This window comes from Musa acuminata, chromosome BXJ1-11 (assembly GCF_036884655.1).
Source record: "Musa acuminata AAA Group cultivar baxijiao chromosome BXJ1-11, Cavendish_Baxijiao_AAA, whole genome shotgun sequence".
Classification (NCBI taxonomy): Eukaryota; Viridiplantae; Streptophyta; class Magnoliopsida; order Zingiberales; family Musaceae; genus Musa; species Musa acuminata.
The window spans coordinates 6902809-7179953 of NC_088337.1; the positions used below are offsets into that span (position 1 = coordinate 6902809).

General features: G+C 39.2%; 33 protein-coding genes across 65 annotated transcripts in view; 16 read left to right on the forward strand and 17 right to left on the reverse strand.

Moving 5' to 3' along the window:
• The window catches only part of LOC108951696 (zinc finger CCCH domain-containing protein 11-like), a 16448-nt gene extending 4694 nt beyond the window's left edge, over nt 1-11754 (forward strand). For 3 of the 7 annotated variants that reach the window (XM_065089592.1, XM_065089593.1, XM_065089594.1), the window contains exons 3-5: nt 10188-10266; nt 10334-10419; nt 11617-11754. In XM_065089592.1, coding sequence (XP_064945664.1) covers nt 10188-10266; nt 10334-10419; nt 11617-11639 — 188 coding nt within the window. In that variant the 3' untranslated portion in view covers nt 11640-11754. Of the gene's footprint in view, nt 1-3798; nt 3982-10183; nt 10267-10333; nt 10420-11616 lie in introns of those variants that run through there. The other 4 variants (XR_010481117.1, XR_001976224.2, XR_010481118.1 and 1 more) reach the window with 4 other exon arrangements.
• An 8441-nt stretch (nt 11755-20195) lies between these two features.
• LOC135597096 (zinc finger protein CONSTANS-LIKE 13-like) lies at nt 20196-24251 on the forward strand. Its single transcript, XM_065089595.1, has 4 exons — nt 20196-21099; nt 23123-23347; nt 23656-23936; nt 24043-24251. The coding sequence occupies exons 1-4, from the start codon at nt 20299-20301 to the stop codon at nt 24155-24157; spliced, it is 1422 nt and encodes a 473-aa protein (XP_064945667.1). The 5' UTR covers nt 20196-20298; the 3' UTR covers nt 24158-24251.
• Nucleotides 24252-28005: 3754 nt separating this feature from the next.
• On the forward strand, nt 28006-43222 carry LOC135597097 (uncharacterized). 2 transcript variants are annotated; one of them, XM_065089606.1, is made up of 8 exons: nt 28006-28159; nt 30162-30279; nt 31057-31304; nt 37267-37386; nt 37500-37641; nt 41082-41221; nt 41345-41380; nt 42252-43222. In XM_065089606.1, the coding sequence occupies exons 2-8, from the start codon at nt 30204-30206 to the stop codon at nt 43053-43055; spliced, it is 1566 nt and encodes a 521-aa protein (XP_064945678.1). In that variant the 5' UTR covers nt 28006-28159; nt 30162-30203; the 3' UTR covers nt 43056-43222. The 2 variants fall into 2 exon arrangements, with proteins under 2 accessions (XP_064945678.1, XP_064945679.1); XM_065089607.1 differs by having other exon boundaries at nt 28039-28191.
• Nucleotides 43223-43624: 402 nt separating this feature from the next.
• LOC135582468 (DEK domain-containing chromatin-associated protein 1-like) lies at nt 43625-49003 on the reverse strand. Of its 3 annotated transcripts, none has more exons than XM_065089603.1 (12): nt 48485-48931; nt 48363-48396; nt 47032-47111; nt 46895-46954; nt 46011-46121; nt 45850-45924; nt 45678-45755; nt 44913-45123; nt 44476-44787; nt 44274-44371; nt 44168-44198; nt 43625-44026 (listed from the first exon to the last, which is right to left on the reverse strand). In XM_065089603.1, exons 1-12 carry the CDS (start codon nt 48866-48868, stop codon nt 43854-43856), a joined length of 1647 nt encoding a protein of 548 aa, XP_064945675.1. In that variant the 5' UTR covers nt 48869-48931; the 3' UTR covers nt 43625-43853. The 3 variants fall into 3 exon arrangements, with proteins under 3 accessions (XP_064945675.1, XP_064945676.1, XP_064945677.1); XM_065089604.1 differs by having other exon boundaries at nt 44476-44792; nt 44913-45106; nt 48485-48924; XM_065089605.1 differs by lacking the exons at nt 43625-44026; nt 44168-44198 and having other exon boundaries at nt 44274-44392; nt 48485-49003.
• A 2769-nt stretch (nt 49004-51772) lies between these two features.
• LOC135597098 (heavy metal-associated isoprenylated plant protein 7-like) lies at nt 51773-56078 on the reverse strand. 2 transcript variants are annotated; one of them, XM_065089609.1, is made up of 8 exons: nt 55934-56078; nt 54688-55067; nt 54194-54300; nt 53522-54056; nt 53162-53435; nt 52875-53077; nt 52704-52791; nt 51773-52506 (listed from the first exon to the last, which is right to left on the reverse strand). In XM_065089609.1, exons 4-8 carry the CDS (start codon nt 53528-53530, stop codon nt 51914-51916), a joined length of 1167 nt encoding a protein of 388 aa, XP_064945681.1. In that variant the 5' UTR covers nt 53531-54056; nt 54194-54300; nt 54688-55067; nt 55934-56078; the 3' UTR covers nt 51773-51913. The 2 variants fall into 2 exon arrangements, with proteins under 2 accessions (XP_064945681.1, XP_064945680.1); XM_065089608.1 differs by lacking the exon at nt 55934-56078 and having other exon boundaries at nt 54688-55724.
• Nucleotides 56079-56699: 621 nt separating this feature from the next.
• LOC103970715 (uncharacterized) lies at nt 56700-65853 on the reverse strand. 6 transcript variants are annotated; one of them, XM_065089600.1, is made up of 4 exons: nt 65708-65853; nt 62480-65220; nt 56885-57104; nt 56700-56798 (listed from the first exon to the last, which is right to left on the reverse strand). In XM_065089600.1, exon 2 carries the CDS (start codon nt 65075-65077, stop codon nt 62798-62800), a length of 2280 nt encoding a protein of 759 aa, XP_064945672.1. In that variant the 5' UTR covers nt 65078-65220; nt 65708-65853; the 3' UTR covers nt 56700-56798; nt 56885-57104; nt 62480-62797. The 6 variants fall into 6 exon arrangements, with proteins under 6 accessions (XP_064945672.1, XP_064945674.1, XP_064945669.1 ...); XM_065089602.1 differs by having other exon boundaries at nt 56700-57104; nt 62480-65130; XM_065089597.1 differs by having other exon boundaries at nt 56700-57104.
• Nucleotides 65854-75590: 9737 nt separating this feature from the next.
• LOC103970717 (uncharacterized) lies at nt 75591-78436 on the reverse strand. Of its 2 annotated transcripts, none has more exons than XM_065089610.1 (5): nt 78156-78436; nt 77232-77402; nt 76802-76891; nt 76010-76168; nt 75591-75911 (listed from the first exon to the last, which is right to left on the reverse strand). In XM_065089610.1, the coding sequence occupies exons 1-5, from the start codon at nt 78333-78335 to the stop codon at nt 75852-75854; spliced, it is 660 nt and encodes a 219-aa protein (XP_064945682.1). In that variant the 5' UTR covers nt 78336-78436; the 3' UTR covers nt 75591-75851. The 2 variants fall into 2 exon arrangements, with proteins under 2 accessions (XP_064945682.1, XP_009382893.2); XM_009384618.3 differs by having other exon boundaries at nt 76010-76129; nt 78156-78434.
• Nucleotides 78437-80272: 1836 nt separating this feature from the next.
• Nucleotides 80273-84201, reverse strand: LOC135597099 (RPM1-interacting protein 4-like). The gene is made up of 4 exons (XM_065089611.1): nt 83843-84201; nt 81747-82133; nt 81470-81655; nt 80273-80537 (listed from the first exon to the last, which is right to left on the reverse strand). Exons 1-4 carry the CDS (start codon nt 83846-83848, stop codon nt 80508-80510), a joined length of 609 nt encoding a protein of 202 aa, XP_064945683.1. The 5' UTR covers nt 83849-84201; the 3' UTR covers nt 80273-80507.
• Nucleotides 84202-85118: 917 nt separating this feature from the next.
• On the reverse strand, nt 85119-99509 carry LOC135597100 (kinetochore protein NUF2 homolog). Of its 3 annotated transcripts, XM_065089612.1 has the most exons (11): nt 99296-99509; nt 98998-99216; nt 98827-98917; nt 98544-98723; nt 97194-97283; nt 96135-96242; nt 94968-95021; nt 86436-86550; nt 86142-86299; nt 85522-85617; nt 85119-85420 (listed from the first exon to the last, which is right to left on the reverse strand). In XM_065089612.1, the coding sequence occupies exons 1-11, from the start codon at nt 99454-99456 to the stop codon at nt 85331-85333; spliced, it is 1362 nt and encodes a 453-aa protein (XP_064945684.1). In that variant the 5' UTR covers nt 99457-99509; the 3' UTR covers nt 85119-85330. The 3 variants fall into 3 exon arrangements, with proteins under 3 accessions (XP_064945684.1, XP_064945685.1, XP_064945686.1); XM_065089613.1 differs by lacking the exons at nt 85119-85420; nt 85522-85617 and adding an exon at nt 85624-86069; XM_065089614.1 differs by lacking the exons at nt 85119-85420; nt 85522-85617; nt 86142-86299; nt 86436-86550 and adding an exon at nt 94132-94562.
• A 4226-nt stretch (nt 99510-103735) lies between these two features.
• LOC135597101 (kinetochore protein NUF2 homolog) lies at nt 103736-107098 on the reverse strand. Of its 3 annotated transcripts, none has more exons than XM_065089615.1 (6): nt 106725-107098; nt 105470-105671; nt 105137-105397; nt 104541-104730; nt 104242-104460; nt 103736-104161 (listed from the first exon to the last, which is right to left on the reverse strand). In XM_065089615.1, exons 3-6 carry the CDS (start codon nt 105237-105239, stop codon nt 104029-104031), a joined length of 645 nt encoding a protein of 214 aa, XP_064945687.1. In that variant the 5' UTR covers nt 105240-105397; nt 105470-105671; nt 106725-107098; the 3' UTR covers nt 103736-104028. The 3 variants fall into 3 exon arrangements, with proteins under 3 accessions (XP_064945687.1, XP_064945688.1, XP_064945689.1); XM_065089616.1 differs by having other exon boundaries at nt 105282-105397; nt 106725-107096; XM_065089617.1 differs by having other exon boundaries at nt 105287-105397; nt 106725-107094.
• On the reverse strand, nt 105481-107034 carry LOC135596416 (uncharacterized). Its single transcript, XM_065088467.1, has 2 exons — nt 106725-107034; nt 105481-105671 (listed from the first exon to the last, which is right to left on the reverse strand). The coding sequence occupies exons 1-2, from the start codon at nt 107032-107034 to the stop codon at nt 105481-105483; spliced, it is 501 nt and encodes a 166-aa protein (XP_064944539.1).
• Nucleotides 107099-107261: 163 nt separating the features above from the next.
• LOC103970720 (uncharacterized) lies at nt 107262-125101 on the forward strand. Its single transcript, XM_009384620.3, has 11 exons — nt 107262-107723; nt 109206-109301; nt 115088-115164; nt 115433-115512; nt 122289-122349; nt 123309-123376; nt 123487-123568; nt 123683-123763; nt 123848-123925; nt 124419-124538; nt 124641-125101. The coding sequence occupies exons 2-11, from the start codon at nt 109208-109210 to the stop codon at nt 124815-124817; spliced, it is 918 nt and encodes a 305-aa protein (XP_009382895.2). The 5' UTR covers nt 107262-107723; nt 109206-109207; the 3' UTR covers nt 124818-125101.
• A 1675-nt stretch (nt 125102-126776) lies between these two features.
• Nucleotides 126777-128517, reverse strand: LOC135597104 (uncharacterized). Of its 2 annotated transcripts, none has more exons than XM_065089623.1 (3): nt 128318-128517; nt 128122-128183; nt 126777-128036 (listed from the first exon to the last, which is right to left on the reverse strand). In XM_065089623.1, exon 3 carries the CDS (start codon nt 127953-127955, stop codon nt 127074-127076), a length of 882 nt encoding a protein of 293 aa, XP_064945695.1. In that variant the 5' UTR covers nt 127956-128036; nt 128122-128183; nt 128318-128517; the 3' UTR covers nt 126777-127073. The 2 variants fall into 2 exon arrangements, with proteins under 2 accessions (XP_064945695.1, XP_064945694.1); XM_065089622.1 differs by having other exon boundaries at nt 128122-128186.
• Nucleotides 128518-129490: 973 nt separating this feature from the next.
• Nucleotides 129491-136338, forward strand: LOC135597103 (zinc finger CCCH domain-containing protein ZFN-like). 2 transcript variants are annotated; one of them, XM_065089619.1, is made up of 8 exons: nt 129491-129629; nt 129872-130208; nt 130328-130485; nt 131759-131821; nt 133390-133509; nt 133624-133914; nt 134801-135127; nt 135826-136338. In XM_065089619.1, the coding sequence occupies exons 2-8, from the start codon at nt 130091-130093 to the stop codon at nt 136147-136149; spliced, it is 1401 nt and encodes a 466-aa protein (XP_064945691.1). In that variant the 5' UTR covers nt 129491-129629; nt 129872-130090; the 3' UTR covers nt 136150-136338. The 2 variants fall into 2 exon arrangements, with proteins under 2 accessions (XP_064945691.1, XP_064945690.1); XM_065089618.1 differs by lacking the exon at nt 129491-129629 and having other exon boundaries at nt 130084-130223.
• A 457-nt stretch (nt 136339-136795) lies between these two features.
• Nucleotides 136796-140671, reverse strand: LOC135597105 (chloroplast envelope quinone oxidoreductase homolog). The gene is made up of 4 exons (XM_065089624.1): nt 140514-140671; nt 138831-138972; nt 138041-138132; nt 136796-137618 (listed from the first exon to the last, which is right to left on the reverse strand). Exons 1-4 carry the CDS (start codon nt 140655-140657, stop codon nt 136932-136934), a joined length of 1065 nt encoding a protein of 354 aa, XP_064945696.1. The 5' UTR covers nt 140658-140671; the 3' UTR covers nt 136796-136931.
• Nucleotides 140672-142641: 1970 nt separating this feature from the next.
• LOC135597106 (uncharacterized) lies at nt 142642-144659 on the forward strand. Its single transcript, XM_065089625.1, has one exon. The coding sequence runs from the start codon at nt 142978-142980 to the stop codon at nt 143887-143889; it is 912 nt and encodes a 303-aa protein (XP_064945697.1). The 5' UTR covers nt 142642-142977; the 3' UTR covers nt 143890-144659.
• A 2029-nt stretch (nt 144660-146688) lies between these two features.
• Nucleotides 146689-148399, forward strand: LOC135596580 (rho GDP-dissociation inhibitor 1-like). Its single transcript, XM_065088629.1, has 5 exons — nt 146689-147208; nt 147296-147362; nt 147480-147698; nt 147798-147922; nt 147996-148399. The coding sequence occupies exons 1-5, from the start codon at nt 146984-146986 to the stop codon at nt 148074-148076; spliced, it is 717 nt and encodes a 238-aa protein (XP_064944701.1). The 5' UTR covers nt 146689-146983; the 3' UTR covers nt 148077-148399.
• Nucleotides 148400-149261: 862 nt separating this feature from the next.
• On the reverse strand, nt 149262-161953 carry LOC135582485 (uncharacterized). 3 transcript variants are annotated; one of them, XM_065089627.1, is made up of 7 exons: nt 161882-161953; nt 161645-161708; nt 161411-161510; nt 151810-153139; nt 151008-151274; nt 150671-150826; nt 149262-149613 (listed from the first exon to the last, which is right to left on the reverse strand). In XM_065089627.1, exons 3-7 carry the CDS (start codon nt 161419-161421, stop codon nt 149494-149496), a joined length of 1884 nt encoding a protein of 627 aa, XP_064945699.1. In that variant the 5' UTR covers nt 161422-161510; nt 161645-161708; nt 161882-161953; the 3' UTR covers nt 149262-149493. The 3 variants fall into 3 exon arrangements, with proteins under 3 accessions (XP_064945699.1, XP_064945700.1, XP_064945698.1); XM_065089628.1 differs by having other exon boundaries at nt 161637-161708; nt 161882-161926; XM_065089626.1 differs by lacking the exon at nt 161882-161953 and having other exon boundaries at nt 161645-161785.
• A 535-nt stretch (nt 161954-162488) lies between these two features.
• On the reverse strand, nt 162489-168541 carry LOC103970727 (kelch repeat-containing protein At3g27220-like). Its single transcript, XM_009384632.3, has 7 exons — nt 168265-168541; nt 166944-167129; nt 166398-166627; nt 166106-166276; nt 164644-164749; nt 163078-163284; nt 162489-162830 (listed from the first exon to the last, which is right to left on the reverse strand). Exons 1-7 carry the CDS (start codon nt 168472-168474, stop codon nt 162663-162665), a joined length of 1278 nt encoding a protein of 425 aa, XP_009382907.2. The 5' UTR covers nt 168475-168541; the 3' UTR covers nt 162489-162662.
• A 918-nt stretch (nt 168542-169459) lies between these two features.
• LOC135597108 (glyceraldehyde-3-phosphate dehydrogenase 2, cytosolic-like) lies at nt 169460-173708 on the reverse strand. The gene is made up of 12 exons (XM_065089629.1): nt 173613-173708; nt 173493-173519; nt 173314-173414; nt 172754-172869; nt 172564-172663; nt 171801-171947; nt 171653-171713; nt 171464-171561; nt 170489-170631; nt 170092-170175; nt 169848-169937; nt 169460-169752 (listed from the first exon to the last, which is right to left on the reverse strand). Exons 1-12 carry the CDS (start codon nt 173614-173616, stop codon nt 169707-169709), a joined length of 1017 nt encoding a protein of 338 aa, XP_064945701.1. The 5' UTR covers nt 173617-173708; the 3' UTR covers nt 169460-169706.
• A 2354-nt stretch (nt 173709-176062) lies between these two features.
• Nucleotides 176063-178097, forward strand: LOC135597110 (E3 ubiquitin-protein ligase AIRP2-like). Of its 2 annotated transcripts, none has more exons than XM_065089635.1 (6): nt 176063-176202; nt 176535-176655; nt 176837-176999; nt 177121-177187; nt 177301-177532; nt 177617-178097. In XM_065089635.1, the coding sequence occupies exons 1-6, from the start codon at nt 176088-176090 to the stop codon at nt 177825-177827; spliced, it is 909 nt and encodes a 302-aa protein (XP_064945707.1). In that variant the 5' UTR covers nt 176063-176087; the 3' UTR covers nt 177828-178097. The 2 variants fall into 2 exon arrangements, with proteins under 2 accessions (XP_064945707.1, XP_064945708.1); XM_065089636.1 differs by having other exon boundaries at nt 176065-176220.
• Nucleotides 178098-180616: 2519 nt separating this feature from the next.
• On the forward strand, nt 180617-185838 carry LOC135597111 (succinate dehydrogenase [ubiquinone] iron-sulfur subunit 1, mitochondrial-like). Its single transcript, XM_065089637.1, has 2 exons — nt 180617-181381; nt 185436-185838. The coding sequence occupies exons 1-2, from the start codon at nt 180699-180701 to the stop codon at nt 185602-185604; spliced, it is 852 nt and encodes a 283-aa protein (XP_064945709.1). The 5' UTR covers nt 180617-180698; the 3' UTR covers nt 185605-185838.
• Nucleotides 185839-186421: 583 nt separating this feature from the next.
• LOC103970957 (zinc finger protein CONSTANS-LIKE 7-like) lies at nt 186422-190429 on the forward strand. Of its 3 annotated transcripts, none has more exons than XM_065089632.1 (4): nt 186422-187402; nt 187496-187693; nt 188809-188869; nt 190320-190429. In XM_065089632.1, the coding sequence occupies exons 1-3, from the start codon at nt 186602-186604 to the stop codon at nt 188851-188853; spliced, it is 1044 nt and encodes a 347-aa protein (XP_064945704.1). In that variant the 5' UTR covers nt 186422-186601; the 3' UTR covers nt 188854-188869; nt 190320-190429. The 3 variants fall into 3 exon arrangements, with proteins under 3 accessions (XP_064945704.1, XP_064945706.1, XP_064945703.1); XM_065089634.1 differs by having other exon boundaries at nt 190327-190386; XM_065089631.1 differs by lacking the exon at nt 190320-190429 and having other exon boundaries at nt 186424-187402; nt 188809-189054.
• Nucleotides 190430-190443: 14 nt separating this feature from the next.
• Nucleotides 190444-200818, forward strand: LOC135597109 (uncharacterized). The gene is made up of 13 exons (XM_065089630.1): nt 190444-190594; nt 190673-191384; nt 193587-193671; nt 193797-193886; nt 194983-195056; nt 196079-196163; nt 196246-196335; nt 197252-197382; nt 198340-198421; nt 198531-198578; nt 199559-199631; nt 199714-199817; nt 200271-200818. Exons 1-13 carry the CDS (start codon nt 190444-190446, stop codon nt 200388-200390), a joined length of 1845 nt encoding a protein of 614 aa, XP_064945702.1. The 3' UTR covers nt 200391-200818.
• Nucleotides 200819-202282: 1464 nt separating this feature from the next.
• LOC103970732 (lysine-specific demethylase REF6) lies at nt 202283-217231 on the forward strand. 2 transcript variants are annotated; one of them, XM_009384640.3, is made up of 8 exons: nt 202283-203408; nt 204398-204476; nt 204577-204644; nt 206898-207048; nt 208657-209039; nt 209124-209369; nt 211656-212489; nt 215754-217231. In XM_009384640.3, the coding sequence occupies exons 1-8, from the start codon at nt 202490-202492 to the stop codon at nt 216995-216997; spliced, it is 3924 nt and encodes a 1307-aa protein (XP_009382915.2). In that variant the 5' UTR covers nt 202283-202489; the 3' UTR covers nt 216998-217231. The 2 variants fall into 2 exon arrangements, with proteins under 2 accessions (XP_009382915.2, XP_009382914.2); XM_009384639.3 differs by having other exon boundaries at nt 208657-209369.
• A 580-nt stretch (nt 217232-217811) lies between these two features.
• Nucleotides 217812-223053, reverse strand: LOC135597112 (thiol protease SEN102-like). Of its 2 annotated transcripts, none has more exons than XM_065089638.1 (2): nt 222529-223025; nt 217812-218362 (listed from the first exon to the last, which is right to left on the reverse strand). In XM_065089638.1, the coding sequence occupies exon 2, from the start codon at nt 218344-218346 to the stop codon at nt 217909-217911; it is 438 nt and encodes a 145-aa protein (XP_064945710.1). In that variant the 5' UTR covers nt 218347-218362; nt 222529-223025; the 3' UTR covers nt 217812-217908. The 2 variants fall into 2 exon arrangements, 1 of the variants encoding a protein (XP_064945710.1); XR_010481119.1 differs by lacking the exon at nt 217812-218362 and adding an exon at nt 218383-220148 and having other exon boundaries at nt 222529-223053.
• Nucleotides 223054-224556: 1503 nt separating this feature from the next.
• LOC103970959 (proline transporter 2-like) lies at nt 224557-228421 on the forward strand. Its single transcript, XM_009384869.3, has 8 exons — nt 224557-224787; nt 225205-225429; nt 226482-226576; nt 227056-227242; nt 227319-227443; nt 227518-227733; nt 227816-228046; nt 228133-228421. Exons 1-8 carry the CDS (start codon nt 224652-224654, stop codon nt 228280-228282), a joined length of 1365 nt encoding a protein of 454 aa, XP_009383144.2. The 5' UTR covers nt 224557-224651; the 3' UTR covers nt 228283-228421.
• Nucleotides 228422-228582: 161 nt separating this feature from the next.
• Nucleotides 228583-231920, forward strand: LOC103970733 (manganese-dependent ADP-ribose/CDP-alcohol diphosphatase). The gene is made up of 2 exons (XM_009384641.3): nt 228583-228818; nt 230695-231920. The coding sequence occupies exon 2, from the start codon at nt 230741-230743 to the stop codon at nt 231680-231682; it is 942 nt and encodes a 313-aa protein (XP_009382916.2). The 5' UTR covers nt 228583-228818; nt 230695-230740; the 3' UTR covers nt 231683-231920.
• A 2208-nt stretch (nt 231921-234128) lies between these two features.
• On the forward strand, nt 234129-245564 carry LOC103970734 (uncharacterized). Its single transcript, XM_009384642.3, has 15 exons — nt 234129-234379; nt 236092-236262; nt 236356-236467; nt 236562-236702; nt 240088-240192; nt 241061-241144; nt 243817-243932; nt 244041-244142; nt 244219-244332; nt 244457-244513; nt 244588-244654; nt 244737-244790; nt 245019-245093; nt 245190-245225; nt 245305-245564. Exons 2-15 carry the CDS (start codon nt 236234-236236, stop codon nt 245416-245418), a joined length of 1206 nt encoding a protein of 401 aa, XP_009382917.2. The 5' UTR covers nt 234129-234379; nt 236092-236233; the 3' UTR covers nt 245419-245564.
• Nucleotides 245565-248656: 3092 nt separating this feature from the next.
• Nucleotides 248657-253338, reverse strand: LOC135597113 (probable adenylate kinase 7, mitochondrial). The gene is made up of 4 exons (XM_065089640.1): nt 252846-253338; nt 252145-252285; nt 250789-251037; nt 248657-249009 (listed from the first exon to the last, which is right to left on the reverse strand). The coding sequence occupies exons 1-4, from the start codon at nt 253191-253193 to the stop codon at nt 248860-248862; spliced, it is 888 nt and encodes a 295-aa protein (XP_064945712.1). The 5' UTR covers nt 253194-253338; the 3' UTR covers nt 248657-248859.
• Nucleotides 253339-254289: 951 nt separating this feature from the next.
• Nucleotides 254290-267193, reverse strand: LOC135597114 (uncharacterized). Of its 4 annotated transcripts, none has more exons than XM_065089643.1 (8): nt 266782-267193; nt 265099-265310; nt 264446-264727; nt 257594-257716; nt 255502-255652; nt 255195-255379; nt 254684-254720; nt 254290-254596 (listed from the first exon to the last, which is right to left on the reverse strand). In XM_065089643.1, the coding sequence occupies exons 1-8, from the start codon at nt 267122-267124 to the stop codon at nt 254469-254471; spliced, it is 1461 nt and encodes a 486-aa protein (XP_064945715.1). In that variant the 5' UTR covers nt 267125-267193; the 3' UTR covers nt 254290-254468. The 4 variants fall into 4 exon arrangements, with proteins under 4 accessions (XP_064945715.1, XP_064945714.1, XP_064945713.1 ...); XM_065089642.1 differs by having other exon boundaries at nt 255195-255430; XM_065089641.1 differs by having other exon boundaries at nt 255195-255436; nt 266782-267192.
• Nucleotides 267194-267548: 355 nt separating this feature from the next.
• LOC135597115 (biotin synthase, mitochondrial-like) lies at nt 267549-272386 on the forward strand. The gene is made up of 6 exons (XM_065089645.1): nt 267549-267888; nt 268919-269098; nt 270485-270591; nt 270917-271122; nt 271463-271602; nt 271922-272386. The coding sequence occupies exons 1-6, from the start codon at nt 267685-267687 to the stop codon at nt 272225-272227; spliced, it is 1143 nt and encodes a 380-aa protein (XP_064945717.1). The 5' UTR covers nt 267549-267684; the 3' UTR covers nt 272228-272386.
• Nucleotides 272387-273349: 963 nt separating this feature from the next.
• LOC135597116 (uncharacterized) lies at nt 273350-274559 on the reverse strand. Its single transcript, XM_065089646.1, has 2 exons — nt 274043-274559; nt 273350-273734 (listed from the first exon to the last, which is right to left on the reverse strand). The coding sequence occupies exons 1-2, from the start codon at nt 274533-274535 to the stop codon at nt 273655-273657; spliced, it is 573 nt and encodes a 190-aa protein (XP_064945718.1). The 5' UTR covers nt 274536-274559; the 3' UTR covers nt 273350-273654.
• Between the last annotated feature and the right edge of the window lie 2586 nt (nt 274560-277145).

Sequence of the window (277145 nt, forward strand, 5' to 3'; positions counted from 1 at the left end):
ACTTACCAAGAAGCTATTCTACATGAGCACAAGAATTAGTGAGTTAAAGCCTTACAAAAAGAGATGAGATCTTTACTTGAGAACCACACCTATGACTTGGTAAAGTTGCATAAAGGGAAGAAAGGTCTCAAGAATAAATGAGTTTACAAATTGAAGACTGAAAATAATAACTCACAACAAAGATACAAGGCACGACTAGTTGTGAAAGGATTCCGTCAGAAGAAATGTATTGACTTTGAAGAATATTTTCTCTTGTAGTGAAAATGTCCTGTATCCGAGTTATTTTTAGTTTGGTTGTTCGCTTGAATTTAGAAGTTGAGCAACTTGATGTGAAAACTGTATTTCTTCTTGGTGACTTAGAAGAAAAAATTTACATGTAGCAACCAGAAGGTTTCAAAGTCAAGGGAAAAGAAAATCTAGTGTGCAAGCTTAGGAAAAGCTTATATGGACTCAAACAAGTACCGAGACAATAATATAAGAAGTTTGATTCCTTTATGATGAGTTAAGGGTATAATAGAACCACATCTGGTCATTGTGTGTTTACAAAAAAGTTTTCAAATGATGATTTCATTATTCTCCTGATATATGTTGATGATATGCTGATTGTTGGCCATGATGCTGGTAAAATTAAGAAGCTTAAAAAACAGCTAAGTCTTTTGTCATGAAAGACTTAGGATCAATAAAATAAATATTTGGTATAAAAATTCTTCGTGATAGAAAGAATGAGAAAATGTGGCTATCTCAAGACACCTAAATTGAAAAGGTTCTTGAAAATTCAAAATGAGTAAAGCCAAAGTAGTTTGTTCCCCACTTGTAGGTCATTTTAAGCTTAGTTGGAAACAATGTCCTATAAGTGAAAGAAAGGGAAGAAATGTCCAGAGTGTCTTACTCATCTGCGATAGACAGTTTGATGTATGCTATGGTTTGTACTAGGTCAAATGTAGCTCATGTAGTTTGAGTTATCGGTTGATTTATCTCTAATCCTAAGATAGTATCTAAGTGGTACTTCCAGGTTATGTTTATGTTTTGATAGTGGTAAGAAGGGTACACAAATGTAGACATGACAGGTGATACTGATTATAGGAAGTCCACTTCGGGGTTCTTGATGACGTTTTTAGGAGGAGTAGTCTCTTGGCAGTCTAAGTGCAGAATTGTGTTGCTCTATCAACCACAGAAGCATAATACATAAGAATTACTGAAGCCTGCAAAGAAGCTTTATGTATGAAAAAGTTTCTACAGGAATTGAGCTTGAAACAGGAAGAATATACTATTTAAGATGAAAGAATTCAACATACCATTTTAGATCCAAGTATATTGACTAAGATATCACTGGATTCTGGATTCGTGATGTGCTTAAGACGAAAGAATTGTACTTGGAAAAGGTGCATACCAATGAGAATTGATCAAACATATTGATAAAATCTTTGCCTAAGGAGAAGCTTGAAGCATGTAGGTGAAGAGCGGGTTTAGTACAACCCACCATATGAGCTGAAGGGAGAGAATTATTATGTCCAGCCCATAGGGGGGCTTAGACAGATTGATTTGGGCATTGAGCCCAAATCTGATTTATTGAAGAAAAAAAAAGAAATAGGGAAGTGGAGACGTGTGCCGGTGGAAGAGACGTGCGAACGATGGAAATTGTGGTGACGTAGAAAAATAACAGAGAGAGAAGAGGAGAGGGAAAGTTCTGAGGCTTTTGCTAGATGATGTAAGTGGCTAAACTTCGACGGTTTTAATCCAAATTTTATGTGAAGAATCCTTGCAACAAGCTTTACAATCTTAATGGTACCAATCTGTAGTTTATCCTCTTTGAAATGTTTTTCTGCTATACCCACTTGGTGAGACTTAAAATTTTCCTTTTATGAAATTCATCAATGGTGATGATGATATGTTATTGTTGAGTCAAGATATATATTCTTGATGTTATTATGATATTCTAGTTATTCTAAAGAAAACTTATTATAAATCTATTATTATTATTGATGATAGTGGAAGTTTGAAGTGGACTATGGTCCCGTGATTTTTTTCGTATTTGATTTTTTACATAGAAATTTTATGTAATCACATCAAATATTTAAGTTAGGAATTGATTTTCTTTCCTTACTTGTTATTATAATTTAAGGAAATCTTAATCTACTTTCTTGTTTGTTGATATGAATTAAGGAAATAACTAGTAAGTATTCCAAATATGATGATATTATATTTGTTAGTATATTAAATAGAAATAATTTATATTAAATAAATACGAAAATTAAAATTTATTTCCCTTAATAGAGGCTCACCTCCTCCTATTTAAAGGGGAGGGATCTCTCTCCTTCGTTCCTCACCTAGTCGAGCCTGGCAGCGGGAGGAACGAGGAGTTACACCATGTTGACAAGAGAATGAGGAGTTACACCCTATTGACAAGAGGTAGGTTTCCCTGCCTTTCTTAAATTTAAAAGTTTTAGCTTTTATTTTGATTCTTTAAATGTTGAAAGTTTTATAGTTTGAAAAATGTGTATCAATTCTTTAAATATCAAATTTTTTATATTAAAATAATCAATTAAAGTTTTCATAATATTCTTTGACCCATGATTAAGGTTTTTATTATAGAATTAAATATGTTAAAAAAATATATGTTTTATATGATATATTTTCTGTATTACAGTTTATCTTTAATCTTATTTGGATTAAAATCTTGTTAGACTAGAATATGTTATCTAAAATCCCTTTTTTTGATATTCTTTGATCTGAAATTTAAAATATATTATTCTGAATGATTTAAAATATGACTAGAATATGTTGAAATTTTATGTGTTGAAAACATGATTTTTATTTGAATTTAGAAAAATATTTCCTTGTGTTAAAACTTATCTCGTATCCCTCTTTTAATGTCTTATGATTTCTAGTCAAATTGAGAATGTTATTTCTTTGTATTAAAGCTTTTCTCCTCATCTATCTTTTAATGCATTATTATGTTTTCATTTATGTTGTTAATGGGTATATGCTATGACTAGTCCATGGGCTAGGGCTGGGCCAGTTTTATGTAATGCATGCTCAATCATGTATAATGCACATGACCAGTAGATGGACTGGCTCAATCTAGCCCAATATTATTGTTGAACTTGAGCCCAAATATTGATTGAATTAAACTAGACTTGATTAGTCTAGATCAATTCAGGGTGATTCCGAATTGATTGACTTATTCAAGTTAGTTTAACCTAAATTGAACTTAATCTAATCTAAATTATACTAGTCTAGGGTGGTTCCAGACCAGTTAAATAAGGATTAGAGATCAGTTCAGTTAGGCTCTAGTAAATCGAGTTCAATTGAATCGATTAAACTAGAGTTCAAGTCAATTGAGGGTTAATTTATATTATTTGATATTGATGATTTTTGAAAGAGATGTTTTAAATATGTTATTTCATCCCGAAATGGATATAACTAGTGTGAGATTATATTCCTGCCGAGAGCAGGTAGGGCGATTCCCTTCTAGGATTAGCGGGCCGTCAGACGTGGCGGTTGGACGGTTCCTCCACCCGCTGTTGGGAGGAACGTGTCCCCACTTTGGCGGGTGTGGGACACCACTCCATCCGCTGTTGGGAGTGTGATATGAGTTTGCCTCCATCCGCTGTTGGGAGAACACAAACTCATCCCGTAGGATAAAGCCTCTCCATCCGCTGTTGGGGGAGTGCTCCTTCGGGTACTTGATATACGCCAATGGGATGATTGATTGAATTTTGATCATGTATTCATCTTGATTTGACTTTTGGGGTTCCTACTCAGCGTTGCTGAATTTTCTTTGTTTTTGATTTTCAGAGCAGCCTCTCTCTAGTACTAAATCATATTCCAGTGGAGAGTGGACCTTCCTCTACCGCTAGGTAGAGCCACTTGGATGACTCTTGAAGTTAACATCACTATGTTTACTTTCTATTTGTAATTTGATGAATAAATGAATTGTAATAAATGGTTATAGATGATGAATAAAGTGATGTTTATTTATTTGGCCTGTGTGGAAATATATATATATATATATATATATATATATATATATAAATCCAGGATGTGACAATTTTTATGGTATCAGAGCATGGTCTAGGGCCTGTAGGTGTATTAGGTCCCTTGATTGACTTTAACCAATGATTGTCTTTAACCTATTATAAGAGTAATAGAGCCAATTCCAAATATTAGTGGTTTTATCACTCGGGGTGCTCATGGTCGGAATGCTACTAGTGTACGCACTCGGAGAGGTGTTCATACAAATAATAAGTTGGAAACTCTTTGACAGTTGATCAGATATATAGAAACTGTGTTATTACTATTAAAGGTCATGATTTGCTAGTAGATCTTATTATACTAGAATTTCAAGATTTCGATGCTATCTTGGGTATGGACCGACTTTCAACATACCATGCAAGTGTCGATTGTTTCCGGAAGACTATTACTTTTTCACCCTTAGATCAACCATCTTTCAAGTTCATTGGGATTCAAGAAAAGTTCCCTTCTATTATTTCAGCCTTGAGTGCTACCCAACTATTACTGAAGGGATGTCAGGGATACTTGGTCTTTATTTCTGGAGAAAAATCTAAGAAGCCAGTATTAAAGGACATCCCCATTGTACGGGATTTTCCAGATGTTTTTCCTGAAGATCTACTTGCTCTGCCACCAAATAGACAGACTGAATTTACAATTGATCTTCTACCTGGTACTGCACCTATTTCTAAACCTCCGTATAGAATGGCACCAATTGAGTTGGAGGAGTTAAAGAAACAGATCCAAGAACTTTTGGACAAGGGTTTTATTCGACCGAGTGTATCACCTTAGGGTGCCCCTATCCTATTTGTGAAAAAGAAAGATGGATCTATGCGACTATGCATCGATTATAGACAACTCAATCAAGTGACCATAAAGAATAAATATCTCCTTCCCCGAATAGATGACTTATTTGATCAACTTCAAGGTACTCAGGTATACTCGAAAATTGATTTAAGATTTGGGTATCATCAACTGAAGATAAGGGAAGGAGACGTACCAAAAAAAAAAAAAAAAAACTGCTTTTAGAACAAGATATGGTCATTACGAATTCTTAGTAATGCCTTTTGGACTCACAAATGCACCGACTGCCTTCATGGATCTTATGAATAGGGTGTTCCACCCTTATCTTGATAAATTTGTAATTGTGTTCATTGATGATATCTTGATCTACTCTAAAAGCATAGCAGAGCATGAACACCATCTTAAGATAGTTTTGGAAGTCCTAAGGCAAGAGAGACTATATGCCAAACTAAGTAAGAGCAACTTCTGGCTCAATGAAATTATGTTTCTCGGTCATGTAATTTCAAGTGCTGGTATATCTGTTGACCCTCATAAGATTGAAGCCGTGATAAAATGGAAGCAACCTTCTAATGTTTTAGAGATTAAAAGTTTTTTAGGTTTGGTTGGATACTATAGAAGATTCGTAGAAGACTTTTCAAAAATAATAGCACCATTGACCAGATTGACACAAAAGAATATAAAGTTCATGTGGGATGATAAATGTCAACAAAGTTTTCAAGAATTGAAGAAAAAATTAACTAGTGCTCCTATCTTGGTGATTCCTTCAGGGGGAGAAGGTTTTGTAGTGTATAGTGATGCCTCACTACAAAGGCTTGGTTGCGTTCTAATGAAAAACGAGAGGGTAGTTGCTTATGCATCGAGGCAATTAAAGCCTCATGAGAAGAACTATCCTACTCATGACTTAGAGTTAGCAGCTATCATTTCTGCACTGAAAATTTGGAGGCATTATCTCTATGGACAGACTTTTGAAATCTTCACGGATCATAAGAGTCTTAAATATATTTTCACACAGAAAGATTTAAATATGAGACAAAGAAGGTGGTTGGACTTTCTAAAGGATTATGATTTTAATATCAACTACCATCCTGGGAAAGCTAATGTAGTTGCTGATGCCTTAAGCAGAAATACCTATAGTCTTGTAGCCTATATGAATATTCAAAGGAATTCTATGATGACGGAGTTGGCAGACTTAAAACTTAAACTTTTATCGGAGACAAATAAAGGTTTTCTTGCGTGTCTAATAGCACAATCATATTTGGTGGAAAAGGTTAAAGAAAGTCAGAAGGAAGATACATATCTTCAAATGATAGTTAAGGACATAGCTCAAGGATCTAGACCTGAATTCCTCCAAGCCGTAGATGGTTCTATTACATTCCATAATCGACTTTGTGTTCCCGAAAGTCATCCAGTAAAGATGCAATTATTGGATGAGGCACATAGATCAAAATTTAACATCCATCCCGGGACTACTAAGATGTATCGAGATTTACGCCAAAACTATTGGTGGCGTGGTATGAAGAGAGATATAGCAGAATTTGTTTCTAAATGTTTGATATGCCAACAAGTGAAGATAGAACATCGAGTACCTACAGGAAAATTACAAAGGATTTTGATTCCTGAATGGAAGTGGGAGCAAGTCACTATGGATTTCGTGACAGGATTACCCAAGACTGTGAAAGGATATGATGATAGACAGACTTACTAAATCTGCTCACTTACTCCCTATTAACAAGAAGTATTCATTAGATAAACTAGCAAGCTTATATATTAAAAAAATTATTCGATATCATGGGGTGCCAGTTAGCATTATCTCAGATAGAGATCCAAGATTCACCTCTAAATTTTGGGGAAATCTACAAAAATCTTTGGGCACGCAGTTAAAGTTTAGTACAGCTTTTCACCCCCAAACTGATGGACAATCTGAAAGGACAAAACAAACTCTTGAAGACCTCTTAAGAGCATGTGCTTTGGACTTTGGTGGGAGTTGAGATATGCACTTGCATCTAATTGAGTTTTCTTATAATAATAGTTATCACTCTAGCATACAGATGGCTCCATTTGAAGCTCTTTATGGAAGAAAGTGCAGATCACCTGTATATTGGGATGAGGTAGGAGAACAGAAGCTTTTGGGGCCTCAATTAATTCAAAAAGATGCTGATAATATTCGAATTATACGTCAAAGATTATTAACCGCTTAAAGTCATCAGACAAGTTATGCAGATCGAAGGCGAAGAGATCTAGAGTTCGAAATTGGTGAGCATGTCTTCTTAAAGGTGTCGCCAACCAAGGTAGTTATGAGGTGTGGTCAAAAGGGGAAGTTAGCCCCAAGATTTATTGGTCATTTGAGATCTTACAAAAGGTTGGGCCTGTAGCATATAGATTGGTATTGCCCCCGGCTTTGGCTAGCATCCATGATGTATTCCACGTGTCAATGCTTCGAAGATATATCAGGGATCCATCACATGTCATATCTTACCAACCTCTACGATTACGAGATGATGCCACTTTTAGAAAACAACCAACCCAGATCTTGGAAAGAAAAGAACATGTTCTAACGAACAAAATTATACCTTTGGTAAAGATTTGTTGGCAACACCATTCAGACCAAGAGGCAACATGGGAAAGAGAAGAAGATATGCGAGAGCAGTATCCTCATCTATTCTATTAAGGTAAGCTAAATTTGGGGACCAAATTTCCTATAGGAGGGGAGAAATGTAATCACATCAAATATTTAAGTTAGGAATTGATTTTCTTTCCTTACTTGTTATTATAATTTAAGGAAATCTTAATCTACTTCCTTGTTTGTTGATATGAATTAAGGAAATAACTAGTAAGTATTTCAAATATGATGATATTGTATTTGTTAGTATATTAAATGAAAATAATTTATATTAAATAAATACGAAAATTAAAATTTATTTCCCTTAATAGAGGCTCACCTCCTCCTATTTAAAGGGGAGGGATCTCTCTCCTTCGTTCCTCACCTAGTCGAGCCTGGCAGCGGGAGGAACGAGGAGTTACACCATGTTGACAAGAGAATGAGGAGTTACACCCTATTGACAAGAGGTAGGTTTCCCTGCCTTTCTTAAATTTAAAAGTTTTAGCTTTTATTTTGATTCTTTAAATGTTGAAAGTTTTATAGTTTGAAAAATGTGTATCAATTCTTTAAATATCAAATTTTTTATATTAAAATAATCAATTAAAGTTTTCATAATATTCTTTGACCCATGATTAAGGTTTTTATTATAGAATTAAATATGTTAAAAAAATATATGTTTTATATGATATATTTTCTGTATTACAGTTTATCTTTAATCTTATTTGGATTAAAATCTTGTTAGACTAGAATATGTTATCTAAAATCCCTTTTTTTGATATTCTTTGATCTGAAATTTAAAATATATTATTCTGAATGATTTAAAATATGACTAGAATATGTTAAAATTTTATGCGTTGAAAACATGATTTTTATTTAAATTTAGAAAACTATTTCCTTGTGTTAAAACTTATCTCCTAGTCCCTCTTTTAATGTCTTATGATTTCTAGTCAAATTGAGAATGTTATTTCTTTGTATTAAAGCTTTTCTCATCATCTATCTTTTAATGCATTATTATGTTTTCATTTATGTTGTTAATGGGTATATGCTATGACTAGTCCATGGGCCAGGGCTGGGCCAGTTTTATGTAATGCGTGCTCAATCATGTATAATGCACATGACCAGTAGATGGACTGACTCAATCTAGCCCAATATTATTGTTGAACTTGAGCCCAAATATTGATTGAATTAAACTAGACTTGATTAATCTAGATCAATTCAGGGTGATTCCGAATTGATTGACTTATTCAAGTTAGTTTAACCTAAATTGAACTTAATCTAGTCTAAATTATACTAGTCTAGGGTGGTTCCAGACCAGTTAAATAAGGATTAGAGATCAGTTCAGTTAGGCTCTAGTAAATCGAGTTCAATTGAATCGATTAAACTAGAGTTCAAGTCAATTGAGGGTTAATTTATATTATTTGATATTGATGATTTTTGAAAGAGATGTTTTAAATATGTTATTTCATCCCGAAATGGATATAATCAGTGTGAGATTATATTCCTGCCGAGAGCAGGTAGGGCGATTCCCTTCTGGGATTAGCGGGCCGTCAGACGTGGCGGCTGGACGGTTCCTCCATCCGCTGTTGGGAGGAACGTGTCCCCACTTTGGCGGGTGTGGGACACCACTCCATCCGCTGTTGGGAGTGTGATATGAGTTTGCCTCCATCCGCTGTTGGGAGAACACAAACTCATCCCGTAGGATAAAGCCTCTCCATCCGCTGTTGGGGGAGTGCTCCTTCGGGTACTTGATATACGCCAATGAGATGATTGATTGAATTTTGATCATGTATTCATCTTGATTTGACTTTTGGGGTTCCTACTCAGCGTTGCTGAATTTTCTTTGTTTTTGATTTTCAGAGCAGCCTCTCTCTAGTACTAAATCATATTCCAGTGGAGAGTGGACCTTCCTCTACCGCTAGGTAGAGCCACTTGGATGACTCTTGAAGTTAACATACTATGTTTACTTTCTATTTGTAATTTGATGAATAAATGAATTGTAATAAATGGTTATAGATGATGAATAAAGTGATGTTTATTTATTTGACCTGTGTGGAAATATATATATATATATATATATATATATATATATATATATATATATATATATATATATATATATATATATAAATCTAGGATGTGACATTTTATATCTCATTTTGTGATTGATTTATTATTCTATTATTTATACTGTTCTAGTTAATATTTATTTTCGATAAAAAATTGATATTTGATGAGAAATCTCATTTTAATTAAAAAAATATTCCGTTATAATAATTTTTCCCAACTAATATTGACCGGAGCATATCACCTATCAAAGGACTATGCAGCCCACTATGTCCCTTTTTCGAGTTAACTTTAGTAGAACCTAAATGATGGTAAGGGCTGCCATTATTGACATGCACTGGCTCCTCGGTTTGACGTGAAATCCAAATGAAGGCTATGTCGGAGGAAGAGAGAAAAGATATCCATCGAGGAACCGACTTGAAATCCAAATGAAGGCTATGTCGGAGGAAGAGAGAAAAGATATCCATCGAGGAGGAGATTGGATATCAGTAATTTGTGTCATTGTATTTCTTCTTCTGCAAGTGCAGCATCTTTTTTCCTCTCTTTACCATTACTTTTTCATGACGACGCCATGCTTTTTTTTTTTTTTTTTTTTATCTCTTTCGAGTTCTTTTGCATATTCGCCTTTAACTACTAAATATCATCTTTCACAGCATGCATAATTTACCATTCATTAGTTCTTTCTCCTGAACTATTCATGCATAGTAAGGGAAACGCAAAAAAGAGGAAGAAAGAGAAGCTGGTTTTGCTGCAATGAGCGCTGAGCAAGCTAACAATGATTGGATAAGGTAAATTTCCAATATGCTTAATGGAGGAGGCTATTGTAATAACCAATACAAATCTTCTTCGTTTCAGTTGTGGTAATTCGTTAATTCCATCAGATTCAAGTGACGTTGAGGCACATGAGAAGTACGCAAGGGAAGAACCATTTACTGAAGAAGGTACGTAGCCTTTTCATTGGCAATTTAATTCTGTCTTGCCTATTGTTTATCCTTCTTTTAGTACTTTTACATTGTCCCATCACACTGCTGCTGCTACTGCAGCCGCTGAGTGTCTATTTGAGGCATAAACCAGAAGTGGTTTCACACAACCAAAATCCCTTGTTGACATTAGCAATTTTAGGCCACCCTTGCCATGAAATAAAAATTATTTATACACCCTTATAATTAATCTTCACCAATCGGCAGTTATATAGTTAGTAGTCGTAATTATCACTAAGACCTTTCAAAATCATTTTGATAGTTTAACCAACTAGAAATGATTAGTTTTAATTCTTTTGATGAATATGGCTTCCTAATTGAAAGAAAATATATATGTTGTATTAAAATTTATAATGACAAATATGGTGTTCCCAGACCTTGCAAATAGTCCTACTGAATTGGAAGGCGAAGAACTGAAGCTAAAATCTGAAACGGTAAGGGAACCCAAAGCCAGCAACTAGTCACAGAGTCTTCACTCCGTTGCTACGACACCTTCGATAAAGAAGACAAGCAACGGAGACACAACACACATCCACTGTGGATGATGGAAGTAATACAGGCATAGGCAACTCATCAGCTTCGGCCTCCTCGAGAGCCGTCGCGAACAGGGGTGGTCGACGCCGGGCTGCCACCGCAGCCGGCTTCGGCCTGGCAGCTGTGATCTCCGGGAGCACTGAAGCCGACGGCTGAGGTGAACTCCTCGAAGATCCTGACCTTGATCTGCTGCCCTCTCTTGGGGTAGGGGTTTCCGGCTGGCTTCTCGGGGTGCTTAGGACCTGTCGACTTCTCCATCTCGAGGAGACTTAATGGGCGATAGAGAAGAGAAGAAGAGGCCAAGAGATGAAGCGAGTGCCGGAGGATCGGTTATCATTGGAGGGTGAGCAGCACCGTGCACGGGAAGAAGGGGGTGGGTACGTTTTATATAGGGGGGCTGCAAATGGATCGGATCTGCAAACGATACCCGAATCCACCTTTAATCAAATCATGGCCTTTAGGAACTCTAATTAACACTCCGACAATAATGCGTATACATCCTCCTATTTAATATTTTTGTGTTCATCATTTTAAATCCAATTGTAGCGGAATTAGTAATAATCATGGGAGGCCACCAGTAAGATGCGATGACTCGAGTGTCAAGCTTGTGATTGCCACTTGCAGGGTCTCACCGCCCACGCGTTTAAGTGCGGCCCCACTCCATCCAAACTTCACATCATAAGACTGTGTTCTTCCTCACCGACGTGACAATGGTCTCCCATTATTCTCCGTTCTCTATCCAAGAATGGATTTAATCTTGTGTACACATGTGAGAATTTATTTATTTATATAAAATTAAATACTTACTAGTTGATTATTTGTATTCACAATCTGATCATTCAGGTTAAATAATTTAGAAGCACCTAATTAAACACGATATATAGGGAGATTATCCCTTGTAATTAGTTATATTTAGTATTATGATTTTTATATTTTAAAAATTACATTGGGATTCTTATACTTACTAAAATATTAAGATCTCTATATAAGGTTCAAAATATAATTTTACGTGGTTAAAAATCAAGAAAAAATAGTTTTGTTAGAGTAATTAAGTTAAATATTTTACTTTTGTAAGTATAAAGATCGGAATGCTAAAGATAATTAATTACATGGGGAAATATGTAATTAGCCCAACGTATACTTTGCCATTTATTTAAAGATCCTATGTTAAATTTAATAACCAACATCGTGATTATTATAAGTAACATAATAATGATCACAACATGGAATCTTATCTTCATCTCTAGTTTAGCTCGTAAAATTTTATTCCTTCAAAGTCAATTCAGGGTTGATTATAGATCAGATCCACTGGAAGTTAATCCTTGATATGATACAATCTCAAAATTGAATACCATTAAATTACTGATCAATGGGTCCACCATTTTAGTGGCTGATGGGTCTAAACTTGTTCAATGTAAAGACCGGCCCACCCATTCAGAGAAGGAAGTATTAGTCAAAGCGTCAACTTAAGGTACGGTGATTCCAAATATTCCGGTGTGATCTAATTCTCTTTCTAGGGAAGCAAAAAAAAAACGAAAGACAAAACAAGAATCTCTTGTTAGAAGATATTGTTGGATTCATGTCGGACGATTGCGTTGCTTAGTCATCTCTGTCAGGCTTTATGCATGTGGAGACCAGAAAGGATAGTTGTTTAGTCGTCTCTGTCAGGCTTTATGTTTGCACCCAACTTGTTACTATTTATCCCTTAGCTTAAAATCTACTTAAAAAACCTTAAGTTAATCGACTTAACCTTAAAATCCTTCGTGTACATACTTCAATCTCATCTTGATCATCTCTGTCATCTCTCTCTCTCTCTCTCTCTCTCTCTCTCTCTCCGTCTTCTGTCCTTATCATCCTTCAGCTTTAGAACGGATAAACGAAGCCCGTGATAAAATGAGAAGAAAGAAAGCAAACACGTGCTTCCACGAAAGACCGCTTGTGTCATAAATGTGACGGCAGCTGCTGACTTCACCATGCTTACGTGTCATCTTTGTCGCACGTTGTTTAACTAAAATATCTATAGGTGTGCAAACCATTTAAAACTTCATTTCGTTGTTTTCATAATGGTCTGTCGGTTGTTGCTTTAATTACCCCCCAAAAGAAATCTTATTACTTGAATTACGCCCCTATTAACATCCATTAAAATAAAAATAAACTCAATTCGCTTAACTTAAAGTATACAAGATTGATTGATTGATTAATTGATTGCACACAACATTTGAGAGGGATAAATATGATGATGATTAACCAACTTAGGATACTACACGCACATCAAACTGAGGGCTTACAGCCAGCCATATCAGCCATTGACAAATCAAGTTAAAGCTCGAGCAAACATATCATCTGTCACCAATCGATTACTATAAATATTTAAAATGGAAATGTTGATAGAAAATATATAAGTGTTGGCGTCATTAATGATTCACCATAAGAAACCAACATTTCAAAATGAAAGATCAACAAAATGCAATAGGAAATAGCCCAATAACAACACCATAATCATAGACTTTTTTCGTATGGCACATTTCAAAACCTTGACCTTCGAGTAAAACCTTTTGATCTCAACCTCTCGCCACCAATGACCTGTAGAAGACACCAAAATCCAATTGATCACGATGCAGATTGGGGTTTCATTGTCAATGCTCTCTTCCCAAAAACAATTTCTTGATTATTATGACGGTGAAAATACTATTTAAAGTATTTTTTTTTTTTTTTTTACAAAAACATGGTTAATACCGGAGGATCTTATTTTAATATTTTTATGGACACAAGAGGATATACTAAAATTTATAAGGTTTAAAAATATCATTTCCAAATTGTAAACAAGTATGTGAAAAATATTAAATTGGTTGGGGAATATGCTTAGATTGGGCCCCATTTTAGGCCCAAGTTAAGCCCATTTTCATATAAGCTTGTAGATTCATATCCTTTGCTTGATGAACAAAAAGGACAACACAAATTTAACTTGGATATATATATATATAACTTGGATATGTATGTATAATAGCTAAATGCATGTGTGTATAATATGTTGGACAAAAGAAAGTTTTGGTGGCAAATGTAAATATATCAGTGATTGTAGCTCACAATATAAAATCGAAAAGGAAAAAATAATTTTTTTTTATGATAAAACAAATTGTTGGGCCACAAGAAATTATCAAGTCTATTGGTCACTCAAAAATAACACGTAAAATTTAGGAAATTTGACTAAGTGCAATGAACGTCCTCATTTGTCAAACGAGTGGGTCGGCGAGGAATTACATTCAATTCGATTAAAATCGACTATGATCATCGCTATGAAGCTCTCTAGAGCATCACAACTAGGCAAAAGTTAGACAAAAGTTAAGAGGAGATAGAAAGTTACATTCTAATGGATGAAGATAGTTGATGGATGATGGATGATCATAATATAAAAGTCTCCAAATGTAAGCTTAGGAGGGGACCAAAAGTCTTAGTCATGGGCCCAAGGTTCCATTTTTTAATCCCTAACGCCAAGATATCTTCATTGATCGTTGGTGCTAAACCTTTTATTTATGATCACCCTTCCAAGTGGGAGCTCCCAAGTGATGCAAAGGCTCAAACCCCCTTTTTTTTATTCCCTTTGTATTGCCTCCAACAAGCACCTAATCAGTCAACAATGTCAAGAATATCTTTAGTAGGTGTCACACAATCTTCTCTCTTCTTTGTTTTCTACTTTTATTGAGATGTGTCAAATAGGTCATGAGGTAGTAAGCTATAAATTTTTAGGCCTTTAATCATTTTCCTTTGTCAAATAATTTTCTACTCTATTTTTTTTTTTTAATATTATATATCCATTAAATATTTATATTATATATATCTAATCAGAAAATTAAAGTGTATATGTTTAAAACATCCTTATTGATGTCAATTTGAATTCTAATGCTATTATTATGTTATAACAAGCTTAACTTAGAAGGAGTAATATATAATGGTGATTGGACTAATTGGTCAACAACTCATCGAATCCCAAAGCCATTAATCTAAGTTTACGTGCACACAACTACTACTTGTTTACTTATGTTGCCATCATAGAGGACATGAGGAGGGGGCTTTTTATTGTGCTTGGGTTGAAGGCAAAGGGTGTGAGGTCACTCGTGACGCATGTTGGAAAAGGCACCATTAAGATACGATTAAAATGTTGTTTGGTGATCGAATCATGTTGGAGGAACGGAGTATTAAAATGGGATTGATTCGTGGGGTGTTGCAACCCTCTCATGCCAATGAGACCCTCCATATGGCTTTGCTTGTTGACACACTCTACTCCATCAGTACTTTGTTTTAGGGTTTGGTGTTGCTATTGATCACATGATGCTTGAGAGATTTTGAGCTCAAGACAACCAATTTTATGGGGTCTCTCATGATTAATATGTGAGGGTGTTATTTCTATTATGATAATATAATGTCATTGTCTCTTTATATATTTTAAATAATATAAAAATTAAAAAAATTTCTTTTTTACTTTAGACCTAAATCGATTGATCGATAATAACGGGAAGCCGTAAAGTCATGATTTTTTTAGAGACAACTAAGTGAATTTTTTCATCGTTAAACTTGATAAAAAAAAAATATTATTATCTTATGTATTTAAATTTTTTTATATTATTTAATATTTTTTTCTTAGATTGATTCATCCTTAAGAGTATGTGGATATCATCTTGATCGATTTCATTTTCTTTTATTACCTAATATTCATGATTTTTTTTTCTTTTTATATTTCTAATAGCTCTACACATTCTATCTTAGTGGCACAACTAATATGGAATTGATTGATTCAATCCCATTTCAAGACAATTGCTCTTACTCTGATTTGATAATTCTATGGGACCATAATGAAATGAAGACATGGATAAGTCTTATGATCACATCAGATAGGTGGCAGCCACCATGACAAGTACCTCACTCAATTATTACCCAAGTTTAGAGACTTTGTAGGCATGGAAGAATCAATCAATCCTCAGCTTTCTTAAGGCACAAACAAAATGGAGGAAAAGGAGAAACATATTCACTAAAATGAATACAAAATAATATAAAATTTACATTAAGGTTGACATGTAATTCATTAAGACCTCAAAATTAATCATGAATGCTCCTAATCCAAATTTAGGAGGAAAAAAAAATCAAAAGAACATGCATAAGAAGTGTTGATGCACAAAACTACAATCTATGGTATCTTAATCAGTGAAGTGGTCAAAATGATTAAATCCTAATCTAAGTGTTGGTAGATGAACTTTTGTTTTAGTACATCTCAAAAACTCCAATTTGAAGCCCCAATTGGAGTCTTAACTCAACCAATGTCTTCTATATGATGATTATATTCTTAGGATGGATTCTTTGGCACTTGCTTTGACCAATTGGAGAGAGAAACAGAATGGAGCAAAACTCAACCAAGTATTCTTCATGATGATCATATTCTTAGGATTCTTATGCACTTGCTTTGACCAATTGGAGAGAGAAATAGGAATAGATTCACTGAAGAGTGATTTTAATCACTCAATTAAAAAAAAGGCAAACCTACTTGCATGCTGAGCCCACTTCATCCACCATCAAAGGACATGTGCAGGGGACCATATCCCCATAACACATCAATGCATCACAATCAAAATTGTCAAAGAAAAGAAAAGTATCATTTTGACATGTTGACAAGTCAAAATCTGCTGCTTTGACTCCTTGGCAGGAGTTTTTTTTTTTTTTTTCCTTTGGTCTTCCCCCTATGCTGAGGATCATCTTGTGCTTTTCAAGATGTCAATGATCTCATGACTCTGAAAATGGAGTTGGTGCCACTCAAAAACAATTTTCAACAACTTTTTATGGTTTGATACTTCATCAAGATGTTAATTAATACGTTGATACTATATTTTGATCATTTATAGAATTAGAAATCTCATACGATACGATAATTTGAGATATTAATTATTAATAATAAAATCGTAGGATCGAAGCTCATCATATATCTTTGTTGAAAAATATATATGATTTGTGAAAAATATATACATTGAATCATTAGTTCTCAATTAGTAGATGAGACCGTATAGCTAATCAAAAAAAAAATATTTTTTTTATAAAGAATACAAAAGATCAAAAATGAAAAGAGAAAGTTTGTGGCTTTATTTTGAAGTCCAAAGGTCCTTTAATTTTTTTTTTTATTAGCAATCAAAACCATGAAAATGACTGCAGCTACTAAATGTTCTAAATAGGAGTGAAAAGAAATTTTTTATTTTTTTGGAATATTTTGAAATTTGTTGGAAATAGTTTTTTTTTTTTTTGGTAAGTTGTTGGAAATAGTTGAAGCTACATATTGATTTGATTCATAAAAAGTCAACCCATTGGTCTTTGGTTTTATTTTATTTATATTTAAATCAAACTCAGGACTCTCCAGTGAGATTAATCACCACAATCTTATTCTCAAAATTATGCTCCCAATATTTACATTTATGATATTAAAAATCATTATATTAGCGTAATAATTCCTTATGTCACATTTTGGCACGTGGCGAATGGGTAAGCGTTCGGGTCCGACTTGGGGGGGCCATCATATCGGATGCGGTCTCCACCTCGAGAAGATGACCAATGATAGCTCAGAACGGCTGGGGCCCGCAGTGGGACCGACCACCGTCTCTTACTCTTATCTAAAGTTGACTCATCGGGTGTGTTCGGGGATGCGCTTTTTGACGTGGGACCCGCTCGCGTCGACCAATGGGAAGGCTTGACCTTATCCCATTCTTACCCTCTCTTTTCCTCTAAAATTAGTGATTATTTTATTTATTTATTTCTCCTCTATATAACATATATCCCTCTAAAACTAGTGATTTTTGTATTTATTCTCTAACCATAAATTTGATCTTCAACCATTGACTATCAATATCTGTCAAAAATATAAAATTCAAAATGATATTAATATATGTATATTAATTTCTTATAGACTAATATTTGTATATTTATCCATGCAAATATTTTGATACTTTAAGACTCCATAATAACTACATGTAAATACATTTGGTGCTACAATCTCATCTCTTATTCCAATTTGAAACAAACAATGACAATAAATAGCACTTTTTTGTCATGTAAATAATGTATTCTGATTAGATAAGTAACTTAATTAAAAGCCTTCCAAATTGAAATTTAATTGGGGAATGTTGTGATGATAAGATCAATTTGGGTCTATCCACCACTGGAACAAAACAAAATTATCATTTATTGGGATGCCAATTTGGACCACATCATTACAAAACATCATACCTCATGATCAAGAGCTATTCCTAGATTCATGGAGATGTAATGCCAAAAACCATTAATTTTGAGACTGAAATCTGATCAAAAACTTATATCTATACATACATACATACAAATGTATCACCATTTGCTATTAAACAATACTAGTAATACTTCAGGAGACTTAGACAACACATCATAATTATCTACCAAGTCCAAAAAAACATTCAACCATTTAAGAAAAATGTATATTTCTTTTGTGTTCCAATAACATAATGAAGAAAAAGAAATGTATATTTCTTTTGGTCAAACATGACTGTTCTATGTAGGTTTACATTTAAATCTATTGAGTCATAAAGGAGACTTGGTGGGTCTCCCAAATATGAAGCATCTCAACTTTCATAGATTATTTTTTTGGAATGAAAAAAATTACAATCAAAACCTATAAAAAATATTTATATTGTATGACTTGTTTGTTGTTACTCTAATGCAAATATAGGATCAATTATGAGAAGTCTTGGCAAGCAATATTATTTGCCACACTCATATTCAAAGTGCTGCAAAAGTAGATTTTTTGCACTGTACAAATTAAAGTTCTAATTAAGATTGAAGAGTAGGTTACTATAGTCTGAAGTTTAGGAACTCATGGTGTAGTTTACCACCCTGAAAGTAACTGTAGTTTACCCATTGGGCCAATGGCTGATGGATCACAGAATTAAATATGTTATCCTCTGCTAGCCATCCTAAGAGCATTCAATGCAAAAAAGTGTCCTTTTTCTTCCCTTCCTCAACCATCATCACATGCTGCTGCTCAATCTGCCTTTCCTGCTTATTTCTTCAGTCCAAACTCTGCAGCAGCTATAGAAAATTATGCATCTCCATTTTCAAATGATTTGCTGCTTTGTGTTTTCATGGCAGTAACTCCCTAAGGTTAAATCTAACCTGAGCACAACAGTCAACACCTTACATGGAGGAGGAAGAGCTGAGACATAGTTTCATCCCCTGGAGAGCACCAGTCCATGCAGTGGTTCTTCTTGCAAGAAACAGTTGTCATCCAGCAGGAGCTGTATGTAGGTAACCATGAGAGGATGGCAACAGCAGCTCCCACAAGCGAAGGGAGATACCTCAGATCTGTAAAGAGTGTGCAGACTGGAGGAGCGAGAGAGACAGGGCAGCATCCTTTGGAGAATGCATGCACCTTCTTCTTTGATTGGGAAATGGTTACTGTTAGTACCCTTGAGCTGACAAGCTCTACCAAAATCGGTGAGACAGATTAATCGGCCATGACGGATACAGGAGGATGTGCCGAAAGGTCTCCACATCAGGATGAACTTGGTCATCATTTAGAACACCCACCCTTGGTCAAGCGGCCCCATGGTTATGCTTCCTCCCCTTGCATCTCACAAGTCACCAACCTTGCGTCTCTCTCTCTCTCTCTCTCTCTTTGTGTGTGTGCGCTCCACCGTCGGCTGGCCGACGACAGAAGAGTCCAAAGCTTCGAGCCACAGGCGACATCTCTCGGCCGTCAAGACGTACAGTACCGAGAACAGAGGACAAAGAAAGCACGCACTTTTGGAGCGGCGCACCCTCCTCCTTTATCTTCTTTTTAACCGCACGCAGGAGTGAGACCGACGTTGGTACGGACCGACCACTGGCACAGCGAGAACTTGGCCCCACCAAGATTGTGCCAATAGCCGTACGGGTAGGAATCAAGTCGTTGTCGCTACGGTACATGACGTTTGGGCCTCGTATTTCGATTTTCCGTGACGTGTCGGCATGAAGTGACGGGGTGGATGACGTTGTGGTGTGGTGTTTGATGTTTGGGGTGGGACAGCTTTGGCGCCCGGCTCTTCCTCCGCTTCCCGCGTGCGCCACATGTGGGGTTTCTGCGATGGCTCTTCGGGGCGCGGATGGGGGGGGGGGGTGGGGGCTGTCCTCCATAAATGGTGGGCTTCAGCCTTTCCTTCTCGTTTTCCCGAGCTGAAGGTTTCCGGTAGGGTTCTTCTACTTATTCGTCGTCGTCGTCTGGTGGAGAACGATTCGTGCGGTGAACGCTTGGTCCTTGATACGGGGATGGCGGCCGAGAACGGCGGCGTGGGGGGCCGGCGGGGGGTGGGATGCGAGTACTGCGGGGACGCGGCGGCGACGCTCTTCTGCCGCGCGGACGCCGCCCGGCTCTGCGTCGCGTGCGACCGCCACGTACACGCGGCGAACGCGCTGTCCCAGAAGCACGTGCGGTCCCCGATCTGCGACAACTGCGGGTCGCAGCCAGCCGCGGCCCGCTGCCCCGCCGACGGCCTCGCCCTCTGCGCCGACTGTGACTGGGACTCCCACGGTGGCGGCGGAGATGGAGGTGGTGGAGGCCACCAGCACCACCACACGAGGGTCCCCATCGACGGCTTCTCGGGCTGCCCCACCGCCCTCGAGCTCGCCGCCTCCTGGGGCCTCGATCTCTCCGTGAAGGAGGCGAGCCATCCCCCTCCTCTATACCCGATACCGGACCAGTTGTTCTCCAATTGGTCGACCATGGATTCGACCCTGGCCGTAGATCCATTGTTCCGAGACCTCTACGTGCCCTGCGCACCTAAAATCCCCAGCATGGTCAGGCGGCAGAAGAACCCTCAGAACAAGCATCCGCTGTTCCAGCAGCTAATGGAGCTCGCCAAAACGGAGCTGACGGCGTCGACTGCATGCGATCTCAGCCCGAGCACGCCGTGCCAGACCGGCAGAGGCCACGAGGAGCTCCGGGAATCGCAGCCGATGCCATACACCTCCTTGCTCATGTTGGCACCGACCGAGCTGAAGGGGACCGATCGTCTTGTTGAGGAGGAGGATCTGCTGTGGGACTGCGGCCCTCCGGAACAACCTGCTCAGGTTTCGTACTCTACATCTTTACATCTCTTCTAATCAAAGACTCTTTTGGATTTTCTTGTGATAGTTGGACTTCGTTAGAATCAAAGAAAACGTCTTTTGGAAGATTAGTTTGTGATTTCTGAGTATGAACTCAAAGATTAGTACGGTGGAAAGGAAGAAGGCTGATTGCAGAATGGAGTAGCTGAACATTCTGATCTTAGATATGGTTGTAGCTGAACAGTTCTTGATTTCACAGGTTAGCCCCCTAGAATTTGTCCTGAACCTCTTAACTGGAACTACTGAAACTGGATAAAAATGTCACTTCCCTATTTTAGATCTGATCTGAACCGGAGATCTAGTCGTTGGATATCCAAAGAACTTGACCCAGTGGAACTTTAGGCGCCAGATTTAGATATTTTTAGCAACCATATCTTTTGTCCCTTGTTCTTTCTGTGCTCAAGTTACCTGTACTTGTACCCTCTATATTCTGACCACTTTAAGATGCCTGCAATATTCTATTTTGCTTGGGAAAAAAATCAGATTCCTTCCTGCTTCATAGTTTGTTTGTTTGGTTAGGTATTTTGTTGTAATTCATCCTCTATTGGATAATCTTGAATTCTCACTGAAAGAACCAGATTACTGTTTGGTTCCAATGGAGATCTGGTGGGTCTCTGAGATCTTACAACTAAATAAAGCTTCAGCTCTATGGTTGATTCCTCATTATGTCATAGCAGAAAAACACCCTTTTCGTAGTTGCAGTTGCGACTCACAAAGAAAGGGCCAAAGATAGAAGTAAATGCCCTTCCTTTCTACTCTAAATAAGCATCATTGTAGAGCAAGCCATCAAGTAGGATACACCATGGAAGACTGTGCAATAACTTTATGAATAAAATAAATATTGACAAAACAGTGAAGAAACTAGTCTACTCGAGATGGTCAATTTGGTTTATGGTACCTTATCATGTGTTGAGATTTAAACCTATGTTATATGGGCTCAGGAATGTGTCTGGTTGAAAGTGCATTCTAATCATGATTCTTCTAATTTCGAAATCCATGGTCATACAGATGTATCGTAACTGTGCACATGATACTTTTGTATTGGTGATGTTACATTGTGGCAAACTGAATGATCGAGGAAACAGATTTAGGGATTAATTGTTAGTCAATGCACCGTGAAGTCACAATTATTTATCACTGCACTCTGGAGTCTTCATGCATATCATTTTCGGAGATCTAATTTTCTGAAAGATGGCTCAGTTCGTTTTTCAGAGGTGCCACCATCAAGTACGAATGGATTATAATTTGACTTGAGGCCTGCTGTCTTTGTCAAAACCTAGAGCCCAACTTATAACTCATATCTAGTAAATTTCAGCCTAATGATAGCTCCATGTTGTGACATGAGATCTTTTATCATGCCTAATATCAAATCTAGTTTGATACCAATTATTGTGATCAATCCAATAGATTCAGTCTAATATCAATCGTCACGAGTGATCCGATAGAAAAACCAACGCATTAAATTTATGCCCGTGAATTATGTGATCCAAATTGATTAGATAATTTTAAGTTAATAATAGTAGATCCATTTAGTTCTATATATACATCCTCTACTTTCGATGTGAGACTAAATCAAGTCACATTTTGATTCATTCGCCATCTTTTTCTGTTCGTTGTATACAGTATTCCTTTCGAGATTTATGGCCAATTTTGACTAGTAGTTCATGCAATTCATGCTAAATCCTTTCAGGTGTATTTGAGCTTTATAATTTGCACCTAAAACTCGGTGTCTCTAAAAGCCGAACTGGTAGAAATTTTTATATTTGATCTTGGGTGTGTTCTCACTCTATGATAAACTGGTGGAAATTTCCATATTTGGTCATAGGTATGTGATTATTTTGCTACTCAGATTTGTCATCCAACAGGTTAGTTATATGTTGGCCTATCATGTTTCTTTCTTTCTGCTCCCTTACTGTCAGTACTGACAATGTATACTGTTTGCAACTTCATGGCTGCTCCTCCATAAACTTTATTTGCTGATGTCCAGATATGGGATTTTAATCTTGGAAGATTTAGAGACCAGAAGGAATCTTATGCACTTGAATTTGCATATGGTGCAAACAATGAGGGATTTATGATCAAGAGTTACAATGACCTTCTCAAGGAAAATCCTTTTGCAACTACGAAAGTATTGGAAGACATAGGTGATGCAAATTGTCCTTCAAACGATGATTTCTTGTCGCCTAATGTCCACCATATGCAGTCTCAAACTGTGAGTCATCTTGATTTTTATTTCTTAAGACAATAACTTTTACAACGCATCCAATATAATAGTACCCAATCAGATAATTCTCAGTTTAGTAATATGATTATCAAATTAGCAATCTTTACAATCAATTAAGCGTTCATGGATTTCTGTCAAGTATATCTCTATCTTTTCAAGATGAAATTTGTCCATTTTCTTTTTTCCTCTTATATACGAGGAGCAAATTTAATTTTCTGTTAAATGTAGAGTATGATATAGTTCCTTAATTTCTCTTATGCATGTAGTTCTTACCCTCTCTGACCTGTTTACTCCAGCTGAGCACTATAAACACTACTGCCAAGTGGAAGCACAGTTCAAACTACCCGGCAGTCAAGGGACCAACAGCCACTGGAAATAACATGTCGACCATGATAAGGCCTTTGGTTGCTTCATCACATGAGCATGGATCCGCCGGTGGTGCCAAACAAATTTCATTTGGAGAACCCCTAATTGGAAATGAGGTGGTCAAAGAAATAAAGAAGCTTGACAATGAGCTGCTAGTCAAAAACAGGGGCGACGCAATGTTGCGGTATAAGGAGAAAAGAAAAACTCGCAGGCATGGATAAATAATGTGCTGATTTTTTCTGCTGCATGTTACTTGTATCAGACTGCTGCTGCAGATGAGTTCCTTTCTGACCATCCATGCTTTTGATTATACGCAGCTACGATAAACGCATTCGGTACGAGTCCAGGAAAGCAAGGGCTGACACCAGGAAGCGAGTCAAGGGTCGCTTTGTCAAATCCACAGAGGCCCTAGATGTTGGCAATGGTGGTTGAATGATGGTAAGAAGTTAGCTGTAAATACCAGTTGTCATTTCAACATCTTCCGGGAGGAATTTAAGAAATGAGCGGTGTTTCCATTTGCTGATCAGATCATATTTCTTTTGATGATGCTTTTATCCCCACGAATTGCTTATCCGTGAACTGACCAGGTTTTCCCGAATTGCTTTTTCAATCTGATGAGTATTTGATCTTAGTTTGCCGGCACTGATTTCTAGACCAGATAAGTTTGCTTTTTCATGGGATGCACGATGAACAAATCTTACTTTGTTACGCTTTCTCTTGGTCTTTGATGCAATAATATTGCAAGAATAATGAGATTAATTTGTAAGAACCTAATAATCCAGACCCGATTTTTTTGGAGGTAGTCTGATGGATTCTGGTTGAGAAACTGATCAAGTTAGATCCATTAATGGATGTCCGAACATCTCTGCTTAAGATTGATCGGATAGGAAAGAAGGTATTTGATTCTTATGTAGGTGGTCTGATAAGAATTCCATGGTGTTCCTTTAATAGTTGTGATAGATTAGCTTGGATTGCACGCGCCTATGTCTGAACCCAGATCAACCCACATAGTTATCGTTATCTTAAGTTCCAAACTCGATTCGTCCTTGAAAATTTAGATCTCCCATGATTTGCTTGGTCTGCAAGGAAGAAGATGGACAAAAGAGGAGAGGATATCGTCTTATAGTTTTTTTTAAAATAATAATATATGATGATTATACATAAACTTGAACTTAAGATTTATTACTTGTGTAACAATTCATTGATTAATTTGGATGTCTCAGTAAAGATTCATTTTTCTCGGTTCATTAGGCAATCATGTTTAAATACATTAACGTATCGTTATGAATAGGGCAATAAAAAATCCTATAAATCTTTCTTTTTCACTTTTTTTTTACCTGTAGGTTATTTCCACTTTGGTTTTTTCTTTTCCAGCAGAGTGCCTCACTTTTTTGTAATTGCTAAGGTGATGATTCACTCCTTTTCATTTGGTTTCTCATATTGTCTCTTAAATCAACAGTTATTAGACCGACATTAACTAATTAAATCGGAGTAGACCATTATTTTTAGATCCCCCCCCAAAAAAAATAGTGGTGGTCTATGAGGGATAAGTCGGAAAAGAAAAGGATTTTTCCAAGAAAAACACCCTTAAGAATAATAGTGCAAGACTTTTTAAGTTGATTTCTCTAAAAATGAGACTTAGTTCCCATTCCCAAGTAGATTTTTCTAGTACCTTTTTAAATAATGTTTGAGTGACTTCAAAAAAAAGTCACTGCCCTTTTTTATCAGTACCTTTTATCAGCATGCTTCTCTGAAGCCAAAAAAGAAAGAGATCTTATGTCTCCTTTTAACTTTCTGCTATTCCAAGTAATTGCTATTGATCAAATTCAGGTGTCTAGTAAGAGAAGCAAAAGAAAACATTTGCAGCAGTTACCACTACATTTTGTCATGTCACAAGCTGAGGTCCATACTGCACTATCTATGTTCAGCAAAACAACATTCCATAGACAAGACTTGAAGCCCAGTAATTTTAAGACAGTCCTGCAGCCAAAATGCAGTAAAAACCTTGTGAGTTGCAGTAGCTGAGAGACCTCAAAAGGCCTCCTCAGAGTCTCTATTCTCATCTGGATGGTGGTACAAACTTAACCACATCCTTGGACATTTTGGCAAAGCCATGCAGAAGACTTTGCACCCAACCTTTCTTCTCACCACTTCTTCCACTCTCCTACTTTTCCAGTGGTCACCATAGCAGTAAGACAATGGTGCAGATGTCACCTCATCTACATATTATATATATATATATATATATATATATATATATATATATATATATATATATATATATATATATATATATTCTTTTTTATGTATCTCACTCCCTTAACATCCATCCAATAAATTAAAGAAACTATCTCTAACAACACCTATCATTACTAAATTTTAAATATCTAAAAAAACCTTTAATAACTTTCATCAAATATTTCACTTCTCATGTTCTCCAAAATTTTTGGATGAATAATTCCTATCAACTTAAGTTTCAATATCATTATACTAATAACCAACTAATGGAGGTTTACTATAATGGTGTATGAATATGTATGCTAATCTTTAAAAGAGGTTAAATATGAAAATTACTTTATATATATATATATATTCCAGAGGAGGAGAGAAACTGTAACAATGTTCAGATAATTATCTTTTCACAAATTATGAGTCATATGAGCATCATGGACTACCTGTCATTGCAGTTACTACTCTTAAGAAACATCAACATGTGTGTGTGAGAACTTTCTTCCAGTCATGTGAGCTTGTCATTCTGCTTTTGCTACAGACAAAAGTCATTTTTCAGTAAATAAGTGTGAAAAATCATCATGTGCAAAGCCAAAGGATTGCAACTCTTTTTTTTTTAGTAGAGTGAAAGTAAAGCCTGCATGATTCAGTGCATTCCTAGAAGTTGGATGACTTTAAAGACCTTTGGTAAGGTGATTGATGTCATGGTAAATATGTTAGCTTGACTGGTACATTTCTCTACCTACAAAGTGATTCACTTTGTCCCATCTCACCATCTCATTCCTTTCAGTGTGGTTTCTAGATGAACACTTCTCCACAATGCTTTCAGAACCAACATAAAAGTTGCTATAAGGAATGAGAGAGAAATCTTCCTCCTCTCCCCTAATGCAAGACAATTCTTGGATGAAATTCTCCATGAAATTTCTTTCTTTTGTAAGAGTAAAATATATTGCTTAATCAAACAATTATAAAAGTATCCTTTTTCATCAAGAAAAAGGTAAAATATATTATGGTTTCGGCCCTATTCATTATAATCACCTCTTTATATGTATGGCTGACTATATTGATGACTTTAAATTCATTTAACATATGTAATAAGCTCAATCAGAAAGAAGACAAAATGAAAACCAATTAGTAGCAGGTGAACAAGTCTCATGTATCACAAAAAGATGAATACAAGAACAACTTTGACAAGTCAGAAAAGAAGCATACATTGTTACATGAAACAATAAACCTCTTCTCATGGCTACTCTTAGCAAAGTGTAATATATATCACATGCCACATTAAGGCACATGAAAGTGTTCAATGTGATTGTAATGCACTCACAATTAGCTCCATATCCATAAAATACCATATATATACGTTTCTTTTTCTTCTACATGATGACACAACTATTTTTAGTTGTCTCCTAGCACGTATGAATTCAACAAGGAGATAGCTGACTCCTGCAACTCTCCTATATAATTGACCTCCATGACATGCACAAAACAAGGAGAGAGAGAGAGAGAGAGAGAGAGAGAGAGAGAGAGGACTTATCTTGCTAGAGACGGCAGGTGGTCTTGTGTTGTTTCTTGTTTCTTTTCATTCTCGTTGCAGAAGGTATATTATCTCGAGATAATTATATATTATTTCCTATCTCCTTTACTTTATTTGGACTCAACTAGTATCATGATTTTTTATTTAAAATTTTTATAATTCTAAAAAAAAAATAATATTATCAGGATGTCCTATAACCTCGTCCATCTCTCGTGAATCCTTTCCTTGTAGTCGTATAGCCCAACTCCTGTTATGATGTTCCATTATTGATTCTCGTCATGTTATATTTGACGTCTATGTCGCCCATACTATTCTCTGTATACTTATCATCTATGATTGATTTGATATCAAGACATGGATGACCAAGTCATTTTTCTCCTCTTAATTTATAAGAAAGATATATGAAATCTTAAATTAATATATACAGAGGATAGATATGTTAAATCTGTTTTTTGTTATATTAACATTTATAAGGGGGTATAGGAAATTTTAATTTAAAAAAAGAATTAATGTGTAAAAACTCCAGTTAAAGATCCGAACCGACTCTCTCGTCTCGAGCCAGGAAAAGAAGGTAGGGCAAAACCCTAACCCTTCCGGCATCCCACCCAAGAATGCAGCAATCCCGGACCCTGGATCTGCTCTTCCACCGCCCGCACTAGATTTTGCATGTAAGATTACCAGTCGATTAGCTGGTCCGAAGGTTTCGCCCTCTCCTTTCCCCTCTTGCTGATGCTGTTGCTTGTTCTTTTATCTTCGTTGTTTGCCGTGGTTCTTTGTTGCCCTTCCAATTCGTTCATAGTGGGGTTACTAGCTTCGTTGGTCGCGATTGGTGTTTCTGTCGAGAATCACCAAATTTGACGTCTTGGGGACGTTTGACTGAAGTTTACTCCCAAAATTATGTTGGCTGGCGATTGTTCTAGGGCTTGACATAATAAAGAAATTGTCGCGGGTACAAGCCAGTCAGTTTCATGGTGTCTACTAATTCAAGATAAAAAAAGAATTTTGCGGATGATGAATGCTGACCCGATTCTTAGATTGTTTTGCAATCGGTTTCAAATAATCGTATCAATTAGTTTCATGGTGCGTGTCGCATAAAGTACGTACTGTGTTGGTTACTGCACGTAGCAACCGGTGAGCACATTGATCGGTGTTTCTCAGACAACCCTTGACGTTTTTATCTTGAAAGCGAATTTTTTTTTCTTAATGATCTTTTCATCATGTTCCCTTAGAGTCAAAATTTTTTTCCTCCCAAGCATCAATCAAATATTCACTCTGGTTTACTGTTACTGCTTTATAATCTGAACGTCTATGTTAGTTCCTAGTGGTGCTCTTGACTTAGTGAAAGGACTATTTAGTGGTCTTGGATGTCACCGTGACAATACACAAACATAATCTTTGTAGTATGACATTCTTGTTTTATCCAGTTACTATTTCACATTAGTTTGGATATGTTTCAGTACCATAGCAGGTTGTGCTCCATTTAGGTGATATTGTTCCATCAGCTCCTTGGCTTATTTTCGTCTCTCACATAAACATTGTTTCTTATAGGAAAGTTTGTTGTTTCAATTCTTAATGCTAATGTTTAGAGGGGTTTAACATTACATGGATTGAAGTACAACCAAAAATGTAGATCTTCAATCTACCAACTATCCTTTCAAGTTTTATTAAGATTTCTCTTTTGACGGAAAATGTCTTGGCTGGGAATTTGGCTCCAACTTTTTTGACTGGGTCATATCAGGTTAGCAACTCCAGGGGCCCTTATGCTGATGATCTGATGATTATCGTGTTCAATAAATTTCAATTCTTAGTTTTATGGTCTAATTAGAAATGTAATTAAGATTGTTGCTTTACTTGGTGGAGTTGATAAATCTTGATAATTTGAGGAATATGCTTGATGGAGGTTTTATGTCTGTTTCTCTGTTATCATAAGATTTGGATTTTGTGGTTATTTTAAATTGCTATGCCACCTGAAATTAGAATTGTCAAACTGTAGTTCTTAACAACCTAACTGCAACATAGACTAACAAATGAGAAAAATTATATAGATAATAATAGCCATTATTTTGATGGCATAGTATTTGGCCCTTTCTCAAAATGTGATGCTTTAGCACTGCTAAGATTATTATCATGTCAATAGCTAGTTGTAAGATTTCATAAAATGATTGGGGTTTTCTTCCCCCTATGGATTTAAGTTTTTGACCATTCCATCTGTTTCTTACCATAATAGCATGATGGTTCATGATGTGTTGAGGGCATCCCAACAGAATACTAGCTTGGTATAGCATCTCTGACACCTGGAGTGGATCCTGTGACATTTCCAATATTATGTTGTAATTTCAACACAGCATGCCCCTTGCTGTGAAATTTAAAAACATCTTCAGCTAGCCTTTTCAGTTAAAACAATGAATATTCTCCTACTTTTATATCTATTGTGATCAAGTTACTGAGACAATCGAGTTCACTGATGTTCTCTTGCCACACCTGCATTCTTCACAATTGGTTGATTTGAATTTATTTTCTCTCATGAAGTTGTTACGTGAAGAATATTCATGCCTGGTTGGAATATACATTCTTCATTTCGGACATGTTCATTATTTTTTTAGTTTATGTCTATTGTTTCTTCTTCTTTGCATCATCACTTTATACTTGTCTTGATAATTCATTTTGCAGGTTTTCTGGTATTTTGAATTTCCGAACTTCAGATCAGGAATAATGAACGGATCATTTAATGGGCAGATTTTGGTGGATAAGCTTGCTAAGCTCAACAATACGCAGCAGAGCATAGAGAGTATCCTTCAGTTGAATTAGTAGAAATTAATTTGGAAAATAAATAAATTAATAGCTTAGTTCTTGATGGCAGCACATAATGAACTTGGTGTTCGTATTTATTATGACTGGAAGTATTTCATGCTTTTGTACAGTGTGATGATTACCTTGCTATTTTGCTGTTACTTGTGTGCCTTGTTAATTACAAAAAATCAACATACTCAGGGACCTTAACTATATAGCAAATCAGATGATTTGTTTTTTTGTTTTTGTAGTTATTGTAGAAAATTATAAGTCGCATGATTTTTTCATGTGCTTGTCCTCTATCAAGAACGAGTTAAGTAATACTTGGACTGCATAAAATGTGGTGTAAGTGTGCTCTTGGACTTATAAAAATGCTAGTTAATTTAAATTCAAGCAATTTTAGAATAAATGATAAGTTGCATCTCTTGGAACTATATAAAACGAATTACAAATATTTTGCTTATACAACATACTATAAGTGAATTAATTATATATTTTGTCTTTTTATATGATATTCAGTATTCTCCCTCTATTTATTTCTTGTTGCATATATATACCAGATTTACATAAGAGGCCAGTATTTCTTCCTCTCTCAAACTACTGTACAAACTTTTCTGAAATTATGTGAACCTGGTCACCTTTTTAGAGGTTAATGATTAACACTATAGAGGTTAAATTATTTCCAACTGTCAAAGCAATTAAGTTATTTTCAGTTCTCTCCCTTCTTTTTACCCAAGTGGAGCCATGTGATGTAACATACTTAACTTCTAACAAGCTTTATCACATTGGTGCATCTTCCACATGAACAAAGCAACACAAGTTGTGGAAACATGGGAGAGACAATTTTATTGCTCTCCGAGGGAACAAAGAGTATCATTTCTCTACCTTGCTAATGATATTTTGCAGAACAGCCGGAGAAAAGGTTTAGAGTTCATTAATGAATTCTGGAAAGTTCTTCCTGATGCTTTAAATGATGTATGTGGTAATGGAGATGAATTTGGAAGGAAAACTGTACTAAGACTGGTAATTGAAACTAGTCAATTCTCATGATCTAGATATTCTGTGTTTTCATATTATCATTTAAAAGCATGATTCCATGACCTTCTGCTGAAACATTTTTGGTGTTTCTTCTTATGTAAGGATGAAAATGAGTGCCCAGATGTCTTTCATGCCTATGCTTAAGTTTCTATCAAGGACTAAACATGCATGGGCTTCTATAATTTTACTTGTTATGAAGAAGCATTACCAACTACTGGCAGTAACTTATTGTGAACATTTATGTGCATGTCAATTTTATTGCTTGTTTCTGCATATTTGTGTAGTGGGTGTCGATTTGAATGCCAATTGGACCAATAAGTGCCATCTGATATTTACAGATTGGGGAATATCAGTTGACACCAATCTGTATTGAGATTGCTTCACAAAAAAGAGCGGCCAAGTGCACGAGGCTCCAGCTAATTTGGTGTTTGGCAACGGTGAAAGTTATCTGTCAGACCCTTGCTAGCAGAGAAGTTTTCACATGACTGGAACCTTGGTCACCTAGATAGCAAAGAAGTAATCTTGTTGTGACACCCAGGGTCATCCTTAATCAAGCTTATTGCTTGGTGTGTAGAAAATTCTACAGAATATTTCTCACATATGAGGCAGTAGTTTTGTCCAACTTGATTCATTTTTATCAGACTCATTTAGAGAGGATATTTGGTCGAGTCTTATGTGATGGAAATTGAGACACGTTTTCGGTTTTATACTAGGTGTGGAAAGAAGAGGTCAATCCGAAGCCCTTTGAAATGGTGATGAACTTGGATTCAGATTAAATTAACATGTTTTAATCTTAGTGTAGTTTTTTTTTGGGATACTTTAGTACTAAAGAAGGGATCTTGATACAAAGTTATAAGTTGCCACATTGACACGGACTTAGTTGGTTTTGCCTAAGTCGTGCGGCACCCTTGCGTGTCCGTCCGCAAAGGTCAGCCTCCCCGAAGCCTCCCATTGTCCCTTAGGACCACCAAAAGAGAGAACGGGTTAGAGAGAACGCCTCAATCGGGATCCACAAGCAAACATGTCCGAAAAACACTTCATAGACAATGCAAATTACAAACAGACTTTACAAGCTCTGAACAGTGGCACAACAAAGGGTAAAATGGTCCATTACAGACCGAAAATCTCTCGCACGTGTCCACATGACACAACCTTTATTTACAAGCCTAAAGAAGCCACCAACCCAACTAAAATGGGACTATTAAGCCTTCGGCCGCCCCTCTACATGTTGTACAAGGCATGAACATGCCAAAAGACACGGACATGTATAAGCATTACATCGAACACCTTGTTTAGAAGTTTGTCCGTGACATTCTCCCCCACTTATTCCTTCGACGTCCTCGTCGAAGCCTTTGTGAACACTGCAACTCTTCGCCTTTGCTGAGTCTTCAATCTTCTGCTCCAGCTGCAATGCGCCTCCTGGCTCCCAGCTGCTCTCCGCTGCTGTTTCTGAGTAGTCGAACCTTTGATCCGCCATGCTGCTTCAACTCGCCAATGACTCTGACTCTGGTGTGGGGTTGGCTGAGTTGTGTTGATCCTCATTGATTCCTGCGGATCTCCCAGATGAAGGAAAAGACCATCCTTACTGCGCCAGTCTCTCAGAAATTCCACATGCTGCTCGAACTGGGTGGATGCTTGTTGGAGCTTTAACGAGCATCGTCTCGTAAACTTCTGAAGTTTTGGGTCCTTCCTCCACAAAATCTGCTCATTGACTCTTCTTTCAGTTAGTTGTCACATCCAAGTAGGTTCGCATCACTTCCGCTTTCGATTGGCATTTCGTTGGGAAATGAAGCGGACAATCTACTCTCAGTAGCACTGATCACCGTTGGTGAGGATTTGACAACTATTGTCTTCCGTTATCTTCGAAGGGTCTTTGAACTTGTGCAGAGCTCCTCTGCTGGATAGATAAGAGAATTGGGGTACTCGGTTTCGCCCATTCTCTTAAGAGTTGAGAAGGCAAAAGTTACTTGACTTCGCCCGCCTCCTCGAGGTTGTACTTCATGCATCGAGCTGGTTACTGGCCTTCGCCTGCTCTTTGCTCACACTTCTGAAGCACTTGAAGTGTTTGCACTCCTTGCGTTGAGTTAGTTACTGTGATTCACCTTCTCAATGCCATTGAACTTCTGGAATGCAGGAAGTTTTCACCCCAACTTGGAGTAATTCTCTGATAGATGAGGTCGCCCCTGGGATTGTACCGTCTTCTCCATCAACCCTGCCGCCTACTCCACTGAGTAACAAAGGTACAGCACCGCGTACTGCTTGCTTCGTTCCTTGGTCGTGCACTCTTGCATGACCCGAAGTCCTTCACTTACGGCTATCTTGATGAGAAACTTGTTGACACCGGTCTTACGAAGTTTCTTGGCCTCTGCCCTTCAGCCTTGTCTCGGTACTTGGAGATTGCCTCTGCATGCTCCACCTCCTCGGCCCCTTTCACGACCAAGCGCTCTCCCTCCATGAGAGCAAGGGATCAATGACTTTCACGGAGGTCCCGCCTCTGCGGTACCATGGCGCTGCCATGCCCATGGCACTACTATCCGTCGCCTCGCCTCTGAATCCCTTTTCTTCACAATCAGTAGATATGTCTCTGTGGCACTCCTCTGAGTCCACCTCCATTCTAACTGATGCTTGATTTTGGGTAGCTAAGTCCCTCTGGACTCGTCGTCGCTTCCTCGCCCCTTTCGACCCCCTGCTTCAACACCTCTGTGTTTTCCAAGCAGTCCGTTTTGTCGATGGAAAGACAGACTGCAACTCCCATGCATGGCCTCTGCCATCACGTTGTAGAGTTTGCACCGATTCTGTTCTCCTTAGCTTCCTTGGTAGCAACGTTCGCTTACTCGACCTTGTCCTCTGACTTGTCGGGCTCCCTTAAGCGAATATGAACTCTGGAGCAGTCCAACTCTCCAGCTGCTTCGATCATACCTCTGCATGATCAAGTCCCTCCCATGGGACTCATTGGTACTTGCATTCGAACTTTTCCCTTGGTGGAACCCAGCCCCCATATGCTGATGACCAAGGTTTTCATCCGATGCAAAATTCGGTGCACGCCCGGAAGACCCGCCTCTGCGGTACCATGGCCTTCACTCCTTGAATCCATAGCCCTTCCTGCCGTCGTGTTGTTCACCAAAGCGGAGCTCCTAGTAGCTCCCGATCATACCTCCATATGATCTCATCCCTCACGGGACTGTGTCGTGTGTATCGCATTGCTACGAACTGTTCCACCACGATCCGCTGCACCATGTCGCCTCCTGGTGACATCTCTGTTGCATTCTGATCCTTGTGGAATAAACTCGAATTGTGAACCCTCTATGTGTGGCCTCTGCCAATACATCGCAGGGTCTCCTCCACCTTCGATTTTGTTCGCTCCTTTGGCAATCGACCTTCATCCACCCACTCTTGGGTCACACCTAGATGAAGCACCGCTCTAGGACAATCCGTCGCCTAGTAGCTCCCGAAGTCCCCCGACTTCACTGTAGTTTGTGCACCATTGTCTGGATCCTGGGCCTCTGCCCCTACCAGCACAATCTCCACTGCGCACCGCTTCCTTCATGGCAACTTGAATGGCAACACTGTGGCATATTCTTCAAGAGTACCCGTCTCTGCGTCCTCTTGCCCCGTGCTAAGGCCTTCTGAACCCAACTTTACCTCCGCAAATTGAGTCGCCTTAGTTCCTCCATCAAATGCTCCTCCGAGATAAGGTGCATGTGCCCAGAAGCTCCCTTCGTCTTTGGCACCATGCAAGATGAGTCCGCTCCGTCAGAATGAAGGACCCATGGAACAACATGATCCTACCCTTGCCTCTGCAAGAGTTCATGTCTTTGACCTCTGTCTAAGGAAAGCACTGTGCTTCTGCTCCATGTTCCAACTTCTCTGCTGGCTCCCTTCATGCGGCTTGGGTACTTCGTCAAGTTACACCCAAGTTGCTCCGCTCCTCGTTTTCGCATTGAGTCGATGGTGGCCCTCGTGCCCACCATTCCACGGGTCAGCCCTCCCTTGAGTCCGATCTCCATATCGACTCTAAGTGTACCTTCATTTAAGTTGCTTCAGGTCGCTCCCCCACTTGATCTCGCAATGCATCCACCAATGCATTCTCTCAAGCGAGATCATGCGACAACTCCTCGCTGCTTGCTCGGTCCATTGAGCTTCGTGGAGTTGTTGTTTGTGAGGTACTCCTCCTCAACATGTGAAGTCCATCTCACATGATTCTCCCTCTGGAGAGCCGAGACTTATCCCTCCTGGATAACTGTCCCGTTGGAGCAACATCTCTCTTCGTTTCGGAGACCACCATCCCCTTGGACTACTCCGATCTGTTGAACAAACTGTGCATTGTTCTGCCTCTTGCAAACGCACTTGCTAGATTGCGCCTCCACGTCAATACAACCACCGCTGCACCCCTCAAGGCCTAGCAACATGCTGAACTCGTTGCACACTTCAGCCTCCTCCGGACGTATCCTTCGCATGCCGAAGAGAAAGTTTCAATGCTCCATGGCGCCGAGTCTCGACCGCCTTGGGATGGCCACGAACAATCCATCGTCCGCATACAAGCCCATGCATGAGTACCGAATTCTTCGAGTTAGCAATTCCCCTCACCTCTGTGAGCTTTGCACAACTCTTTCGGTCGCTGAGCAACTCATTCCACTTTGCATGGTCTCGTCCTTTGCCAAGCGCCTCGCTTGCCTTGAGCACCATCAAGTAAAGTTGTCAACGTTGAGCCGTAGCTCAAACTCAGCCATCCCAACCTTTGTGCGCTCCACATTCTTCCAAGCTTGCCTGTTCTCGTGGTGCCTCTTGCGCGAAGGGTTGGCCATTCCTCTGAATGCCAAACTCAGATGCTCGCTCCTCTGAGCGACTCCTTTTCCCCTACATCTCCATGCCCGTTTTCCCCCAAACGTTCACGCGTGTGCTGACTGCCCTCAACGCAGCCCCGCTAGGTCCCCCACGTTTGCATACTAAGTGTTTTTATGAGTGCTTGTCCCGCTCTGATACCATATGACACGGACTTAGCTGGTTTTGCCTAAGTCGTGCGGCACCCTTGCGTGTCCGTCCGCAAAGGTCAGCCTCCCCGAAGCCTCCCATTGTCCCTTAGGACCACCAAAAGAGAGAACGGGTTAGAGAGAACGCCTCAATCGGGATCCACAAGCAAACATGTCCGAAAAACACTTCATAGACAATGCAAATTACAAACATACTTTATAAGCTCTGAACAGTGGCACAACAAAGGGTAAAATGGTCCATTACAGACCGAAAATCTCTCGCACGTGTCCACATGACACAACCTTTATTTACAAGCCTAAAGAGGCCACCAACCCAACTAAAATGAGACTATTAAGCCTTCGGCCGCCCCTCTACATGTTGTACAAGGCATGAACATGCCAAAAGACACGGACATGTATAAGCATTACATCGAACACCTTGTTTAGAAGTTTGTCCGTGACAACATGGCACTATCTCTTAGATTTCTACCCTTGTTTTTGGTTAAGAAGAAGAAAAAAGAAGCGATATTTCTATTATTATATTGTCCTTTTTTTTCCCGTTCCCCTATTCTAACACACGGTAAACTAAAATACTTCCCTTTGTTTTTGGTTGACTACATTGATTTTTTTTCCCACCATGGATCTTTATCTAGGGCAATAGCACTAGTCAAACTATGATAAGTTGAATATCATTTTATTGTTTCTAATTAGGTTTCTTAAGTGTTCTCATTTTTCCTCTTGACCACCAATCCCATTAGTCACCTTGGATGACTGGGACATGTATTGATCTTCTTTTGACACGTTTGGACCATCTTTAGGAATTATCTTATTCTATCTTCTACCATGCACACTTATTTGCTCATGAATGTAAACACATCTTATTTTCTTTTTTAATGACCGCAGACACACATCTCAGCCTTATCCGATCTCATCAGCTGACTTGATGTATTTCTTTTTAAAATTGATTATCTTTTCAGGTTGACATATGGGATGAACGTAAAGTTTTCGGTTCTCGTGGACAAATTCTTAAGGAAGAAATATCGGGAAGGAGGCTTGACAATGGAAATAAAAATGTGAAGGCCATTATTTACAAGTCGGTAAGAAGCCTTAATCACATCTTTGACTATGTGAGCATGCTCTGATGTAAGTTTGTGCATGAAAACATGCAAGATGTTGACCACTAATGTTTGTCTGCATGTATGATGTGCAGAAGCAATCTAGTGAATTTCTGGAGAAGATCATTTCAAGCTATGATCATGTTTGTGATGAAGAAGCTTTATTTAGAAAATGTCAAAGTGCTATTAGCATTGTTGATAAATTAGAAAAGGAACTTGGGAGTGATATTGAATATGGTACATATTACATCCTTTCTAATCTACTCGGAAATGTTCAAGTTACTTTCATTCGCTTTGTTTATATAGTTATGCTTGGATCACATAATAAGTTAACTTTGGATGTGACAAAGGAGTAAAGCCATATGTACCATACTGGTTTCATTTATCATCTCGTTACCAAATACTGTACTTTGCCATGTTGAAACAAGCAAATTGTGGTGGTTTTATCAGTTTATAGTTAATATCGTAGATTATATATGATTTTTTTAATGAAATGTAGCAGCTAAAAGTATTTGGTTTTGAGTGATTTTCAGATTTATGTTCTCGCTGACAATCACACCGTACACCTGAATATCCCCGTTTATACGTTTCCTGAATAATGTATCGAATATTGGCATTATAGTTTTATAAGCAAATTTGAAAGAAAAATATATTTTAAGAGGCATTGAATTGCAAAAGGAAATAACAGTATATTAACCAATGTAACAAGCTACTAGATTGTATTCATATACACATATACATCAATATGTCATAATGTACAGAATAAGTTTAGACTTACAGGAGTTGTGTGATCACCAAACATATATCATCAATCAATGGACTCATGCTACATGATTATATGTGCATATGTGAACATTTCAGTTCAGTAGGACACCATAGAGTATATTTTGACTTTAGGCTCTTGTAACATATGCAAGAAAGACACGGCCAATAACCTGAGCAATAGGGATGCAACTCTAGTAGGTTGTATTGGAAAAAGTTAGCCCCTATCCTGAACTGAGGTCCTTGTACCTCGGCTTGTATACTGTTAACAGTCGTTGACTCTGTGCCTAGTGAATGTCATATTGGCCAGCTCATTTGATTCACACGATATGGGAAATGAAAACATAACTTTCATTTTGTTTATTATCTCACTGATAAACTGGTGAATAAATTAGAAAAGTTAATCTGTTTATTATCTCAAGATTGACAACAATTTTGACTCTTTGCTTAAACCTCAGGGCTTAACTTTCCTTGAAGAGAGCTATCTTCTGCATGCTTATGCAGGTACTAGAGATGGGGTTTCATACAAGAGTGAGGAGGTAGAGAGAGGGAGAAGTATATAGAAGGGAGGGGGGAGAGAGAGATATTTCCTTTGATTTCCTTTTGTTCTTTTAACCTCACTACTGCATGAAAAAGAAAATAAAGGCTTTAAATTTAAATATGAAGACTGTTATCACTACTGTATTATTCAAACATCATTTTTTTTATTTGTGATGACCTGTGCTTTGACTTCACATTCCTACTGTGCCTGCCTGTATGACTAACGATGCCCAAATAGGCAATCTAACTTTGGTAAATATGACATGGTAAAGGCCAATATACATTTTTTTACTGTAGCATGCCAATACCTTGGCATCCACCTGAATCATGCCAATATTTGGCTGGAATACAGTACATTAATGAAATAGGGAATAGGATTATCTAGATTCCTGATTATATAAAATATGCAATTGTTGAGTCATGTCTAGGATTGCTTCATGGCTCTGGGGTGGAACAGTCAAATTTTGTTTTAGACTGGCTATCCTATCAATGTCATTGCTTTTAACAAAGGTATTAAGTGCGATCTCTTTCTTTAGATGCTTGTTCAGGTTTTTCCAGCTTCTAGAGAACATGCTTCAGGCTAGCAATGGTCAATTTATGTAATTTTACATCTGAATGGATCTATATGTTCTCCATTAAGATGCAAGACCTGCCAAGATCAGCGACAAGGTTGGCCCTATGTTCTCGTACTGGAATTGACCAGATTGACTAGGTTAGACTAGTGAATTCAGATCAACCTGAATATTCTTTTAAATGTAATATATAAAAATATTAAAACGAATAAAAGAAAAAGCAGGAACGAAAGACATCAAATGTTCTAATTTTGTTATACTTTAAAATTTGAAAGATCCTTTCTTTGAGTGAGCTTCCCTTTGTCTCTATGTCTGATTTCTCCCTTCCAATGCCCAGCAAGCGGGCATGCAGTGTATAGTGGCACTTGATCTGGCAATTGAGAATGGGCAGTCAGATGAGCAGTGTCTGACAAGCAGTTGATGACTGTCGGGTGAAGAACATGTTGGTTTCTTTTGTTCCCCTCCTCGTCATTATATTCCTCTTTCTTCTTCTTCGCTCCTGCCATATTCTCCTCTTCCTCATCTCTTTTTTGTCATTTATTAAATTTTTTCGTAACAAAGGATTGCATTTCTTTTCCTGTATTACTGGCCTAAAATCTTTGATTCTGGTTAATTCTTGACAGTTTCACCAGTAATATTGTGGGATGTCAAGGAATTGTGAGAAACAAAGTTGACAATGGTCAATCGGGAAAATTATGCTTAGATTGATTTTCCTTAGCTAATTATTTGTGCCTTGTACCATATTGAGTTGCTGATTTGGTTCAGTTCACTAAAACAAGAATTCTAGTTTCCCTTACCGAAGCCAGATCAATTTCTTTCTGCCTCTGCTACATATTTCTTCACAAAAGAGGACACAAGCATGGACATTTTAAGCTGCTTACCTATCTGTGTTTAACCGTAATGCTTGTCTGGTCAATCTGAAGAGACTACGAGGATGGTTTATTCTTTTGCAAATAATCATCTGTCATTTGACATATTAAGTTCCTATTAGGTCTGCTTCACTATATTTGAACTTTTTTCTTTCACCAATGACAGATCAATTTCCTTCAAGTGTTGTGATTCTTTGCTTCACATTTTCTGCATTTTACAAGAAAAATGAGCGATCATCACGGAGGAGCATGGACACTTTAAAATGATTTTGTGTTGGACTTTGATATATATATATATATATATATATATATATATATATATATATATTCAATATTGCTTCAGACTTTTAAGATATTTCAGGACATCATAACATATACAGGATACTGAATGTATGATATGTATGTTAAATACATATCATCTATGTAAGGCTGTTGGGCATGTCATGTACTAGGGATACATATGTATTAGACTTTTTCCCTGAACATGAACGTGAGAAGGCTCCTTAATGTTTCTTTCGTGTGCTTTTAGGGTGAATAGTTATATGACAAGCATCACACAGCTCATAAGTTACATACCTGGTGATTATATATTTTCTAAAGTGGACATGTTATATCTACATATAGACATACAGAAATACTCATTTATATTGATATGTATTTTGCATACCTTATTGTGTTCCTTTTTATGATTTGCCGTATCAGCATATCATGTTGTGTCTGTATCGTGTTCATGTCCATGCTTCATCTGTAGATTGGTAGTAGTATTGTGTAGTCATTGGATACATTTAGTTTTGTTGTGATTGTACCATTTTTACTGCTGTTAAATACTGTCAAGCTATGTTTCAGGGTATGTGTTGTGTAGACATATGATTGTATTCATATTTGTATTTCTTGTTTGCCACATGGAGTTTTTGTGACTCTGGTTGATGAATAGGGAGTATAAATGGATCTGAAGTCATGGGAGAGTTGCAGATGCAGCATCACATGCTATTAGAGTGCATAGAACAACTAAAGGCAGCTGAATTGTCCAGAGCAACTTTGATATCGTATTTGAAAGAAGCCCTCCATGAGCAGGTGAGTCACTGGCAGATGTCATTATGTTTGACCTATGCTAGCTTTTAATTTACTGATTTTTTTTTCTAGTCACAGGTATACTCCTAATCACTTTTTATTTTCTGTTTGGGATTGGTTTTTCAGGAAATAAAGATCGAACAAGTTCGTCACCAACTTCAGGTACTCTTCTTGGACTTTCTTAGTTCTGTTTACATAAAAGTAATATATGATGCACTTTTAGTGTATTGTTTATCCAAATCTATCAAAAGCATCATTTAATAAATAAAGCTTAGCACACGTTAATTCAGATAATGGATCAGTTTCTTCTTAACACATGATGGCTAGCACAGTGACAGATAAATTAAGTGATAGCCTTACCTAAATATATGTAAAAGTGAAAAAATGGTGCTTCTTGTTCTTGTTAGTAAGGCCACTAATACATATGTGATGCTGTATCTGAGTGTTCTTCAAGTTTTGATAAGTCGAACTATATATAGTGGAAACACTATCCACGATTGTGGTGTTTTTCATGATGATGTTTATAATGTCAATTCCTAGATATCTCGGGGTCCAGACTTCTATAGCTGAGTCACCATCGTTTAAGGTCTGCCACTGGAGTTATATAAAGAATTAAAAAAAGTCAAGAGTTCCTCTCAGGATTATGAAATCAAATATATCAACAGGCAGATTTTGCACAGGTTCTGTACCACGCACGGTGCCTTTTTGGGACAGTCACAAGATGGAGGCAGTATGAATCTGTTGTAAGATTATTGTACTTTGTGGTTGAAGAATATATGGGTGAGTCTAAATTGCTCCAAAATATTCAAGGCTCCAGATGCTCAACACACTCTTTTGTAGATTAATGTACCGTCACATGTATTTATGGTTTTGAGTAATGCATTATCATATGAGAGTAGTTGTTTTGTAGATTTGCATAATAAAAAATAACAAAGAATGCGTGGATTTATCAAATATTCATTTGTGCTGATTTATCAAAGAACATGAGACTCTTGATGTTCCAACTGATCACCGTTGTTCAATCATTTTCCAGGAGGCTGAATCACGATATGAGAGAGCAACGGTTGCCTCCGCACAGCTTAATGGTGAACAACCCCCAGCCGAGCAGAGAACCAAGGAATCATCATTGGCATTCTCTGAGACCTCTCCTGGTTTTGCCCCTGAAGCTACTGCTGGCTCCTCGGACGAAGCACAAATAACTTCCACCAGATGCACCCAGGAGGAACCTCTCACCGAAAATAATTCTTCTCATTCTGAGAGTGAACACCGGAGAACGGCAGCTGCTGAAGTGGCAGCAAAACTCACCGCGTCTGCCTCCTCCGCCCAAATGCTGTGCCATGTCCTCTCCTCTCTGGCCTCGGAGGGTGTCATTGGCCAGGCAAACAAAGAAGATTTTTCTTCCGACAATAAGAGGCTTAAAACAGAAAACAGTGTGCCTTCTCATGTGCTGCTGCTGCAGCCTCCGCTTCAGCCACCGTTGCCATCTCTTCCACATCCTCAATTACAGCATCAGCTGCCGCTGCTACCACCAGGGACTCATCCAAGCCCCATTGTAGAGCCGCTGCCGTCTACATCAACTTCACTGCCATCAGCACAGCCGCCACCACCCCCACTTATCACCACTCAGTTCATGCCGTCAGCTGCTGGACCTATGACAGGCATCCCATATGTCTATGGTTCAGCTCTGCCACCTCTCCCAAATTATCCGCCAATGTTTGGCATTCATCTCGGTCCAAGTGCTCCAAATCCATTCCACAATGTTCAAGCATCGGAGGGGCCCAATACCTTTGGCCAACCACCATTACCGGCACCGCCACCGCCATTGACCCGGCAATGACAGGTTACAAAGAACTGTATGCAAACCTGGAATGCTTTGGTGCTGTATAATTTGTTCATGATATATATACTACATGCACCATAATGGTTGAAGATTTGCTCTACTAAACTTTTATGTAAGAAACTGATTAGTGATCAATTTCTTGAAGCAGGACGCCAGTTTGTAGAGATACTGTTGATTGCTGTAGTCATATTGAATGTCTAGTCACATTGTGCATCCCACGGAAATAAAAGGTAAATGATACGGCAAATGGTTGTCAGCTACACAATATAACTGAGAGTTGCTTTCAAAGCATAATCCCTATTATTTCTCTACACTCAGTGATAATTGAAGGCTTTTGTCAAAGGCATTCCTCTGCATCAGTCAAGACAAAATGCTTCCCTTCCCTTCAAGTAGGAGAAAGCATTAGAACAGCACTAGGTCAGAATCAACACACAAGCAACACCAACATGACATTCGACATGTCCGAGGATGAACCAACACACAATCTAGGAAACGTGTTGTTGAACCAATTGGTGATAAGAGAAAACAACACAAATAGAACATTGTAGTCAGGAGTCAGGACTATGTAAAGCTAAAGGAAAATCTTCCATAAAATTAAGAAGGCTATTGTACAATGAGCTAATGGAACAACACGAATTAGCTACCACAGCAGTCGAATACACATTTCTATGAAATGGTTAGGGTTACCCAAGCCACCAGTATCACATTTTCCGAAGATAAAATAGGTTTTAGCATGGTGCTGGTATGCCACGCATTCACGAGGAAGGTGCTAATTTGTCAACCCATCCGACCGAGCTACTTATCACCATCTCCATCATCAGAACCTTCCTTTGTGTCGTCCTCCTTGGCATCTTCGGCACGATCTTCATCCTCACCGTCTTCATCGTCAGACATACTGTTTATGACATCCTCAATTATGCGCTTCACTTCCGCTTTTCTGTCCATCAGATTCATCTTGAAGTGAGCCCCTGTATGCGATTAAATTGAAGTGTCAAAGATCATACACAGCATCTACTTCATTCTAGCTTGTGCGATCTAAAAGATTTAACATAACAAGCAGCAAACAGCAGAAAGTAGCTACACGTGTTCATGAGTTGATTTTATCATACCTAACTGTCTCAGAATATCGGCCAAAGTTGCCTGCCATGAACAGAATTTGGTGATATCAAGAGACAAAGAAAGTAAATGTAGAGCATCGAGTCTGAAGCTACGTACAGTATTGAAGTCCACTTCTTTCAGTATATCACTCACAACAGCATGCAACTCCTCTGTGCTAGGTTCACTGTTGGTGGCCTTACTAGTCTTGACTTTTCCTATGCATCACAAGAGAAAGGCTTTGATGATAGAAGTGGCCTTCATGATCAGGAGGCATTAAAGATTATTTTAAAACATAAATGCAAATAAAACATGAAGCTACCTCGTTTTTTCTCCGTAACCTTTGACTCTGACTTAGCAGATCTTTTCTTCCTGGTGTTTTCCTTGGTAGCTGGAGGTTTCTCAATTGCCCGTCCCTTCCTTCCACCCTCCTGTTTGCTTTTGGTGGTTGAACGTGGCTCGGAATCACTATCATCCACGGGATCACTTTTTCTTGGTGATGATAAGGCACTTTTAGTAACCTTAGCAGAATTCTTTCTCATTGCAGATTTCTCTTCTGTTGAGGCCCTTGAGCCTTGCTTGTTCATCTCCTTGGAAGAACCCTTTTTGTTTCCATGGGTTGAATTTGGTTCATCTTCGCTAGAGACATTTAAAGCAGCTTTTGAATAAATTTTATTGGAAGTTATGTTTTTAACAGGAGAAACTTTGTTTTTCATCTTAGATGACTTAGAAGTCTTCTTTATTTGCTTAGTAGCACACCTTTTATTAGTGGCTTCAGGCTCCTCTTGCTCATCTTCCTCATTTTCTTCATGATCCAGATCACGATCACTCTCTTCCTGTGCATGCCCATCACCTTCGCCATCACTAGATGCTTCCTTTGTGTCAACTGAAGCACCCTCTTCATTATCCTCGTTCTCGTCTTGAGCTGATTGCTTGTGGCTCTTTCTTTGTTTCTGCACATTAAGAGGTGCTACATGGAGCTAATTGTAATAGTTTTCCAGAAGAACGAGTCAAGTACAAGAAAAGTACATAGCCAACATTACCAAAATCAATGCTTCACAGTTGAAACTTAAAATGTCTAAAAAAAATTTGACCAAAAACATTTTACATTAACCATCTAGGTTAACGATGGCTCATCATTTTTTTTCTCTACCTTGTACAATATCAGAGACCAGACAAAGATGCAAAATGAACTGCAATATCTCCAAACAAGAGCTCCTTGTTTGTCGCAAATATCATCTCAATGATGAGCAAGCTTTATAATTTATCAAACTAACAACTAGAAAATGCTGACCACTTCTTTACATTAAAAATAAAAGAAAGTAAAGTAATGCTACAAAGCATTTGAAGGATACCACTTGGCATCATTTCACAACTATTCTATTTTCTTAAAAAATGAGGATACTAGTAGTCTTTCATCTGTCAAATATACAATAATCTTATGCAAACCACATTCAAGAACTATCCCTAGAACATGATCAAATTTTTGGACAGAAAATAAACTCATGAGACAAATAAATAAACCTTAATTCGTCTATCTGAAGATGCTTCTCCAGGTGTTGAATGACTTCTTCCCTTTGCCCTCCCTCGTTTCTTTTCTTCCTAAAAATGAAGTGAGACTAAGTTTTGCATATACTAATAGCTAAATGCAAAGAATAACAACAATTCAGAAACAGCACAAGCACAAAAATTCCACCTTTTCAGCAAGTACTACATCTCTAGTTACACAAGGAGATTCCAAAAATTCCATCAAATTTGCTATAATTTCTTCCTGAAAATAAGCAACTTAAGATAAACTCTCTAGATAAGAACAATATATCTACCTATTGATTTAGGGGAAATTTTCAATTGATTTACCTTTTTGGAAGAGGCTTTTACAGCATGAATATCAAGTAAGTCACAGAAATCAAGCAACCTTTCCTTCTTACACTTATCAAGCTTTTCTTTAAACCTTGCCCTCTGCTTTGCCTGAACAAAACAAATGCTTTAGCACCACCCAAAAGCAAAACAAAAAAGTAACTTTTAACATGTTCCTAAAAAATGTTTCATTAGTGGCAGCCTTCTTAATGTTACTCAAAACAAATTAAAAGGCAATTGATCAAAGATAGATTTTCCCCTTAAAAAAGCAATGACATCATGGATATATGGTCACAGTTCATCTATAAATTTCAAACACGTAGCAAAGGTTGTAACAAAACAGTTGTCCAAAATCTCGAGATTTACAAAATAGATTCCCCTACAGAGGTGACAAATATATCCAGTATGTTTCAAAAATTACTTGCTTAACAGAAGTGAGGAATCTAGATACTGAAAACATAAAGAAGTTTATCAGGTTTGTTATCCTGGAGTCGTTTTTCAAGTAGTATGAAAGAAAGAGCCGTCAGCCAAGCCTAAATTAGCAATGGAAATGAATCACTTTTGTGATGTACTCCATGTTCCATAAATCTACACCTTTCTTTGTCTACACATTTAGTTTCTTCACCATAAAGAAAGTAACAAGAAAACTATCCTTTGTTTTGTGAGAAACCCTGTCAAAATCCTCTCAGAAATTATGTTGGAATCAGTGCAATCTACAAGCTCAATTTCAAGACTGGCATCAGCTATGGGCATTACGATTTGGTATTCCTTGTTAATGGTTCACTTTCAATTTGGTGCATCAGAAACCCAAAACAATATCCAATGTAGACAAACTAAACGTTATTAATTTAACTCATGAATCTATGCACATATCGACATGGTACCTCATTCTCGCTCCAAACAAATCCAGAGAACTGGAGAATATTTCTCTTAAGATAATGTACCTGAATGAGAAAGACATCACTATAAAGAAAATAGGAATGGCACATGTAAAAGAACTTCAATAATAACAAAACCTTACATTTGCTTTCCTTCCAAAAAGAATGCCATGAAGCGCTTGAAGGTTGTCATCAGATTTTCGTTTTGACAACTTAAAAAAAACTACAGCATTTAGCAAAGTCAGCAGAATTTTAAGAAAAAAATTGATGCTTAAAAGTAACAAAAACAACCAAATTGTATTAAGAGCTATATCGCCGGTAGCATGTAACAGTCATACACTTCATGTCTTATTAAACCTACGATTCCTTCTTCTTTCTCAGATTTTTGTTGCACCTCTAGTTTAAAAGACGCATACTAATTTCTCAAGGGATGACATAACTGTCTACCACCTTATTTTCTTAGTGCTACCTCCCAATTACAACTATGATTATTATTACAATAACACAACTGAATGATTTTAATAAGGTTTTCTCAAAAAGGATAGCTTTTCTACTACATTGTGTCACACCTCATCTTAACCGCAAAACGTTTATGCCTATTAACTATGGAGCATCATTACTTTCTTGGTTGTCTTCCAAAATCTGATCTTGACCTCCTAGGGTCTCTTTTGTTCCAGCCAACTTGTTCTTAGCCAGTAAGATTGCTTTTTTCTCACTGTCTTAATTTTTCATGGAAAGAGGGAAAGCTGTCACAACTCAAAAACAATATAAAAATTAGGAGCATCCTTCTGAAAACAAAATTGTTCGTTCCAAAGTTTGCCATCCAATCAGCAATCCATTTTTACTCCTCCAAAATGTGAGGATAATAATATAGCTGAAGGTTAGAGATATGGAACAGACAATCAGCAACTGGAGATCTCAGCCCCCAAGGTACAAACAATGGCACATGATTGGTTGGGCCAGAACCTGCAAACCAACTTCAATAAAGAGAACTCACCCTTTTGTTCATAATCAATCGAGAATTATCCAAAGCTTACACATTTTGGTACTTCATGATACCTAGTCTGGCATTTAAAGAATGTTAAATCTAAAAGTTCTTATATAAAATCTACCATTTAACCAATTGAGTAAGAAACAATTGCATATCACACAAAATATATCTCTCCAATTTAACCATCCTACTTTAGTCTATAAGTTATACCCTTCCTAGTCCCTCCATAGATTTTGAATCTAATCCAAAAGCCTAAACCTTTTTCATCATTCTCTCCTTAATTTGTCGCTTAGTGTTAAAGTTGCACACAACTTGTCCTAACCCATTTTCACTACAATTTTCAATGGAGACTTGAGTCAAGATTAGATGAAGCATGAAAATTGTCAATCATTGGCTGCTATGGGAAGTAATGGAATCCAATTAATTACGAGAAACGTAATGATAACAGGAACAGCATAAAGCTCGACTGGGGTCGGCCAATACCGTTTGGAATGTCTTTCAGCTTCTCTCCAGAACCCTGAAATCCACAGAGAAAGCCCAAATCTTTTAGAGAAGAAAGAAAGAGCTTTCAAGATCCATCCAACCTGAGTTAATGAACGCCTAACCTGCTTGAAAGACAAAGTCTTCGGCACGGGAGACCTCGGAAGGGACATCTCCGAGAACCTCTCGACGGTCTTCCGCTCCCTGGACGGCCTCTCCACCGGGGTGGCTCCTTCCCGCACGACCACCGACCGCCGCTTCCTCTCCTTCGGCATCCCCTCCCCCTCCTCTCCGCTCTTGTCCAACGCCGCTTTCCTCTTCCTCCCTCGCTTCCGCTTCTCACCTTCTACTTTCTCCTTCGCCACATCACCGCCCTCCTCCTTGCTCTCCTCTCCTCCGGCCTCAGGCGGCGCCGCGGACGAGCCATCCCCCTGTTCCTTGTCCTCCTGCTCTGCTGTGGGAGATCCGTCGCCGGCGTTCTTGGCCTCCTCCCCTGCTTCAGTGTCCATGGCGAATAAACCCTAGGCGAGAGAGGGAGAGGGAGAGAGTTCACGGTTGGCGGCAGAGGAGAATCGAGGGTTTATGGAGGGCGGAAAGATGCACGGATGCATTGCACGAATTTTTGCTGAATCCTGAAACCAACCAATAACAACTCATCTTTTTACGGGACCCGTACATTTCGGTGGCTCATCGACCACACGAAGAGTGGACCCTGCCTCGTGACCATCGCCGGATGCAAGACGACCACCACGACGGTGAGTCGGATCTGGACACGCTTTACGAGGGGCAAACAAAAAATAATTGAGGGGATTTCAAATTTCGCCTCGATTTGAGGGCGGGCAGCTCCGAATCAATTCGATCGCCCCCAAATGTCCCAATTCTTCTTGAGTTGTTCTTTGATTTCTCTCTTTGACGATCCATTAGTATCGCTTTCATTGCTCCAAAAGTCGGCACGCGGTTGAAAGACTATAATTCATCTTTTAATTCCTTAATTGTGACTTGGAAGCAATCTAATAATACTGATACAAGAAATTACAATTTTGATTTGGTAATCAATCATCTTTAATTACGTCCTAATTAATTTCCACTATTATTTTTTCCTCAATTATTCGATATTATCGAACGGAAAATGCGACTGTTATCATCCCATCATTTGCTAACTCTCTCATCAACCAGCCTTCTTATTGGAGGAGCAACGCTATGGGCCCATTGGGACCCATCAAGGTGACACTGAAGAGGCGTGTTCAACAGAAGCTTGAATCGATCCGTGGACCTCAAAGCAACCACTGTGTGGTCTCTCTCTCTCTCTCTCTCTCTCTCTCTCTCTCTCTCGGTGCAGCTCGTCACAGCGAGCCGGCTCTCCCCTCCCTCGAAGAACATTGCAGTGGAAGACCTCAGCTTTCACTTTCACTACGTTGCAGTCGTGATCTCTGAGAACAGCACGTACTTCCGAGAGCAGGGAACGTCTGTTGCAGCCTGTACAAGCTCGATCGAGGTGTAATCCATGGAGGGCGGCAGCAGACATCTGCTTCCAGGGACTGCATGCATGCATGCAGGATTATGCTAGGCATTGCTACTGCATGTTCTTACGGTGGTATCTTCTCGTTTTTGGACCAAGTTAATGCTACAGTTTGGTGGATATATATATATATATATATATATATATATATATATATATATATATATATATATATATATGATATTGAGGTATGCATTCATCGAATGTTATAAGATAGCTAATGCGAGAATTCATGCGGGTTTCAAACAGCTGAGGGTATCATGGTCGACCCTGAATTCATGGCCCTCATGATCGGTCACGTTGAAGACTGAAATGAAGTCCTTAGCATTCGTGATGAACCCACTTCCATCAGAAGTTACGGAGGCTTTCTTTATGGTAAGATTCAGATCTGTCCCATGTTCATCGACACTATCCACCCGAGAGAGAGAGAGAGTGGTGGAGCTTTCAGATATCTGTAAGAGATGCGTAAGATGTTCAGTCGCTTGTGATGCAGGAAAAACGCTCAGCTTTTTCTTATCCAAGAAACAAGAAGGTTATGTGAGATACATAGCTGAACAGGTGAGTGATCGAAGACTTTGGACATGAGAATGATTCTTGATGAGAGTATGCTGCAATGGCAAGATCCACAAATCAGCTGGAGCAACTGCGGAAAACATCATGGATAGAATCAAATCGGAGTTCTTTTACACAACTGCTTCTTCTTGTTGAGTCATCTTATACCCCACAGAACCACCTTCATTCATCTGATGAGCAGTAAAGAATACAGCAGTCCGAGGGCTGATCTATCGGTCCAGGGGGTGGCAAACTATTGTCTCACTTGACGTATCAGACATGATGAGATGATGAAACGTGCAGCACAAGTACGTATAGGCTTCCGAAAACTCAAGTTTGATGCTTAAATACTTGAGATAACATATGTATCACCAAAGAACTCTCTCTCTCTCTCTCTCTCTGTAGATGAAGTTGCCTATATTTCAACCACATCATATATAGGCAACACGATTCAGAAAACTTGAAGCTGATCAATTTGTAGCAGAAGGTCTCAAGGTGTCTTTAGCGGGAACACAACACTGGATTCAACTCCAACATGCAGAGAAGATTGAGGGTGCAGGAAAAGTATGTACAGGCTTCAGAGCACTTAAGGTATACTTTCTTTACATGTATATCACCAAAGCAATTAATTGTTCATGCAAGTCTCTCAGTGTCTCAGTGATGTGTTAGCAGCAGAAAGACAACGCTGGGTTCAACTCCAACATGGTGGGGGGGGTGGGGTGGGGATGGGAGGCACTTCGTCCCTGTGGACAGTGGCAGTCTCTGTCAAGTACGAGAGGTCGCCGGCTGTGGAGTCACGGCCTCGCACAAGCACATCAAAATGGCACGTACAAGGAATGATGTGATGCTCTTTGGAGTTTAGCAATCAATACCGTCCTTCACATGCCATCACCCCTGACTCTGATCAACCATCATGATAAGGCTCCAGGAGAGAGATGAATTATATATGTACGTAGTTCGCCTTTGTTCCTCATGGTTTAGATGCGCGCCACCGGCTCGTGAAATATAGTGACTCGAGGAGCAGATGAGAGTAGCATAAATGACGTCCAAGCTTGGTGGTACATATTTGCTATTAATCATGTCTTGCACCTATTTACGCTTCATATACAACTTAGTCAAAGAATCTTCAAGTTCTCAAACAATCGATACATACACCCTTACCATTATCTTTTTATAGAATCATTTGGATATTATTTTTTATTATTTTGATTATTCACATATTAGCATATGATCCTCACCTCAATTGCAACGAATTAAACGCATTTATATATATATATATATATATATATATATATATATATATATATATATATATATATATATATATAACCAAAGTAGGGTGTTTCTAGAGAAATAAAGAGAACAATATTAGAGATGACAACATCTTATTAGGAATATTTATATAATATATATATTTTTCATAGGGGAATGGAGAAGAAAAATACACATGGAATGTTATGCTTCCCCATCCACAAACCTTTGATCACATGACAGCGCATGCATTAGGATTCTCGTCGCTAAAGATCTGCGGCGGGTAAGCGTACTCCACGGGGTAGCGCGGGTAGTAGTAATAGAACTCGTTCCTCTTCGGCTTACCCGCTCCGCCGCCGTCGATCGCCGTCGCCGCCACGGCCACGACGGCAGCCGGAACCTCCGTCGCCCCTTGCCCTACTCCTCCGCCGCCGCCGTTGGCCTCCTTCTTCTCCTCCTGCTCCTCCTTCTTCTTGTCCCCGTTCTTCTGCTCCGCTGCGACGGTGCCGTCCTTCTTCGAGTCCTCCCCTCCGCCCTCCTCCTTCTTCTTCTCTTCCTCCTTGTTCTCCCCACCCTTCTTCTCCTTCTCGTTCTTCTCTCCACCACTGGACTTCTTCTCGTCCTTTCCCGCCGCCTCAGCTGGTGGCGGCTCCTCGGCCTTGGCCTTCTCTGGCTCCTCCGGCTTCTTCTCCACCGGCTCCTGCTTCACCACCGCCGCGTGCTTCCCCGTCCGCTTGTGCACGTACGCCACCAGGCTCGCCGGGTCGAACGCGCCTTTCACCGTGACCTCCAAGCTCTTCAGGTCCGGTTCCGCCGTCTGCACCCCTGTTTCCGCAAACCCAAATGAGAAGGTGCGAGCTCGTGGAACAAGAACTAGAAATTTAGATCAATGTCATGCGATTCAGAATCCATCAACAGATCGAATCATCTACAATTGTTAGAAAGACGCGAGCTTTGATCCTTGCAAGAACAAGTCTTGCATGGTTCCGAGTTCAAATGGGGAAATGATGTAAAGGAGTAACCTTTCATTCTTAGGATCGTTTTCTTGATCTCTTGGGCGCAGGCCTCGCAATGCATGTAGACTCTGAGCACGACAATGATCACCTGCGGCTGCGGCGCACAAGTTGAGATGAGAACAGGAGGAGGAGGAAGAAGAAGAAGAAGAAGAGTGGTGAGTGATGTGATTGCTTCACCTCTTTCTTCTCCTCTGCCTTGGGCTTCTCCTCTTTCTTCTCCTCCTTTTCCGGTTTCGCAGGTGGAATGGGACTCAGCAGCTCCACTTTCCGCCCGCTCTTCTTCTGCACCCTCTCCACCACCTTCATGGGATCCTCCGCCGCCCTCCTCCCCTTCACCACCACCCGGTGCGTCCGGCTGTCCGCCACCACCTCCTCCACGCCTTCCAATCCAGACGAAGCACCAAAAAAAGATCCATTTTTAGGAGCAATTTAACTTAAAAGATCATGCTTTGACATCTTGGTACCTTGGAAGCCTCTGAGGCATCGGCGCACCTTCCTGGCACACCCCTCGCAATGCATGTAGACCTTCATCACCACTTCCTCCGGCGGCGGCGGTGGCGGAGGCGGTGGATTCTCGGCCGCCTTCTCGCTCTCCTTCTTCTCTCCCTCTTTCTTCTCCCCCTCGCCTCCGTCGCCGACACCTCCATCCTTCTTCTCCTTCTCCTCCTCTGCCGCAGCAGCCGGTGGCGGCGGCGGCGGCGGCTCTTTCTTCCCTTCCTTCTCCGGCTTCTTCTCCTCCTGGACAAGATAGGAGCTTTCCGCAAGAATCAGCGAGACCAACCGAAAACCAACAAAAATCAATCGAAAACCTCGACTTCCGATACCTCTCCCATGTCGCTCGACGCTCGCGAACGAAGCAAAGCCGGCAAGCAGCGCTCCCGCTCTCTCCTTCGTCTCCCTCAGTCGCAGTAAGTAGCAGAGGCCATGGAGGAGACGCGGTTGTAGGGACAAGGCCTGGCGGACGTGGCAGAGAATGCACGTGCGAAGCGTGCGGACTGGCACGTCTCACGCAGCCAAGAGCTTCGTCGTCTTCAGCTTTGCTTCCAAATTCCTCCCCCCTCCTCCCTGTCCTCTTCTGCCGCGCTGCTCCTCGGGAACGGAGCTTTATCTTTTCCGCTTCAACGGAGCCATTTCCTCCGATCTGAAGTCACCGAGGCTTTCTGATGATCCAAATCCTACAACAGTTCTCCTTTCTCGGTTGATGATCCAGAGACGAACGCATATGTTTGCCGATTAATCTGCTTGCTCATCGAGGACATGGGTGGGTGGACGGCGGTGCATGGAGCTTCGTCCCCTCCCTCGTACTTGCATGGAGGAATCCAATGCTCGGGGCCACCGTGAGGCATCGATCTAACTCCGCTGATCCACATGGCAAATCGGATTCAAAAGTGCCCATCAAAGCAAAATCTTTTGCTCTATATGCACATGCAATCTTCATATCTCGATGCAACATTCAATTCCAAGAAGTTAACTTCGAGGATGAGTACGTCGCGTACCATTTGCTGGTGAGGCAACGCATACGATTTGATGGGTGCGGCTGCATGATCAACCTAATACGGGCATTATTCGCCGTTGTATTAAGACCGGGCATGTGGAGGTCAACCTATCAGAAAACAACAAGCCGAATGAATACATTACATCATCATAAAATCGTAATAAAAGATATCTAGAAAATATTTTTCTAGTTATAAAGGATTAAGGATCATTTATATGTGACTGATGAGAGGATGTTAGGAGCAGAACATTTGGCACTGTTGCTCCATGATCCTCATTATGGGAGCTCCATCGGTTGGAGAACAGTGATTAGCTATACACTAAGGAAATCACATGCCATGCACATAAACAGAGACTGCTGCTATGCTAGTGCCAGATTAAAGTAATAATAAAAGAAAGAAGAAAAAGATATTTGACTGCTTATTGTATAAAGATATGGATTAATGTAATATGTTTTGAATTCATTTGACACATACTCTTGAAAAAATCAACGTACCTTTAACCTTTTGTGATCTCACAAGACCTGCAAAGGGAGAAAATAAAATAGGTGAAGAGCGAATATATGGTTGAGCTATCGAAGCACGAACGTGGGATGGTACAAGCATAACACAACAATAGTGACCCATTAGGATGGTACAAGTGCAGCGAGGTCGCTGTATGTATCATCACTATGTGAATCCTGGCTGGGGCAAAAGGTCCTCGAGGCACAGCAGATGGCACCGGCAAACAATGATGGAATGCAATGGCTAATATATTACTTATCTGCGTGATGGGGGCCGGTCGCATGGGTTTGTCCGTAGAAACATCATCGGCTCCATTAACAATCAATCAGAGGAAGCAGGTGCCTGATGATGACTGGGTCACACCAAAATCTCCCTACAAAAATATTTCAAGTCAATTTTCACCGGATCCACTGATCAAGTTCTCATTCAATCTGAGATGTCAAAGTCAATTTACTAGATGTTTAATATTCATAACTTATGCATTAAATTTTTTAGAGATGCCAACCAACAAAATCATAAGATTAAATCGACTTTCACTGTTTAACATTGGTAAAACGAAGTTGTATCTTTTTGGGCTACTGATCTCCTCAGAGTACATATATACAACACTGCCCGAATACTTCCACGATACGTGGGGAGAGAGGGTGTTGCAGATGATAATAAAACAGAGTAGCCAACTATGTCATTCAATACTGTGACTCAAAAAGTTGGAGCATTTGCTCACGATAGAGAGAGAGATAGACGACGTCACATTATACACAAAGCTACAAAAAGTGCCCTACTACGTATAATTTAAAGGAATACACGTCGGAAACTAAGAAAATGTTATGGATATAACCTTGTCCTAGTAGGCGCTTACTTCAACCAAATAAAATAGATAACAGACACATTCTTTAGTTTAAAGGGACTCTACACATCTATCCTTTCATAGTTTGGAAGTATCATATTTGCCCCTGTAAATTTACCCTTCCAAATATTTAGATGATTCCCAGTAGCATCTGTCCACTAAACTCAAATACTTTTTATTACTTCCATCTTTTTTTTTAACATCTCATTGTGCTATTAATCAATTATCAGATAATAACTACAAATCTCTCTCTCTCTCTCTCTCTCTTCTCTCTCTCTCTCTCTCTCTCAAACACACATATATCAATCATATGGTCAGCTAGATGAACTAATTCTGAACTCGTCCAATGTTAAACATACACACGACCTAAACACACATAAGATATCACGTACCATTCTTCTATAGTCATAAACATGTGAACCCCATTTTGACTTCCAGATCAGAAATAACTCGTGAAATGAATGAAGATAATTTAATTTTTTTTGGAGCCTCCAGAAGCTAAAATTGAACGTCTAATCACAATAAAAAAAAATGTAAGTATAACAAAATCTGAAGCAGTTGTTGAATGGGGAGTAAAAGGCTAGTGTATTGACAGCATTAAAGTAGAGATTAAGTTGGATACCTGCGGCAGATGGTCGATGTTGCCACTGACACACATTGATGCATAAGGTAACAGATCCTGGAAGAGAGAGTGGCAACTCTAGCTAGAAACAGATTTCAAACATGGATGCATCTTAAGTAGAAAACACATTAGGAAAAACATTCTTGCTACCTTATTGCTCTGCAGAGACAAGAAAGTATATAGAAAATCTTTTAGCTTGTTGACATAACATTCTCAGGAATCTAGCATTTCTGAGGAAAAGAAGGCAGGACTTCCATGCATGTCATTGATGGATGCAATAAACCATTGAGAATATAACAGCCAACTCACCAATTTTAGTGCTTGGACAGACAATTAAGTTGGCCTATAAACTAAGACCTATAAACTAGCTCACTTGGCATCTAAAATGGTCAAATTAAGTTTAGGGTTTAACATGGCCATAACCACTGGCATCAAGCCTTAAACCCAAGTATTTAAGTCAGATTAATAAAACCTCATATTCTGAGTGCAAGGCAATATGAGTGGATTAAAATGCAACTGAAAGAAACACTAGGATATGTAAAAAGAGAAAGGAAAATTCCTGTTGAATGATCGGTGGAATTTAACAAGGAGTCTTCAATCATCAACCATTTCACAGCCATGGTATAAAGCATGGTCTGGCAAATGAGGAACAAAACCCACCATTAGTTGTATATCATCAGCAACCGATAACAAACTCCCATGATCTTCTTAAACCTGTTACCTTGATGTTTCCAATGTGAATGGAAACAAGCAAAGCACTAAAGAGGGAAACATGGTAAAATCTATACCCATCAGCCATAGAACCCAGGGAATGAATCTCCAGAAGCAACCGGGTCAAATTCCACCATGCCCAGACCTCTGGGCTTGCTTTATCAGCTATGCACAGACGGTGGTGGGCATTCATCAAAACTTGTCTTTAGTCTGGAAATTCAGCTCAAAAGCTGTAAAAATAAAAGAGAATAGTAACTGAGCACACAGGAAATAGATGAAAATATGTCTTAAATATGGCTTTAAATACTAGTATGGCAATCAGTCTCGACACAAGTATAGTACCAGTATTTTGGATTGTACAATCTGTACCATTTTTAGCTGAATTCTCCACCAGGTCAAGTCACTAAACAAATTCTCTAAATCATAATTCAGATAAAGATAAGAATCACAGATAACAATTCAAGGTTCATATTTTATAAAAATCATAAGGCACCAATCTGTGTCTTGGTCAACTAGCATTTGAGTTTTCCCAAGATAAGTCATCAACACAAAAGAATATTTTGTTAATTTTTTACCCTTATCTCTGAGTTTTCCTAAAGGCAGCAAAACATAATATCAGTCATGTCAACATAACAGCAACATACAAATTCTATAAACAACAAGAATAATTCACATCCCATTGTCTAGTCAAAATCATAAATCAGATTCACATGAAAAATCTTGAGTGTCCTTTTATGGTCATCCAAGCATCAGATGTAATGACACTCTTGCCCTATGGCACAAGCATTAGGATGGAACAATGAAAATATTATATTTTCCCTCTTTAAAAGAATTTTATTAGCCTTGTAGAATCAAAATAGAGAGCCAGCTCTTAGTCTCATACATCTGCGTTTGTTTTTTATTTCTTCAATTCACCTTAAGAAAATTTCAAAATTATAAAATGATCTATTATTGAGCCATGAAACAATGATGATACAAAAAATTTAGCCAATTATGTTGTGTGGCATGAAAAAGAGCATAAGACTGGCATGTTCAAATATAAATATGATTTTGATTTTTTATGTTGATAGTAACAAAATCTGCATCGTTTGAATTGAATTGTTTCTAGGGACAATGTTAATTATCAATATCAATATCTAATTTTTCTTGCACAATATTGAAGTGCTAATTGAAGTGAAGCATATGCAAAGCATTTATATTCTTATGGAAAGAAAAAATCATGTTAATTTCTATGTTTCAACTTCCAATCATTCTGCTTTTTTCGATACATGAGAAAACTTAAAAAAGAGTTAGTAACAATGACCATAAGAAATAGGTCCTAATATAGTAAAAACAAATGACAAACTTAAGCAACTAAAACTTAACAATAAGGAGTATTCAGTTCATCAAAGCAAAAGGATGATTTTGTGCAAACACTGTCAGATAATCCTCAATGTATTGAGATAATAAAATACACAAAAATCAGTAACACTTCATAGTATCACAATGCTTGAATCTGCTGAAGTTTGGTTCCACTGACTGACTAGTCCATGATTATTTCTATTTGCTTTCTCTAATAAATTATTCATTACCAGATTAAGCATTTGCAATAACCTACAGGGCAACAGCTTGACTAAAAATGTCAAGCATGAAAATAAAGATAGCCTCTTTATGAAGCTCCATATAAGCAGAAAACAGTAACAACAACCAGAAGCCACACTGTTACAACTTCCATATAAGCAGCCAAAATAATATCTATGCAAAGTTGGCAAGTTGCCTTGAATCGACATTAAGAAAAAACAGATTAATGCTAATAGAAACTCTATATAGAAGCAAATCCCAGACCTGCTTGGGAAGGAAATCTGTTGAGAATATCTAGTGTTCTTGACTAAATTATGAAAATCAGGGTCCATAAAGAATAAAAGTTAAAAAACAATTCAGATAATTCAAAAGAAGTTTTAAAAAAAAATCAGTAATTGTCTTCAATATCTTGTGACACAATAACATCAATCCTATATTGATCTGTGCTTATAATGATCTAAACTACTTTGATCCCAAAGCCAACCACAGCAATTTTGGGTCATGACCACCAAAGGTTTTTTCATATCTTTTCACACTTCAAAATTTTCATCTCATAGAACTACCTTGAGTTTCTTCAAGACTAAATGGCAGCTTGAACCCAAAGCTCTCATGCTTTCTGAAGTATGTAACCTGTATGTTTTGAAGACAAAATTCCACCAAAAATAGACTATCAACTTACTCCTCTACTGATCTCATCCAAAGATCACACTGCCAGAGAATCATCTTTTTTCCCAGCTTAATTATTACCAAAAGATTCATCATAGTAATGTGAGGTTACTGGATCCTTATGTTTGGGCATACAATCATCAAGCATGATGCCTGCAAAAGCATTTAGTTGCTTTTCATGGTGCATATACTTTTGGTTCAGAATTATCACAATTATAATGCTCAAGAATGACATTGAGCAACAGAATGCAGATTGAGATGATTAGCCTTCTAGGCAGTATTGAATGATACAAATGCAGATACAACACAATTGATTTGTCAAGGAAAGAAAATATAGGTTAGAGGATGCATGGAGAAGGATAGCTAAATACAAAAGAAAATACAATATCCATCTTATACTATGGAAGAAAGAAAAATTAGCGGTGGCAATAAGAAACCTTTGAATCATAAGAGTACCTACATGTTATATTGTCAGGTATTGGAATAGTACAACTTAAGTCAAAGGGATGTCCTGCTCTGACATACATACATATCTAACATGGCTTATTGTTGTCAACATGACAGTCTATGTAACCATTCCTGAATGTAGAAGTCATTTTGCCAGCAATATATGTCAATTTCCAAACTTAGTGACATAATGATTTATTCGTGACCTTTAGCATTATATCTTATCACATGCTCTATGTTTAATGAGCTTTATCTGTGCTTCCAGGACCATGATTTTGCATTCACAATCCATTGAAGTAGGCACTGATAGACTTGACTTCTTGTATTATTTGTTCAAATGCTTGCTTGATGAGTGATAATTTGAGGAATCAATATAACACGCATGGTTGTTGAAAAATGTTCTAATCAAACACATCCAAAGATAGATTGAAGTTTTACCAATCTTGAAATCCATTTGAACCCGTCTTTGTTAGGGAGATCTTTCCTTATCGGGAGTGAAAATACCAAATTGGCAAGGGCATCAATATTGTAACCGGAGTACAATAAATTCAAAAAACTGAAGCTCATAAATTATGTGCCAACACCTAGAGTATCTTGCTGAGTTTGCTTTTTCTTAACCACATGGGAGTAACCAGTAACCACTGCCACATGTGCTAACAATCTCCCTTTAATGTGAGACTATCAAACCACATAATCACACTTCCTTTCACAAGCCAATCCGTAAGTGAACTATGAAATCCTTGACTCAATGTACCTTATAGTCTAGCCATCATCATTTAAAGGTTGACACACATAGCATCCATCAGTCGACATAACCAAGAACAATGAGATCCAATGATGTAAATACCAAACTGACAAGACGATTAACATGGTAATTGGAATACGATTGAAAAGCTTAAGTTGGTAGTTATGAAACCACACCTAGTATATCTTACCTTATTTTTTATTCTCTTTTCCATGTGAATCTAACCACCCATAGCTCCATTACTGTCACATAACCATGTTCTGGGTCTTAAAGCTCAACTGTAAACTTGATACAGCACAAGTGACAATCAAAAGGAGAATCAACAAAACATGCCATTTTAATCGTCAGGAGAGAGGGATGTGTCTGTGCATGTCTTAAGAGAGAGACTACTTGAGCAATGTTTCAAGTGGTCCATACCAAAAAAGGAACATAATCGCTAATAAAAATAATAAATAACTAGTGAAATCAAGATATAACTATTCCATAATAGTAAACACAATATTCTTGCCCATACAAATAAAAGTAGCATTTTGTTTATTGTGATCACCCATTCAAGTCTATTTCGTCTTTACCTCATGGGAGCCATCCTAATGGGTTTAGAAGAACAGCTGACCACTGTAGACAATAGGTTTGCAGTCCCTATTTCCTACTGAACTGAAGTGATTCTGCATCTAATAACTCTTCTTGGCAGTATAATTGTAAAATATTGGGGAATGACACTATTGCCAGAAGATGCAGAAATCTCTTGAATCACTTACTATTAGAGTGGCAAGATTAATACAGGACTGGGGCAAAGTCTACAAGGGCTACCACTCCGTCATGCCTGATTTAAACATTAAATGCAACTGTCAATTATTAAGTTGATGGCAGATAACATTACTGACCTGAAATGACTGAGCATATTGCTTTTCAATCTTGCCGGTAGATGAGTGTCAATAGTCCAAAATTATCTAAATTTGCAGAACGTTATGATCAATTGAAAAATTTACAATTAACGTTTATTGTCCAGGCCATTCTTCATAAGTATTTTTGTTAGGTCAAATTTATCCAACAACTGGCCTTGAAGCTAAATTTAGTGATAGCAGATTCTGTTAGTGCTGGATGGGTTAATAAGTATTTTTGTTCAGTCAAATTTATCCAACAACTGGCCTTGAAGCTAAATTTAGTGATAGCAGATTCTGTTTGTGCTGGATGGGTTAATAACAGAACCATGAAGGTAGATATACCATGTTGGAGGACGATGGTGTTGTAGCAGTAATCTGTGATATTGTAGCAATGCCATGCAGTTATGTAGCTATTGTCTGTTATTATAGCAATTTGGTAGCAGTGACTTATATTTTTAATGGTCAGTTGTCTTTGGTATGTTTTATTTGATTACTTAGAACTTCGAACATGTCTAGGTAAAAGGGTCAGGGGCAGGTTTATATCCAACAGTAAAAAATAGAAGAGAAGGAAGGGCAGAGAAAAAAAATAATATTAAAAAATAGGGGAGGAGACATTCAAACAGATCCACTGTTGATTATCAATTGTCTCACATGCAGAGGAACAGCATGCCTCAACTCCATAAATATTCATTCACTCATGAGCTAGAAGATGAGCACTTACATATATAGTAAAACAGGATTCATTCAATCTGGATCCAATTCTTTAAAAGCCTTCAAACTTTAAGTTTGGCAAATGTGATCAACATAGTGCTGCTTGCTTGCAAGCATCTCAAGCCAACAGCTATAACTCCCACATAGATAACAATCTGGGCATCTATGAGAAGATAAAAATAGCTATGCCTCTCCAGAAAACGTTCATGAATGAGTATATCAAAATTAATAACATTCCAGAAGACATGAGAAGACAACAAATAGCTATGCCTCTCCAGAAAACAAACAAGAAAGTGTATATCAAAATTGATAATTATGGTCCACCAATTCAGCATGAAAATGCCATCAAGGTAATACTTAACAACATTGAGGAAAACAACATTTAATAAAGTAGCATCAGGATGTGGGTTCAGTCTCCTATGAGAAAAAAAGTATGCCAGATAAAAGAAATAAAAGAAAAAATAAATGCAATTTTCTTCACCTAAGAATACAAGAAGGACATCACAAAGAAATAGAAAATTAGTGGAATATATACAGATTCTGCATGAATCATCCAAGTACAATAAATAGGAGACTGTGGCGGTCATCTTACCAATCGCAAAGTATCAATCTCTGAAGGAAACACCTGCAAAAGCTGTAGTAAGCAAAGTCTTTAATCTCTGCAATCTGTATTCAACGGATTTTTTTAAGTCTCAGCTATCTTCCTATTGCAGACAAAATCATTGCCAGACACCTATTACAAGTAACTGCAAAAACAACTCTTCATCCAGCAACTTTGTCCCAGTCGCCAACTGTAAAATCTTTGAAATTATATACCCTTTGATACTATACAGCAACAGAAACTAAATGTCAAAATGGACTTGGATTGACATGATTCTGAAAGTTCTAACAAATACCAAGGCAACAGCTACTAGTTGACTGCCTGTTCAACAGCCTCCAATGCCACTTCCTTTTTGCTTTCACAGATTTTTTGAAGAAGCTCCAAAGGAGTTGCTGCAGGGTCCAGCTCAAAGAAACCCTTCGGAGCATTCTCAACCTCTTCACCAGTCAGTAAATAAGAAGGCACTTGATGTGAAAACCGAAACATTTCTTCTTTTGGGATTCTCTTTGATTCCTTTGGATCCATGTGACGACGAAATACTGTTCTAAATCCAGATACTTTTGCTAAAGCGATTACAGATACACCCTCTTCTTCACTATAGTCTTCAAGGACTTCTACCATGTCATACTTATAGATGATATCATCAGGAGTATGTTCATTCCATTTTGGAGACCAATTTCTGTAGAGAGCCCAAGTTTCACCTTTTCTTGGAATAATTTTGATGACACCACGGGGACCCTTTTCCCACTTGACTTTATGTGAAAAGATATTAACTGTATCATTCACCTCATATCGTCCAATCCTGAAATCACCACAGGTTTTTGCAAAACCAGATGCAACCCAATTCAGAGGCCCAAACTCACTATTGGACCTTGAAGTGAGAAAACTCATGCGCACCTTGAAAGGTTTCAAAGAAATAACTTGCTGAACCAGCGCATAATAACGAGGCATACCATCCTCGTCATCATAAGTGGCCCATATTTGATCACTTCCAAAAGATCGCTCAGAACGGTCATGATCAAAATCATGAAAATCTGGATCAGGAACATCAATCGACACAGGTTCATTGTTCTCATTATCTGAATCAGCAGATTGGACATCTGATGAATTCTTCTCAATGGTAAACTGTTTGGTGTTGGTCACAGACTCAACTGATCTGTCTTGATTAGTGGCATCCCCATGAACCACATCATTTACCTCTTCTTTGTCAGTTTCACCCAGTTTTTGTTTCTTTTTAGCATTTTCTTTTGCATCAATTTTCACAGTGGCAGCAGATTTCCACTCTGCTATCTTCTTATCGATTGCTAACTTACTCATTTCAATCAACATAGTTCGAATATCCATATGAGAAAATTCTCTACCTAAGTTGTCATGTCTCACACCCATTCTGAACTTAAAGTCTCCAAGAACTCCACTCATCCTATTTGTTTCAGATGCACCAAGCTGTTCTGTTGAGTTATCACCAATGCCTCGTCCTCTTTTTGTGGGTAAACTAACATTTGGTCCTGCATTAAGGATCCCACATGCATTAGCATTCCTCTTTGGGGCACTATTCTTCCTGTGAATAGTATCATCCCTTCTAGCTGCTGCTTTTGTCTCTTCATGCTCTCTTCTCACTTTGTCATAAGTCTGATGGTCGAGATTTGCAGCCTGTGCAGTGGCAGCTGATGAGGCAATCACACTTGCAACTCCTGCAGTTCTAGAAAAAGGGCCCCACTGGAAGTTTTTGCATGAACCCAGATTTGCTCCATTCTGGAATCTTGAAGTTCCCATGCCTGGAAAAGTTGAATTACTTCTCCCCAGACCATGAGCATTTTTGCTAGTTGTGTTATGGTCAGAGTTTAAGTGACGCTGCTGAGAAGCAGAACAAGGGACCGAGGAATTACAACCATTGGCAGGACTCTGTGTTTCTTTAGCTAGATAGGGCTCATAGCAGTTTGGACAAAGAAGAGTATGATTAAGATACCACCTTAGATACTCATACTGCATCTTGCACCTATTACAACATGTCCAAAATGTTTCTGGCACCGGAGGCTCAGATGAAGGATGCACAGTTGCTGGAGTCACATAAGTGCTTTTCTTCACAGTCTGTGCCTTTGATGCAGCAGTGTTGACAAAGTTATAAAACCCATTTGCATTACTAGGAACATTGTTATTTTTGTTTGGTTGAGAAGTCTTCTGTGAAAACCCTTTAGCACTTCTCTTTCGGTCGTACAGCATTCTCCTAGACTTGTCAGATAAGACACTCCATGCCTCTGAAATGAGCTTAAAAGCACCTTCAGCACCAACAGATCTGTTCTTGTCAGGATGAAGCTGGAGAGCCAACTTCCTATACTGTTTCTTCACTGTATCTTCATTTGCCGAAACACTGAGACTGAGAATTGCATACCAATCCTTCTCACCGACAGCTATTTCTTCTGAGGCAAGATAAACGTCTAGAGTTGCTATCATCTGGCAAATGCCCTCCAGTGCCGGAAAGAGATTTTGAGCCTTCAAGGCAAACTTCTTGGCACCATTTAAATCCCTTTCCAGGAACTTCTTTTCAGCAATCTCTTTTGCCCTGAGGGCCTCATCCTTGTTGCATTCCATTCTCCGACCTTCTTTCCGACAATCAGAATGCTCCCCTTTCCTCTTACATCTCACTGCACGGGGCCAAAGTAAACATAATCTACAGCACAGTTAGAAACTCGCATAATTCCTTCGATACAGCAGACCAACGAATCGCCTCAACCCTAATAATAAAATAAAAGGAAAGTAGAGAGTCAAACATTGAGCGAAAAGAAGTTTCAGCCTGACTACATTCATCGGATCCTCTCCCCCGGAAGAAGAACACAAAAGGAAGCGATTTCCAGGGGAAACGAAACCAAAGTTCGACATTCTAACTAAAAACGACATATACGAACTCCAACATGCTGGCATTGCAAAGAAGGCGTTAAGACTAATTTACGAGCTAAACCGGAACGATCTCCTGGTTCCAAAACACCAAACTTGAGAACAAAGCACGGGAGGAAGAGAACGAACGTATTCAGCAAGAAGCAACGAGAAAGCCCGGAGAACAATCGCACCCAAAGAAGGCCAGAAAACGCCGCAGAAGTCTCGGAGCGCGCGAACCTATAGAAACCCTAAACGGCACGCGGTTTTGCGGGCAGCGGCCGTAACAGGCGGCGAAGTACGATCGGCGAAACCGCGGTGGGGGAGCGGAGGAGAGGGAGAGATTACCGATCGGGATGAAATCGACAGCGGATGGCGGGGATTTGAAGCGCTCACGTCTCCAATTCGGTTTTCCCCCCAAATCCGAAACGGAGACGGCCACAAAATATGAGATGAAAACCCCACCCAAGCCCACACAAGTCGCCCAAATACCAAAATACCCAACAAGAGGGGGAAGAAGGTCACTTTTGGGTGTCATTTATAGCAATTCCCAACCCTAACCCAACAACTCACTAAAAAATATATATTACATCTCAAAAGAAAGAAGGGAAAACAAAAAAGATTGTCATTCTAGGTGTGGGTCCCACCTTTTTGCCTTCAATTTTTTGAGAGGAAAATAATAATAATAATAATAATAATAATAATTATTATTATTATTATTATTATTATTATTATTATTATTTGGTGATGTATTTTGCCTTCAATTTTTTTTGTTTTTAAGTGTAACAAAACGAGATTATCTATATTTTAACATATATATATATATATATATATATATTTATATATATTTAAGTTAAGAGGATAATATCTTTCAATATGGATTGTGCAACCATATATCGTGGGACACTAAATTCAAATTATGTCCAAAAAATATCTTGTATATTTAAAAAAAAATGAATGATTTTCTTTTTTAGTTGGGAGTAAAGGTCTAATCCTCAAGATTGTTTCATTTTAAAAGCATTTTGGGAGTGAAACTATAAACTAAAGATGATAAAGTAAAAGGTATGAATTTTTTTTTATTAACTTCTAACCTTTTAATATAAAAGATGTCACTCTTACTATATAGATTGTTATAGTGAATGTGAGATTTCTATTTTGCTATTGCATGTACATATAGATTCAGGGTGAACTAACTAGTATGCAAATCACCTTGGAATCTTAAAAAATAAAAGAAAAAAACATACGTGAATCTTCTTCATATCTCATCGAGATCTTATTCTTATTAGAATCGTGAATGACACTAAGAGAAGGATGAATTAGTACTATCATAAAAATTAAATCAATTCGAAACTTTCAAATAGATAAAAACATATCGAAAAAATATTAAAAATGTGCTCGACTTAGAATAAAAGTGATAAGCAATTAATGTAGAAAACAATAGTAATGAAAAGCAACAAGAAAGTGCACACCCATTTTATAGTGATTCAATCGTTGTAACCCACATCCATTCTCAATTCCTCCTCCGTTGAGGCTACTAACATTCACTATCGATTTTCTTTCAATGGACGAGGATCAATCACCCTCTTACAATACTTTCTTTGTTTTACAGGTTTAGAAGACAATCTTTTACAACCCTCACACATCTCTTAGATTGATCACAAGACTAAAGAAGGAGGAGAATGACACTTAGCACTTTTTCAACATTTTTACAATCAAAATCTGAGGACTTTTGTTCACACTTTACGTGCTCTTTCATGCATAAAAGGGTGCGATATTTATAAGCCTCAATGGCTTAAAAAATGAAATAAAAACATCTTATTCCGGGTTTCTGGGGTACTGGCGGTACCACCACTTGCAAACTGACACTGGGTGGTGCCACCGCCTGATAGAGCCTTAGACAAGCTCTAGTGGTATCACTGCCTAATAGGGCGATACCACCACATGACAGCATTAACTGTCAGTGGTACCACCATCTGGTCTGAGCGGTACCATCGCTCAAACCACCTGAGAGGCTGAGCCTCAAGCGGTTCCACCGTCTGACATGGCTCCAAGCGACTGAATGAGCCATCCAATCAGCCAAATTCAGTCTTATTTAGGGCTCAATTGGCCCTTAATTGAGTTAGTAAGATTTCTCTCAAAACTAACTCAAATTAAAGTCATAACTATGATAGTTAAGGCTAAAACAATTTATGATACAAGGAATCTAAGTTGTCCAACACGTCAATTGTTCGATCGAACTCTTAGTGAACTTTCGGAGAACTCTCATCAATCTTCCGACGAGCTTTTGGTAAACTCATGGTGAACTTTCGACGAACTCCTGATGAACTTCCAGCGAGCTTTCACTACATCATCAAATCCTTTGGTATATCACAATTGATTCATCTGATTCGATGCCCAATCATTGACTCCGACCCATCATTGGATTCTTCATTAATCATTTTGACTATCTCATGATCGTAGTTAGTCTGGTATCACTTATCTCAATACATGGATTAGATTATTAATTCATAAATTGATTTAATCATCAAAATTTGAGATTCAACAATCTTCCTCATTTTGATGATGATAACTAATTGATGACCGAGTTAACTTTAATTCTCCCTAACCATATGTCATATTGAGATAAGACATACTTGAATTTAAAATGAATCACAACATTTGAATTCAAGTGAAACAATTTCGATCATAGTGATCAAATATAATATATCATACCAAAATTTTATACATTATACATCATTATACTTTCAAGTCATCAAAGTATAAGATGCACAATTTTATCACATCATGCATAATTGTTAGGATCGGGTCAGTCCTAAGAGGGGGGGGGGGGGTGAATTAGTGCAGTGGATAAAAACATCGGTTTAGGAAAATCTTTTGTACGATAAAACCCGAACTCGGAAATATCTTAACTTAAAACACATTCGTAAATGAACTGAAGGCAGTAAGCACTTAAAAATGTTTGCAGTAAGGTAATAGCAAGAATAAAATGCAAACCATATTTTTAGAGTGGTTCGGTCAATGTGACCTACATCCACTTCTGGCTTCCTCCTCCGACGAGGTCACCGACATCCACTAGAGGCCTTCCTTCAATAGGCGAAGGCCAATCACCTTTTACACCTCTCTTCTCCTTTTCACGGGTTTAGGAGACAACCCTTACAAGCACTCACACTCCTCTTATAGAATTCTAAACTTAGAGTGGAGGAGGAAATTTCTAAAGAGATTGCAGTAGCGTTTTCTCACTTTTGAAGACTCTGTGCTTGTGTTCTTTAACCAGGGATGAGAGGGGTATTTATAGGCTTCAAGTTGATTCAAACTTGGAGCCTAAAACTTTCCCATCTCGGGTTCCCCGGGCACGAGCAGTACCACCGCCCAGTGTCAATTTGACACTGACACTGCTTGGGCGGTACCACCACCCAAGTCTAGCGGTACCACCGCCTAGCACCCTGCCAGGGGCGGTACAACCACCCAGACTGGTGGTACCACCGCCTGACATAACCTCGAAGACTGTGTCATAACGGTGAGACTTCTTGGGGCATTGTTTGTGCCTCTTATTGGACCCAACACAGTTCTTACATGGGCCTAGTTGGCCCCTAATTAGGTTGGCCCAAATCCAAGCCCAATTACGTGCTAACTATGAAATCCTAAGACATTTGCTAAGCTAAACAAGTCCATATGTCTATTCTTCCGGCGAGCTTCCGACGAACTTCCGACGATCTTTCGGTAGTGTTCCGGCGGACTCCTAGCAAGCTCCTGGACTTCACAACGATCTTCTTGGTAAGTTCTGATGAGCTTCTCTCGCAAGCTCCGAGACTTCTCGGCTAGTTCCAACAGAACTTTCGACGAACGTCCGAACTTTCAACGAACTCTCGAACTCCCAACGTTATCTCGATCTTGACTCCGGGACTTCATTTTGCTATATGCCTTGCTATCGTAGTTAATCCTGCACATGTAAAATATACTTCGATCTAGACAATTAATACTAAGCATTAATCAAATTGTTCGGCATGTCATTGGTCCCTCGATGTTTCGTCCGATTCTTTGGCGCATCACCCTCTCTTGCGGCCTATTGCCCAATCGGTCAGTTGACTCCACAATTCCAATATCCTTGGTGCAATATCCGCTCTTCTTGGCCCGATGCCCGAAGCCTTCTGTCGATACGTCGACCGTTCCTCCGGCTCGACGTCCAATCTTCTGACATGTTCCTTCGGCCTAACATGATTTTTCCTACTTTAATTATCCCATCTTGATCGAAGCATCCTACGTCACTCAAAACGTAGATTAAAACATAAATATTTATCGATTGGTTTCATCATCAAAATCCAAGATTCAATAATAATAACATAATTAACATTATTTTGGGTGTGATTTCAAAACATTCATCGTTTCTCCCCCTTTGTCATCAACAAAACAAAAAGGAGAATCATTCAACAATTTATGCAAGTATTTTAAACTATACGAGTAATTTCTTCACCCGTTCATGCAAGCAAGCAAAAACTTTATAAGATAACTACTTTTGCTTTTTGAAATGGGCAAGTTAGCATTTTTGTTTTAGATGTGCAAGCATTTTTTGGTTTGTGCAAACATTATTTTATTAGAGATTATGTTAATAATCATGATATATCTTTAGAATGTATTGATACAAAACATCAATTAGTTGATATTTTTATAAAACCTTTAAACGAGAAACAATTTAATTTTATTAGAAGAGAATTATGTATGTTAAATCGAGATCGTTTCCTTCGTTCCAAATGCATGAATTCCTCTATACATTTTTTGGATTTCTTGATTTTTCGTAACTTGAGTTTTCTTTTTAAATCGAGATCGTTTCCTTCGTTCCTTCTTCTTTCAATTCACTAAAGAAGAGATTTAATTCATGAATTTTTGGTAAACTTGATCTTTTATGAATCCTTCTTCCTTCTATTTACAAGAGATTTGATTCATGAATTTTTAGTATACACATTTTGATCTTTAATGATGAATCATTTTCTCTTTGCGATAGTAGAAGCTTGATTAAATGAAACTTATTTTTCATGGATTTGATTTATTTCAAATCCTTTCATGGATTTGGTTCTTATAATTTGATTTTTCTTGTGATGAATGAATTCATCTTTTTATTCTTCTTCCTCTTCTTATTTTTATGACAAAAGGAAGAATGAAACTTTAGTTCTAGAGTATTGAATGAGATTTTTTGTTAAACATATTGCACTAGTATTATCATATTATATATATATATATATTTTAATAAATTTTATAATTTTTTAATATATTTTTATCAATATAACTTGAGCACAACATGCACCGACTACTATATACTCAGCTTCGGCCGTAGATAATGCAATCGAGTTTTGTTTCTTGGAAGACCAAGAGACAAGTACATGACCTAAGAGTTGACATGTTCGTGATGTGTTTTTTATATTTACTCTACATCCAGCAAAATCTGCATCGGTATAAGCAATTAATTCAAAGTTTTTAAATTTTAGATACCATAATCCTAAATTAGGAGTTCCTTTTACATATTTAAAAATCCTCTTAACAGCTTTTAGGTGAGATTGCTTGGGATTCGATTGAAATCTAGCGTATAATCCAACACTAAAAATAATGTCCGGTCTAGTTACGGTGAGTTATAGTTAACTACCTATCATACCCCTATAAGTTTTTTGATTAAAATTTTCTCTATCATGGTCCATATCTAACTTTATGGAAGTGCTTATTGGTATGTTAATAGCCTTACAACTATCCTATTGAATCATTTTAATAGATCTAAAGCATATTTAGTTTGACTCACAAAAATTTCATCACTTAGTTGCTAAATTTACAATCTAAAAAAAAATTAATTCGCCCATTAAGCTCATTTCGAATTCTTGGCTCATACTTTCGGCAAAATATTCACATAAAGATTCATTCGTAGAATCAAAAACAATATCATCAACATAAATTTGAACTGTAAGAAAATTATTTTTAAAATATTTAATAAATAATGTGGTATCAACCTTGCCTTTCAAAAAATCATTCTTAATTAGAAAAGAACTAAGTCTCTCGTATCAAGCCCTTGGGGCTTATTTCAAACCATATAGAGCCTTAGATAACTTAAAAACATGATTAAAAAAAATGGTATTTTCATATTCGAGTGATTGTTCAACATAAACTTCTTTGGAAATGAAGTCATTAAAAAAAATACTTTTAACATACATTTGAAATAACTTAAAATTATTACAACTAACATAGGCAGGGAGAATCATTATGGCTTCAAGCCTAGCCACAAGAGCGAATGTTTCTTCATGATTGATAAATTTTTCCTAATTGAAACATTTGGCCACTAATCTAACCTTGTTTTTAACCACAATACCAAGTTTATCTTACTATTTTTAAAGATTATTTAATACTAATTACTAAATGGTCACTAAGTCTAGAAATAAGCTTCCACGCCTCATTTCTCTCAAATTGATTTAACTTCTCTTGCAATGCAATAACCCATGAATCATCTTTTAGGCTTCGTCAATGTATTTTGGTTCAATTTGAGTTAAAAAAACTGCATTCATACAAAATTTTTAAAAGAAGAATAAGTTTGAACACTTTTTGATGTCTTCAATAATTAGCTCCTTAGAATGAGCATCTACATACTTCTAATATTTAGATAATAATTCTTTAGAAGAATATGCATCCAAGTTGCTTGGGGAAGAGAGTTTTCATTCAAATTTAAAATATCAAATTATTTTTATTAAATTCGAAAAGCTTATTAAAAATAATATAAATAGATTCCTCTATAATCAAAGTTCTTTTATTAAAGACACGAAAAGCTTTAGACATAGAGGAGTAACCAAGAAAAATGCCTTCGGTAGATTTTGCATCAAATTTTTCTAAGGCATCTTTTTCATTTAAAATAAAATAATTACAACAAAAAATTTTAAAATATAAAATATTAGGTTTTTTATTATTCCACAATTCGTAGGGAGTTTTGGAAAGTAATGGTCTAACAAAAACCCTATTCATGATATAGCATGTCGTGTTAATATTTTCGGCCCAAAAATATTTGGGTAGGCTATGCTCATTAAGCAAGATTCTTGTCATTTCTTGTAAACTCCTATTTTTTTTCTCAACAACTCCATTTTGTTGAGAGTTTCTTGGAGTAGAAAAGTTGTGGTTATGCTTATTTAGATCACAAAAAATTTTAAAATGATGATTTTGAAATTCACCACCATGATCACTTCGAATAGAAGCAATCATAAAACCTTTTTTATTTTAAATTAATTTATAAAATTTCGAAAAATATTTAAAGCAATCACTTTTATGTGCCAAGAAGTATGTTCAAGTGTATATACTAAAATCATCAACTATTACAAGGTATATTTACTACCTCATAGGCTTGTTGTATCAATTGGTCCAAATAAATTCATATCGATCAATTGTAGTGATCTAAAGGTGCTTATTTGATTCTTTGATTTGAAATGACTTTTTATTTATTTTCCTAGTTGGCATACATCACACACTTTATCTTTGACAAATTTAATTTTAGGCATACCTTTTACTAGTTTTTTAGTTATAATTTGTGAAATTAGTTTCATACTTGTATGACCTAATCTTCTGTACCAAAGTCATGCAGCATCATTTAATGCCGAAAATCAAGTTTCATCACAAAACTCATCAAGATCAATAGTATAGACATTGTTGGTCATTAAGGCAATCAAAGATCTATTTATATGTGGTATTTCTATAATGCAAGCATTAGATTACATTATATTCAAATTTGATGTTATAATCTTTATCATACAATTGACTAATGCTTAGCAAGTTATGTTTTAAACCATTTACTAATAAAACATTTTCAACCAAAAGGTTTGATTTATTACATATATTTCCTTTGCTAATAATTTTTCCTTTATTATTATCCGAAGGTGACAAATCCTTTGTCTTAGCTAGTGAGCTTAGAGAAGTATATTGGATCTCCGGTATGTGCTATAAGCATCTACTATCAAGGTATCATCTCTTGCTCGTATCTTGTGATTGTAGACATATTTATAAGAAAAAAAATTTTCTTTTAGGTACCAATTTAACCTTGGGTCCCTCATAAATAAATCTATCTATCATTGAATGATTTATGGTTCATTTAGCAATCCAAACTAATTTATGTGGACTAAACCTTTTAAATGAACATTTGTAGGCAAAATGATCATATTTTTCACAAAAATTATATTTTTCTCTAGGTAAGACGTGTGTAATGTAGGTCCTTTAATGAAGATAATTGGCTTTTGTTAAGTGTTACTCACTAAATCAATTCCTTCCTTTCTATGAACATGACCCTTATTAGCAAGGATCATGTTTAGAGATTTATTATATATTTTAAAATTTTCTAATATTTCTTATAGTAAGATATTTTCTTTCTTAAGTGAATCTATCTCATCAAGAAGCTAACATACTATCATTATGCTTATTTTTTAATTTACTAAATTCACTAACAAGAGAAACATGTTCTTTTTTAACTTGTATTTTTGACCAACTAGTTTACATTCATCATATAGATCATTAAAAGCAATAAGTAAATCATCATAAGCTAAATAAGATTCGATTGAGTCACTTACCTCGTCATTGAGCACCATTAGAGCGTAATTTGTAACTTTGTTTTTGTTGATTGACTCTTCATCTTTGGATGCATTTGAATTATCCCAAGTTGCTTTGAGCGCCTTTTTTTTCTTTGATAGCTTTTTTTTCACTTGGGGACATTCATTTTCGAAGTGCCTCGATTTTTTATATTTGAAGCAAATTATTTAGTCCTTTTCGAGTTCATTTTTGTTCTTAGTGTATTGTTTTGTTTTGTTCTTTTTTAAGAATTTTTTTAAACCTTCTTGTAAGAAGTGCCAAGTCGTCATCATCATCATCGTCACTTAAGTTTTCACCCAAGTGGTATGGTTCTAAGTGTCATGTCCTTCCTCTTCTTTGGAAAGTTGTTCTCAAATTCATCATGTGCTATGCATGTTATTTTAGGATCTCAACTTTTTGGAAGAGATCTTAATATCTTGTTAAAAAGTTTAAAATTAGAAAAACTTTTACCAAATACTTTTAGACCATTAACGACATCCATAAAACGAGTGTACATGTTTCCAATGGTCTCACTTAGTTTTATACAAAACAACTCATAGCTATAAATAAAATATTAATTTTTTACTCTTTAACCCTACTTGTATCTTCGTGTGTGACTTGAAGATTAATTTTTTACTCTTTAACCCTACTTATATTGTGCTCTTTACTCTTTATACAAAACGACCACTTGATAAAGCCTCGGAGACCGGGCTCTAGCGGTACCACTATCGAAACCACTTGGGAGGCTGAGCCTCAAGCGGTGACACTGCTTGCCGTGGCTCCAAGTGATTGAATGGGCCATCCAACCGACCCAATTTAGCCTTGTTTAGGCCCAGTTAGCCCCTATTTGAATTAGTAAGATTTCTCCCAAAACTAACTCAAATTAAAGTCCTAATTATGATTGTTAAGGCTAAAACAATTTATGATACAATGAATCTAAGTTATCCGATACGTCAATTGTTCAACCGAACTCTTGATGAACTTTCGATGAACTACTGACGATCTTCCGATGAACTCCCGACGAGTTTTCATTGCATCATTCGATCCTTTGTTGTATTACCCGATTCATCCGGTCCGATGCCTGATCATTGACTTCGGCTTAACAATAAATTTTTCTATAAACGATAGTCACTTATCTCTACACAATTAAACTTTTTGCTCCCCTTCTCCTCCTCTTTCTCCACCTCGTTCTCTTCTTACCTCTCTTCTTACCTTGTCTTCTTTCCCCGGTCTTCTTTCTATCAATTGATTGTTCATCATAGGTTGTGAGATCAATAGATTGGGTGAGTTTAACCTTGCATGTCAAGAGTGGTTAGAACTAGCAAGAGGTCACCATGAATCAAATTACATGTGTATATGCATACACATGCGTCTTGATTGAACAAACATTATATATATATATATATATATAGAAATATAATTTCCTTCCGTAATACTTTATACTGCATGCAAGACATCTTACATGGCTTCAAACCTGAGACTTGTCAATTACACAACACTGCACTAACCACTGAGATATGTACATTTCTCATAAACTTAATAAGCCACATTTCTTTGGAAGAACCCAACGAAGATAGAGGGCACAACCTCGGTTCAGCAAATTGTATGGATGGTTTCGGACATAATCCATGTTTTTCAATGAATTCCCTACTTCTCAAAAGAATAAGATGTTTTGCTTCTAGAATAAATTGAAAATGATCTAAACACATTCTGAAAATGAAACCTAATTGACAGTATTTGCCCCCATGCTACACACATATACATACAGTTGGATGAGTTTAGTTGGGAAACAAAAGGGTTGCTAAGTAGCTTCAAAATTCCAGAGTCACAGGATTGAGAAGAATAAGAACGCAAAATATTATGTCAGTGTTGAGCAAAGAAAGAAAACTATAATACATAGGCGAGGCATCCCAAGATTTTATGTTAAGGCTGTTTCGGCTGCTCCCTGTTCTTGCCCAGGTCCATTAGAGGTAGCATCCTGGAGAAGCAAATCATTAAACATGTGAATGCATAAAAAAAAATGAGACTGTTCGTGCATGAGTTATCTATTGATTGCAAGGTAAAATTTTAGCTTACCCCACTGGACATTTGATCTCTTATGAAGTACATAGACTTCAACATCGTCTCGAGGGTATCTCTTGCCAATTGGAATTTAACCTGTGTTTCACCTGATGAAGACTGTGTATCACCTTGGAGCTGCAAGATATCCACTCCGAAAGTATTAGCATAATTTATCTGGTTTTTTCTATAGTGAGAACCACAATTTCTTGGCATTTAACAGCCAATAAGATTGAAATCAGTGGTATGTACAGGAGCACAAGCTTTCATTTCCAGTGGATCTAGTAAAGCATTATTACAGACATGGTAGAAATGAACAAATGGGTGTAGTACAACATATTATAAACAATTGAATAACTATGCTATATTACTCATTTCTATTGCAAAACCTCAGGAGCAAAAAATTGATCTAGATGGGCATCTCAATCGCTGTTTATTTCATCTGATTGTGCAGAGGTGGCTATTATATAAATTATTCTCAGCCAAGAACTTCTCATTTTCTCTAGTTTTGTGCAGACATAAACTAAACCTATATCTAGTTCCGAATACTGAAGGCTAGGTAAACAATAGAAAATATGAGCTTCAGGCTGAGAACAAGAGGAGTAACACTAGCATAGCCTTTTCTCATTGGCTTCAGAAGATAATTATTCGGATTGACATCATTGATTAAATAACAGTGAAAACATCTACAGTGTGCCCTGTTTTCTGCCTTCAGTTTTAATCAATTGATTGAAAATAAAACAAATTGGACAACGTTATCAGGGATACTGTATGTCATAGAATAAGAAAAAAAAACTTAATTGGTTGTACCTTCAGATTCATAACAGCAACATGCTCCACAGAATCTTGATTTTGATTTACCACATTACATGTCATTGCCTTCAGGCGAGGCAAAGAAACCTGAAGAACAGAAAAGAAAATTTATTAAGACATAAGTTGGCCTACAATTTTTCTATATGATTTGCAAATAGAAAGTGGTGTTCAAAGGAAAAGCAGCACTTATTTTGTCAATATGGAGTTCATTACAGTTGCTTGTTGACATAGCAAAAAAATTGATGCTTCTCAACTAAAGAGCAAATGGAAGGATTGTCTATCACTACAAATCTCTTGACTATATCTGAAGCAAGAATATAATGCTCTACATGCTACAGAAAAAAAGGTAAAAAATAACTGCATAACCATCCCTTATATGCTGCAAAGGGAAACATAGATCCTATGTAGATTGAAGAAAAAGATTGACCTGATCTTTGAGTACATCTTCGTGCCATTCTCGTTGAAACTTCTGCAGGAGCAGGGTGAGTAATCTTTGTAATTCAGGTAGGACTTCTGGTGGAAACAACTTCTGTATCTCATCCTTTGATATGTTTTCATAGACACACCTTCGAATTAACATACGAAGACATACCAAAAGCTGCAAAGGGAAAGTAAATCCACTAATATACCACACTAATGTGTTGATGATAGAATAAGGATTTCATTTGTCTTTTAGTCTAAAAGGAAATACATGTAAGACATGAAGTTCTCACACAAGAAAACATTCTCACTGAGCTGTTGCGTGTTGCTAGCATTTTTAAGACTTACAGAGCAGCGGTAGATTGACATATGATTTTCTGCAATTTTACACATGAAGTTCATCCCTACCAACTAACATCTCTTGCGATAAACATCAGTTTCATGAGGAAATGCCATAATATCGGACAATAATCTTCAATGAGAGGATGTTTAGTGAACAAAGGTAAGCATGCATGTTATGCACTTAGACAATTTATGTGTGTCGACCGATAGTCTCCAAAACAGACAGCAAAATACCACTTCCCACAGGACTGAATCTTTCAAGTTATAAGCTGACGGAAACCGTTTAATTAGGGAAATCCTTGTTCATGTATGTACTTAATTATGTAACAAGCAATTGATGAGAACCAACTGCTACAGTTGAGTTGATGAACATGATAACGCAGCCCCTGGTGACCCAATCTCGAACGATTGGAAATCCGAAATTACGGAGACTTCTTTGCCTCAGGCTAATATAATTAGCTCAGACCATATCATGTTAGAGATCAAATGTGATTAGGGTTTACGCTGCGAAGAGTTCCAAAACAATGTAGCCAAAATTGCGGGGGGTTTAAACCCTAAAGAAGACAAAAAAGGTTTTTGCGAAGCTTACAGGGTCCAGGTCGGAGTCGGAGGGCAGATGGAGCATGTCGCGGATGATGGCGCGGTCGGCGGCGTCGAGACCGGTCTTCCGAGTCCGCCACAGCGCCTGCAGTATGTACTCCACCGACTCCTTAGAGCTCGACTGGACCAGCAGCGGCAGGTGCCCCCACAGCCTGTGCCCCTCCGCCATTCCCGCAGCTCGATCTGGTCGCCCACGTCCGCGATGTCAATTCGCCGACGATAGCCCGCTCCACGCGACGGCAGCGTCGGCAGTTCAAAAGCCCAAACATAATCCGAACAACATGACCCTTTTTACATATCCATCCTCCTACATTTTTTAAAATAACGGTTTTACCCCTATATATATATATATATATAACCTCAATATATACGAGTTCAATATGGTAGATTAAAAATATTTTGTATATTATTTAATATAATAAATAAAAAAAATTAATTTTAAAAGAAATTAAATTCAACATATTATAAAAAAAAATATTTACATGATTAACATTAAGACAGATCATATTTCTCATCTTTCATCGTAAACAAACTATCACAGTATGACGTCATCATGTTTTATGGCCAGTAAATTTTTATTATTTTTTACTAAAAAAATATTTTAAATAAAATAAATATTTCCTTTCATTGAAATCCGACAAATGATTTGATTCAGTAGTTGGGTAGTTCCCAAATGAGTCACTTATCTCTGTGCAAAGTCGAACATTCTCAACTGTGAAGAAAACCTCATCCAATCATATCTTATTCTTCTCCAACATTTGGCACACCAAAGCAACTGCACCTCTCTCTTGTTTCTCTCAAGGAGCTACTGCTGTTGATGCAGATCTGTAGCTGTCCTACTGCTACAACAGAGAGAGAAGAAAGAACACAGTTCTGTTCCTGAAGATGCTGGTTGATACATTGGTGAAGGCTCTTCCAAGCTCTTCCCCTTCACAAGGCAGTGGTAACTGTGTCCTGCTCGCTGAACAGAGCAGGCTGCTAAGTATGTTCATCATTTGATTGTTAGGTTTCTTGGATGATTTGATTTCTCTTCAGTTCAATTCCCATGACCAAGATAAAGACTTACCAGTTCTTGAATCACTGTGATGCTAAAGATTGTGCCATGGCTTTCTATGGTGTTGAGTGATTCAAGATGGGGTGTAGTGTCTGCTATTCCTCTATGACATGTTCAGCCATTCTGTGAGAATGTTCTTGTTTCAGGCACACAGTGAATGTTCAGTGCAGGAACAACTTAGTGGTGATTATTCCAAGGGACAATGATGAGTTTATTTCAGTCACTGAATGCAGATTCACAAACAACAGACTTAATTATTTATAATGAAGGTGCAATATAGGAAGGCTTGAAGAGAGTGAAAAAGGAAAGGAATTCAACAGATCCATGTCCTAACTGATGCTCAGGTTTCGGTACACCTTACATATAATAAGAAAAATCCACCCAGGTATCATTCGACATGTAATTAGCGATACTATCATCTTTTATGGAATATAAGGTGTCTCATGCATTCAGAGAGGGGAATTATCATGCTAACCGATGAAGGAGGAACTTGTTTAATTTCTTATTGGCTCGGATCTAAGGGGCAATGGTTGTAATTGGGTGACATAGCATTATATAAAGGATTAGTTTCTACTCGAATATAATTTGGAGATGTGGACACTAATCTCAATATGCTTAGCCCTAATCTTGCTTCCTAATGAATAATAAACAACTAAATGCATATCTTACACCTATCTTATGCATATTAGATCATGAGGTTTCTTATAGTTGCTGTACTGAGAACAATCCTAAAGACTAAACCTTATATCTGCAGCCAACACCAGGGAAAGATAAAGCAAGAGGTTCATGATGCACTGTGCAAGAGTTCAAAACTTGATACAAGCCACAGGCAATCTGAGGCATCCTACGAAACCTAGAATGATGTGAGTTAATGAATGCACACCTGCCAAGAACTCGAGCAATTGTGCATGGAAGATGTTGGAGCCTAGGAAGCTGAAAAGGCCTCAAAGTTTCAGACTTATTTACACTCAAAATCTTAAAAAAAAAATGGAACATGCTTATATACAGAACTACGATACCCAAGCACGTAAAGAAAAATTTTTTGAGAGGCATTTGACAATACAAGACATTTAAATCACACCAGAAGAAGATAAAATATGCTCGTTTACAGTATTGCAACAAGAAATATAAGATTCAACAAATTGAAAAGAACATGTTCATCGATGCAATACAGTACTTACACACGCTAGCACAGAGGAACATGCAGTTCCAAACAGATGCAAATATCATGACTCTTCTTTGAGGATATTTACAGGATCGAAGCTCTGAATCTTCTTGTAATACTAGTTATTTTTTGCACCAGCCAAAGCAACAGCTCTGTGAAAGACAGAAGAAAGCAAAGTAAAACTAGATCAGATTGTTTTATTTCAAATATGAAGTCCATAGTTGCAATTAGAGTAAATAAAATGTAATAGGTCACAGATAAAGTTGTATTATGGAAACTTTGCTAAAATTGGTATCACTCTATTTCAAATAGTTGGGATATTACAATGTTATTGCCGCTGTTGCTGTTACTGCTCTATTTCAAATAGTAGTTTGTTTCAAATGGAGAGAAATGTATAAGCTGTTGGCTGTGTACGTTGTCCCTAAAAGCAATTTATATAAAAAGACTTTTTTGAAATTAGAAAATGTCTGACATTTATGTACCCCATGTGCAGTAATTAAAAAGTATTTTTGCTTGGCATATTCATGAAGAAAACAGATGCTTCCATTTCCGTAGTTGCTAGTAAATTTCTTTTGCCATGAACGACATTGACAAATTTATTGTTTACAAGGTAATTCATGATAAAAACCTAATTCTACTGTCTTGGAATAATCACTTTACGAGATCTTAAAAAGCAGCAGTTTGATAGTCACAGAGATGATATTGGTGTTTTTAGTATGTTGATAAAGGGCAATTGAAGTAAAACTGTATCAACCAAAAAACCAGTATGCGTTAAGCAAAAGCAATGTTTCCATTTCTTAAAAGTTATACATGGACATGAAATTCACAAAAAGAAAACAATAAAAAAAGAAAAAAGGAAGTGTCAAGCACCTTTAGTTTTATTGCATGCGAGTCAAATTACAACAGCAAGTATTACGAATAAGAAACTGGTAATCTTTAAGAGCCTCATTTAAGACTAAATAAAACAAAAAAGTTAAGAAATGAAGTTTACTTATGAGCTTCACCAGGGTTACACTTAGTGAGCCTTCCAATTTAGGTTTTAGCTCTAATTATTCTATCATACGAACAAGCATAGGCAGCTTACCAAGGACCCACCACTGCCATCTTGGTCATTGACATAGATTGTATCATTTGTTATCATGGTAGCTTTTGCTGATCCACTCTTTTTTTCCTCCCTCACTTTGTTAAATATGCCAGTGAAACCATCAGCTGATGAAGGATTACTTTCATCCCACTCACCAAACTTTGGCACAGATGACCCTTTATCAGGCTGTCAGGAAACAATACCACAGCTTTTCTGTACATGATTGCATGCAGGTCTTTTATACAAAAAAAACTGATTATTAGAAGAAAAGACTCACAGTTTCATCACCTCGACCACCGGTCCTCGGTCTCGATCTACCTGCAACATTTGAAGCAAGTGCATGGCTACTCACTGATGAACCCTTGGAAGATACACCACCTCTAGTTGCAGCTTTCACATGATAATGGGGGTGAAGTGGAGAGCGCTCCATGCTATTGTCAGATTCACCACTTGTTCTACCAGCCCTTCTATGTTCACTGGAATTTGGTTGATACCCATGCCTATGAAGAGGGGATTCTGTGGTTGGCTTATGTGCAATAGCAATATGAGGTAAATGTGATTCTATCGGTTGGCGGAGATCATCTTCTCTGCTTGCATGTGGCTCATCCTTGGGATTTGGAGCCTCCAAGTTTGCACTTACTGCTTCAGGAAGTTGGGCATGTTGCTACAATGAAACAAAACAAAACAAAACAAAAGGTTGTGAATTTACAAGAACAAAATCTCAGAACCCTTACAGAGGTTTTCATCTCGATCCACTCATTTTAATCGTTCATTTCATATATAAAAGTGTCAATAGAAGACAAGATTTGACAGACAATATCAACAAAAACAATTATTAAACACGATTAACATTTGAAAGAAATTTACCCATCAGAGGAACAAAGCAAGCTATTGTCTAAGTGAACAAACAAATCTCCCATGAAACTAGAAAGGACATCCAAGAAGATTAAAAACAGAAAAAATAAATAGTTGATTTCGGCTGTTTTACAAGGGGTACAAAAATGCATTTGGCCTATGTGTTGAAGCTGCTCATCTGCGTAAAGAATGCCACTCCCAGGTAATCTACATTAGCCTATCAAATAGTTTAGACAGTAAAGAAAACAGATTCAGGGTATTTTCCTTTTATACACCATTATGATGGATGGACAAGGAATCGATGTACAACTTTTTCTTTTTTATAGCCTTTTACAAAGTAGACACCAAAGCAATAACAATCATGTCAAGTTCATTGGTGAACCAATGGAGCTTTTCTTGTCATAGTTTGTCAATGTGTCTGAAAAGGACATCTAATCATATAAGGCTCATAAAAGCTCTCTAGCACTTATTGTTGAAAAGGTTTTGGTTCATAAAAATGGAATGAATGAGCAGGCACAAGAAAATGACTTCTAAGTATTAAAACTTCCTCCTAATTCACTAACATCCAACTAACGAAACTAACATAAAGAAGCTATTGACGAAAGTTACAACTTAACTGGCAGCAAACCAAATTGCAGAGATCAAATATGTGATACTCATTTAGTAGCAGCATTGATGAGATCAGATGTTAATTAGGCAACAAAATTCTAAATGCATTCCTCCAATTATTGCTGTCTAGATCCCACATGATGCACATGAAAGTGCAGCATGCCTCATCTCAATACCACATAAAAAATTAGAATTGTCATCCACTTGAAACTTTTCAGGGGAAGAAGAGAAGAACAATCAACTTAAACAAGCACTGAAATCAACACAAGCAACATCACAATTCCCTAAATTCTTACCTTAAAAGCCATGGCAAGTGATGAAATCCAAGTAACAACAGATAGCTATTTAAGTAAACAGGGACCGATGTTACTGCTAAAGAAGCATTCAAAAGTGACAGCATTCCAAATTAGGATCGGACCAGTCCAAACAACTTGAACCCTCTTATGCTTCAATTCGATCAGTACAGTCACTACAAAGACTGATATCTGATCCATTTCAGTTAGGAATACCCATGAGTTATGAGGTAGTAATCTTTGCAAAGCTCTCGGCAAAAACCATCATGACAAATAAAAGAAAAGGATGATATTATGATAATTAGACCAAAAATCAAAACTTCATCAGTCTCACCCCAGCATCAAAACCCAATTATACTCCAAAAAATAAAATCTTCAATAGGCTTCTCGAAATACTAACATAGAAATAAAAAATTGAAGAGTAACACATAAAAAAACACAACAAAGAAGTACTGCAAAGACGAAGAATCACACAGAAAAGAAAAGGAACGCAACAACAGAACGATTCCAAAACCCTCCAAGATCGCAGCTTTCTTACTCGCTATGGCCCGAAGTGGCAGGACAAAGCAAACAATCATGGAGAATCGGCGTACAGCATGAACCCAAAAGAACTCACCGCCATCTCCACGCCTCGCGATCGCAGCAGGAGGCCAAGAGTTCCTCAAAGGGGCAGAAGGCACCTCCTTTCCACCACACTTGGAACCCCGGGGGACGGATTACCCTGAACAAGATCAAAAAAATATCTTTGGGGAAGCAAATTGGAGGAGAGGCCAACCGAGATCCACAAAGTTCAACGATTGAACTGCCTACGAAGGAGCGGAAGGTTGACCGACAGGCGAAGACAGGCGGAAGGAATTGACTCGATAGGCAGCAGACTTGTTTGACGATACGGGTACCGGCTTCGTCCTACTTGTACTACAGGAACAGTTCGCGGACTGCCGCCGCTGCGTGATGCTTTACTGAAGTGACGACATCTTAAATAGGGCGGTGTTTGTGCCTAAAAACCCAGTGATCAAAGATTGAATCTTTGATCACCGTGCTGACGATTCCCTTCGATCAAGTAGTCATAGTTGGTCTTTTTGGGATATATGCGGTGGTAAGAAAGAACACGAGAAAAAAAAACCTGCATAAAAATGAAAATTTAGGATCATTTGGTATTATAATCGTGTTAGCTTAGTCGGTAAAGAAAAGAATTTGATAGTTCTCCATCATATTCGTTTATCTTTTTTTATTAAAAAATTAGTGTATGAAAGTATTATTTGTTTTTCTTGATGTAAGAATTTTGTCAGGTAAAATTAAATTGTTTCTTTCTTGAGATCTTTTGATTTAAAATCTTATAGACAAATGTTTTTTCTAGGTTACATAGTTCATAACTTGCAAATTTAATCTGAGTTTCTTTTTTTGATGTTTCATCAATTTTGATTAAAATAATATTGAAAAAAATATTAACTTAAATTTGAAATAAATTGATATTCTAGGATGAAAACATCTGAATAAAGTACATAATTATTGTTCATTTATATTTTATTTTGGATTTTTTCTTAAAAAAAATAGATTTTTCTTAGATCACGTTTCTTATTTCTGTAGTTACTAAATAGACCCCATTCTCTCTATAAAAAGATCAAAATGCCCTTAGTAGAGAAAAGAAATTTGTCTCTCATTTCTGTATTTTTACTAAATAGACCTCATTCTCTCTATAAGAAAAAGATCAAAATGACCTTGGTAGAAAAAAAGAAAATTATCTCTCATTCTCGCTACAATATTTTTTTTAATACAGTGATGATGTTCTTAATCACTGAACCAAATATACTGTAAATGATCATAAATATTATAATATTTTATACACATATTTAAACCTAAATTCAAGATAATTTAGGAAAAGAAAAGTAACATTTCTTGAACTCAGAACAGATATCTCAGATGCATGAGGAAAGGAGTCGAGTACAATAGAGTTGCACTAATACTGATTGATGCCTAACTAATTACATTCCGAAATATGATATAATACATAGAAGTCCATAATTGGTAGTTCAAGAAAAGGCAACCAAAGAACATCACATAGATTGACATGATCATAGAGATGGACGGCACCCTTGGTGGCTATTCATTCAGTGCTTGCAGGCCCCAAGTCTTCCTTCTTCGCTGCCACCTCAAACCTTTGTAGGATGGAATTCATCTTAGAATAGTTGTGAAACTGCATCACCAGAAAAATTCAGAACATTTTAATCCATTATTGTTACTACCAGCACATAAATTTCCTTCTCTGAATGATTATTGTAGCAAATTGAAATATACCTCCTCTAAAATTTCTTCAAATTTGGCATGAAGTTGTTGTCGTCTTGACTTTCCAGTTTCTCTTAGCAAGTCAGATTCTGAGCGCAAGCTAGCACCCTTTCATATAACTCAGAGATCATGGTGTTAAGAGGTAAACATAGTCTTCACAAGCTTACATATGCAAGATGACAACTCATTAACAAAGTCCTTTAATGCTTTCGACAATGCTCGGAACAAGAGATTGGAAAGTGCTTATTTTACTGGAGAAACAATGCTGAGAGGGAAGCATGTGGTTGTCCAGAAAGACCAATGCTATAAATAACAACACAACCTCGCACACCCTAACAACTTTGCTTATAGGGTCATGCCACCTGAAGCACAAGCAAGCAGATCAAACACTAGAGGTTAAGTTGTTGGTCTTGGTTGTATCAACACTCACCCAGAAGTGCCAGGTCCAAAATTGGAAAAGATTTGTCCGAATCAGCATTAGCAACTTCAAAGGGACCGATACGCATATCGGAAAAATAGTACCGACAAAGATGTCGGACAAATAATGCTATTACTCCAGACTGAGGTGTTAAACATGCTAAATCAGTTTAAACAACTTTAAATCTTTTCACAAGGAATCAAAGAGTATATACCTTTGTAACCATAGCTTCAGCTTTCCTTTCCCTGGGCTCCAGGCATTGCAGCTTCCATTCCATCTCTGCGTTCACAGTATTAAGCTTCTGAGTTTCATCTGCATGTCTGGCATCCCTCTCTGTTTCCGCAGCCTTGATCAGCTCCTCAGCTTGTTTAGCTGACATTCATTTTACAACATTAAAAAAAAAACTATTTTAAGAAAACGAAACTTCAACTTTTGTCCACTACAATTCAGTAATTGACAATGTGTAAAGTCATACATAGATGGTAATAAAAAAATTCCAAAGAACTACCTTTCCCTTGCTTCTCAATCAATTTTGCTTCGACAGCCATGATAGAAACCCCTTCGTCACTCAACTTAACTTTCAAAGCTTTGACATCCTTCTCAAGAGTTTTAGCAGAATTTACCTGGCGAATACCAGTGACAAGAAAAAATAAGATACAAATTGTATGCCAAATCTACAAAAAAACAAAAAAAAGTTATTCAAGTGCTCAAATACACTCTGCTTAACAGCATCTGTTGCCGAGTAAAATTAAACAAATATGTTCTTGCATATTGAGATACATGAACCTTTTAATTTCTCCAGTTAGCTAGCTCTCAATGAGATCCATATTTCACTGATCTGATGATTCCAAACTATCATGCAAATTTGGGTGAGGTGAACAAGCTAGTGCAAGTAGGGTCATTACCAGAGCCAAATTTATTGTCCTAGGTCCAACAGATGAACCCAATGGATCATCTTACAAGATAGTCACAAAATATTACATATGTTCCTCTCCACCTAAACCATCCCATCTAAGTCCATAAGCAATATATTCTTCAGATCACCCTTTCCAGTGAATAATAGATCCCAGATATTAAGACTCGTTGGTGTTGTTTGCAGATCCATATACCAAAAGCTTTTGCTTTGGGTAACTCCTTGTAGTTATGCCTTTGACACTTCTCTTTGCATTGCTCAAGTTGCAGTTAACACTTTCAGTCCTCCCATACTTTAGTTTAGATGCCTTAATTTCTTATTTTCACAGATCAAGTTTAGAGTCAATCTCACAAAGTGGTCACCACCAAAACCAAATACAACTAGAAAGTTCTTCTTAAATGTGTCTGATAAGTTCATCCATTTTAAGCGCAAAAAGTGTTAGGATCGGAGTGGCACTAAGAGGGGGGGGTGAATTAGTGCAGCGGATTAAAACTTCGGTTTTAGTAAATTCTTTCGTACGATAAGAACGAAACTTGAGAAATTTAACTTGAAGGCGTATTCTTAAAGTTGCGCAGCAAGAGTAATACAAACTAAAGCAGTAAGAAGATTTGCAGTAATGTAAATGACAATAATAAAAAGCAAACCAGAGATTACGCCGATTTTTAGAGTGGTTCGGTCAAATGACCTACTCCACTTGCGAGGCCCCTCTTCGATGAGGCTCCCACCTTCCACTAGCAAGTCTCTTGAAATGGAAGGGTAAACACCCCTCTTACAACCTTTTACAAGCAGCTCAACCTCTTACAAATTTTCAATAAAAAAGAAGGAGGAGAACTCTCTAGCAAATTGAAAACAAGACTTGCTAAGATTTTCTAAGACTTTTCTCTCAATCAAAATGCTTCTCAAAAGTTGTTACCTCAGTTGAGATTTGAGGGGTATTTATAGGCCTCAAGAGGATTCAAATTTTGGGCTCCAAAATTTGAATTCTCTTAGGGTTCCCGGTGCTGGAGGTGCCACCGCCCAGCCAAGCGGTGCCACCGCCCAGGGCTCGGGTGCTGGGCGGTGCCACCGCCCAGCCAGGAGGTGTCACCGCCCAGCTCTCGGGTGGTGGGCGGTGCCACCGCCCAGCTAGGCGGTGCCACCGCCTACAGTGTTTTCAGCCCGACTACAGTGTTTTCAGCCACTAGTTGGGCTTCAATCTTGCCCCAAACTAGTCCGAACCTGGGCCCAATTGGCCCCTACTTGGGTTATAGGATTAACACCTAATCCTAACCCTAATTAACGTGCTAACTACGAATTTAAAGACATTTTCTAAGCTATTACAAAGTCCGCAAGTCAAGACTTCTTCCGGCGAGCTTCCAGCGAACTTCCGACGGTCTTCCGATAAACTCTCGGAAACCATTCTGCGGACTCCCGGCAAGCTCCTAGACTCCACGATTTGATCTTGGCGAGTTCCAACGAGCTTCTTTGGTAAGCTCCGATCTTTCTCGGCGAGCTCCGCGAACTTCCAACGAATCTTCCGGCGAGCTTCCGAAAAACCCTTCGGCAAGCTCCCTACTCATTCTCGGCTAGTTCCGGCAGCATTCCCGACGAACCTTCGGACTTCCGTCGAACTCTCGAACTCCCAACGAATCCTTCGCGCTTGACTCCAGCACTTTGTTTCGCTTTATGTCTTCATCGTTATCGTAGTTAATCCTGCACACACAAACCAAAACTCTACTCCGATCTAGACAATTATTATAAAGCAAATTGACATTCTGTTGCTCGGCACGTCATTGGTTGGCGCTTCGTCCGATTCTTCGGCGCATCGTCCTCTCTTGCAGCTTGTTGCCCAATCGGCGGTTGACCTCCACAACGCCGATATCCTTGGCGCAATTCCGCTCTTGGCCCGATGCCCGACGCCCGAAGCCTTCTGCCATCCAATATCCTGACGTGATCTCCTCCGACGCAACGTCAATTCCTCTTGCGTTAATTGTCTAATCCTGATTGAGTAGACCTGTATCACTCAAAATGTAGTCAAACATTTAAACACAATCAATTAGTTTCATCATCAAAATCCGAGATTCAACAATCTCCCCCTTTTTGATGATGACAACTAATTGATGACTAACGGAGTTAACCTTAACTCCCCGGAGTTTAACTAAACTCCCCCTATCAATATGTCATTGATAAAACACTTGGATTATCCCAAATCCAAGTAACATTCATCACATTTTATGAAAAACATTTAAACTATCATGCAAATATAAAATATTTAATTCAATGCATGAAGTCATCAATATACTTCTCCCCCTATGTCATCAACAAAAAGGAGAAGTAGTTACTCTTATGTGTTTATTATATGGGTTCAAACCATTGCATGAAAAACATAATATTAAATTTTTATCATCATGCAATTTTGAAGATAGAAAATTTAGCAAGTAATGCATCATGCTTGGGACATTCAAGCTATCAAGTTTTAGATATACAAGTTTTACAGCATATAAGATAGCACTTTTGGTAATGTTCAAGATAGCAAGTTCTACATCATGCAAGCTAGCAATATTGAGATGTTCAAGAAAGCAACTCTTGCTTCTTGAAATATGCAAATTGTAAGCTAGCAAATTTTTGCTTCCTTTGCAATGTTTGAGCTAGCAATTTTGCTTCCGTTGCAAAGTGCAAGTTAGTATGTTTTGCATCTTGAGATAAACAAGATTGTATTTTTGGTATGCAAATTTATAGTATACAAGCTATCAACTTTTGCACATAAAAAGTTAGCAAAATTTTACATCTTTTGAGATGTGCAAGATGGACTATTTTGCCTCTTTTCAAATTGTGCAAGCTAGCAAATTTGCTATCTAGCAAGTTTTGCTCCCCCTTTGTCAGTGTCAAATAGAAGGGAATAACAATACAATCATGTAATTCATTTCTCTTTACTATAATATTCAAATCATGATAAGGGTAAATAATAAAGATGAAAAATGAATGTCAAAAGACATATATCATTTTTGACAAATTTCTTCTTTTGTAGATAGAAAACATGATAGGAAACAATCTTGATTCAAAAAGAAAACTCAAGTTATAAATTATCAAGATGTCAAGTAGCATGTCATGGTTTACAAGAACAAGTTTCTTGCTAGTTAATAGCAAAAAGAATCTCAATTCATGCATATAAAATCTTATGATTCACATAGAACATCTCCTCTTTTATAAAACGAGAGAATCATGATGAAGAATCTTGATTTACATAGAGTTTCAAAATATAATTATCAATATCATGAATACTAAAAGACCATGAAAATTTTGATAAATATCCTTTTAAATAGAAAACAAACTTGATTCATTCAATAGAAAATTGTGAGAAATCAAGATCATGATTTCAATAAAATCCATTAAATTCAAATCATTTTCATAATCCATGAGATTCATAAAAATAATACAAATAGATTCATCAAAATCAATAATATAGAAAAAATAATTTTCAAGAAGAAAAATGTTCTTCTCTTTTAGTTGCTTCAATTCATGTGATTTATTTCATTCAAGCATGCCTCCCTTTTTTTTTTATGTCAAATAAAAACATGTATCATGTTTAAAACCGAAAGTGCTAGATTTATTATGACAAGGATCAATAAGGCACTTTCATTATGGTAAAAAGAAAATCGATAATCTGTAAATTACAAGATTCATTATGCATAATTTTAAAAATCTTATGCATAGAACAAAATCATCAATCATGATATCAAGACATTTATCATTTAAAGCATTCATGATTCACATCATATGCAATGCATCACATATATTATCATAATAAAAGGCATAAGTATTGCATGCATCATTCCAAATTATAAATATTTCAAATCATAATGGTATTAATTTGTCGAATTGCATCCTACCATGCATGATCATAACTTTTCATTTGTATGCATCAAAATAATCTCAAGAGTATTTCATGCATGATTTTATATCACCAAACAAGGAATATCAAGAAGAAAATAATTGGTGATGAGATAAACATTTCATGAATATAAGGAATTACATAAAAATTTTATCATGAAGGATTAGAACATGTGAATACCAGAAGACATGATTTCTTTTTGAAAAACCTACTCATTAATAATCAAAAGAAAATCTTAGGAGATCGATTAATGAAAAATCTTGATTCATAATAAATCTTAATTTGTAAATATCACGGAATCAAGATCATGATTTTAGATAAAACTCATTCAAATTCAAATCGTCTAAATCATCAAAATCTCAACATTTCTTTCAAGAGATTCAAAATGACATAAATAATTTTATTGGTCTCTTAGGTATAAATCAATAAGATAGAGAAAAAGAAAATTTTCAATAAAAAAATCTTTCCTCCTTTTGTTTCAACTTATTGATTGATTCCATGCATGCATCTCCTTTTCTTTCAAATCCATGCATCATCGTTTTAAAACAAAAAAAAATCAAAGATCATCAAGATAAAAAAGTGCAACACATAATTCCAAAAAAAAATGATTTCAACTCATTACTTCAAGTCAAATCAATATCATGATTTTGATATAACTCATTTGTAATTCAAATCATCAAACCAAAATCATTTTCAAGGGATTCATATAAATCAACAAGATAGAGAAAAATAATTTTGAAGAACAATGCTTTTCTCTTTTTAGTTATTTAAATTCATGTCATTTATGCTAGATAAAAATGTGCATCAACATTTAGGATCGAAAAATGAATTTTGTCATAAAAACCATCAAGACCAAAAAATCATCATGTATAACTTTACAATCTCATGCATAAAATCATCAAATCATAGCATCAAAACTTTCAATAGTTTCATTACAACATCAAGTAAGGTTTTATTGAACATAATTTTGAATGATTCTTATAGATATTTAAAATTTCTTTAGTTTTACTTTATATGATTGACTTTATATTAGCATGCTTCAAATTTTTGTTCTTATGTCAAAACTATACATCATGTTTGAAAACCAAAGATAAGGTTCATAAAAAAATCATCAAACCTTCCATTCAAAAGTCATGCATCGTCATTGAAAATCAATATGGAAATCGTTAAAGTACAAATTCTTGCTTCTCAAGCACATATATAAGATTAATCTTACTAGGTGTATAAGCATTATATTTATATCTAACATTTTATTGCATTAACATAACACAAGCAATTTTCAAGAAAATTAATCCTAAACTAAATTAAAAATAACTCAAGAAAGTATTATGTAATTTCGAAATAAATTAGTGGGATTTTGATTACCTCATTGTTGAAAGAGGGTGAGGCATAGTTTGCCACCTCGCCTTTCTTGATTTTCTCCTCGTCTTCGGAAGAGCTCAATTCATCCCAACTTTTGTTCTTCTTGCGTTCAAAGCAAGTAGTTCCATTCTTTTTGCTTTTTAATTTTTGTTTCATTAGTAGTTTAAGTTCACCATCACTTGAGCTTATGCTCGAGTGGTCTTCATGTGTTCTATGTCCCAAATCCTTCCTATCATTTGGAAGGTTGTTCTCGAGTTTCTTTTTTGTCACATTGTTCATTTCGTAGATCATTAGAGACCCAATAAGTTCTTCGAGAGGGAATGTTTTAAGGTCCTTGGCCTCTTGAATGGCCGTAACTTTTGGATCCCAACTTTTTGGAAGGGATCTTAAGATTTTAGTGACTAGTTCAAAATTAGAAAAACTTTTACCAAGAGCTTTGAGTCCATTGATGACATCCGTGAACCGGGTGTACATGTCTCCGATGGACTCACTTGGTTTCATCCGGAAAAGTTCGTAAGAATGCACAAGAATATTGATTTTGGACTCTTTCACTCGGCTAGTGCCTTCATGAGTGACCTCTAGAGTTCTCCAAATATCAAAAGCCGAGTCACACATCGAAACACGATTAAATTCATTTTTGTCAAGTGCACAATATAAGGCATTCATAGCCTTTGCATTTAGAGAAAACATCTTCTTCTCCAAATCATTCCAATGGTTCATTGGGAGAGAAGACATTTCAAATCCATTTTCGACTATGTGCCATAAATTCAAATCCAAAGAAAGTAAGAAAACTCTCATTTGAGTTTTCCAACAAGTGTAGTCCGTCCCATTGAAAAAGGGAGGACGAATGAGAGAATGACCCTCTTGAAAGCCATAAAGAGCCATTTCTATTTGGGTGTTAAACCAAAGTAGAAAACCGTGGCTCTGATACCAATTGTTAGGATCGGAGTGGCACTAAGAGGGGGGGGTGAATTAGTGCAGCGGATTAAAACTTCGGTTTTAGTAAATTCTTTCGTACGATAAGAACGAAACTTGAGAAATTTAACTTGAAGGCGTATTCTTAAAGTTGCGCAGCAAGAGTAATACAAACTAAAGCAGTAAGAAGATTTGCAGTAATGTAAATGACAATAATAAAAAGCAAACCAGAGATTACGCCGATTTTTAGAGTGGTTCGGTCAAATGACCTACTCCACTTGCGAGGCCCCTCTTCGATGAGGCTCCCACCTTCCACTAGCAAGTCTCTTGAAATGGAAGGGTAAACACCCCTCTTACAACCTTTTACAAGCAGCTCAACCTCTTACAAATTTTCAATAAAAAAGGAGGAGAACTCTCTAGCAAATTGAAAACAAGACTTGCTAAGATTTTCTAAGACTTTTCTCTCAATCAAAATGCTTCTCAAAAGTTGTTACCTCAGCTGAGATTTGAGGGGTATTTATAGGCCTCAAGAGGATTCAAATTTTGGGCTCCAAAATTTGAATTCTCTTAGGGTTCCCGGTGCTGGAGGTGCCACCGCCCAGCCAAGCGGTGCCACCGCCCAGGGCTCGGGTGCTGGGCGGTGCCACCGCCCAGCCAGGAGGTGTCACCGCCCAGCTCTCGGGTGGTGGGCGGTGCCACCGCCCAGCTAGGCGGTGCCACCGCCTACAGTGTTTTCAGCCCGACTACAGTGTTTTCAGCCACTAGTTGGGCTTCAATCTTGCCCCAAACTAGTCCGAACCTGGGCCCAATTGGCCCCTACTTGGGTTATAGGATTAACACCTAATCCTAACCCTAATTAACGTGCTAACTACGAATTTAAAGACATTTTCTAAGCTATTACAAAGTCCGCAAGTCAAGACTTCTTCCGGCGAGCTTCCAGCGAACTTCCGACGGTCTTCCGATAAACTCTCGGAAACCATTCTGCGGACTCCCGGCAAGCTCCTAGACTTCACGATTTGATCTTGGCGAGTTCCAACGAGCTTCTTTGGTAAGCTCCGATCTTTCTCGGCGAGCTCCGCGAACTTCCAACGAATCTTCCGGCGAGCTTCCGAAAAACCCTTCGGCAAGCTCCCTACTCATTCTCGGCTAGTTCCGGCAGCATTCCCGACGAACCTTCGGACTTCCGTCGAACTCTCGAACTCCCAACGAATCCTTCGCGCTTGACTCCAGCACTTTGTTTCGCTTTATGTCTTCATCGTTATCGTAGTTAATCCTGCACACACAAACCAAAACTCTACTCCGATCTAGACAATTATTATAAAGCAAATTGACATTCTGTTGCTCGGCACGTCATTGGTTGGCGCTTCGTCCGATTCTTCGGCGCATCGTCCTCTCTTGCAGCTTGTTGCCCAATCGGCGGTTGACCTCCACAACGCCGATATCCTTGGCGCAATTCCGCTCTTGGCCCGATGCCCGACGCCCGAAGCCTTCTGCCATCCAATATCCTGACGTGATCTCCTCCGACGCAACGTCAATTCCTCTTGCGTTAATTGTCTAATCCTGATCGAGTAGACCTGTATCACTCAAAATGTAGTCAAACATTTAAACACAATCAATTAGTTTCATCATCAAAATCCGAGATTCAACAAAAAGGACTTAAAGTTGATTGTTGACACACTGGAGATATGACAGGGAAATCGTTAGATGCTCTTGTTGTCTTAATCCTTGTGACAACTCCATCACATATATATTTTTTAATCATATACAACAACTACATGTTATCAATATATTGATATTTCAATTTTCAATAGAGACCTATATTAACATGAATATTAATGCAGTGCCAACAATAAGTATAAGATCCACAAAAAACCACTGTAAGTGAATATTTGGACAAGGTCTATCATGCAAGGTGCTCCTATTTAAAAATAAAACAATAAAGAACACAGTTCATGTTTATGAGCCAAAGATAACCATACTTGTTCTTGTATAGCCTGCATTCGAGATAGGTGCTTGGTCAATTTATCATGTACCTACAAAACAAAATATTGCATAAATCAGTAAATGAAGTCATTTATAAAGAAAAAACATATTGAGTGTATGAAATGCATCTCTCTAGAGACAAATCAGCTTCCCTAATTGCGAGGATTAAAGACAGTAGAAGTTTGAAAGCCTTTATATTCTATGGAAAAACATTGCTACATGATCTCCCATGTGCTCAGTGTTAATGCCTGTTATCCTTGAACCATTAAGTCAATATCATTAGCATCATTTAGAGAATTTTATTTTATTAAGATAACGCTTCAGTTCTTGAAATGATTGTTCATCAGTTGATCTCCAAAGATATGGTACGCCTCCTGATTTCACTTTAAAATGTAATATAATAAAAGGTAATAGAATAAATTAAAGTAATATTTTAATAGAATTGTGAAGATGGTCTATTATAAATAGAGAAGCATCAAGAAAAAGTTAAGAGGAAAGTAAGGGGCAAACCTGAGGACAGAAATGGATTACAAAAGTGAATAAATCTGAGTGTCAAACTTAGCATCCAAGGGATATTTCCTGTTGCAGGAGCCTAACAGCATATAGTTAGTAATATTTCAAAACTTGTTTTGAAAAAGCACCGGAGCCATGAAGTCCTGTAGTCAAACATGCCTTCTACGCTAAAGCTCAAAATAAACTAAAGAACTATTTTCTTGGTTAAAACAATAATTTCCAAGTTGGAAGAAAAGTCCTGCTATCATTATGTCAAGATTTTTCAACTCGGACAGAATTCTTGCTATAAATTCCGATGCCTGTTCATCCAAGCTCAGATATTTCTTGGCTGTCACTCTATCTTCTTTGCTTCCTCACACCTCTACTGCTCCTGAGGTAGACACTGGTCCACAGTTAAAGCCCAATGAATTAGTGTTCTATACTTCCGTTGATGTTCAAAAGTCAAGGACTCCCAAACCCTCATGCATGCACATGTTCCTTCATAGGAAGTGAAGAGCAACATGTACTCATGTGACTAGAAAACTATAAGCATCAAGGAGTAGAAAATTCACCATCAGGAACTTAGATTAAAAAGATCATGAAAGTTTTGTTTGAGGTATATAATCATAGAGGTAATACATATTTGCTAAAAGAAACAAAAAGTTACATACCTTTGAGTACACCTCCAAAGTGGAAGTTTTCTCTTGAACGCTCTGCATGGCTGACCTTTCAGAGTTCTTCACCTCAGTTCGATACGACTTTTTCTCTTCAAGTGCCCTCTTTGGAAAAAAATTAGATATCAAGAGTTACTTGATATTATTACACGAAAGACAACTATCTAAAATACTGGATTCTTACTCCAGATTGCCAGCGGAAGTAAAATTAAATAGATATAAGGCCATTATTATGAAGTAAAGCCATTAATAAGCAAATAAAACATTCAGCAAATTCATGTGACATGCACGATACAAAATTTCATGCTATCAATAGCACAGCACTGATTGATCTGATTGCATAATTATTTCATCCGCTGACTATTTCATGTTGACTTGCACAAAATATTTGAGGAAACAGATAAATTTAACAACAATTTAGTTACTATCATTCTTACTATGAATAATGTTTGGTTCAAATAAACATCATCAATTATAAATCAAATTTGAGAAAATAAAAGAAAACTCAATGTGCAAGCGCTGGGCCACAATCTGCAGAACCTTTGTCCATAAGGAGTTATACATCAATATTATTTTGGGAAATTCAAGATAAAGTTATTAACGCAAAAAACCACGAAGTATACATGCTGCCTTGAAACTTCCAAGTCTTAAGAAACTTCAGACTTGCATTTTGTATCAAAATATCATTCTTAACTCTTTGTAAGTGTATGTGATCATAGAAATCCAAAGAATTTATCTTCATGGCAATCTGAGATGTTAGATAAATCGATTTGGTTTGTAATATAGTAAATAATATTTCTCTATCATTAAGGCTTATAAATTATTAGCAACTAAAATACCTGAGGTTCCACTAGTCATTCAAAAAATCATTTTTAGTATGATTGAAAACATACTTTATTTTCTTTCTTATTCCATAGTTCTGAGTTGCAACTTCATAGTAAGAAACATTCAATTTACATGATCGTTACATCTATGTGTACATAGAACCATATCAATTTTTTTCAATTTCACAAAAAGATAAATTCTACACAAGAAAGTGGTTCCTGAATATTGAACCTGTAGCTTGTCAGGGGACTGAACAATTTTAGATGACAACTTGGAGTTTTCTTGGGCATTCTTCACTAACTCAAAATCAGCTTGAGAGATCTGCAAGATAAAAGTTAACAATCAAACTATACATTTTATCATCATATGCAAGCCATAACAAAGTGTATCAATTCTCAGTGTTAGAAGCTAAAAGAGGGCATCCTGAGCAATTGCAAGAATTGGGTTCATTGATATTCCTGGTATAGTAGATGCTATCACACATACTGTCATACTCAATTCGATGGAATTGTTTGATCTTAAAGGAGATCTTCTATAATTTCGAACATAACGGGTTATTTCTTGATTTCATCCAGTTACGAAACATATCATGAAATTTGATTATCCAAAGGCCACTCGGTGAGCCAAAAATAAGCTAACAAAGCAGCAGCAGCAATGCCATTTCAGTAAACAATTGAGATCTAAAAATGACTCCAAAATCGAATGATGATGTATTTGCGAGACCAAAAGAATAAAATCCTTGAAAGATAGAAAATTATGCGTGCCAGATATCAAGGTAAGTGTATACTGTTTGCAGATGTTTGAAAAGTGAAAGTGAAACAATATAATTATGCGCAGGCAACACTGTTAGTTTGTGTAATATGTTTTTAGATTTACCTTTTTTTCCGCAAGACTGATTTTAATTTGAATTTCTAGGGCCCCAGTGCATATACAAGCAGTCCTTTGACAATGAATGCTCAATTGGGTTTGGATTTTGGAGTGAGCAACAACATATAACCTTTTTGCTGATGACAAATGGATGACATTTACTTAAAGACCTCCTTATAAATTTTCATGACATGATCATCGAGATGTTAACGACCTAAAATATTGAAAAACCTCCAACTGACTCGCAGCAGTATTGGCATCGCTGGGTACAAATCCATCGAATGAGTCCAGCAAAAGAAACACCATCATGTCCTTTTCTGCAAAATCTGAACTTGAACAAAACTTACATATCAGAAATGTTGATAGTTGCAATCTTCTTCAGAAAGTTTTACGTTGTAAATATCCTTTCCACATGTGGGGATAGAGTTGTGCATATTTAGCTACCCAAAATTCCACATGACTGGAACATTATTTAGCCACATTTTGTACATTAAAGGCCATGCATCGCTAAGCATTCGGGTGGTACATCTTAGAGGACACAACGGACAAGCTTATAATTACGTTTAACTTGTGGAGAATTTTGCCAACATCCACTCAGGCAAAGGTGCATATTACATTTGTTAAGGCATGCATCAAGTTATAAAAACACATATTATACAATATTAATCCACTGACTTAGTCGGAAATCTGGAATGCAGGGAATGGAAAAACAACCTTGTCATTAATAGCATCAGTCTTCTCTTTGAGTGCTTTGGCCATCGTCTTCAATGACATCTGCTGCTTGTTATAATTCTGAATAGTCTGTCGCAGATCCTTGACCTCTGCATCCAACTGCTGAACTGCCGGCTCTTCCATCTGTCGTGCAACTTCATGGTCCAAAATCAGCTTGTTAACCTGCAACATTCAAGTAACAAGCTGATCATTATCACTCGACCCATTATACCAAATATGACTATCATAGCCAAATTAAAGTGGATGCAAAGGAAGAAGAAAAGACCTCAGCGATCTTTGCTTCGAGATCTGCCCTTCGTTCCTCATATGCCGGGAATTGATCGACAATAGGCTGCAGCATGTTCAGCTTCTCCTCCCTAAGGATCCCACGGAGAGATAAACCATTCAACATCCAAAGGCCGGATACTTTTCACGGTTCATTCGGTAGGATTCTCACCTGTAATATATGAAGTTGACGATGGTGCTAAGGATCTGAAGGGTGCGCTTGGTATCAGGCTTGATGAGATCGCGAAGATTAAAGCTGCCGAACCGGATGGAGCCGAGCATGCCCTTGATCTTGCGGTACAGATTGAAGGTCCGGATGGCGTCCACATGGTGGTCGGGGTTATCCAGATGCTCGAGAGCACTGAAAGCGATCTGTATATCCGATTCTTCGCTGCGAAGCGAGGGGGGAACAAGAGATCAGGAGTTAGGGTTAGGGTAAAAGGGCAGGGGGCAGACAGACGGGGTTTTACCCGAGGGGGTCGGCGAAGGCGAGGAAGTTGGAGTAGAGGGTGCACACGAGGTCGGCGGAGGGATTGGCGAGGTCCTCCGGCTTCAAGGCGGCGATGCCCACCTGGGCGAGAGCGCCGATGATCTCCGCCGCCGGGCGCTCCGGGAACGAGAAGCTCGACATCTCCTCCCCCCCTCGTTTGCTTTTCCCGCCCGATTGCAATGAGACCTATTAGAAGATGCTATCAGTGTTAGAAGCTAAAAGATTGCATAATTATTTCATCCGCTGACTATTTCATGTTGACTTGCACAAAATATTTGAGGTAACAGATAAATTTAACAACAATTTAGGTACTATCATTCTTACTATGAATAAGGTTTGGTTCAAATAAACATCATCAATTATAAATCAAATTTGAGAAAATAAAAGAAAACTCAATGTGCAAGCGCTGGGCCACAATCTGCAGAACCTTTGTCCATAAGGAGTTATACATCAATTTTTTTTTTGGAAATTGAAGATAAAAGTTATTAACGCAAAAAACCATGAAGTATATATACATGTGCCTTCAAAATTCCAAGTCTTAAGAAACTTCAGACTTGCATTTTGTATCAAAATATCATTATTAACTCTTTGTAACTGTATGTGATCATAGAAATCCAAAGAATTTATCTTCATGGCAATCTGAGATGTTAGATAAATTGATTTGGTTTGTAATCATGGATAATTTCTCTCTTAACATAAATTAATTACTATAAATGATGTATTATTTTATTACTAACTTATATATATATTTGTACTATGGTTAAAGAAATAATTAAATTTAGTTTCCTTAATCACGTAGATAATTTAAGAATTCTACTAATTTATTTCCTAATGGCTGATTTGATATTCAGAAAGTAAATAGTTTACATTTCATTTTTATGTGTGAACAACAAGAGATGAATATTATATTATTTTCTTTATGTACGAAAGCAAATGAAAAATAAATTAAAAATAAAAATTAAATTATTATTTACCTTTCGGGGAGATCTTATCTTTCTCCTATATAAAAGACATACTTCTCCCTCATTCTCCACTAAGCCTAATAATGGGAGGATTGAGGAGATGATATCGAGGAAGGGATAATTGAAGAGAGGTAGGATCCTTTCTTTTTCAATTAGTTTTGATTTATGTTTTGATATCTTGATATTGAGATTATTATTATTTTATGATTCGATGTTTTACTTTCAAAATTTCATGAGTAGTAAATAATGATAATTGATTTGAGATGTTATAATGATTATTTGATTTATTTCGATCTATTGAGCTTAAGTAAATTTTAATATTTATTTAATTATTAAAATTCTTATTTTTGGATTAACATAGTAGTTTTAATTTATTTAATTAGATATATCTATGTTTCAATAACTATGTATGAATTTATATAATGTAATTAGTTTTAAATTTAAGATCATGAATTTAAAGTTTTAATTAATGAATTTGAGTCATTCTTTAATAATTTTAAATATTGAAATATAATTTAATAAGAGGAGTCTAATTGGAGTCTGACTTGAGTCAAGTTGATCGATCAGATCGAATCGACTCAACCCTTGTGGTCATGTACGACCTAGCTCATGTGATCAAAAGTACAACCTAGCCCATGTGACTTGGCATGACCCTACCTATGTGGTCGGGTAGAAGCCAGCCCATATAGCAAGGTACAACTCAACCCATGTGGCCAGACATGACCCAACCCATGTGGCTAAGTACGATATAGTCCATGTGGTCATGTATGACCCAGCCCATATGGTAAGGTATGACCCAACCATGTGGCTAGGCATGAGCCAACTCATGTGGCTAGGTACGATCCAATCCATGTGGCCATGTATGACCCAACTCATATGGTAAGGTACGACCCAACCATGTGGCTAGGACCAACTCACGAGCCAAGCAAGGCCTAGTTTAATGGCAAGGCTCAGCCCAACTTATAAGTGAGGCTTAGCCTAGTTCATGAAGTTAAGCCTGCCCAGCTACACGATTGACATTAGACATATAGTCACTCCTTTTATATAACCCGTCGTACTTTAACACAACTTAGTACTTGGAATAGGTATATACAATATATGTGGACTATGTATATGCAGTATATGTGACTCGTCCAAGACTCAGGTGGGTTGGTTCGATTTGGGTTAGCACTATACGATATAGTCCAATTTCCTCCCTCTCTATTGGTTCGAGCTCATTAATTGACTAAATCAAACAGGTTTAATCAGTTAAAGTCGGTTTAGAGTGATTCCACTCTAACTTGACCAGTTCAAACTTATTTGACCTAATCGAGATCAATCAAATTGAAATTAGACCAGTCTAGGGTGATTCCAGACCGGTTCTATAAGGATTTGATGTTGATTCTATTAGATCATAATCGATTTGAGTTTGATTTAAGTCAATTGAGCTATTTCAATTAGAGTTTTGGTTGGTTGAGGATTATTAAGATGTTAATATTTCATATAAAGGTTTTATCATTTGAAAATAATTATTGATTTTTTATTTTCTTATGTTTATGATATTGATACGATGAGTATCATGTAGTAGATGTGACTAGACTAGTAATTCACATTGAGAGTACAACATGTGAAAGGAGCTATGGGCCCATCACAGTGCGGAGCCACCAATGAACATAGCCTAGCAGATTTACATCAAGTATGGTCTCTCATAATATTTAATCATATTGATTTATTGATGTATGCATGAGTGATTGGATAAGTGTAAATGAATGATCATGAATGTTTATGTATCCTTGCCGAGGGTAGGTATGATGATTCCCTTCGGGGATTAGCGGGCCGTCAGACATGATGGTTACACAGTTTCTCCATTCGCTATTGGGAGGAACGTGTTCCCACTTGGGCAGATGAGGGATACCACTCCATCCGCTGTTGGGAGTATGATATGAATTATCTCCATCCGCTGTTGGAAGTACGATATGAATTATCTCCTACCGAGTCACGCTACCTCATCTCGAGCCTGACACCATATCCTCTATCTGCTGTTGGGAGGAACGTGTCCCCACTTGGGCAGGTGAGGGATACCACTCCATCCGTTGTTGGGAATACGATATGAATTATCTCCATCCGCTGAGGAATCCATCCCATGGAATATGCCTCTCTCCATCCACTATTGAGAGAGTGCACCATCGAGTGATATACGCCTTTGTTATTATGTATGTGTTGCATGTGACTAATGCATGATTTTATTTATTATGTAAGAAATTATCATCATTTTTATGATGCATAAGTTTTATGATGAATAGATATATTTTATTTTTGAATTATTGATAATTATTTATATTTCATGAATATTGAAGATTAACTTTATGATTTTTCTGAGGTTCCTACTTGTGTGGTTACTGATATTTATTTATAGAGTAATTTACTATTGTGTAATAGATCTGAAGCTTAGGTGGAAGAGATTTGTGACCCTATCAAGAAGATGTTTTCTTTTTTTCTGGTTAATAGAATATTTACTATCAGGATTTGAATTCAATAAAAAGAAAAGGAAAGAGTTTATTATATAAATTATAGATAATAAAATATTAATTTATTTATTTTTTTATAAATTCGGAATATGACGTCAGCAGTTCAGCAGTTGGATGCAGAGGTCAAGGATCTGCGGCAGACTATTCAGAATTATAACCAAGCAGCAGATGTCATTGAAGACGATGGCCAAAGCACTCAAGGAGAAGACCGATGCTATTGATGATAATGTTGTTTTTCCATTCCTGCATTCTAGATGTACGACTAAGTCAGTGGATTACGATTGTATAATATGTGTTTTTATGACTTGATACATGGCTTAAACAAATGTAATATGCACCTTTGCCCTTGTGGACATTGGCAAAATTCTCCACGAGTTAAACGTAATTACAAGCTTGTCCGTTGTGTCCACTAAGATGTACCACCCAAATGCTTAGTGATGCATGGCCTTTAATGTACAAAAAGTGGCTAAATAATGTTCCAGTCATGTGGAATTTTGGGTAGCTAAATATGCACAACTCTATCCCCGCACGTGGAAAGGATATTTACAACGTAAAACTTTCTGAAGAAGATTGCAACTATCAACATTTCTGAAATGTAAGTTTTGTTCAAGTTCAGATTTTGCAGAAAAGGACATGATGGTGTTTCTTTTGCTGGACTCATTAGATGGATTTGTACCCAGTGATGCCAATACTGCTGCGAGTCAGTTGGAGGTTTTTCAATATTTTAGGTCGTTAACATCTCGATGATCATGTCATGGAAATTTATAAGGAGTTCTTTAAGTAAATGTCATCCATTTGTCATCAGCAAAAAGGTTATATGTTGTTGCTCACTCCAAAATCCAAACCCAATTGAGCAATTCATCGTCAGAGGACTGCTTGTATATGCACTGGGGCCCTAGAAATTCAAATCAAAACCAGTCTTGCGGAAAAAAAGGTAAATCTAAAAACATATTACACAAACTAACAGTGTTGCCTGCTCATAATTATATTGTTTCACTTTCACTTTTCAAACATCTGCAAACAGCATACACTTACCTTGATATCTGGCACGCATAATTTTCTATCTTTCAAGGAGTTTATTCTTTTGGTCTCGCAAATACATCATCATTCGATTTCGGGATCATTTTTAGATCTAAATTATTTACTGAAATGGCATTGCTGCTGCTGCTTTTTTAGCTTATTTTTGGCTCAAGAATTTTAGTTGCTAATAATTTATAAACCTTAATAATAGAGAAATCTGGCTATCAAAGCCAAATTAAAGTGGATGCAAAGGAAGAAGAAAAGACCTCATCGATCTTTGCTTCGAGATCCGCCCTTCGTTCCTCATATGCCGGGAATTGATCGACAATAGGCTGCAGCATGTTCAGCTTCTCCTCTCTAAGGATCCCACGGAGAGATCAACCATTCAACATCCAAAGGCCGGATACTTTTCATGGTTCATTAGGTAGGATTCTCACCTGTAATATATGAAGTTGACGATGGTGCTAAGGATCTGAAGGGTGCGCTTGGTGTCAGGCTTGATGAGATCGCGAAGATTAAAGCTGCCGAATCGGATGGAGGCGAGCATGCTCTTGATCTTGCGGTACAGATTGAAGGTCCGGATGGCGTCCACATGGTGGTCGGGGTTATCCAGAAGCTCGAGAGCACTGAAAGCGATCTGTATATCCGATTCTTCGCTGCGAAGCGAGGGGGGAACAAGAGATCAGGAGTTAGGGTTAGGGTAAAAGGGCAGGGGGCAGACAGACAGGGTGTTTACCCGAGAGGGTCGGCGAAGGCGAGGAAGTTGGAGTAGAGGGTGCACACGAGGTCGGTGGAGGGATTGGCGAGGTCCTCCGGCTTCAAGGCGGCGATGCCCACCTGGGCGAGAGCGCCGATGATCTCCGCCGTCGAGCGCTCCGGGAACGAGAAGCTCGACATCTCCTCCCCCCCTCGTTTGCTTTTCCCGCCTGATTGCAATGAGAGCTATTAGTAGACAAAATAAACATCCTGAAGACTTTTGGACTGGCCCAAATGAACTTGTTGGGCCAACATAGAAATTGCAATTAGCCGATCTTTGGTGTAGCATCCTTAGTGCTACTCTATTCAACCTACCTTACTAACTGATGTAGCAATATTAAATCGTCTTCCAATAAAAAATTGACACATGGACTCCCAAAGCCTCATCATTCTTGGAGTTCATGATATACTTCATACATTAAAGAAATGAATCCGATTGACTCCATTCATCTCACCCCAAATGAACTATTTCAATCCAACCTCACTATACTTATTTTTTGTATTAATCAAATCCTCCAAAATAGTATACTAAATTAAACAACTAATATACTAAGAAATATAAAAAAGTTTATTTACTTTTATATAACACTTTGTCACCATAGAAGCCTTTTGGCCATTCAACATTCATGGCACAATCATACTCCATCGTTGGAAATGAGCCCACCACCATCAATGGCATTCATGTTCCAAAGCATTATTCAAAACACAGTAGGATGATCACCTAACTCTTTTGCAGGAAAAAGCAGGTAAGAATTCATCTTCTCTCCGGCTTTTCCATGTTTGTTGATGCATCCAAAAAAGAAACCTACTTTTGGGGATTCTGTCGATGCTCTAAACCTGAGACATAGATGAGATCACTTAGAACATTTGCAGACTGGATCTGTGGTACATTAATAGAAACATATATACCGGAAGAACGATCAGATTTTTCTCTTCTTCGTTGAGCAATCGTCTTCCAGTTTCAGCCTTCTCTTGATACAAAGGCTGTCACCACCATTAAGATATCCATCAACCCTGTTCTTCTTGTTAATTGGATGTTCATCTTCTGATGTAGCTTTCCACTTAAAAGCAAGGTGATCTCCCTCCTCCGGAAAAGGAGAGAATTGCAATCCTGAAGCAATCGAAAAACTTCTGTAAGATTTTAACATCATATTCTGCTAGGCTACAGGCATTAAGGGAGATGAGCCAACCAAATATGTCTGAGAAATAATTACCAGAATCAACATACTGATGAATTCTAATGTGTTTACCGGATAGTTTATACAACTGATTTCCTTTTAAGAACCCAAAAATGATAACAACAATCTTTTGATTCTTCTTTCTTAAACTGCATGGCGGAGATTAGATATAACAACTTGCAATGTGCAACAAAGTCATGAGAATGCTTCGAACAGTTCGGTTTGGTTCCACTTCAAAGCAACTCTAGACAAATTAAGGCTTTGTTCTATGCATGCATTGTGCCGTATCGAAGTCTATATGTAACTTGCAACTACTATTACCAGTTTTGAACAGATCCCTTGAATGTGTTCCTCCAATGAAGGACCAATTCGCGGGTGGAAATCATACCAATATGACCTAATTAATATGAGAAAAGGAGACATTTTATTCTCTGCTGTGGTACTTCTACGTAACACCTTCGTATGTTTCTCCTTATTGTCTGATTTATAATATAATGACAAAATCAAAATGAGAAGAGGGATCCTTTTCTACAAAGAAGGGGAGCTCTTAAGGGACATTGCACGACAGGAATTCTTTAGACATAGAATGCATATGTAAGAGTGACCACATGAACAAATTAGAAGGACACCCGCATTGCGTAATTTGGAAGAAAAGAACAAAAATTATGCAATTTAAGGACCACCATTTAATGGCTAATTTTGCTTTGATCGAAGTATGATTGCAGTCCAACAGAAAAGAGAAGTACGATTGTAAGCTAACACAAGAAGCGCAAGAGATGCATCTTTTAAGGCCATGTTGTTTCTGCTGGTGTTTCAAGATGCTAGAGAAGTGGAAACCAATAGAAAGATCCAAATTGATGGAAATTCTGAGAATATTGCTTGATCTTGTTTGGCCAAGACTAGCAGAATTTGACAGTTCTTATCATCGATTGCCCCATCAGAACAAACTCAAAAGACCTCGGCGATCAAATGAAATAGAGTATCACCTGAGGCGAGGGTGGGCTTCCCTTGGACGACGACGGGGTCGAGCTGCGAAGCGCCGGTCGGGAACCCGCGGGAGGTGAAGAAGGAGACGAGGGACCCCCAGGTGAAGGACGAGACGAAGTCCGGTCCGCGGCTGATGAAGTAGCCGTTGAGCGTCACGGCCGACGGGTCCAGCCCCACGGCGCGCCCCACGGCCCCCAGGTCCACCCCTCCGCTGTCGGACACCGGAATCGCCGAACCGCCGCCGCCGCTGGCGCCGACGACAAAGAGCTTGCGGGTTCTCTCGCCGGGGCCACCGCTTGTGGTCGGCATCATCAAGCCAGGAAACCGCGCTCCGCCGTCGCCATCTGAGGTCTTCTACGGTCCTCTTGCTCTCTCTGGAAGCGTCGAGCCGATCACTGTTACGGTCTCCGCGCACAAATTTCCCTGTACGAATCGCAAGCCACGCAACGAGTAAAGACACGATCCGTCGCTCCACTCCATCCCGTGGTTTCGCGTCGTGCGACTCAAGTCGCGTTCGCGTTCGCGGTCACGACACAAAGCGGAGACTTCGGCCATCGCAAACGCCGTTATGACGGTTCCAACGGGTGGCCTTTTGAATTCTTATACTACCCGAGATTCCACCCAAAGTATTCTCACTGGGAGACCCGTGGGCTCCACTACCAGGTCAGAGAGAGAATACCTAATATAAATGTTCGGGTACGGACTGTTGGACACGAACCGGCAACGTGAGGAAACCTCAACGGAAGAGCAAGGCATAAATACTCCGACTTCCGCAAGAAGGAAGAAGAAGAGAGAAGCGAGAGGGAATGCGAAATTGTTCCCTCTCCTTCTCGAGATTCTCCAATGGAGGTCTCTCGCCTCACATGGTTGGGCCTATTTAACCCTCGCCTGCGTCCTCGGAGGAGCCTCCAAGACCTCCTTCTTGTCCTCCTCCCCTCGTTTGCCGGCCTCCGCGCGCTGATCGGACGACGCCATTCTTGCCGCCCAACCTGCAATTGGTATTCTCCGATTCTTTTCCCTTATTTATATTTTGCGTTCTATTTACTATCCGTTGATGTTTTACGACCCACAAGAACTGGATACTGCAACTTTGGGTTCTTGTTGGTTTGGCTACGAACTGTTTTGGCTCGACGACAAAGATTGATGATCAAGATTTATGATTGTTTTAATTCTTTGTGGAATTGGAAGATTTCTTTTTCAGTTGGTTCTGAAAAGTTTTAGCTTGATAATCAGGATTGGTGACTTTTTTGTTATATTTGATTCTGGGTTAATTCAGAAGAACCCTTCTAGTTTGAAGATGCACATTGGTCTTTCTTTGTTTTGTTTCACTAGTGAGCAATGGGCATATTGCTCCAAATCTTTGGAGGAATCAGGAATCAGGACGATGTTTGATGTTACTAGCGTTCGTTTTCTGAACCTTTTGGGTGATATCTTTCCTAGAAATAAGTTGATGTTATGGATTCATAAATTAATCGACCTAATTGCGGTCATCACACCCTTGCTCCTTAGCTTGATCAATTTACGGTCATAGGGTCCAAGTGAAGATCTTCATTCTTTTTCCCAGGTAAGAGGTGTAAGTTAAAAACATTGGGTCCATGTTTCAGACGTATTCTCTGTGTTGTCAGTATGACGGCAATACAAGACAGCTCAATGCAACTCCCATCCCAGTAAAATAAACTCATCTTTCCAAGGTTAAGATATTTGAAGCCTCCCTTATTTGCATGGCTTAAACTAACCAGTGATGTGATTTCTAGATTTACCTGTTTGTGCCTTAAGTTTCATGGTTCATGAAATTTGTCATTATTTCCATAGCATCAACATAGGGGTAAAGTTTCATCGTTGCAGGATACTAAGTAGTTGTTTGTTTGACACCATAGTACCATGAGAGATTAGTTATTGAATAGTAATTTCTCCATTATTAATTTGACTTTGTGTAAAATAACAACTGCTGGGTATCGTGATGACTAATTTGCTTGTACATATTGAGATATTAGCTTGCCATTAATTGTAAAATATTTAAATTTTTTATCCAGTATCCGTTTCTGTAACCCAGTATTATAAAATAGAATAATAAAAAAATAAATATGAATGATATTTTACCAGTGTCGAGCAATATGTTTCAATCTTGGTACTTGGTCGAACCTGCAAAATACAAATCCATAGGAACCAGTATGGTTGAGATCTGAAACCTTGTTGGTAGTCATCCTTTTAATAGGAAAACGATCGTATTAAAAAAAAAAATTGATGAGTGTTGTTTGGGGAACTTCTCAACCAACTATACTCTCATGGTATCTTAGCTTATATTCATACATGCATTTTTCTATTTAATCAAGTACGTCATTTGCCATCTCTTTCATCATCTACTCATTATGAAATAACTAGTTTTTGCTTTAATTATTCTGCTTGCACATTAAATTCTACATCACTGATATCAAGTTCCTATTTTTCTCATAATTTTATTTCCATTTATATTTTCCCAGAAATGGCAGTCCCAGAAGTTGACAAACAAATGCTTAGAGAGCTTGAACTAATGGGATTTCCAACAGCCCGTGCTACACGGGCACTTCACTTTTCTGGTCAGTTGGAAAAAAAACATTGTTTTTTTGCTTTATTTTGCATTTTTTTCATTAAACTGGATATGATGCTTAGATATCCATTTCTTTGGTAAGATTAAGAAGGATTTTGATGCACTTTCAGAGGTTAGTCTCCAGATCTAACACAGGTTATTAATTCTTGCATCGAGGATTTTATTCTATTGGTTGGCCTGTCAAGTCATATAACAAATACAAGTTATAATTTTCCAAATATGTGCTGTCCCTATGTCCAGCAACTGAGTTAAAAAGGTCAAATATTTTGAAAAGATAATGCTCGTGGCCCTCGGATTATAAGCAAGAATTGGCATGGGATGTTATGTTTTCCTTCTAGGTGTCATGTTCTGCATATGGAGGCATGGGAAGACAATAGCAAGGCGACAACTCTTGGAAACTCAACCCAATATATATTCTTTATATGGATACAGGAGATGTTAGTGTATAGTGTAAGAACACCAGACAGATGATGTTGTTGCCAATAAAGTGGCGTAGTGTCACGGCCTTAGCTGGAATTGCCTAAGGCGTGAGGCACCCTTGCGGCCAAGACGCAAACTTAGTTTGCGTTGCCTAAGTCGCGCTTCGGCCTTGCGATATTGCTCCGTAAAGATCAGCCCACTTACAACCTCTCGCAGGTCCCGAAGGACCTGTAAAAGAGAAAGTTGGTTAGTTCAAAAGAACGAGCGACGAACAAGTCCCGACGTCTCGCGAACAGCTGCTCACCGAGTCCCGGGCACGACAACAAGTTCCCGTCAAGGCAACGTGCGAACTTGCGAATTAATGTTCAATGCTCGGTACTATACCGAAGCCCCATCCAGCCCTGTGCCACCCGGGGGGTTCCAAGGGGCTGAGATGGCTGACATTTTGGTGAGCGGAGGCGGATTCTAGAAATCAGCCCGCGACACACGAAAACGGAGCTGTTTTGCTCGGTTCGGTGAGCGGTCGTTTTGTAACGCTACAGCTTGTTCGAACTTACATTTTTACAAGAAAAATGACTCAAAACCAAGGCAAAACATGCTGCCAAGTAGCTGTACATGTAGATGAGAGCGACGAACGGTTTGTTGAACGGAGTTGTTGTGGGTGCGCGACGACCGTTCGTGACATTCTCCCCCACTTAAACTATCGACGCCCTCATCGACGCTTGTTGGTAGTTGTTGATGATTGCTTCTTCATGTCGTAGGGCGTCTTCAGGCTCCCAACTGGCTTCAGTTCGGGGAAGCTTTCGCCACTTCACCAAGTACTCTGTCTGCTCAGCTCCGTTGGGTAGCTTTGTCTTGCGATCCGCCAGAATGGTTTCAACTCGCTTCTCGTAGGAGGCTGTGATGGGAGGTAGCCGAGTTGGAACATTTCGGGAAGCATCTTGCGGATCCGAATGGTAGGCTTTTAGATTGCTGGTGTGAAGAACGTTGTGAATTTTGAACCACGCTGGCAGCTGCAACTTGTAAGAGACGTTGCCTACCCTGCTGATAATTGGGAAGGACCCTTCATACTTGCGCACCAATCCTTTGTGGACTTTGTTCCTAAAGAATTGGAGTGATGCTGGTTGGAGCTTTACCAACACCAAATCACCAACTTTGAACTCTTGCGGTCGCCTTCCCAAGTCTGCCCACTTCTTCATCCTTTTTGCCGCCTTCTCTAAGTAAGCCCGCGCAATATCTGCATTTCTATGCCACTCCTTTGCGAAATGGTAGGCTGACGGACTACTCCCAGTATACCCAATTGCCATGGTGTGCGAAGTCGACGGTTGTTGTCCTGTAATGATCTCGAAGGGGCTCTTGTTGGATGCAGAGCTCCGCTGCAAGTTGTAGGAGAATTGGGCAATGTCCAACAGCTTCACCCAATCTCGTTGGTTGGCACTCACGTAGTGCCGAAGATATTGCTCCAGGAGCGAGTTTATCCTTTCAGTCTGGCCATCCGTCTGGGGGTGGAGGCTTGTAGAGAAGTATAACTTTGACTCCAACAATTTGAATAGCTCGATCCAGAATTGTCCCAGGAACCGAGCGTCTCGATCACTAATGATATTGTGTGGGACTCCCCAATACTTCACCACATCTTTCATCATCAGCTTGGTCGCCTCTTCCGCTGAACAGTATAGGGGAGCAGCAATGAAAGTTGCATACTTTGAAAACCAATCAACCACCACAAGTATCGATCCGAGTCTTCCTACAAGTGGCAAGCTTGATATGAAGTCTAAGGAAATGCTCTCCCACGGCCTTTCTGGTATCGGCAACGGCTCCAAAAGTCTCATCGGCTTCCGCTGCTCCACCTTGTCTTATTGGCAAGTAAGGCATGTTCGAACATATTCCTCCACATCAGTCCCCATCTTCGGCCAATAGAAGGCCCTCTCCATGAGAGCCAACGTCCTGTGAATACCTGGGTGTCCAGCCCAAAGGGAATCGTGACACTCTTTTAAGAGTTCACGCCTCAAATTGTCCACTCGGGGAACATAAACCCTATTCCCTTTTGTGTAAACGAGTCTCTCTTGGACCCAAAATCGTCGTGCCTTGCCTTCTTTGATGTGTTGCATCAGGATAGCTGCCTGGGGGTCACTATACAGTCCATCCCTGATCCTGGAAAGGAAGTTGGAGTGCAATTGACTTGCTTGGCCTCCGCCCTCCAATTGTGCGGCATTCACACGCTCCACTTTCCAACTCAATGCATCGGCCATGACATTTGCCTTCCCAGACTTAAACTCCATTGCCATATCAAATTCAGCCAGGAAGTCCTGCCATCGCGCTTGCTTTGGGGAGAGCTTCTTCTGAGTTTGGAAATAGCTCAGAGCGATGTTGTCCGTCCTCAGCACAAATCGTGATCCGAGGAGATAGTGTCGCCAAACTCGTAGACAGTGGATCACCGCTGTCATCTCCTTCTCATGCACTGGATACCGCCGCTCGGTCTCGTTGAGTTTGCGGTTCTCGTAGGCCACCGGATGACCCTCCTATATAAGTACTCCCCTAATAGCGAAGTCCGAAGCATCTGTATGGATTTCAAAAGGCTCCCCATAGTCTGGTAATTTGAGCATTGGTTCTTCCATAACAGTAGCCTTCAGATCTTGGAATGTTATTTCACATTTGTCAGACCACTTCCAAGGCTGCTCTTTCTTCAGTAACTCCGTCAGTGGAGTTGCACGCTTCGAGTACCCCGCTATGAAGCGTCGATAGTAGTTGACGAACCCAAGGAAGGATCTCAACTCTGGCACCTTCTTTGGAGTTTGCCATTCCGCAACCGCTTTTACCTTCGACTTATCCATCCGAATGGAGCCATCACCGATTCGATGCCCCAAGAATAAGATCTCAGTTTGAGCAAAGTAGCATTTCTCCCTTTTCACAAACAAAGTGTTCTCCCTGAGAACCTTGAAAATTGTCCGAAGGTGTTTGATGTGCTCCTCGAGCGTTTGACTGAAGATTTGAGTGCCTGTTTTTGTGGGCACTCCCTCACCATGTGCGGTCCTCCGCACAAGAAGCATCCTCCAGGTTTTGAGGCCTTGCCTTTCGGGTTTGGCCCTTTATGAGAACTCTTCTTCTTTTGTTCGCTCTCGAGCTCCTTCCCTCGAGAATGTTTTGGAGGGCGATTGCTTGAAGATTGTTTCCTTCTCCTTGGGTCTTCGGAGGAAACAAAGTCGGTGAGCCTTTCTGCAGCAGCAATTGCCCCGACCACATCGGTAACATTCCTTCGATTTAATTCTTGTTGAGCCCATAGCTTCAAACCATCGAGGAAGCTGAACAACTTGTCCTTCTCGGACATGTCCTGTATGTCCAGCATTAGTGCAGAAAATTGTTTCACATAGTCTCGGATGGTGGTACTCTGGCGGAGTTGTCTCAACTTCCTTCTTGCGACGAACTCTGTGTTCTCCGGTAAGAACTGAGTTCTCAACTCCCGCTTCAAGTCCTCCCAAGTGTCAACCCGACACCGATCTTGGTGGATCTCCTCCCAACGGGTTCGCCACCAAAGTTTTGCATCTCCGTTCAGATACATTGTTGCTATAGAAACTTTGATATCTTCAGAATCAGGCCTCATAGCTCGAAAGTATTGTTCCATGTCGAACAAAAAGTTCTCGAGCATTTTGGCATCTCTGGCCCCTCCATATCCATGAGGCTCGGGTGCCCTCAAATTTTATGGTGGTGCAACGCGGGTGTTGCTTTCTCCCGCATTTAGTGCTCTAGTGAGCATAGTCACCCTTGAAGTGAGTTCCGCCACAACTTCCTGCAGGTGTTGCACGGAGTCTTTCGTGTCATCTGACAGTCGATCGACTAGGGCCTCGACCTTGTCGATCCTGGACTCCGCTTCCTCTTGCGAGCTCTCTACCCGACAAGCCTTTGTTGGCCATGGTACAGTTCCTCCACACTCGCTTCAAGAACATGCAGGCGGGTTTCCGCCGTTGTGAGTCTCTCCTTGTGACTCTTTTTCCCCGTTAGCGCTCCAGATTGCACTTCCTCCACTCGCGGAGAGTAGCCAACTTCTCGCTCATCATGTTTGCTGCCGCGCTCCTCTTGAGCGGCTCCAACAGCATGAGAGCGAGTGTGCACATGCAGCCCACTTGCAGCTACTTGGGGCAAGGGTCCGACTTGCCCCGTCTTGCTTGATTCACCACGATGCTTTGCCAAGGCGAAGTTGCGAAGTTCCTTCGCTGCTCGCTCGAATTGCTTGCCCGCTCTGATACCACAATGTCACGGCTTTAGCTGGAATTGCCTAAGGCGTGAGGCACCCTTGCGGCCAAGACGCGAACTTAGCTTGCGTTGCCTAAGTCGTGCTTCGGCCTTGCGATATTGCTCTGCAAAGATCAGCCCATTTGCAACCTCTCGCAGGTCCCGAAGGACCTGTAAAAGATAAAGTTGATTAGTTCGAAAGAACGAGCGACGGACAAGTCCCGACGTCTCGCGAAAAGAGGAGAAGCTTTACAAGCAATTCAGCGAGCACCTTGCGTGCACAAGAGAAAAGAGGGAGAGGGGGAAAACAAGTGCTTTAGAAGGTTGAACGAACAGCTGCAAGCCCACAAACAGCTGCTGCTCACCGAGTCCCGGGCGCGACAACAAGTTCCCGTCAAGGCAACGTGCGAACTTGCGAATGAGTGTTCAACGCCCGGTACTATACCGAAGCCCCATCCAGCCCTGTGCCACCCGGGGGGTTCCAAGGGGCTGAGATGGCTAACGTTTTGGTGAGCGGAGGCGGATTCCAGAAATTAGCCCGCGGCACATGAAAACGGAGCTGTTTTGGGGCTGTTTTGCTCGGTTCGGTGAGCGGTGGCTTTGTAACACTGCAGCTTATTCAAACTTACATTTTTACAAGCAAAATGACTCAAAATCAAGGCAAAACAGGCTGTCAAGTAGCTGTACATGTAGATGAGAGCAACGAATGGTTCGTTGAACGGAGTTGAAGCGGGTGTGCGACGACCGTTCGTGACAGTAGGGAGACTATAACATGGCAATAATTCTTGGTTATTCAGCCCAAAATGTTTTTGTTATGGATATGGGACTTGATGGAGTATCAAGTGAGTTAGAACTCAGATTGAACTGAAAATTAAAGATGATGCAATTATCAGATTGAGTATCTGTGTATTCTGGATTGTCTGATGCACATTCATAACCATAGATTCTTATTGTCAGTTGGAGAAGGAAATTAATGATGATGCAATTGTTCTATGCATGCACAATCAAATTCTTTTAATCCCAGTACCTCGATTTAAATCAGTGCTTGAGTTACACTATGCAACATTTTTTTAAGTTTGACTGTGATTTAGTTCTTCATGTGCATTAACTTTCTTTTGTATCTTTCAGGTAATTCTACTATTGAGGCAGCGATAAATTGGGTCATAGAACATGAAAATGACCCAGATATTGATCAAATGCCTTTGGTATGGGATGATTTTTATTGAGATTGCGCTATTTAGTTACCTTGTAATTCTTCTTGCTGCTTTGGCTTGACTACTATTTATTTTCCTAATGAATGAAATAGATATTCCTACCATGGCTAAGATTCTTCTCTTAAAGTTACAATACTCTGATATAAACGATCTAGGGTCTTCATATCTCCTTAACATTGGACTTGTCAAAAATTTTAACAGAGGAACTAGATTGTGCCTTGATGTCCAAAATCACCTAATATGATACAAGGATTTTCAGGTTCCCATCAACATCGAAATTGAAAATGGCATGTCATGGATGACCCCAGATGAAGTGAAGATTAAACTACAGAAGTTACGGTGTGTACTAATCTCCTTTTGTTTCTTTTGCACTAAAGAGCACCATCAATTACCATCTTAAGTTGAGATACAAGTACAACAATGAATTTTAACATATGTCTTCTGTATTCTTTAGCTCAATTATGATAACTAAGCTTTTGCTCAGTCTTTCAACTCACAATCACTTCAATATCTATTTTTTCGTGGTTAGTGGTTCTTCATAGTAATAATTAGTTTAATTGGGTATATATTGCTGAAAAGTGAATTCAAACTTCATGTCATGTTTCAATTTATCAAGGTACATATCTTTTCTTCCCTGTGTTATGGAGTTGGCTTAGTCAGGTTTCAATGGCATGCACTGGTACTTCTATTGTATCCCTTCAGAATTGCTTTAATATCTTCATCATTGCTTGGCATTCTTATCCTCAAAAGGTGGCCAACATTTGTTGCTACCATTTGCAGTAAGTTAAACTATCTTTTCATAGAGGTTTGACATCGAATTTGGAAGTTATCTATGAAGACTCTTCAATCATTTTGGAGTAACTTTCTTGTATCATCGCCAATGTATTTATCATTTATTGACAGGAAGAATGTTGATAATTGTGAATTCTGTCTGACACAAGTTGTGGTGTGTTTTGTGGAAGAGCAAAAATTACAATTAGACAATTGACTATTGAGTTTTCTGCAAAGCAGTGAAAACATAAGTGGCTACATTGGAGTCAATCTAAGGCAAACATACAGAAATTTAGTTTTTCTCTATGTTTGGCATTCTTATCCTCAAAAGGTGGCCAACATTTGTTGCTACCATTTGCAGTAACTTAAACTATCTTTTCATAGAGGTTTGACATCGAATTTGGAAGTTATCTATGAAGACTCTTCAATCATTTTGGAGTAACTTTATTGTATCATCGCCAATGTATTTATCATTTATTGACAGGAAGAATGCTGACAATTGTGAATTCTGTCTGACACAAGTTGTGGTGTGTTTTGTGAAAGAGCAAAAATTACAATTAGTTTTCTGCAAAGCAGTGAAAACATAAGTGGCTACATTGGAGTCAATCTAAGGCAAATATACAGAAATTTAGTTTTTCTCTATGTTTGGCATTCTTAGCCTCAAAAGGTAGCCAACATTTGTTGCTACCATTTACAGAAACCTCTATCTTTTCATAGAGGTTTGACATTGAATTTGGAAGTTATTTGTGAAGACTCTTCAATCATTTTGGAGAACTTTCTTGTATCATCGCCAATGTATTTATCATTTATTGACAGGAATAATGTGTTAGGACCGTATCGGCACCAAGAGGGGGGGGTGAATTAGTGCTTTCGTAAAATTACATCATTGCTTGGCATTCTTATCCTCAAAAGGTGGCCAACATTTGTTGCTACCATTTGCAGTAACTTAAACTATCGTTTCATAGAGGTTTGACATCGAATTTGGAAGTTATCTATGAAGATAACTTTCAATGGCATGCACTGGTACTTCTATTGTATCCCTTCAGAATTGCTTTAATACCTTCATCATTGCTTGGCATTCTTATCCTCAAAAGGTGGCCAACATTTGTTGCTACCATTTGCAGTAAGTTAAACTATCTTTTCATAGAGGTTTGACATCGAATTAGTGCTTTCGTAAAATTACATCGATCTGGAAATCTTCGTTCAATAAAGCTGTATCGGAAATATGTTTAACTTGAAAATGTTCGTAAGAATGTAATAAGCAGGTACAACAGTTACAAAATAAGTAAACAAGCAGAGAAAGAGAGGCACACTAATTTTATAGTGGTTCGATCATTATGACCTACATCCACTTCCAATTCCTCTTCACTCTAGGCCACCGGCTTCTACTACAGATCTTCCTTCAGTGGGCGAAGACCAACTACCCTCTTACAACTCTTTCTTATTTTCGCAGGTTTAGGAGATAACCTTTACAATCCACTCACCCCTCTCTTAAATTGAAATCAACACTTAGAGCTAGAAGTGGGGAATTCTCATAGGATTACAATAGCGTTTTCCCAATTTTTGTTCTCAGTTGATGTGTTTACTGAGCAGGGATGAGTGGGGTTTTTATAGACCCCAAATGGATTCAAATTTGGAGCCAAAACGATCTTATCCCGGGTTTTCGGGGTACTGGGCGGTACCACCGCCTGACAGATTGACAACTGGCAGTACCACCGCCTGTTAGTCTGACACTGTGTCACAGACTTAGCTGGTTTTGACTAAGTCGTGCGGCACCCTTGCGTGTCCGTCCGCAAAAGTCAGCCTCCCCGAAGCCTCCCGTGTCCCTTAGGACCCACAAAAGAGAGAACGGGATAGAGAAAACGCCTCATTCGGGATCCACAAGCAAACATTTCTGAAAACACTTCATAGACAATGCAAATTATAAACAGACTTTACAAGCTCTGAACAGTTGCACAACAAAGGGTAAAATGGTCCATTATAGACCGAACTAAAATGGGACTATTAAGCCTTCGGTTGTCCCTCTACATGCTAGTCAAAGTATGAACATACCAAAAGACACGGACATACATAAGCATTACATCAAACATCTTGTTTAGAAGTTTGTCCGTGACAACTGGGTGGTACCATCGCTCAGTCTGACACTAACATTGGGTGGTACCACCAACCAGTTTGGCGGTACCACCACGAGGTCCTACTATAGGTCACTAAATGGGCCAAATAGCAAGCCCAATTCAGTCCTGATTCAGGCCAAATTGGCCCATAATTGAGTTGGCATTGTTTCACCCCAATACCGACTCAATTAGACCTAAACTAACTCAATCTAGACACATGATTATAAGCATGAATCCTATGTTGTCCGACATGTCATTGGTTCATCCGGTGTTTCGTCTGATCCTTCGATGCATCGTCCTCTCCTTCGGCGTATTGCCCAATCGGCATGTTGACTCTCACAACTTCCGATCTCCTTGGAACAATGTTCGATCCTTTGGCCTGATACCCGAACTCATGGCATGAAGTCCTTCTACTGGTATGTCGACTGATCCTTCGACTCGACGTCCAATCTCCTGACATGTTTCACTCCGGCCCAACGTCTGATTCTTCCTGCTTTAATCAATTTGTCTTTTCTAATCGAAGTGTGTCACTCAAAACGTAGATTAGATCATTATCTCATCAATTGATTTCATCATCAAAATCCAAGATTCAACAATCCCCCCTTTTCGATAATGACAACCAATTGATTATGGAGTTTAAACTAAACTTTCCCTATCAACATGCCATAATTTCAATTATGAATTATATACAATACATTATATTATTACTTATATCATAAGTTCAAGTATTGCATCTAAATCATCATATATAATAAAATTTCATTATACTATACATGATCATCATCATACCTTCTCCACCTTTGTCATTAACAAGAAGGAGAAGTGCAGCTAGCAAGTTTTTGAGATATAAATTCAAATCATTGCATTATAAACATAATTTCAAGTTTTTGAAACATCATTGCATATATCATCATGCAAGATACCAATTTTTGTTTCTTCTTGAGATGGGCAAGCTAGTATCTTTTGCTTCTTGAGATATGCAAATCTAAAGATAGGCAAGATAACACTTTTTACTTCTCTTTTAAGATATGCAAGCTAGCAATTCTTGCTTCATTTTGCAATGTGTAATTTTGCAAGTTTTGCTTCTTAAGATGAGCAAGATAGCACTTTTGCTTGAGATTGCAAGCTAGTAATTTTTCTTCCTTTTGTAATATGCAAATTAGCAATCTTTCTCCCCCTTTGTCATTGTCCAAAGGAAGGGAATAATACAATATTGTAAATATTTTTCCTATACATAAATTTTCAAACATGACATAAGGTATACAACCAATTGCAAACATATTGAAAGATATCAATATCAAAGATCATGAAGGATCAAGTCATGATTCATTTTGATAAGTCTCTTCTTTTGTAAATAGCAAAAAGAAATCATAGGAGATCAAATACTAGGCAATCTTCAAAGGAAATTTTAAGTTATGAATTTTGAGAAATCAAGAGAAAAATCATGATTCATAACTATTCTCTTTAACAAAAGGAAACATTAGAGAACAAGGATCTTGATTCATAGAAGATATCAAGTATCAAATTTCGAGAAATCAAGAATTTAACATGCCTAAATTTAACATTCAAGCTAGCATTTTTTTGCTTTTTTTTACATCAATGTTCTGATCATTACATAAATACAAAGGAGTCATATGAAAATCATGACATAAAAGTTATTAATATGAAAGATCAAGAAGGGTCAATTCGTGAATACCAAAAAAATGATTCATTTTGACAAATCTCTTTTTTAGTGAAAATGGGAATAAAAAAAATGATTCATAAAAAAAAAATCTAATTTATAATTCTAAGAAATCAAAAGAGAAATTATGATTCATTTGAATAGTTCTTTTTAATAAAATGAAAGAATCATAGTGAACGATCTTGATTTATATAAAAATCTCAAGTTATAATTATCAAGATATCAAGATCATGATTTGGATAATAAAGTCGTATCGAAAAATATGTAGGTTTGGAAATCTTCGTTTAATAAAGTCGTATCGGAAATATGTTTAACTTGAAAATGTTCGTAAGAATGTAATAAGCATGTAAAGCAGTTGCAAAATAAGTAAACAAGCAAAGAAAGGGAGGCACACTAATTTTATAGTGGTTCGGTCGTCGTGACCTACATCCACTCCCGATTTCTTTTCACTTCAGGCCATCGGTTTCCACCACAGGTCTTCCTTCAATGTGTGAAGACCAACTACCCTTTTACAACTCTTTCTCCTTTTCACATGCTTAGGAGACAACCTTTGCAATCCACTCACCCCTCTCTTAAACTGAAATCAACACTTAGAGCTAGAGGAGAGGACTTCTCACAAGATTACAATAGTGTTTTCCCCAATTTTTGTTCTCAGTTGATGTGTTTACTGAGCGGGGATGAGTAGGGTTTTTATATGCCCCAAATGGATTCAAATTTGGAGCCAAAACGATCTCATCCTGGGTTTTCGGGGTACTGACATTGAGTGGTACCACCACCTGACAGAGTCTGGAAGACCATATCTGGGTGGTACCACCACCTGACACGGTCTTGAAGATTGTGTCTGGGCAGTACCACCGTCAGACCCTGCTACAGGTCACTGAATTGGCCAAACAACAAGCCCAATTCAGTCATGATTCAGGCCAAATTGGCTCATAATTGAGTTGTCATTGTTTCACCCCAATACCGACTTAATTAGAGCTAAACTAACTCGATCTAGACATATGATTACAAGCATGAATCCTATGTTGTCCGACATGTTATTGGTTCATCCGACGCTTCGTCCAATCCTTTGGCTCATCGTCCTCTCCTTCGGTGTATTGCCCAATCGGCATGTTGACTCTTGTAACTTTCGATCTCCTTGACGCAATGTCCGATCCTTTAGCTCGATGCCCGAACTCATGACATGAAGTCCTTCTGCCGGCACGTCGATTGATCCTCCGACTCGACGTCCAATCTTCTGACATGTTTCACTCCAACCCAACGTTTGATTCCTCATACTTTAATCAATTTGTCTTTTCTGATCGAAGTTAGTCCTACGTCACTCAAAACACAGATTAGATTGTTAACTCATCAATTAATTTCATCATCAAAATCCGAGATTTAACAGAATGTTAATAATTATGAATTATGTCTAACACAAGTTGTGGTGTGTTTTGTGGGAGAGCAAAAATTACAATTAGACAATTGACTATTGAGTTTTCTGCAAAGCAGTGAAAACATTAGTGGCTATATTGGAGTCAATCCAAGGCAGACATACAGAAATTTAGTTTTTCTGTATGTTTGGCATTCTTATCCTCAAAAGGTGGCCAAAATTTGTTGCTACCATTTGCAGTAACTTAAACTATCTTTTCATAGAGGTTTGACATTGAGTTTGGAAGTTATCTGTGAAGACTCTTCAATTATTTTGGAGAACTTTCTTGTATCATCTCCAATGTATTTATCATTTATTGACAGGAAGAATGTTGATAGTTGTGAATTCTGTCTGACACAAGTTGTGGTGTGTTTTGTGAGAGAGCAAAATTACAATTAGTTTTCTGCAAAGCAGTGAAAACATAAGTGGCTACATTGGAGTCAATCTAAGGCAAACATACAGAAACTTGGTTTTTCTTAACAATGAGTTTCGAAGATTATTCAGTATACTGACAATGTCGAATTTCTGATGTTGTTAAACAAGGGCATATGATGTAGTATTCATGAGATTCTGTTACAATTTGCAGTTCTTTGTTGAGGTTATGAACACCTGATGATTCTGACTCAGCTAGCTTAAATCTCTTAATCCCTTTTTATGATGAAATTTAATCTCTTATGCTAATCAACTAGATCAAAATGGTGTCTATAAAAAGGAAAAAGAACAATAAGTAGTGCCTTTTCCTATTGTATTATAAAGATCTACACTTAAGGCAGATTAGTGTTGTTTGAGTCTTGTCTAGAATAGATCATTATGTAGTGCTCATTGGAAGAGTATGTTTCAAGATCAATCTATATCAGGAATATATATATTAAGCATACACAAATTAAATTGTTTCTCATGTGCTTGGTTTCTCAAATATTGAACTTAATATGACTACTTTTTTGCTTGTTTTTGACAGTCTTAATCCTAGATTCGAACCAGCTTGACATCTATACATTGTTAGCTTTAGAAACTAACCACTTGCACAAGTTCAACATGTAGCCTCAGTGTCTCATCTCCTGTTTTTAGGCCTGCATTAAAAAGTTACAGCGGCAAAATAGATGTTCAAGAATCATACAACTCAATTTGATACTTACAGGGAACTTGCTCGCAAAAAGAGAGATGAAGAAGAACAAGGACTACAAAGAGAAAGAGAGAAGGTACATTTCTTATTTCATATGATGCATGTATCTGAAGTTGTATATGCAAGCTTGCGAAGCATGGCGTATTGTCGGGCTTCAATAAACACCACATGGTATTCCAAGTTTAAGGTGTGGTTGATGGTCATTTGACACCATTTGGAGCCTAGCAGCAAACATCCAAGTTACATATGGTTGCAAAGCATGATGCAATTTTTAGTTCCAATTTAGAACTAATTATATTTATTTTGTCCATATTGGTGTTTAACGTGTAATAGAATAATTGAAGAAATTCTTGGAGGATGTAGCCATACAAATTTTTTATTTCTATAATTTATGATTCTTATGCTCCAGGCCTTTTATGTTCTATATTTTCCATATTATGTGGAGTTAGTAAATTTATCACTTCTAATGCTTCTTTTGGCACTTTTAGTTCCATAGCTCTTACTATTTAGCACTTGCCTAGTAGACAGGTTCCCCTGTGTGTGCAAGTGTTCCGCGAATTGCCTTTGACAATCTCCTGGTTTGATAAAATCTTGGCATGTGGCTCATGTGACTTTATAAGGAAGAAAGCACATATAGTTGTATTCAGCATTACAGTTGGAACCACTTCCTCAAGAAATGTTCCTTCTTCAAAATATAACAAAGTTATTTTTAAGCACATATCCTTTGTATTCAGCATGTTTATTTTTTTAATTTTCCATTTTATAGGTAATATCAGAAAATATAAGTTAAGAAACTCACAGCATTCCCGATCTCAATTCTTTTGTGGAATTATTTTCACAATTAATTTGGAGAGGGAGAATGTTCATCATTATAATTCACCTGCACCTAGGTAAAAAAAAAAATTAATTCACCTGTAATTTAGATCATTGTTTTCTGGATGCTTGACACCTGTTCATATGGTAGGTACTATCTGTGATGCTAGTTTCATTGGATTTCAGTGACTGAATCTTATTACATTTCTGCACTTGTTGTAGGACAGAATACGAGCAGGGAAAGAGCTTCTGCAAGCAAAGCAAATTAACGAGGAAAATGAAAGAAAAAGGCTTGTGACTGTTCAATTGATTTATAGTTAATAGATTTTGCCCTTTCCATGTTACAACCGTGCAGAATATTATTGTCCTTTTGAATGCCAGTTCATTTCTTTTTCTGCAGAATGTTGCTGTTGAGGAAAGTAGAGAAAGAGCAAGAGAAAAGAGCAAGAGAAAAAATACTTCAAAAATTGCGGGAGGATAAGGTCTTGATCAATTTAATTGACTATTTCTTTCCGATCAAGTTTTCTTTTATTGGTTGTTATTTGGAACAGACATTAATGTGAAATTAGTCTGCACTTAATATCCACACACTTCAGGCAGAAAGAAGAAGCAAGCTGGGATTGCAGCCTCAAGATCCTGGAGATGCCAAATCTGCCCTTCCTTCACAGAGAAAGAAGGTAAAGTTAATAGTATCAAATCAAGATAGTTTAAAGTACAAAACTTGGATCTTTGTGTTGACCTTTTTATTTGGTGACATGCAGAGTTCAGTGTCTGTCAATCCTGCCACAAAGGCAGAGCACATGAGGGATTGTTTACGTTCTCTTAAGAAAACTCACAAGGTGATCACGTGTTATTTGTAAGTTGAATGTCATTGACTTGTTTAAGTCTGGAAAAGTCTCAGAATAACTGCACAAGCTAAAATCTATCTTTTATAAATTGTGAAGCTATGGAGTCCCTCACAAGTAACTCGGCCCATATTGTGCCTCTTTTATGTAGCTTTATCAGCAAATCACCCATATTATAGTTCATTTGATCATCTTGTTTTCACTCTTGCCTTATTCACAGCTTCATGATCATCTTCTATTCATGTTGTTGAGGCTGCCATATTTTATTAAGTTGCAGAGATAATAGACTGCTGGTGTTATCCTACTTCAGAACTCTTTTGTTTGTGCTTTAGATCTACCACATGAATTCATTTTTTCTTGTCAGCTTGGTTTCTCATGAGTTTATTTCCATGCCTCTTTCACAAAAGAAAAGAAACATGTGGACGATGATGGTCAATAACATCCTTTGAGCTACTCTTGTTTTTGTTGATGATTACTAATATGGCAGGATGATGATGCTAGAGTGAAAAGAGCATTCCAAACCCTTCTTATCTACGTCCGGAATGTTGCGATGAATCCGGATGCAGAGAAGTTCAGGAAAATTCGACTCGGGAACCCCAACTTTCAGGTAATGACGGAAACTGAATGATTTTGTGGATGTCAACTTGATTCTTGTGTCCTAATTCTTCAGACACTAAAAGCACATACTTTTCCCAACTGCTCTAAACAGGAGAGAGTTGCTAGGCTGAAAGGAGGCATGGAGTTTCTTGAGCTATGTGGATTTGAGAAGCTTGAAGGGGATGAATACCTGTGCTTACCAAGGGACAAGGTGGACATGGCTGTTCTCAGCGCAGCATTATCACAGCTGAATTCTGCCATGGAGAATCCTTTCTTCGGAGTCCTCTAGGTGACTGCAAAATGAAGAAAGAATAAAGAGCACACCGGTCCAATCCTGTGTCTCCATGATTACCTAGAATATTAAGGGCCAATCTGTAAGAAAGGAAGTCGTTATATCATGGTAATTGATCATGCTTAGATTAGACCATGATACCTTAGCATGTGTTTCAGTTGGAACTTTACTTCAATTATTTTTTATAATCCAGATCTTTGGAACTTTAATGTAACAATATCTCATGTTATCAAAGATAGATATTTGTATATCAAACACAAAAAAAGGTACTTTCTAAACAATCCAAATTGGCATTATGGAAGATGTATCTATATTTCTGTTTTCCTTTAAATAGATTATCATGATAATTAATTGCATGTTCTTTAGGATGATTTACCACCACAGCCTTTAGTTTCCATTTTCCTTTAAATAGACGATATATATATATAATGCTAATACAAGTGCATGCAACCAAAGTGAAAGGTTAATTCACATTAATACATGTCAGAATCTATGTTCCTAGGCATCAATCTTATAATAGTTACAATATTATGAGTTTTTGTTGTTGTATCTTTCCTCACAGATATTACTAAATCTTTATGTGGCAATACAGTCAATCTAATTGGCAATTCTTTCCAAAGTCTAAAGTTTTATCTCATATTAAAGCAACATTGGGTAAATCAGGTCAACTTACATTAGAATGTACTGAGCACTGTACATGATTTCTTTCTTTTATAATTATGCTTTGATGTTTAGTCTAATGGACTGCATATAGCAGACAGTAAGAAGCTACAAAATTCATGTGCTCAACTCCACACTTTTCATCAAACACTTCCTAATCCTCCTTTTTCACACTATTGGGATGTCATGCATCAATTTAATTAATGGGCAAAGCAGCAAAAGTAATAAGATTTGGTCTTCTCAAGGATCACATGGAACTCTTCTAGTGTCACTCATCCTCTTCAAATCTCTCTCTTGTCCAACAACTCTGACTTGAAGTGGGACTTCTCAAGGGTTATTCTGAATGCAATGATGTTGATGGAAAGAGACTGATGCTGATCACAAGAACAATAAGTAGCCCAACTGTTCCTCCTAATCCTTGGAGAAGTGTGTAAGTCCTCTTCAACTTGCAGCAACTCTGGGATTTCACTTTCACTTGTAGGTCACCAATTTGTTGAACAGAGTGGATGACCTCAGTTCAACTGTTGTTTCCTTTTTAGCTCATCAGTTCATCACAGGAGAAAAAAAAAGGATGATATTAATAATATAAGCTTTTAGATACACCTACCAATTCAAGTTCTATTGTGTTAGGTTCTAATAATTTGCCATTCACACATGAGAAAAAATTTAAAATATAAATCATGTCATATGTTTAATATATTTTTAGATATAATTATGTTGGTGAAAGAAATTTACTAGAAGCAGGAGAGGGTCCAGATGAACTGGGTTTGCAGTGGAGCTACAAAAGTTTCCCTCTTGTAGTCTCTCTGTCTTTCTCTGGAATGCTGCAAACTAATCACTGTTCACAAACAGTGGATGAGAGAGACTGAACTGATTGGAAGCAAGAGGAAAAGGTAGCCCAACAACCAATTTTTTGGATCTCTCTCTCTCTCTCTCTCTCTCTCTCTCTCTCTCTCTCTGGAGCTGCAGAAAAGTGCTATCTTTACCCCTGGAATGGTCCACATGACATGATACTGCTATGTAAGATGTTTGACAGTGTGATGGACCATTCATTGCAAGGGTGGCATTGGCTACACCACCAACTCACCTTTCAACATGGCTGAGGAAGGCAACAGGCTTCTATCCACTCCCATCTTCCCAACAGTGAAGCCTTTGGATGCTGCTGGATTCTGGACAGGTTGTCAGAACAGAGTTAGAGACAAAAGTTTCCAATCATGCATTGCATTCCGTCACACTGTTGTGCTGCTCATACCTCCTCTCATTATGTGCCTAATGAGACAAACTGAGACAATTAGATTCATCAAACCCAACCACTCTAATCATTCATTTGCCAAGGTAATCTGCATTAATTACATCATCACTGTGCCAGCTTCCTTGTTCTAAGCTTCTGATACAGCAACAGTAATCTGTTCTTTGCTGCTATAGTTCTTGCAAACAAGAAGAAGAAGAATGATACAGACATGCAACAAACACTTGGCTAATTCACCACCACTACCTCCTCCGTCTTCTGTTTGATGAAGAAAATGATCTAAAAGAACTGGTCTTGATGAGGAAAGTTGTCGGAGAGAGGAGTGGGGTGGCGGCGGCGGCAGGCTAGAAGATGTCGAGGATCTCGAGGATGTAGCCGTTGCAGAGTGGGCAGCTGCCGCGGTTGACCCAAAGCTCCCGGGAGCACAGCCGGCAGAAGGTGTGGCCGCAGGGGATGAAGGCCGCCCCCTTGTGCCGCACCATGCACACGCAACACACGTACATTGTGCCGCTGCCGACGTCCTCCAGCGCCCACTCGTCGTCCTCCTCGGCCACGAGGGCTGCCGCCAGCGCCGCCGCTGCCGGAGAGGACCCTTCCCCTCCGCTGCTCCACAGCCTGTCCGTCTGCTCCAGCAGGGCCATCAGCGAGACCCTCGCTGGCTGCTGCTCCTCCTCCGCAGTCGCCGCGTCGGCGGTGCCCCCACGATCGGAGCTTTCTCCACCGCCGCTTGTGTCTGTTCCGCCGGATGGCTGCTCCTCCGGCGGTGACGTTGCCGCCACGGCAGGGTTGTACTCGGAGATGATGGCTCCGCGGCCGGGAGTGGATGCCGGAACGGGGATCTCGGAATTGCCGGCTAGGACAGCGTTGGGGCGCACGGGGACGACGAGGGCGGGGTACGGCATCTGGTTGGGCCGGCCGGATGACGCCGCCCAGGCGAGGCGAAGGCGGTCCTTAAACGACTTCCAGTTGATGCCATTGCCGACATTACCGCCTACAACCACCCCACTCGTCTCCTGCTCCTCCCGCATGATATCGAGCAACGTTCTTCCGCCGCCGGCACCTCCGGCCGCGGAGGAGGCTTCCCTCTTCCCGCACGCGGCGACGGCGATAGAGGGGCGCGCCTCGTCCTCATCTTGGACCTTGAGGAGATCCCGAAGATTACAACAGTTCACCACAGCCAGCTGCTCCGACAGCGTCACGCTCCGCCTTACGCCCCTTCCTTCCATTGATCCAAAGATTCAACCTTCGCAATGAAGACTCCAAAAAATTCGATCTTGAAGCGATCTTTCGCCTCAAATCCCAAGGATCTACCAAGAAAGTTTGCCAATCAAGATCAAGAACAGTAAATCAAGAAACCAGAAAACTCAGTCTGCATCATTTCCGCTCAAGCACCTTAGTTGAGCGAAAGGCAGGCATCAGATTCCTTTCTTCAAACCACGGCGGTCCTCAATTTCCTTCTATCACCGCATGAAAAGTGGGGAAAAGAAAACGCGATTAGAGCGAGAATTACGAGCAACAAAGGAACGAGGTGTCAGAAGAGGAAAAAGGAAGAAAGAGAGGAGGGAAAAAGAAAAAGGTTCAGACTGACGACAAGGGAGATAGAGAAAGCGGATTCTGCTTTTGGGGATCGGCGTCGACGACGATGGGATGACTTCTTTTGTTCTCACTCCTTCCTTTCCTTCTCCTTATCCTGTCTTCCAATGCCGATGTTCTTCTTCTTCTTCTCTTCTCGAGTGCGGGGGGAGCGAACGGATATATAATCTACGTTTCCCGTGTAGAGTTGGAGCCGTCGGGAAACGGAACCGCTCCTCCGTTAACCCGAACCCGTTTTCAACGGTCGAGAGCCTAAATTACCCTGAAGCCCTTGCATATAACCATAATGTCCTACTATTATGCCGCGGTCTTATATATATATATATATATATATATATATATATATACACACACACAGAGTAGTAGCAGCTAAACATGCAACAATGGGTAGAGTGTATTATTAGATCAAATTCATCATTGCAGTCACTGTTTTTGATGAAACATCAAATGGTAGCACAAATAATTCACTTCACAGTCCTTGTTCTTGTTCTTGTCTGCAACTACTACTGCTACTCTTAAAGCATCCAAATTAACGGGCCGTGACCACCGGCCGAGACAAGACAAGGCAACAATGCGTGCACACACACATCTCTCTCTCTCTCTCTCTCTCTCTCTCTCTCTCTCTACTGCATGGGATTGAAGGTACATACGGGAAGGTTTGGCACAGTGGAGTGATGAGTGGTTTCTGTCATCAAGATGACCAAACGTGATGAGCAGGGGAGAGCAGGAGATTCACGGGCGTGGATCGATGAGGTTTCGCCCACTGCACTCTGCATGAGGCCAAGCTTGCGCCCAAGCCATGTCCTTCCCATCATTGTCAGTCTCCGTCGCTGCTCCTCAGAAGCGATATGAACTACTCCAATAATGGTCTTATTGATTCTAAATGCACTTCTGGGAAGATGAACAGTTTCAAGATGACTCAGTGTAAGACATCGCCGGAGGACTCGAAGCAGAACAAGTTGACTTCAGAAGAGTTATCGATCGAGAGGAAAAGAAGGCCCTCTCCTCTATGCCATGAGATCTCTGAATGGTTTGGATAAGAGTGGTGAGGCCAACACCACCCATCGGAAACATGGCTAGAGGATACCGACAGATCGCTGCGTTTCGGCATTTCTTCGAGCATCTACTGTGCCAACGAAACATAAAATCGCCGATATCTATCGTTACTGGATAGATTTTGCCGACTTTGTGCGCTCTACAGGAGACAACCGGAGGAGCAGTCCGGGATATGGGTCGTGCAGCTGCTCGAGTACGAGCAAAGCTTTGGGCCATTGTCCCACCGTTCATTCGGTCATTTCGTCAAACAGGTTATGAAAACCGGATTCCATTATTATCATCGATTATTTGGTTTCTCACCCTCCTAATAATTTCAAGAGGCTATTAATATCAATTCGAGTTTAAATACCATTATACTTATCATTAATTCACGAAGATTAATTACAACGGTTAGTGTTTTTTATGATAATTTTATATTTAAAGAAATAAATATGGAAATGACTAACTTTGGAGGCTATATATTCAATTTTGCCCGCAAAAATTTGCGCTGCAGCCTTCGATCGCGCGGGCGAAAGGCCCCAAACGACTGGCTGGCGGAGCGTATGGCTGTTGGTGGTGGTTCTTATTCCCCTCCTCACGCTTCGTGGAGATCGGAGTCTCTCTCTCCCCCTCTCCTCCTCCCCTTGTTCCTATCGTCCGAGACCCCCTCCGCGATGGGACCTTGCTCTTCGCCGCTCCTGCTCCGACCCTGATCGATGGCCGCCGCCCGCCCATGGACTACGACGCCGCCGCCGTCACCGACGGGGTCGACAAGCGCGGCGCCATGGCGTCCTCCGCGGACGTGATGGGGGCCGCATCGCCTCCGCTGCTCCGGTCCCCCATCGATCAAGGTCCGGTTTGTTAGGGTTTGTTGGGCCGATCGCTATCCCCTCGTCGTTTGATCGTTTCATGTTTGCTTGTCGTCTTGCTTTGGTGCCTTCACGTACCTTTGCATTTGTTGCGACTGCAGTGACAATGTGGCAGATGAGAATGAGAGAGATCGAATCCGTGGAGTCCGGACCGTTTCCCGAGCGTCCACGGGAGCCGGACTGTACTTATTACCTCAGGACTGGCCTTTGCAGATTTGGGATAACTTGCAGATACAATCATCCTCCGAATAGGCAGATGGTAAACCTGACTCATCTGGCTGCTTCTTGTCCACCTTGACGAACTATTTCATATTGATTGCAAATGACACTGTGGTCTTCGGTGGTTCCAACCTTGTTCTTATCCAAGTACAGGACGCTGAAATGGTGCAGAGTGATTATATTGCAAAAGTCACTAATTGTCTTATTAAGCTATACGGTTCAGGCACCGCTTTGCATTTACATATAACATTCCTATAAACAATCTCTTCTGCACTTGATTTTTAATGTATTTTTAAAGGAAAATTTTGTAAGATGTTGCTACTGTAGGCTATCATAGATATAAAAGTCAATGGATGTAGCTCATCCAAATGCAATTAGTTCTGCTTGTTCTCACATTTCTCATCATCAACCTGATGATGTTCAGCACTCATTACTTGTCAAGACTTCCCTATCATTCAACTTCAGCTTCAATTATGGGAATTGTTTTGTTTGCTTTTATGTCTTAAAGAATGAATCGGCAGCAATTTAGACAATTGATATGATGATTGGTGCTGATTATATTTATTCCTTAGAGCCTGTATAGGTGATGCCTATGATGTAATAATTGGTGCTGATGTCTATGATGTGGACCACCCCTATTCCTAGGTGATTAACATGCTCTGTGCCTGCTTTAGATAACCTGTGTGAAACTTTTCAATCTTGTTGTTCTACTTTTTAACTATGTCAGTTTTTGTAGTACTTTTATGAATTAAGAAGAAAACATTATTTATTGGCTCACAACTAATTAGGATAATCGAATTTAGGAATCATATCTGTAAAAATTTTCAGAACATAATGATGGCAGTAGGTTTGGGTGTAAGTTCTCACTAGATGCGTATTTAGACCCAGACAAGGGTGTGTTGGCGAACAACAAAATGCTTTTTGTCAAGTATAATGATGTCTGATTTTAATAGGGTGTAATTCTTTAGATATATTGACACAATTCTTATTTGACTTAGCAACAAATAATCTGTTGTGTGGAAAAATTGGTTAAAAAAGATATGCTTCTATCTGTTATTTAAACTAATTATTATCATTTGTGAGTAGCTCAGAGTACTCTATAACATATTAATACATGCTTGAAGACATTTAACATTGTTGACGACTGTTACTTATTCATTCTTGTCATTTTTTATTGTATATTCGCCTTTCACTGGTTTCTTCTGTATGATTATGAGTTTGTAATATGACCTCAATTTGTGCATGGCTTAAATGTACTCATGGTGTGAGTTCACCAAAACTGATGGTTTTGATTAGGTCCTATTAATTGTCAGGCTATTGCGGCAGCAAGGATCAAGGGAGGATATCCTGAAAGAGTTGGGCAACCTGAATGTGAGGTAACTGTTTACTGGCAATTTCTTCTTGCATTTATTATATTCAGTTATTTCCTATTTTCCCTGGATTTTCCAATGATTATTTAGATAATGCAGGAAAAATGGAAATTATTGAAGATCGAATAGTTGGGATTCTTGCATATTATATATTCCGATATGTCCAAATTTTCTGGTTTGTTTTAAAGATAGAGTTGTTGGCACATTGCTGCTTTTTGTTGCTTTTGTGGTATCATTTATTTCTTATGTTAAGTGTTTAGTATCATGTATTTGTTTACATAGATGCTATCTAGTTCTCTGGTATATCCCCCACTCTTGTGGTGTATGGACCATACTTTTTTTTTTGCTATTGTATCAACAAATGAAAAGTAAAAGCACCAATAACATAAAAAGTTCGCACCATAATGGTTATTAGTTCTGGTATATATGTAAAAGATTTGCCATTGTTACTTGCTTGCTAGTATTTGAAAGTGTCTCAGGAATTGATTAGTTGATGTGCAATTCCTGTTACAGAATTTATGTGTTTCTGGAGCTCCTGAAGTTAAAATGCTGTTACTATATGTCTTTTACTGGTTTCAATTTTCTTTTAGTCTAGTACTTCCTTTATTCAGTAAATCACCTCGGTTCTTTTTTTGTAGCTTTGGTTTATCTTTTGTTTACTTTATTTCAGTTTTGTTACTGACAATCCAGAATGCTTCTTAATGCATCCACTGGTCCAAGTTCCTTTCTCGTGAGTTTTGATGGGAGTGAATTAGATGTAGCTGAACTTGATTTTATAACCGTCTTTACTCACCAAATTTTCCTTTAATAGTCAGAATTAAGTATTTAATACTCCTAATTGTAGTTCAAAATCCTAGCTGTTTAACATTACACTTTTGGTGGTTATTATGTCTAGCTTCTTACCTAAGTCGCCATCTGTTTGAGGTTAAGACAACTAAGAGGAAGATTATTACAGTTAAATAAGTTATCCGGTGAGAGGTGTGATTTAAACTAACCTTGGCAATCATTCTTGCCAAATTATACAAAGCAGATAGCTACATCTGCAACCATACATAACATAGTTTGTGAGGGGGTTAACAGCTTTATGTTGGGTTGGATGTTTTAACTTTTCTTAACCGAACGTGGCCTGAGAGTCCATAAAATGGTGGCCACGGCTTTTCCGAGGAAATTAATCTCATGTGATTGGAAGTTTGATATTGTTCTTATTTGAACAAAATTCTGACTGAGGGCAGGAGCCTGCTCTTTTTCCTCTCCGATACTTCTCTTCTTCGCTCTAGACTCTCTATCTCTCTTTCCTTTGTTTTTCACTTTATCTCATTTCTTTGCTGTAATGTAATGACGGATTAGATAGTATTTGGTGCATGCCATTCGTGATCTGCAACAAAAAGATTTTTGAAGTCGACTTGTATGAATTATTGTATTGATGTCTACATACTTGGAATACATTTCAGATTAATGCTGCTTAGTTTCTGTTAGTTTTATCTGAATGAGGCTTGTTTGATTAGTACTGGAATGCCATTTTGTGCTTGTGTAATCTTCTTCTGACACAACTTTCTTTTGTTATTCTTTTCTAGTTCTATCTAAGGACTGGTACATGCAAATTTGGAGCTACATGCAAGTTCCATCACCCAAGAGATAAGGCAGGAATTGCTGGAAGAGTCCAATTAAATGTTTTAGGTTATCCACTTCGTCCGGTTTGTAACTGCTACTTTTGGTATCTAAACATTATATTTCTGGAAGTTCTTGCTAACAAGTGTACAACTGTTATGTTATGTATGATAGCATACTCTATAATAATTTTATTGTAGGACGAAGCAGAATGTGCATATTATATGAAAAATGGAGAGTGCAAATTTGGGAACACTTGTAAATTTCACCATCCACAGCCTAACACAATGGTTTCATTATGTGGTTCTACTGTTTATCCTGGTGTTCATTCTCCTACTTCTGGCCAGCAGTCTTATACTGGGGGTTTGACAAACTTGTCCTTGTCAAGAGCTTCTTTTATTGCTAGCCCTCGATGGCAAGGTCTTTCAAGCTATGCCCAAGTGATTTTTCCTCAGGGTTTGGTTCAAGTTCCTAGCTGGAACACTTTTTCGGTAAATCCATTTTATTTGAAGCCCTTCTAGCATTACAGAATATTTATGATTCAGACATGATATTTTATCTTTAACATCAATTGCATTTTGAACCATGGAGACAAATTTTCTCTTAAACGACTGATAAAATGTCATGGTGCAATCCAGCAAGCTGTGTGCATAATGGAATGCTAATCTATTATTCTCTTCTCCTGATCCTTTTTTACTTTTCCTGAACTACAGCATACGGAGAAATGGTGCACTTCTGTGTGCTGCATTTCTAAGAATGAAATTCATATTGTGTACATTCAAATGCATTTTAGATACAACTAAATATCAAGGATTGACATTTTGGGTATTGGACCCATGTCAGTTCATGATACGACCAATACAGATCTGGTCTGTGTTGATGTACTGACACACTATATGCCAGTACAAACCATGGTGGAGAGGAGAAGGAGAAGGGGAGGAACAGGAGGCATTTGTGCATTACTTTAGAAATTTGCTGACATCCATACATGATAAATAGCATTATCTGTATGAAAAGCCATCATCTTCAAATGTGCTTATCTTGCCCATGTTATGTTATGAGTGTTCATATGTATGTAAGGACCAAAAAATAATTGATAAGAGGTTCCAGTTTGTTGCAAAATTCTCTTTCTCGACAGCCACGTCCGATGAACTTATATGGACAATTTTCTTGTTCTTTAGTAATATATGATAATTTGTAGTTGCATTTCGATGTGCTTGACCAAGAGCTAGGTCTTAGACCAAATGAAATGTTCAATACTCGAATATCTTTTGATATTTCCTCTTAACAATATGATTTGTTAGATCTAATACTGTTAGATGATATAGGTTATCCTGGTATAACTAGTTTACTGGTACGTGTTGTATGCCTCCCCAGGGACAGTTGAGGTCTGTTTCATCTTCAGAGAGTCAGCTGCATATGCCGCAGACAACTCCGTTTTATGGAACATCTCGTCAGAGTGAAACGACTACAGGGGTTCAAGGAATGATCCACTCTTATCGATCCGGTGCTATTCCTCTGGGTCAGTATGTATTGGCAAGGGACAATGTTTTCCCTGTGAGACCTGGTCAACCTGAATGTGAATTTTATTTGAAGACCGGAGATTGTAAATACGGTGCGGCCTGCAAGTTCCATCATCCTAGGGAGAGACTAATTCCTATCCCTGACTGCGTGCTGAGTCCTCTAGGCCTTCCATTACGCCCTGTAAGTTTTTTACAACCTCATTATTCCCTCTTTCCCTTTTTCATGTATTATGTTCTGTCCGAAGCGTGCAACATTCACATTTAACAGAAAACACAGGTTCAATATTCTTTCATTATCACTGAGAAATGTAACCAAGAAACATGTTTTTGTTTAGTTTACTTCAGTAGTTGATTCTACAATAAAATAGTTTTAACAAAGCATAATTATTAGCTTCTACAAGTAATTAAAGATTTTTGAATCCATTTGATTTTTCACATTTTAGGTAATTAGCTTCTGCAAATTACTAACTCCTAGACAAGCTGAAGGTTAGAGAAATAATACAGTGAAAAATGCATTTATTGATTGAAATTTACAATCTATATTTATATTGCTTTTCGACAGGCTATAATGAGGATTAATGTAAATTAAGTTGTATTATTGATGAGAAGATGGTAGAGTCATCTGTACTTCTCTCTATTGTATCTTATCGAAAGTCAAAATGAGCAATTTACACTGTTGGACTTTTTTTTGCAGGAAATATAGCTGCATTGTTCTATTCTCTATTCGTTCTAGCAATAGTGATCAAACTGTGGTTTTGAGAACTATAGGATATTAATATACTAAAAATTGACTGTGAGGCAATTGATCTACCGCTGGATGCACTTGCATTTTTTTTCTGATAATGGTTTTGATTAATGTTAGTTCCATTTTGCTAACAGGAAGAACCCATATGCATTTTTTATTCACGATATGGTATCTGCAAGTTTGGCACACACTGCAAATTTGACCATCCTATGGCAGCACCCATGGGAATATATGCTTACAGCCTTGCCACATCCTCTTTAGCTGATGTGGCAGTCGCTAGAAATTTACTTGCAACCTCGTCCGGACCTCCATCGTTCCAAGCTCCTCTTGAAGTTGCCACCGGGAAGTCTAGACGACTTTTGTTCTCTGATTCTCTGCAAATTGCTTCCGGCGATGAACGTATCAAGTCAGAGGGATCACAAGCCACTTCAAGCACTGGCAAACTTTCTTCTTTCTGAGAACCTTGTGAGATAAAAGGTATCTTTCCGAACCAAGTTTTTCATGAAGAACCAAGTTACGGTGTCTCATTCCGGTTGTTGTACCATGATGCTGTTTCACTTTGAGATTAAAGAAAGAGAAAAAGATTCTGTGTTTGACAAATGCACTATGCTTTTCTAACAATTTTACATGAGAGCCAGTTGTGTCTAGATTTTGTTCTTTTGGCTGACTGCCATGCTGCCATCCCTGCTTAAAAATTTTAAGTTATCTTTATGTTTATTATTCTAAATTTAAGTTTTATATATATATATATATATATATATATATATTTTACTATTAATCATCTGATTATTAACTGATCATTTGATTATCAGTGTTTATTTATTTTTTTGACTCAGATAAATTAATTCCAATTAAAAATAGAAATGATTAATCTGAACTTTTGGACTTTATGTTATTATGGACAAGCCGAGACGAATAAGGCAGGAGATACTGCTTGAAGAAAGGGTTGACTTCACTCGTGTCTCTCGAGGCTTTCGAGTCATTATGCACAATGCAAAATGGGGATCGGTCTCAAGAACAACTGTCGTAAACGTCTGAAATCATTCCTGCAGGTACAGAGGTCAACGCATCATCTGAAGGAGCAGAAAAGAATGCTGCAATGCATCATCTGAAATCTAGCATGGTATATTATAGCCCCCCAGATAACCTCACATTTAGCAGTTAACATTAAGTAAGAAGCCATTCAAGAGATTTTAACAGCACTACTACTACCATCTCCAATGTAGTCATTATAGAGAATCTACATTTCGACGACAATTTTCCCGGTGGCGTGGCCACTCATGCTCCTGGCCCAGGCCTCCTCTGCCTTGGTCAACCGATGTGTCGAATCCACAATGGTCTTGAGCTTACCTTCCTGTGCCATGTCCACCAGAAACTTCATGTCCTCGGACTTGGGGCTTAGTAACAACGGCACCAGCTTCTTCTTCGAAAAGGTCAGCTTCTTGAGCATGGAGGTAGCCATGGTCTGGAGGGTGGGAGTTATGTCGATCACCTTCCCCTCGGTGCTCAGATTAGGCTCGAAAGTGGACCAGGAAATGTTGGTGGTGCAATGGATGACTGCATCGTACTTCTTGCCTGATGGGCTCCATAGCTTTGCACCTTCGGGAGTCTTGTAGTCGAGCACCTCATCCGCGCCCAGACTCTTTATGAGTTCGATGTTGCGGGCGCCGCAAGTGGCTGTGACATGGTGGCCTGCGTGCTTGGCGAGCTGCAGCGCGTAGTGCCCCACGCCACCGGAGGCTGCTGTGATCAGAATGTTAGATGGCTTGTCGGTGGCATCAAACTTGGTTCCGGCAGCCTTCAGTGCCTGGAGAGCAGTCATGGCAGCCGTTGGTAGGCTTGCGGCTTCAGGGGGAGAGAGTTCAGGCGGCCTAGTCACCATTAGGCCGATAGGTGCCACAGCAAACTCGGCGAGCCCACCACCATTCTGTCATAACAAATTATCGGAAGTCAAGAAAGAAAGAAAAAAAAACACAAGCATGATAATAATAGAGAAAGAGCAACTTTGCTGAATTGAAGGAGCAAAAGATAATTGAGAATTTGCTGCAATTAGAAAAGATCGACACAAAAGTCAACAAACCAATAAAAAGGTGTTATAATCTCAAGTCACCTTAACTAAAGTTTATAGCATCACAATCTCTCAGGTGGTTTCACAGTTTGATTTACCATCACATTCATCTCATTGTAAACAAAATCTATGTTTAAAGAACTTCTCTACCTATGGAGTTTCCCAATCAATTAAATAAAGCATACATGAGATCAGGCATTAAGCTATTTCAAAGATTCCATTTTAATTTCTTTCACTAAATGAAAACATTATGATGCACAAATAACATCGAGCACACTTACAAAAAAGTTCAGCATGCCAACAACTTTGTCACCTTTCTTGAAGGCACTAACTTCAGGACCCAACTCAGCAACTTCTCCTGCTACATCAGCAACTGTTTCACAAAAATGAAGATGTCATCAAATAAATACAGTGATTTCACTTTCGCTGAAACATAATAAACCAGACATACTCGATAATCATGAGTTATTAAACACGAATTCGAAAAAGAAAAGGTCTATCGGTTGGTTGATGCAAAGGAAACCAGATAAACCTACCTTGTCAATGCACCTAAAAGCAAAACATGATATGCTAACAATAGTCTCGGTGTGTCCATTGCAGCTGTTCATTCATATATTTACTAGCATAACAAGACATTTATGTATGGTGTATTTTGGCTAAAAACAACTTCAAGAAGCAACGAGAACGGGCAAAAAAAAAAGTTACATAGACTACTCGAGTTTAACATGAACATTTCATGTAAATTTGAACCACAAAACTGCAAAAGGACAATAAGTGCTGAGAAAATTGATTGATGATCTAAAGATTTTAGAAAACTAGCACGCATCATATCTATACAAGTTTACTGACGAGAAAAAAGGAGAATAGAAAAAGATCATATGCTTAAATAATTAGGTATTAAATTGATCAGAAACCATTTCTTTCTGCAATCATTGAGTTACAATGACAAAAAGGTTGCTCAAGAGATAATAGATCGCCTAGCACATTCAACATATTGGTGATGATAACACCGAAGTTCTCAACCACCGACGAATAATCTTCTCTATCATTTAGTGGTAGTTGCTTGCTTACCGGGTGTAAATGGAAACTTGGGTGGCAAAAATGGACGCAACATGCCAACCTGAATTTTCCAATCGATTGGGTTTATACTTGCTGCCTCCAACTTAAGCAAAATCTCATTTTTCTTTGGTGAAGGAATTGGAACCTCAACATGCTGCAGTGAGCATAATAATCAATCAAACAGAAAAAATAAACCAATTGTGGTAAAAGCACAACGATGTGATAGGTGAGTTTATAAATAACAGATCCGGATCAGGTACCTATGAACCTTGATATTTTGACAAATTCTTGTAAATTTGAGAGTAATAGACCACATGTTTCACTAGGCAAAACAATACAACAACAACAGTATGCAGGTCAAATAAGACTTCATGGAATCATAGAAATGTTCCTAGAGAAAAAAAAATAAAAAAAATAAAATCAACAGAGGAGCATAAAATTTTGATCCGAAATACAATTATAGATCTCTTAATCCTTAAACCCAGAAGAAAATTCTGCGTTAGAAGTGGTTTTCAATCATCTGGAAAAAGCATGGTGACTGATTCCTAGATGAAGAAAGAGTAAAAAGAAAAGGAGCAGCACATACTTTGGTCAAAAAATGAATTATAATTCCGGAAAAATACAATTAAAGATAATTTTAACTCCTAAAATTCAGTTATTACGTAGGTTTAGCAGAGATTTTTGATCATATATAAAAAAAAAATATATATATATATATATATATATAATTTTAAATAGATTTGTCAAGAGGTGAATTTTAGATCTGGAAAATACAATGACAAATCTTTTAACCATGAAATTTAGAAATTGTGTAGGCTAGCAAACATTTCGATCATATATAAAAACCAAGGTGTCGGGTTCCCAGAAAAGGAGGAAAAAAAAGGCATGTAATAGTGAATAATTTTGTTAAAAGGTGAATTTTATATCCAGAAAACACAATTGTAGATCTTTTAACCCTAAGATTCAGAAATTATGAAGGTAGCAAAGGTTTCGATCACATATAAAGATCAAGTGGTTCAGTTCCCGGAAAAGGGGGGGGGGGGAAAAGGCATATAATTGTAAATAGTTTTCACAAAAATCAAAAATTTCAACTGGAAAATACAATTACGGATCTTTTAACCCTAAATTCAAAAATAGTGTAGGTTAGCAAAGATTTGGATCATATATAAAATCAAGATTCGGGTTCCCCCCAAAAAAAAAGTAAAAAAGACATATAATTAATGCAAATAATTTTGTCAAAAAAATGAATTTTACATCCAGAAAATACAATTACAGATATTGAAACCCTAACGCTAAGGGGGCGTTCCATCAGATAACAAAACTAAGGGATCTTGGGCCAGCAACAGTTAAATTATTCGGCCACTGTTGTGTATATATATTTACATATATAATATAAGAACAGTCTATGATAAGGTACAGGGCATTGACTCACGCTCTTCTCAACCGCTCAAACACAAGTCAAAAGGTAAAGACTTTCCGAATATCTTCATGATTTCTTTGAACAGAAGCGGACCAATGAATTACGTAAAGCGAATTTTTATGGATTTGGCCTGACTTGATTAAAATACGGTTGTCTGACGAGTTAATTTGTAAGGGACAAGGCCTGGTTCCACCATTTCAGGATGGAGGAGGCGGAATGAATCCCATCGCATCAGGGGGAGAATGGAACTCGTACCGAATCGGCAGCCTGCTCACCTTGAGGGCGCCGGCGCCACCGCCGTAGGACGGGTACTGGATGGCCTTCATGGTGCTCTTCTCCTCCGCCATGCGTTCTTGGTGGGTAGAGACCGGAGAAATCGAGAGCGAGAGTGATGGGTGGACGCTCGTTGCGCGCACCATTTTTATTGAGGCGACGAATCTGAAGGGACGCAACTCAAGATAGGGAACGCCGTTACTGTCCCAACCATGGGCTGCGGGGCCCACCCCACCCGGGCGTCGCGCCCCGGCAAGCGGATGTAATGGGGTGTATACCCTGGCTGGAACGAGACAGGAAATCCGCATCGTGCCCCGGCTAAAAGCATGAACCATTGTCTGATGACGCGGCGACCATCCATTGGATATCGGTAACGTACTCCATCCACGACGCTGTGATAATATTTTAATATTTTAATTACTTTTAATAAAAATAAAAAAATGACGAAGATATAATCTTATAATAATCTATCCAAGTCTTGATTAGATAAGCTAGTCAACATCTTTATGGTTCATAATTTTCACTCAAATCATTATAATTTTTTCAATACATCGAAATTAATTCACAATTCATCGGTCATAATTTAAGAATTCCTAAATTTATAATTTATTTTGATAAATTATCATCCATTTCAAATCTATAATTTCATACTCCACTATTTGTTGTTCCTTATTTCCTCTAAATTTTAATTATACGTTGAAGAATATAAAGAACTGTTAATTGAGTGTGTTTGTGAATGAAATTTGTATGTAGTATGATTCATTCTAAGAATAATACTTTTTTAACTCAATAATAGAAAATTTATCCTAAACTTCTCTCTAAATCGAGTATATTAAAAAGAAACACTATTATTTTAGTAGTACTATTTTCTTGATTTTGGTATAATAAGGAAAATAATATTTTTCGGATATAACCCTTCAATAAATATATGACAACTTGAATCGATTAGAATAAACATCTTCACGTTATTTTGTCAAATTCTTTGACTCCAAATCATATCTTACCTACATAATTCATTCATTAATGATTCTTCTTTTTTTTTTCAGAAGAATATTACATTAGCCTTTTGAATAATTTATCGGGTGATTTTTCATTAACAATTTATTTTTTCTATTAATATCCTTCTTTTTTTATTTTCATCCATCACTTATATCGATATCGTTTATTCATCATCTCTACTATCTATGCCTTAGGAACGTCGCTCCACTCATCTATCACCTCGGTCCTTACTCACATCACGGGGTATTTATGTTTATGTGTGATTTTCTTCGATCGTCGTGTTTATTATTTTCGATCACTTTTCATCACCTATCATCTCCGTCGAAGCGATGTTATTTATAATTATATCTTTCTGATCGTCGTGTTTGTGTTTCTTCGTTTCTCTTTTTTTCTCTTCTCTCTCATGTTAGTTTGAAGGTCACTGGTTTCAGCTTGAAGCTTAGAAAGAGGCAAAGGTGGTGGTGATCAAACACCATGTTCGCCGGAAGGCAGGCAAGCTGAGAACGTCCCACGAGCAGATGACTCATAAATGGCATATCCGGCGGATAACTCATAGAAGACAGGGAGCACCGATTTGGCGATGGGTCCCATGCCGAACGGACATATCAGGCGGCGTTGGGCTCCTGCGAGCGGATGCGACGGAAGTACCTCGAAACATGCCTGACGACGCGACATCGTCTGGTCGAGGCAGGAAATCCGAGCCGTGGCATCAACTCGACCTCGAAACATGCGTGGTGACGCGGCAGTCAGTCATTCGCCCACCAGACGATATCCTGCGGAGTTTGGAAAAGCCATGCACGATGCTGCACATCAAATCAAACTACAGTGACAATATTCTCCGAATTATTTGACCCTCCCACCGAACATGATTTAAATATTCATAGAGTTTACGGCCTGCTTTGAGAAATTATCATTCACATGCAAACCTATGATTTCATATTCTACTATTAATAGTTCATCCTTTTTCCTCTAATTTCCTTTTTTGCATTGCAGAATAAAGAGAAATTGTCAGTCAATTATGCACACCATGTCAGAGGATCCGATCTGTCACGATCCTCAATATATATATATATATATATATATATATATATATATATATATATATATAAAAGAGTTAATTAGCCAATAAGTAATTTATTAAATAGAAAGGAATATTTTCTGAAATGCTGTGTCCTCCTGCGTATTATCCTTAGGAAGAAGAATATCCGGCGGGATATTCCCACTGCATTGTTGAAAGAACGGCGTTTCGACATCCCATCTCTTTCCACCCGTTCGAGTTACCTTTCTGTGAACTGGAGAATCCCGTAGGGTCCTTGCTGACTGGATAAGGTGCTCCCGTTATATAATGTGGACTACTCGTACTATTTTGGAGAAGCTGGACCCCACCATCGCCACCGACCTTTCTACGTACCATAAAGTGCCACCACCACCTCCTCCTCCGCCTCGAAGAAGGTCTCTTTAGCGCAAATGGCGTACATACGAATGAAGCGGGCCACCGGCCCGCTCGACGGCGAAGTTAAGGCGCGCCTGCGTGGAGACGGCGCCCTCCGCGTCGCTGGCTATGCCAGTACCGGCAGCGACCAAGGCGCCGCCACCTGCCTCTCCCGTCTCGTCCACGCCTTCATTGAGACTGGCGGCCACGATACCCCCTCTTCGCCCAAGGATGATGGAGACGACGAAGATGGGTCCGAAGCGGACGCTGCCGCTTTCGATCGGGATCGCGCCGCCGCGAAGATAGTCCGGGAGCTGATATGCCCCGCGGTGGACATGAATCAGTTCCGAAGGAGGCTGGCGGGCGAGGTCTACGAGACGGCGGAGGGGTTCGCCTGGCTAAGGTCAAGCTGCGGTGGTTCTGCCTTCCGGCGCGCGGTGATGGCGCGGCTGAGGGATGCGGGGTACAATGCCGGGATCTGCAAGGCGAGCTGGGAAACCTCCGGCGGTCTCACCTGCGGGAGTTACGAGTACATCGACGTGGTGGCGACGGCGGGGGAAGGGGATGGCGACGAGCAGGGGAGAAGGTACATCGTGGACTTGGAGTTCGCGGCGGAGTTCGAGGTGGCGAGGGCGACGGAGGGGTACAAGGAGGTGGTAGCGGCGCTGCCGAGGGTGGCGGTGGCGGGGGAGGAGGCGGTGAGGGCGGCTGTGCGGGCAGTGGCGGACGCGGCGCGGAGGTCGCTGCGGGCGCGGGGCCTGCACGTGCCGCCATGGCGGAAGAGCCGCTACATGCTCGCCAAGTGGCTCGGGCCCTACCGGCGGACGACCAACCCAGTGCCGACCTCGCTCCCCGCCGCGCCGCCTGGCGGCGACGTGAAGTGCCGCGCGGTGGGGTTTCCCACGGCGGCAAGGCTGTTGGCGGCCCCCACCGCCAGGACCCGGTAGTAGAGCCGGCGACGGGCGCGGCGAGCAGTGACCGAGTTCTTTTTCCTTGTCTATAAGCGGTGATCGACCAAGTCGGTGACGTGACAGCGATGACGTGGGCGAATCTGTCTCGTGATTGACCAATTATAACGGGACCACGTTTTGTGGATAATCGGTAATCATACCGGTCGAGGATGTCATATCCTTTTCTGTAGAACATGCAATGTAGTAAGAGCAGAGGCCGAGGCTGATTTGACGTGGCACACAGCATCACTGCCGTTGAATCATGATTCGACGGGCTGATGGACCTCGCGGTCATCCTCAGAGATGGGTCCCGCTCGTGGTTGCCGATAGCGGCCGCCAATCTGGCGTGAGACGCACGACGCGGTGCATAATTGAGCTGGGCCCCCACCGTACCAGGTTCATCTCAACCGCTCATCTTGGAGCGACATCTGATGTGACGCGCACGAGAGAGGTAGTGGTCTGGGTTCTTGATCTTGAAGTCCGACGGCAACGTCGGTCGTGACTCGGGTTGCGTGGTTCGAGATCATCCGTTGGTGGTGGATGCATTGATATCGTCAATGGAAATATGCATCAACGAGGTATTCGACCGACTGACCATGAGAAGCGTTCTTTGGCAAGACGCTTAGACCTGCATTCTCTCTCGCTCATGCATTAACGAGGTGTTCGACAAAATGACGATGAGAAGCATTCTTCGGCAAGACGCGTCCACTTAGATATCAACCACCTAACGTCGAGGCATCGTCCACTTGGAGTATGTAGAAAGGGGAGAGGGATAAGAGTGTTTGACCTCAATAACTATTCTCATGTTTAAATTTATAATCAATCGATCCCTATCGGTTCATGATTGGAAACATATTCTACATCATGAAAAATATTTAGATAATATTTTCTATTCATCAATCGAGGAGCAACTCCGAATGAAGACATCATTAGGTTAAGAATATAAACCATAAAACTATATTCCATCTTGGAATTAAAGTGTGGTTATGTTGTTTGGTTCATACAGAATGATATGGAAATTAAGAAAGAAAAAAAATTATGAAGACTTTGAATTGAAGGAAAAGATAGGGATTTAGCAAAAAAAAAAAAATCAGATGAAGGGAACAAAGCAAAGAAACAAAAATAGTGTCATGACAATACAAAAATATGGCTTACTAAAAAAATATTTTTATGTGAGATGAAAATAAACATAGATTTTTTTTTTAAGTTTGAAAGATATTTATAAAGATCGACCCATAACTTAACATCACATTAGATTAAACATTCGAGGGCAATACATATATAGAGTAAATTTAATCAGTTGGATACTACTATTTATCCAGGACTTAGTTGATTTTATATATAATCATGTAATATGCTTGTGTGTCTATTCATAAAAGATTAACTCTTTCAAACATTTCACGATCCTTCAAGAACTTATAAAAAAAAAGGTGGATTAGAGTAAATATTTAACTCAGAATTTCAACAAACAAACACTTGATAGATAATACATATTATAAATATAAATTTTATAAGTTTTGAATAGTCACGCAATAAGAGATCTAAAGTGATCTGAGTATTTACATGACATTATTGTAAAATAAAATAACGAGTTAATCCTAGACACTACCAAAAATGCTCATCGGCAATATACCACTCAGACAACCTTATTTTGATTGATTTTTGCACTCAAATTCTAAAAACAAAAGATATTTTAGTAACATTAGAATATTTTTTATATAATCAGTAAACTAATTAAGATTTTATTAGAAATCCAAGTAAAAGTTATAAGAATTTAGTGGTCAGAAGGCAATTGAGATGATCACGGGATGCATATAGTCAACTTCAATGGCGTCCATTACTGCAAAGACAAGAACAGTGTGTCTTTCCACGTTAATTTATCCCACGAGACCCGCGCCCTAAGGCCAACACAAGAGCAATGGACACACCCTTTCATTAAGAATCATCCATTCCATCGCGTTGACTATTATTTACCCTTCCTTTCTTCCACCTCAAACTTCCATCGCGTTGACTATTATTTAGTGAAAGATGCTGATAAGAGAGCAAATTTCCTTCTCCTGATGAAAGAGAATTCGATATGCTTATAACATAAATCACTAATAATCCGATCTCGTGGTTATTTCTTGGAAGAAAAAGTTTCCTTTGTTCTTTAATTATTCCATTAGAACACATTTTGTTTATTATACGGTGAGTGATAAACATAATATGTGTAAGTTAAGATGCAGGCAGACGTATTATATTTTCTTGACTACATTAATCACATAATTCAAAAAATTAATTTTTATAGAAAATATTTATTATTTTTAATGATGTAATGTGTGATTGTGAGAAAGAATATAATAGGATAATTAATTATAGATTATTTTTTATAATTAGTTATCTTTAGTATCTCAATCTTTATTATTTTTTAAAATTATATTAAAATCTTTATACTTAATTTTACATGATTAAAAATAAAAAAAAGATAGATATTTTGTTAGAAGGGGTTAAATAGTTCATTTTTATAAAAAAATAAAAAAAAATATTAATATAATTTTTGAATGTATGAAAATTAAAATGCTAAAATTAATTAATTATAAAAGATAATTTGTATTTAGTCCAATGTGAATCGTGGGATAGAATTCAATATGACGTGTGACATGATATCCTACGTGAATCGTGTGGAGGGGGGGGGGGGGGGGGGGGGGGGCCACGTCCCACCACCTGTCCCCACACATATAGGCGCTTCTTCCTCGGGGGATAACCGATGCCATCAACTGCCACCCGAAAACGAGGAGAGAGCGAGCGAGAGCGAGAGAGAGAGAGAGAGAGAGAGACGGTCGCTCCTCGTCCACCATCTGTCATGGATCGAAGATAGTGTGTGGGCGATCTCAACCCGAGACCTCTTCTCCCTCCCCTCTTTATCTCCCCCTTTCCCTCCTCCTCGCTCTCCCTCTCTCTCTTTTTCTCTTTCTCTTTCTACCTGCATCGCGTCCTCCTCCTCTTCCTCCTCCTCCCGTGTGAGAGCAACGAGGACAGAAGGAGAGCAGGTGTGTGCGCTGCGCTGGGAGTTCCCTCGGGCGGCGACGACACTGCCTTGGCCGGCCCCGACATGGAGAAGGAGGAGCAGAAGGAGAGGAAGCCGGGGGAGGAGGGTGGCGAGCCCAGCGAGGCCAGCAGCGAGGTGGAGGGGAAGATAAGCCGGAAGCCCAGCTGCGCCTCCCTCGCCTCCAACGACGAGGACTACGTAGGCGGCGACGAGGAGGACGATGACGAGAAGCGAGCGGTGCTCCTCGGCCCGCAGATTGCTCTCAAGGAACAGCTTGAGATGGACAAGGTGCAGTCTTATCATACATATATCGTCTGATCTAATCTGATACATATGTATATACTCCGTCAATGCACATTGTGGTTGGTTCCACAGGATGATGAGAGCTTGAGGAAGTGGAAGGAGCAGCTCCTTGGAAGTATTGATCTCAATGAAGTTGGAGGTTCTCTCTCTCTCTCTCTCTCTCTCTCTCCATATACTAATATGTATCTACGTATTCTCTTTGGACTTGCTCGATTTGATGTAACGTGCACATGACCTGTTCGCTTATTTTACGCAGAGACTCTCGACCCGGACGTAAGGATTCAAGACCTCACGATCCTGACTTCCGAGCGCCCCGATCTGGTTCTACCGATTCCATTCGTCCCCGACCCGAAGGGCTTCGCGTTCGCGCTCAAAGACGGAAGCCGCTACCGCCTCAAGTTCTCCTTCACCGTCTCCAACAACATCGTCTCCGGGCTCCGCTACACCAACACGGTCTGGAAGACCGGGATGAAAGGTAGTGTTTGAAACGTAACCTTGGTCCTTGTGCTGTCGTGGGCTTTGTTTTGTTAAGCTTCGTGTGCTATGCCGTCGTGGCGTTCGATCTTTTGTCCAGTTGACAGCACGAAGGTGATGCTGGGAACATTTAGCCCTCAGAAGGAACCTTACACGTACGAGCTGGAGGAAGAGACCACCCCCGGTGGTTACTTCGCGAGGGGATCCTACTCTGCAAGAACAAAGGTGAGAGCGGTTACTGCAGATGAGCGGACATGGACAGAGGATGATGCATGCTACCCTTTTGCTTTTGTTGCAGTTCGTGGATGATGACGGGAAGTGCTACCTCGACATGAGCTACTACTTCGAGATCCGGAAAGACTGGCCGACGCCCGCTTGAGCATCGTCCGAAGGTTTTGTGCCATTGAATCCGTCTCCGGAGGAACTGAAGCTTGTCATTGCATGCTTGCAGAGGATTAATCGTTTTGATTTGAACTCCGGAGATGGATGTCTTGAGGTGCTGTCGTTCCGGGCGAAGGTGTTCGACATGAGTCAAGCTTTGTTATGTGTATGGGGGAAAGTTGCAAGCCTTTGATGTTTGCTTTGCCTTCTCTGACATGGTGTTAATCTTGTGTTGCTTCTTCCTCTGTGGCCCTCCTAAATGGGATGCTAATAACAAATGTTTACTTCTGTTTTGCAAGGATTGTTAAGAGTTTCTTTTCATGGAATGTGTGTTGGTTAATTATGTCCATAGATCACTGCTTTCCAACCATACAAATCAATTACAAGGATTGGATTCATGTTATGAACTCACTATTTCTTCCTTGTTTCTGCTAAAAATGAAATGGGTGTACAATCGATTAGAAGGATTGGATTCATGTTATGAACTCACTATTTCTTCCATCTTTCTGCTAGAAATGAAATGGGTACAGGTTTTTACTTTTCCTAAGTAGATTATGATCGATCAATTTTATGTTAAACCAGGATAGAATATGGTGTTCATAGATCTAATAATATTATGCATGGTTTGATACATACCGACATGACACATGATACATTCATACGTATTGCTTGTACTGAACGATATACAACAATAGGATGAACCTTACTACAGACAAGGACTGTCAGAAGCCCGAGTTTTATTTAGCAGCATGAAATTGCCTGTATTTTCTTACTAGTTTAATCCCACGAAAATTAAAAGGAACGACAACAATAAAAATAATAAGAAATAGCTCAGCCCTTTTAGCATATTCAAATTCCAGATGCTTTTATGAAGATGAAAAAAAAAGAGAGATGCTATTCCATAGTGCCATGCTAAATTTATCGAAGCATGATTAAGGTGATAAATATGGTGTACGTGCAGGTCAGACTAAGCACAAACACCCATGAGATTTCCCAGGGAAATAATCTTCACAAGATGGAGCAAAGTTTAGACGCACAAGCATGAGTCATCCATAAGCTTGCAACAAGTACAATCAGAATGGCACAACAGTTAGTTCCTGAGCAATTCAACATTACAACTCTAGGGCAAGGACATTTAGAGGATTTAATGTTGCAATTTTCAATCATAAATGCGTATGAAACGTGAAAAAAAAAACTATTTATTCGCATTTAACCTGTCATTTAGTCAGCGCTCACCTTTATAAGATTTGAGCACAACAAAACGATTAATCAGCGAGACAACATTTAGAAGGGGGAAAACAAAATTGGAGAGACGATACTAACAATGATCGATCGTCGTCATTTTTTCACCACCAACCATTATACCATCAAAATTTTCTCCGAGAGGAAATGGAACTCAAGGGGAGCTTTTGGTTCTAAGGGGCCATGAGTCCTTCGATTGTGTATGAGAGAGACTGTGCCCAGTCAGTTTTGAATAATAATGTTTGTAGTGTCCGCATTACGTTATAATCTGGATCCAGTTTGCGCTGCCAACCCTACAAAATAAACAAATGGGAACTTCAGCTGTGCCAGAGAAACAAAAGACATTCTGAAACACATTTGTTACTGTTTCAATCAAGCTGGTTAAGAGTGCCACAGACTAATACATCATGCCCCCCCTTTTTTTTTCAAATTCCCATCCACACATGAGCAGGAGCAATCATCTGAAGACTAGAATTATTTCCACGAATAAAAATCTGATGCATAAAGCAGGCACCATTTGTATGGAAGAGCAGGAATTCGAAACATGAGCAACCTTTGTAATGGAAAAATTTTCCACCTGTATATGATTTTCATTATAGATCATGTGTTTGTATATGCCTGAATATTGTGTTTAGCAAATAGAAGTAGTTGTTAGATTGATAAGAAAATAACTATAATGATTTGAAGTTCAGATGCTTCACTTCACCAAGAAATTACTGAACACAGCCACTATCCAGATAATCTAATTTTTTTCACGTGATTCCCAGAATAAGCAAACACAATGCAGTTTTCATCAAGAAATAAACCGATACTTCTTAGCACAATTAATTGGAAATTGTTTAGAGCTGATATGTGCATGAGCTTCTTCTATGAAAAGCTCCTCGGAGACTCTTCTTGTCTCATGCCTCTGCGCAATTCTAAAATTGCCTTAAAAAATTGACTTTATAATGCTCAATGTGTCCCATAAAAAGCACATACAAAAGAGCTAATCTATAAGCCTATAAGTTCTATGATGCAATCATATTACTTAAACATACAAGACAAGGAAAGAGTTGTATCTTTTTGTTTAATGCTCCATATGATGGTTCAGATGATATCAAATTGGGATGGGGTATATACATCATTTGTACAAGCTAAGAAGTACAAGATACAAAGAAACAGAAGCTGATACATATGATGGTTCATATGATTGAAAGAGTTGTATCATTTTGTTTAATGCGCCATGTGATGGTTCACATGATATCAAATTGGGATGGGGTATATAAACCATTTGTACAAGCTAACAAGTACAAGATACAAAGAAACAGAAGCTGATACATACAGTGGGGTAAAGTTGATTAAGATATTTACCTCTAGAACCAAAGTTGTCACCATCACAGTGCAAACATTACCGTCAATATTGACTTTATGGCGGCGAACTTGCTCTAGCAATTGATGCATGCATTCAGCTGGATGGACAGAATCCCCTTCAGCTGAGCCCCAAAAACTGAATGACCTCACTACCTCCTGTAATATCATATACACATCACCAATGAACATGCATACACATGAATGCATATACAGGTGCATGGGTATCCAGTGTTCGAAGTAACTATTAGAGTGTGATAGGATCTCAAGCGCAGAGAACATATCAATTAAATTTCCAGCCTTAAAACACTTCAAGAAAAGAGGCTACAACAGACAGTACCTCAATGAAAGCCTTTGGATTTGGGCAGTTTTGATTTTTCGATAACCTTAAGGTGCACTCAGCAGCAGTCCGGCCATCTCGAAGAGCAACAGCCTTAAAGAAGTCAAGCAGATTTACACGGTCACTGCCGGAAAGCTCTGCAGTCATGCCTACATCAAGAAAGATGACATGAGGCCTTGATTTAAAAAGCCCTTTATTTGAGTGCTTGGTTTGAACTCGGACAAGAATATTTCCAGGATGCATATCTGCATGGATGAAATTGTCCACCTGAATAAAAATGACTGCTCAAGTTAACTATAGAAAGAAAGTCACCTTAAAATGTAACAAAATGCTTAACAACCACAAAGAGAGTTTAAATGGTTCCAAGATTCATAACATACTATCAAGGAAAAAAAAGGTGAATGCATGGTTCAATTGGGACCTTGATCCTCGTCCTTGGAAGAAAATAAACAAAGTGTCCTCTGATAAAAAAGAGTTACGCTGACTGTTGCCATCAAGAATAAAAGTTTTCTTTGAGAACACTAGTAGTAATAATTTTGAATTAAGAAAAAAAGAAATATTATAAGTAGGAACACAAAAACATAAATTAGATGAAGTGTTAATAGCGAGTCCAATGCAATTTCCATTGATATTGATTGTTTTTATTGGTCTGCACGTCAAACTTGAATGCGGAAGCAATATGCACAGACAAAAAATACTATAGGCTGAAAAGAAGGTTGAAAACCTGGGTGGAACAAAAACCAAAACTAGAAAGATCACAAGAACAAAATAATACCATCAAAGAGACAAATGGAGATCATACCAAGAGCATCTTCAAGAGTGCATGAGTCCCAATGTGAGCAAGAGCACTTTTGACTCGGTCATGCCCATCAAGCTCATCAACATAGTGAGAAACGCTTTGCCCATACTCGTAAGTCTCCACTAAAACTGCAGGATGGACAAGTGGGTAGAGAGGTTTTGGAAAAGATACATCCTTCCACCTGCGAAAATTATAAATGAAGCGGCTTAGATGGGCAGCTTCCCTTGCAAGATCTACTTGAGACATCATGAAAACAGCAAACTGCTGCACGCTTTCGTCAAGGCGCAACCACTTCAAGGTAGGCATGAACTTGGAGATCTTGGCCACTATATTAATTATCATGAAATCCCTCCTAATGGACTCACCAACACCAGGATGTCTAACCTTTACAGCAACAACCAGGCGCTTTGCCTGTTGACCAGGATATCGAAATCTCAAAGAAGCCCGATGTACTTGAGCTACACTTCCAGACGCCACAGGCTCCTCTTCAAAATTCTCAAAAACATCAGAAAGTTTGCGGCCAAATGCTTTCTCTATAGATTTCCTTGTGTAGGCAAAGCTATGAGCAGGTGCTTTAGTATGAAGCTTCGCCAATTCAGTGCAAAGGTCACTAGGGAAGAGGTCTGGACGTGTAGCAGCCCACTGACCCCATTTTATTAATGCTGGACCTGCCTTTTCCAGAGTAGAATGAACAAGATGAATCCACACTTTCCTGAACTTAGGACCACAATCATCTGCAAGTGGAGCCATTACTATTATAGGGGAGAACAGAATAGCCAAATAGAATGCTCTTAGGAATAATATAAAACACTCCAACAGCGAAAGAATAAATGAAGTGAGAAAAATATGGCTATCTTGTGCACGCGTATAAAAATCATCTCGTGTTCGAAAATATTCCCCATCTGCCCAAGCCATTTTAGACAATGCAATCTCTCCTGCAACAAATGCAAGAAAACTAGGAACTAAATGGGATCTAGTGACAGCCAAGCTTGTAGCACAAGCAATCTTACTGACAGGTGAAGAAGCAATTCCTCTATAAGAGTACATTACACAAAGCCTTTGCCAGGCAACTTGAGCATGATGTGTCATTGAACTTCTAGCTGAAAGAACAGAGAACTTCCGCAAGGGGTTATTCTTGTATAAGTTCTCCTCAGATTTGTAGAGCATAGATAAGTTATTTTGTCTGCAAAAAACTTTGTAACAAGATAACATTCTGTATGAAAAAGGGAATCCATTTGTTGAAGATAATCTAGGTTCTGTAGTGGAAAAGCTGGTTCTGTAATTTGCTAGAAAAGAATACCCAATTTTCCTGATTTTATGAAAAGACAAAAACCTGCAAGTGGGATGAAGGATGTTGTAAGTCACAAAGTAAACCTTGAAATAAAATATTAACTAAAACATTTAAATTCTTAGACTATAATTGACTAATAGCTATTCAATATTATTATCTACTGAGTATAACAAGAACCATGTTAAGTTATGCAAATAAGATGATTTAGAACTGATAAACCAATTTCCTACATGGATAATACATGCATTCCCATGGGGCAAAACACTGGCAAGAGTACAAACAAGTGAGTACATAACCCATTAGTGCATAATCAATGTAAGAGGAAATCATGATATTCATATTTCAGAAACCACATTTAAAAAAAAAAAAGAAAACATTGAACGTTGACATATTAATTATATTGGAATTGTTTATGATGGTATTGGGTCAGACAATATCACAAACAATTTCATTCTTACCAAAGCACATTGTAGTCCGATAAAAAGACCAACAATATTAGGCATTGTCTTGAATGGTCCGATGACATAAACCAGTTAATCCTTAATCAAAACAATATGAACTCATTATTTTTCCACATAGCAGTCCTTATATAGTAGGAATGAAGGATGTCATCATGTTTCACCGTTACTCATCACTTATTTAAGACAAATTGAACAGCTAATCAAGCCAATTCGACATTCAAAACTGATCTCTATATTATACATCTGCAAATCAACACCAATCCCGAAGCTCAGTGGCACAGACCATACCGGTCACAATATGCAGGCATACTGTGACCAACAAAAAGGAGAAAGAAAGAGAAAGAAAAAGAAGAGGAGAAGAGAAAAATGGAACTTGCTAGCCTAATCTTGCAACCTTAAGCAAGCTCTCGGGCGCATCTTGCAACTCATACAAAGGATTCGTCTCTCAATGACGAAGAACCTGTCTTACTCACGGTGCCCACTACCCCAATGTCACGGCCTTAGCTGGAATTGCCTAAGGCGTGAGGCACCTGTGCGGCAAAGGCGTGAACTTAGCTTGCGTTGCCTAAGTCGCGTTTCGCCCTTGCGATTTGCGTTCGCAAAGATCAGCCCACTTGCAACCTCTCGTAGGTCCCGAAGGACCAGTAAAAAGAGAAAGTTGATTAGTTCGAAGAATGAGCGACGGACAAGTCCCGACGTCTCGCGAAAAGGGGAAGCTTTACAAGCAATTCAGGGAGCACCTTGCGTGCACAAGAGAAAAGAGGGAGAGGGGGAAAACAAGGACTTTAGAAGGTTGAATGAACAGCTGCAAGTCCACAAACAGCTGCTCACCGGGTGCCGGGCGCGACAACAAGTTCCAGTCAAGGTAATGTGCGAACTTGCGAAAGATTGTTCAACGTCGGACACTATACCAAAGCCCCATCCAGCCTTGTGCCACCCGGGTGGTTCCAAGGGGCTAAGATGGCTGACGTTTTGTGAGCAAAAGCGGACTGTAGGAAACAGCCCGTGGCACACGAAAACGAAACTGTTTTGGGCTATTTTGGGGTTGTTTTGCTTGGTTTGGTGAGCGGTCGCTTTGTAGCGCTGCAACTTGTTCGAACTTACATTTTTACAAGCAAAATGACTCAAAACCAAGACAAAACATGCTGCCAAGCAGCTGTACATGTAGATGAGGGCGACGAACGGTTCGTTGAACGGAGTTGTTGCGGGTGCGCGACGACCGTTCGTGACATTCTCCCCCACTTAAACTGTCGACGCCCTCGTCGACGCTTGTTGGTAGTTGTTGATAATTGTTTCTTCATGTCGTAAGGCGTCTTCGGGCTCCCAACTGGCTTCAGTTCGGGGAAGCTTTCACCACTTCACCAAGTACTCGGTCTGCTCAGCTCCATTGGGTAGCTTTATCTTGTGATCCGCTAAAATGGTTTCAACTCGCTTCTCGTAGGAGACTCTGGTGGGGGGTAGCCGAGTTGGAACACTTCGGGAAGCATCTTACGAATCCGAGTGGTAGGCTTTTAGGTTGCTGGCGTGAAGAACGTTGTGAATTTTGAACCACGCCGACAGCTGCAACTTGTATGAGACATTGCCTACCTTGCTAATAATTGGGAAGGGCCCTTCATACTTGCGCACCAATCCTTGGTGGACTTTGTTCCTAAATAATTAGAGTGATGCTGGTTGGAGCTTTACCAACACCAAATCGCCGACTTTGAACTCTTGCGGTCGCCTTCCCAAGTCTGCCCACTTCTTCATCCTTTTTGCCGCCTTCTCCAAGTAAGCCCGCGCAATATCTGCATTTCGATGCCACTCCTTTGCGAAGTGGTAGGCTGACGGACTACTCCCAGTATTACCCGATTGCCATGGTGTGAGGAGTTGACGGTTGTTGTCCTGTAATAACCTCGAAGGGGTTCTTGTTGGACGCAGAGCTCCGCTGCAAGTTGTAGGAGAATTGGGCAATGTCTAACAACTTCACCCAATCTCGTTGGTTGGCACTCACGTAGTGCCGAAGATATTGCTCCAGGAGCGAGTTTATCCTCTCGATTTGGCCATCCGTCTGGGGGTGGAGGCTTGTGGAGAAGTATAACTTGGATCCCAACCATTTGAATAGCTCAGTCCAGAATCGTCCCAAGAACCGAGCATCTCAATCACTTATGATATTGTGCGGGACTCCCCAATACTTCACCACATCCTTCATCATCAGCTTGGCTGCCTCCTCTGCTGAACAGTGTAGGGGAGCAGCAATGAAAGTTGCATACTTTGAAAATCGATCGACTACCACGAGTATCGATCCGAATCTCTCTACTAGTGGCAAGCTTGATATGAAGTCCAAGGAAATGCTCTCCCACGGCCTTTCTGGTACGGGCAACGGCTCCAAAAGTCCCACCGGCTTCCGCTGCTCCGCCTTGTCTTGTTGGCAAGTGAGGCACGTTCGAACATATTTCTCCACATCAGTCCCTATCTTCGGCCAATAGAAGGCCCTCTCCACGAGAGCCAACGTTCGGTGAATACCTGGGTGTCCAGCCCATAGGGAATCGTGACACTCTCTTAAGAGTTCACGCCTCAAATTGTCCACTCGAGGAACATAAATCCTATTCCCTTTTGTGTACACGAGTCCCTCCTGGACCCAAAATCGTCGTGCCTTGCCTTCTTTGATGAGCTGCATCAAGATAACTGCTTGGGGGTCACTATACAGTCCATCCCTGATCCTGGAAAGGAAGTTGGAGTGCAACTGACTTGCTTGGCCTCTGCCCTCCAATTGTACGGAATTCACGCGCTCCACTTTCCGACTCAATGCATCGGCCACAACATTTGCCTTTCCAGGCTTGTACTCCATTGCCATATTAAATTCAACTAGGAAGTCCTGCCATCGTGCTTGCTTTGGGGAAAGTTTCTTTTGCGTTTGGAAATAGCTCAGAGCAAGGTTCGCAATACCGTACCGTACCGGAGTTTCGACCTGGGCTCGATACCGGTACGGTACGGTATACCGCTCGGTACACCCAGGTGTACCGAGCGGTATATTCAGGCGTGCCGAGCACTGTAGCAATGCTACACTGCTACAGGACTACTACAGTACTGCTACAGTACCGGACCGGTAACAGGCGGTCCGCGTACCGGAAGTCTGTCGGACCGGTACGTACCGCCCGTACTGGGCGGTACGGACCGGTACTGCAAACCATGGCTCAGAGTGATGTTGTCTGTCCTCAACATAAATCGCGATCCGAGAAGGTAGTGTCGCCAAACTCGTAGACAATGGATCACCGCTGTCATCTCCTTCTCGTGCACTGGATACCGCCGCTCGGTCTCGTTGAGCTTGCGGCTCTCGTAGGCTACCGGATGACCCTCCTGCATGAGTACTCCTCCAGTACTCCTCCAATAACGAAGTCTGAAGCATCCGTATGGACTTCAAAAGGCTCTCCATAGTCCGACAATTTGAGCACCGGTTCTTCCAGAATAGCAGCCTTCAGATCTTAGAATGCTATTTCACATTTGTCAGATCACTTCTAAGGCTGCTCCGTCTTCAACAACTCCGTCAGTGGAGTTAAACGCTTCGAATACCCCGTTATGAAGTGTCAATAGTAGTTGACGAAACCAAGGAAGGATCTCAACTCTGGCACCTTCTTTGGAGTTCACCATTCCGCAACCGCTTGCACATTTGATTTGTCCATCCGAATGGAACCATCACCAATTCGATGCCCCAAGAATAAGATCTCCGTTTGGGCAAAGTAGCATTTCTCCCTTTTTACGAACAAAGTGTTCTCCCTGAGAACCTTGAAAATTGTCCGAAGGTGCTTGACATGGTCCTCGAGCGTTTGACTGTAGACGACGATATCGTCCAAGTAGACGATCACGAACTTATCCAAATGCTCCTTAAATAGCTGATTCATGAGAGTGCGGAACGTGGCCGGAGCGTTGGTTAAGCCGAAAGGCATCACCAAGAACTCAAACACTCCATACCTGGTCACACAAGTAGTCTTTGCTTCATCGCCTTCAGCAATGCGCACCTGCCAATACCCCGACCTAAGGTTGAGTTTTGAGAAATACTTGGCTTTGCCCAACTTGTCGAACAAGTCCACGATGAGCGGGATGGGACACTTGTTCTTCACTGTCACTTTGTTGAGGGCTCGGTAATCGACGCATAGTCGGAGGCTCCCATCTTGTTTCTTCTGGAAGAGAACTGGAGCTTCGAATTGTGCTTTAGAGCTGCAGATGAGACCACCGCTTAGTAGTTCACCTAACTGCTTCCTGAGTTCTGCCAACTCTGGCGAGGGCATGCGGTAGGGTGGTCTCGCTGGAGGCTTTACTCTTGGCTCCAGCTCGATGTTGTGATCCACGCCTCTGCGTGGTGGAAGAGTCTTTGGCAACTCGGGTGGTATAACGTCATTGAACTCTTTCAGGACGTTCACCACCACAGCAGGTTCTTGAATGGCCTTCTCGCCGAGTGGCTCTAGCTTCATAGCAGCCACGAATGTTAATTCATCTTTTCGCACCCCTTTCTTCAGTTGCAATGCCGATATATGTTGGGGTTTCTTGGTTCCTCTTCGAGAGACGGGAACCACGCAGGGGTCGTCACCTCCCATCATACACAGGGAGTTTAGGAACGACATTGGCACCAACTTCGCCGCGTGCATGAACTCCATTCCAAGAATCACTTGGAAGTCGTCCAGTGGTACCGCCATCATGTTGGTGCTCCCGCTCCATGTTTCGATCTTGATGGGAACTCCCTTCGCCAACCCGGAGATTCGCCTGGCTTTCGAATTCATCGCCTTCATTCGACTTGGGCTCTTCTCCAAGATCAACCCAAGTCGCTTTGCTTCTCGATCGGCAATGAAGTTGTGGGTAGCACCTGTGTCCACCATTGCACGGGCTGTTTGGCCATTTAGCTTGATGTCTACATACATCAGCTCACCACTTCCTGCTTTTTGTAGCTTTGTCTCCGTGTTCTCCCCCACTTGACCCCGCATGGCATTCAACAAATGCATCGCTCCCATCCGGGGTCCATGCGACTCCTCATAGTCACTGCTGGCTTCAGAACTACTCGAACTAAGAGCGACAGCCTTGCCCTTGTCCGATTTGGGGGGGTGAATGGAAGCTGTTAAAGCATTGAGTGCTTGTTTTTGTGGGGACTCCCTCACCATGTGTGGCCCTCCGCACAAGAAGCATCCGCCAGGTTTTGGGGCCTTGCCTTTCGGGCTTGGCCCTTTATGGGAACTCTTCTTCTTTTGTTCGCCCCCGAGCTCCTTCCCTCGAGAATATTTTGGAGGGCGATTGCTTGAAGATTGTTTCCTTCTTCCCGGGTCTTCGGAGGAAACGAAGTCGGTGAGCCTTTCTGCGGCAGCAATTGCCCCGATCAAATCGGCGACATTCCTTCGATGTAGTTCTTGTTGCGCCCATGGCTTCAAACCATCAAGGAAGCTGAACAACTTATCCTTCTCAGACATGTCTTGGATGTCCAACATTAGCGCAAAATATTGCTTCACGTAGTCTCGAATGGAAGTATTTTGGCGGAGTTGTCTCAACTTCCTTCTTGCAACGAGCTCGGTGTTCTCCGGTAGGAATTGAGCTCTCAACTCCCGCTTCAAGTCCTCCCATGTATCAACTTGACACCGACCTTGTTGGATCTCCTCCCAACGGGTTCTCCACCAAAGTTTTGCATTTCCGTTCAGATGCATGGTTGCTATGGAAACTTTGGTTTCTTCATAATCAGGCCTCGTAGTTCGAAAGTATTGTTCATATCGAATAGAAAATTCTCGAGCTCTTTGGCATCTCTGGCCCCTCCATAACCATGAGGCTCGGGTGCCCTCAAGTTTTGAGGCGGCGCAACGCGGGTGTTGCTTCCTCCCGCATTTAGCGCTCTTGTGAGCATGGCCACCCTCGAAGTGAGTTCCGCCACAACTTCTTACAAGTGTTGTACGGAGTCTTTGGTGTCATCTGACAATCGGTCGACTAGGGCCTCAACCTTGTCGATCCTGGACTCTACTCCTTCTTGCGAGCTCTCTACCCCAACAAGCCTTTGTTGGCCATGGTAGAGTTCCTCCAAGCTCGCTTCAAGAACATCCAAGCGGGTTTCCGCCGTTGTGAGTCTCTCCTTGTGACTCTTTTTCCCGGTTGGCGCTCTAGATTGTGCCTTCTTCGCTCGCGGAGAGTAGCCAACTTCTCGCTCATCATGTTCGCTGCCGCGCTCCTCTTGAGCGCTCCAACAGCATGAGAGCGAGTGTGCACATGGAGCCCACCTACGACTGCTTGGGGCAAGGGTCCGGCTTGCCCCGTCTTGCTTGATTCGCCACGATGCTTTGCCATGGCGAAGTTGCAAAGTTCCTTCGCTGCTCGCTCGAAGTGCTTGCCCGCTCTGATACCACAATGTCACGGCCTTAGCTGGAATTGCCTAAGGCGTGAGGCACCCTTGCGGCAAAGACGCGAACTTAGCTTGCGTTACCTAAGTCATGAGGCACCTTTGCGGCAAAGACGCGAACTTAGCTTGCGTTGCCTAAGTCGTGCTTCGCCCTTGCGATTTGCGTCCGCAAAGATCAGCCCACTTGCAACCTCTCGCAGGTCCCGAAGGACCTGTAAAAAGAGAAAGTTGATTAGTTCGAAGAACGAGCGACGGACAAGTCCCGACGTCTCGCGAAAAGGGGAAGCTTTACAAGCAATTCAGCGAGCACCTTGCATACACAAGAGAAAAGAGGGAGAGGGGGAAAACAAGGACTTTAGAAGGTTGAATGAACAGTTGCTCACTGGGTGCCGGGCACGACAACAAGTTCCCGTCAAGGTAACGTGCGAATTTACGAAAGATTGTTCAACGCCCGACACAATACCGAAGCCCCATCCAGCCTTGTGCCACTCGGGTGGTTCCAAGGAGCTGAGATGGCTAACGTTTTGTGAGCGGAAGTGGACTGCAGAAAACAACCCGTGGCACACGAAAACAAAACTGTTTTGAGCTGTTTTGGGGTTGTTTTGCTCGATTCGGTGAGCGGTCGCTTTGTAGCGCTACAACTTGTTCGAACTTATATTTTTACAAGCAAAATGACTCAAAATCAAGACAAAACATGCTGTCAAGCAGCTGTACATGTAGATGAGGGCGACAAATGGTTCGTTGAACGGAGTTATTGCGGGTGCGCGACGACCGTTCGTGACACCAATCCCTAACAAAGAAAGGGGTATAGAGAATCAAATACAAAACATGGGTTTAAAATTCCATCCGAATGACAAGGGAACAATGCACAAATAGGGTTTTCCACAATTCACATGACAGCAAATTAATTCAAAGCCAAAAAAATACTCTTACAGTTACCACACGAACATCTTTTATACTTGCTTTAAGAAAATAACATATGGACATAAAAAAAGAGTGATTTAATCATATATAATGCACCTATAGCCGTCAAAAACCCTAGATTTCACTAGTCACAAATCATGATTAATGCAAAGGGGCAACTATAGATCCTGTACATTACCTAGACCTCACCAGATATAATTATCCATGGCAAATTTTAAGAAACACATGTCGGTTGGTTCCACCAGAGACCAACCAGATTAGTTATTTAGTTTCTCTTTTGTTTTTCCCTCCTCTTCCTTCCTATACTTGTTGGAACGGTAGTCTATTCAAAGTATAACTTACCTACAAAATTACTTTGAAAGTCACAAGGCTGACTTTCTAGCCCAATAATGCACATGTGTCCGCACCAAGGTTTCAGAAGTTAAACCAATTATAATATAGATCAGTACCATCCAAGACCCAGTGAGGCTGATTTCTCAAGCCTCGCCAATTAAAAGGCCAATAAGAACTCAGTTGTATCTATCTTCTACTATAGATTTCCTTTAGTACTCCTTAGAGTACCAAATCATGGTCCTGAAGACTGACCTCGACATCATTTGGCAGTCCAGAGAAATCCTCCTATGCCGCAACAAGAACCCTCTTTAATTCGCAATAGGGAGTTCCATCAAAGCGTCATATACCATAACTGCGAAAGAAATTAGAAAGAAAAAAGGGCAAGCCATCAAATCCAAAAAATTACTCTGATAGAAAATCAAGCTGAGAAGTCTATTGGAAGGAAGCTACAATAAGGGCATCCAGAAACAGAGCTCACGCTGAGACCTCAACGATGTTCTAGGGGCGGCAAAGGCGGCCAGGATGGCGCCGCGGCATCGGAATCCGAGACCTAAAGGAACCCATCAGAACATCTTCAGCAAGATCGAAGGGGAGGAGAACAAGATTCTCTTCCTTGATGTAGCAAACGAAGGGAAAGGGGGGCGGGATCGCGACTCAATGTTAGGATCAGGGTTCAGAAGCAGGAGGAGAAAGGAATGGGAAGGAGAAGAGGCAAGCGGTGACCTGAAGCGAGCGCAGCAGAGGAAGAGAGGGGACGAGAGGCGAAGGCCGTTCCCACGTGCTCGCGGGACGACCGCACGGAGCATAATATATCGGGTTTAAAGAAGATGGACGTTTAGAACCCGCTCCGCTTCGAATAGTCAATTAGTGATGGTATCGGGTCGGGTTGCGGACCACCGTGTATCGTTAAGAACTGGATCCGTATCCAATTCATCTTATGATCAGGTTGAAACCGGGTTCGGGTCGACAACTATAGCAAAGTAATAAAACACTTAGAATCAAATAAAGAAAATGTCAAAAATCAATCTATTATATAATAAAAAATTATTAAGTTCCAAAAATAAATTCAAATTGTTTTATTTTCTAATTAAATGTTTTCAAGAACTCTCTCCTCTTCCTCCAAGCCTTCAGGCCTGCACCATAATTACAAGTAAAACCTGAGGCACACTGGATTCAATCTGAGAAGACTTGCACACAAGTCTGAAGAAATTGTAAGCTGCATTTGGTTAGTAGAAAACAGTTTTTGTGGCGAAAGCATCACATTTTTTCCCCATTTCTTTGGTTTGAAGATAAGGCAATGTCTCGAGTCATAACATCTTAAGGAGAAGCATTGGACACGTCAAATTCTGTGCTGGAGAACTTCCATTAATACAAATATCACACAATTCAAGCTAATGTCTGTCTCTACTTCCAAGTTTTTCTTATGATCAGATAATCTCATTGAAATAATGAAAGAACATAATGCAAGTAGAATTTTCGTAGAAGAACTTGATAATAAACAACGTCACGTTAAGCTTAATTTGGTTCTGTACATGCTTCCCACAACCTTTCTTGGAGATGGATCATTTGGCCCCCTGTCACGCTGGCCAGATGTGAAGTATAGCCAGCCATTCCAGAAGGCAGCCAAGGTAGTCTTGATTCGATATGGCATTCGACCAATTACTGACCATTTCTGTGAGTATAAAAGAAATAACATTTGGTAAGGGAAATATAACACCCGATGTAACAAGAATGAAATAAGCCAACAATCATAGAACCATTGTGGAGGGCATATGATGATTCAAGCCACAACTTGGTGTTATGTGGGTTTGGAAAGCATTAATATATCAAGATATTCAAAATGTTTCCAACCGTTGAGAATGTAAAAGAAAATTATTCTATTTCTCAAGCAAGAACAAACAAGAGAAAAGATTGCTTACCAGGGAATCTAAATTAAACCGGAATACTTCACCAAGTAGAATCATCTTCTTGGTAATTGGGTGTTTCATTGTAGTGCCACCCACAACAATAATTGAGTTGTTGACGATAACCCATGCAAACTCTATGTGGGAATTTGGTAATGGCATGGGAGGAAGTTGCTTCCATTTGTTTCCATCAGCCAGCATGTAAACATCACCATATTGCACCTGGACAAACAGATAAATGCACTTTGGAAACATTAATATCGAACATTTAACGTATGAGCATAAATGTTTGAAGTATGGAGATATAAGCTACACGTTTGTTGGAACAGAAAAGGTCACTAATTACCATACCCTTTGTATAGCCTTGCCCTTACATGCCATAAAACCCGAGATATCTGACTTTCGTCAAAACTACTGATCTACCAGAAAAGCCTTGAGAATAGCAATCAGAAATAAATCCCTAAAGAGTATTGTTGGACACCAAGTTACTTCGAACACACAACCTGTTTCATATATGAGTGCGAGTATATAGGACATCATTTGGCTTATATAGTACATACACGTTCTCTTAGAGCAGGAAGGTTCCTATTAAAACATTCCTTCTTGTTCCAGGTGTAGCCATGTTATGTGGTTCTGGCATCTTCCATATCACATCCAACAAAACAGTTATGATGAATCTAAGATAAAACTCCTAAAGTGAACCTTACCAATCATAGTTTGCTTTCTCATGTCTTTCTTTATTTCCAGATAATGACAAGTACTGTAATCAGCTCGTCAAGAGGGATAATAGAAGAAAAACAGCCCAAGTGATTGGCATACCATAACTTGGAAATACCACCATTCGAGGCTTTTAGAGGGTAAAGTACTCCGGAATCACGTCATACTTAAAGGTGGATAACAGGAATGATCATCAAAGAAGACTTGCTTAAAAAGCTGTAATAAATGTAATGACCATTTGCTTAATGGAACAAGTGATCCTCAATGAACCAATGTGCAAAAGGATCAGCAGATCATCTAGAACTATTATCAAAATTCTGTTGTCGTTACCTCTGTTCCCATTGTGTTTCTGTGCCATGTTATAGTAACTATCATGCTACCACTATCCCAATTATGTTGATGTTGAGATTCTTAATTGGGCTAATCTTAAATGCTCAATTTTATTTTATACCCTATAGATATCAATTTTGATTTCATCCCAGTCTCACATACTTTTAGATAAGTTCAGTACAGTTTGCACAACATTATAGTGATTGAAAAATATTCTGTAACTTATGTTTGCTACACTTTTTAAAATTATTAAAAAATATTATTTGATGTAACACATGATAAATATGAATGACAGGCAGAACGTTATTTGTTTTTTATAAGCTTGATATACATGGCACAAGTAGAAAAATGCCAAGAGAATTAGAAAATTTTCCAGTAGAACAGTTTTCAGAAGATATCCAAGGCACAAATAGTACTAAACTATGTTATTCTAAAACAGTTGAGTTATTCCAAACAGAATAAAACTACTTCATGGAAGATGAAATTACTTTGCGTTGAAGTAGGCAAAGTATGACAACTTAAAAAAGATAGTACCTCATGTCTTCGAGAACATTTGTATATAGGTGATCCAGGCTTAGCCATAAAATCACCCTCTTGACCACCGATAACTAGCAGTTGATCATTAGCAACAACACATGCCCTGATGGCAAAATATAATAAACCATGAGAAATAGAAAATTACATTTTCATTATTCTATCTTCAATGAATTACAAACTGACTTATTCTGCAAAGGCCATTTACTATCTCTACAAGTGTCATAGAAGTGCAAAGTTATTTTTAATATAATAAAGGTGGCCATCACAAAGAATAAAATTACAACAAGCTCTGAGTTGGCAATAAGTTAAAGCTACCAACCTCTAAATACTGTTTGACAGATTAACTGAAGTAAAACTTCCTTCAAAATAAACCACCAGGTGAGGTATTCCAGTTACAAGATATTCTGCCAACACTATCTATGACTGATAGAAAACATCCAAATTTATGAAACAACATGAAAATGAAGAATTTTAAAAGAATCTTCTAAGAAAAAGATCCTGCCACACCTATTACCTACTGTGAGTCTATAAAAATCATATCAAAGTTTAGTGGGAGGTATTAATTTCCACCTAATTGTCACGAACGATCGTCGCGCACTCGCAACAACTCCGTTCAACGAACCGTTCGTCGCTCACACCTATATGTACAGCTGCTTGATAGCATGGTTTCTCTTGGTTTTGGGTCATTTTGCTTGTAAAAATATAAGTTCAAACAAGCTGCAGCGTTACAAAGCGACCGCTCACCGAACCAAGCAAAACAGCCCCAAAACAGCTCCGTTTTCGCGTGCCGCGGGCTGACTTCTGGAATCTGCCTCTGCTCACCAAAACGTCAGTCATCTCAGCCCCTTTGAACCCCCCGGGTGGCACAGGGCTGGATGGGGCTTCAGATATATACCGGGCGTTGAACACTCTTTCGCAAGTTCGCACGTTGCCTTGACAAGAACTTGTTGTCGCGCCCGGGACCAGGTGAGCGGCTGTTTGTGGGCTTACAGCTGTTCGTTCAACTTTCTAAAGCCCTTGTTTTCCCCCTCTCCCTCTTTTCTCTTGTGCACGCAAGGTGCTCGCTGAATTGCTTGTAAAGCTTCCCCTTTTCGCGAGACGTCAGGACTTGTCCGTCGCTCGTTCTTTCGAACTAATCAACTTTCTCTTTTTACAGGTCCTTCGGGACCTGCGAGAGGTTACAAGTGGGCTGATCCTTGTGGAGCAATATCGCAAGGGTGAAGCGCGACTTAGGCAACGCAAGCTAAGTTTGCATCTTTGCCGCAAGGGTGACTCGCGACTTAGGCAACGCAAGCTAAGTTCGCGTCTTTGGCCGCAAGGGTGCCTCACGCCTTAGGCAATTCTAGCTAAGGCCGTGACATAATGACATCTCAAGTCTGAGGTGTTAAACCAAAATTTTGGCAATATAACACGTAAAAATTATGCCTGATACATATTATGTGCAATGTTGGAAAAATGCCTGTGAGGACCACCACGTGGTATAGGTATCTCAGTTGTCCATTCCTTTTCCAATGCCTTGCCATCCTTTACTGCAATGCTCCAATGATCTAATCCAGGTTCATGACGATCCTCTTTGCTGCCACCCATAACATGCAGTCTGCCTCTCCAAAGTTGAGTTGCTGGGGCATACCTGAAAATTGAAATGCAGAAAAAATCCAGATGAAGCTGCTTATGTAAAAGAGATCTCTTCCAGAGATGACTCCGTAAAAATGCAGGAGTTAGCCAGACACAATGTGCTAAATTGCACATACCTAGGAACGGGTAGTGGGGGCAATTCACTCCACTCTTTCGTCTGTGTATCCAGCACAAAGTTGCGATTAGTAGGCCCTCTACATTGTGGACCATATTGTCCTGTGACAGCATAAATATATCTTCCATCCGTTGCCATTCCCAAGTGAGAATTTGCCATTTCTCTTGGCATTTCAATCCTTCCACCCCATGTATTATTTGTGAAATTGTATATATCAACATGAGAATGCACCTAAATGATGAGCGCATGGAAGAATATGATATTAGAATTAAAAGGTTAGGCATCAAGTACTTCAACATGAGATATCAAAATGCTTGTAGAAGCATGAAATTCACAAATTAAGTTCAGAGCACACTAACTAAACTCAATAATCAAAGGCTAAATGTTGTACTAATCAAACACCAGCAAAGAATAAGAATTAAAAGCAGAGTCATCTATTCTAGTTTAGATATACTTCATTTGGAAATTTGAAACAACTACAGCATGTCAATGTAGTCTAAAGCCTAGAAGAATAAGATAAGATACTAAAATTTTCACAAGTCCTTACATAATCAATGGTACCATATCCTGCAAATATATAAAACAGATCATTAATTTGTACAGCTGCCCCATCTAGACGAGGTACAGGTGCTTCAGGCATCTCTTCCCATTCTATTTGCGGTGCAGGTAAATCAGCATAAGTTGCATTAAGATATCTAACTGACAACTTGACATCTTTAGAGTCTCCTTTTGGCTGCAGTTAAAAAAAATAAAATCAAATTGCCACCCTCCCAAAATATATGAAGGCATTGAAAATTGAAAACAACTAAATGCACCTAAACAAGACAAATTCCAGGATGCATCAGCAATTTGATTGCCAAAATTAGTTCTACAAGCAAAATAACAGAAGAATATTTTGTTGCAAGTCCACAATTTCCTAAGCAAAATTTGGACAAAGAAGCACAAAAAGCACTGCCAGCATCATCAGGAAAACTAGAGAAACTGAATACATGGATTAACTGACAGTACAAGGAGATGTTACAGGGAGAATTGGCCCAAATAAGTAGCAATGCAGAAAGGTCTAGTATCATTTGCAGCGGCTACTATTTTTACTTATTTTTCACACTTGAATAATGAATCTTCAAGGGAATAAGCATAAGTAGAAACTACTTCTTGTCCATGGTCGGAGGACAAGAGGAATATTCTAAAAACAGTTCTTTCATATATACAGGCCAATAGCAATTCATTCAATTGAAAAGAAAAAAGGCGGACTGAGGTAGAATAAAGCGAATCCCCTTGGGAATATTTTGAGAAGACAATTCCGCACAACTGCTGCATCAGTCAGAAGCCAAAGCAAGAGAATTACGTTTATTAAAGGAGTCTTCCGAAGTATACATTACATAAGAGAAATTTTCAAAGGCATATGACGATATGCATGAGATTTCCATATTAAGTTAAAGGTTGAAAGACGTCATATAATCCTTCCGATAACAGAAACGAGGTCGCCAAAACATAATCAGAATAAATTATGCTTATTAGATAAAAGCAAGCCCCGGTGCATTGGCATGTAAGCAAAGCTAAACAAAGCCAAATCCGAAAATGTAGATGGACCGATGTAAAAGATGGGCCTTTCCAAACATGGTTTATCTTTCTCACTAATATTTAAAGCATCTGAAATCTAAAAGAAAAACCTCGATGAACTAACAACGCAAGCCTCATAGCTTTGCCATTGTCTCCACTAGACGGAGCAACAGAAAGATCGGCAGATCGAATTCAGATCCGACGAGAAAAGAAGCAACATTGTATCCAAACCAAATCCCCTAGGTACCAGATTCGAGAACCGAAATTCCGACCCCAAACAAAGGCATCGGGATGAAGATCGAGCTTACTTGCTTGGCCTTGGGTGTGGAGAGGCCGAGGGAGAGGTCGAAGGAGGTGGGCCAGTAGGAAAACGAAGAGGGAGGAGAGATGCCCGAAGGCGATGAGGAGGAGGAGACCCAGAAGAAGTCGGCGAGGAGGACGATGGCGAGGAAGACGACGCAGGAAAGGAGGAAGACGCATTTCCGTGGCGTTTGCTTCCCGCTTCCAGGTCTGGCCATGGGTCCGAGGAGGGAGGAAGAGAGGATGAGGAGAAGCGAGAATGGAGTGAGGGGGAGGGGGAGGGGGAGGAGGGGAGGAAGAAGGGGTGGAGAGGCGGCGGCATCCGGAGAAGAGAAAATGGTGGGCGGACAGCCGTTGGTTTCGTGCTCTTTCTCGTTTATTTCTTGTTCTGGTTGTTTCGATGATCCTCCTTTTCCTCTCTCTCCTCGCTCTGGTATTATTACTGTGAGCGGGCGCCGGGGTTTGTCGGGTCGGTGCGGGGAACAGGTGGTTTCCGGGAGTTCGACTCGAACAGCTGCGCGTGAGCGGAATTTTAGGCGCCGAAACAATGGAGGCTTAGAAAGCAACTTCACAAAAAAAAATGCACGTGAAGATCTCGTGCAGCGGTGCGAGCGACGATTCCTACCCTTCCCAAAATCTGTAGGTTGAAGCCACTAGTGTCAGAGCTTCCGAGGCTCTCCCTTATTTACACACACCTTATACAAAAGTTGTGCATCATTTTGTAATGCAAAAAATGTCCAACGTATACAGTCTGAAGATTAGTTAAGACATCCAAAGAATATGATGTAAAATAATGCATATGATAAAGTTGTGGCCTTGGGGACATTAGGCTTCCTAAACATTCTGTGGATAATTTTGCTTTGGAAGTGAGTTTAGATGCCATAGATTCTTATGTTTTTCTTAAAATAAAAATAAACTATGCAAGGAAAGCTGTGAAAGAATAAAAATAGGTAAACGTATAAAATTTTTATGGTGTCCGAGCTCCGAAGAGTTTAAAACATAGAGAGGCAAACAGTTAATTAATTTAATTAATAGATTAAAGTAATGTGATCAAAAGTTGTATACTGAGTCCAACGTCCGCGCATGCCCTCACATTGAAAAGAAACAAAATAATGTTAATTGTCATCTATGAATAGTAAGTGTCAGGAGGCACATCTTGAAGTGCAAGCAGCATTAACAAAGCAACCATAAAAGACATAAATATATAAAACTAGCTCAATTAATCGATCAAGTTATAAAGAGAAAAAAATAAATATAACTTAAAAATTATAGTCTTGAAAACCTTCGGGTTTCAGGTTCACATTGAACTAAGAAATTAACATCACAAAACAAAAGGTAGACATATAAAAACCAAGCTAACATCACGTCAGAAATATTTTATTTGTATCAAGAAAAGGGCGGAACGGCCACGTACAGCACCAACCCGCATGGGCAAGGGAAGCAGGTGATCTCACTGGGTCTTGTGCATGTGGCGAATCAGGTCGATAACACGTGAGCTGCAAGTAGGGAAATAGAAATTAAGCAAAATTTTGCCCAACTCTTCTAGATGTCCACAGTATCATTCTTGATGCAGAGAGAATAGTTCGGTTACCTGTAGCCCCACTCGTTATCATACCAAGACACAAGCTTGACAAACTTTCCATTCAAAGAAATTCCAGCCTTGGCATCAAAAATGCTTGATCTGCAAAAAGCAATTTAAAAGCTTAACCAACATGATCTGATGAAGACAATACATCGACATCTTTGATACGGAAAGTTTAGAGTCATGCGCAGAGTAAATTCAAAGCTTGTTATTTAATTGCTTTCAGAATTAAGAATTCCAGCGTTGACAGCACCTCTTGTCTCCTACAAAGTCGGTGGATACCAAGTCCTCCTCCACATATCCCAAGATGCCCTTCAGCTTTCCCTCAGATTCCTCCCTGTGATGCAACCAATCAAAAAGATTCTAGAATGCTGAACTTAGAAAAGTGTCCATGACCCACGCTTCGGCTATGCATATGCTATATAGCAATATGATCAGTGGAAAGTTATGTTTGTTAAGGTAATAGTTAAAAGATGATACAACCACATCCTTCTGATGACTATTCTATTACCTTCCAGCTGACCTACTTAAAGAACCCGATACAGTCAACATGTAAAAGAAATGAATGGCAACTTGATTCAGTCAATACTTAAAACACAGCAGACATAGTCATTGTCATTAAAAGATACAAATTATCTACATCAACTTACTTGATGGCAGCCTTGATCTCCTCATAGGTGGCTTCTTTCTCAAGCCTGACAGTGAGATCCACAACCGACACATCAACAGTTGGAACACGGAAAGCCATACCAGTTAACTTTCCATTCAAAGCAGGAAGCACTTTTCCAACAGCCTATGCGAGTGATTATCAGATCAAGTTAGTTAAAAATGTATTTATGTCCGACTAGTCATGAACAAGTTTTTAATTGTCAAGTAAACCAAGCAAAGAGCAATTCAAATGGATATTCTCTACCATTCACATGATCTTGTAACACAAATGAACCAAGAAATAAATCAAAATAGTTTACCTTCACTTCCACTACAAACAATATTATGGTGGAAATGCATATACAAATCATTCCTCATAGGACTACTGTAAAAGAACCAACATTTACCTTTCCATTCAAAGCAGGAAGCACTTTTCCAACAGCCTATGTTAGTGATTACCAGATCAAGTTAGTTAAAAATGCATTTATGATGTCAGATTAGTCATGAACAAGTTATCAATTGTCAAGCCAAGCCAAGCAAACATAAGAAGTAAAATTATTCAAAAAGGTAATATAAGCAGTAAAACTTGAGCAATTCAAATGGACATTGTCTACCATTCACATGATCTTGTAATGCAAATGGACCAAGAAATAAATCAAAATAGGACACCTTCACTTCCACTGCAAAAAATGTTATTGTGGAAATGCCATACCAGTGAGTTATCTTAACTACCAACCCAAGGATTTAAAGATTGACCACTGTCTGCAGATTAGCATGCATAAAAAGTAGCACTATTATCTACATGGTCTAATGTGATCGCCCTTGTGCATAAATGTTTACTAATATATTCTTAATCAGTCCATCATTATAGGGTATACATAAGTCACAAAACATACAGAAACCAGTCAAACGCACAGTATATGTTGAATACTTGAATATACAACTAAATGACTAATAAATTTGGTTACTCTAATAACCTTTGCAGCACCAGTGCTGCTAGGAATGATGTTGAAGCTTGCAGCTCGTCCACCTCTCCAGTCCTTACTAGATGGTCCATCAACGGTTTTTTGAGTAGCTGAAAAACAAAAGTAAAGAACACATTAACAGCTTCAGAAAAGTTACTGAACTTCAAAGAATCAAATATGTAAGGTGCAAATAATAATTACCAGTGATAGCATGAACTGTGGTCATCAAACCCTCTACTATTCCAAATCTATCATGGACAACCTGGCACATAAGATAATTAAACAAAACCAATTAATATCAAGTTCAAGATTAAAGACAGAAAATAGCCAATGTCAAAATGTGATTTACCTTGGCTAAAGGAGCAAGACAGTTGGTCGTGCAGCTTGCATTGGAGACAATATTAATGTCCGGCTTGTACTCATTTTCATTCACCCCTACAACGAACATTGGAGCATCCTTGCTGGGAGCGGAGATGATGACCTTCTTGGCACCACCCTGTTCTTAGATTAGAAAGGTCCAATAGGGAATTCCAATTAATTCCAGCAGTCCAAGCACTAGTTTCATGATGAAATGAAAAAGTACATTGATCCCTCAATTTCATAGAAAGAAAAAACTGTGAGATACAATTGAATGATAGAACCAGTAACGCCTAGGTCACAGTTATAAGTAGGACGAGTTTACATGGCATATGGCAATCTTCTACAATGTCACAGATGTGAGTTTTACCAGCTTTCATTTGCCAATTTCAACTAAAACTATCTTTCAAATGTCATATCAGACTTTCCACAAAAGAATAAAAAGATAGGAATAGCTAACTTATGAATGATTTCTTGATACATAGCTGACATGTTAAAATATATTGAAGTGACTATCAATCAATTGCGAAGGACCACATCACTTTAAGCATCAAAGTAGGTCCACAATATAAGTAGCCCAGGCTATTTGACAGTAATGAAGCAGTTAAAGGAATGTATAACCTAAAGAAATTTCCGTATATATGAAACTATAATGGTTGGGAATGAATAACATTCAGAGTCAATCATCAGTGGCGATATTAATAAAGAGACAAAAATGAATCACATAAATAAAGCAAATCTAGAATGACCATAACCTTAAGGTGAGCAGCAGCCTTGTCCTTGTCAGTGAAGACACCAGTGGATTCCACAATGTACTCAGCACCGGTCTCACCCCATGGAATCTCCTCAGGATTCCTAAAAACCATAAAAGTTTCAATGCACAACTGATGATAACATCTAAACACCCCTGTACCGTTTACCAGAAGAGGGTTAAGAATAGGATACCTAACTCCAAAAACAGTAACTTGCTTATCGCCAAAGAGAAGAGTCTTGGAGTCCTTCACCTTGATCTCGTGATGCTTCCAAGATCCATGCACGGTATCATACTTAAACATGTACGTCTGCAGTGCATTAACCAGCCAAATAGTATCAGATTGAAGGAAAAAAATGGAGCAAATGTAAAGATCTTGCAATTTACGAACAGACATATATGAAAGGCAACAAACGCTGTCATATCATTTCCAAATGAGATGAGGATAATTTCAAGTTGCGATAAGGTCAAAACCCCAAACAGAACAAAAATATCTGGAATAGTCATAGTCAACCAGATGTTTAAGTGTTTCCAATCTGGTCTACAGAAAACCACTAGAACCAGAGAATTCACTGTTAACCACGGATCAGGACATATACCGATCCACATATCAAGAATATCACAAGAAGATTGAAGCATCCGATGTCAACAAACATAAACGAATGGGGAGATAAGCCATCAATCCAGCCATTGCTGAAATCACATTATCGTTAGATCTGCACTCTAGATAAAGATTACTAAAATGACATAGTACCATGTAATCGGTGGTGATAAAGGGGTCATTCACGGCGACGAGCTCCACATCGTCGCTTTGGAGCGCGACTCTGGCGACCAGCCTCCCGATCCTTCCGAACCCTAGCAAGAACCACATGATCGGATCAACAAGGCCCTCATCGATCAAATAGATTTCGAAAACGTCGGGGGAAAACTAACCGTTGATGCCGATCTTGATATTTCCCGCTGCAAAAGAAGAACGTAAGAATCACAACCGGATCACATACGATCCAAAAGAACGAAGATCGAGGCGATCGAGGAAGGAGATCGGAGGCTTACCCATGGTGCGATCGAAGAGTGAGAACACAAGGTGAATAGGAACCGAACGGGGAGTGCGGGTTTCAGCTTCGGCTTATATAGGCGAAGACGTTCGCTTAATCGATCAGGGTTGCTTAAAAAAAATACGAAATTGAACGAAAAATTAAATAATACTTAAAAAAAGATACAGATTTTCTACCGTCGGATATGATCAGTTTTGTCTTTGATGCATATATAACTGATGTTACTTTATCCTTTTAGTTAACTACCATTAATATTCATCCCTATAATTTAAAAAATTATATTGATATTCTTGTAAAAATAAAATATCTAGGTTTATTTATCCTAACATCATCATTTTTATCAATGAAAATATAAAAATAAATTATAAAAATATAATTTTAATATTTTAGTTGATGATGATGAATAATGTTATGTCAATGATGATGTTATTGTGAACTAAGAGAGTGATAGAGAGAGGTGAGGGTCACTTTACATCAACATTGACAGTGATATAATTGTCAAGCAACCTTTTTCATTAATTTGTATTTGTGTCGATATCAACGTAGTTGTCGAGCGATAAAAGGATTGTCGATGAAGATATGGAGTGGTGAAAGAGCTATCGACGCATATGTCAAGTGGCGCAACTCGACAACTATGTTGACGTCAACACAAATGCAGAGCAACATCACTTAACATTTGCATCGATGACTCCTTCGTCACTTGGTAACTACATCGATGCTAATGTAGATGCAAAACGGCTATCATATATTATTATCGCTCTTATCATCCATAATAATCATTCATAACTTCGAGCGATACTATCGTTCATCATCATCAACCGAAGTACTAAAATTATTGTTTTATCATTTATTTTCATATTTTCGTCATCATGGTTGAAGAATTCCACGCCAAGTCGACCCCCTCAGGCATGTCAACGAGACATTATCAAATGTGTCGATAATAACCATACAAAACAGGAAAAATTATTGGAATCATGATTACGAAAGCCACAATCATTTTGATCCAATCAGATGTACGAAAGACACTTAGCAATAAAACTCCCGATCGAGTAACAATCAAGCTTTTAAGAGAACGAACCCTCTCCTGGATCATATCAGTATCTTTAACTTACCATTCCATCATCAATATCATCATTATGACTCCTTTATTATTATTGCTAATGTTGGCATGATAGTTGTTAGTATCTCTTACCTAATATGCCATCATAATGTATTCGCTCTCCAATTTACCTTAATTAATCACGACCATAATCATTTTATTATCGCTGTTATTGTCACCAATACACTATTACAATATTATTATCACTATCGTCATATTTTCACTACAACCATCATATATTATTATTATCATCATCATTTCTAATCTAATATTAATTTATTATAAATGACATCATAGTTCATTTAGAATCAGCATCAAATCATATCAATAGTTTGAACGTTACAAATCAAACTAAATTTGATGATTCACAGTTAAAATCTAAAATCAAAATCAAAACCAAAAATTTTAGTTTAGTTCTCAACTGACCAAAAATAAAAAAAAGTTGATCCAGCAAATGATGAATATATTTTTGAATAGCTTCATAAACGACTAACTAGAGGATATTTTAGAAAAATAAAATTATTTCGATTTGGAATCATAATCAAAATCGAAACCACTTGGAATTGGTTTCTAAATTAAATAAGTAAAATAAAATTTAGATATTGATTGATACAACGAGTTTATAATTCGATCAAATATTAAGCTGAAGTAGATATTTAATTTTCTAATAACGTAATTCCATTTTCGTTGAATTAGCTGTTGTGATATTTCATTTATAAATAATAATAAAACATGTTAGAAATCAACCAAAGTTTTGAGGACCAGAATATTCTTATTGTTTCAAATATATATTTTTGTTCCTATGAATCAAAGTTTCATAGGCAATTATACTACATGCATGTGGTGGGATGCAATTGAGGAATCAAAATACTCACCTACAAGTGATCTTCCAAAGGTCAAACCTCGTTGACAACCAACAGAAATTGGGCCAAAATGTTTGGTCAACGCAATTAGAATAAATATATATATATATATATATTCTAATAAATATATATTATATTTTTATTAGAGAATATTTTAACACATTATTTTTTATATGATATTTTTATTTTCTGTAATACTCATAATGTCTCTTATCGTAATTCGTCGTCCGGTCTTATCATCAGACGCTCGATCATCGTGCCCTTGTCTGACACCTCCACTATCAGTCTCGAGGGTGGAGACGACGATAGAGAGCATGGCAGGTGATCAACGACGAAGAGCATTATGGGGATTACAAGAAAATAATGTTATTTGAGAAAAATAAAAAAAATAAAGAATATATTTAGAAAAATGAAAAATAATGTTATCAACGTTGGACACGTTGGCAATTCATCAACCTTTCGGTTGGGTGAGCCGAAAGAGTTGACTTGGCTGAAGGTCAATCGGTCAATCATGCAGCCGAGGCCGGTGTGGGCGTCGACGCCTCCTCCAAATCCCTTTCTTGATCCTACCGCAGAAGAAGCAATCCTTCCCCAGCCTTCCCAGGAATCAACCAGCAACGGGCAGGGCAATTTCTCATCCCCCTGTTGGTTTTCTGTGGCTTGGTGGAGTTGTTTGTGGCCTTTCTTTGTTTATGGGGAAGATAGAAATCTGTGCATCCGCAGCCATTCAATTCAACCTTTGAAGATTGTATTCTTTTTCTTCTTAATCTTCTTTCCAAGGAAGACAAGTTGCCTTCTCTTGCCCCCCCGCCCCCCCAACCCCCTTGCGGTCCACTTTTTCTTTTAGGGAGAGAGAGAGAGAGAGTTTTGCTATATAATGAAGGCATAGGGTAGCAGCTGGAAGGATTCTAATCATTTGCTTGTTTGCTATTTTTTCCTCCTCGTCTTCTCATCCCAGAAAGCACAAGGAGGTACAAGAGAAGTGGCCAAGCAATGTTTCAGAGCCAGATGGCCAGGCCACCATCCTTCAGAGGTTCACTCAAAGCCCTCGAAGCTGACATAAACCATGCCAACACCTTGTAATCTTTCTCTCCTCTTCTCGTATCTTATATGCTTGTTGTTTTAGTGTAGTGGTTATAGTGATTCCAAAGGCAGTTGTCAGACACCCAAGGGTGGGTGGTCTCGATTTCTAGGGTTTTGGAATCAGATGATGGTTTCATGTCCTGGTGATTGAGTGTGGTTGGCTTGTTGGGATTACAGGGCAGATGCTATCCAAAGGGCTTATGGCGGTGCATGTCTCCAGATGAGGTTGTCTTATAGCCCCTTGGCACCCTTCTTTCTCTTCCTAATGCAGTGGTTGGACTGCACTTGTTCTTACAGCCTACCGCGCAATTTGGGGCTTTTTCGAGTTCTTGTCCACAAGGTACTTCTCTGACAGTTTGGGATAGTTCTTTCAAGTATCATCTGCAATTTACTGTTGATCATTGAAGAAGAAATGTCTTTACAGCCAGCCATGTGGGATGATAAAAAGCTGATTTATGCAGGTCTATGTTGATGGTATGACAACAGTATCTACTTTCGAAAGGCGAGCTAGCATTAGAGAGTTCTACGGTGCACAATCCGAACTTAAATTCTTTGTTGTGCTGCAAATTCTTGAATTGCCTAGTTTCCCATATATGTGTGTATATCGTCACACGGTTTGTAGTCTTGAACCAAATTTGCAGCTATTATATATCCCTCCCTTCGACAACTCGAAAGCAACTTGGTCGAAAGAGCACGATCTAAGAAGGGCCGAGCTGAAGAGGTAGTTGTCAGGAAAAGGATGGAACACTGGAAGAAGTTTTTCGATAGGGAATTGGACAGAGACGACGAATGTGGAATTTGTATGGAGGTTTGCACCAAAATGGTCCTGCCGAACTGCAACCATGCCATGTGCATAAAATGCTACCGTGACTGGTGAATTCTTCCTCCGTTCCAGTTTGTTATGTGCTCTCTTTCAACTTTGGTTTTCCCTGAATGAGACATGATCGTACTTTACAGGAATGTGAGATCTCAGTCCTGCCCCTTCTGTAGGGGAAGCATAAAAAGGGTGCGGTCAAGAGACCTATGGGTGCTTACAAACAAGAGCGATGTGGTCGACACCATGACTTTAGAAATGGATAACCTGAGGCGCTTCTATTCCTATATAGATAGTTTGCCTCTAATCATTCCAGACACCCTTTTCTTGGTTTATTATGATTATGTAGTATGATCAGGAGACCTAAGGAAAATGGTGTACAGATTGCTGGAAAGCTGACCATTCCATTCCTTGTGGATTGGGTCTGGTAAGAAAAGAGCTCTTCCGACCTCACACTTCATTTGTTCCAATTGTGAAGTAGAGTACCATTGTAATTCTCCTAAGAATAATTGCATATAAAATAAACGTTTTAAGGCACATTGTTAAAGAACACTTTGTAGAAGAAAAACAGAAGGAAAAGAAAAGGTGGAGCTCAGTATATATGCTAATTGGCTTTCTTTATCAGTCTTTGTGCACACTTTTGCTTCGTGGAACTCATGAAGGTCATCCGAAAACTCTTTTTCAAAGCAAATAAGATTGGTATGACTTAGACTGGATAAGCTGTCTAAAAGTGACTAACATAAACACCATTATAACATCTCAGAATTTACTCATATTTACTTCTTGTTCTATTATATATGCTAATTGACTTTCTGATCAGGTGTTTATGCACTCCCCATTTGCCTTGTGAAACTCATGAAGTCATCTGAAGACTCTTTGTCGAGTCAAATAAGATGGCCATGGCTTAGATTGGATAAGCTGTCTAAAAGCATCTTAACACGAATATAATTAAAATTATCATAATTAACTCATATTTGCTTCTTGTTCTATTATGACATCAATGGGCAGGAACGAAAATGAAGAAATTATTGCCTGTCGACAAGGTCTATTAACTATTATTGCCTTTTCTTTTACTTTGTCCTCGATCATCAGTGATATCTGAACCCGTGGAGTAACTTGAAGTCATTCTTCCCCCATGTTTACTTTAGCTTGATGCATCTACTTTATCTTCATTGATCTCACCTTCACTTTGGTCATGTATGCATGGAATTCATTGCCTATTCACTTGTAGTATATCATTTGCTAGTGATGCTTATACTGCACATATTAGCTGAACCCCTTGGGTTATTTGTCCTTCCAGTTGGAAAGGAACTTCTCTTTTTCTTCATCGCATACATGTGAAAGTTCTTGAATCTTGATTTAAATTATGCAAGTTCTATAAATCATGCTTTTTTTGGGATGAGATAAACGGAAACTAGTTTTTCCAAGTAACCTTTTCTTTCATACAAAACTTATGTTTTAATGTTTCTAAGTAATCTTTTGGATTTGAGGGAAAAAAAGGCTATAGTTGGTTTGTCAAGTTGATAAATATTTTTCTTTGCTTACTTAAGAATTTGAAACGTTACAGTAAAACATGGATAGGAGAACCTATTTAGAGGTGCTTTGGACTTGGTAGATAACATATAGTTTTGTGAGGGCCAAGATAACTTCAAAAGCTTGTGCTGATGAGGGTTCTGCTTGTGCTGCATTAAGAGCTTCCTCCTGTTATATAGAGTTTCTCCTTGCCTCTTCTGAACTAGAATCTGTGGAACAAATGATTTTGGTGCAGAGGATAACTTCAAAAGCTAGAACATGAACAAGACACACTTCAGTTTTACCTCATTCAACCATATTACAGTTGAAGACTAATGTTGAGCATACAGATACTACCGAAATCGTGCTTTTATTTTGCCAAAGCATATAATTCATGAGGTGAAGGCCTGATTTATTAGAAAACACATTTGTGATCCTGTGACAGGAGTTGGTTTGAAATCAATCAATGAGTGGAATAGAACTGCCATTCTCTGGGAATTCTTTGTTCATCATATACTATCTGTGCTGTTGATGAACTACTTTGGATTCACTGACTAAAACTCAAGGCAAGATTCTTTGGAGCATTACACACCCCATTTCTTGCAGTTGGGTGTGTGTAAGAAACTGTCAAGATTGTATGTGGGTATAAACTGAGTAATGAGAAACTATCTCGAGAGGATGTCTCCAATCCTTTAAATGCTAAGATGACTATAGTGATGCTGAATGGAAAATGGAATCTTCCTCTGTCTCTGAATTCATACATCAAATAGTTTTTGAGATAAGTATCACTCATGAGAAAGACCAAGTGCTGTGGAAACATGACAGATCAGATCAGTATTCATGAAGCCTGAGAACACAATGGAGAAAAGGATTGGTGTCTTTGGAGGATGCCTCACTCAGGCAAGGATTGTGTTCTATATCATTTGAATTATTTTCCTCATTAGACCAAAGACTCTCAAGCCAACCACCAAAGTAAGTAATTTGATTCTATTATTTATTTAAAATTCTTTAAAAAAACAACAGAAAAATATGAGAACATGAATCTGAGTCAGCACCACATTTTCAGAAAGTTGGGAGGTGGCTTCCACATTTTTTCATGTCTAATAATAATAATAATAAATTTTTGACCTAACTTTGAGTGAATAATCACTAAAAGGACAGTTACAAGATTACTTACCGTCACTAATGATGAGGTCATGGATGATGAGTGGCGCTGGTGGGGATTACATGTTCACAAAAAAAGGCTCTTCGACCGCTTCGATCAGTGCTACCTTCTTTGCAATTGGTAGTGGCATTGCTCTACACGCGGGCCCAACCTGAACCTTGACAACTTCCTCCAATCAACTGGACGGTGGGAAATAGTGTAAGCATATCTTCCTTTCGATTCTATTCTCTTGGGACACAACGATGCCACGTCATAAATTTCATTGCGCACCCATCAGCTCTTTCTTTTGTTCTTGTGACCATTTTCCCTCTTCCCACCTTCTCGCTTACCTGAAATATTACTGGACCACATGTGTGCCACGTAATCGATTATGCAGGATCTAAGAATAAGACCAATCACAAACAACGTGTAACACGTGGGTCCATAAGAAATGGTATTTCTGTTTCTTCGTGACCCACACACCTTTTGTGCCGACGGTGATCATATCACTTCGGTGCCCTTTCTTATTTCGCTTCTTTTCCCTGTGCTTTCCCGTTTGCTCGCTTCCAATGGCGGCATCGAGGGTTCTCCTCCGCCGAGGCGCCGCTGCCGCGCGTGGCCTTCTCCCGACCCACGCCCCGGAGACCACGGCTGCGCGATTTCTTCAGGCTCAGCACCACTCGTCCCAGTCCGATTCGGCGGCCTCCAAGCCCAAGCGTACCAAGACCTTCTCCATCTACCGGTGGAATCCCGACCAGCCGGAGAAGCCACAGCTTCAGAGCTACGAGATCGATCTCGGCGAGTGCGGCCCCATGGTCCTTGACGCCCTCATCAAGATCAAGAACGAGATCGACCCCTCCGTCACCTTCCGCCGCTCCTGCCGGGAGGGTATCTGCGGCTCCTGCGCGATGAACATCGATGGGGACAACGGCCTCGCCTGCCTCACTAAGATCCCGTCCTCCTCCGCGGCCGCGACCATGATCACGCCGCTGCCGCATATGTATGTGATCAAGGATCTGGTGGTGGACATGACCAACTTTTATAACCAGTATAAGAGCGTGGAGCCATGGCTCAAGAGGAAGGATCCGCCGCCCATCCCCGGGAAGGAGGTTCCCCAGAGCAAGAAGGATCGCGCGAAGCTGGACGGGATGTACGAGTGTATCCTTTGCGCCTGCTGCAGCACCGCCTGCCCTAGCTACTGGTGGAATCCTGAGACCTATCTCGGGCCGGCTGCCCTCCTCCACGCCCACAGGTGATTTGTTCTTTTACTGGATCCCTTTCTCTAGGAATGGGTTGGTTAGCTTTGTTTCTTTCATTGCTTAAAGTAGCCCAAAGTTGTTTCTTTGAAGAATTTTTTTTGTTGAATTCAGCTTTGCTGCTTAATGATTGGACTATGTCAATGATTGGTGATCAAGAAAATGATTTTTTTATAAAAATTTTGTCGGTGTTTGTTGTTTATAAATTGATGGCCGATTCACAAACATCATGAGGTTGAGGGTTTAACAATCAATCTGTGTTTATAGAATTTGGGTCCTTGAGGGAGGAAAGAGATGTTGGAGTTCCTTCCTGCCTTTATAATTCTTATTAGAAAATTTTCAATTAGATGCTGTCATATGCATGTACAATTCAAAAGAGCCTAAACTCAAATTACAAAATGATCAATTTTTATAATTGTCAACTAAGCATGACAACATGGAATGAATATGCTTCCGGTGTTAGTATCTGGAATAAAGTAGGTTTATAACTTTTGTACGTGTCAAGCTAATGTGGTTTTCATTCTCCCTCCTTCCCTATCTGTCTCTCTCTTGTTCTCTATGACTCCACCTTGGTCTCTGATGAATAAATGTAACTGGGATTTGTAAAAGAATGTTATGGATGATCATTGTGACGCTTTAACAGGCATTTGGCTTTAAAATTATGTGGCTTATTTGCTGCCTATAGTCGATTGATCTTCTGTTAAATTATTTTAAGAAGTGGTATGTGCAGCCACAAATATGTACAAGGATTACCTCATATATGTGGCTTGTGTAGGGTGTGTAATTGCATATGCAGTGTATGCAACTGCATAGGTGGTCATGCACATCAATATGGATGCTCATGTGGTGCACATATAAATGAAATTGTAATTGAATATGGATTTTTGTTCCCTCCTAATGTTACTAAGTGTATGATTGTATTATTTCATTCTGTTAAACATGATAAACCATTAATTAACTTTTGTTAACTAGGATTCTCTTTGCTTCTTCTAACTTTATCATTTACATAGCTTCTTAAAGAAGGCTTTTCTTTGCTTCTTCTGTTAAATTATTTTAAGAAGTGGTATGTGCAGCCTCAAATATGTACAAAGGTTACCTCACATATGTGGCTTGTGTAGGGTGTGTGATTGCATATGCAGTGTCTGCAACTGCATAAGTGGTCAAGCACATCAATATGTATGCTTGTGTGGTGCACATATATATGAAATTGTAATTTCATACGGATTTATGTTTCCTCCCAATGTTACTAATTCTACTATTGTATTATTTCATACTATAGAACATGATACACTATTAATGAACTTTTGTTAATTAGGCTTTTATTTGCTTCTTCTAACTTTATCATTTACATAGCTTCCTAAAGAGTATTAAAATAATTTTCTAAGTTTATGATTGGCTATAGCATATACCTATTTGATTTGTTTTGCCCTTTATTATATTATTTTGAATTTTTTTAATACAAACCACATACAATCATGGCTGTGTATGCATCTGTACACTGCATATGCACTATGTGGCATCTTGACTGTCTGTGTGCCATATTTTCTTATAAGAAAGAGTGGAATTCTCTGCGTCATTGTGTTTATGCAAATAATCATGAAGTCATTCATAAGATATCTTCTTTGCATGTATTTGAGGCGAGTATGTTTTATCGCTTTATAGGAAGCGACAAATGAACATGAACTTGATGAATTTCAATTTTTTATTGGGAAATTGCGTTTTAGCCATGGATTATGTACTTAGATGTGCTTGCTGGGTAGATTACTGAGAATCACACAACTTGCTTAATTACAATGATTATGAGATTATAAACTCTTTTATGAGCAAATAATTCTTTTTGTGAAATAATTTTCTTAACGAACTTGATATTGTGTTGCTTTTAGAAAGAAAAAAATAGTTAGAACTTTGAAGGAATCTTTGAATATGGGGCTTTTGGCATTCAGTTAGCAATTGTTTAAATTGCATGTTGTCAAAGTACCTTACATGGAGGCCATGTTGTTTTTGTTAAAGTAAAACATGTCAATTTATCTCCTGTCCAGTAAATGATAAGGCTGGAATCATCAACCTTGTGCAGAATAACTTAGCAGGCCTAGTAACCAGGTTCTTTTCTTGCAGGTGCAAATTAAAGGTAGCATTAGTGTGAATTTCACATTTGCATTTAACAAAAAAAGGTCATTTTTGTGAAGAATTTTTAAGGCTTCCAATTTGAATCAGCCCTTGACAAATACTAATAGTGGCAGGTACTTCATCAGTTAGGGAGCCCAAGATATCTGCTTCTGAGTTCCATCATTCACATCTCCTGTGAAATGTTGTTTTGGTTTCCTTCTTCAATCATTATGTATCTTGGTTGTCATCATGATGGCTTGTCATTTATTGATCCTTTGTCTTGTACTACTAAGCTGAGTCTGTGAGTTTGTGAGGGTCGGTGGTAACATGTTCTTGTAAGGAAGGATTAACAGTATATTTTTCAAAACCAAAGGTTTGGACCGTTTGTACGACTAAAGCTGAGTTCGTGAGTTTGTGAGGGTCTGTGGCAACATGTTCTAATAATGTTGAAGCATATGAGCATTGAATTACTCGAGTAAAGGATAGGTTTAAGGTTTAACAATATATCTATCAAAACCAAGCATTTGGATTATTTTGTTGAATAAGTCATATGGCACTGAATTCTTCATTTGGTTTTTGCTTAACAACTTTTGTTCTCAAGTCGCCTTCCACTGGTCTTTCTTTTAAGATTCTCCTGTTCTGATTTTTTTCAAACTTGATTTCTTTTCTCTTTTTCTTTTTTCACTTATTAGAGTTTTTTATATCTCAGTTTACCTGGAAAACCTTCTGATATGATCATAGTTTAACAAAATAACCAAGTATCTTGTTTGTGAATAACTACAGCATTGATTATGTGTCAACTGAGATCTGCCTTGTTAAATTGCCATTATCATCAGGGTCTCCATCCATAGGCATAAGGGTAGGATTATGGGTAATTGATTACTCTGTGATTTTTTTTGTTTCTTGTACCTTGATTATTGAATCTGGGATGAAGCTCCAGATGAGCTTGAGTACTAGTTTTTTTTTCATACTGCAAAAAAAGATGATATCAGGGATATGGTAATATTTAAATGAATTCAATTTTTAATTCTACAACTGTATCCATCAATATATAGAAGACTTGAGTTTGTGTATCTATTGGGCAACATAAAAAACTCTGCTATTAAGATGAACCGGATTTTCCTTGATTATAAAGACAGATTGGGTAGCTTTCCTGATTCATCATTCAGTTTGGTTTGGCCATTAATTCTTGCTTGGGTAATGTAAATGAGGCATCTTACACTATTCCAGGAAGCAAAGCTTAAAATTTGTCTAACATCAATTGTATGGTTGTTAGATTAGTTTCGCTGAAGTAGCTGGGAGTTATTCTTGAGATTTTGTCACATAATATTTTTTCTGCATGTTCCTTTCAGCTTGAATGTTTTATGTAACTTTGTAGTTTGTATTGCCTGCAACCTAGATGCAAGGACACATTTTTCCATGTGTGCTGTTAATCTAATTGTAGAGATGCTCCAACCTTGAAACACAAAGCATGCTTCATGCAACTGGTGTCCACGAGTACATCAACTTTAGATTTTCAGGTCATCACAATCTTGACAAATGTTTCATGGTAAACCCTGGCGGTGTCTGATCATTACTTCTTATTATGTACCCATATGCCCGTAAACTCTGATCCAGTTTAATAAAATGAGGCCCTGGGAACATATCCCACATTTGCCAGTATCTATATTGAAGATCGTGTGGTTTTGTTCTGGTACTATCAATGTTGCAAGATATTTGGACTTCGGTGAGCAAACGACAATTAATGGACAAAAGAAATAGACTGATGAATTGTGACAATGCTTGTCTTTGATGAGCATGAGCAATTGGTAAAAGCCTTGCACATGTTTATCCTTTCTGGATTCCTTCTGTGCTGTTCCATATTTCTTAGTACTCAAATTCTGCTTCGAGTATGATTTTGTTTGGACATGTTTTTCGGAGCTGAGGGTTTGCTTTGTTGTGTAGGTGGATACAAGACAGCCGGGATCAGTACACAAAGGAGCGTCTGGACGCCATAAACGACGAGTTCAAGCTGTATCGTTGCCATGCTATCATGAACTGTGCCCATGCCTGCCCCAAGGGATTGAACCCCGCAAAGCAAATTGAATCCATCAAAAAGCTTCAGCTTCAGTAAGTTTTCCGTGAGATTCCTCTTGTTTTGCAGTCACGGCAACATGGAACGTTTACCATTTGCAATAATAGCGTTCACCAATGAGTATGTACTGAACTCTTAGCATCCAATTGTGCTTGAGAATAATGGCCCGCAACTTTTGTCTACTGTGGGCAGGACGTCACTCTAACAAACGGTTTCATGTTGATTGTTGTTTGATATAAAACTATATTAGTAATTGAACTTGGCATTGTTGAATATGTTGCCTTCATCATCTGGTCGTTTTGTTTATGGACTTATCATATTGTTAGGAGATTCATAGACGTTATGGTCAGACGAAATGATTACTTAAGAAGATTTACTGGAAATAAGAATGTCAGAGTTTCAATTTAACCAAAGATATTGTCTTGTATAGAATTTAATGACAAAAAAAGATTCTCGTAGTTGCCTATAGATAATTGAGATCGTATCTTTACGATCTCAATTGTTTATAGTCGAAAAAACGCTCAGATTCATCGACTGGGTGTGACCTGAGTTGTTGCGAGTTAACCCACCCCTCCTTTGTCGGTGTCTCGTTCCTTGACTCGGGTCCCGAGTCCCGGTTCCCGTACGAGCTTGGGTGCGGAAGTAGGAGCGAGATCCCCGTGACAAATATCTAGCATCCTTCTCCCTTCGTCAGTGTCTTACATTAGTCCGCTGATGTGACTGATGAGTTGCTACTTGATCTTAGTATCTTTAAATATTACAAAACATTATCAAGTTATATTCAATAATTGTACTGCTGTTCTAATTTGTGACGTGGGTGATCGAAGGTTTAGAGTGGACCCATGACAACTGGGGAATCCGATCCTCCTCCGCCCTCTGATCATGATCAGACGTCATCAGTTTCTCCAAATCTCGCGCTGGCCCACCCCGACTCCCGTGATGCGCATTTACGTCTCTCGTGAATCACCAACCCTGCAACCGACGAAATCCGGATAACCTCGCGATCTTCTGACCTATCCTCCAATGGCCTCGCTACATGTGTCCTGATTTGGTCCAGCTCAGCACTCCCTCGCCGATCCTTCTAGAAAAAGTGCGCGACATTTTGCCGTGGAGATCGAAACTGGAGGAGACTGTGTACCCTTTTCCTGCTCCATCAGCGGACGAGTTAAGTAGTGGGAGTATGCGGAGCTCTCGGCGATCCCGATCGAAGGCGCGCAGGCCCAAGTACGTCAGCCTCCGTCGTCACCTCGCTCCTCGTCCTCCTCCTTCGCCCGCGGATCCTTCCGACATGTTCTCCTCCGCTGCTGCCGACGATGACGACGACGCCACCGCCCGCTGCCACCAGCTCGACCTCTTCCCCCTCCAGCCGGAGCACCTCGACCGCGACCCCCACGTCGCGTGCCTGCTCGACGACCGCGGCGGGGGCGGGGAGCCGACGATCGCCGCCCTCCTCGGCTGCGGCGGTGGTGGCGACTCCTCATCCGGTTCGCCCTCGCCGGTGTGCCTGGCGTCGCGGTCGATGAACCGGGAGGAGGAGGAGGAGGAGGAGGAGGGTGGAGATGGAGACGGGCTCGCGAGGCGGGCACTCCGGGGACGGGAGCGGTGGGCGTACTGCCGCTCCTCCTCCTCGTCGGAGGAGGAGGTGGCCAGCTCCGCCGCCGAGGGCAACGGTGGCGTGGATCTTTGGCGGTGCGTGACGCCGCAGGCTCTGGCGCTCAAGTTGGACTACGAGGAGATCCTGGCGGTGTGGTCGGACAGGGGGCCGCTTTACATGGACGGCGAAGGTCCTCAGGTCGTGCCGCAGCTCCAACACCCCTGCGACTCCGCGGTCCTCCCGGTGAGTCCATTTATCAAACACCTCTCCATCCCCCCTCTCACGTTAGATCTGACGCATTGGGTGTCGTGAACACCGACTGATGCTGTGGGGCAGGTGCTGGTGGAGGTGGGGTGCAGGAGCAGTAGTCCATGGAAGGTGCCGGAGCAGCCGGCGGAGGGGAAGGAGAGGAGCGGCATGAGCAGGGAAGCGAGGGTGATGAGGTACAAGGAGAAGAGAAGGAACCGCCTGTTTGCGAAGAGGATACGGTACGAGGTCCGGAAGTTTAACGCTGAGAAGCGGCCACGAGTGAAGGTAAACATACCAGAAGAAACAATACCTCTCGAAACAACAAGATATGTGCATTGGATCATTTTTAGTGTTAGATTTTGTTCAATCAACCTTTTCATTTATATCATCAGAAAAATATTCACGAGATGAATATTGAGTGAGAATTAAGAAAATCTATGTTGTTAAGAAATGAAAGAGTTAAATTCTACATATTGAATTTGTTCAAACTTTTGAGTTACACTGTTGTCCAATTCTATGTTACCTCAGTTTGACTCAGACTTGTCTATATTAGAAGATTAGGATTGAACATGTTGGTTGAAGTCAATCAAATTGTAGTTTGACTCAAGTAAGGTTGAGTATCCTCCAAATAAGGGGAGATGATCGATCCACATATGAATAAGGATTGTTGCATCGGTATTCAAAGAGCCCTGAATCAGTTAGATTCAGACTTCTCTATCATAAAATTCCAACATAAGTATCTTGATAGTCAAAATATAAGCACAGTCGATGGGTCTTAAATCCGAGTCCATGTGTGTGCGCATCTCTTACGTAGTTTATTTTGATGAAATTTTCTTCCTATGTTTTTGTAAATATAAGTGGAATCTTGTGTTAGAGATAAAAGGGGGAACAAAAGACAAAAAGCTAGGGTTTTGATTAGGCATTTATGAGTTTGGGGAGAGTCAAGATTGAGATAGGAAGCATTTACGAAGTCGATCGCGCATGGTATCAGTTTGTCGATATTATGCTAAATTGATTTAGTTGCATTAGCAAGTCTTTCGAATAATTATCACTACTTATATATTTGCATTCAAAATTCTACATAATTATCTTAGATCATCACAGAATGGAGAAATGATGTCAATATAGTTCTACTTGGAATTTGATAGTCTAGCTTAGAGGCCATCACCTTGTGTGTTCATGTTGCTTCTTTTTATGATAGCACCTTGTATCTTGATTAACTTATATATATATGCCATTGGAGAAGCAGATTTTTATCTTAATTTTATGCTACAATCGTTTAGTTAATGCCTATATATAACATTTGTCTGATTAACATAAAATGTAACGATTCATTTACAATTCATGGACAAAAAACAAAAATATTGTGTGAGATCTCACTCTTGTTTCGATCATTGCAGGGCCGGTTTGTAAGAAGGAATGATGAAGATGAAGACCATTCTTGATTCCATTAAATGAAAGGTGAATAACTTCAACTTTAATGTGGAGAAAATAATCTCATGTAAATGATATGTATCATCAATACATTGCCTACTCGATCTGCTGGACTGAGGAAGCTAAAGAACTGGGAGTGTAAAACAGCTTGTGCATGCCTTTTAATAAGACATGGACATATATATGTTGGCAAGGATTCCATTCTTTGAGCAGCTCAACTGAGTGTTATGTCATCATAAACAAAGCTGCAAAGAAAGTACTCTTTGAGTTGTGAGTTCAAACTGCAATGTCCTGTGCAGTTCTTCCTGTAGAAACACAACTAGCCAAACATTACTTTCCTAGAAGAAAATAATTAGTCAGCATCTTGAAGAACATTTCTCTGTTGCCTAAACCATTAGGAGATAATCACAAATGCATGCATGAGCCAGTGGTTCTGTTTCCATTTCTACCCAAATTAAAGACTTGCAGATCCTGACAGAACCAGCATTGACTAAAAGGATGTCATGCAAGGAGAAAAACTTGGTCATTTTCTTTTAAGATAATTAATGCACATCTTCCTTGACATACCTCTGAATCAGCTTAAATAGCAACAGTCATCCATGAGAAATAAATTGCTTCCTTGAAGATTCAATGCCTTGTAACTTTATTCTCTGTTTAACTAGTTATTATCTGCCCATGGAGGAGTGATGGCTTCAGTAAGAGCAGAGGTGACAGATAAATAGATATTGACAACTGATTCATTAAAAGCTTAGGTTGAAAGAAGTAGACTCAATTGTTCATAATTTTTTTTGCTTATAATGTTTTAATATCATCCGATCCAGATAGAAAATATATTAATAGTAAACAATTATCTGACATATAAGCATCACATGAAAGCTATCGTGAAAGAAAAAAAGTTAAGGTTATCCTTCACCCATCTGTCCACGTCAACAGAAGTCTAATACAGGTCATTTGAGGTTATCTTTCTTAACGTTCTACGTGGATAAAACACTAAGAGGAGGATGTTGGGACGATTATAGATTGTCCACTTTGAGGCTATATGTAAAAGTTAATTTTCGGTGCTATGCTAGGGGGCTTGTTTTTCAATAAATTTTTGAACATCCGATGGACCAGGTCCAAAAATTTTTATTGACATTGATCTTAGTGCATGTGATACTTTGGGAGCTCGACACTTCCTCCTCAGAACCACCTTAGTGATCACCTTGAATACTCTTGTGCTCTTAGGTTTGGATCGGTTGACTACGATGATTTTCCCTAAAACATATATTATTAGTAGATTTTATTTATTAATACTTTTTATTAAAAGTTTTAGTTAGTAATTTAGTCTCTAAATATCAATTAATCCAATAATTAGTGTACTAAAAACAAAGTTTTTTTAAGTATTATTAGTGTTTTTTTTAAATTTAATTATTCTAAACAAATTTAAGTTCATAAAATATTATAATATCTAATAATATATCTTTTATTATCATGGAAGATTATAGATAGGGCTTCTATTTGGGGAGGCAATTCACGAACCCAAACCGAAATCGACTTTAAATTGGATCTGGTCGAGAGACGCATTTGCTTTGCTCCGTCTCTCTCTGTGCCCCCCAACAACTATGGCGGAGATTTCCGAGGACGCTCCTCCTCCTGCCGCCGCCGCCGCCGACGCCGGAGTCCAAGGCGAAGCGGCCCCCACACGGCGGTCCACGAAACCCGGCCGCAAGCGTCTCTTCCTCACCTTCTCCGTCCTCCTCTCTTTTCTCTCAGGTTTGATCCTCACCCAACTTCTCCATCTCTCTCTCTCTCTCTCTCTCTCTCTAACTCTAACCTTTTCTTCTGCTTCAGGACTCCCTTTCTTCCTTAAGTCCACCGAGATCCACCGATCGCCGCTCCCTTTCGAGTCCATCGACGCCCTTTCCCGCCGCCTCCAATTCGACCCTCCCTCTCTACCCTGCCACTTCCGGGCCGTCTTCCTCCGGTCAGGAGCCGACCGTACCCTCGCCGCACGACTCCAGTCCGCGATCGCCGCCGATATGGGGAGACGTGCCGGCAACCGTCTCTCCTGCGGCGGCTGTGGCCGCGGCTTCGCCGTCTCCGTCACCGTGGACTCCGGCGAGGAATGCGTGAGCGATGACGGCGGTGTGGCAGGTTCCTGCCTTTGGACGTGCGGCGCGGTGAGTTTGGATGGTAGTGGTGAGGATGATTCTGCTGTTGATGAGTTGCTGGATTCGGTTATGAGGGGAGCGGGTGGAAAGGAGTGCGTGGACGCCGGTGGCGGGAGGGTTTACACTGTGGTGGTAATGGAGAAGGAAGATGTTGAGAGCGTGAGGGTTGTTGTGGGGAAGCATCGGCATGCTTGGATTGTGGGTAAGGTCTCAGAAACAGATACTGTCTCCATCATCAGCAAGGTGTTTGTGAAATACTTCATGAATGGGGGGAAGGAGGGAGGTGGAATGGAGAAAGGAATAGGAGAGTTCGTGCCAGTTGGGGCCGATGGGACTGTTGTTCTCTCCTTTAGTTTGTTGAATGCTGATCCTAGCGACTGGGTTTACGATTGGTAAGTAGCCTAGTTTGTCTTCCATGGTGTTTGAAAATGGTGAATGTGCTCTAAATTCTTTTAACACATTTGATGGTAATTGGAGAATTAAGCTGTTGTTACTCTGATAAGGCATATTGGATCACAGTTAAGGTCATTCAGTGAAGTCATATAAAAAATGCTAGTATATGTTGAATAGTGAATGCGAGATGGAAATGACATCACAAGCCCAAAGAAGCATGAAGTTTCTTCTAGAGTATTAGGTAATTTAAAAGGCCAAATCCCATAATATATGAATGATTAGTTCAGTTTGATTTTTCAGTGATGATATTTCTGTATGCTTTACATGACTGTCTCATCTGAAACTTTTTCAATGCATTATGTGACTGCAGACAAGTCAAAATCTAACAATCATGTCCACTTGTTGTCAATTAAGGATTTTAGTGATAACTTAGTTTACATTTGCTCATCCATGTCTCATTTAGAGGGTACGTGAATCTTGTTTAAGCGGATTGATAGTTGTGGGTACCTGAAAAAATCTGAGCCAGTGCCAATATCATTTAATAATGAGTAGGGTATTCACAGATTTCACCCTGCTCGAACATGAAGACAAAACTACTTAGGAAACTGAGCCCGAAGCTGACTTGGATTCATAATTTTCTATTCACAACCTGACCTGCTGCAACCTATCTAGGTTTCCTTTTAATGTAAAGTACACAGGCTAAACCAGACATGTAGATCCTTATGGCTAATAGTCATCAATTTTGTACTAAGTCTTACTATCAGCTACCAGGCTATAACACAATATACCAATTTAAAGTAATTAATACAAGTTTCTTATTAGGAGTCTTCGAGAGCATTTGAAGCTGTGATGTGTGAGTTTTATCAAGAATTAGTTTCTTTAAACCTTGTTAAAAGCTGAGATACCTGCACAACGATGTATTATGAATTTGTAGGAGTGATCATTTAGTGATCAGCTTGAATTTGAATTTTGGACAGCTGGAGTTTAAACTGAATGACAATAGTATTATTGCTGTTGTAGCCAAGAGGGAAGCAATGAGAGTATTGTAAAGCAAGAAATAGAAAGGGAAGAGAGGTGTCTGTGACATGTTCTCCTTAACATATTTCGAGTGGATTTCATCAGCTAAAATCTAACAAAACATTTGACATGACACAGTTTGGACTTGAAGGAATAACATTAATTGGTCGATTCTTCTTTCCAGTATATCTTAACTGCAACATCTATTTTTAGAAATCTGAGTCCATTTTGAGAATCTAAAGAACTTCAGAAAAAGTAACTGATCGGTACCTTATTAACAAAATCTTACTAATTTAGCCTCTTAAAATTTAAAATAATGATGGACATATACACTAAGTCTCTATAATATAGAAATGATACCAAATTCATATCCAACCTATTTAAGACTTTGGTGTGAGAACTTGAGATAAGACTGGGATCTACACCCATCTTTTTAAAACCTGGTTCTATTTCTCCTTCTTGTATCTCTGCTTTTTCATTGATACTAGTTTTCAGAACAATTTTGATTGTGTAGTTTCATTGTTGGCCTTTGTTATGGTGAAAGGAGCAATAGTTAGTTCTATGGAAATAGGTTCTTAAAAATTGAGATCAAGGATGATGAGGATCAACTGAAAATTATTATGAAGCATTCTCATTCTTTGATAGTGAGGAAGATCTAGAAGATGGGTATGCATTGTAGGGTTGGTGATCTTTTGCTGAATTGTTTTGTGAAATGTGGGTACAGTATTAGCTGGATTAAGGAAAAGGCTAACACAGTTAAGCTGATTAGTTCTTAAACCAATATTTTCTTTCAGCTCACTGAATGTTGATATATACATGTATCTAAAGAAACAAAACCTTCTACTCATGACAGATGCACCAAAGTTTAGCATCAGACCAAGCTGTGGATTTGGAGTTAGAAGCGTAATGTCCTTTTGTGGTTGACAGTTTCTTAGTTTGAGTTTCTTGTACATGTTTGCAATCTTGTAGTTTTTTATTTGATTCTTTGGAGGTGATAACCATGGTATAGTAGTTCCATGCTCCTATGTAGCATCTTGTCCACCTTAATCGCACTTGTCTGTTCTTTAGTCTTGACGAATTTATCGCTTTATAAAACAATATGTGGTGTGTGGAAGTAAAAGTCCATGATCTTTTAAAGCACCGGATTTGTCAAAATTCTCACAACCATTTCTTTTTCTACCTAGGGAGTTCCAAGAAATGAGTAAGATCATGTTGGCTCCTGTGGCCAAGGCCCTAACTCCCATAGCAAACATAAGCATAGAAAGTCAGGTATTAGTAGTTCAAATTTTAATATTTGCAACTGAAACTTTCTTATACTCTTGCTGCTGTTTGTTTATTTCTTTTGTAGGTCTACATCGAGTTTTTCTTGCTAATAGTTTACTATGCATTGGCAGGTCTTATACCATACTCCAAAGTCTTCTAATTCTTACTGGGATGAGAAGTATGGTGGCTACATCTTTAGTCTAAGAGACCTTCCATTCTTTGTACGCATCTCAACCAGTCAATCAGCTATACTGTTGTCAATGCTGTACACTTATATCTTCTTTGTTTTTTCTGGAATTTTAAGAGTTTGAATCAGCTTTTATGAAGATGTAATGTCTCATTGTGTGGGAACAACATAATATTTTTTAAATGTGAATTAATTGTTTTTTTTCGTTGATTCATGCTACATATTTATCTTTTCATTAAAGGCATACTAAGAAGAACCAAAGATCTGGGCCACCTTTTAACCTTATGATTCTTGTATCTATCGATGCTTGACTGAGGCTTATTCAAGCGATGCCTCAAATATATTGACCTATTTTACAATTTTGAATCCCTACTTACTTTCTAAGTAAATGAAAATTAATAGTCACAAGTTAGTGGCTTCTATTACTAGTTCTCTTGATTTAAGTATCTAATCTCTATTTTTGTTTGTTTTGAATCTTAAACCTGATTGGGAGAGGCCGGTTTAGTAAGCATTGAACCAGTTTGGTAAATTTTAGGTTTCCATGCAACATCTGCAAAATTCAGATGATAAATTACTTCATTTTAGCTTATAAAGTTTGGTTATCATCTTTGAAAGATATATCAGCAAGCTGGTGTTTTCCTTCTCCATCCCTGGACTAACTGAGAGATCCCTTTATGACAGTGATCTTCATTTGTATATTAGAAGTATAAATTATAGTTTGTGAAGGTGATCTTGAGTTGTGTACTAGGCTATAAATTTTAATGTGGTCTAAAGTCCAAGTAGTGGTGGTTTTTAACTTGAAAGAGGAGAGCGTTTATGGTGCTATGTCATCTTATGGACTAACAAGACTCTCTCTCCCTGTATCGCAGCCTTTAGGGGATTTTAGAAATTTGCCTTTATATGATATTTTTCTATAAATTTACCTTTTGAAACTTGTTCTGAAGTACAATTTTACTTTTTGTGGTCGACAGGCTTGCCGAAAGCTCCACTTAAATGTTATTCTTTGAATGTTAAGATCATCATTTGCATTTCCTTTTTATCCTTATCCCTCATCTAAGCATCTGTTTTTGTTATCATGCTCCTCATGGATGTGAAGTTTGCGTTACTTGAAATTTTGGATGGATTGATAGGTAAATTCCAATGAGTGGCATCTCGATACCTCAGTTACGGCCGCTGGACGATCAAAAGTTCTCCAATTTGTGGTGTACATTCTTTCATCCATTGTTATGCTCTCTATTAGTTGCCTTACCACTTAGTTTTGGTAACTAAATTTTTATTGGATAATCACTTTCCAAATAAAAATTTTTACATTTTCTTCAAGATATCTTTATGTTGCTAGCTTCGAATGATTAGTAGTTCAGTACTCTCAATATCTTTTATATTGAGAGATGGTGTGCGGATCTCTGGTTATATTTTGCCAAAATTTGTGTTTAATTTACATTATTGTCCTGATTATTAAGCTCTACAAGTTTGCAAAAGACAGTTACTATCCATACCATGTCGGAGAGTCTTTAACTATTTTAAGTAAACGTCTTCATTTAAATCAATCTCTTAAACCAAACATAACTAAAACTATCAAAGTTGAAATGTTGTCTATGTGGGATTGAATTTATGTACTATGTGCAGCACATTGTTATTACAAGGCCTTCAAAATCATTATCATAACTCGCTGATATTAGCTCTTCATCCACTCTCTCACTTGTCTTCATTTTGTCCCTGGTAGTTCATTATGAACCAACAAGTTCAGTAATTGCAATTATAATATTCTTGTTTCCTTTGCCATTTGGGACTGAAGTGCTCTGTGATAGGATTACCCAATATTCTGATATCAAACAACTATATAGTCATCCGCTCATGACATTTTGTTTATTTTGAGTTTGATCCTCCAAGACACAATGAAGATATACAATTATTGTAAAAAGTTTGATGTGTTGCAATAGCCAACTGTGTAACTATATAGTCGTATGATTGCCACCATTCATGATACTGTGTTGAACTTAATGGTGGGCACCTTGGTGCCCATTCCATATTCGTTGCTAGGTCATTTTCGAGCTCATCCTCTTACCATGACAATGAACTTGTGTTTTGATTGATTCTCTAGAAGGCATTGGTCTTGGGTTATTTTTTGAAGTATTTTATTTTAAGAAGGATACTTTGAAGCTAAACATGTCATAACTCAATCAATTTCTTTCTAAAGAAATGGGAAATTCTTTTTGCTGTAACTAGATATGTGCCATCTGCAATCGAATGTCCACTTCTCTTACAGCTCCCCAATGGAGAGATCTCCAAGACCAATAGTTTTATATCTCCTGTAAGTTATGATACCTTCGTTTCCCCTTTTAGTTTCACAACTTGTTGTTCCCTTTTAATAAGAACTCATTGATGATGTTCAGATGTGGGGAGGCATTGTTATCTGGAATCCACCTCAGTGTACTGGAGATTCTCAGAAGAAGCATCTCGAGGGAAGTACCTTACCACCTCAGGTTAGAATTACAAGTTTTGCAGCTTCTATATGAACATGCTATAAGTATGACTAATGGTTGTTTGCAAAGTGTGGGTCTTTAACTCAGTGTTCAATTGGAGTCCAACACAAGATCTTGACGTATCTGGCCTAACCTAAACCACTTAGCTTTTAAGCCACCCTTGTCTTTCCAGACATTCCCAGATCTTTCTAATTTCTGTTCTTTGACTCTTCCTGGGCCTTACCCATGATCATGCCATGATAAGGTCGCTTCTTTTATGACTCATGTGTTGAGAAATTTGATTACCAAATTAGCCTCTTTACTTGTTTGCATCAGGCTTTGTATGATAATTCTTCCCAGGCCCTCCATTGGTTCCATCCTTGGTGCTGGGCTGTCCTGCTAACAAATTTTCTTGATTTCAATTGCTTTGCCAAGTTGAGATATGGCTATTAGGAACCCCAAAATAAGACATTTCATTTTGGTGATTGGAGGGATGGGTCAACTTTCAGAAATAGATTAGGTGGTTCTGCAGACATCATAAAAGCAAGACTGGTGGACTGTGAAAAGATTGAGAGAGGAGCAAACGTTCTTATTGATAAAGCTTCTAGAGCTGTGATTCATGGGCCAAAACCAAATAGCAATGGGTAGATGTATCTTTCTGATAAAAAAATGAATACATTGTTTTTCTGTACAGTGGTGCATGGCAAAATTGTTTGGTTCATGGAAGCTTCAATAACTTCTGACGTAATGGAGAATTTATCTTCTTGTTTTGGCCATAAAGCAACTCAATTTTCTAAAACTGATTATTTTTTAGGAACATCATCTTCAAAAATGCACATTCATGCATGACCAAACTTTCCTGAGCCCTTATAGCCTTCTTATGCTTAACATTGTTTCTGTACATTGCAAAGACTAATAAATGTATGTTTTGGACCAGGAACTTGAGAAGATCTTTCAAGTATTCATAGCGCAACTACGGATGCTCTTTGGTCTCACATCAAATTATATTGATTCTTCTGAAACAGAAATATCTAAATTTTTGGACAGTGAAAGAGGCTTTACAGATTGGTAAGAGAACCCTTCCACTTCTTCTCTTCTCTTTCTCTTATTTGTCCAGGTTTTGATAATTGGACAGTTGCCCTCAAAATTACTGCACATTGATTTTATATTTTAATGTTTTTGAGTTTTGATTATTTTATGTTGTTTGTGTTTAGTTTATGCAATTGACTGACAGAAGACCTTAGTTACAAATGATTATTAAGTCTTAGTTACAAGTATTTCTGAGGAGATTTACCTTCTTACAGGATCTGCATAGGAATGCTCATATGCAGAATCCAGTAATCTAATTAAAGGGATTGGCTCTTTTTTTTTTTGCTCTATGGAAAAGCTCTTGTGTTTAAGAAAGGCACATATTTTTCTCTCTGTTTGCATGTGTATCGATGTGCCTAGTAATTGTGGTCAAATAGCACTACCCTGTATTTTTTTTTCTTTGCAATGGTTTCCACCATGAGAACACGTAGCACAGCTTTTACCAACCAAACTTTCCATTACAACTGATTGTATTGGTATGCAAGCATTTTACATCAAGCTATCCAAATTTAGGTGGTTATCATTCTTTTGTAGTTCTCTTCTGCCTATTTGTGATTCATAGATGATGTTTCAGTCCATTTGGTGTCTTTGTACTCCTATGATTTCTAATGTATTCTGTTTTTCACGTTAGTGTATTGATATTGGATACTTGGTTGTAAATAATTCTCACCTTTCCAGAAGTTATAGCATCAAGTTTTATGCCCTCATTGATTTATAGCATGTAGAACATGTCATATTTTCTGTGTGCTTTAGTAGTATATGATCCAATTTGACCATAGGGATTTTTAGGGTATATAATGGATGTCTTATTGAGTTTTTTTTTTCGAAGTCTTGCTAAGTATGTATATAATATGAATATGTTGTCTTTTGTAGCTTGAGAAATGCTTCGAAAAGAGAGGTTCTCTACTGATGGTATTGTTGTTCCACTTCTTGCAGGGAGTTGGATGTGCTATTTCGGCATCATGCATGTTTCAATCTGCATTCATGTGTTAACACACTTGAGTCGCTTGCTAAATTAGTATGCTTTGACTTCATTCCTGTTCTTCCATTCTCTAGTCAGAAAACAAACAAGATAAATGTTCTTTCCCATGTTCTTATATTTTTTATCTGCTGTGTTGTTATATTAGGTCCAATCACTTCCAAGAATGATTGTCATGGATGAAATAGGAAAACAGGTACTCTCTTGAGTTATTTTAATATTGACCTGCTCAGTTTCTATATGGAGTGACACACACACCATTAATCTGAAGGAATGTTAGGTGTCAACCGATACTTTAAGATCATTTTTACGTTGATCTTTAATGTTGGTCATAATCATGTGCAGGAAATTTTTTTTCATTGTTGCTTTAGTTTGTTTTCTTTTTCATGTTTGTTGCATTAGGGAACTAGAATATGTTGGAGATTTTGAGTACATGGATCATTTATTATTCCCCTAACTCTTGGCTTGCCATATGCTACCAACTGAAGTTGTTCTAAGATTAAATGTGTTTCACATTATATAGGATAGCTTAATAGTTGATATTCACGCCTGAAGGGTCAAAATCTGATTCTTCTACTATCAAGATGTAACGAAGCATATTCTTTAAACATAGTACCCTTCTCTACAAAACATTCTAGAGTTGCTATTAAATTAGGGTGTGGCATCCTTTAGTGTCTGCCGTGTTTGTTGCATACATCAGGTTACATGTTGACTCAACTAAATATTATTTCAATTTTCAATTTTAAAGGTTCACACATGTGATTTAGAGAATTATTACTCCCACCCAAGGGAATTATTAACACTTGATAAGTTCTTTATATTTTTTCTTGTGGTACACTGGGATATGCTATATCATATTGGGATGCTGTGCTGGCACCAAAAGAGGACCAGTACAGGGCAGTGATGATAATGAGCGCTCGTGAGGTGAGGCCCGAGTTTCTTATTATAACCCAGGCAAAGTGCCTGGGCTTGGGCACCACCTAGGCGAGTGCCTGGCCTGGGTGTTGGGCAGCCCAAGCACTCACATTCACTCAAAACCCACCTCTGAGTCCAAATAGACCGAGCCAAATGGTTTATAGTAGAATTCCTTGCACCCACCATCATAGTAGAATTGTTGCCTCATGTTCTGTAGATTGAATGTTGTGCTACTTTGTTGCATACTATCTTGTCTTTTAGGTCAAGTATTCGCTTGAAGCTGCAAGTTTAGCTCAGATGAATGCCTCTCTTGGAATATATGATGCTTCAGCTGGTATGCCTTCATGAGATGCTTTGTGTTGCTGTTTTGTTTGCCTGCAACTTCATACTTTTGGTTTCTTTTCTGTTGGTGACAGCCTCCTCTAGGAAAGCAAAGGCTTTAGCAGAGGATGCATTTTTTCATCCATCGATCATGTCAATCAGTTATTCCTCCATTGAGCACTACTTTGCAATATACATGGTGAGTGATTTGGTTGAATGTCTAACTTAGCTACGTTGCAATTTTCATGTTGAATATTTACTTGAACGTCTATCTTTGGGGAATATACAAGCAGTGGATGCCAGTTCTGTGTATACAAGAATTAGCATCATCAATTAGGTTTTGAGTGCTTGGATTTGACTACACCTGACTCTGGCTACTTCAGCTGCTGGTAGTTTAACACATTATCATGAGTAGTGAACCAGATTAATTTTCCAAGTTTGTTTCAGATGAAGACCTTCATCTCCTTGGCATTGATGAAACTATATCAACCCATACATTTCTTCACATAAAGCTCTCTTTCTATGTGATCTTGGACCAGATGTCTATGTTTGACAGAATAATTGGATTCTGGTTCTTTCTTTACATAAATAGTCTTAATTTTTACAACAAACATGCATATTAATAATGTTCCTATGTGATGCTTTTTTCCAGCCTTTTTTTGCACCAGTTTCTCTTCATGTGCTGTTGGCAGCTATCAAAGAACTAAAAAGATACAAGAGGGAAAAAGCAAAATATATGGCATTTGCTGCTGACCAGGCCACGTCTTCCTAGTTTGGTGCCTCTCTAATGTTTTGATCATGTTTGATCTGGAAAATTTGTGCTGCTTTTGCTCAAGACTTGGGAAGACGAGCAACATAGAGATGCAAGTTTTCACTCAGATCAGTCACCTGATTGGATTATGTTATTATTTATCACATGAAAAAGCACAAAAGTCTTTTGGTGTTGGGCAAGTCGCAGCAAACAACTAAAAACTTGTATAACAGGGAAAAAAGTTCTAAAAGGATATCTTGATGCGAACCATGTTAATATGGATGTGGTCTTTTGCTTCTACAATCCATCGAGCCAGTTATCCGTGTATAAAGTACTGCCAAGTCCCACATCGTGAAATTGTAAGATTTATCAGTAGATTCATACTCGTAACATTTGCTTGTTTCTGAGGTTTACCTTAGCCTTGATGAATTGCCATATTGATGGTGAAATACTGTGGTTTCATTGGTTAGATCTTGTTTAGCTAGCAGTATGTTTGTCTACCGCATAAGGTTTTAGATCTCACAAGACAAAAATGTATTTGGAATTTGTATTAGTAAATGGCATTAGTAGTGAGCTTAAAGTGATCGGATTAATTAATATGGATTTTGAATTTATTGAGAGCCTTAGCCATTTCAATCTGATCGATGAAGTTTAACATAATGCCAGAATTTGTTTAAATTTGGCTTATAATTAGGATTGGAAAATGATTTGCATTTCATCATATTATCTCCGATATAGTTAGTGACAGGGTCTGTAGTACCGAATTGTACCGTCCGGTATTGACGGTACGTATCGGTCCGATCGATTGTCGGATCGTTTGTTACCGGTTTAAGTGCACTGTAATACTGTAGCACTCTAGCAGTACTATAGTACTCGGCACACCTGAGTGTACCGCTCGATATATCGTACCGGTATCGAGCCGAGATCGAACCTTGGTTAGTGACACAATAAATTTTATTTTAATTTCAGCAACAAAAGGGGTAGCCAAAACGTCATTTTGCACACGACTGAAAAAGTCAGTCGTCCGAATATGGGAAGGGTGCTGAAATGCTGTCCCATATTGTTGTTCTAATAATTGGAGAAATGATGAGGGAAAGGGATCAGACGGTTCTCCAATTACTTTTTCTTTGATGATGGAGAAGCACATATTCTGTTCAATTCAGACTGTCGAATGGGTTGATGTGGAGTGGAGTGGAGGGGTCATCATCATCCTCATGTGGACTCTCCATGAGCGCCACAGAAGAGCCCCACTAAAGTGACGCACCCCATAAAGCAAATCTATGCCTGCTTTTGCTATCCATACAACCTCCTACCCCAATTGGTTTTAAATATTATTCTCTTTCGTTAGCAAATCTATTTCTTTTTTTTTTTATTTAATAGAAAAATATTTAAAAAGTACCTAAGATATCTTTAATATTTTCAATGTCATAATCGTTCAAAGGATGTATTTTAAGGGTGTATGTTAGTGTCAGTCAAATACAATGTAAATTTCACAGGATATGTTACAGAGCGGTTTGCAAAGCAAGCAGGCCCGCAACAGACTCTTGGGCCGATGATTTATCGGATCGAGATCTCGTTCTTGGGCCGAACGAACCTTATCCCAAAACCCGGCTCGGTACCTCTTACCCCACTTGGCTCACATGATTCTTTGTAGTCATTAATATAATGGCAACCGAATCGAGCCACAGAAAAGAGGTGGAGCCGAACTTTAGAACAGTGAGAGAGAGAGAGAGGAGAGAGAGGGGGGGAGGGGTGGCGGAGAGATGGTGGGCCCCATCTTCTCAACAGTCACTTTTCCCAAACCCTACTGTGCGTTGCCCATCGAGATAATAAAATAAACAAAAATATCCTCCATCACCCCCTCTTCTCTCCCTCTCTCTCTGTCTCTACTCCCTCATTGCCCTCTTCTCTCTCTCTCTCTCTCTGTCTATCCGTCTTTACGCCCTTCCCCCGGCTGACAAGAGCAGCCAAGAAAGAGGACAGAGAGGAGAGAAGAGAGAGAGAGAGAGTGTGTGTGTGTCTACCACCAAACCCTCTGACCCCTAGTAAAGAAGGGGGGAAACCCACACGCGCACACACACTCTCTCTCTAGGAATGAGGAAGAGGGCGGTACTCCACTAATGGCCTCGGCAGCGTCGTCGTCTGCACCAGGGGTGGCGACTTCGGACGCGCCACCACTGGAAGTGCCGCCGTGGCTGAAGTCGCTGCCATTGGCGCCGGAGTTCCACCCCACGCTGCAGGAGTTCCAGGACCCCATCGCCTACATCCTCAAGATCGAGAAGGAGGCCGCCGCCTACGGCATCTGCAAGATCGTTCCGCCGCTCCCCCCGGCCCCCAAGAAGACCGCCGTCGCTAACCTCAACCGCTCCTTCGCCGCCCGCGACCCCGGTGGCAGGAAACCCCCCACCTTCACCACCCGCCAGCAGCAGATCGGCTTCTGCCCCCGCCGCCCCCGCCCCGTCCAGAAGCCCGTCTGGCAGAGCGGCGAGCACTACACACTCCAGCAGTTCGAGACCAAGGCCCGCCAATTTGAGCGCTCCCATCTCCGTCGGGGCGGCGGCGGAGGCGGCGGGCGCAAGGCCTCCTCCGCCGCCGCCACCGCCCCCACCGCCCTCTCCCCGCTCGAGATCGAGACCCTCTTCTGGCGGGCCGCCGCCGACAAGCCCTTCTCGATCGAGTACGCCAACGACATGCCCGGGTCAGGGTTCGCGCCGATGCCTGCTGCCGGCCGGCGCTGGCGCGAGGAGGCCCTGGCCAACGTCGGGGAGTCTGCGTGGAACATGCGGGGCGTGTCGCGTGCCAAGGGCTCGCTCCTCCGGTTCATGAAGGAGGAGATCCCCGGGGTGACATCCCCCATGGTGTACGTAGCCATGTTGTTCAGCTGGTTTGCGTGGCATGTCGAGGACCACGAGCTGCACAGCTTGAATTACCTGCATATGGGTGCAGGCAAGACGTGGTACGGGGTGCCCAGGGATGCCGGACAAGCATTCGAGGAGGTGATCCGGGTGCACGGCTATGGCGGGGAGGTGAATCCTCTCGGTGAGTCCAGCTGCTTCAACATGCTTGTTTCTGCCGCATTTCATGATAACATTTCTTTAGTTAACATTCTGTCTTCATCAGTTGATGCTTTTCTTTACAAGCCTCTCTAAAAATTAGGGCTTCATTGTCATTGTTATATGAAACTTTCAAATTGGAGGAGGAAAGTAACATACATGGATGGGTTGTAGGAATTGTACCTTAGCTGGATACATATTTGACGAAACATTAGCCAATGTCTAAAGGGAAAAGGTTTTAAATCTGTAGGAGTCATACGCAAGCCTGAAAGCCCATAAGAGGCCCAACTTATGGGTAACAAATATGGGAGGCTTTTCCATTGTAGATCTGCTGATTCCTGTGTTTTTACAGTATTCAAGTTGAAGGTCCATGTCTAAGGTTGCCTCTCGACAAACTAGAAAAGTATATTGTAATATCCTTTGAAGTTAGCTCAATTTCCAAGTCATACCAAGATGCTGGTTGTGTAAATCTTGATAGGAACTTGGTGAGAAGCTTAATCAAAGTGCTCTCAGGGTATCCTTCTGATGAATTGGCGACAGTTTTTCTGATAAACATTGTATGGCTTGAGATGATGCTTTTTGGATTAATATGATAGCTGCTGCTCATATAGAAATGCTTCCTACAAGAAGGTTTTTAAGGATCAAGGGTTTTATATCTCATGCGCCGTGCCTTTTGGGGCAATTTTGACATGGTATGGAATGGTCTTAAACCTTATAATGCTGTGTCTTACAGACACTGATGTGCTGAACCTCATCTGATTGGATTATGCTCATTGGTGCATATTACTCCATTTCATTAATTCGGAGTAGGCACATTGAATATGGATCCACGTGCTTCAGCTTGCACTTGGTAAATTGTTTGTCATGAAGTTTTGCTTCATAGTGTTGCTTGTTGAGTTTTGACTACTTAATAAACCTTATTGTTGTGTATGTGACTTGGTTAATTGTCTGCTGATATTAATAAGATCATGACAGTGACTTTTGCACTCCTGGGTGAGAAGACTACTGTTATGTCTCCCGAAGTACTTGTTGGAGCGGGAATCCCATGCTGCAGGTGATGTTGATGCATATACTGCTTTTGGCATATTTACTACCTTTTCCTTTTGATTTTTTTTAACTAATTAATATGTAAATTTTTGTTTCCTAAAAAGCAGGTTGGTTCAGAATGCTGGAGATTTTGTTGTCACGTTTCCTGGGGCTTATCATTCAGGGTTTAGTCATGGTAGGCCATATCTTGTTGTCACTTTTCCTTTTCCGTGTCCTATTATATAATCTAATTGTGCTGAGAAGCTGACCCATATTGATGGATGAATAAAAGGACATGGGTGATGTTGATAATTACTTGTACAGACATACATTTTTCATTCCTTCAACTATATGGACAGCACAACAGTGGCCTAATTATTATCTTATTTAGTTTCTTTGGTGACCTATAAAGAAAGAAGCACACTCGGAAAGTATAAAGATGCATATTATTCTTTATTGTTAGCCAACAGTTGTAGGAAGACAAAGGGAATTCGATTGGAGATAATTGAGATGGATATGTGTTAATACTAGATACTTTAGGAACTAGAGTTACATTAGAGTTAATGGAGCAAACCACAACTAATAAGAGTTAGTTATGATCGTGTTTTCAGTTTGAGGCTTAACTAATTTATAAAACAACATCTTGATAGCAAGATGGTAAGAAACTTGCCATTTGTATCGGACTCTAATCTTCTAGGAAACTGATTTTGATTATGAAATTAATGTACTAATTTTGAGCAGCAGAACTTATGGCAATTTACCACTTCTCTTGATTATTATCTGGATTCTGGTTCTTCTTTTTATAAAGAATACCTCTGTACTAGTCTGGATTTTTAGAGTGTTGGATTTTCCTTTTTTTCTTTCTTTTTCCTTCCTGTTAAGCGTACATGCTACAAGTCTGGGTTCAGTGGAACATGGTTCACAATTTCGGTTATCAGACCTGTACCAGTTGTTGGCTGGACCAATATGGGTCCAGTATGTACCAGCATATTAACATGCAGTATGGAAGCATATTGGTTCAGCATTGAGAGGGAGGGGTTGTGAATGGGTGGCTGGGTAGAGGAGGAGAAGAAGAAAATCAGAAGAAGGAATATCATGCGGCGAGCAGATGAGCAGCGTAAGGAGGAATAAGGACCAGCAGAGAGAGAGAGAGAGAGAGAGAGAGAGAGAGAGAGAGAGATAGAAGTGAGTGATCAACTGAGAGAGAAATAGATCGAGAATGAAAACCTAAGACACTCAAAGCCTCAAACTATATATATATTTAAAATAGACATCTAACTGGGAGTGGGCTGCAAACTGGACTGGACCGAGTAAATAAGCTTGGTCCGCATACCAATTCGGCCTTGGACCAATAAATACCATTGGGTATGGTGTGTGCTCGTCTGGGCAAAGTTAAAAACCCAGTGGAGGGAAAATAAGTTTGTTATTGGAGCTCTAAGGGAAGATTTGGTGATAGCACAACAAAATTCATATTAGTAACTGTGTGCATGATATGTCAGGAGCTCAAGCTTGTGCAGATTTTGCAAAAAAAGAGGTTTTCAACTTAGTATCATAAATGGACATTTTAGTGAAATGGGATCCGTGCAAATTGTATGGCAAAGACTCTAGTTTAAATGAGTTGCTTAACTTTTTTCTTAGGTTGCAAGCCTCAGCATTCTAAGTTTCTAAATGCTGTCCTCTTACTTTATTGTTCATCATTGTCATTGTTGGTTCCTAGATTTAATGGCGACTGAATAAAGAACAAAATTTAAATGAAGAGATGTTTAGTGAAGTCTAGGAAAAGAAGGATGTTACTGAATTTGCATTACTGTAAAGCTTCTATATGATAAACAAACAAAGAAACATTTGTAGCATTATTTGTGCACCAATGGTATCCTTCTGCAGTTGATCAGCAATCTGTATGCAAAGGGGTGAGGATAGAAAGTGCAAGGGTATATGATATATGAAATTAGTCTGAGAAGTATACCACTTTTCTTTGGTATCATCTGAAATAATTTTGTTATACACAGTTGCCAACTGTTAAATGAAACTACAATTATTAGCTGATCCGGGTTGGACTTTCAACATAGCGGTGACAATTAAAAAGACTGATTCGGCTTTTAGCTGTTGTACATCAATCAAGATTATGACTAAATCCAATTTAGGTCTATATCTTGAGTTAACACTGACTGAATAATATGTTTTTAGTTGGCATCTAAAATTATAATTTTTTGATCCGTATGATATCTTTAACCTACATGCTCCATCATCTTACTAATTTCTAGTCATTATGGCTTTGATATACTCACTGATATTTATATCCTCTGAAAATAAGAATTTGTTTTCACCTCACCAGAATTTTATGAATGATTTTGGTTTATGTTATTTTTTTCTGATGTATGCTGAATTAATTTGCACTTTGGTTTTATTACTCGCATTTACTAGAGCCAGTTCATTTTTTTCTTCATAGGATTTAATTGTGGGGAGGCAGCAAATATTGCTACACCTGAATGGTTAAGATTCGCCAAAGAAGCTGCAGTTCGGAGGGCTTCAATAAACTATCCTCCTATGGTGTCTCATTTCCAGTTGCTATATGCACTGGCACTGTCTTTATGCACAAGGTTTGGTCTGGCTGCTTGATTATATTTGTTTTAGTATTTTATATAAGTTTGCACTTTGTCTGTCATTTTGTATGCTAATCTTGTAATTCTGAGTCCAATCTTGACAAGATAGTCTGACCTCCTCTTTAGCACCGCATTAGGCAGAAAAACTCAATGGAAGATGCAATATAAAAAATAGAGTAAGGATGCCAGGAGAAAGATTTTAATGGACAAGAGCACAAAGTAAGAACAATACACTATACTTCAATCTTCCTAGTAGTATTTTGTTTCCCAACAACCAACAGTCATACACGAGTGTATATTATCCCTTGTGCAACAAGTTTTTGCTGTATAGTGGTGTGTTGATCTCCTTCCAATCATGATATTAAGTACTAATCTGAACATTGATGAGTCAATAATTCTTGGGTTTTAATGTCTTTGATTGTTTCCTTTGTGACACATTACCTATGCTAACTTTTGAGGATCTCAAATGATTGTTGATTAAGTAATTACTTTTTTGTAGCACATTGAAGGATGAGGTTACTAGTGTAAAGGAAATAAAGCAATTGTGGCAGTAATTGGTTGGAAGATGAGATTTCAAGCACATGTATACTGACTGTGAATTAGACAAATGTGTCGAACTGCCAAATTCCACCTTGCATAATTGAAAACCTTGCCAGTTAGATATAGTCAGAATACAAGGATCTAGAACTGCTAAAGGAGTATTTGATGATAGATGAGTCCTTTCTCCATCAGTGGGGGTCATAGTGCACATGATTTTGTTGTGGGGTCGATGACATGTAAGGACAAGCAGATGGTTCTTCATATTGAAAAGCATAAGGAACTTAAGCTCAGAGTTATGACCCTGATGAGGCTTGGATTGAACCCGTTGGTTGCCTTATTGGACCGTGAAGAATATATTTTGAAAAAAAGATAAATAAGGTAAATGCCAGAGAAGACAAAAAGCATAGTGGAACTAATTGAACGTTAAGCCTCAAAAACACATGATGGTCAATATGGCAAGTGATCACTGTTTTACAAGAACTGAATAGGGTATATCGGGTGCCTCAACAATTCTTATAAGGAGTAGTGGTATGTATAGTAGTACCATGCTGGTTCAACAAGGTGCCACGACTGGTGTTGGAGCAAGGTTTCACACCTTGGTTTGTCTTTTGGGACCCAGATTGCAAATGTTGGTTTATCTATTGTGTATTTCATTGACTGTTAGCTGTTTTGTGTTTTTTCCCCGTTGATGTCGGAAATGTTTGCTTAGCTTCCTATTAGTAGTTTCAGGGATTTGTTAGAACTTAGTTCACCTGATTTGTATTTGCACCCACAAGGAGGTTCTTAACTTGACATGTATTCACTATTTAATCGAATCACGTGCTTCTTCTGCGTTCTGCTTTCTTCATGAAGGATTATTGTGTTATAAATTTTATTATAGTCATGAAATCTCATAGTTCGTCTGTGTTTTAGTTTGATAAATACAAATTCCCTGGATATAGTTACCCATATGGTGCTTTGAGTGCTAGAAAAATCCTTATTTTTCTTAAGATAGTATAAGGAAGGTTTTCTCAATAAGTTTTACGCCCTATCACATCGTTTTATGTATTGCTTTTCCTTTTACAGGATGCCAACAAGTGACGGAAGTGAGCCACGGAGTTCTAGATTGAAAGATAAGATGAAAGGAGACGGAGAAGAGATGGTCAAAAATGCATTTGTTCAAAATGTGATCCAAAATAATCACCTACTTAGTGTTCTTCTTGACATGGGAGCATCCTGTGTTGTTCTTCCGAAAAAAGCACCTGAAATTCCTTTATGTTCTAATTCACTTGTTAGAAATCAAGTCAAGGTAAAGCCAAGATTATCACATGGCTTATGTAACCATCAGGAAGCTTTAGAAGCATCACGAATTATACCTTCCAATGATGCTGGTCTGGGCTTGAATGCAAGGGTTAGAGACTTCAGTGGGTTATTTTCATTTAGAGGAAATTCTACATCAGTAGAAAATGGTAATATGATTTCATCAGGCTCATGCAACAAATATTTTCGTGCTGATCTCTTCTCTTCCTCATCTGATTCACAAAATTTGGAAGGTGAAAAAGAAGGGACGATACAAGGCGATGGGTTGCTAGATCAAGGACTATTGTCATGTGTCACATGTGGGATTTTGAGCTTTGCATGTGTGGCTGTCATTCAACTAAATGAGGCAACAGCAAAATATCTTATGTCTGCAAACTGTGCTTTCCTTAATGATCATATTATTGGCTCAGGAGAAGTTAGTGGCATAAGCGGAGATACAAATTGGAAGACCAGCAGAAACAACCTGATTACTGACATTGGTAAGCAATAGCATCAACTCTATGTTGTGAACTTTTATTTGAATTATTCATTAAATTTTTAGTTGATTTGTAAGACATTATATTACGCTTCAATATATTGGTATTAAATATACTTGTATTAGCACATACATGGAATTATTTTCAATAACACGTTTTTCTGGTCAAACAAAAATAACCTTCACATCTTGTGATTGAATTGTGTGTTCTTAAGTTAAACTTTTTATTGCTTATGAACTATGAGTGTACAATAGAAGATGAACTATCAAAATATATCAATTGTTGAAATTGTTAAAAATTGTAGCATCCATATCCTAATAAATTATGTTTCATATAATCGATGAGAATTTTTTCACCATAATTCTAAGGTTCCGGCAAATAGGAGGCCACCTTGTGGGATTCACGACCAGCTACCAATATGCTGATATTGTGCTGAATACCTATTGGGCGAAAATTCTGTCAATTACCAAAATTTTCTTTATTGTCCAGCATGTAGCCTTAGGCTACCTTATGGCATCTCTTGATAACATACTTTACCTTGAGAGAGCGAGTAAGGGGAAAAACTACAGTTTTCTCATTTGGAAGGAGCTTATAAACTAGAGTTCAGCAATGCACACTTTTTATCATCTGTACAGGACTCAACAGTGTATCTGTCCTAGCTTTTCTAGATTTTTTTTATCATATGTTTCTAAACTCTTAGATACATTGAACTGTCTAAACTTTCAAATTTGTGGAAATGTTCTTCATATATGAAAAAATGGGTGAATGACGGGCACAGAATTATATAGTACATTCTTAAAAAAAAGGCCTCCTAATCACCTTTCAGCAAAAAATAAGAAAGTCGGTTCATGATTACTGTCAAACTGAAGTTTCTCTTTTTATGAAATTTTAAAATATGTCATACTCTAGAATTGTAGGCTTCTGCCAACCAGGAATTTACTCTTGCACGTTGAGGAGGGTTTTCCTGAGTCGATATTTAATAGTTTTGTTAACCAAATTATTAGACCTTAAAGGACACTTTGGAATAGTAGAATTTAGTGAAGAATCAAACATCAACAAATCTCCCTTGATATTTATTGTTATCTTTATGCTGTACATGTTACTATTTTTTTTCTGCCGGCTTGAGCAACAAGGAAGCTCAGATTGCTGAGTGTCTGTTGGACCATAGACAATCCTAAGATTGGGTGTGAGGATCACGTGAACTGGTCTACATAACCTTCAAATCAGAAGTTAAGACTGATATGATATGTTGGTATGGGCTTGTAGTCTGACCTACTGGTGTAGACAGTTGTTGCTTACACTCTGGACAAATGGAATTGCAGAGGAAACTGAGGGATAAAGTAAGAAATACATATTAATGGTATTAAATCAGACCTGTTGAAGCATTCTTTTCCCTGTTGAGTGTGCATCTAAAGATTTTCTCTTCCTCTGCATTTTGTGAGGGGTCTTGCTGATGAAAAGATTGAGACAGATCACTAGCGTGAAAAAAATCTTGAAGCAGTTTTAAAATTCTTTAACAGGTTGAAACAATAAAAATAATAATGATTAGATAAACACATTTGTTGGGGTTTAGGCTGGTCTGATAGAAATCAAGTGGTATTGGGCATTCCACAGACCAGCTTACTCTTTAACTGAGTAATACCAGTTCATGAGGACCATACTAGACAGTTTTTAATCACTTGAATGAAATTATAAGTGCAAGCTAGAATTCGAGCTCAGAGAACAAAACTTTGTCTTTATTTATGTAATCGGCCCCACACATGTGGTGTGGGAAGTTTTTTTAGTTATAATTCATAAACCGTTAGCATTACTAGCAGTACAAGTCATAACCGTAATTTGTTGTGAGAAGTAGTTAAAAATTTTCTGAAGTACAAAACCACCTCAGTTATCAATATTGTATGAAGTATGATATATTTTGCTACAGTTGTCTAGTATCAGATTACCAACAATTATACTATCTGTTATATAGTGCCTTATATTTTCTCTTCATTACCTTGTTGTGCTTTAAGATTTGACCTTTTTTATTTTCATTCATTGCCAAATCAATTACTGAACTTTTCTGACTTGTGATTTTATCTGGTCAAACCAGGTAGTATTTTCTTGATACATCTAGTTTTCTCTTTGACGTATTTCTTTCTTTTGTTATAAAGCTCGAGTTGAATATTACTTGGTGTTTCTTTCAGCAAATTATTGTAATTTTACTTTATTAGCTACATGTTTTTCGCAGTACAAATTGGAATTGATGTTGAGGATAGAGTGGATGATAACTTCGTTTATTGTAATATTCAGTTCAGGTTTCGGACCAGAGCATGGAAATAGTTTCTGATGTTACATGTCCGAGAGGTGCTTCTGCACTTGATCTTTTAGCTTCTGCTTATGCGGATTCATCAGACGTTGAGGATGAAGATATTCCACATGAGAAGTCTATGTGCTTTGATAAAAATGGCATGAATGAGTCCTCAGAAATACATGGTGCCATTCAGCACTTCAAAACTGCAATTGAACCCCAAGTCCTCTGTTCAAGGGAGGTTGCACATGAGGAAACATACATGCACTTGGATGGAGCAGACAACCAAATTGGTATGTCTGCTCAGAGTTCTCGTGTTGCTGATGTATCAGATACTTTAAATGGACATGCCAACGATGTTGTGGACAACAGTTGCCAACAAAAATCAGAGTTCTCTAGCATGAATCAGCTAGAAGATAGTAAATTAGTAAGTATATCTGATTTAGAGGATAACGGGGTGATGGCAACTTCTAATGCTTCAGTAAAGTTTGTGGAGGAGCCTAAAGATGTGCATGTCAGGGACCTAGATGATGATTGTCAGAATGCTGGAACTACTGAAATTTATTGCAGCAGCTTCAAGTCAACTTCTGTTTCGACAGAAATCTCTGTCAATCATGATTTCTGTGGCAACCCAGTTGTGCCAGAAAAAAGTACAGCAATGCATCCAAAATTAAGAAATGTTGATCCAAAAATGACTAGCTCAACAGGATTAGTTATGCAAGGATCTGACAAAGATTCTTCAAGAATGCATGTATTCTGTCTTGAGCATGCTGCAGAGGTTGAAAAACAACTTCAGCCGATAGGTGGGGTGCATATGATGCTTCTTTGTCATCCAGGTGATTTCTTGAATTGTTTAAATGTGCTTCTCCAATAAAAATGGTTTTATGTTTATTTGCTTTTTGTTCTTTAATGCTTGTCTATAACATGTTTATGTCTGTGTTCTTTGGTTGCTCCTTTTCGTGATATTCTCTATTGGATTGATTTTGATGCATTTAATTGCATAAATTGGTGAAAGAGTTATTTTTAAGATTATTGGAAGTACCATGATAAAATATCTTGCAAAATACCCTTGTTCCTTTTTATTTTTGACATCGATGAGTTATAGATTTCTTTGAGGTTTAACCAACCTTTCATAAGAGTGGACATTGTGATTCATGACATGATGTGCTGAAGTATTTGATCATGGTATGATTGCTAAAGGATGTTACAGACAACTTCAATTTCTAAATCAAATTTGCAAAACTAGAAACACCTCTTGATGTGTGATTCATTGCATGATTTACTTGAGTGTTTGACTTTGCTAAACATACAATTCTTCATTTTATAAATCAAATTTTCACTACTAGAAACTTTTCTTGTTCTCTCTTTCAGGTAAACTTTATTGTATGAAATTAGTTAAGGTTGATAAAATTTAATGCCTAAGAATTGATAACAAAGATAAAATCAATGCATCGTATAGTTTTATGTGAGCAGGTATCACATGTATGTCAATGCCTAAGAAATATCCCTCCATAACTTGTTATATGTTGGTCTGAGTAATATGTAGCCTAGCTTTAGGCTTATACTCTGAAGTCGATGCAAAGACTTAAAGGAGATTCAGAGATTAGCCTTACAATTTATATCATTCCTTGTGCAAAGAAGGGTGATCATTAAGATGATGGAATATCTAACTTATGACAAACTGGATACTGCCATTGTGCCAGGTGGAAGACAAGAGAGGGTATGGGGGAGGACACAACTGGCTTGTTCACTTTTGTCATTAAAGGATGGAGGGATGACCAATGAGATGAAGGGATGCATCAAAATGTCCTTAAAAGAAAGTAGACTGTTGACGCTAGACCTCTCTTTATGTAATGGTGACTTGTTATGAACTAGCAATTAGGATGTCAAGCAGTGATTGGCGCCGCCTGGGCGCTCGCCCGAGCCCAGGCGCTGGGCGCTTCGGGCGAGCGCTTGGGTAAACCAAGGCGACCGAACCAGAATTTTAGGTCTGGTTCGGTCCTGGTTCGGTTGTTAGTTGGTTCAATCGAACCAACTAAACCGATATAACCCCAACCCTAACCTTAACCCTAACCCAACACTAACCTGTTGCCGCTGCCGCTCTCGATCCCGATCCCGATCGCGATCTCGTCGCTCGCTGCCGCTGCTCCCGCTGTCGCTGCTCGTGCCTCCTGCGAGCCCTCCCGCTGCTCGCGCCTCCCGCGAGCCCTCTCGCCTCCTGCGAGCCCTCCCGCTGCTCGCGCCTTCCGCTCCCTTTCCCTTTCCCGCTGCCGCCGCTGATGCTGCTGCTGCCGCTGCCGCCGCTCGCCGCCGCCGCTCGCCGCTGCTTCCTTGTTTTTCCTTTAGCAGGTTTATACTGTTAATGTGATTATATTTATTAATTATATTATATATTTTTATATTTTTATTTAAAATTTTAAATATTTATATTTATTAATTATATTTTATATTTTTATATTTTAGCGCCTCGCTTCGCTCGAGCGAGCGCCTAGCGCCTCGGGCGTTTTTGGATCTTGGCGCCTAGCGCTTTTTAAATCACTGATGTCAAGGCCAGAGGTGAACCAATCCTAAAGGAATTCATTTGTCCAAGGAATCATGGATGTGGACACCATCATACGCGATCATTATTACTCAGCAAGCTTGATATCGATTAAGCTCAGTTCCCAGCCTTCCAACAAGTATGTCTTGATGTATAAATGACTGGTGCTACTGTTTATAATCTGAGTCAGGTTTTCTGTAACTTGGTGGGCAGCATTAGGGGAACGAAGTAGATAGTTTTCTTGTGAAAGTAGGGTATTATAAACCCTACATTGGGATGCCAACTTGTTTATTTACTAGTGAAGCTGTTTTGTTGGTTTTTACACCAATAATTAGTTAAACTTTATGCCAAATTAGATTTTATCCAATGCATCTCCTATGGGAAGATGTTTAATAATAGGGTAGTATCCTTTCATTGATATCAACTCCCTTGCATGTTGCCAGAGAAAGTTGCATGTTTAGGTGCAGGAAAAGTTATTACATTGAAAACGTATAATGTCTGGAAGTTTATGCATGTGTCCAGAGAAAGTCGTTTGTTAGCTGCTAGAAAAGCTGCTGTATTGAAAATACTTAATGCCAGGAAATTTAGGTTGATTTGTGCAACATACTTTATCCATCTTCCTTTGAAGTACCTCTGATGTGGTATAGTAGTGAAGTTGGCCTTCAACTGTGTGTTTGACAGAAATCTCTGTTCATTTGCTTTGGGAAACTAGGGAGTGCTGTTTTGCTGATGTGTTTTGATCTTATTAGGTCTGATATGTGGAATTCCCTGCTAGATCATTTTTTTACTGATGCCCGTGTTCTGGAATAAAGGTTTCTCATAAGATTTGAGCAATGCTTCCATTGGTAGCTTGTGTTGGTTTATTCCTGATTCCTGATTTTACATTAGCTTTTCCAACATAGGGTTGTGCCAAATTTCCTAATTCTCATTGCAACTTGAATGTAATTTATTTGATGTGATCATTCTTACTGTTCATATGACCATTGGAGGGAGAGTCCTAGTGTCACTGTAAGGTTGCACTTCTGTGACATGTGTGACTAGGTTTGAGTCCTGGAACAGTCTCTCCTCTTGCAGGGTAATGCTACTTGCATTAACCTCCAAGATTGGCATCAGTGGAGGCTCTTGCACCAGGTTGTCCTTTTTTTCTATTTTGCCATTGGTTACGAGTTGTGTCAGCTGCAAAATACAGGCCCATTTTGCCAAACTAGCAACAGTTGCTTTAACTTGAATCTTGCACTAGAAAATACAGGTCTTGTAATATACTTGAAATGCACTGATGTCATCCTTTGGTATTATATTGTCTTCAAACTTTATATAGGTTTTCTACCTTTGTCGTTGGTTGTATTGGAGTGATATAAACTTGAGTGATTTATGTTGTAAATGGGTATATTTCTCTCTCGAGAACATTCAACCGTTGATGAAGGTGCATACACAATTAACACCTGAAACACAAGTTTGAGCTGCATAATAACTGTGTAAATGGTTCTTTCATTCAATTGACAGTATCCTTTTGTATTTGTTTTCTAATGTGAGTTCTTTATGGACATGTAAACGTATGCAGACTATCCCAAAATAGAATCAGAAGCAAAGTTGTTGGCGGAAGAACTAGGAATTGGTTATATATGGAAAGATGTAAAGTTCCAGGAGGCAAATAAACAAGATCAAGAAAGAATCAAAGCGGCCTTAGAGGATGAAGAAGTCATGCCCATGAATAGTGATTGGACAGTGAAACTGGGAATCAACCTGTATTATACTGCCAACCTTAGCAAATCTCCCCTCTACAGCAAGCAAATGCCATATAATCCAATTATATACAAGGTTTTTGGTCGCAATTCCATGGGTAACTCCCCTGTAAAGCCAAAGGCCAACGGGAGGCGCCCAGGAAGACAGAGGAAAATAGTTGTTGCTGGTAGGTGGTGTGGAAAGGTTTGGATGTCAAACCAGGTCCACCCGTATTTAGCCCACAGAATGGAAGCTCAGGAGCAAGAACATACAGAAGAGCTTTATTCACTTGATATCGATCAGAAGCCTTTGATCGAGATAGATATTGAGCATTCCAGCAAAGCATCATCCAAAAGGAACTCATCAGGTAGCAGTGTGGCAACAAAAAATTCTGGAAAGAAGAGGAAGAAGCCTTCGAGCAAGGCAAAATCCAAGAAACGCAGATGCACCATGGCAGACGCAGATTCAAAATCTGAAGATGTATCCGGAACTTCTGCATCCTCGCTTGGGAGAACTTTGAGAAGCAACCATCGCAGGCAGAATGTAAGCACTAGCCTACAGAAATCGAGTTTGAAAGATGAATCAGGAGGCCCTAGCACGCGTCTCAGGAACCGATCATCCAAGTGTGAAGAGGTTAAGAAGAAATTAGCTATCAAGAAGCAATCTAGAAAGAAGAAAGCCAATACTACTCAAACTGCAAACCTTGCACTCAAGGATGAGGAGCAAGAATTTACATGTGATATTGAGGGGTGCACTATGAGCTTCAGCACGAAGCAAGATCTGGCCTTACACAAGCGGGACATTTGCCCTGTTAAAGGGTGCGGGAAGAAGTTCTTCTCACACAAGTATCTAGTGCAGCACCGGAAGGTGCACATGGATGACCGGCCCTTGGTTTGTCCGTGGAAGGGGTGCAAGATGACATTCAAGTGGCCATGGGCACGAACTGAACATATAAGGGTGCATACTGGTGATCGCCCTTACGTCTGCTGGGAACCAGGGTGTGGCCAGACATTCCGGTTTGTATCAGATTTTAGCCGTCACAAGCGCAAAACTGGCCATTCGGCAAAAAAGGGCCGAAGATGACCAAGTATGAAGACGATGGAGTCTCATCTGATGCAGGAGGAGAATCCGGCGGTTGTACATTAATGTTCTTGATTAAAATTGTTATCGCTTGTTGATCAAGATAGGGTAGGAGCCTAGCTGCATTTTCTTTTTTTGCCTTGGTTAGTCAACACTAATCGTTCTATCATTAATCCAATCAATTCGACATTGATTTCTAAGTTATCTAATCAATCAGATGAGACTGATGTCGATGCAGATGTAGACATAGATGCCTGTTTTGAACAATCAGCTGGCAGCCATGAAGAACATGCCTAACATAGCTGCTGCTTAGAAGCTTGTTTGATTATGTTGATTATTTCTGTGCAATAACTGACACTCATGTATTGGGTTGCATTTAATTCCAATCTATCAATGATATGTTAGTAACTTCAACTTCTCCATTCTGTCTCCAATCTATTAATAGCATAGAGCAGGAGAGAGCATTGCCAGTTCAACATATGCATATTGGTACCCCACCCCCCCCACACCCTTCTCTTGATGCATAATCATCCATTGCATGTTGATATTATCTGGAACTCGTATAGCAGTGATTAGATTGCTAGTTTAGGTCAATGCTAGTATGTGCTAAAGATACTTAAACCTATGAATATGTATTTCCAATATGTTGCTACTTCTGCACTGTATTTTTTCTTATCATTTGTTTTGCTCCATTAATCATTAGGTGACTTGTGTAAGCAACCTCATTAAAGATTCTTCTTCTTACTTGGGTGAATGGATTTAAGGAGATGGTTGAGACCATTGAAACCTGAAGAATCATGCATGCATCAAAAGAAGGGAAATAGAAACTTCGATTTGTTCCACTGGAGTGTGCATATGATTGATTGATCTATTGTCAATATCTTCCAAGCGTATGAATTACATGATATTTGCCTTCAAAGTTCATCCTTGAAAGATTGGCTGATGTTTTGATGGGATAAGAAGCTTCCGTGGCGATGCCACACCGCATCCTGATGTAGCCTCGCTCTCCCCACGAGTTCTTCACCCGAGCGGTGTCGTCTTCGTCCCCGGAGACGGTGCACGTCGGAGCCAGTGGACCAGCTTCGGAAGTCCTCGTTCGCCATGTCGGCGAACCCGTTGAGCCCGAGCTTGTAGGGAGTCTCCTTATTATTGAAGGCGTGGATGAACTCCTCGTTCTCCCTGAACTCGTCGAACTGCTTCCGCGCCTCGTCGGGGTGCCGCGACACCCTGTGGTGGCTCCGCCACCGCTCGTACGAGTCCCACAGGCTCTCCTCCGACGCCAAGTCCTTGTCGCCGAACGGGATGGCTCGTGCGAACGCAGAAGCGAGCACCGGCGAGAAGACGCTCTCCATCGTGCCCACTTGAGTACTGGGAATCCATAGAGTGAAGCTTTGGTTGTTATAGACGGAGAGGAAGCTTGCAACGAGAAGCTTCCTCTTTACTTAAATTTCTCTAATTCTCCTCATATCATAATACTAATTATCTCACAGACCATATTATCTACATGTTAATATCATCATAAGAAAAGTTGTAATCAGATGTGGCAATGCAAAAGCCACTTGCACAGGAAAAGTAGAGTGATAATGCAAGTAGGAGAGTTGTAATTGAGATTTCATTTACAGATAACACAATAATTGCAAGCAAACAAAATAATAGGGATGACGAAACATCCTCCGGTTTGATCCCGAAGTCACGGATCCATTGTAAGATCTCATATCGGGGTGAGAGAGACGGCTCGAGTGGGCAATCGAGGTGGCAAGTGGACTCCCGAGATGTTGCAAGGTCTCGACGATTGATCCATCGATCGTCTCAGGGAGCGACTTATCTGTTAGAGGAAGCTCGGGGTTGTCCCGAGGTGTGTCTTGACCTTCTAGAAGCGTTTAGAATCACTCTGAGGTGCTCTTTAGGCATGCCTGGGTCCTACATAAGCGATTAGCGTCAAGAGATATCTCGACCCGACCCTTCCGACACTCAAGTCAGTAGAGTAGGTGCAAAGAGTTTAGTAGCTCAAAAGAGTTCGGATAGAGCCCGCTTGCCCTTGTTTGGTTTAGGAGCTTGGGTTTTATACCTAAGCGATTGATGACGTGAGACCAACGATGAGTTAGGATATCTCCTACTTGACTCGGGGATTATCGATAGTCGTAACTGATGAGCACGTCCTTCGGAGGATGACTATGATGATATGACTCTTGACCTATCTTGGATAGGCAGGGGATGATCCCCCGTGCCTTTCGTCCATAAGGAAGAGCTAGGGATGTTGAGCCATGCTGATTGGTTTTAATGCGTACAAGCGTTCTCTTACGAGTGGGCCTAATTGCCCATGCCTTGGACTAGGTGACGGGACGAGTAGACAGCACTTTATTTTTCCTATCAACAAGGACGAGTTGGTAATGTTATCTTCCCTATGAACAACCAACCAGCGCTGTGTAATTGTGCATGCGTCAACTGAGCTAACAAGCAAAGACACACTGTTGGACTTTTGAGGATTTCTTACCACAAGGGACTGACCATGATTCAGAAAACAGAACAAAGAAGAAAGAACATTTCTTGATTGCCATTCCAACAGACCGAAGAACAAGATTATGAGGAGATGATGATCAAGCAAAGAGGAAACCTTGATCACATAAATCAACCCCATGATTCAAAAAACAGAACAAAGAAGAAAGAACATTTCTTTATTGCCATTCCAACAGAAGGAAGATGAGGTGAGGAGATGATGATCAAGTAAAGAGGAAACCTTGATCACATAAATCAACCCACATGCTCTGTTTAGCAAGAAAATTATGTGCATAAAAGGAGCTGTTTAAACTGATCAACCAATCAACTGATATAAGAAGGAAACTGAGCAAGTCGTAGCCAAGAAATAAAAAACCCGAAAAGATAAGAGATGGAATACACCCGTTTTCCGAATTCAGATGCTTTGGCTGCAGGCAACCTCAACACACCATCAATAAGTTTGCAAAGCTTTCATATAACGGTTCTCTCGTAATTTATAAAATTTTCAAGATTGGCAGTCCCAGGCTTGCCAATCTACCCTAGAATCATAATGGTATCTGGAAGTATCAACAAACTTTCATCAAAACATCCATGCTGGACACAAGTTCTTCAGTCCTTAATGTCAACAATGTGACGACCGATGCAGAGCTCAAATTCCCTAAAGCAGGAAAGTGTATGAGGCAGCCATAAGTTTTGTATCTAGGCAAAGTGGCAAACAACTTAAAACTGCAGAACTTTTCTCTCTAAGATTGTCATATAAGCTATACGGACAAGCGAAGATGGGCAAGTATTCTGGTTTCTGGTATAAAATCTAGATAGATGAGTGTGCATCAAGAGTCAGAAGGTGCAGGTATATATCCGTTGAACCAGTAAAATGACAGAAACATGATGGTTCTTAAGACAAAATGGACAAAACGGTACTTCCATTAAGTTAAACACAATGTTGATAAGGGCTATTATGATTAAACAAGAAGAAGATCAAATTGCTTCATAGTATAAGCAGCCATAGAAGAAGAAAACCAGTAGAACAATAGAAGAAAGAACAAAGAAGAACGAGAAAAGATAAGGAAAACAAGGAAACAGCCAAATTTTTTGTTCTATTTGATGCGGTAAAGACTCAGTTCATCAACCATTTGCTCCACCCCTCCCTAAAAAGACATCAGGTTCTCTTTTGCAAATAAATGGTCCTAATGAGACCTGGTAAAAAAACAATTCACTCAAGTCTCTTGTTGTTTACTCGATCATTAGTTTATTAACTGATAAACAGGATTGAACGTGAAACATGACAACTCATAATCTATGCTGTATTAGATCAGAAAATGAGAAAACTGCATCTTCAGCTAAAGTTTCTCGAATGCTGGATACTAATCAATATAGTCTTTTGCCTAGAACAACCAACTCAAAACCATGGTCTTGGCTTTCTTGATTTGTTTTGCCCATTACCTGCATTAAGTTGCCTTCATATTGACCCATCACAGAGGTCAATGACTATCCTGTGGGGGCTTGCAAAAATGACAAGGTCCCAATATTCTATCTACTTAGGTATATAACATCAAACAGAACCTCTTATGAGAATTTAATATAAAAATTGCACCAAGAAATGAAGTGCAATTACCACCATTCATGTCAATCAAGCAACCTAGCTAATGAAAGCCTTTCTTCATCTCCAACTTAACAGTTATTTCTGGCAAAAGTTAACATCTACAATATTCCGTAATCATTTGACAAAATCTTCCTTCACAGGTTCATTATAACTAACCACATCAGATTGCTCTCACTTTATGTTGACTCATAATCTAGGTCAAGGCTCAATTGAAGCAGATTACAACCTTGATATATTCGTTAAGATTCTATCCTTTTCAGGTGTCCTATTATCGTTCTCACAAAATATAAATTTTAGGTATGGTTCCAAATGAGAGCAATCTTTTCTAAGATATCTCTTAGACTTATATATATACCAAGGATTTATATATGTCCTCTGCTTGGATGGTCAAAGCATTTTTGGCTGATCAAAACTTCTAATACCGAATGATCCGTTGTATATTGTGAAATGATGGGAGGTAGAGGTACAATTGATTTACGGATCAGTTGTTATTGCTGCTAATGGCTGCTTTTCATATTGAATAGCTTAAACTGCAGTTGACAAGGAATTCTTTCTACAACAGGATTAGCCTTACAGGTCTCGGAACAAGCACTACAAAAATTTATCAATTAAAAAAAACCTAAAGTTTAATTCGAGTTTCAGTATAAAAATAACAAATGAAATAGACAAGGGCCAAATCCTAGAGCCAACAAAATCAAGTGAAATAGAGCATAAGAAAAACAATTCATTAAACATAAGTCATTTCTGTGGCTTTATCCTTGGCACAGAAACATAGACCATTCTCATCTACAACTTATAGTTCTATAACCTCACAATTCATCCATGGTTTGCTATAAGAGCTACCAAACCATGACACAAAACAAACCTTTTAACAGAAAAGCCCCTAGCAGTGCATACAGGAATCATGAGCTCTATTTCCCTGTCCACAAATGTGGAGAATCAGGCAAACAGGGTAGCCAAACATTACATATCATGTCAAGTTATAGATTCTTGTTGACCGAAAGGCACTCCGCAGAACATTTGCTCAAAGCCACAATTTGAGCCATTGTCTGTGTGCAGGTAATGCTACAGCATCCACATCACAAATAAGCAAGAGAAAATTACATCCAGTTATCAGTAGATAGATACTGTTGACGGATATAATAAGGTATCACATGGATGCAGCAAAAAGACATGGTCATAAATATGGAATTAGAAGTTGTTACACATCGTTTTAGAATGAGTTGCGATTTCTTCCTTCAGGTGAAAGAGTTTACTGAGGAAAGATTGCATTGACTAAGTACCGCAACATACTGTATCCTGAACCAATAAATGGGAGTAATACTTCTCCTACCCATCTTATGTTTTCGAAAGGGCGCAATCAATCAACCACATCCAAGTCAAGATAGACGCAAAAGCGAGGAAAACTTGAAACTTTAATCTGATAATCTCTAACCAGATCTATTTTGCCTTGTAACGGAGGCGCTTCCTCAACTTCCTTTGCTTGTGCTTGTTCATCTTCCTCTTCCTCTTCTTCTTCACGCTATCTGCCCACACGGTCGTCGTGCCGCCGCTGCCGTCACCGTCGAGATCGGCCGGTCCATCTGGCGAGGGGACATTGATCGGGGCGGCAAGGAAACAGTGGGGGAAAGCAGGGTACGCCTGAAGGGTGTGGCGGAGCGAGGGCGGCGGCCCTCCTCCGGCGGCGGCATCGGGGAGAGGAGGGAGGAGAGGCGATCTTTGGGGAGGGTTTTGGTGCGGGAGAGGAGAGAGATAGGGATCGGGAGTAGGGAGCTCGTCAAAAGAGACGAGGAAGCGGAGAGCACGACGAGGAGGCGGTTTCTTGAGGAGGAGATCGCGAAGGAGTGACGCCATTGAAGAGGGAGGAGAGAGAGAGAGAGAGAGAGAGAGAGAGAGGGAGATAGGGAAGAGCCGAGAAGAGGAGAGGGTTTTTGATGGGAGTCGGGATTCGAAGTTGAATCACGAGTCGACTCGGCGAACCGAAACTTGGCCACGACGGGAGCGCATTTTGAGTCACGAGTCGACTCGGGGAACCCAATCTTGGCCCGAATCGGGTCGGATGTGAGATTTGCAACCTTATTTGCGTATGAATTGGAATATCTTTTATAATGTTAATTGACTTTAGGAGGACTAACAAATAATAAATACTTCACATCAAATCAATAAATTCCTTAAGGCAAATAATATACAAAAATTCCAAATCAAATAAGATATTCCGTATATAAGCTCTCGATGGATATGTATGTATGTGATTTAAGACAGTCAATTATAGATGTTTTAAGACAATATGAAAAACTACAAAAATTACATATATTGTCTCCTAAACTAAATTAAAGTTCCATGTATATATATTCTTATAAAACTCAAAAAGATTTATGGATTAGAAAACCATGAAATTGACTTGCTTCAGTGCAACTTGAATCCTCACAATTGAAGCTTGAAGCTGGATGTAGCTTTTGTATTCTCATCCCAAAAGGATGCCATGAACTGGCTGAATGCCAACAGGCCTAATAGCCTAACAATCTCTAACTTTACTCCCTCCCTGCCATGATCGGTTGAGCCGACCTGCACCAACTTTGGAATCCTTTTGGAAGGAACACTACAGAAGCTACAGCTGTTGAGCCTAGTAAATCTCCTCTCGGGCTTCATTCTCCTGTTTCCAGTCAGTCTTAGAACAGTATAATCTGCATGTTTTAGCTCCTTGTTCATGTTGTTAGGATGTTTAAGTTCATTAACTACATATATGCAAGAAAAACTTCATGCTTTACAAGAAGACACGAAAAATATTTCAGGTAGATCCCACTGAAGCATTTGTTTGGCAAGGAAAACATATCTAAAGAGTCGCATTCGTCGGCAGATCGAAATCTGACATCGAAATTAGTGAGAGAAGATGACAGATACGACCGAGAATTTTCCATTCTTGGCTCCGTGGATTTCCATCCATTGACGAAGAGATAGATAAGCCCATTCAGCAAGGGCAGTGATTGCAACAGTGAGTCTCCTTTTGCATTTGTATCACATCATTCAAGGCCAAGAAGAAATCTACATTGAGAAAGCTGATCTCCGTCAAAGTTATATCTGTAGTGGATTCAAAGAAGGAGCGTCGGCGCATCGGACCTTTCACTAATCTCGACGTTTTCTGATGCTGAGGAGTGAGAGTGTCACAGGAAAAGAAATAGAAAGTTGGATGTATAAGAAGAAGAAAGTTACAATAGTGCAAGTAAAGACCTCAAGCTATTTATGTATTCTTATCTGCCGAACGTGAAAGACTGATACAAGATGCCACGCAAGGATTGAGTGGCTCGTCAGGCCCATGCTATCCCCACACGTGTGGACCAATCAACAAGCGGCTGTACAGTCTCCACAGCTGTGATTCAAAGTATGGAACGCGAGAGACGAAGGTTGGACGGCCGAGAACACCGCTTAAATCTGTCTATTTATAATCCGCCAGTGCAAGAAAGCTCTTCTCCATCTTCTCTCCAAGGTATACTGTTACTACTGTTCCCTACCTGTATGTAAGAGAGAGAGAGAGAGAGAGAGAGAGAGAGAGAGAGAGAGATGGATCAAGCAGGTCCAACAGAGTTTGTGGTGGGGAATGGAGTGGAAGAACTCAGCCTGGAGTCAGGCCAAGCACCTGCGGAGAGCCAGAAGCAGCAAGAATATGTGATTACCTCAGCTCATGCTGTTGATAAAGGTCTGTCATCAACTTTCGATCGATACACACACACACACACCCCATGCATGTTTCCTTCCTTTCCTTTCGTTTTTGGCTTCCTACACCACTTCTCTCTTTGTGATCCCCTTCTCTGCAAGACATGCTTCATAACTACAGTAAACCATAGATTCCTCGACAAATGAGTCTTTCTTTTCCTCATGAGATTCCTTGCAAGACCGGCTGTTTGACTTTGTCTTCATGGAATAAGTTTCACGTTTATTCATTGTCAACAGTACTTCTAGATGTCTTTCACTGGCTTGGGGCAATTAGAAAGGTGCAGCAGCTGCACTGCAAGTTTTCTATGCTCATTGGTTGCTGTAGTTTTGGAATTCTTGGCTTTTTCTTGTAGGTTATGTTATTTATTTTCTAGTCATGGATTGTTGATGCCGGCTGCAGATTCATGGCAACAAGTAGGGCTGATGATAGTGACTGGATTCAACTGTGCCTATGTTTTGAGCTTCTCTAACCTGATGCTGGTGCCTTTGGGATGGGCATGGGGTCTCACCTGCCTTGCTGTTATAGGAGCCTTTGCCTACTACGCAAACTGGCTCTTGTCTGGACTCCATGTTATCGACGGCCACCGCTTCATCAGATACAGGGACCTCATGGGCTTCGTCTTCGGTACTTCCCTCTCTCACTCTCTCATAGAATCTGCAGAAGAAGAGACGAAGAAGACTGCATGATTCTTCTTCACTCTTTAACTGGTGGGACATGCACCGATGGATGACTCCCACGCCTGTGGAAATGGGAGGATTTTGACTAAAAGGCACAGGGAAAGAGTAGTGGTATCATCTTATCATCTATATTAGGGCCAATAACATGGAACCTCGGAGTAAGTGGCCTTCCATCTTTTGAGGTTGAACTAAAGGTGATAAGAAAAAAAAGCTTATCTCTTCACGGGAACCTTTCCATAAGTGTCACTCCGATTGCGTTCTCAAATGATCAACCAGCAAAAGTACGTCATTGCAGCCGATACTGTACATATTAGTCTTGGATTCATGTTCATAAAATTTAGCTGCCTGTCTTCTTCTTCTTCTTCTTCTTCTTCTTCTTCTTCTTCTTCTTCACCAAAAGAGGATGAGCTTGAACATGGACCCTCTTACGGCAGAAAGATTGGAACTTTACCCTCCGGTTGGACTTCAATGGTGGATCATGCAGAGCGCAGTTCACTGAACGCCACCAATCGGTGCCTATGAATCACTGGGATTCTTACTTTTTCTCTTTGGTGCGGTTTGATGATTCGTTTCTTTCGCTTGTCCACAAGATCTAAAACCACTGTAGTCAAACATATCATTGCATGGGGCCAAAGCAATTATTTCCCTTTGGATTTAGTAAGCCATGTGATGCTACGTCGACCATTACCTTGGAAGCTTGTGGCTATCTGACGCTTCCATCTTCCATCTTCCATGGCTTCTTCCGGGCTTGGGATAGTCTTTGAGTTCCTCATACCAATATAATATGAGCACTACTTGCTTTGCTCATAACCTCTTCCAATTTTAAGGCAATTTCCTTGTTTACCTGAGTGACCAGGACACAATTTTAATGGTGGACGTATCTAATATATTAAGATCAAATCTTAGAAAATCTGGCACATGATTTTGTGACAAAAGAGAGACCAAAACTAGAGAGGTGTTGCACTGAAAATTGCTGACAAACTTGTCTCTAATTTGCAGGTAGGAGAATGTATTACCTCACATGGTTCCTGCAGTTCATGACCTTGCTTCTTGGTAACATGGGTTTCATTCTTCTGGGAGGAAGGGCTTTGAAGGTATCTCACTTCAGCTGATATCCATATCAGAATCATGAGCATGTTCCTTGAATTTGTCTGTCTCCTCAAATGGGAAACCTTTAGAGAGGCACTTTAACTTATTGTAAGAGTCTGTCTTGATCCAAAATCTGTCTTTATTTATTATACATGTAAAGATAGACACAGCTAAAGGAAGGGAGAATACATAGTTAAAGGTCTTTCATAGTTGAACTTCAAATATGATTAGCTTAATGCAACAGACTAAAAGAAGATGTTTGGAAGAGACAAAAGTTACACTGTTATTTTCTAGAGTAATAGTTCTAAGGGATCATGGCAACTCAAGTAGGCATGTTTGAGCAGATGCAACTTGAGTTTCTTTGCTCAAGCTTGTTCAAAGGAAATGGAGACTGTCAGATGTCCGATATGCAGATATGTGATCATGTCTTCAGCTTCCACTGTGATCAAGTATTCACTCGCTCTCCACTCAACCTTCTGCACAGGAGATCAACTTGGAGTTCAGCAACTCACCTCTGAGGCTCCAAGTTTTCATCTTGGCAACTGGTGTTGTCTACTTCATCTTTGCGTACTTTGTCCCAACGATGTCAGCCATGAGGAATTGGCTGGCAACCTCCGCAGTGCTCACCGTAACTTACGATGTCGTTCTTGTGGCAATCCTCGTCAAAGATGGTACTCTTCCCCTCCACCTTCCACTGTGTTTATCTGACAGCATGCATCTTACGTTGAGAAGCACAACTAAATGAAGGGAAAGCGAACAAAACCAAGGATTACAACATCCATGGAAGTGAAGTAGAGAAGGTCTTCAATGCCTTTGGCGCCATTGCCGCTATTCTCGTCTGCAACACCTCTGGCCTGCTACCGGAGATCCAGGTGAGAAAGAAGACCGACTGGGTTTGCTAGAATCACTGCTTGGCTATGCTCATTAGATCATCACTGTGCTACAGTCGACTCTGCGCAAGCCGGTCGTGGCTAACATGAGAAAGGCTCTGATGATGCAATACACAGTTGGCCTTGCAGTCTACTATGGCATCAGCATCGCCGGATACTGGGCTTATGGCTCCTCTGTTTCGGAGTACCTTCCGTATCAGTTGAGCGGACCAAGATGGGGAAATGTGCTGATCAATTCCACTGCCTTCTTGCAGAGTGTCGTCTCCCAGCATGTGAGTTCTGTTCTACCAATCCATTATCCGAATCATAGTTCGATCCCATGCCAAACTTTGTGCTTTATCTCCATGCAATCAGATGTTCTGTGCACCAATTCATGAAGCGCTTGACACCAAGTTCCAGAAGCTCGACGAAGGGATGTTCTCCAAAGCCAACCTTCGTCGTCGGTTCGCGCTACGTGCGCTGGTCTTCGGGCTGAACACCTTCGTCACCGCCTTGTTCCCCTTCATGGGAGACTTCGTGAACCTGTTCGGATCTTTCACGCTCTTCCCGCTGACCTTCGTGTTCCCCAGCATGGTTTTCATCAAGGTAAGGCAGCTCCTGATTCCTCCTCCATTATTCTTGCTCTCGCTTCCCCAAGAGATTCTTGAAGTTGAGGCTATCCTCGTCATCAGGTCAGAGGGAAGACGGCCGGGAGAGAGGAGAAGGCATGGCACTGGGCCAACATCTTCTTCTTCTCGCTTATGTCCATTGTGACAACAGCCGCGGCAGTGCGCTTGATCATACAAAACACTAGGATATACCATTTCTTTGCAGATACATGATCAGAGAAAGAACGACAACACCAGGATAGTCAACCGAGTCAACGTATGATGCAATGGTTTATGGGAAGGATAAACATGTTATTGCACCACCAACTTTATGTCTCTAAAGCAACATATAAATTGTGGTTTATGTTATAAATTGTTTCTTAAAGATGATCATAAAATCTCAATTTCGTTCTGCCAGTTTAGATTTCTTTTGGATTCGTACGCATCAATAATAATTAATTAGAGCTCATGAGAAGACCATTGAAGTTATCTACGGTTTAGAAGACCATTGAAGAATTGAGCCGAACCGGTAGACCGGAATGCCTTCGGTCGATAGCGAACGCCTCACGGGTTCACGGGTTCAAATGCCGTGGAATCCGGTCCACAGATTTGGGAGATCTCTTCTTGGCTTACGAAGCGAACGAGCATAAAATTCCCAGCTTCGCTCCCGAAAACATCCACCGTTCCGTCCCTCGCCAGCTTTCTTGCTTTCCTCATTCATCGGCGTGATCTGGAACAAGATCGATCCCTGGCCCAATTACTTGCCAAAGGTTTAATTCTTTTTCCTTATGTCTTTGTCCTGTTTGCGTCCAAGAAAGCGATAATTGTGCGATTGGTTGATGTTTTCCTTCCTTTTGTTGCAAAAAGAGACCCGTAAGGAATGATCGTTGATTTAACCATTTCTCGCGCTAGGTGGAACATGGTTAAAATGTATTGTTATTCTCCCCCAATTTACGAAAGAAAGGAGCAATTTTAGCTGGAAGATTATTTTCACATCTGGAACTTAATATTCAGACAAATTTATTTCATTTGTGCATGTTGATAGATCAGGTAATTGTTTTCTTTGTCAAGGGATTATTCTTTTCAAGGTAGAAATCGTTATAACAAGTGAAAGGTGAGTTCTCATTATGTGAACTCTGCCAAATTTTCTTTATGCCCTAGATTAAATGTTGTCACATTATCCTTTTGAGGCAAGAATTAAGAGACTTGTGATGGATAGATGTTGCTTCTGTCAAGGGAGGTCATTCATGTTTATCAATTTTGGTACCAGATGCTATTGCCGCCATAACACTCGGTCGAGAAAATCTGAAAGCAAAATAAGGGGAAAATTAATTGAGGGAAATTTTAATCAGCCCTGGATTTAGTTTTTTGTTAGAAGTCTGTTGGTGCCCAATGCCAGGGGTTTGGTTCTAAGTTCTGGTTTCTTTTTTTCCAATAAATTTGCTGCTTTCATGTCCCAGAATCCAGCATTATTACGGATCATTCCTAGTTTTGAGTTTGCCATGGGCTCCATAGTCACTTCAATTTGTCAGCTTTGTCAATCAGTTCATTCAGAGCAGTTTTTATTCTTAATTCAGATGCAATTTTTTACTGTGATGAAAAATTAACATGAGGACCTCTCAAAATTCATTCCTGTCTATTTATTTGATTACTGCACAGACAAAAAAAGTTGAATTATTAGACTATCTTTTCTGTTCTTGAAAAATGAGCAAAAGTGGACATATGGTCTTCCTGTTCTCTGCACTTTATAATGGATTTACTGTTTCGGTGGGAGATGGAAGATTAAATTTGCTTTGGGTGGTCCACACGCATGTTGCTTACATCTTAAAATCATCTTTCATCGATGTAATAGAGATCTTAGCTGATCAAGCTCCTCTGCGTTTAGAAACATTACGTATCATGATAGCAATCGCATTAGTGTCGTAAGCATCTTATATTTATTACATTTGCATTGTCTGTTTGTCTTCTCCGACTACACACTTTAGTTTATCTTTACCACCAGGATTGAAGTCATCCCATTGCTTTTAGGAATCATTTGTTTTTCTTATATTTCCTTATTTGCATGCATTCAATTCTATGTTTGATGCCTGTGTTATCATTCATTCGCTTTACCTAATCTTCTCTTTCATGTTTCTGTAGAATGCATACTCGGTATCTTTTATTTATGCAGTTTATAATTGATCGTGAAAGTTCCTCAAAAGAAAAAAGAAGGTGAGGAAGATGTAAGAAACAATACATATACTCTTTAGTAAAAATGGCTGACCTGATCATGATTTTCCTTGTGTCATTTTGCATGTGTGATAGTGACTTATAAGATGGAAATGACCCTTAAGAAATAATCATAAACATGGGTTCGACTAGTCTTAATGTTAATCTTTTGCTACAGCTTGTTTGCATGCTGACATGCATAGCACATTACAACTATGAAGTATCGCTTGTATGACCTTAGTTTTTCCTCTAATCTCCTACTGAAATGGTAAGACCTTCTGACCTTGTGAGTTATATTTTAATTTTGTTAAGAACCTAGACCTTTTCACGGTGTAGTTGTACTTGTTTCATATTGCTACTTAGAAGTTTATAAATATAATTATTGTGCATTCAGATGCTGTTACATGTTTAATTTTCTCTGAACAATACCTGTTGCAGAGATCCTATAGGGTCTGCCCGTGATTTGCTACAACCGGCTGCACAAATGGCTACTTTAGCTGGATTACAGCCTCTATTCTCCTTTGGGGTTATATCAGATGTCCAGTATGCTGATATCCCTGATGGTCACTCATTTTCTGGTGTCCCTCGATACTATCGTCACAGCATGCAAGTGTTACAAAGAGCCATAAGTAAGTGGAATGATCACAAGAAGCTCCAATTCTTGATGAACTTTGGGGATATTGTTGATGGGTTCTGTCCCAAGGACAAGTCACTAATCACTGTGCAGAAAGTCGTGAAAGAATTTGACAGATTTAATGGTCCCACCTATCATATGATAGGCAATCACTGCCTTTACAATCTTCCACGCAGCAAATTAATCTCATTGTTAAATATGCCCTCTGTTCACGACCATGCATATTATGACTTCTCCCCATGTCCTGGGTATAGGTTTATTGTTTTGGATGCCTATGAGATTAGCACAATTGGTTGGCCATTGGGTCACCCGAATGCATTGGCAGCTATGCAGATTTTGGAGGCAAAGAACCCTAATTCTGATAAAAACAGCCCAAATGGCATGGTAGGCCTTGAGAAAAGATTCTTGATGTTCAATGGTGCTATTGGGAAGGAACAGCTGCTTTGGCTTGATGATGTCCTTAAAGATTCCACCAAGAATGAACAGAAGGTTGTTATATGTTGCCACCTTCCTTTGCATCCTAAAGCTGCATCAGCCAAGGCACTCCTGTGGGACTATGAAGAGGTACTGAATTTGATACACAGCTATAAATGTGTGAAGGCTTGCTTTGCAGGTCATGATCATAAAGGTGGTTACACTGTCGACTCCCTTGGCATTCATCATCGTGTTTTCGAGGCTGCCCTAGAGTGCCCTCCTGAATCAAATGCATATGGGTATATAGATGTGTATCATGACAGACTCTCTCTTATAGGTACCGACAGAATGATGAGTACTGAGATGATTTTCAACTAACTAGGAACAAGCAAAAATATGGAATATATCCTTGATGATAGTTTTCCTTGTTTGAAGGATGAAATTTACTTAATCATGCTTTTTAACAGATTCCAACTGTAAAACATATATAATTAATAAAGATGTCCATGAAAAAAGCTTAGTCATTAGCTTTACCTTGTTCAGATAATTATTATTATAAACAAATATTTGTAAACATTTGGTCGTTCAAAATAAATGCATTCTTGGCATTCCACAATGGTCATCTGATTGTTATGCTTGATATTGTGTTCTATACTCAATCAGGGTGATTGCTCTGGTGTTTATTTACTGATTTTGTCACTTGACTTTTAGCTACATGCGGTATGTTTATTATACTCAATTCAAGTACAGGTTGAGCTAAAGACTTTTTTTTTCCTGTTCTGTGAAACAAATATTGTGGTGGACAAGGATGTCATTATCAACTAATTTAGTTCATTGTCTGCTATGAAGTTAATCAGAAGATATTTAAAGAATTGTTCTTGTTTTGCCATAGAAAGAAGATCATAGTGTCAGAATCTGAAAGCTAAGGTTTCTCCCATAAATTTGTAGTGCTTTATCATTTAACCTTATTTGTTTGTACAACTAGATTTTTTTAATCACTGATTAGCTAAGTATTAATTGTTAAACTGCTTTTGCTACAAGGCATATAAAGTTTCATGTTGAAAGAACCTACTTTACAAGAGTGCTATTTAGAATTCTCTCCCATTACAAATGTCTAAAGAACAAACCAGTGCATGATTCCATACCATCTACAGTTAAAAGGAGTAGCACATATATACAAGAAAAAATGACCATGAACATGTTTATTTAGCACCAGTTTGGTATCTAATCTTTTAGGAGTAGGGTTATATTTTATTCTTTAATCAAATTAAAGAACTGATGCATGGTAGCTCCAGAAGAGGTCATAGAACATAAGCAGCATTAAGTTGTTTATGCATGACTCTAGCAACTTGAGCTTAAATTTGATTTGCATGGAAGCCAACTAAAAACAACTGATGGATGATCTTTTTTGTGAATTAGCTGATCCATCACTTTGATGACTTCTTTAACATGGGATCAACAAGTTCTGCGATCTAAAGATGCTATTGCACTGGTCAATAATCAGAATGCACAATCAAGAAAGACCACTATAATATCTTATTCCCTGTAATTTCCCTGATACAGATGCTGGTACTTATAGCAGATGACAACACCTTCAATAACTACAGTTAAGATGCCACTGCAGCTGTGCTGGTTAAATAAAACAAGCCTTGGCTGCAATGATACAAGTCTGCAGAATCACCAGCTTGCCTCACAGGGAAAGTTAATTCAAATCTTACAAATCATCGATGCACCATATGTGTTTTCTAAACTGGCTTCCTTCCATTATATAGTACTGTGTAGAAGACATTCTTACAAGGAACATAGGACCTGGCATCTCCACAACGTATCGATTGTGCAACAATGTTTAGAAGATGTTTTACTGCTTCTTTAGAACATAGATAAAAAAGAAGTTTAAAACGGAATTGATCGAGGAGTAAAAGAATCAAAAATTTATAAATCCGTTGGATTATCTTTGTCTTTAAAGGTGTTTTCTGGAATTTACGATTTCTGAAAGGATAAAATCACATATGACTAAAATGTTAATCCTATAGTTGAAAAGTAGGAGAACAAAAGACATACAAAAGACGTATAAATTCAATATTCATCGGGATACATTTTCCCTAAAGATGTGAGATGATGAGTCCAAATCAAATGTTAGCTTATCACACTACATACATTTTAATTTATATTGAGATTTGACGATGATGCAGATAATTTGAAATACATGTTTACCAATGGATCTTATCATGTTAATTGCAAAATCTATAAGCTTTGTTTGAGATTAAATTTGATAAGATTGATGATTAAAATTGGATAAAAAATCTCAAAGTTGGCAAGTAGTAAAAATCTCCTAATAATTGCTTGCCACTCAGATTATTATCCAACCCTAATTGTTGATCATGATTTGAAATGATGGTAGTCAAGTTTACATAAGAATGAATCAAGAGAACAAGAGTTAATAAGAGAATATGTTAATATCGAAATTTAATTCTTTTCTAATTAATCGAGAGTAGACGCGTCAAAGTGCGTTCAGGAGTGGTTCGATTGGGTCATCATCGACTCAATTTTGACCGAACCGGGTTCGCGTTTGACACGATTTATTCGCGTCGGGTCCAACTTAGCCCATTACAGTCGATACTGTTTCCCACCACTCGATTTGGTTACCTGAACTATTATTGCTGAATTCGTCGGGCCCTGTTGGGCTTACGTGTCAGTCATATTGCTTCTGCAATAAGGGGGCGGGTACACACTCGGGTCGGGTATTCAATTGTATTGAGAAGTCTCTTTAAATATGATCACGCGCCGGCTGTTTCATGGAATTTGCCGTCTGATTTTTATATATTATTTCTTGCTGTCGCTCGTCGTTCCCTTTGGTCGTCCTCCATTTATTGTCAGTCAACAGTTGGCTCGCCCAATCCCGGCGAGATAATAAATCCCTTACCCTCTTCTTCTCTCCTCTCCTCTCCATCCCCTTGAGATCGCATCTTGCAATCGAATCGAAGGCGGTGGGTTTGAGGCGCAGCGAGCGAGGGACGCTTCCTGCTCCTCGAATCGATCTAGGGTTTCAGATCTGCCGCTTCTTGATCCATCTGGGTAATTCCTTTGCCCCTTTGTCTTTATCTTTTGTATTCCTCCTTTTCTTTCGTTAAATCGAGGGCCTATTTCGTTCATGTTGTTTTGTTTTGTAAGAGAAAATCATCTCTGTGCTTTCTTGATGGTACTGTGCAAGCTGTTCGAATGTTTGTCGATCGACAGCGATTTGTTGGCCATCATGGTGGAGAGATCCGTTCTTTAGTTACCCTTCTTCCAGGTACTTAAGGGGAAATCTTGAACGTGCCGGCCAAATCGGATTTCTTACACGGATAAAGATTCTTTCGTTTCTTGAAAGAACGGAGAGTCCAAGTCGGGTGCTAAAGATCGACTAATCTATGGCTCTAGTGGTCATCCAAATAACCCTTTCAAAACCCTAGAAGCATTGTACCCGCTCCCAGGCTTAGCAAATCAGCCAATATCATCTATCTTGTTGCTGCTCTTTAAGACCTGTCACCGCATAATTATCTGCAGTTACTGAGTCTTTTAATTTGGCCTATTCTTGGTTGTGAGAATTAATTTTTACCAAGCTCCAGTTGAAATTATGCTGGTTTATCCATTGACAAGTAGCTTAGTCTGACAACATCATTTGGCATCCTACGACTGACCAAGTTTCATGATAGCCAAATGATGATGACCAGCAAACTTTGACAACTTGTACAATCATTATGCTTTCTGGTACGGGAGTAAGGCCTGGGACTTGTATGTAGTTTGTCACGGAGCTTTCACTTCCATCAGGCTCCTTCCTACTTTTTTTCCTTGTACTCCTGTTGATTTGTCAGCAAATCATGGTTAGATTCTTTACTATTTACAAAGAAACATTGGGCAACAAATAGGATATGACGTAATTATTCTGATGTTCTAATAGGGCTGTCCTATATCACAACATGAATTAAGATTAGAGATGGGCATGAAATGGCTTTTGGAAGTAAGTTGGTATAAGCTACCCATGGCTTTAAGCTTTTAGAGAATAATTTATTATAAAATATAAATAACTTGATGTACAATATATTAGTCCAGTGAAAGTAGTATGAGTTTGTGTCTGATAAGTTTTTAATATGGATCGGCTTATAAAAGATGGTTCCAGGCCTTCATGTTTGTTATTATGTAATTTTACCATCATATTTATATAGTTTGAGAAAGACGCTTCAAAGTAAATTCAGGAGTTTGAAGATTTACATAAAATATGACAATTTTTTTATTTGATTGTTTAACAGCCTACCACTTGGAAATTTGCTAGACCAAAGTATTTTGGTTTCTGTCAACAGTTCAGAATTTTATCTCTAGTGAATTTCTTTTCTAGTTGTGACCAATATGATATGATCTGAATGCTTAATGGGAAAAATTAGCAGGATAATTGTTTCTCTCTATGTCTCTCTGTTATTGTGGAATTTTATTTTTGCTGAATCAGCTTTATATTCAACTCAAATAGTTGGTGCTTCCAGAAGAATACTTGGGATGATGATGTTCTATTTTTTTTACTTATATGATCATAGATTTGTAATTATTACTATTTTAACTAAAATATGTCTGATAAAATTAACTTTAATTGCAATACATGTCATTGTTTCCTTGTCCATGATGTTTTTACTGCTTGCTTGGTGCTGAATTTCCATGTCTTCTCTGATAAACCACCAAGTATAATTTAAGCCTATCTGATGGTTCCTTTGCAATATTCTAAATCTTTTTCTTACACTTTGTTTCGTGATGCTCAGGCTGCCGTTGTTCATATTTAAATTGTGATAACAACATCATTCATTATCATTATCCAATGATAATTATGAATCTACCGAACAATGTTAAGCTGCTTTTGGTTACAAGTATTGTTGGGTCTTTGTGATTCTAAAGTTGGAAGACATGGCAAAACTTGGATTTGGTGGTCGCAGGTACTATAAAATCATTTGAGATTTGCATCTTTTCCAAAAAGGTTTGTCTTTATTATTGACATAACATCTTGTTTAATTTCATCATGATTGCAGCATGCTTACAAGAAAATCAAATGAGAGTATGAGAATAATTATTTCAACAGTCATTGGAATTGTGTTAGGGTATTTGATAGGTATTTCCTTTCCTACAGTTAGCATAACGAAGGTAAAATGAACTGATTCATTCATCATTTTCTTTATGGATATTGTAATCTGATTCTTCCATAGGAGGTGATATTTTTTACCTGTAAATTTTGCAGCTTCACTTCCCTTCCAGCATTGTATCATACATTGAAGACAGGAATTCAGGCCTAACAACCCAAACTTTATTGAATCACGCTTGGGATTCAGCTAATCGAAATAGAAATAATTCTACCTCAAACACTGATGATACTCCAAAGGTGCTTTGCTTCTGTACTTGGTGTACCATGCAATCTGTGTTTTACAATTTTGATGATATTTTGTACTTACTGTTTTGATTTATTCATTCTTGTAGTTATAAATACTTATAGGAATTGCTATTTGGTATGATGAAAAAAAAAAAGAATGGTGCATGGGGTTGTTTTTCTGTTTAATTCTCGTTTGGTTCAAGAAGATACTGTAATTTGAGAAGGTTGGATTCAGAAGGATCTTTAGTTGATATGAATTTTTGAGACTATTTGTGGTTCTGTAGAATTTTCCAATCATGTGAATGAAAGAAATGATATTGCTTTGTGGTTGTAGGTTTAGTTGACACAGCTTTATCTGATGTCATGGCTTTTGGATCTTTTAGGATTTGGTAATTGAGGGGTTAAGATCTGCTGCTCGCTTATGTAATTTGTAAATAAAACTTGGAATACAACGAGTCCCGCTTATCTTTTCTCTTAATAATGCCTGTGTATTTGTCTAATAAATTGAATTTACTAGTAATATTCGGGACCCTTTTTATTTGGTACATGCTTGTTGATGATATTGTTTTGGTATATGTGTCATATGGATTAGCTCTAAACTTATCAAAGAGAAACTTTTAGAATTTAAAATATGTCCACAAGTATCATGTGGAACTTTAACAATACCGAAAGAATTAGATAGACAAGAAGTTCCAAGTAGAAGTCAGAGATATCTCAAGTTTAATATTGAACAAAAATGGAAGATCGATGAAATACAGAGTTTCAGTGGGATATTAAAGTAGAGAGGTGCATTGAGTGTTGTGTAGTATATTACAAGGCAAGTCTCTCTGCCCTTTGTTGTTCCTCTATATTCTTTTCTGGAGGATTTACCCTAATAGTAGCAGCAATGACATTACAACAGTAGGAGCTTAACATTTAAAGAAACAACTTTGTCACTGAAAGGCTTGGTGGACTATTTGGTGAACTTCATGGTCCCAGCACACCTTGCCAGGAGTTATCAGCATTGAGCGCTCATCTATTTAAACAGATCAGAAGGGTGACTCCTTTCTGGTCTTTCAAAGGATGGTAACTCCCAGGAACAATTATGAAGGGGTCTCTACCCTTCTTTAATCTTGAACTTCATGTTAAAGTTCCAGTTAAGACTTAACACTAGCTGCACAACTACTTCAGTTGTCCAGTGCCAATCAGAATGCCACTGAGCAATAAGGGCTAGATGGTCAGGAAAAGCTACTGTTTTAGGCGAAATATAATTATAAGAAATGGGCTTATTAGAAGGACCTAGAAGCTTATAAAATATATTATGTAATCTTTTCTAAGATATCTCTTAGACAAGTTTAATATACTCTTAATTTTTCTTACTAATTCTCTTGGGGGGATTTCTATCTTCCTTGAACCAGAGAAACACAAGTTTTGGTTGGTCTAACAAATCATGTGACCCTTAGGTAAAAGGAAATTTGTAATGTCAAAGATGCATTATGGATCAATAGTTAGGGAACAACATATGCAAGAAAATAAGTGTTGTTGGGATGATATTTAGGTGGGTACGTGGGATCATAGAAAAGAAGGGAATAAAGAACACATACATTTAAGTGTCTGTGATTGAGGATGGAAAGTGAGAAAGTTGTTTAAATTGATATCAGCTTGTCCAGCAGAGACCTCTAAATGCATCAGAGAAAAGTGAGTCAGTCAGGTTTAGTGGTGTGAGTGATAGAAGAAGAGAAAAAGTGCATAACAACTAATAAGGTTCACCGAATTTAAAAAAATAATAGGAAAGGTAGCACATAAATGGATGCTTGTGATTCTCTTCCTCCCCTCTCTTTTTTGTCGTTTCTTCTAGTCCTTCGAAGCTGAAAAGAAAGGTTTCATTGCCCAAATGTCCTCATCCTTTGCTTTCCTTTTTCTCCTCTTGAGCGATGACTCCCTGTATGTTCATTTCTCCTTGTTCCTTTGCTATATGGGTCTTTATTACACTCGCACATCGAGTTGCATTCTTTTTACACTCACACATTGAGTTTCTTCTCTTGCACCCTTACCATGTGCAGCTCTTGCCATGTCAAGCTGTCTTTTTAACACCCAAGAAAATAGTTGCAATAACAATGGTAAAAAGAAGCAACAAGCAAAAATATATGTATTTTGTGTGTCATTTGTATATCAACTTAATAAAAATTCTTCTAATAGGAGGTTTCTTGGCATCTCAAGGGCAATTGTTGTGAATGCTCATGTTCATTACACATGAGATGCCAAGCAACAGTAAATTTAATGTGGTAATACATCTCAGTCATAAACTATAAATGTTCGATAGTAGTATGCCACGCCCTTTCAACTTCAGGTGTCAAAGTGCAAAAGATGCAGTAATCTTGCCCCCTGCTGGAGTGGGTCTCATCTTTTTAGCTTCAAGGGGCCAAAGATGCAACAAGTATGACATAGAGCAGCAACCTAAAAAGTGCTAGGCTTATGAGTTTGGGCAGATAGGTGGTGAAAAGAGGAAAAAAAGACAACAAGGGCAAGAGGATTCAATAGAACACGGTCTATTCATGAAAATCTCAAATCAGACATTGAAGGAACACGTGATGCAAACTTAAACACATACTTAATGGTTTGAGGAGGGAGAAAGACAACGTTTGATAATGGTTTAATTCCATTATATTTTCATTAATTTGGGGCTTGATGGATTATGTATGGTTGAACAAAATTCTAGGACAACAGGGATTCTAGAGGCTTTAGAGATTATATAGTAGTGGAATTTAAGTTGTAGGATGTTTGGGAAAAGAGGGGGCAGAAATTTAGAAAACTAGTAACTTCTGTCGCTCATTCTGAGTCCTCAACTCATTTGTGTGGGGAAGGTAGTAGCTTCATTACTCACTTTTATAGTGGAACAAGGAAACTATTCATTCATGGAAAAAGAAACTCATTCATTCTTTCTTCAAAGGAGATAGATTTCCATATTTGATTTGGAAAATAATTTTTAAAGATTTCCATATTTGATTTGGAAAAATAATATTACTTTTTTGATGTTACATCTGATTGGTAAACTTTCATCAATATGACTGAATTTTCAATTGGTATTTGTAATCTTAAAAAAAAAACAAGTTATGATTTTTTTTCCATCTTTTTTTATTGATTTCTTTTTTCTTCTCCTTGGACAATCTAGATAATTGAAGTAGGAATTTGGTATTATTAAATAGGTTTCTGATTATTTAATTTTTGCTTAACTTTTTCCCTAAGGTTTTATGAACTATATATCTGCACTGTATTGACATGAAGTGGAACCAAATATTTTAGTATAGAACATCAACTTTTCCAAGTGGAATGACTTAGTATGAAACAATGAACTATGTTTATTTGAAATTTTGTTCAGAGGATATGTAATTATTTTCATCCTCCATTAATATTGCAGATTTATGTTCCTACAAATCCCAGAGGTGCAGAACGACTACCACCTTGCATTGTTGTGCCTGAATCAGATTTTTATTTACGCAGATTATGGGGAAACCCAGATGAGGTGGGGTAGTTGTCTGTAAATTCTTATCGAGCATATCTTGATATTATTGGCTTGAATTGCTCTGCTGTTGTTGCTGAATGTTCTTTTTTGTTTTAATATTTAAAGTGGTTGAGTTTTGGATGAAAATGGATATTCATAGGAATATTTGTGAGCATCCTTCTTGAAACTTAAAACATGTGACTATTAAAAGATATTTCTGCAAAGCTGTTATAAGTTATTATTTATTCCTTATGTAACCTGTATTCTTGATTTACATCATAATTCATTCTTTTTGGATTGTTATATGAACTGAAGTCCCGCTGTTATATGCTTAGCATGATATGATTTATTCAGCTTGTGGAGCCTTGTAAATTGTTTTGCTTTGGAATTATAATTGGATCCTTTGATCAGTTATGCCAGATGATATAATCAAATTTTCACCCTTAATTATTATTTCTGAGAATGATAAACTCAAATTTGAGCGTGATTTTTTTATGAGATGCATCTTGTTGTGAATCTATATGCTTGATCTTGATGTAAAACAAATGGACTTGACACATGGTGTAAAGTGTTCAACACAGTCATGGTCTCTGATTCCTTGATGCTGCCATGTGTTGCCATTCATCTTAGATAGCTAAATGTCTCTGTAGACATTCTTTTTGTGTTATAGACTTATATTTCTGTGCATCTGCTGCTTGAAATACTTGGTATCAGAAGGTTTCAATTTATTACTTTTTATGATTCATATATGGTTTTTTTTATTTGAAACACCATTTATCAAATTGTTAATGTTACTGTCTGACCATGTCAGAGAATGATTATTTTGATGCTAGCTCTTGGATAATTTTCTTCATATGAAGTCGTTTCATTGTTTGAATGAAATGTGCAGGATCTGATTGTACAGCAGAAATATCTTGTGACATTTACAGTCGGATATGAACAGAAAAATAATATTGATGCGGCAGTTAAAAAAGTGAGTAATCATCCATTGAATAAGGTTCTATACCACATTTTTTTACTATATTTGATGGTTCAAGCTCTGATCCTTTTCAGAACTCAACATTAACAAGTATGGGTAAATATTTCTGGACTAATGACCCATTCTTATTTCAGAACTAAGGAATTTATAATGGGATGGGCCCTTAGTTCACTTGGCTTTTCAGTTGTTTGGTTCTTTTATTTCAAATTGATAGCTGATTTCCTTTTCTTTACATTATTCTGTGAACTTCGATGCAAAGAAAGATGACCGCTATAGGCTTCATAATTGAATTTGTGCAAATTCTTCAACTTTTCTAAGTCTTTTCTGAGAAGAGATGGTCATGTGAATTGTTTGAGTCAACATGCGACTTACGTTTAATTGCATGGATGTAGCTTTATGGAAGTTATCCAAGAGTAATGGGCAGGGAGATATTTCTCATAGTTCTCCATGTATAAGTAAGACACATCTTCCTAGTCTTTGTAGATCTGCAACATCTTGACATAAAGTACTTTTCCTTTACTGACCATGGGTACATGGAACATGGAACATTCTATGTTTTGGTAGGAACATTCTTTGTAGATCTGCCACATAGTTCATGTCACAGAGGATAGTGTTAGGTTATTAGTTTGTTGGGTCATGGAATGCATTAAATTGCTTAGCTCGCCTACTGTAATAAGTAAGATATTTTGATCCACGTCAGTAGCTATTCATTTTTGGTCAAAAACAGAGTTGTTAAAGAACCTGAAAATTGTGTTGATTTTTTATACCTTTTGTCATTTTGGGTTCTTTGATAGATTCTAGAGGAAAAATATTTTAAATGGAATTTTACTTGATTGATTTGTGTTTATGACACTTAAAGATTAGATCTTCAAGTCTGATTGATCTTTATTGCATGATGCGTGCAATCAAGAATGTAAATTTGGAAACAAAACCTGGTTCACAATTCCAGAGGTTTAAGTAATCACCACACTCAATTTATATTGGAAAAGTGTAATTTAAAAAAAATGTACGAAAGAAAAGCATTACTAAAGCTTGGGACACAAAAATGATGATGTTTAGTAAGAAAACAAATGCCTAACATTAATCCTTTAACTGTATACATTGTCGTGATAAACCCAAAAATGGCTCTAGAACTAGAATAACAGTACACTTTCAACTGATCAGTCAAAAATGAAAGTCATAAGCAATCTTATGGTACATGTACTGGTTACACTATTGCTGTAATTATCAGAACATCAAGAATCGAAGACCAGTTGTCATCTAGTATCATAAATAAGTATACATTGAGAGATTAGTATCTGTCAGGCTGAATTGACAGATATGGAAATACGCAAATAAAATTCAGAATGCAAAAAGGAATCCATAGTCAAAAATAGGAAAAATAGAAAAACAAACAAAATAAATACAAAGAAAAAAAAGGAATCCATCGACTCATAGTCAATGATGATTCGATTCATGTGGCCAATGTTTAAAATCTGTGTTGATAATGGTCAGTGGCCAGTCTGGTACAGTACTGATATGAGTCGGTATGCTGTAGCCGGAGGAGTAGGTGGTGGTGGATGAGGAGGCGGCATATCACTAAGAGGAGTAGATGGTGGTGTATGACACAATGGGGAGTGGCACTGTTTAACCAATACCAATTGAACCAGATGAAAACTGTGTTCCAGTTTGCTGTTGGAACATTGGTACACGTGTTCTTTTAAACATTGCATTAGGCTTCCATGGAAAGGATCAATTTATGCAGCCCTCTTTTTGTGTTGCGGTGAATAGAGGGACTGCTCATGACAAACATTAACATGGTATTAAGAAACGTCTTTTATTAAAGGAAATTTAATAAACATAAAAAATCCAAAGCAAGTTTGTTGAATTGTACAAAGCATGTCATCTGTTGTTTTATTTTCCAAAGTCAATTAAGTAGGTTAACCATTTAGAAACTTGATTGAAGCAAAATACTAAATTTGGAAATGAGCGTATGATTTACAGACCTGTGCTTGTTTCCGGAGCTTAGTATTTTGAATTTTTTTAAATAGCTGGGTTCACAATTAAGAAGCAGAAACACCTTGCAACAAAGAAGGGAAGCTCAGCACTGAGCCGGAAGAATTTTTTACATTTGTCTGATTTTGCCCCCAAAAAAGTAGAGAACAACACTAAGCCAAAGCCCCAAAGTGTGCATCCTTTATAAGGTGAATCCTATTTTTTATTGAACAGGAAATTATGGGGTTTGAAAAGGAAGCCAATGATCTCGTCATACCAAGAATTCTGTCATGCTGATGCTTTACTCTATTATTATCATTAATAATAGATTAACAATTTATTGATTATTCCAAGCTTCCAGAAATGCTAGATGATAACTAGCAGTCAAAGAATGAATATAAGACTTAAGGTCTTTAGCCATTGAATTTCTTAGTAAATGCCAGAGATGTGTAGGAGAGTTTGTTGTCTTTTTCTCTTTTAATTCTGTTCTGTTCTTTTATAATAAAGGAATTGTATGGGTCCTGGTCCTGTTAAGAAGTTAATGAATTAGATTTTTGGATGGTTTTGAGCCTAGTGTTGTCTTCAATTATCCTTTTCATAAATGGAAAATGCTAACTAGTTAGAAAAACTTCCTATATTGTTATCTGCAAATTTTCACTTCAGTTGCATTATTTTGATAATCTTTGTTGCAGTTCTCAGAAAATTTCACAATATTGTTATTCCATTATGATGGTCGAACTACCGAGTGGGATGAATTTGAATGGTCAAAACGGGCTATTCATGTGAGTGCCAGGAAGCAAACTAAATGGTGAGAAAATGTTTATTTCTCTAAGTTTATTGTTTTATTTGTGTACTTTTATATTATATGGTTAAAAATTTGTTGTCTATGGTGTCTAATTATATTACTTCATTTAAGGTGGTATGCCAAAAGGTTCTTGCACCCTGATATAGTGGCACGATACGAGTACATATTTATATGGGATGAAGACCTTGGATTAGAGCATTTTGATGCCGAAGAGTAAGTGCAGGATCTCTTCACTGACAAGTCCTTGAAAGGTTTCCTTTAATTGGAGTCATTTTTCTTCACTTTTTAGGTATATTAAATTGGTAAAGAAGCATGGACTAGAGATATCACAGCCGGGTTTAGAGCCAAACAATGGTCTAACATGGCAAATGACCAAAAGGAGAGGTGACCATGAAGTCCACAAGTAAGCCTTTGAATCTTTATTCCTAGACAAAAAATGTCCACCTGATAATTGTGATGTTGTTGGTTTGAATCTCATCTCCATCAACCTTTGAGTTTATACAAGTTGTGGCTTTATTTCCTAATAGAGAAACTGAGGAAAGACCAGGCTGGTGTGCAGACCCTCATTTGCCCCCATGCGCAGCGTATGCAGTTTTAACTTGACCTGCATTTGTGCTTTTTACTCAGAACCTGACCACTGGATACTAACCATTTACAGGTTTGTCGAGATAATGGCAACCGTATTTTCTAGAGATGCATGGCGTTGTGTTTGGCACATGATTCAGGTAAGAGTCAGTGATCCTTTTTGTTTCGTGCCATGTGCTGTTTGTTGTCTTTACTATTCCTTGTGTGTCATTGTACATGCAGAATGACTTGGTTCATGGATGGGGCCTCGACTTTGCTCTTAGAAAGTGTGTTGAGGTACACTGCAGCTTTCGTCTTGTCACAAAAATTAGTCAATGGGGAAGCATGAATGTTCTTTTGCATGCTCTACATCTAGTGTGATTTCTTTATAAGTCAATGGGGAAGCATGAATGTTCTTTTGCATGCTCTACATCTAGTGTGATTTCTTTATATCTTGTTTGATTATTTTTTCTGATACTGGTGATTTTGTTTGATTATCTTCATTGTCCTACTTTCTCAACTTAGCCGGCTCATGAGAAGATTGGAGTTGTAGATGCTCAATGGATTGTTCATCAGGTGGTTCCTTCACTCGGAAATCAGGTAAGAAGATCTTGATGTGACCAAATGAATGTCTTCTGAAGTTTTGTGACTCTGTCCTGTAGGCTTTATTTGACTGGCTGTTCCTTTATTTTTCAGGGCCAGGCAGAGAAAGGCAAAGCACCATGGGAAGGGGTTAGTGAATTCTGACCACTATATGTGGGTCATTTTTACCATTACATGCTTTGCTGAGTATGTTCTAACAATTTCACAGGTCCGAGAAAGGTGCAGAAAAGAGTGGGCAATATTTCAATCACGGATGTCGGATGCTGAGAAGGCCTATTATCTTTCGATAGGGATCTCTCCCCCTAACTCAACGGTTACTTAGATTAGTGTATTAAATTAGTCCTGCACCGTTAAATCAATAGTATTTATTGTGTTTGATTGTAGATAGATGTATTTTTCTGTACTTGATCATTTCTAGTTTCTCAAAAGTTTTCCCCTTTTAATATGTTAATCCACCGTTAGCTTACATATGATGACTGAAAGAGCATATACAGCAATGGTTGTAGAACCAATCCACAATTGCAACCACCTAAACGTTTATCCTTGCTTGGAACGTAGGCCATTTTTTTGTTCCTTGTTAAATTGGCTAACGATAACTGCGAGTTGCTTGTCAAATTAAAGGATCACTGGGAATGATGGAAATCCAATTTGTCCGGGTCAAACTTTTTGTTCGGTAATTTTGTACAGGTAAATCCATGAAAAAATGAAATTTGGCTTTGTACAGGGAATGATGTTGATGCGGCTTCAACATCGTGAACCCACAAGTTTGATTTGGTCAAATCTAGATTTTTACTGCATAATGGCCTCACAGTAGATTGGTCTCTCAACTGAAAAGCATAATTTACTAGAAACACAAAAATTAAACCTTTAAATGATGCTTTAAAATATATCATACTCAGGGGAATCTAACAGCAAAAATTAAATGAAACCATTATTGAAACATAAACTACTGAAAATCTAAAAACTGACATTTTAGGATTTATGGATGAACGGAAACTTCAGACATTGTACCAAACTGCATGAATCCTTACTAGACCTGGTCCTTGATGAAGTGAGCCCAAAGAATTAGTTAATTTCAAAATGCTGGCAGTAAAATTTTCTAGATTACTTTCAGGTTATGAATTTGCCTACTAAATTCTAATATAGATACTCCAGCTGTGATCGAGAAATCTGAATTCGAAGGCGACTGTAATCTGATCAATCAACATATCACCTAGATAGAACTCAAAAGTTCCCAAGGTTCTGGATCATCAAAACCAGATTCTAAATCCTTAAAACTGAAATAGTGATGCGACAGGCTTTAAAGGGAACCTGACCTATCTATCAGCTAGGAGAACGTACAATACTAAATCTTTTTTTTTTTAATCCCATCCCCTCTTTTTTTCCTCATTCACCATTTTCAACCCCAGTACCAATGAATTAAGGCTTAATAATCTTAGTCCCCATCCAAAAAATCCTATTTCTGAGTTAGTACTTTAAAAACTGCCTAGAAGATCAGTTCCTAGACAACGGATGTACCACTTACAAAGATATAAAATTTCTCATAAATTCTGAACATTTATTGGCTGCATTCAATGGTATTTATTCTCTTTCTGCACCGTGTCCTAACACCAACGATTGTGTTCCACAGCACTATGACCACTCTTTACCCACTTCCTGCCTGCCTATATCAAAACAACCAAAAGCCTTCAGAAGTTTGAAGAAGAAGACTATCTTATTGGAACATTCCTAGAATAGGCAGTTATTACCGTTAGAACAGCAAAAATGGAAAAAAAAAAAAAAAAACATGCACTTAATACCAAAAACAACATATTATATATTGTATATATCATAATCCACATCTATGGTAGATGCATGAGTAACCCATTATAATAACCTATTGAGGTCCTAGATCAACACCAACCGCTTTTATTGCTTGAATTCCAAAATTGAGATCAATACATAATAGTATGACAACAATGCCTATGAGAATAATAACCAAGTCAAAGACCTATTAACGTTGTAGAAACTACTATCATTAGAAGAAAACTAGAAAAAGTCTAATTCTAGCTTTTGTAACCTACATACTGTAGAGAACATTATTAGAAGAAAATTAGAAAAAATTATCAGTTATATCACTAGAACAAATGGGAAGTCACAACAAATAACATTTGATTGAACGATATAGGCAACTATATGCGAAATTAATAACGATTCAGCTATTCTAGTTAAAGATCCGGTGGATGAAACATGCAACAATTAATCAACAGCATTTCCTTCTCTAATTATTTCACCCTTGTGAGTCATATAAGAAAAGGGGATCATATATGAACATCCATCCATGTCTGCTATTTTAAACAAGCAGTTTTATTCTACTTCTAGTTATTTTGATGAGAAATGCATCAGATGACAGATCCAAACCGTCATTTCTCGTGAAAAATATAGCAAACCCTAAACAACCAAACCAAACTCCGGGTGAAACAAACAAAGAAAAAAATAATCAAGGGCTTATATCAAGAATATGAGCCGGTAAAAGCCAGATCCTTCGCTCACGCGAGAAATTGGAACAAGAATTAGAAACGAAATCAGCGCTTCAAGAAACGGGTAATTCGCTTCAAAGACATCAACACTGCAAGATCCTGAGAGAGTTGTCATCATAGGAAATCCGAAGAGGCCAACCAAGAAAACCGAGAATTGGAGCAAGAACTAGAACGAAACACCGTAAACTTCAAGAAACGGGCGATTCATCTCAGAGAGGTTGTTGCCTCCCTCTCGAGACACCAGTAGAATAAGAATCAAGGGATGACATCAAGAATGAACCAAGATTCTTCCCTGCATGCAAAAGAACTCGAAGCGAGCAAACATACAATTCCACGGTCATTAAGAAACGGCGGATTCACTTGACGGGCGTTCATTCCTCCATCTCGACGGATGGCGTCGAAGCAACTGCGAGAGAGATTCTTGACAACGTGGTAGGCTAGGGGATCGAAGTGGGAAGAGATGAGAGGAGGAAGGGGACGAAATAGGAGAGCCGAGCGGAAATAATCGCCATCAAGAAGAGGAGGTTACATCATCCCTTCCCTACAGGCAGAGAGAGAGATAACGGCCAGAAATGAAAGATGGTTCCGATCTGAAGGGGGGAGCGTTTTATACACGTTATGGGTCGCAACAAACACACGCTAATTGGGTTTGTACTTCTTGACGCTTCTGCCGTGGAATGAATGGTATTCATTACGATTCCGAGTTTATGGTTGGATGAAATTTCGAATGTAATGACTAATCCGCGTGTGTTCAATTTAGACTAAATCAGTTACATCAGGTTGATTATAACGTAAAAGAATATATTAAATGGAATCTAAAAAGAATACAAATTTAATTTTACTGAAATTAAATCACAACAAATGGAAACAGAAAACTTTTACGAAAAGCATCTTTTTCTAATTTTATTTTCCTCGTAACTAAACGTTGTAACAAAAATTACAACGTTTAGAAATACTTCCTTCTATCTCTTCTTCCTGACGAGGCAGACATTAGCAGGTTGACCCACAAGATTCCCAGGGACACTTGAAAGGTACAAGAAGTATACAAAGGCGACACAAACACCTTGCGAGTGTCATTGATACACTGTCATTACCACTCAAATAACAATTTGTCATTAGCCGCAGCATCACAAAGTCACTGATGATTCTCCATCCACCAACAGAAAAAATAGAAGCAACAGTTGCTCCTTGAAAAAGGAGTTCGAGTGAACTCCGCAGCGAGGCAGAAGAACACCGCCAGAAACTTAGACCGTGAGCTTCTGGGCAGTGGCGGTGTCCATATGCTGGAGATGTAGTGCAGCTAAAAGACCACGCCAGGTTTCAGCTGGACCACCGGTGACTTGTACATCCAAAAGCTTCTTCTGCTTCCTGTAGTATTCTTCCAGCAGCTGGATCTGTGGAAAATGTTAGAGGTCAAGAGCCGCTGAACATGTCTATGAGAAAACATCCAGGAAGTTAGAATATGTTGCGTAATGTTTGAATGGAAGGAGTAAATTTTTTCTTTAAAAATTCACTGAACATAGAAACTTGTATATACTATTTATCTTGTCAGAAGGATGCACCAAGCTATGCAACAATAAAGAAAATTAGAGAACCATAATGTGATTATAACAAATCCCAATGACATGTGCTTTAACGCTGAACGGCTCACCTTATGATCTGACTTCAGAATGGATAGCTCGTAGTCTTCCTAATTACCAGTGACAAACCAGAGGTAATAAGAATCAGTCAAATCAAGTTGGCTCTACCCACAATGGACAACATCCCTGACCCTAACATAACCTATCTAACATTTAAACATGTGGAACTAAGACCGATGTAGACCTCAAAACTTGACTCATGCACATCAAGAAAAAAAGGCCAAAAATAATAACAATAATAGTTGTTTTTTGAGGAATGAGAAAAATGAGATGGCATGTGGAGAAGAGTGACTTGAGGAGCTACAGGTACGTGGACAAATGGAAGCAGTGGCTAACAGGAGGCAAAGCAAAGCAATGCTGCAGATTAAGACAGATTGCAGCAGAAATGGACCATAGTGAATATTGAAGCATTGAGAATACATAAAACAAAAGCATAGAAGATAAGCTAAACAGGTAGGTAGTGGCACTTTAACATCTAGGGAGGTGACGGCAATTAGCTAGAAAGAGAGTCAGAATAAAAGATCAAATAAGTAGAAATAAGACGGGAAAAGAGAGGTCAAAGGAATGGGCAGGAAAGGAAAGGTGAAGCTCAGATAAGCAGAGGAATTAAATTAAAAACGGTACGAGGACTGGAAAAGAGGATGAAACTAAGAGTTAGTAGCACTATCCTTTTTTTAGAGATCTGACTTGTCTATTAGAAGAACAGAATTGAATCTACATATACGTATACATATATGTACACACGCACATATAGAAAAATTGCTGGAGAATAAAGATTGGTTAAGCATCTGCGACACATACAGAATGCCCAGTCAAGGGATTAGGCCAGAAAAGGAAACAAGTCAGACTCATGGGTTTATATCAGCCGCAACCAGTAGTATTAAACATCCTCACACATGACAATTTCCCATATAGGTTTATGCAACCATGTGGCTGCCAACATGGTCGGAAGATACAGCCTTGTGTTATTATCCATGGTCAATGTGTCTGGATAAAACTGTGGGCTAAACAGAATCCTCCATAACAAGTCCTCGCCACTCATTCCAGAGAGCAGAGTTTATCAATTAGCAATCACAACTATGAACACCTGACTGGCATAACAGGATGATTTACGGGAGACTGAACAGCTTACATCCATATCTTGGAAATTTTCAGGATTAAATAACCAAATCACAAGGGGATCTATGGTCCACTAGTAACAGGTAGGTACTTGGGGGAGATGAGTTGGTTTCCTTACACCATCCAGCTTATTCTTTGCTTAGGATGTCAAGTTGTCAAGCCCCTTGATCATATCATAACAAGGGATGGCAAATCCCAGCATCATATCCCAGCTAAATGCATTTATGCTTAGACACTAGTTAACAGACAGTAGAATGGAGGAAAAACTCAGACCACACACAAAAAAAAAATTATAATGCTTAACAAGTTCCCAAATGACTCTTAAGTTCCATGTGGTAAAAAGGTGGATCTTGCCTCCTCATATACATGACTCTTATTTCAGATTCATAATACTTTTGAGAAATTTGGAAATACCTGCTCGGAATAGAGACGGAACTTTTCCATCCTGAGATCCTTCATGTCTACTGCAGCAGATGATTTAAGTTGATCATGTCGTGTACGTGTAACCAAGCAAGGACTAAGGCTTGTTGATTCTGAGTTGATAGCATCAAATGCCTTTCCACAGTGCGAACAAATATTAGTACCAAAGTGTTGCTTGACCAAGCAGTGTGTGCATTTCAAGTTCACTACCAAATTGATATCCGCTATTTGATCAAGTATCTCCTGAGAAACGGCAGACAGAAATAAGAGGCTTATGTGTCTCCAAGGAAAAAAGTGCACTGCATATGCATGCATAAAATTGACATTAACTTATATCAAATAATATAACAGACATCACTGGCAACTACGATAGTTTAACAGTACTCTGAAATTCCTAAACACACACAAGATAATCAGAAACTAAAAATTAACCAAAAAAGAACAATAACAACAAATGAACATTTGCAAGGAAACCTTTATACTGGTAGCAGCATGGGAGATGAAGTTGAAAACAAGAATGCTAACCTAAATACCTTATAGACTAAATAAGTCGGTCCTAATCTTTAATGGACCTCTTAGCACTAGGGCAAGACTATTGGTGGCTCTCGGCACCAAGACCACATATAAAGATGATCCAACCAGATGCAAACCAAATAAAGACATGAATCAAGATCCAAATCATAACGAGCCGAACTAACCCTCCTGCTTGAAACAAATCCTAGATCTACTCAGATTAAGGATACTTATATTTTTGTGCTTATTTTTTAACATAATTTTGGAAAACCTCTAGAGTTTTAATTAGAGTCAAACTAGTGTCTAAAAGTCTCGATATTGTATAGATTGGACTAATTATTTTTCTAGTTAGACTCTTTCAGGGAGTTACAGTCTTATAACAAGGGCATTTTGTAGATACCAGATTAATTTTGTATCATGCATAATAGTAAGTCTGTTATATCCGACTCCATATAGAAATAAGATCATCAAACTAGATAGAACTTATATTATCAAATTATCTCACTTGCTCCCCTCTTTCTTCTCTTCTTTAGCCTCACATGTTCTGTTCTTTCTTCTTTTTCTCTTTCTCTATCAATCTCTTTCAAATATACTTCTTCAATTGAAGAAAGAAGATGCTTCGTAAGAGAAGTGAAATCCTATCACTCTGCTTTTTCTTTCAAAGCATCTGCTACATGAACAAGAAACAAAAATGGTGTATACTTTGGCCAATTTATTTATAGTAACCACCATAGAAGGACAAGATTTTAAACCAAGACCTAAAAAAGACAAGATTTAAGGCAACTTAAAACCCAAAAAGAAGAAGGAATTGCGTGACAGAAACAACTTAAATCTTACAGCCTGAATCCTGGATCGTGGGATTCCATCAAGAATGAATCCAGTTTCACCTCTCTGGTATCCTTCCTCGAGTCTTTTTGACAACAAGCCGAACACGATTTCCTGCGGCACCAGCCTCCCACCATTCATAGCATTCACAATCTTGAAAGAATTAAATAGAATTAATTAGCACCAAGACAACAAAAAAATCGAAACAATAAACTACATTCTAAATTTCGACCCAAAATTTCGCATCAAATTGCTCCCATGTTTACTGTTTTTTGTTCTATTATTACTGATATTGTCAGACTCTGTCATCGAAGGTATATTTCTGTCATTTCACGAAGCAGCGGACCGATATCGAAAGTGGAGACTTCACGCCGCCAGACCAAGTGCTCGTGACGCTAAGTTCCAGAAACCCTATGGCAGAACACTGGCAGCAATTGCCGCTAAATGACGAAACCACCCCTAAGAGGCTAGGGGACGCACAAATCTGCCGCCACGCGAGAATCATTTCCGAAGCAAGAAAAAGAAAATAACCGCCATAAATCACCAAGATTACACCACAGATCGAACAAAAGCTCCAAGAATTTCTAAGGTTGGCGCCAAAAATTAGAGAAAATGAATCAAGAATGAACAGCATAACTGACAAATCGATCCAAGAAGAGGAGAAGAAGATACTTTGGGGGCGAAATGGCGAGAATGATGGAAGAGAGAGATACTTGATTGTAGAGGCAGGAACTGGGGTTAAGCTCCTGGCGGACGAGGGAGCCCATCGAGATGTAGGGGACGTCGAGGAGCTTCGCCACGCGCGTGGCGTACACGTGCCTCTGGGCGGCGGGGCTCCCCATGAACACCCACTGCACCCCACCCGGCTCTCTCTCCCCACACGCCTCCGCCGCGGTCATCGCGTGCCGGAAACGCTCCTTGTCCTCCTCCTCCTCCTCCCATTCCGTCCAGTAATCCGCCAACGCGACTGCGCTGAAGGACCGGCGGTGCGGCGGCGCCGCTATCATCCGCCGCGCAAGGGATCGCGTGACGGCGGTGCCCAAGCGACAAATCACGGCCATGGCGGCTGAGGCAGACTTCGATTCCTTTTTCGTTCTCGCCAGCGACAGCGGAAGGGTTTTACGACCTCCGTCCGGAAGGACACAGCTTTCCGAAGGTGGAGAAAGGGTTCGGACTAAGGCATATAATTCGTCATCGACATTACAAAAAGCCCCTTTCCGATTAATATATAACAGGAAGCCCACTGTTGCATGGCAATATTCTACCGAGAATATTCTTCAGGAACGCCTCCAGCCATAACTGTGGTGTTTGTAGAACATTCCGGATGTATGTATGAAAAGGAGTCTGGTTACCAAAAATAACATACTTAATCAATTTTTGTGTTGCCTTTTTGTGATTGTTTTATTTATCATAAATATTTTGACTATCATATTGCAAACAGGAAAAAAAAAAATCCAGGCTATGCAATTCAAAATTGAGTTTTCTTGTAGGAGTTTGTGAATTAACTTAGAAGCTTGTGAAGAATCAACACAATTGACTGTGAATTTGGAGAGAGAGTAAATGGGAGAAAGATTATTGACACTGTCAGATCTCCTGACCATAATTTTCTTTGGAGTGGGTGTGGACCTTCTCGAGTACAATTAATTGCCTAATGGACTAGTGGTGGAAGAATTCTTTATTATAGAAACATATACAACCTTTTCGTTGCAAAGTCTAGTATTAAGGGTTTATAGAGGACAGCAGTTATGAATTTTGACACAGGTATATGGAGGCTTCTTATTGAAGAGGTAGAAAGAAAATAATAAGAGCTATAGAGAATATATCTGCAAACTTGTGAAACAATAAATGAAGGATTTTGAAGTTTAGGGGTATTCTTTAGCATAACATATATGCAAATCAATGATCTTGCAGGGGTATACACATTTCCTAAATAAAGGATCAACCACATTTAAACTGTTCATGAATATTTCTCCTCTTTTACTTTTTCTTTCCCTTGTGGAACAGAGTGTTGACAACAGTTAGTGTTCAAGAGTGACCTTTGAAACAAAGCTCATTAGTAATTACAAGATACAAAATTAAAAAGAAGATAGACCGCAAGAATTAATTAGTTGGCCAAGAGCATGATTAGGATCGTTAAAGGCATGATACTTGTTCATCTGCTGTTTGAGTGGAAGTCTTACTCATGATAATTCTACTAGAAAATAAACATCCAAATCTGTTTTATCTTTCAGATGCTCTAAATAAAATTGGCATCACAGAGTCTGGGAGCACAGCAACTTCGATTGGGTAACAAAGAAAGGTGATAACTGCTGTTCTATTAAAAGATTCATGCGCCATCACTCCACAAACACCTGAATCCTATCTCCCATGGCATCATTGAAGTCGAGCAATATTTTACCACTTTCAGGGCCACCTTCGATGGACGCATCCTCCAACATTTGCATGATATTGACACCTCCCAAGCCTGTGAACAGAAATCTCATCATTAAAGTTTGGACTTTTTTAAAGGTTTATTCAATCCATAAGAAAAAAGTTGTTGAGATTCTAACACCTGGTATAACTCCTGCCATCCCTTCCAAGAACCCAGCCTGTCATGAAATGACAAATTATTTCATCAGAGACATTCCATGGACTGATCTGTAAGCTATAGTCCTCATTTCATCTTTATGTTGGAAAATACATCCCCCAAATGTCCATAAACATTAACCACAAAGATATAAATCAAACATATTAAGTGCTAATGGATATAGAAAATTTTGCCTGCATACTTTACTTGCAGTTCAAGCACTCTCACTTGTTGAAAAAGGATGGCTAGGAACCTATTATGCTTGCATGAGCCAAAAATGGTGTACATGCCAGGGTACATCAATTTTGTGAGAAACATCCACACAAGACAGCAGATCTCAAGGTATTTTTGGCCACAGGATGGCACAGTGTCATTTCGACACACATGCATCAGCTCGTGAACATCTATCAAAATATGCTTCTGAGTGCAAGAACATGCAACATGTGGTTTGCATCTTAAAGAAGTTGAATATTTTCTGTGAAATGTAGAGATTTACCGGGATCCTGACATCGAGTTTCTCAAGTCCATTCCTTCCAGTAATCTTCAATCTCAGCGTACGAGACCACATTCCAGACTGACGACTTCTATCACCTGAATTGAAGTTATCATAGACATAAGGAGTTACCACTTCAACAACCGGGTCACTCGGATCATCTGCCCTTTGGCTTTGCTCAGGTCTTTCTGCAGTTGTCAGCCTTGTATTATAAGCACTGCTTATTCCGGGGGAATATACTGTGCCTAAAAACCAGCAGACGTCAAAAAGGTTCTACCAAGAAATGAGATTTCAGATGTTCAGTGTTCACCTCTTTGATATGATGGTTGAGAAGGACTAATGCTGTATCTCTTTTCTTCTTCATAATAATCATTAAAGCCCAGTGTGTCCTTGATTTCATCAAACGATGGCAGGCTCCCAGGAGGAGGGACACGACCACTCTTTATGGCAGCAAGAGCATCCTGTATATTTTGAGGTACTTGCTCATTACTTGAGTAATTTATTTAATCTTTGGTATATAGATCATATAAGCTTGGCTGGTTGAAGCATAGAAGACAGCAGTTATTGCAAATCTAATCAAGATCAGGACAATGTGTAACAGACCATGTACCTAACCATACCAAGGCTCTCCAGTGGTTGATTTACTATTGGCATCATGGTCCAATACACCTCCCAACCAATAACTTGGAATTCAAAGATCATGTGGCACAAGAAATGTTTGAACTCTAGTCAATAGTAGCAGATCCATGTGGTCCCATAAATCATCAGAATCTTTCCTCACTTCAACTTGGAACTAATTAAGGTGTCAATTTCTTCCATATTCCAACACAGTTTATAACCATTGCCTAGTAGGCAGCATATGAGACCCATAACCCAGTGGTGTATGATGTAACTCCTAAGCTTTGCCTAATAGCAAGCATATGAGACTCATAACTCAGTGGTGTGTGATGTCCCTCTTGCTATACATGTCTAGCACCTGTGTCTACTTCGGAACTATTAGTCATGACCCAACTTGAGAGGCCACTAACCCAATAACCCAAAGGGGCATAAAACTAGGTGGCCTAGAAATACAAAGTCCAAGTTATTGATCCATCTTAGTCTATATAGTGTCATAATCCCTCAATTCACTTCTGAAGTGGGAGTAACCAAGATTACATGTTTCATCATGTCATGTTAAAGTCATACAAGTAGGTGAAATCATGCCAATACCATAGTGATCAAATTGTATATGTCAAGTTTGTCCTGCAAGCAAGTCAAATCTTGTTGAAAATGGTTTGATGGTGTCATCCTTGTCATTATTCAACATAACCTCTTATTATATAGCTATATGGATTAAGTTGTGCCACACATGTAGAATGTTGGGTGATTTTGCATCTGAATTTTGACACAATTGTTAAATGGGTTGGACTTGTATTGAGAATATTGTATTACTATATAGTATATACATCTCAACCCAGTGCAGACATAATCCAACATGATCCATGTGACACCCCTGTTATTTATTTAACCCATAGATGTAGATTTTTGAGGATCCCTTGCTGAACTGATTTCCAAAGTCAATTTACTAGACTACAAATAATTAGGTATTGGTTAGTATTTTCTTAGATATGCCTCCACTGTAAGAACTACTGGAATTTTCATTTTCTCTATTGTACAACCAACGGCAAGTAGATGCATGGCCAAGCTTTCTAAACAAACAAGGGCTAAATGCTTCTATTGATAGAAGTTGGTATTTGTATGCCTTCAATATATACAATGAGTTATAGCTAGTTAGATTTTGCTTATGTAATGGTTGCTTAGATTAAACTTATTCACTCCCCTGTGTCAAAGAAAGAAAATGATAAAACCCTGCCAGTTCAACCATGATATTAGGAATAATGCATGTAGCATAAATTCATGCCTGATACATTATTACATTTTAAGTGGTATATCAAACAGGTTCAGCATCACTAAATTTGCCAAAAGTAGATACCAGGAGTGCTAGAAGTAAATATTTTGGTGCCTTGTCACTCAAAGTAGATACCAAGAGTGCTACTTCTTTCTGAAAAATTATGTACCATAAATAAAGATACTTTCTCATGCAACAGAGATAGGCAAGATGTATTGACTATTCAAGATTCTTTGCATCCAACTTCTTGCATTCATGCTAAATGAGAAAAGTGAAGATCTATAATGATCATGTTAAGATAGAGGTAGATCTGGGTTTTGATTAAAGCAATGTTACAAAAGACATCATTAAAGCATACAAAAGACACCATCACTGGAAATGAACTAAGACATCACCAGAAGTTAATACCAAAGACATGCACAAAGTAAGCACAACAGAAGCTAAGATCACCAGAAGCGGCACAGTAGAAAAAGTTGCTAACATTATAAACTCTTAAAACAATAAAGGAGCATACCTCCATTGCTCGGATTGATACTCCAATCAAAGATAACGGATAGCTTACAATTTTGAAACCAATCTCCTCAAGTTCAACAGGGTTCAGTATGGGAGTTTTCCCCCCACCTTCAAGCATGTTGGCCTGAAAAATTGGGAAAGAATATTGTAGTAAGGAACTTATGGTCCTAACAAGACTTTGAGGTCACAATAAATAAATAAAGGCATATAAAGCTATCAATTTTGCTAATATAAAAATAAGCAAAAATTATGTATACCAATCAAGAAGAACAAAAAATTTTGAATGAGATATCCTGAAAATAATCTAGTGTCCATAAAATAATTATAAGAGTCTCAACAATGTGAACTAATTTCTAAGACAACGTATCGACAAGGGGACAAAATACAAAGCATAATAACAGCAAGAGGATACTGTTAGACTACCATTACCTTCATATGCACATGGAGGAGTTGACAAAAGAAAAGCCTATTTATAAAAAGAGTGGCATGGATAACCAATTTTTTATATGCACTTTCTTTATAAAAAGAAAAGAGAGGCAGGTTTTATTACAAAAAGAAAATAATAGAGCAAAGCTTTAAGGAGGTTTTTCATCGGAAGGAAGAAAAAGGGTGTTAGATGTCAAGTATTAGGACAACACTTAACATGCTTGCCAGAAGTATCCATGGATTTCAGACACACTAACCATTGTTGTCAATGCCACATGCTGAGCAAATTAATTCACATTGGAGATCTGATTCACCTCAGACACACTACGATGATATGGAGAGTCTTTAAGGTAGTTTTGAGGCTACTGACATGCTCCAAAGGACTTTCAAGATGATTCAGGGGCTTCAAGTGGATATATACCTAAATGTACTTGCATCAGGCTTAGTGTCATTTGTTGTGCACTCTTAGAGTCCATTGCTTTTCTGCAGGACTCATAATAAACCGAGACATTCAAGAGCAGCTAGAAGTTGGTCCAATTCTGAGCTAAATTTAAGCTCAGTTTATAACTACTATGCAATAACAAACTATGCAATCATTAACTACTACTATTATCATCATCAAGACCAGTGATTTAAAAAGCCCTAGGCGCCATAAGGCACCAAGGTCTAAAAACGCCCGAGACGCTATATCACAGACTTAGCTGGTTTTGCTTAAGTCGTGCGGCACCCTTGCGTGTCCGTCCGCAAAGATCAGCCTCCTCGAAACCTCCCATGGTCCCTTAGGACCTACAAAAGAGAAAACGGGTTAAAGAAAGCGCCTCACTTGGGATCCACAAGCAAACATTTCAGGAAACACTTCATAAACGATGCAAATTACAAACAGACTTTACAAGCTATGAACGGTTGCACAACAAAGGGTCAAAATGATCCACTACAGACCGAATATCTCTCACAAGTGTCCACATGACACAACCTTTATTTACAAGCCTAAGAAGGCCACCAAACCCAACTAAAATGAGATTGTTAAGCCTTCGACCGTCCCTCTACATGCTGTGCAAAACATGAACAAGCCAAAAGACACGGACATACATAAGTATTACATTAAACATCCTGTTTAGAACTTTGTCCATGACATTCTCCCCCACTTATTCCTTCGACGTCCTCGTCGAAGCCTTTGCCGACACTGTAACTCCTCGCCTTTGTTGAGTCTTCAATCTTCTGCTCCAGCTGCAATGCGCCTCTTGGCTCCCAGCTGCTCTCCGCTGCTGTTTTTGAGTAGTCGAACCTTTGATCCGCTATGCTGCTTCAACTCGCCAATGACTCGGACTCTAGTGTGGGGTTGGCTGAGTTGTGCTGATCCTTGTTGGTTCCTGCGGATCCATGAGATGAAGGAAAAGACCATCCTTACTATGCGCCAGTCTCTCAAATGTCTCATGCTGCTTGAACTGGGTGGATGCTTGTTGGAGCTTTAACGAGCATCGCCTCGCAACCATTTGAAGTTTTAGGTCCTTCGTCCACAAAATTTGTCCATCGACTCTTCTTTCACTTAGTTGTCACTTCCAAGTAGATTCGCATCACTTCCGCTTTCGATTGGCATTTTGTTGGGAAATGAAGCGGATAATCTACTCTCAGTAGCACTGATCACCATTGGTGAGGATTTGACAACTATTATCTTCCATTATCTTCGAAGGGTCTTTGACCTTGTGCAGAGCTCCTCTGCTGGATAGATAAGAGAATTTGGGTACTCGGTTTCGCCCATTCTCTTAAGAGTTGAGAAGGCAATGGTTACTTGACTTCGCTCGCCTCCTCAAGGGTTGTACTCCATGCATCGAGCTGGTTACTGACCTTCGCCTGCTCTTTGCTCACACTTCTGAAGCACTTGAAGTGTTTGCACTCCTTGCATTGAGTTAGCTACTATGATTCACCTTCTCAATGTCATCGAACTTCTGGAATGCAGGAAGTTTTCACCCCAACTTGGAGTAAGTCTCTAATAGTTTTGGTCGCCTCTGGGATTATACCATCTTCTCCATCAACCCGGCCGCCTACTCCATTGAGTAGCAAAGGTACAGCACTGCATACTGCCTGCTTCGTTCCTTGGTCGTGCACTCTTGCACGACCCGAAGTCCTTCACTTTCGGCTATCTTGATGAGAAGCTCGACACCGGTCGTACGAAGTTCCTTGGCCTCTGCCCTTCAGCCTTATCTCGGTACTTGGAGTTTGCCTCTGCATGCTTCACCTCCTCGGCCCCTTTCACGACCAAGCTCTCTCCCTCCATGAGAACAAAGGATCAATGACTACACGGAAGTCCTATCTCTACGGTACCATGGCACTGTCATGCCCATGGCCCTACTATCCATCGTCTCGCATCTGCATCCCTTTTCTTCACGATCAGTAGATATGTCTCTGTGGCACTCCTCCGAGTCCACCTTCATTCTAACCGATGCTTGGTTTTGAATAGCTAAATCCCTCTGGACTCATCGTCGCTTCCTCACCCCTTTCGACCCCCTGCTTCAACACCTCTGTGTTCTCCAAGCAGCTCCCTTTGGTCGATGGAAAGACGGACTGCAACTCCAATAGATGGCCTCTGCAATCATGTTGTAGGGTTTGCACTGATTCTATTCTCCTTAGTTTCCTTGGTAGCAACGTTCACTTACTCGACCTTGTCCTCTGACTTGTCGGGCTCCCTTAAGCGAATATGGGCTCTGGAGTAGTCCAACTCTCCAGCTGCTTCGATCATACCTCTGCATGATCAAGTCCCTCCCATGGGACTCACTGGTACTTGCATTCGAACATTTTCCTCGGTGGAACACAACCCCCATATGCTAATAACCAAGGTTTTTATCCGATGCAAAACTCGATGCACGTATGGAAGACCCGCCTCTGTGGTACCATGGCCTTCACTCCTTGAATCCATAGCCCTTCTTGTCGTCGTGTTGTTTACCGAAGTGGAGCTCCCAATAGCTCCCGATCATAACTCTGTATGATATAGTCCCTCACGGGACTATGTCGTGTGTATCGCATTGTCACGAACTGTTCCACCACGATCCGCTACACCATGTCGCCTCCTAGTGACATCTCCATTGCATTCTAATCATTGTGGGATGAACTCTGAATTGTGATCCCTCCATGTGTGGCCTCAACCAATACATCGCAGGGTCTCTTCCACCTTCGATTTTGTTCGCTCCTTCGGCAATCGACCTTCATCCACCCGCTCTTGGGTCACACCTAGATGAAGCATCGCTCTAGGACAGTCCGTCGCCTAGTAGCTCCCGAAGTCCACCGACTTCGTTGAAAATGGTGCGTCGTTGTCTGGATCCTGGGCCTCTACCCCTACCAGCACAATCTCCGCTGCGCACCGCTTCCTTCATGGCAATTTGAATGGCAACACTGTGGCATATTCTTCAAGAGTACCCGCCTCCACGTCCTCTTGCCCCGTGCCAAGACCTTCTAAACCCAACTTCGCCTCCGCAAGTTGAGTCACCTTAGTTCCTCTCTCAAATGCTTCTCCGAGATAAGGTGCATGTGCCCAGAAGCTCCCTTCGTCTTTGGCACTATGCAAGATGAGTCTGTTCCATCAGAATGAAGGAACCATGGAATAACATTATCCTGCTCTTGCCTCTGCAAGAGTTCATGTCCTTGATCTCTGTCCAAGGAAAGCTCTGTGCCTCCGCTCCATGTTCCATCTTCTATGTCGGCTCCCTTCATGCGGCTTGGGTACTTTGCCAAGTTACACCCAAGTTGCTCCGCTTCTTGTTTTGCATTGAGTTAACGGTGGCCCTCATGCTCACCATTCCACGAGTCAGCCCTCCCTTGAGTCTGATCTCCATATCGACTCCAAGTGTGCCTTCATTTGTGTTGCTTTGGGTCGTTCCCCCACTTGATCTCGTAATGCATCCACCAATGCATTCTCTTAAGCGAGATCATGCGACAACTCCTCGCCGCTCGCTCGGTCCATTGAGCTTCATGGAGTTGTTTTTGAGGTACTACTCCTCAACATGTGGGGTCTATTGCACATGATTCTCCCTCTGGAGAGCCGGGACTTATCCCTCCTGGATATCTATCCCGTTGGAGCAACATCTCTCTTCGTTTTGGAGAACACCATCCCCTAGGACTACTCCGATTTGCTGAACAAACTATGCATTGTTCTGCCTCCTGTAAACGCACTTGCTAGATTGCGACTCAACGTGCCGCTGTACCACTCAAGGCCTAAGCAACATGCTGAACTCGCTGCACACTTCAGCCTCCTACGGACGTATCCTTCTCATGCCGAAGAGAAAGTTCCAATGCTCCATGGCGCCGAGTTCCGATGGCCTTGGGATGGCCGCGAACATTCCATCGTCCGCATACAAGCCCTTGCATGAGTACCGAATTCTTCGAGTTAGCAATTCCCCTCACCTCTGTGAGCTTTGCACAACTCTTTCAGTCGCTGAGCAACTCATTCCACCTTGTATGGTCTCATCCTTTTCCAAGTGCCTCGCTTGCCTTGAGCACCATCAAGTGTTGTTGTCAACGTCGAGCCGTAGCTCGAACTCAGTCATCCCAACCTTTGTGCGCTACGCATTCTTCCAAGCTTGCTTGTTCTCGTGGTGCCTCTTGCGCGAAGGGTTGGCCATTCCTCTGAATGCCAATCTCAGATGCCCGCTCCTCCAAGCGACTCATTTTCCCTACATCTCCATGCTCGTTTTCCCCCAAACGATCGCGTATGCTAACTGTCCTCAACGCAGTCCCGCTAGGTCCCCCACATTTGCACGTCAAGTGTTTCTATGAGTGCTTGTCCTGCTATGATACCATCTGTCACGGACTTAGCTGGTTTTGCCTAAGTCGTGTGGCACCTTTGCGTATCCGTCCGCAAAAGTCAACCTCCCTGAAACCTCCCATGTTCCCTTAGGACTTACAAAAAAGAAAACGGGTTAAAGAAAACGCCTCACTTGGGATCCACAAGCAAACATTTCCGAAAACACTTCATAGACAATACAAATTAAAAACAGACTTTACAAGCTTTGAACGGTTGCACAACAAAGGGTCAAAATGGTCCACTACAGATCGAATATCTCTCACAAGTGTCCACATGACACAACCTTTATTAACAAGCCTAAGAAGGCCACCAAACCCAACTAAAATGGAGCTGTTAAGCCTTCGACCATCCCTCTATATGTTGTGCAAAGCATTAACAAACCAAAAGACACGGACATACATAAGTATTACATTAAACATCCTATTTAGAACTTTGTCTGTGATAGCTAGGCGCTCGCCCGAGCGAAGCGAGGCACTAAAATATAAAAATATATAATATAATTAATAAATATAATTATTTAAATAAAAAATACGCTATTAAATTAAGAAAATCATGTACAAAATCACAATGTCACATTAATAAAAAATCTCAAAAATCAAAACAATAAAATTTTACATCAAATCTATTGAGTTGCTCTGTACACTTGCCATTTATTCTGAAACCTAACAATAATTTTAAATAAATAAAAATTAATAGTATTAAAATTAAAATAATATATTATTAACTAATAAATAAAAATACTATTATTAGTATACAATTAGGTATAATGAGAAGGGTGTGAGAAGACCAAGGCTGCTGAGGCAACGACAGCGGTAGCAAGCGACAGCTGGAGTGGGAGCGGGAGCGACGAGCGACGGTGGCAGCGGGAGCGGCGAGCAACGATTGTGGCAGCGGCGAGCAGCGACAGTGGCAGTAGAGAGCAGCGACAGCGGAGAAGAAATCTCGGTAGCAAAATCGTGAGTATTAGGGTTGGAGAAGTCGGGGAAATCGCAAGAGGGAGCATGATATCGGTGATTTAGTTGGTTCGATTGAACCAACTAAAGCACCGAAGACCAACCAGACCTAAAAATCTAGTTCGGTCGCATGTTTTAACCCAGGCGCTCACCTAAAGCGCCCGGTGCCTAAGCTCGGGAGAGCACTCAAGCGGCGCCTCTTTGAAGCGCGTCGCATGGAAATGAAGCGAGGCGCTTGGGCCTCGCCTCACCCGAGCGCCTAGGCGAGCACCCGAGCGCCTATTGTAATCACTGATCAAGACATGATTAATGATGATTCTTAGCCATATGATGTGATAGGCATTCATGACAACTTATGAGGAGCATTATCAAAAGAAAACAAGACAAGCTATCAGCAAAAACTACCATCTGGTGATTCCTACAACCTAAACCACTTGATTGAGTAATTATCTATAACATAGCATTGGAAGTCGAAAAGTATATGCCAGCAATAAAACTTACTTTTACACCATTTGCAGAATCTTGGATAAGTTAATCACCGAAGAGGAAGAAGATATAAAGATCTTATATTATGTTGACAAATGTCTTATTGTTCTTAAAGGTAAGACTTACATGCACATGCATTATGAATTATTATACAAATAGGTCCTTTCATATTATCATCAGTACGTAAATTTACCAGTTTTGGAAGTAAAGGTGATATCTCGCAGAAGGCCTTCATCTCCTCTCTAGAAGCAAGTGCATCGATGAATAGAACATCAGCTCCTGCATCAGCAAAAGCTCTTGATCTCTTTAGTGATTCCTCTAAAGATACCGCTTGCCGAGAATCAGTCCGTGCAACTATTACAATATCAGAGCCACTCTCCCTCCGTGCATCAATAGCTGCTTTTATGTGCATAACTGCTTCCTCTCTTGAGACCACCTTTCTTCCACGTGTATGACCACAGGCTTTTGGAGACACCTTAACATCCACATAGATTAAGAACATGAGGAGACACTATCTATACGAATCACTAACCACAAGAGACACCATCCAGATTTTCTTTAAGTAACAGAAGAAGCATCATGCGAGTAAAAGAAGATTTTCCACATTATAACTATGGAAAAAAAGAAAGATAAGAGGGATAACTATAAAAAGAAATGAATGTGAAGTTGCAGAGCAACGTGTCTGGTGCAATTGAACTTATCACATGATTTAGTACATTTTAATTTGAATCCCTTATACTATTTTATGCAACAAAGTTGTTAATTAATCAAATTGTACTTTTTTCTCAGAGGTTCTTTAAATTGAAACTATCTGTAATCACTTAGGTGCTCTATTAAAAATTTTACCTGGTCTTCAATGATTATCCCTGCAAAACCAGCTTGAATGAAACCTTTCACTGTTCTCTTGACATTCATAGAATTTCCATATCCATTGTCACCATCTCCAATTACAGGAATCGATACCGCTTGGGTAATTTGACGTCCTTGGTCAGCCATTTCTCCATACGATATGAGACCAACATCTGGCAATCCCAGACGAGCAGCTGAAACTGAAAAACCTGAAACCCAACAACATGACAGAATGCCAAAGTTCACTGTAATATAGGTCAATGAACATTATCATTAGTGTCAACAGTAAGTAGAGATAACTTTATTGTCCATTGAGGAACTCCAAATTGGCTTAGTCAGCCAACTAATGATGATATGCAACATATGAGAACGTACCTGGTTGCAACACCATGAATCAAATACTAGTGGATGTATAATCTTGTAAATAAGTACAAGTTTGCTTTTATGACTTCATGAAAGTAAGATCAACATATAGTGCATGATAAGTTGAGAACCAGCAACAATAACAGGGCAAAAAAGATATAGATATTGTTAAGTGTTATCAACATGTGAGATATGCCATTAAATATTTGGCGAAAACTATTTCCAAACCCATGTAACAGTTTATTACTTGGTTTCATAACAATGAAAGAGAGGCATATATTGGACATGATGATACTAAAGATTGCTTCAGTATTAACCCAAACTAGACAACGTAACTAACAATGAGCTCTGAAAATACTGAGTATTGGAGCAGGACAAGAACACGAATCTACCGAAAGAGGCAATAGGGCTTGCAATTGCATTACTCACAACAACGATTGCACATGAAAAAGCAAGAAAAAGAGAATGGGTCAAGGGATTCAAAACAATATCTGATGATGAGTCCTATGACAACTACCGCTAAATACAAAAATGAGTATTTTATTCAGATAATGATGTTAAAATATAAAAGTACTACACAAACAATATAATTTTACCTTGGATGAGTGAAACAAGAATGATAAGAGGTTTTTGATAAGTTGGAGACTGATTGGGTTTAAAATCTAGTGTAAGTGGCTCCAGAAAGTTGCAATCTACTATTAACATTAACGAAATTCAGAAAAAAAAAAAATTAAGACAAGAACTCAAAAGCAAGATGTGACTAGCTGAATCAATTACTTTGATTGTAATAAGAAGTAGTGGGTTATGAAGTAGTAGACTGTAACAAAAAGAAAAGAGATTAAGACAAGAACTAAAAGGCAAGATATGTCTAGTTGGATCAATTAGTTTGATTGGGTTATGAAGTAGTACACTATGTGATCCAGCTTACAGAACAAGATGCATGTAATAAGCTACTGAAATTTAAAAAGTAGAATCTCACATAATATCCATGTAGTCGATCCCAAATAGTTGGGACTTACCAACTTATTGTTGTTGTTGTGGTGGTGGTTGTAGTTGTAGAGTCTCACATAATTAAGTATGGGGGACGAGGCTCATGCGGTTTTTGGAGGCTAGTATAAGGTATAAGGCATTGTATCTAGTAGCATCAGTTCTGTCTTATGGGCCTACTGCACTACAGTCAATAAAAAAGGAAGAAGAAACTAGTTACAATTGAAGGAATCAAACCAACCGAAATCAAATCTCTCCTACTCTTCCACAAGTTCCTGTTATCGAGTTAAGAACATGAAAGATCGATGAGGCCCAGGAGCGAACACCTACCGCTCATGAAACACAGCGGGAATCCCGCCCTCTCAACAAGCCTGCCGCTGAGGGCGTCGAAGCAAGCGGGGCCCTGGTGGATCCCGGGAGACTCCAGGATCCTGCGGAGCGCCTCCGCCGCGGAGCCTCCGGCGGCAGCGCGAGCGGCCAATGCGCAGCGCTTTCTCGAGAGGTTCCACCCGCGGCTTGGAGGCGAAGCGGAAGGGAAGAGCTGCGGCCGCCTTTGGAGCTTCGAGATCGCACATGGCGGTGGGAGAGAAGAAGAGTGGCAGCAGAAATGGGTTGAGGAAGAAAGCGAAGGGATTGGAGGAGCCTGCAACAGAAGAATGGAAGAAAGCCCCATGATCTCGATATATACTTTTGCGTGCGGTCAAGCAGTGTCGGTCAGGAAGAGGGTAAGATGATATGACGAAGCCCATCACCCTTAACACTGCTGCATAATTTTATCTTACGTATCCGTCTGTCACGCACAACTTAACCATGTAAAGTGTGTAAATGCACCTACAGAAATGAAAAGAAAAAAAATGCTTTAAATGGAAGAAAACAAATTCTTTTCCTCAGTAAGAATATATCTTTTCTAAATTAATTTTAAATTATTATATAAATAAAAATCAAATATTTCTATAAATCGTCACTTTGGTGTAGCTTAAAATTATTATGGGCCGGCCCACTATATTATACATTTCGATATAATGGGCCGGTCCATTTCAACGAAGGAGGAAGTAAGAATGGAAACAGGAGCAGAGTGAGTTCACACATCATCTTCGCATTGGTTTCATCGCCTAGTCTTACTTGCCTTCTTCTATATACTTGGTCCTCCTGCACTTGTGGACGCGCTCCGAGGGCGCCGTGCGAGGAAGAGAAGCTGCGAGAGGGGCGACGGCGGCGGCGGCGGCGGCGACGATGATCCTGATCCGACACCTCCGCTGGCGCCTTCGCCCGCTGGCGGCGCTGAGTGGCCCCTCCTTCTCCACCCTCACCGCGTCTGCCTCCGCCGCCGCCGTGGAGACCGAGAGGACCATCCGCGACGGACCCAGGAACGACTGGAGCAGGGACGAGATCAAATCCATCTATGACTCCCCCATCCTCGATCTCCTCTTCCACGGTGTACGCCCTCCTCTCCCTAGACTCTTTACTGATCTCCTAAATGATTCGATTATCTATGCCCTTTTGAAATGTGTACGTAGAACCGAACTCGTTGTACTCTCGGTTGTCATTCCAGCTGATAAAGTTGGTCCTTTGAAGTGTTTCATGTAGGTCTTGCCAAGCGTGGCGTGGAATTAATGTCAAGAGCTGAAATTGTTGTTCTGAGCATGTTTAATCCTTAGCATAACATGGAAGTTGTTAGCTGTTTCAATTGAACGGTGGTTTTTAGTAAGTAGGAGTAGCAAGTAACATACAAGAGTAAGTCTCTTATATGTCGTACAAGATTGTAGCTATAGCTACCAAGGCTATTATTCATGTGTCTCAAATATTCTGGACAAGTTAGTGCTCCCTTTCTCGGGGACAGATCGGTGAGCAACGATCTATATCATGCAAGTAACAGCCTGGCTAACCAATTGATTCTTGTTTAATTGCTAGATCGGGTGCTCATTACATTATCTTAGTAAAAAATGCAAGTGTTAATTTCGACCATGGATGGTTAGTAAGAATTGCTAGATTGAGCCTAACTCCATGTCATAGAGAGCTTTGGTCTCCTCATGTTTTGTGATTCATCTTAACCGTAAATCATATTCGGACCAAGTCTCGGCATGCAGATATGATCACAAATATCTAGTTGGTTGGGATATTGTTTTTACATTTAATTAATTGGTGGTATACTGAAGTGCATGCCATGGAAAAACTCTTCCTCGTTGGACATCCCATCACATTAAAATGAGACTAGGTGGGAAAAGGAATGGAAGAAGATATGCGATGCATATGGCTTATACATGTTCATTCACCTTTAATGGATAGTTATACAATGAACCAGAGATACTAAGCAAGATATATGCTTTTCTAAATTTAGAAAATTATTTTATCCTATCCTGTATTCAGTGTTCTCTTTGAACATTTAGACATCTCTTTTCTCCGAGTATTTTTAATTATTAGACTCTGTTTGGCCTTGTTTCTCAAATGAATCCATCGATTCTTGCAGGCTCAAGTCCATAGGCATACCCATAAGTTTCGGGAAGTGCAGCAATGCACTCTTCTATCCATAAAAACCGGTGGATGTACTGAAGATTGTTCGTATTGTCCCCAGTCATCAAGATATGATACTGGTTTGAAAGCCCAAAAGCTGATGAACAAGGATGCTGTCTTGGAGGCAGCAAAGAAGGTAAACTTTTTGGACATTCTGATAACTAAAATTGATACATCAAATATATGTATTTGGTAGTAAAAAGTTCTTATGCACGTCAATTTGTTACTTAGTTTTGTGAATGCTGTGCAAAAGTATCATGTTTGGTAATTGGTAGCATCTAGTCAATGCTCTTACTAGTCATCTCCTTTATGGTTAGATTGATTAAGGAAGAAAACATGCCAAAAAATTTTCCAGTACCTTTTCTGATACAAGGCACAGTCTACATGGAATCTTGTCCTATTTTAAGCATATTTTATCACAGCCATGCAAATGTATCTTATCCCATAATGACTTTCAGTATCTGCACTGACTAGTGTATAACTGTGGGCTTCTTTGTCCTTTAAAATTTTGGATTATTTTTTTTTTATTTTCTTTAGGAGTGTTAAAATTTGGGCATACTCTGACACATAAGTCAGATGTGACAGGAGAAATTTAAAGTAATCGATACCAGCTGGACTTTTATTCTGGTCCAACAGTTCATTTAAAATGACTTATATTACTAGTAACAAAATCTATGGATTATTGCCTACTTTTAATTCTAGTGCTGTAACTTATCAAAGAAATGCTGTTCATTTGAAACCACTATTGTTCCAAAACTCATCAATCATTAAGGATCTGAATCTGACCCTTAGAACAGTTCTGATATCCAACTAACATGGCTATCTGTTCTTTTGTTTTTTAAGAATAAGGATCTAACAATGATGATGATCACAGCATTGGGAGTCTTCTCCAGAGAAATATTAGTTGTTGGCAAAGAAATTTATCTACTACTTGTGTATAGTAAAGCCACTATACTGCAATTTGACATGTATATGTATATATGATTGTCAGTTAGAAACAACAAATAATACCAAAGTGCCGAACCTCCAAGGATTTATTGAATTTGGAAAAGGACATCTAATTAGAAAGTTCTTTCTTTTGTTTTCCTTTACTGAGTGAGTTGTGAAATCCATGACATGCCAAGAATACAAAGGGATGGGGGGTTGGGTGGGAGAGGTACATGGTTTGATTATACCATTAATAGGTTTTGGAAATTGTTAAGTTGAAGCTTGTGTTACTGTTAATAGATCCTGTGAAAACATTGTAAATTTGTTGCTGTTAGTGATCTCCAAAGTTTTCATGCTGATTTGATGAACCAGATGCTCAGTATATACTGATCCAGAAATCAGTTACCCTAACATGATTATTCATCTAGCTTCAATTTTTTAGAACAAATTTTCCATGATATTCATTGTGCATTGACCTTCCATAGTGGTTAATAAGTTCCCTGCTAATTGAGTTTCCATTTGTTTTTTTCTTGATGGTTGCCATCAACATGTTGAATCTGTTGGCACAACTTCAATTTCTCTTTGATATTTGCAGGCAAAAGAGGCTGGAAGCACACGTTTTTGCATGGGTGCTGCATGGAGGGATACATTTGGTAGAAAGACCAATTTTAACCAGATCCTTGAATATGTGAGTGAGATAAGGTATGTGTTACAAGACTTATACTAGATCACCTGATATATGTACTCTCCCAAGGATTCTCTTTAACCAATAGAATTCTGTATCTTTCACAATCATCGTTGCTTGCATACATTGTATATTGGCAATTCTTCATTGATTCTGATGTCTGATGCATTAATATTCGTGTTGGTGGAAAATGTACGAATTCAATAGATCTCTTTCTCATGGTAATGGTGTCATTTCTATGTTTGGAATATCTTTAATAATTTGGCTAGATCTTGTTCCACATCTTTTGTTTCATCCAAAAACTTTGCACGAATAGTATGTCAAAGTAATTGATGTCTGTAGGGCCATGGGTATGGAGGTATGCTGCACCTTGGGCATGCTAGAGAAGCAGCAAGCAGAGGAGCTTAAGAAAGCAGGGCTCACAGCCTACAATCATAATCTAGATACTTCAAGAGAGTACTACCCCAACATCATAACCACGAGATCTTATGACGAAAGATTGGCAACACTTCAGCATGTCCGTGAGGCAGGAATTAGTGTATGTTCAGGTAATGCAGCATTTGTTTCCGTAGAGCAACTAATCGACAATCATCTGAACTCACCTTTGATAAACATAAAATTCAAACCAATCAATGTATTTGAGAAGCTAATATTTGCTGCAGATGTGGTTAGGAATATTACTAAATTTGGTTTTCACTATTGTAGCCATTAGTAGAAGTGATGTAAAGTTTGACTATGCCACTGAAAACTCTTATGTTCCTGCTTCCTCCAATGACTGAGTTGGAACGTTCGTCTTCTTGTCAAAATGTTAAAGACATGCACCATGTTGGGGTGGTAATTTTTGATATCTCATTTCTTGCTGGTAAAATCCTATTCTTTTCTAAATAGGAGGAATTATAGGCCTTGGAGAAGGAGAGGAGGACCGTGTCGGGCTGTTGCATACCCTGGCAACCCTCCCTATGCACCCTGAGAGTGTTCCCATCAACGCTTTGGTTCCCGTTAAGGGTACACCTCTTCAAGATCAAAAGGTTGTATCTTCTTTTCGATGTATTTGGTTTTATTGGCCTCACATAATTGTGTGCAGGAAAATAATATTCTTCACTGCTTCATTATGGCATCAGTCTGTTGCATCTCAGTGGTTATATTTGTTGTAATAGTGACTAAAACATGCTTTGCAAGTAAACTTATGACCTCATTTCATGTGTAGTGCTAATGCATCTCTGTAGATGTTCCTGCTTGACTTTGTGCTAATGCATTTCATGACGATCGCCATCAATTTCTACAATGCATTATAAATCTCTTTGAGCATCACGCGTCTAACCCTCCTAACCCTTGCTTTGCCTTCAGCCTGTTGAGATCTGGGAGATGATTCGGATGATCGCCACGGCTCGCATTGTGATGCCAAGGGCAATGGTGAGGCTATCCGCCGGAAGGGTTCGGTTCTCGATGCCCGAGCAAGCACTGTGCTTTTTGGCTGGCGCCAATTCCATTTTCACAGGAGAGAAATTATTGACAACCCCAAACAACGACTTTGATGCTGACCAAATGATGTTTAAAATCCTTGGCTTGACTTGCAAAGCCCCAAGCTTTCCTGAAGCAGAATCCACACTCGGGCCACAGACATGCGAGGAAGCCATCTCTAATGTAGGTTAAAACCACTGCTCTAGTTTCCAAATACCAGTGACACTGCTGTTGCAATTTCTATCACCGATAACACCATCTTGTGGTGCTGTCTTGTCTTTTTTTTTTTTTGGCAAAAATGAGTTCTGGAAATATTTAATTCCACCAGGGAGATCTGAAACTTTCTGTTCATGGACTGGCCAAATTTAGGTACATGAGAATTAGGTTGTCTTGAAAAGGTGTTGATTGCTCTTTCATATCATATCAAGAACGCGAATGCAGATTGGTTGCATGTAACGATCAACAACAGCATGACAGCTTCACATCATAATTTCCAGATGTGAAGCTATGATGGGCAAATATCAACATTGAATGCAAGGAGTACAATCACAGCACAATCTACATGCTTCTGTCCGGTGTAACATTAGTTCTATGAGCATATATCACAACAATTAATGCCAGTGTCATACAGCGTTGTCATCTTAGGATACCTGTCATCCATAGATATTTGTTACACCAATCATATATCCCATGTAATCAATGTGATTGCTACATATAGTTCTTGGGACCCTCCCTAGTTCTGTGCAAATTAATGGCATCTATAAATCATGATACAAAATTTTGATTACCGAACCCTTATCAGTTTTTTTTTATCGAAGGATAAATGATCAAACAAGTTTTAAATCAGGATCTTACGAGTTTTAAATCAAGATCTTACGATAAACTGTCAATGTCTTTACCAGCTAAGCTAACTGATATTTTTAAATCATGACATAACATGACAGCTAAGATTTATATATATTGACATCGACACTATTATATTACTTAACAAGTGTTTATGTTAATATCTATTTGTGCAATTCATATGATCCGTTCTGATTCGAATCCGTATGTATAAGAAATAAATTTTTCGATATGATCGAAAGTGATTCGAATACTCTTTCGATTATTGATTTTCATGAAAATTGATATACAAATGATACAATCCGATTTAGTTTGAATATGCATACATAAGAAATATTCTGATATGATCGAAGACGGTTCGAATACTTGTTCAACGATCGATCTATGCAAAAATGAAGTTGATCGAATGGGGTTCTCCAAACCGAATCGAGTAACAAGTAGTAGCATCTCTTTTGGTTTCATCAACCAGCATGAAAAAAGAATATTTTTTATTCATATTTACAATAATACATGAAACGTTAAGAAATACGTAGCTTCTACAGGACGGCAACTTCCAACATTAGTGTCTCGCTCTCCCTCGACACTGAGTACGATTCCTCTCTTTCCTGCCTCCCTCCGTGTGGGACTCCGACGAGGAACTCTCTCCGGCAAAAGTACAGCGGCATCCGAAGGCACAGAGGTTGGATTCACTCTGCCGAAGATGGGCTCGGTGTTCGACTCCGACGGATTCGTTCCTCTCACAACCAGAAGCGGTCAAGAAAGATGCAGCCTTTGTATCAGCTGCATAACCTAATGGTACAAGCCACCGCTTGAGCCCAATACCTCAGCCTTGCTTTAACTTCATCTGGATCATCTCCTGTAACAATTAGAAGTGAAATCTGAATTCAGCAAGATTACTTCAATGGTCAAAAAGATCAGATCTTTCCAACGGAATACGAAGACACCGAGAGACGAAGGGCCCGATCGGTGGATCGTAGGGGGAAATTTTAGTTGTTCTTGCCATTGCTCAAACCAGATGAGGAATATGAAGCATCCGTAATCGAGGATTGCTCCAAATCCTACACGGAGAGGTAAAAATCGAACCTTCCGCGTATGTCTACGACGAACAAAAGGGAATCCTTCGAAAAGGAAGCGAAGAGAGGGTGCGGGAGCTATTTTTATAACCTGGGCTGGAGATCCTCCAGTTGGCTATGGGAGGAGACGGGGGCGACGGGCACAGATCCATGGACTCGCCCGAGGAGGAACGATCTAGCGATAGCTGCTGTTGTTGCTGCTCGTCCAAGAATCTCTGGCTCATCGAGTAGCAGAGCTCCAGCGCCGGGAGCGTGTTGCAGAGCTCGGGGATCTCCTCGTAGCTGAACCCGAACCCCAGGTCGAGGCACCCCTTGAGCTCCTCCAAGTCCTCATCCGTCAAGCTCTTCGTCCTAGCGACGCCACCCGACGCCAAGTCGCCGCCGTCTCCCGCGTCCACGTACCCCTCCAGCATCACCCCGCCGCTCTTCCGCGGCCACGGCTCGCGCTCCCTCCACCCCCTCCAGTGGGCATTCACCTCCTCCCGTTCTTCCTCTTCCATGGGCGCTACCATCGGCTCCTCCACCTCCATCTCCCCACTCTCTTCAGCAGCAGGGCTCGAGGGCATCGAAACAGGGGACTCCATTCGAACGATTCGCTCCTCTCCCTCGGTGATGCGCGTCGGCTTTTAAACGCGTTCACTTATGATGATGATGATGATGATGATGATGATGGTGATGGGGAATGCATGGTCATGGGAGGCATGTGACGGGCGATACGGTTCTCGCCTCCTTTGATTGGATACGACGCTACAGCCAAGTCACTCGTTGTCCAATCACAGAACTGGTAGAGTTTCGAGGTAAAAGAGAGAGGTGAAGAAATATTTCGAGGGTCTTCGATTTCGTGTTTGGGGTTGCGAGTTCGGTGATCCAACGGCATGTGGTGGGGGAAGTCGCAAGGGGCTGGCGGGTCCCAGCCACGTGGTGCGCCCAGGTGGACCACACACGTGTTGCACCGCTGCGGCCGAACTGCGCAGTGGCGTGGGATGTTTCGTCACGTAATTCGTGGTGATGTTTCCGAGTTTCTGTCAGTGGCAAGCGGTAAATTTTGATCCAACTTACTCTATATATATATATATATATATATACTTCCAAATCGTAAGAGTGAAGCACAGGTGGGGACTAAAAGGGTTCTGATGCCCCCTCCTTTTCCTGCTAATCCTGTCCTACTTCTTTCTACCAACCACAGAGAGGGAACCTTTCTTCCCATCTCCGAAGAGTTGAGGTTTCCAGCAGACAAAGATTGCTCGATCATGATCCATTCGGTAGCACTGCTAACCACAGGATTTGGACATCCAGCTTTGAAGAAGCGGCTGAGAGATGTGGCTTGACCACGAAAAGAGAACCTCTTTGAAGGTGGAAGAAAGGCCAGCAGAGTGCAGGGACCATACGAGACCAACAATGTGGTTGAAGGCTGGTGAAGAGATGGATGTGGGAGATGGCATCCTTTTCGTCGTCTCAACCTTCTCCGGCTACAAGCTGTCTATGGGCAAGAATCTAAAGCTGCCCTGCCGATCCTTCACAATGTTCGGAGCCATATCAGTCGGCACACACGAACTTGTCCTCTCGACTCTTGACCAAGTTTTTAATTCAAGATGAATTTTGTTCCAAATAAGGATTATTTTGGTTGATGTTTTAACTATTTTAAGTCGACTATATTGATCTTTTATCGTCGTGCAACTATCAAATCACTTATACGTAAGTAGTTATATATATTAAGATGAGTTAAGATTCATGTTCACGAGACGTGACATTGTCAATATGTAATTCGTAGCGATAAAATTATTTTTCTTAAACTTTAAAATTTATATATTACTTTATTTTTGAAATATTAAGAAATAGGAGGCATGCTTCCTTTTAAGCATTGGTTCACCAGCTGAGATGTTGGTGTCAATCAAGTGAAATACTAAAATTTTAGTTGACATGTGAGAGGCAAGGTTTATTATGTAAATATAACATGATGATTAGCAATGAAGCAAATGATTCCTTTAATTGATGATCTTATTCCCACTTTGAAAGCATTAAAAAAATTATTTTTTTTTTTTTATGTTCTTCATTCATGATAAATCTTATCCCAAGACAAATCTTGTGAAAGCAGGATTAGATATCATGAAATAAGCTGCATGCTTTTGCACCCCTGTTAGTATCAACCAAGTGGAATATTCAACTGTAAGTATCAATAGAGTGGAATATTAAAATTATAATTCACATGTGAGAAGCAAGTTTGATTTGTGTGAATATAACCTGATAATGGCTTAACTAAGAAGCAAATAATCAATTGCCTCCTCCATTGATGATAAACAAGGACCCAAGGAGAGAAGCAATTATTGAAGTGAGTGAGTGCCCTTTGGCCTTTGGAAAGAAGCTTGATACTACCTAAGAGTGAAGCAACAAGTGATCATTGTTCCCCCAAATCATGCTCTCAATGATGCTTTAACACAGTGGAAGATAGAGATACACATATATTTGTTTTCCCTACAAGCAAATTCATTTTATAATGAAAAAAGAAAACTTATTAATGTACAATATCTTTCTTCATCAGTAGATCAAGAAGTAGTACATATCAGATCTTTGGTTAATATTACATTCGATATAGTATCAGATCTGATCTGACGTGAAGCAGCAAAAAAGGATTTTTTTTATATTCTGATAAGGCAGATAGTTTCCCATGAACTTTTCTATTGGATGCATGGCTGTCGAAGCTTTACCTCTCTTCCAAGTATCAACACACGTGGTTCTGACGAATTCTTCTTTCGATCGACCCCATCTCCTCGATGCCATCGCAGTTGCATTCATCGATTGTTTCTCCATTATTAACCCAATCCAAGTCCACCTCATTTTTCTCCGAAAGCATCTACTTGCCATTGCACTAAGAGACTGAAGTGAGAGAAACAACAACGACAATGGAGTCATGAGGTTGCACACTTGTTGTCCTTCGCTCTTTCTTGCACTCCACCAATCTTTTCTATTGTTTTCTTCAAGAGAGTTATGCGATTTAGAATTAATACTCGACTATCTAAGATATCCGTGATCGACTCATTCCAATAATTCCTCCTCCTTTTAAGCTATTTATAATGCTTTAAATTTGTCGCATCACAATTGGGCTATTAGATGTATATCACGTATTCCAAGTCCTCAAAATTTAATCGGATTTAATCGAAGGTGAAACCTGCGAAATATTACCGTAACCCAACTCG

What these genes read in the sequence shown, in the direction of transcription:
- LOC135597096 (XM_065089595.1), top strand. Translation starts at nt 20,299, where the DNA reads ATGGCGGCCGAGAACGGCGGCGTGGGGGGCCGGCGGGGGGTGGGATGC. An exon ending in CTCCGGAACAACCTGCTCAG is followed by an intron (nt 21,100 to 23,122) that starts GTTTCGTACTCT and finishes GCTGATGTCCAG; the next exon opens with ATATGGGATTTTAATCTTGG. An exon ending in GAGAAAAGAAAAACTCGCAG is followed by an intron (nt 23,937 to 24,042) that starts GCATGGATAAAT and finishes GATTATACGCAG; the next exon opens with CTACGATAAACGCATTCGGT.
- LOC135597108 (XM_065089629.1), bottom strand. An exon ending in TATCAAGATCGGCATCAACG is followed by an intron (nt 173,415 to 173,492) that starts GTTAGTTTTCCC and finishes GGTTCTTGCTAG; the next exon opens with GGTTCGGAAGGATCGGGAGG. An exon ending in GCAGCACTGGTGCTGCAAAG is followed by an intron (nt 170,632 to 171,463) that starts GTTATTAGAGTA and finishes TCACTCGCATAG; the next exon opens with GCTGTTGGAAAAGTGCTTCC.
- LOC135597109 (XM_065089630.1), top strand. Translation starts at nt 190,444, where the DNA reads ATGGCGGAGATTTCCGAGGACGCTCCTCCTCCTGCCGCCGCCGCCGCC. An exon ending in GAAGTACCTTACCACCTCAG is followed by an intron (nt 196,336 to 197,251) that starts GTTAGAATTACA and finishes GTTTTGGACCAG; the next exon opens with GAACTTGAGAAGATCTTTCA. An exon ending in GAAAGAGGCTTTACAGATTG is followed by an intron (nt 197,383 to 198,339) that starts GTAAGAGAACCC and finishes CACTTCTTGCAG; the next exon opens with GGAGTTGGATGTGCTATTTC.
- LOC135597099 (XM_065089611.1), bottom strand. An exon ending in GTGGTCGAGGTGATGAAACT is followed by an intron (nt 81,656 to 81,746) that starts GTGAGTCTTTTC and finishes GTTTCCTGACAG; the next exon opens with CCTGATAAAGGGTCATCTGT. An exon ending in ATGGCAGTGGTGGGTCCTTG is followed by an intron (nt 80,538 to 81,469) that starts GTAAGCTGCCTA and finishes TGTCTTTCACAG; the next exon opens with AGCTGTTGCTTTGGCTGGTG.
- LOC135597098 (XM_065089609.1), bottom strand. An exon ending in ATGCCTCAGAGGCTTCCAAG is followed by an intron (nt 53,078 to 53,161) that starts GTACCAAGATGT and finishes CTGGATTGGAAG; the next exon opens with GCGTGGAGGAGGTGGTGGCG. An exon ending in AACGATCCTAAGAATGAAAG is followed by an intron (nt 52,507 to 52,703) that starts GTTACTCCTTTA and finishes TTGCGGAAACAG; the next exon opens with GGGTGCAGACGGCGGAACCG.
- LOC103970727 (XM_009384632.3), bottom strand. Translation starts at nt 168,474, where the DNA reads ATGGCCAGACCTGGAAGCGGGAAGCAAACGCCACGGAAATGCGTCTTC. An exon ending in GATATGGTACCATTGATTAT is followed by an intron (nt 166,628 to 166,943) that starts GTAAGGACTTGT and finishes CTCATCATTTAG; the next exon opens with GTGCATTCTCATGTTGATAT. An exon ending in AATGTTCTCGAAGACATGAG is followed by an intron (nt 163,285 to 164,643) that starts GTACTATCTTTT and finishes CTGTTTGTCCAG; the next exon opens with GTGCAATATGGTGATGTTTA.
- LOC135597110 (XM_065089635.1), top strand. Translation starts at nt 176,088, where the DNA reads ATGCAGCCGAGGCCGGTGTGGGCGTCGACGCCTCCTCCAAATCCCTTT. An exon ending in TTCGAGTTCTTGTCCACAAG is followed by an intron (nt 177,000 to 177,120) that starts GTACTTCTCTGA and finishes TGATTTATGCAG; the next exon opens with GTCTATGTTGATGGTATGAC. An exon ending in ATAAAATGCTACCGTGACTG is followed by an intron (nt 177,533 to 177,616) that starts GTGAATTCTTCC and finishes CGTACTTTACAG; the next exon opens with GAATGTGAGATCTCAGTCCT.
- LOC135597116 (XM_065089646.1), bottom strand. Translation starts at nt 274,535, where the DNA reads ATGGAGTCCCCTGTTTCGATGCCCTCGAGCCCTGCTGCTGAAGAGAGT. An exon ending in CTGGAGGATCTCCAGCCCAG is followed by an intron (nt 273,735 to 274,042) that starts GTTATAAAAATA and finishes TAATTGTTACAG; the next exon opens with GAGATGATCCAGATGAAGTT.
- LOC135597105 (XM_065089624.1), bottom strand. Translation starts at nt 140,657, where the DNA reads ATGGTGCGCGCAACGAGCGTCCACCCATCACTCTCGCTCTCGATTTCT. An exon ending in GTGGCGCCGGCGCCCTCAAG is followed by an intron (nt 138,973 to 140,513) that starts GTGAGCAGGCTG and finishes TGCTCACTGCAG; the next exon opens with CATGTTGAGGTTCCAATTCC. An exon ending in CAAGTTTCCATTTACACCCG is followed by an intron (nt 138,133 to 138,830) that starts GTAAGCAAGCAA and finishes TTTGTGAAACAG; the next exon opens with TTGCTGATGTAGCAGGAGAA.
- LOC103970733 (XM_009384641.3), top strand. Translation starts at nt 230,741, where the DNA reads ATGGCTACTTTAGCTGGATTACAGCCTCTATTCTCCTTTGGGGTTATA.
- LOC103970959 (XM_009384869.3), top strand. Translation starts at nt 224,652, where the DNA reads ATGGATCAAGCAGGTCCAACAGAGTTTGTGGTGGGGAATGGAGTGGAA. An exon ending in CCTCATGGGCTTCGTCTTCG is followed by an intron (nt 225,430 to 226,481) that starts GTACTTCCCTCT and finishes TCTAATTTGCAG; the next exon opens with GTAGGAGAATGTATTACCTC. An exon ending in GGCAATCCTCGTCAAAGATG is followed by an intron (nt 227,243 to 227,318) that starts GTACTCTTCCCC and finishes AACTAAATGAAG; the next exon opens with GGAAAGCGAACAAAACCAAG.
- LOC103970734 (XM_009384642.3), top strand. Translation starts at nt 236,234, where the DNA reads ATGGCAAAACTTGGATTTGGTGGTCGCAG. An exon ending in GCCAGGAAGCAAACTAAATG is followed by an intron (nt 243,933 to 244,040) that starts GTGAGAAAATGT and finishes ACTTCATTTAAG; the next exon opens with GTGGTATGCCAAAAGGTTCT. An exon ending in GCAAAGCACCATGGGAAGGG is followed by an intron (nt 245,226 to 245,304) that starts GTTAGTGAATTC and finishes ACAATTTCACAG; the next exon opens with GTCCGAGAAAGGTGCAGAAA.
- LOC135582485 (XM_065089627.1), bottom strand. An exon ending in CACTCTTGAAGATGCTCTTG is followed by an intron (nt 151,275 to 151,809) that starts GTATGATCTCCA and finishes ATTTTTATTCAG; the next exon opens with GTGGACAATTTCATCCATGC. An exon ending in TGACAACTTTGGTTCTAGAG is followed by an intron (nt 149,614 to 150,670) that starts GTAAATATCTTA and finishes TTTATTTTGTAG; the next exon opens with GGTTGGCAGCGCAAACTGGA.
- LOC135597103 (XM_065089619.1), top strand. Translation starts at nt 130,091, where the DNA reads ATGGACTACGACGCCGCCGCCGTCACCGACGGGGTCGACAAGCGCGGC. An exon ending in CCGGTCCCCCATCGATCAAG is followed by an intron (nt 130,209 to 130,327) that starts GTCCGGTTTGTT and finishes TTGCGACTGCAG; the next exon opens with TGACAATGTGGCAGATGAGA. An exon ending in CTAGCTGGAACACTTTTTCG is followed by an intron (nt 133,915 to 134,800) that starts GTAAATCCATTT and finishes ATGCCTCCCCAG; the next exon opens with GGACAGTTGAGGTCTGTTTC.
- LOC103970957 (XM_065089632.1), top strand. Translation starts at nt 186,602, where the DNA reads ATGTGTCCTGATTTGGTCCAGCTCAGCACTCCCTCGCCGATCCTTCTA. An exon ending in GCGACTCCGCGGTCCTCCCG is followed by an intron (nt 187,403 to 187,495) that starts GTGAGTCCATTT and finishes GCTGTGGGGCAG; the next exon opens with GTGCTGGTGGAGGTGGGGTG. An exon ending in AGAAGCGGCCACGAGTGAAG is followed by an intron (nt 187,694 to 188,808) that starts GTAAACATACCA and finishes CGATCATTGCAG; the next exon opens with GGCCGGTTTGTAAGAAGGAA.
- LOC135597097 (XM_065089606.1), top strand. Translation starts at nt 30,204, where the DNA reads ATGAACGGATCATTTAATGGGCAGATTTTGGTGGATAAGCTTGCTAAG. An exon ending in AGGCCATTATTTACAAGTCG is followed by an intron (nt 37,387 to 37,499) that starts GTAAGAAGCCTT and finishes TATGATGTGCAG; the next exon opens with AAGCAATCTAGTGAATTTCT. An exon ending in AAGAAGCCCTCCATGAGCAG is followed by an intron (nt 41,222 to 41,344) that starts GTGAGTCACTGG and finishes TTGGTTTTTCAG; the next exon opens with GAAATAAAGATCGAACAAGT.
- LOC135597115 (XM_065089645.1), top strand. Translation starts at nt 267,685, where the DNA reads ATGATCCTGATCCGACACCTCCGCTGGCGCCTTCGCCCGCTGGCGGCG. An exon ending in TCTTGGAGGCAGCAAAGAAG is followed by an intron (nt 269,099 to 270,484) that starts GTAAACTTTTTG and finishes TGATATTTGCAG; the next exon opens with GCAAAAGAGGCTGGAAGCAC. An exon ending in CACCTCTTCAAGATCAAAAG is followed by an intron (nt 271,603 to 271,921) that starts GTTGTATCTTCT and finishes CTTTGCCTTCAG; the next exon opens with CCTGTTGAGATCTGGGAGAT.
- LOC135596580 (XM_065088629.1), top strand. Translation starts at nt 146,984, where the DNA reads ATGGAGAAGGAGGAGCAGAAGGAGAGGAAGCCGGGGGAGGAGGGTGGC. An exon ending in AACAGCTTGAGATGGACAAG is followed by an intron (nt 147,209 to 147,295) that starts GTGCAGTCTTAT and finishes TTGGTTCCACAG; the next exon opens with GATGATGAGAGCTTGAGGAA. An exon ending in TGATCTCAATGAAGTTGGAG is followed by an intron (nt 147,363 to 147,479) that starts GTTCTCTCTCTC and finishes TATTTTACGCAG; the next exon opens with AGACTCTCGACCCGGACGTA.
- LOC103970717 (XM_065089610.1), bottom strand. Translation starts at nt 78,335, where the DNA reads ATGGCGGAGGGGCACAGGCTGTGGGGGCACCTGCCGCTGCTGGTCCAG. An exon ending in CCGACTCCGACCTGGACCCT is followed by an intron (nt 77,403 to 78,155) that starts GTAAGCTTCGCA and finishes TTCCCTTTGCAG; the next exon opens with CTTTTGGTATGTCTTCGTAT. An exon ending in GAGATCAAATGTCCAGTGGG is followed by an intron (nt 75,912 to 76,009) that starts GTAAGCTAAAAT and finishes TTGCTTCTCCAG; the next exon opens with GATGCTACCTCTAATGGACC.
- LOC135597104 (XM_065089623.1), bottom strand. Translation starts at nt 127,955, where the DNA reads ATGGAAGGAAGGGGCGTAAGGCGGAGCGTGACGCTGTCGGAGCAGCTG.
- LOC135582468 (XM_065089603.1), bottom strand. Translation starts at nt 48,868, where the DNA reads ATGGACACTGAAGCAGGGGAGGAGGCCAAGAACGCCGGCGACGGATCT. An exon ending in GCTGAAAGACATTCCAAACG is followed by an intron (nt 47,112 to 48,362) that starts GTATTGGCCGAC and finishes TAAATGCTGTAG; the next exon opens with TTTTTTTTAAGTTGTCAAAA. An exon ending in TTGTTTGGAGCGAGAATGAG is followed by an intron (nt 46,122 to 46,894) that starts GTACCATGTCGA and finishes TGTTTTGTTCAG; the next exon opens with GCAAAGCAGAGGGCAAGGTT.
- LOC103970732 (XM_009384639.3), top strand. Translation starts at nt 202,490, where the DNA reads ATGGCCTCGGCAGCGTCGTCGTCTGCACCAGGGGTGGCGACTTCGGAC. An exon ending in GCGGGAATCCCATGCTGCAG is followed by an intron (nt 204,477 to 204,576) that starts GTGATGTTGATG and finishes CCTAAAAAGCAG; the next exon opens with GTTGGTTCAGAATGCTGGAG. An exon ending in TCATTCAGGGTTTAGTCATG is followed by an intron (nt 204,645 to 206,897) that starts GTAGGCCATATC and finishes TTTTCTTCATAG; the next exon opens with GATTTAATTGTGGGGAGGCA.
- LOC135597100 (XM_065089612.1), bottom strand. Translation starts at nt 99,456, where the DNA reads ATGTCGAGCTTCTCGTTCCCGGAGCGCCCGGCGGCGGAGATCATCGGC. An exon ending in CTGATGCTATTAATGACAAG is followed by an intron (nt 97,284 to 98,543) that starts GTTGTTTTTCCA and finishes TTTATCTTGCAG; the next exon opens with ATCTCTCAAGCTGATTTTGA. An exon ending in CTGAAGCTATGGTTACAAAG is followed by an intron (nt 85,618 to 86,141) that starts GTATATACTCTT and finishes GTTATATGAAAG; the next exon opens with GGTGCTAGCTTGCGCTCAGA.
- LOC135597111 (XM_065089637.1), top strand. Translation starts at nt 180,699, where the DNA reads ATGGCGGCATCGAGGGTTCTCCTCCGCCGAGGCGCCGCTGCCGCGCGT. An exon ending in GCCCTCCTCCACGCCCACAG is followed by an intron (nt 181,382 to 185,435) that starts GTGATTTGTTCT and finishes TTTGTTGTGTAG; the next exon opens with GTGGATACAAGACAGCCGGG.
- LOC103970715 (XM_065089602.1), bottom strand. Translation starts at nt 65,077, where the DNA reads ATGGAATGCAACAAGGATGAGGCCCTCAGGGCAAAAGAGATTGCTGAA.
- LOC135597101 (XM_065089615.1), bottom strand. Translation starts at nt 105,239, where the DNA reads ATGCCATTGATGGTGGTGGGCTCATTTCCAACGATGGAGTATGATTGT. An exon ending in TGACAAAGTGTTATATAAAA is followed by an intron (nt 104,731 to 105,136) that starts GTAAATAAACTT and finishes CATTGCAATCAG; the next exon opens with GCGGGAAAAGCAAACGAGGG. An exon ending in GCCTTCGCCGACCCTCTCGG is followed by an intron (nt 104,461 to 104,540) that starts GTAAACACCCTG and finishes CTCGCTTCGCAG; the next exon opens with CGAAGAATCGGATATACAGA.
- LOC135597113 (XM_065089640.1), bottom strand. Translation starts at nt 253,193, where the DNA reads ATGGCCGTGATTTGTCGCTTGGGCACCGCCGTCACGCGATCCCTTGCG. An exon ending in CACGATCCAGGATTCAGGCT is followed by an intron (nt 251,038 to 252,144) that starts GTAAGATTTAAG and finishes GCCGTTTCTCAG; the next exon opens with GAGATACTTGATCAAATAGC. An exon ending in TCCGTCTCTATTCCGAGCAG is followed by an intron (nt 249,010 to 250,788) that starts GTATTTCCAAAT and finishes CATTTTCCACAG; the next exon opens with ATCCAGCTGCTGGAAGAATA.
- LOC135597114 (XM_065089641.1), bottom strand. Translation starts at nt 267,124, where the DNA reads ATGGGGCTTTCTTCCATTCTTCTGTTGCAGGCTCCTCCAATCCCTTCG. An exon ending in CCCGCTGTGTTTCATGAGCG is followed by an intron (nt 265,311 to 266,781) that starts GTAGGTGTTCGC and finishes GTTGGGTTTCAG; the next exon opens with GTTTTTCAGTTTCAGCTGCT. An exon ending in GGATAATCATTGAAGACCAG is followed by an intron (nt 264,728 to 265,098) that starts GTAAAATTTTTA and finishes GTGGATGTTAAG; the next exon opens with GTGTCTCCAAAAGCCTGTGG.
- LOC135597112 (XM_065089638.1), bottom strand. Translation starts at nt 218,346, where the DNA reads ATGGAGAGCGTCTTCTCGCCGGTGCTCGCTTCTGCGTTCGCACGAGCC.
- LOC103970720 (XM_009384620.3), top strand. Translation starts at nt 109,208, where the DNA reads ATGGCAGTCCCAGAAGTTGACAAACAAATGCTTAGAGAGCTTGAACTA. An exon ending in TACAAAGAGAAAGAGAGAAG is followed by an intron (nt 122,350 to 123,308) that starts GTACATTTCTTA and finishes CACTTGTTGTAG; the next exon opens with GACAGAATACGAGCAGGGAA. An exon ending in CTCTTAAGAAAACTCACAAG is followed by an intron (nt 123,926 to 124,418) that starts GTGATCACGTGT and finishes CTAATATGGCAG; the next exon opens with GATGATGATGCTAGAGTGAA.
- LOC135596416 (XM_065088467.1), bottom strand. Translation starts at nt 107,034, where the DNA reads ATGCCGACCACAAGCGGTGGCCCCGGCGAGAGAACCCGCAAGCTCTTT. An exon ending in GAAGCCCACCCTCGCCTCAG is followed by an intron (nt 105,672 to 106,724) that starts GTGATACTCTAT and finishes CGATTGCTTCAG; the next exon opens with GATTGCAATTCTCTCCTTTT.
- LOC135597106 (XM_065089625.1), top strand. Translation starts at nt 142,978, where the DNA reads ATGGCGTACATACGAATGAAGCGGGCCACCGGCCCGCTCGACGGCGAA.